This window comes from Dipodomys merriami, unplaced genomic scaffold (genome assembly GCF_024711535.1).
Source record: "Dipodomys merriami isolate MVZ:Mamm:240054 unplaced genomic scaffold, mDipMer1.0.p SCAF_4, whole genome shotgun sequence".
NCBI classification, from domain to species: Eukaryota; Metazoa; Chordata; class Mammalia; order Rodentia; family Heteromyidae; genus Dipodomys; species Dipodomys merriami.
The window spans coordinates 50,007,723-50,282,606 of NW_027205603.1; the positions used below are offsets into that span (position 1 = coordinate 50,007,723).

General features: G+C 39.8%; 1 protein-coding gene across 1 annotated transcript; it reads right to left on the reverse strand.

The window, feature by feature from the left end:
- Positions 1–27,841: 27,841 nt before the first annotated feature.
- On the reverse strand, positions 27,842–215,057 carry Znf704 (zinc finger protein 704). Its single transcript, XM_069990974.1, has 9 exons — positions 214,361–215,057; positions 163,630–163,868; positions 66,809–66,912; positions 62,240–62,472; positions 55,761–55,861; positions 50,262–50,529; positions 49,557–49,661; positions 42,740–42,837; positions 27,842–42,108 (listed from the first exon to the last, which is right to left on the reverse strand). Exons 1-9 carry the CDS (start codon positions 214,853–214,855, stop codon positions 41,997–41,999), a joined length of 1,755 nt encoding a protein of 584 aa, XP_069847075.1. The 5' UTR covers positions 214,856–215,057; the 3' UTR covers positions 27,842–41,996.
- Between the last annotated feature and the right edge of the window lie 59,827 nt (positions 215,058–274,884).

Below are 274,884 nucleotides of genomic sequence, written 5' to 3' on the forward strand. Positions count from 1 at the left end.
AGACTCAGTCCCCGCAAACCAAACAAACCCAGCTGCTCCAGGTGATTGCTAGATTTAGGGAAACACTACTGTCCCTTGATATTTCTCAAAGTAAGGCCCCCAGACCAGCAGCAGCTGACTGGCTGATAACTTGTTAGAAGTCCAACTTCTTGACTCCACCCTGAACTACTGAGTCAGAAACTCTAGGGGTGGCACCCAGCAATCAGCACCTAGTAAGCTTTACAGCTGAATGGATGCAGGCTCCATGATTTATCTGTGTGGGCTTTAGCCAAACAGTCATGTGGAACTCTTTTTTTTTTTAAATTTTATTTTATTGTAAGATGCTGTACAGAGGGGTTTCGGTTACATGAGTAAGGTAATGAGTACATTTCCTATTGAGCATTGTTACCTCCTCCTTTGTTTTTCTCCTACCGTCCCTTCCCTCCCCCACCTCTCCCACTCCTCCACTGCCCCCCAAGTTGTAAAGTTCATTTCCAACACAGTGTCTTGTGAGTATCATTGTTGCAATGGGCCATCCTGTGTCCTTGTTTCAGCATTTTGTTTTTCCCCTTTCCTTCCCCAAATTAAATAAACGTATATATAAGATGCAGGGTACCAAAATCAAATACAGTGACAACAGGGGATATACCATAGGGGGAAGAACATACAAAAGAACAAAAAAAAATCTCATAGTACATTAAAAACAACATCAAAGAAAAACTCTGTGTCCATATCGTGGGGTTCATGTTGCTTATCATCATCTTACATGGTCATATGTACATAGAGCTTTTGAACTTTTCTGCTCATGTGATACAATTATCCTAGACGTTTACTTATTATTGCAAATAAGGGAAACCATGGGACCCATATTTCTTTGGGTCTGGCTTCACTTAATATGATTTTTTCTAAGTCTCTTTCAAAAGTATATTCACAAGTATGGTGGCCCACACTTACAATCTCAGCACTCAGCAGGCTGAAGTAGGAGAAGCCAAAGTTTCAGGCCAGGCAGGGCTACATAGCAAGACTCTGTCTAAAGAGACAGAAAAGAAAAGAAAAGAAAAGGTGGGAGCAGGGTAGAGGATTTGCCAAGCTGCCTGGCACAAGGCCTAAGTTTAAATTTAAATCATGGTGTTGCACCACACACAGACACACACAGATGCGGAGTTCACATTCCAGCCCCATAGTTAGAATCCACATTTAAAAAGATCCCCAGGTGATTCACATTAAGGTTTGGGAATCCCAGTTTATAACCCAAATAAACACCACTTTACTCTGGAAATAAATGTAAGCTCCATTAATGAGAAGCAAAATCCAAAATCAGTAATATGTCTTCCTCTAAGAATAGACATGGCTTTAATTATAGAGAAACTATGAAGTAAATCACTTGGAACTATGCTACTAAAATAAATTCCAGCATTGTGTTATTAATTTAAGCTAAAGTGAAAGTTTCAAGCAAAATTAAATGTAAAGTTCTTCTAACCACAATCCTGATTCACTTTCTCTTTCCATAGTAATCCCTAATTCAATAAAAAGCCTCTCAAATTATTTTACTCCAGAGCCTTACTTTCAAAACTCCTTTGAAATATAAATTGGCACTAAAAATTTAAAATGTAAACGCATACACATACATATGCATGTATTAGATTAGTCAGGGTACTTCACAGAAATAGAAACAATAGAAGAGTTTAATCCTAGCTACTCAGGAGGCTGAGATGTGAGGATGGCAGTTTGAAGCCAGCAAGGGGAGAAAGGTGCTTGAGACTTATCTCCAATTAACCACTCAAAAACCAGACGTAGGACTGTGTCTCAAGTGGTAGAGTGCTATTCTTGAGCAAAAATGCTAAGAGACAGTGTCCATACCCTGAGTTCAAGCTACAGGACCAAAAAAAATAAAAAAATAATAGTAAACTTTGCCTGTGGTTCATGCCTGTAATCCTAGCTATTCAGGATCTGTAATCCTAGCTACTCAAGTCCAAGGATTGGCACACACACACACACCTCCCCAAACCATAATGTTACCCTACCATCCACAACATCACAGAGTGTATTTATGTATTTTCTCAGTCTCCCCAATTCCCCATCCTGTTTGTATGAGCCATCTCCCTATCCTCTTAGTCTGTCGGCCTTCCAAGTTGCCTTCCCCTCCCTATCCCAATTGAGCCCCAGCATCCCTCTGAAAGCTTCCTTACCACCTCTCCATGGGTGTTCTTTTCCTCCTTTCCAGACTCTGACAGGCCTGGCTGGGAAGTCTGCTTGCATGGAGCGGCCAGTGCTGCTCCCATAAAGCATGGTAATCATCTGCTGATGCCCACCTTAGGTTGGAGAGACTGGTAACCTATGCACAATCTGAAGAGAGTGTGAGACTATCATATGCTTGACTATGGGCAGTTGTTGGGCTCTGGTTCCAGGTACTTCCTATTGCCCTGCCTTGAGAAACAGCTGTGTGCCACACACTTCTTCATGTTTTCCCTTCCTGACCTTCACCTACTCTATTACACTGGAATCATGTCCCAAGGATGGGTGAAAATGGAATGAGTGTTTTGTGGAATGTAGCAAAAAAGAGCAGGGATAACTTTGCTATGCTCTGTTGCATCCTCCATTTGTCCTTTGTGATTCTAGCCTTATTTAGCACTCAGTGGAGAACTACTGAGAAAGAGATTTTTTTTCCCCATCGAGAATCCTTATTCCCATCCAGAAATAGTAAATCACTGTATTTATCTATTATTAATGCAACCATGGCATCACTTGTCACACGGGCTTCCAAGCCATGATTCCAAGGATCCTTCCTTCTGATTCTTTGGCAATTGTAACCTAACTGAGCCAAGAATGTTCTCTGGCTTTCCATGACCCCCCTGGTGAGCAGAGGGCCCAGGATAGTAAAGTATTAGAACATATTCTATAACTTGGCTACAAATGTGTCTCTATACATGCATTGACTGAGAGACTACAAATAATACATGAAGCATATGGTATTCTGTGAAGATTTCATCAGTGTAGTTAGCATTGTTTGAAAGTTTAGAATCCCCAGACAACTTTTTCAGTTCCATCTTCATTTTCCTCAGTAGTCATGCTGGCCTCATGTTGTATTTTCTTTTTTTTTTTAAACATTTTTTAATTTTATTTTATTGTACAATGTTGCACAGACGGGTTACAGTTACATGAGTAAGGCAATGAGTACATTTCTTGCTGGCTTTGTCTATTTATGTGGTGCTGAGGAATCGAACCCAGGGCCTCATGCTTGCAAGGCATGCACTCTACCACTGAGCTACCTTCCCAGCCCCTCATGTTGTATTTTCTGATGCATAATGCTCCCCTACCCTGTTCTCCTTGAACACTACTGAGTAGGCTTGTTTCTAACATCATTAGCTCTTACCTGACTGACACTGTCAGCCATGTGAGTGGTACCTTTCCTCCCCAATGACTTATGACCAAGTACAATATGCCTGTAGAGTTAGAAAAACCACCTAGATTTATCTCAAAGAGTGGCCATATCCCTTCCTTTTAGGGCATTACACTATTAATCTTCTCCCCCCACGCCAGCCAACCCCAGGGAAAACCCACCTTTCCTAAACCATAAGGAAAAAAAGGTCAAGAACACACCCACATGTTCCAAATCTGACTACTGTATTGACTATTCAAAGAAAAAACTTAGCTTTTTAAAAACCTGTATGGAGTCTTACACATTATTATATTAATTTCAATTATTATATTAACAGTCACATTATGATAATGAATTATTTTAAATGAAAAAGGGTATGATTTCTAAGAATTGCTCTGTTAGCATATTAACACACAGAACTCCATATTTTTCATATTATCTACTTCTTCAAATGGAATTATTGTGTACATACTATTTTTAAACTTGAACTAAAAATTTTAGTTGAGTGTACTTTGGAAAGCCTCTCAGGTTAATAATAAAATTTGACAGAATCTAAACATTGAGGTACAATCATGGAAGGAGGGAGGTATGATTAATGTCAAATATCTTTACTGTTGGCTCAATATAGAATCCAGAAATAAACATCACTATAACAGAGAAACCATTTGAATGGGTTTAATGAAGAGCACATAAAACAATCCGTGATTGGCTTCTTGCTCATTTATTTACTATCTTGTTTACTGTCTATCCATTCTGAAACAGTAACTCCCTTTTATATATCTTTTATTAATATAACTCCTGCTGTCACTAGCCACTGTGGCTTCTTGCCCACATTTCCTCTTGGTACTTGGAAATTGAGTGTTACTGTCTGAATTTTGAACATAACACACTAGTAGATAAACACAATAACCTGACTCATAGTAGGTCCTCAGCACATAATTTTGATGAATGAATGAATTAGCAAATTCAAATCATCACTATAACCTAGTGGATTAGGGCAAAGCCACAGTTCATCAATTTTTTTATGTTTTCCACTACATTTCTCAGAATCCCATGCAGAGCAGTTAGTCGTGTGATGGTTGGTCGGTCAGTTGGTCATGGCGCTTGAACTCAGGGCTTGGCACTGTCTCTGAACTTTTCTGCTCAGGGCTAGGGCTTTACCATTTTGAGCCACAGTGCCGCTTCTGATTTTCTGGTAGTTAATTGGAGATAGCCTTTCCTCGCTAGGCTGGCTTTGAACTGTGATCCTCGATCTCAGCTTCCCGAGTTGCTAGGATTACAAGTGTGAGCCCCCAGAATCTGGCTTGCTGCTTTTTTTTTTTTTTTAATAAAGGAGTACTTGACTGAGAACAAAAGATATAAAACTGAAAAAAGTGTTCTGAATATAAACCAAATTTCTTCATGTGGGTCAAGAATGTGAAATAAAATATAACACATTATCTAGATTTCTATTGTAAATTCTAATTCTACCCAACCCTGACTGAATTTCTCAACAAGAATAACGGTTTTAGTGCTTTAGTGAGCAATAAATGTCTATGTTCTTGGGGGTGTCATGTTTTTAGGCTGAGAGCTCCAATGCTAGCAAGGAAGAGGAAAAGACAGAGAGAGCTACTGGTCTGCTAAGGTCAATCATTTACCTACTTCAGAGGTTGCAAATCTTCTGGATTCATGATATAGTCACTCAGTAATTCATTCATCCACTCTAGGTTAAAAATATTTTTTGTAACGCTTCTGGTTATTAAATAGCTAGGCTCAAATAATTTAATGGTAGAGTTTATATAGTACCTACTAGGTGGTACCTTGTTTTCCTCAAACAATGTAAAACCAGGGTTGGGGCTGTAGTTCGGTGATAGAGCACTTGCCTACCATGTGAAAGGCTCTGGGTTCCATCCTCAGCACCACACACAAAAGAAGAAAAAAATTAAACCTCATGCAGGGCCCATCTGATATACCATAGTGACTCCCAGGACACTTGGACATAACATTTGAAAACCAAAGACCTTTGCTTTAGTATTTGTGGGATTTTGAGTTCACCCATCTCTGGTCTTTTATGAGTCCCCATTTTTGGCAGAGCAATGTGACTACCTTACTTACAACAGTATCAACAGTAGTACCGTGAAATTCATGTAAACTCTGAAGCAATATGGTCATTGTTCTGTGTATGTCACAGTTCACTGAGAGAAGTCATCAGGGTAGATGCGGACAGGGAAAGCCACTAGATAAGGGGAAATAGGCAAACTAGCTCTTCTCTGATCATTTCCAGCGTCTGTTTTCTTGTCCTTCGTAAACCATGGACTTGTGGGTCTACGACCTCTGAGAAGAATCCTGCAGCTTCTTTCATTAGCCAATTTTCATTACTGAGCTGCTAATTGCTGACATTCCTCAGGCTTGAGCTTTGGTTTTCAATATAGTTTATGAGCAGATAGCTCTCTAAACTTTGATTCTTAAATTCTTAGTAGTGCTTCCTTTAAAAATAGTCTACAGTGCTGGGTAAGAGAAAGCCACCTTTGAAAGCTCAGTGCAGGACTCTGGAGGAGATGGGAAAGCAGGGAAGTCCAAAGAGTCTCTTTGGTTCTTTCCTTCAGATCCAGAAAAAATAAAAAAGAAAAGCTGGAGTCTATGAAGGAAGCTCAGTTTGGATTTCTTAAAAAGCCTGGGTCCCACTAAGATACAATAGAAGCAGTTTTCAAGAGAAGAGCCTAGTAGACACGAAGGATTTTGAAAAGTGGCTGAGAGCATTCCAGTGAGAAGCACATTGCTAACAGAAGCTAACCTGGGAAATCAGTGGAGAAGAGGCTGAGGAAGAGAGAGCTTGAATCTCTTTCAGGCACAAGAGATGCCATGGGTGGCAGATACCTTACAACATGAGATAAGTATGGGAATAGACTGAAATGTGGACAGCTGGAGCTGAGCCACTGAGGAGTCTGCTTTTGATTACTTAAATAAATCTTTAAGTAGTTGTACAGAGGAGTTACCATTCAACAAGTCAGTTTATGAATATAGTATATATCTCTTGATTGATGTCATCCGTTTCATCATACATCCCCATCTCTCCCAACTCTACCCCTCCCCTCAGTTTTCATAATTTTTTAGGATATGCGTGACAGCTCCTTCCTTCCTTCCTTCCTTCCTTCCTTCCTTCCTTCCTTCCTTCCTTCCTTCCTTCCTTCTTTTTTGTCAGTCATGGGCCTGAACTCTGAGCCTGGGCACTGTCCCTCAGCTCTTCAAGTTAAGGCTAGTGCTCTACCACTTGAGCCATAGCACCATTTCTGACCTTTTCTGTTTTTATGGTGCTAAGGAATCGAACTCATGGCCTCATGCATGCAAGACAAGTACTCTACCACTGAACCACCTTCCCAGCCCTGCGTGACAGTTTTCACAGTTGCTTTTGGGATTTTTCTCCTGGAGCATGCACGATTTCTGGAAGTGTGGGTTTTGTAGTCCACACTTCTCTTCCGTTGCACACCAGGCTTGGGCTTTCTGCCAGATTGCTGGGGAGTGTGCATGCATGGCTATTGCTTGTCACATCTGTGTATGCACACCCAAACCTTGAAGGGACATTTGCATTTTAGGTCTTACATGAAAAATTTTATTATTACTTTGGTTAGCAGACAGCTTATTGTATCTCAATATTTGTCTTCTCTTTCATCCACGTAATAACATTTGTGACTGGGCTGTTAGAAAAATGAAGACTATAATTGTCAGTGTGCAGTGCAGCTGTGCCACAAGGCCAATAGGAAGCAAACAGAAGCATAATGAGGGTTGGGTGCCAGTGGCTCATGACTGTCATCCTAGCTATGTAGGAGGGTAAGATCTGGGGGTCATGGTTCTTAAACCATGTAGGGCAGGAAAGTCCATGAGACTCCTATTCAAATAACCACAACCCCCCCCACACATACACACAAACAAAAAGAAAGGCATATTCTTGTAACATCTACAGTGCTTAAAATGAGTTTTCTCTATCCCTTCCTTCAGTGTATTATCTGAAACGTAGCTATCTGCATCTTTGATTTGAGTATGAAGAAGGCCATATTGTAGGAATGACAAAGTGAAGATCTAGACAGAGAATTTGAGTCCTGGGAACTCCATGGAACAGAGCCACCACCTTATCTCTGGACTCATACTTTCAGAGTTCATTTATGTGAAAGAGAAATACATTTCTATCTTAATAAGCCAGTGCTATTTTGAGTTTTCTGTCACTCAAAGATGAATCTAATATATCCCATTACATTTCATCTTGATAGATTGGGACCATCACTGTGTGCCTTTTGGATCCTGATGTCATTATTCAACATCTCTCCTACCCCATCCAGCTCTCTGTCATCTGGTAATGAGATCAGTGTGCCATCTGTGCCTCCATGCAAGTCATTAATAAATACAGGGCCTGAAAGGGCTGTGGACAGCAGACTCAAGCCTGCTCCGGAGAGCTCTCGTTAGGGTCATCAGGGTCCTGGAGATCTACTCACCTTGCCTTTCAAGGACACAGGAGCGGATGTGAAGGGACCTGATGTGAGTCACCAATAGATCTGTGGGACACAAGCAAGACTCTCCTGGGGGCTTATAAATACACACTGCTGGGACCCATCAGTGTTTCAGATTCAGTAATATGGGTGAGGTAGTGATACCCAGATATGTATGCCTCTGTCCAGACTCAGGTGATGCTGACACTGAGGGTCTATGGAACACACTTTGACAAATAGCTAAGCTGGAATGTGGACAATAGAAGGGAAAGGATATTGAAGTGGAGGCTGGCTGTGGAGGCCAAACTAATTAATTAATTCATTAATTTTTTTGTTCTTGTCCTGAGGCTTGAATGCTGCATTGTCCTGGGCATTGTCCTTCAGCTTTTTTGCTCAAGGCTGGCTCTCTAACACTTGAGCCACAGTTCCAATTTTGGCTTTATTTTTTCATTGTTAATTGAAGATAGGAACCTCACAACCTTTCCTGTCCTGGCTATCTCTGAAGTGTGATCGTTGGATCTCAGCTTCCTGAGTAGCTCTGATTATAGTCTTGAACCATCTGAGCCAGGCTTGAAGGCCAAATCTTTGAAAAAGCAAGAGTAGAAGATGACAGAGCACTGAGAAGAGGGCTGGACTTTGGTGAGACGTGGCCACTACCTCAGAGGCTACACAAAAAAGCCAGCATTTGATTCTGAAATGCTGCAGTGGCTTTTATTTTCTCAGTAGAGTATATGCAAGAACATTCACTGAATCATTAACTGCTGTATGAGGAGAAGATATGAAATAGGGAACAAAAGACGAACTTCAAGCAGCTGAGAGGTGGTTTAAAGAGTATGTGCTGTGACTACATGACTAAGAGCTTCTAAATATTATCCTATAAGCAAGTCCTTGACACCAGCCAACATCAGCCTTCGAATGTTTTGCTCCCTTGGCGAGTACCTACTGCCGACTGAAGAATAAATGAGCGTGGAATGGCCAATCTTAAGCTTAAACTGTTCTCTTAGAACAAAACAGCACTTTGTTTTACTTGGGTATATTTTATTACTAATGCATGAAAAAAACAAGGTCTCATCATCAAAACCCAATCATATTGTGTATACTATCTGCCTGTAAAGCAAATTTTTTGATGGGGGAAGTAATGGGGCTTGAACTTAGAGCCTTGAAGAATTGTGGTTTGTACTCAGGGCCATAAGCTTACTAGGCAGGTGCTCTACCATTTGAGCCACTCTACTAGCCTAGCTCCACCTATATTTTTGATATAGCCATACTACCTTTTTCCAGTCTAGCCTCAAACCAAGATCCTCTTATTTCTGCCTTCCAAGTAGCTGGTATTATAGATGTATATTGTCATACGTGGCTCTTTGATTATGATTGTGTGTGTATGTGCCTGCACACATGTGCACATGTGCACATGTGCATGTGCTAATACTGGGGCTTGAAACCAAGACCTCATATCTCACTTGGCTTCTGTGCTCAAGGCTGCCACCCTATTACTTGAGCTATACCTCTACTTTCAACCTTTTTGCTGGTTATTTGGAGATAATAGTCTCCCAGATTTGTCTGCTCAATCTAGCTTTGAGCTGAGATCCTCAGATTTCAACCTCCTAAGTACCTAGAATTACAGACATGAGCTGCTGTTGTTCCTATTATGCCAAGGTCGCAGGACCCCCACCAAGAAGACCACCGAGAGTCAGACTCTACAGCTGTTTTATTTAACCGGGCTGCAGCTCGGGCCTCGTCCTACACTCCGACACAGCGGAGCCTAGGAGGAGAGCCCCGAGCTAAGGGTTTGCAGGTCTTATATAGGCACACAATCAACCAGGTGTTTTGATTATCACCACGGTGTTGCTCTGCTAGACAGAAACAAGCAACAAGTGGTCACTGCCTCAAACTTTAACCTTTCAGTTCCCACTCCCTCCCACCTGCCCCCCACGCCACTTTTTTTGTGGACAGGGAGTAACTATATATATATATCAGGCTGGCCCAGATCTTACTATGTATCCCAGACTGGACTTGAACTTGAGATCCTCCTACCTCTGATTTTTCTTTTTAGTGCTCACCCTTGATCCCAGGATCTAGCCAATGTTAAGTAGCTGCTTGACCATTGGGCTACATGCCCAGCCCTGTGACTGTTTTAAGAGAGCCCATCTTTCCCATAACCATCAGAGAGCATTATCACACTTTAAAAATAAAACATGCTGGGGGGGGGGGAGGATGGGATGGGAAGGGGAAACAAAGGAGGCGGCTACAATGCTTGATAAGAAATGTACTCATTATCTTGCCCATGTAATTGTACAGTATTTTCACAATAAAAATAAATAAATAAGAAGTGCATAGCTGGGAGCCCTGGCTCATGCGTGTAATCCTACTTAGGAGGCTGAGATCTGAGGATCACGGTTCGAAGCCAGCCCAGACAAGAAAGTCCATGAGACTCTTATCTCCAAAAAACTACCAGAAAACCAGAAGTGGTGCTGTGGCTCAAGTGGTAGAATGGTAGCCTTGATCAGATGAGCTCAGGGATAGGACCCAGACCCAGAGTTCTAGCCCTATGACCACCACCACCAACAACAAAAATACAAATAAAAAAATAAAAAGTACACCTTCCAAAAATGCAATGCATTTTTCTTTCTAAAGTTGAATGACAAGAAATTCCAGCAGGTACTGCCATGTTGAACATATTTTCAGCTTGTGTCTGATGGGCATCAGCAGACAAACTCGAGTTCTAGCACCTTCTCTCTGGGGACATGAAAAATATGGGAATAAATCTGTGGGAATTTGCAGTGGCTTCATAGTCAGCTGGAGATGGGCAGGGCTAGCCTTCAACTACTTCTGGCTCTAAAGGGAAAAAAATAAGTCCAGTAGCAATCAGAAGAGAGCTTTGCCATTAGACCCAGTCCACACAGTGAGGGTGAAGACCAGCTGTCCTGATTTGACCAGGATTAGGGGGATGGTGCTCAATCAGCAGTTGGCCCTGGCAAAGCCCGGCAAGTTGGTCACACAAGCCCACCACACACACCATCCACCAAATTGTAGTGTGTACTGCTAGACTTCTGTTTTTGAGACCAGATCTCACTATGTAACTCAGGCTGGCCTGAAACTCTTTCTCTGTTCCTGGCTGGCTCTGTACCACTTACTGAACCACTTAAGACATATCTGCAATCCAGCTTCTTGAATGGTTAATTGAAGAGGCTCTTGGACTTTCCTGCTCAGGCTGGCTTTGAACTGTGATCCTCAGATATCAGCCTTCTCAATAGCTAGGATTATAGGTGTGAGCCACCAATGCCCAACAGCCTGGTACTCCTGATTCTCTAATTTATATTCTCCTACCTCAGAGATGATAGTATTTGCTAACACATCTGGCCTATCACTGTTTTGTGTTTGGTTTTAATACTGATGTTTGACTATACAGTCTCATACTTGCTAACAAGTACTTCAAGTACTGGATCACTTGAACCCTGAGTCCTTTTTTGCTTTATCTATCTATTTATTTATTTATTTATTTATTTTTTGGTCGGTCGTGGGGCTTGAACTCTGGGCCTGGGCGCTGTCCCTCAGCTCTTCAGCTCAAGGCGAGCGCTCTACCACTTGAGCTACAGCGCCACTTCCGGTTTTCTGGTGGTTTATTGGAGATAGGAGTCTCGCCGTCTTTCCTGCCCAGGCTGGCTTTAAACTGTGATCCTCAGATCTCAGCCTCCTGAGTAGCTAGGATTACAGGCGTGAGCCACCAGCGCCCGGCCTATCGATTTATTTTTAAATAGGATTTCTCACTTTTGCCCTAGTGACTTCCAACTAAGATCATCCTACCTCTGCCTCTCTAGTAGCTGTGATTACAGGTATGTACCACTCTGCCTGGCCCTTCACTGCTGTTTTGAGTGATGTTAGAAAGCAGGGCTGGCTTCAGGTGTGGGTTGTATAAGGTAGTTAGTCACAGGGCCTGCACTCTGATGGCCCCCAGGTTTGGATTAATGGTCTGCTGTCAACACGGGAAACATGTATACCAGGCCTGCGCTTTATGTAGTTAGTCCACATATGATGCAAGAGAGGAGCTAGAATTTCTGTTTTTCTTTCTGCATTACCACCAACAGGTTTTTTGCTCTCTCCATCTGCTTGCTTTCTTCTCTCTCCCTCTCTTTCCTCTTTCTGTTTACAAGCAAGACCTATGCAAGACATTGTTTTATCTGTTAAAAATTTAAAAGGACACATGGTCTATGGCAATGCTTAATGTAAAAAAAATGTAAAAAAAAAAAAAAAAGTAAAACAGTACGAACACAGCCTTTTCTCCGATATGTCTCTCTGGGCACCAAACAGTGTGCTGCAGAAGGAAAAAAGTATGGGCAAAGTTAAAAAAATGTGGTAGAGAAATCAAGCAATGGAGGTGGGGGGAGGAGTCCTGGATGAAAGGGAAACCCCTCAGTCAGGATGAAAGAGGTGGTAATCGTCAGTTAAGAGAGAGTTTCATAACAGAGGTGAGAATAACAGGCGCATTGGGTGCTGGGAGTGGGGAGGGCCCACTCGGGAGCCTCTGGAAGCTCTACTCTGCTTTCTCTCTGCACTATTGCTCTCTTGGAAGTTAAACATCATATGTTTGCAACAGTAGTGTCTTCTTGGGGTGAGGATTTATGCTCTGGCCATTTTAAATGTGGAAATACAGGAAGTCAGGGGCCCAAGAACGGAACTAAGAGTAATGTGGCTTGGAATGTGGGTGCTGAGCTGGGGATAGTTGGCAAGGTCACCTTGGAGAGCTGGCAGAGCGCAGCTATGTCCTCACTCTGACCACACCTCCCAACTGAGACGTCTCTGGGGATCGGGGATCAAGAGCACAGACCTGTCCCAGGAGGAAAGTACTGTTCCCCTTAAAGACGACAGGCCAACAGCTTTCACCCATGACTTTTGTTGTTTAGTGACCTGAGTGACAGCAGGAAGTGGTCTCAGGTTGGGGGCAGTCGTGGAACTTTTCCATAGAACTTTTTCCATGAACTCAGGTTGGGCACTAGTGGCTCAGGCCTGTAATCCTAGCTACTCAGGAGGCAGAGATCTGAGGGTCTCAGTTCAAAGCCAGCCCGGGCAGGAAACTCCGTGAGACTCTTATCTCCAATAAACCACTAGGAAACCGGAAGTGGTGCTGTGGCTCAAGCGTTAGAGCGGCGCTTGCCTGAGCTGAAGAGCGCAGGGATGGCACCCAGGCCCAGAGTTCAAGCCCCACGACCAACCAAAAAAAAAAAAAAAAGTCTACAAGACTCTTGGCTCCAATGAACCACTACCAAAGCCCACAATAGCAAAAATAAGTGAAGGTGTGGCTCACGTTGGTAGAGTACCAGCCTAGAGTGAAAAGAATCCGAGAGGGAGGCCAAGGCTCTGAGTTCAAGTCTCAGGACCAGCACACAAACTGAAGTCTGCACAGAGGCGGACTCAGAGGCAGAGATTGGGCCTGGGTCCTGAAGGACCCTCACCTCCCTAGCTCTCCTCTCTCATCACTGGTGTGAAGATCTGCACAAAAATATTCTGGCGAGTATATGGTAAATACAAAGTGAAGGCTGGCTAAACAGAATGATGAATAATTTTTAGAGCTCAGAAGACTTGGCAGTGTGTGTGCGTGGGTGTGCACATTCGTGTGCGTGTGTGCCCCCCACTGCATTAAACCAAGTGATGAATGACTTCCAGGTAGTGAGGCACAAAGGCAGAAGGGAATCTGGGAGTGGCAGCCAATAATTCTAGAGGAAGGATATAGAACCAGGCCCCAGGCTGCTTCCGTGTGTAGTAAAAGGTGCCCCCTTCAAGGCTCTGTATCAACAATATAAAAAGGCAGAACAAGGTTGTTAATAACTGATTTCAAAATTATCATGCCTCTCCAGACTGCTCTAGAAGTGACTTTTATGACATAGTACTTACTTCAAAAAACGTTTGTGTGTCTGTGAAGTCCACTCAAAACAGATTTATATTTGCACATTAAGAGAAAGACTTCCTAGCCAAGTAAATATTTAAAATAGTCAAGGAAATGAAGACAGCACCAGAAGTTTATTAAAATTAGAGATAATTGAAATGGTTGCTACAGGACGAATATTAAATTTCCAAAAAATTATTTTGTTTTCTTCTAAAACACATCTTAAGACAATCTAACCTTGGTGTAACAAATACTACTTTTCTTTTAAGTACTGGGGTTGGAATTCAGGGCCTTGCATTTACTAGACATGTGCTCTACTGCTGAACCACACCACCAGTCCTGTTTTTTTGCTGGCTATTTTTGAGAAAGGACCTCACTTCTTGCCTTATGATATCTGGACCTTGGCAGTCTATTTTGGGTTTCCCATAGTTGCTGCTATGACAGGAATATGCTACTATGTCCAGCTTCTCTTTGTTAACATGAAGTCTCATGAAGTTTTCTGCTGGGTCTGCCCTGCAGTTCTGACTCAACTGATATCAACCTCCCACACTGCCGGGATGATGTGGGGGAGGTCCCATCTCTCTGCTGAGGAGGAGGTCTTGTGAACTTTGCTACCCATTTGAGGCCACTCAAATGACAATCCTCCCAATGTCAGTCTCCCAAGGGTACCAGGCCAAGGGTACCTGGTACAACTTTTACATTAAAAAAATAATAAAATAAAAAATATTTAAAAAATCTATTTTTAGCAGAAGGTTTTACTGAGCAGTCCACCAGAGGGCAGTATTTGACAAAGGTTTGATTAAAAAACACATTGATTATCATTCATAGAAATGGCAAAAGCTTGATTTGCTTCATCAACAGTGCTATTAGGAGGAAGCGCTGCCATCCACCTTGGGGGAGGAAGGGGAGCTCAGCAGGCTTGCTTTTCATGGGGCTACAGAGTTCCTACTGCAGCATATTCTAAGTTGGAGAGGGTGTGTTTGTTTTATAGTTTTTAAGATGAAAGAAGCAATCAAAGGAACTCAGAATGATTTAGGTAGTACTTTACAAGCCCTGGATTGATCCCATTGGCTTGCTAAAAAAGAGTTTGGTTGTTTTAATTCAATCTCTAACGCACTATTTGCCCTCCCTGGGAAACCATCCAGAGTTGGCTGCCTTCCATATGCTAGAAAAAGCCCAGAGCTAAGGCCAACTGTGGTTTTGAGTGAGGCGGCAGAATGGCCACAGAAGAGGCTGCAGGCTGCTTTCCAGGGGCCAGAAACATCACAGCCACACCCATGGGGGGAGGTTGTGATTGGGGGTGGCTGGGAGCAAGGCTTGGCTCAGAGAAGGTTGTTGATAAATATTTCTCTTCTTTTCCACTTGCTTCCTGCTTTGTGCTCCTGCCCAATTTTTCTTTGTTGTTTGTACAACAAGTCTAAGAAATGCATGCACTACCAGGCAAAGAGTACACACTGTTGTATTAGTAAAAATGCCACCCTGACCCCACATACTAGGTCCACTCTCTTAGATGCTAATACTGACAACAATTTTTATATATTATTCAGAAAAGTTTCTATTCAGAAACTAGGTGTTAAATAACCGTCCCAGGAATAGTTGGCTGGAATGGCAGGCTGTACAGGATGCCCCCACAGCTAGATGAGAAGGGACGATCAGTTATTGCCATATTAGGGACTTTTTTTTTTATCATGGGGCTTTGAACGCAGGGCCTGGGTGCTGTCCCTAAGCTCTTTTGCTTGAGGTTAGTGCTCTACCACTTTGAGCCACAGGGCCACTTTAGTTTTCTGGTCATTAATTGGAAATGAGAGTCTCACAGAATTTTCTGCCTGGGCTGGATGATAGGTGTAAGTCACCAGAGTGTGGCTGGGGAATTTTTGTTGTTGTTGTTGTTTGTCGGTCATGGGGCCTGAACTCTGAGCCTGGGCGCTGTCCCTCAGCTCTTCAGCTCAAGGCTAGCACTCTACCACTTGAACCACAGTGCCACTTCTGGCTTTTTCTGATTATGTGGTGCTGAGGAATGGAACCCAGGGCCTCATGCATGCAAGGCAAGCACTTTACCATTGACCCACCTTCCCAGGCCTGGCTGGGGATTTTTAAGAATTTATTATTCTATGCAAAAGGAAGGAAAGGTACCTGACGTATGTAATGGTAATGTTGCTGTGTATCACCTCTAAAGCAATAATAATTAAAAAAGCAATAATAATTAAAAATAAAATTTATTATTATAATTGTATTTAAAATTTGTTACTATAAAGGGTTACAATTACATAAGTCAGATAAAGAGTACATTTCTTTTTGGACAATATCACACCTTCTTTCACTCTCTCCCAGTGTACTGGAGAATTTTTCTTGCTCACTTAAAAGAGAGAGAGCGAGCCAGGCTCATGACTCTAATCCTAGCTACTAGGAGGCTGAGATCTGAGGATCATGGTTTGAAGCCAGCCTGGGCAGGAAAGTCAGTGAGACTCTTATCTCCAATTAAATTACAGAAAAAGCCAGAAGTGGAGCTGTGGCTCAAGTGGCAAAGTGATAACTTTGAGCAAAAATGCTCTGGTGCTCAGGCCCTGAGTTCAAGCTGCAGGATCAGCGCGCACACACACACACACACACACACACACACACACACACACACACACACACACACACACCATTTGCAGAAAAACTTTGTGTTTCTCTTTTTTTAGGGCTTTGTCTTCGCCTGGTTGTGGGGCCTGAACTCTAGGCCTGGGCGCTGTCCCTCAGCTCTTCAGCTCAAGGCGAGTGCTCTACCACTTGAGCTGCAGCGCCACTTCTGGCTTTTTCTGCTTATGTGGTGTTGAAGAATCGAACCCAGGGCTTCATGATGTAACGCAAGCGCTCTACTACTGAGCCACCTTCCCAGCCCCGTGTTTCTATTTTTATAACTGGCTTTCTCCACCTTGCCCCCAGACCTTCTTGCTCCTGCAGGGAAAGGCAGTTTGGGTTTGCACCAGTGGGCTCACCTTGTCAGCCATGGCTTATGGTGCCCTTGGCACCTCTTTCTGAGGCTTCTGTGGAAAGGTGGCAAGAAAGCTGTCCCCAACTCCTGCTCACATTGAACACAAGGCACTTGCATGAGAGTGGAGAGCTATGTGATACACTGTCTGAGTGGGACGCTCTTGAGGGGCCGGGCGGACACCGTTGGCAATGCACATCAGGAAAAGTGGCATTCCCAGCAAGCTGAGAAGAATGCCACCCAGAATGGGGACATAACTACAGGACAACAGAGAGAAAGGCGGAGCAGGCAACACGTCAGTGAAACCCGAGTCACTCAGCATCTCCATCAGGGAGTCTCAGGGCTGCCTGCTGCCTCACTCTCCTGCAGTGGCCCAAACCAGGGGAGGGGAGAAATGATAGGAAAAGCCTTTTTCCTCCTCTGCCAGAGGCTAGCCTCTAGCCATGAGGAAGTCATTTTAACTTCAATTACATAAATTTAGAAATTCACTTTCTCAGTGGCATCAGCCATATTTCAAGTGTGTGGTGGCCACATGTGGCTAGTGGTTACCGTCACAGTCAGAATGGATGTACAAAGTCTCAGTCGCTGTGGAAAGTTCTGTGGAACAGCAGGGTACATTCCTCACGTTTTTCTGATTCCCTTCCTAATTCTGGGTCTTTTACACTCCCTACCCTTTAAGTGTACACACGTGTGCATACACATACACAAACACTGCATGTACACATATGCAAGTACACAACTGTATGCACACAATGCTGTACACACATTTATTTTTTGATGGCTTTTTTTATTGTAAAGATACTATACAGAGGCTTACAGTTACATGAGTGAGGTAATGAGTACACTTCCTCTTGAACATTGTTACCCCTTCCATTGTTTTCCCCCTACCATCCCCTCCCTCCCTACCTTCCCCGAGGTTCTTTTTTTTTTTTTTTGATTGTGATTAAGTGATTACATAATTTCCGGAAATTCACAGTATTGTGGAATAATGATGCTCATTTAAAGTCACAAGTTCATTCTAACTTTCCTGGAGCAAATTGTCTATCACAGTCTGTAACATATAACGGTGTTCACATGTTATACACCATATATGTGATCAGCAGCATGGGGCTATTTAGTAGTGGTTCGACCAGATGAGTGGGAGTTCTTTGTTTCTTAAGTTCTGTTAGTTTTGTCGTATCACCTAACATTTTGGATTTAGCATCCACTTATCAGGGAGACCATGTACCGTTTGTCTCTTCGCTCTTGGCTTACCTCGCTCAACATGATTCCTTCTAGCTCCATCCATTTCCCTGCAAATGCCATTATTTTGTCATTTCTAATGGCTGCATCATATTCTATTGTGTATAGATACCACAATTTTTGGATCCATTCATCTGTGGTGGGGCATCTGGGTTGTTTCCATATCCTAGCTATTGTGTACACACATTTATATGTATGACTGTGCACACACATTGACCAAATATTATATTCCATACATTTTTTGTGTGTGGAGAAAAGTAGGCTTTTCAAGCTCGGCCCAGATAATGAATCTGTGGCTCAAGTAGTGGAGTGCTAGCCTTAAATGAAAACTAAACAAGAGCATGAGGCCCCGAGTTCAAGCCTCAGGACTGACAAAACCAAAAAAACTACAAATTGGGGAGAGAGAGAGACAGAGAGAGAGAGAGAGAGAGAGAGAGAGAGACAGACAGACAGACAGACAGACAGACAGACAGACAGACAGACAGAGAGCGAGCGAGAGAGAAAGAGCAATCACTTAGGGGGAGGGAGAGCTTCCTACACCCGCAAGTGGAGCGTGTGTAGTCACTTCTCATTTCTCCAGAATTACACCAGCCATTTCTGAGCGTGGCATGTTGGAAGCACTTTCATTACTTTGTCATGATATGTTGGATAAAGAAGTACAAGAAGTTCTAAGTCAAGTCCTTTGTTTATTTGGCTATAAAAAGCAGGGACGAAATGAAAAAGGAATTATGGCTCAGCCTTAGGCACAGCATCAACTTTTAAATAGAAAATATTTGACTTGTACTGAGGAATGGCTGGCTGCACCGCGTGGAGTGATCTGCCAGATGGCCCGTCCAAACAAATGAACTGAAGCAAAACAGACCAGATTGATGGCTGCTTTGCTGTGGAAAACAACTCTCCTGTTATTAAAAGTAAATACTTGCACGTTAAGGTGTGTGTGTGTGTCTTACATAAGCACTTTGTATTGTGAGCTATGCAAGAAAATAGAGTCACGTGGGCATTTGCCAGTGTGAGAGAGTATTCATCTCTTCAGGCAATGATGAAGGTGTGTATTTATAATCTACTTTGTCCAATTGGTCATCTGATTGCAAAAGTTAAAGGATTAAAATATCTGCTTAGAGCCATTTTTTCCTGGTGTTTTCTTTTTAATTGTTTTTTTAAAAAAATGTTATTATAAAGGTGCTGTATAGAGGGTTGCATTTACCTAAGTCAGGTAATGAGTGCATTTCATTTTGGACAGTGTCACCCCTTCCTTTGCTCTTTGCCAGTTTTTCCCTCTCTTCCCCAACCAACATATTGTCCAGTGAATATCACTGCTGCATTTGTTCACCTTTTGTTTGTTTTTGTTTTGCCAGTCCTGGGGCTTGAACTCAGGGCCTATCCCTGAGCTTCATTTGCTCAAGGCTGGTACTCTACCACCTGAGCCACATTCCCAGCCCTTGTTCACCCTTTGTTCCTCCATTTCTGTGTCCTCTTTACCTCTCCAAAGACAGAAAAATGAACAAATAAGACAAAAAGAAAACAAAAACAACAACTAAGAAAAAAATCTCATTTTCATTTCCTGGAGTTCATTTTGATAAATATTATTTTGCATGATCAGAGGCACAGAAGGCTTTGCGTCTTTTTTTTTTTTTTTTTTTTTGGGTCCGGTCGTGGGGCCTGAACTCTGGGCCTGGGCGCTGTCCCTCAGCTCTTCAGCTCAAGGCTAGCGCTCTACCACTTGAGCCACAGTGCCACTTCCGGCTTTTTTCTTTTTGTTTATGTGGTGCTGAGGAATCGAACCCAGGGCCTCGAGCATGCAAGGCAAGCGCTCTACCACTGAGCCACCTTCCCAGCCCCAAGGCTTTGCGTCTTTATGTTCCTCCTTTAAGAGTCTCATCCTTCAGTCTCTGTGTGTGAGTGTTTAGAGTCATGTATATTGATCTTGTCCTGGGGTAGTTTAGATCTACCTTCTGCATGAAAAAAAATCCTTCCTTCCACTGTCATCATTTAAAAAAAAAAAAGAAGAAAGAAAAGAGAAAACTAACTGAGCACTAAGTGGCTCATACCTATAATCCTGGCTTTTCAGGAAGCTGAGGTCCAAGGGATCTCAGTTCAAAGCCAGCTCTGTCAGGAAAGTCCCTGAGACCTTTACTTCCATTAACCAGCAAAAAGATGCAAGTGGAATTGTTGGCTCAAGTGGAAGAGTGACAGCCTCGAGCTAACCAGCTAAGGGATAGTACTTAGCTTATGAGTTCAATCTTCAAGAAAAATTATTTCTGGATTCTTTTCTTTCTTTTTTTGGTTGGGGCTTAAACTCTGGGCTTGGGCGCTGTCTGTGCGCTCTTCAACTCAAGGCGAGCGCTCTATCACTTGAGCCATAGCACCACTTCCGGTTTCTAGTGGTTTATTGGAGATAAGACTCTCACGGAGTTTCCTGCCCAGGCTGGCTTTGAACCGTGATCCTCAGATTTCAGCCTCCTGAGTAGCCAGGATTACAGGCATGAGCCACCAGCGTCTGGCTATTCTTTTTTGTTTGTTTGTTTCAAGCTTTTTATTTTATTTTCAATATGACTACAGCAGCCTTTTGGGTTTCTTTCTGTTCATTAATGTAAACAACTTCCTAGTACACTCTGATGTGTGTATAATTCTAGGGTGTTTTTGTCCTCTTTCCCCCAAAAGTTTGGAAGTACTTACCCATTTGGTAGAACAGCTAGGGAGAAGTAAACTAACTTACATGGAAAGAAATTTGCTGAGGGTTTGCTGGGATTGAACTCAGTGTCTCAAGCAAGGTAAACACACATCTACCACTACCACATCTAGTCCTATGTTCAAGTGGACATTCTGATGATCCACAGGCTGGGTGCCACAAAATAAGCTAGGAGATTGGGGGAGAGATAGGTAAGAAATGAGGATTCTCATTGAAAAAGGACACACACGTTAGCACCTAAGACAGCTCCTGTAATCCTTTGCATCTCTGGTGTTCATCATGCATTCTCTATTCATGTACTATTTATGAGGGCTGCTGAGTGTCACAAACTTGAGGGTGAGCAATAACACCTGCTTTCATGTAATGCATACACAGTAACTCAGAGGCAACTGGTCTACCCAGGCAGGAAGAGGTGCTGGAAGACTGCTCCAAGGAAGTGATGAGGAGTTGGTCAGATGAGGGCTATGAGTGGAGATGAGAGAGGATTAAAGGATGGAGAAAGGCAGGGGATCCTGGCCAGGTAGACAGAAGAGGAAGGGCACAGCAAGGGCTGGGTGCTGAGCACAGACAGGATGCTGTGAGGACAGGAGAGCCAGCTGATAGAAAGGGTACCACCAGCCTCCATGATGGAGCAGGGCCCCACATAGTGGCTTTGGCAGGATTTGGGGTTTTATGACAAAAGCAGATGGAATTTTCTGGAGTGCATCAAGTTGGAGAGTTGGGTGATGGAATTTGTTGTTGTTGTTGTTAAGGGTTCAGAGGCTTCTTTATGGAGAATGGATGGAAAGGATGTAAAAGTTAATTGTACTGTTTGTTTACATCTATGTGTATGTTTAGTAGCTTTTATTTGAGTCATAACTCCACTTCTGACTTTTTGGTAGTTAACTGGAGGTAAAGAGTCTCATGAACTTTTCTGCTGGGCTTCCAGAATCCTCAGATCTCGGTCTCCTGAGTATCTAGGCTTCTAGATGTGAGCACCATTCCTGCCTACTTCAAAGGTCTCTAGGAAGTAATATCCACTGGATCTTGTAATGGATTGGCTATGAGGAATGAAGGAGGGAGGGGGGGCTCAAAGTTGTCACTGGGTTGAGCAGACCACTAGATTCTGTAGTCTAATTGAGACATGGGAGGGGAAGGTTCAGAGAGGCAGAAGGAGAGCCCCTCTCACCACATGGATATAAAGCTAAGAGAAGGGAATCTAATAAACTACGGGGTCCCCCAGGTACTGGTGGCCTTTGCTTTAATGGCCCTGGTGCTTCTGAACACATTCCTCTCAGGCTATTTAAATGATGACACTCTTGATGAGTCAGGTGATACTTTTATAATTCCCAATACCAGGTACCATACTGAACATTTTACATATATTAACCCATTTAGAACTCACATATAAATTATATTATCTACATTCTATGGAACAGGCTGTTGAAGTACAGACAGGTGAAGTAAGTACCTGCTAGCCACACAGCCAATAGAGCTGGGATTTGAATCCAGCTAATGCAGCTCTATTTCTCTTTCTTTCTATGCTCTGCATACTTTCTGTGCCTATGATAATAGTCACTTGTCTCTCAGAATGTAACCAAACAGTAAAATTATGTGAAAAGTCGAGCACTCAACAATATTAATATCAAATAACCTCTGTGGATCATGAATAGCATGTGAACTAGGTGATCTTTACATTCCATCATGATTGTTATAATTATATTATACATTATATTATATAGATATTATATAATATATACTATTATCCCACATGTAATATATTCATACATACACACACACTATATATATGACTGTATTTACTAACTAGCTAGACAAATGGACCAGGATGTTAATTGTTTCCTTCCCAACCTGTTAATTAGCCTGCTGAGTTTGGATTCAGTACTCCAAGATTCCAGCCCCCTCTTGACTGCATTGCTGGGGGTAGGGGGGGACGAGGGGGGGAGGGGAGTGATGCTGGTCTGTGCTGGCCAGCTCTCAGCATGTGCTAGAAAAGCAGAGTGAGAAAGAAAAGAGACCCCCAGAGATGAATGAAATCCTGGCCTGCAGCCCCATGAGGTCTACTGGAAGGGTGGGAACGTGGCTTTCTTGTTTCCCAAAGTTCCTGGTACTGTCATCTGATCCTGGGTCACACAAAGATACTTTGTGCTTTGCAGTAAATTTGACTACGTGTATGTGTACTTATGTGCTTCCCTTGATTATCCTCTTACTGTCAGCCACAGCCATGTAGGTACACACGCATGCAGCTGGTGCCCAATACCTCTAGCTATTGCTTCCAGGTGAACAGTGAGCAAAGAGTGTTTTAGCTGAGCTATTTCACAACATCTGTCTCAGGATGTTTCCTGGGTTGAACGGGGTTTTACAGTGCAATCAACTCAAATGAGGACGGTCCCTCCAACCAGAGAGCCCCATGTAGATGATATTGAGACAGTGTGGGCTGCTAGCCTGGTGGTCTGGCTTTCATGTGGGGTCTAAGACTAGTTTACAGGTTGGACTGGGAGGTTTGCAATTACTCAGGATGCACCATACTTTGTGAAAATGAATCATAGCAAAATCAGGAGAGATACAGTCACAATCAGGCTGTTATCTGGCTGTCCAATTAGATTTCTGCATGGTGCAGAGTAGGTGATGTTGGTCTTTTGTGGAGGATGTCCCTCACATGTCCCTTGAATTCTGCCTGATCTGTGTACCCCCATGGTAGCCTCCTGCAGTGTCCCATCCCTAGAGCTCTTGACATTGTAGTGCCAGTGGTGCTGCTGGCTTTCCTGTTCGCTAGGAAATATTTGCATAGAATTAAAGAAAATGCAAAGTGAAGTCAAGTATTAGTACACACACAGTGTGAGAATGAAGGGTGGGTGGGACAGAACAGCAGGGCCAGCTTTCATGCTAAGCTTTTTACTACCTTTCCCCCCCCACATGCAAATGCTACTTAGATCTAAACAAACAAAAATTCACTATAACACTCAAGTCCCCTCATAAAAGAGGGCCTATTATATCTTAATGTGCTACTGACACAAATCCTAGCAGTCTCATTCCATTTACTCTGTGTGCTTTTAATAGCACAGACCTATATTGCAATTTATTTCATTTAGAAACACTCATTTTCTTACTTCTCTATTGAATTCTTGTGTGCAAGGCATTTCGACACAGAAACAGTGTATGTTGCCATGCATTTTGTCCTGTATTGGCTATTAGGTCATCAGAACAGTTATTTGGATTTGGCAATTTTGAGATTATGCATCTTCTAAAGAAACTTTAAAAATCTGAAGAGACCAAACAAATGTCTTGGTCAATCATCAAAATGCTTATTTCTCTCTTTGCTGCTTTGTTTGGGAAATGGTTGGTTGAAAGATGTGACTGTATCTAAAGCATGAAGATACGGTTTGTCCAATTTGCTCATTCACTGAACAATGTATGGATATCCTGTCATCATTTTCTGTAAATTAGAGAGGGCCAGTAGGATAGTGGATATCCCCAAGAAACCTAAGTTCCTGAAGGTAGTTCTTAAAGGTAAGATGGTCTTAAGTTTTGTGTTCTTTGAGGACAGTTTCCTGACCTTTACCATGTGTTACAGTCTTCCTTGAAAAAGCAAACTTGCTTTACAAGTTGAAAAGGATTAGTGAGGGATTTGTTCTAGAACCCCTTTGGTTATCTAATTCCTAAGGTTCTTTTCCCATTTCTAAAATGCTATTAACCCACGCATATACATAGAACCTGTTATATATATTCTCTGCATACTTTAAATCTCTATAGATGACTGACAATCTCTAATACAATGTAATACAATGTAAATCTCTAATACAATGTATATTGTTGCATACTGTATTGTTCAGAAAATAAAAGGGATGCATCCCATTTTCAGTACTTTAACTCTGTGATTGATAGAGTCTTGGGGCATAGAACCCACAGACATGCAGGTCTGACTGTGAAGATTTCCACTCTATGAAGAGCAACACTTCCAGCCTCGATTCTCACTATTTATTAGTTTTTGTGCTTGTACTGAGGTTTGAACTCAGGGCCTTGTGCTCTCTCTGGGCTTTTTAACATCATGACTGGTGCTCTACCATTTGAACTACACTTTTACTTCTGGCTTTTTGCTAGTTATTTGAAGATAAGAATCTATTTGCCTGCCAAAGCTGTCTTTGGACCCCAGTCCCACTACTCGGCCTCCTGAGTACCTAGGATAACATGCATGAGCTACTGCTGCTTGGTGACTCTTATTTTTTCTTCCTGTCCCACCTGCCAGAGCCCTGCAGTCTTCACAGCTGCTTTGAGGGCAAGAGAACTTCCTAGAACCCTGAGAGGGGGAAGAATGCACATGTGCAGACTGAGCACTACATCTGTGTGTTGCTATGCTCATCAATTCTCTTTGGTAAAAAAAACTGGGCACTAAGTCAATTGTCTAGGAACCAGTCTTGAGGAATTCTGAGGATAACATCATCATGGTGGAGAGCACAGTAAGCTGTAGAGCATAACAAGAAAAACTCCAATTGCTGGCTATTGTAAATGCAGCCTTTTCTTGCCATGGTGCGTTCTCTCTCTCTCTCTCTCTCTCTCTCTCTCTCTCTCTCTCTCTCTCTCTCTCTCTCTCTCTCTCTCTCTCTCTCTATTTCGGGGGTGGTAGTGGGAGACTGGAAACAGAATAGATGAGAATAAATGCCAAGAAGGAGCTGGGAGGACACAGTGAAGACGGAATGCAGGAATGGGTGGAGGGCAGCTCATGCCTGCTTCAAAAGTAGGAGAAAACCAGTGAATAGAAAAAGAGTCTTCCTTTCCCTACCTAGATCCATATATAAGCACAGTACAACTGCTGGGCAGGCTTGGTGTGTGTGTGTGTGTGTGTGTGTGTGTGTGTGTGTGTGTGTGTGTGTGTGTGTGTGTGTGTGTGTGTGTGTGTGTGTGTGTGTGTGTGTGTGTGTGTGTGTGTGTGTGTGTGTTTCAATCCACATGGATTGTGGCTCTCCTTGTGCTAGCTACTTACCCTTTTTGAGGAAGTTTCTGGGATAAAGTGGGGCTCATACACTTGCTCCAATTACATAGTAGTACCAAACCCTATGCATTGTGTACTATGTTGTTTCCCATTTAACTACGGTGAAGTGTAATTGATAAGTTAGACAGTGTAAGAAAATGATTATCAATAATAACCGAAGTTACACTCATCATTCAGAAATATGAATGTGGGTGGGCTTGGTCTCTCTGAAATCTTTCTTTTGAAAGCAAATTAATTTATAAAAAAAGAAAGAAAAAAAGGAAGAAAAGAGAATTTACAGAAAACTTTTGAACAGAAGAAGGATGTCAAGACTCAGCAAAAGAGAAACAAACACAGGGGCATGAGGAGCAAAGGGCCTGGTAGGAGGATCAAGAACTGGTGTAGAGCTAGTATGGCCTTTGCCTCCGTGTCAGGGTGAAGAGGGGAGAATTGGAAGGGGGAGGCACTAGAGTCCAGGAAGCAGAGCCAAACCCGTGTCCTCGGTGGGGGACGCCCAGCTCTCAGTGACGTCTTGGTGGGGGAGGGCAGAGGGTCGGGGAATGACCCACCAAGTCATTATGGAGGTGCGTGGTAATTGCTCTTTGATTTTTTTTTTCAACTTTCAAACTTACAGCTCCCTTTTCCATGCCTTTTAGGCATTCATGATAGAACCCAGGAAAAGGGGGAAGAATGGTCCCCTTGCCCTTTCTTCCTCTATTGATCTCTCTGAAATCTTATTGTACAGACCTTACACTTCTGGGGATGATGGGCTGTGATGCAGTCTCTCTAAGTGCGGAGGATAGTATAGGCAGTGTTAGACGCACACTGACCTTCTGATAATTTGTTAGCATAGTCACGAAGCCATGGTTGATGCCAGCTGACCACAGGAACCAAAAACCACAGGGAAGCTGTGGGCAGGGGCCCCTGCTGTGGTTCTTTGTGGCTTCCACATAGGGCAGCATCTTACATGCTGCCAGGCACACAGGAAGACTGCAGCAAGTTCAGTCCTACCTACCTGGTATTCTCTGTTGGGAACAATCAGAGAGTTCCAGGCTCCCCCTTGCTGAAGACCAGGAAACCACAGAGGTGTAACAACTGGAAGCTGAGCTGGAGGTGAAGGTGGAAGCAGTATGTGGTCCTATCCAATGATAGGACCCTCTGAACAGTAAAACCTGTTCAGCTTGGTTCTCTGTATTAATCGATGTAAGCAATCATGGTCAGAAATCACAGACATATGCACATTCAGATGTGCATATGCTATTTAGTAAGACAGGATACTATCAGTTTAGAATAAGCTGAAAGACAATTCTGGTATTTGAAGGCACTCTTCCTGGGTATCAGGGGGTTCTAGATTAGCTGGGTATTTTGGCATCTGTTTATGGGTACCTCTCTGTGTGCTTTACCATGTGCTTTTGCCCATAATCCTCTCAATAGCCCAGGACATAAGGACTTCCCCGAACCACAAAGCAGGGCAGGAGTCATATTCTTTCCTAGCCAAGGTCCACGGGTGGGAATAGGATCTGCGGTCCAAGCCAGGCTAATCACATTTCTCCTTCATTAACATCCCCATAACATGCTTAGGAAGGTTAAGTCCCTTGTCCAGTTGTCCATTTAGTAAGAGGGTCACAGTTTTGTGCCCAAGTCTGTGTTGACTCTAGAACCTGCAGTTGCCGTGTATGGCTTTTGTAGGTATACAGGCCAGAGCTGGCTAGTGGAAGGTCTGCTGGCAGCTCAGCGCCACAAATGGCATAGTCTGTTTGCATGGCTTGACAGGATCGGTGCGTGGGGTAAGCAGCTAATGAGTCTGGGCAGCATTCAAGTTGTTGTAACAGGGCTGAGTACAAGAGGAGAGAACCTTCCCGATGGCCTTGATGGTGAATGGTTGCTGTATGGAAGATACACCCCCGCCGCCCCATCTTTTTGTGTGTGCCGGTCCTGGGGCTTGCGTTCATGGCCTGGGTGCTGTCTCTGAGCTTTTTTGCTCAAGACTATTGCTCTACCACTTGAGCCACAGCTCTGCTACTGGCTTTTTTGGTAGTTATTTGGAAGGTAAGAATCTCACGGATGTTCCTGCCCTGGCTGGCTTTAATCCATGATCCTCAGATCTCAGCCTCTCGACTTGTTGGATTACAGATATGAGCCACTGGTTCCTTGCCCATCCCCTTGGTTTTAAATTACTTTTACAACGAGATAAAACCCCAACCGTCTAACTCCATAGAGGCTTTCTTGGTACAAATCTGTTATTCTTTGCTTAAAAAAATGACCTCCAAATAGAAGCAGATACACAAAACTTTTATTAAGTGGAAGTTAGACTTACTTCCTGGTAACTAACCAGTTACAAGTGCATTTAAATTTCATGTGTGTGGACACTGTAGAAGTCAGGTGGGTCTTTATTGAAAGTCCCGTGTTCTAACTTGGTTCGCGCCAGTGTAACCCAAGGTAGAACCACACACAAACTCAGTACAGGTCAGCGATGACATCAGACTAGATTGGCAACACCATAGTCATTGTACAGCTAAGCATTACAGAACATGGAATTCCAAAGACCAGACAACTATTACTAAAGTGATTCTTATACTAAGCCTTTCCTCCTACCTGCTTCCAGGAGACCACGCTTAGAAAATCCTCCACACTGCTGGGGGAGGGAGGGGACAGAGCCTCTTGGATACTTTACACTTAAATGGGCCACAGACACAGTAAACATTCCGTGGTCCTCCTGAGGCCATGTCAAGTAGAAGGCAGCTATCCCCTTGGGAAAGAGTAATTTTACTGGTGTGAACATCTTCTTGTAAATCTTCAAGCAGAAAAATTTTCTTCAGTTCCAATTAGCACCAGTTTATTTTAGAATATATATATGTATTTTTTTCCTGGTGTTAGATATTTAGGAAAACATTTTGTAAAACTAACACACAAAGTCCCAAACAATGAAAAGCAAAAAAAGACATTCAAAAAATTGTCTTAGAAGAACAGCATGTAGAAAAAAAAAACAACCAACATCATTTTAAACACGTGACAAATCTATATACAGGGTGCCAAAAAAGCTGGCAAGGAGCATGGCTGAGAAACAGTCACAGAAAAGGGTTATCAACCTGAACCCCCACAGGCTGTATTTACAGTCAGAAAAGTAGTCAGAAATGTAGTATCAGAACACCCGAATTGGCCTAAAAAAATCATATAAAAAGACACATTGCCTTTCCCCCACTAACTTCTAACTAGGTAGCAAACATACTCAGTATGAGCCTTAAGTACTGGATTTAGAAGTGTGTTTTCCAGATTTGATAGTCAAGAAACATTCTCAACAGACACAGAAGAGAATTGGAGTGGTAGAAAAATGGAGATATTTACTTTGCTAAGGAAGGTTGGAAAGCTCTGGATAAGGACTGAAGATACGTGATTAGGGGAAAAGGTTTCAGCAAAAGGACCGAAGAAATCTGGGTATATTCTCTGTAAAACTTTCAAACTAGAAGTAATCATTTCTGTAATTTTGAAAATAAAAATGATTTGCTTTATTGGACACTATCTTTGTACTTTGTTCTTTGAAACTATACAACCCATATGAACTTTTTTTCTCTTGGCTTGAGCATTAAACCCAGCAGGCAAAACCTATGCCATGTTTATGCCATGCTGTACTCATTAACCTCATGCAGTGTTGCGTGCTTAGTAATCCAGTGTTACCAGAATATCTACCTCTGGACACAGTTTGTAACAGCCAGTGTTTCCCACTGCTGCTCGAGAAGTCAAACGTAAACCACTTCCCATTTATTCAATTCATGGTTGAAATATTTCAAACTTTAAGTTTCAGAGGACTTTGTCTTTACAAACATCAGCCAGAAGAACATAGGAGGCATCTCACAAACCCCTAAGGATTTGCTTTCAATTTTATTTCGAAGAATTTGCAGTTACTATAAGTCCCTCTGAAAAAAAAGTTTTACTTGGATTTGATACAAAATACATGCTACTCTTTCAAAATGCATAGTTTATAATTTTATACATTCATTCACCAACACCACAGCCTTTGTAAGCAAATACCTACCCTAAAATGGTGGCAAGATTGTAGTGTATTTCAAAAGATCTCTAACACTGAATACATTGTCACATAGTTTCAAACTAGTGCCTGTATGTACTGACACTTGTCACTTTAACACCCCTGTCTGCAAGCAGAAAGAATCCTGCGCTTTGTCTTTTTTAGCGCCTGTTTATCGGATACTATAATGCTTTCTACTGATAGCATTTCTGCTAACTACCCCATTTTAAATGTTCAAGAATCTTGTTTTAATATTTAGATTTGGTGCAGAAAACAATTCAAAAGATGGCTTAATTTTCTAGAAGGGAGAAGTAGAACTTTATTTGTAGAAAATGGGTACCATATGCTGTCATCAGTTGTAACACAGAACATTTAAGAAACGAAGGTTGTAAATGGTTTTGAGCCATATGGGCTTTCCTACAGGCAAGCATTTCATATGGCCTTGGTATACAAAATGCAAAGATGGCTTACTTCTGAAAAGCAGTTTTCTTAAATCTTACCATACACAGGGCAATAGAGACTTTGCAATTACTGTTTTCTCTCTCCCCAGCCCCTCATTTCAAAGAAACGACCATAGGCCACTTGGCATTACATTTGATGATAGTCATAAACCCTTTGGGACCTAGCAATTTTTTTCTTATCCTGAGTTTTTCTTCTAAGTATATAGGATTTTAATATATGAAACACTTTGGAAACTATCCTAGGATATACTAGGGCACTGGTTAGCCCAGAGAATATTTGCTTAAATGGTTGACCATAGTCTAACTGTTAATTATAAAAATAGGAACTTTAGGGGTATATGGTAGGAAAATATTAATGGTATTTATATATACTTTCAATATATAGGATCCACATTCCTGAGTTATTTTATACCCAGGATATTTTCAATTATTGAAGTCATGGAATATTATATTTTAGGAGTGCTGAGTTGTATCTTAAGAATCTTAGTTCAGTTTAGCTTTTAAACTTTCTACTAGTGTTTAAACTTCCAATGAATTTCCACACACAGGATACTGTGAGAGGAGGGTTTGCCATCATCACAGGGGTTGGTCTATCATAGCCACTGATCTCTCTAAGTAGAGTACAAAGTATAGAAAGCAGTTTAGAAAGTAAAACAAAGGATCATGAGTTTGAAGCCGGTTGGCCTCTATAGAATAGTGGGTTTGTTTTTTGTTTTGTTTGTTTTTAATGGAGTGTAAGGAGTCTGGGAGGTGTAGCTCATTGGTGCAGTGCTTACCTAGCATACATGAGGCCAGCACTGGAAAAAGGAAAGGAAAACAAAGAAAAGGCATTGTAAGAAAAAGAAAAGTACTCATGGGCATGTACCAGTGGGAGTACATTGCTAAGAGGAAACACCACTGGGCTGGGATATTACAACTGGCCTAATGAAGGGGGAAATCCAGTTTCCTTTCATGAGACTTGGGGAACTATTTCTTCTTCCTAAAGGAAAAATTATTTATACTTTTATTTAAAAAAGGGAACTATATAATGAGATGCCAAAATGTTAGAAGATACTGTATGTCCTTTTTGTTTAAGAGAAAGGATGTATATGGAAAGTTCTCTCCATGCCTAATGTTGAAGGCAGATTAAACTACAGGGCCCATCCCATCTTCTTAACTGGAAAACCACATATGCCTTTCCTTCCAGCCTAAGTGACACGACAGGCAGTCTCTCATCTTAGGGAGGTAAGCAGAGACCCATCACTGTGCTCAGTGCTGCTCTTGGCAGCATAGTTGTGAAGTATTTTGAGTAGAGTATGACTTAGAAAATATTGACAGATGCAGATATGCAGAAAGAGGGAAAGCCATTGTTAAAGAAGGGCTGTGTATGTAAGGGAATTTAGATCTGGTCCATTCAGAGACAGGATACTACTGAGCCTGAGAAGAGGGGTGTTGACAGACAAGATGCGAAGGGTGGCTAGCTCCACACTTGTGTTTTTGTGGGAGGCCTGCTAGTTTGTTTGTGGAAGGCAAGGATAGACTTCAGGGAAGATGGTGGCAGTATGAATAGAGTAGCAGCAGCAGGAGAGTAGGTATCAGAAAACAGGACTTAATGGCTGACTGCATACGTGGAGAACAGTAAAGAGCACAGAGGAAAAGAATAATTTCATGGTCTTGGACAATTGGGAGCTCTTCTCTTTTTACAATTTTGAGTAAAAGTCACTTAAAAAGAAAGAGATGTGAAGTCCTTTGACCTCCAGTTGACCTTTGCAGTACTTGATAATTAATATAACAATGACTGCTTATGTTAAGAAACAAGTTATCCAAATGGCCAAGTCTGCTTGTAGAAAGTCTTATTCATTCCTGTTAATTATATGAGGACATTAGTTTTTGTATATTTCTATTTATACATGCTTGAGGTCTAGCTCTGTCCTTAAAAAAATGTAATCCAGGGTTTGTGTCTGCAAAGCTCTGTATCAGCTCCTCACTACTTTCTGGGGGCTGGGGATAGTTCAGCATTAAGCTTCACAGAAGATCCCCATTAGATCCCTGAGAGGTGATTCTTAGGCCCAAGATCTCTACCTTTTCCCTCTTTATCTCAGTTATCTGGGCCTAAAGCATGGGGAGGGGATCCCCTGGGGTAAAGTAAAAGTACTTAACAAGGTGAGCAGAATGGGACCATTTTCTCTTTCTATAAACACCAATTATGCTATACAGAACAATGTCCTTATTAGATGGTAAAGCCAACTGTTTTTATGTTCTGGCATTGTGGGTTGAGGTCAGGGGCTGGGGTGATTAAATCTGCTGCCATCTTACTTTGCTCTCCAGAGCTCCCTCCCTATGTGAATCCCAGCACATCCCAGCAGCTGGTGCTGCTCATTCTATGAACCTTGTGCACGGAAGGGACTAGGGTCTGTGACTGGCAGGTGGGACGGGGGGGGGGGTTGGGGTAGGGGGGGGAAGGGTGTTAGGCATAGGGAAAGGATTAGGTATATAGCATAATCCTCTATCAGAGAATTCACAAAGATCTGTAGTGATGGGTGTGGCAGTTTCCTCTTGATCAAAAAGACAATTTTTCAGACAGATGGAAAATTTCCCCACGGGATGGGGACAACCGCGCTGATGGAACCTAAGGCAGGAGTCCCCTCTGACCTTAATTTAAGAAAGCAATCGGTAGATGTGACACAAGTGTCACATGTTGGCAGCCAAAAGCCTAACAATGGTGCGGAGAGGGGAGTGAAACAATTTGCTAGCAAACCTGTAGGCGCTTGTCAAAATGGCAGAAAACGGGACTAATAACCAGATCAAGGACTAATTTTTTTTTTCTCTTGGTCTCCTCAATTTCTTCTCCAGCATGCTGGTCTTCCTCTTTAGTCAAGGATATAGTTAGGATTCAGAGAAAATAGATGATCATCTTTTTTTTTTGTTTTCTTTTCCCTCCCTCCTCCTTCCCCTCAATTTTCTTTAGTCTCAGGTCAAGAGACCTTGTTTCAGGGGTTTGCTACTTTCCACTTCAGCTAATTGTCTGTGTTAACAATTTGGGGATCTGGGGGGGAGGGGGGAGGATGGGAAGGGGAAACAAACAAGGAGGCTACAATGCTCAATAAGAAATGTACTCATTATCTTGCCCATGTAATTGTAACTCCTCTGTACAGTATTTTCACAATAAAAAAAAAAAAAACAATTTGGGGATCTGGTCTTAATAAGAAAATGTAATCGTTAAGCAGCCTTCCACATTGAATTTTAAGTATTTTTCTTTTTGTAATATCAAGGGGATCATCTCTTTGGAAATTGGTAGTTAATAATTACAATGTGTCCAACATGGAAGAACATTTTTTTAAAAAAGTACTTCTGACTAACCACAATTTGTGCTCTTCCTCTCCCCAAATCTGTAGTTACTTGCTTTTGGGAATAGAATTTTCTACTTCTTCCTTAACATTGGGCTCTTTTTCACATCCTACTGCTGCCCTGGCCTGGTGCTAACCATTACACAATGGGCTGCTTCTCTATTGGAACAGGAAAACACCGAGTTATTTCCTCTTTCTACACTGCATTACTTCACAAACATAATAAACCTATCAGTCATCAAAAAGCCTGCTAATGAAGTAGGCCACAGGCCAAAATGGCTTCTGAGGTTTTCTAACTCTTTGGCCAAACTTCCTGTGAATGTGTTTACTCTAAATTCCACATGTTAAGTTTGGTGAATTGATAAAGGGAGGAGGGAGAAGGCCAGAATGAAGCTCATCCACATTTTGGATAGCCATAGTCATTCACAAAAAGAAAGGAAAAAGAAAAAAAAAAAAACCTCAGGCTTTCCAACGCTGTTTAAATTGCATTCACATTTAAACATGACTTAATATTTCCAAACATTTCCCACTTGAAGTTCATAGTACTTTTTGAGTTGATCGCTACAACTTACAAATTTGGGCTTGAGCTAGTTTTATATGTTCTGGTTTCAGTTTAAGTTTATGCAGCTAGAAAGTGTTGAATACTTGCAGTAAAATAATGTTTTACCCCCAATGAGTCAAACTTTTACTCAGGAACTGCTTTTAGCAATAAACTCCTATTCACTTAGCTGGCTGGAACTTAGGGACTAGGGGCATGGTAGCTATGAAGTGAGGATTACATTTAGGTAACTGGGTATGTACTTGGCTACACAAATGTGTGAAGTGTGCTCTTCCATGCTGAAAGGCCTGGATAGGAAGTGAGTTGAGACCGTAGTGGGCCTTGAGTCTTCCCAGGTTTAGAGTCTTTCTGGAAGACTAAAAGCTGAGCTAGCTCTACTAACCCTTTCATGAGTCCTTTTCCTCCTCTTTCCAGGTAACAATAAGGCTGACTCAGGATTAAGACTACCCTGGATTGGCCTTGGAGGTGTTAATACTGTATCTGACAGACACACTTGATTATTTGTAGTTACCCGAATACCACCAACACTTCAATGTAAGTCACAGTATAAAATACCCTAGTCCTGTTCAATAAAGAAAGGGACTCACGAGAGATTTATTCTCATTTCGATATTGCCCTCCCACTAAAGTGCTATTGGTTTCTATATGGAAAATTCCCCTTCAAGACGAGTGGCCATTCCCAAAACACCTTGCCCACCAGTTCTGAAGCAAAATAGTGGCAATGTTACACCAGAATAAGACTCATAGTCATCCAGGATAGCTTGGGAAGGAACAGGGTAGGGGAGGTTTGGCAGAGGGCTTTGGCACAGCAGGCAACACATGTCACCTTAAAACTTTAGGGGCTCCTGGCTTTAGTCTCCCAAGGCACAAGACTGCTCTTTGCCAGCCCCTCATCACAGTGGTCACGGCAGTGAAAAGAGTTAAGAGTCAGAATTACAGTTATTCAGTGCATTGGGGCATGGCCGGGGTGTGCCAGGAGGTCGCTCTTACTAGAGCTGGGTAACAACTCACAGTTTAGTTTCATCAGGGGCAAGGCTAGTCTAAGGATATGAAATTTCGGTTGCAGGTCTTCCGTGGGGATCATTTCTAGGGAGGAATAATCTCTTTTCTCTTTTTCATGGTAACTGCTCCTGCAGTGCCAACCTGTGAGCTGGTGGAGCTGGTGGAAGAACTGAGGCTGGCAGCCATGGGGGTGACGTCTACTTTCCCCAATAGCTGACACTGGCGGCTACAGGCGACATCTGCCCACAGACAGCTTCTCTTTGGTCTGCACAGTGTTAGACAAGAATTTGCAATGATTGTCAACCCTTAAATGTTGGGTGATACTCTATTTCCAAGTCAGAAGATGTGGCAGCCCCAGGCCTGATGTCTGTGTGTTCTGATTGTCTATTGCTACGGGTGGGTCTTCTTGCTAAGGGGGTGGTGCCATCCAATTCCCACCACCTCCACCATAAGTTAATGTCTATTTTGCTTGATCTGCACTGCCTAATTACTTAATAGAACTTGGCCCATTCTTTCTAAGGCATCTACATCTGTAACTTCTATTGTATATCATTAGGAGGGTTCTGTTTGAAGGAAGACTCATGTGGTTCAAACCATGCAGCAACAAACTCTTCTTGAAGACTCTGATAAAAAGCATTTGCCGGGCTGGGAAGATGGCTCAGTGGTAGAGCGCTTGCCTTGCATGCCTGAGGCCCTGGGTTCAATTCCTCAGCACCACATAAGCAAAAAGAAAAAAAGCCGGAAGTGGCGCTGTGGTTCAAGCAGTAGAGCGCTAGCCTTGAGCTGAAGAGCTGAGGGACAGTGCCCAGGCCCAGAGTTCAGGCCCCACAACCGGAACCCCCACCCCCAAAAAAAAGCATTTGCCAAAAACTTGTAGACTGCCTCACCTCAAACAGTGGTCACCAAACCAGTATACTTCCCCCTGCCCCAGGCTGTGCATTTCTAGTGATCATGACAATAGATTCCAAAGCCTACTAGAAACCAAGGACTGAATGACCTCTGACCACTTCCTAGGAGTTGCCCAGTGAATGTAGGGCTATTCTAGCTCAGAGTTTCTTTCAATATTATCATATACTTGGCTAATTAGGCGAGCTTTTGGATTACTAAAATCTTAGGAAGAAAAGATGCTTTCTTGTGACAACAGTGAGTGGATTTGGGAAAAACTTTATACCATTATGAAATGATTTTGGCAAAGCTCATAATTATGTGTGCAGTTAATAAACCTTGGTGGCTCTCTTCCTCATGTCCCATTCATGGGAACATAATCACTTTCTGTTCACACCCTTGTGTGCCTGTAGGCTCTTCACAATGAAAAATCGAGCACTTGTTCCAATAAGGATATTCAAGTTATTTAGTTAGTGCGGAGGACAACATCATTTTAAACTTTAGTGATCTCCTAAGTTTTTTTTAATCTTTGGATGTATATACGATGATTTTAGGAATTTTAACCAAATGAAATGGGCTAAATGTTGTGCGTGGTTCCGGTAGGTTGGGTGGAAAACTTGTGACACAGAATTCATGATTTTACACTAAAGAATTTACAAGAATATTTCCCCCATGGCTTGTAAGCGTATCTGTTCATTTTTTTTTAAAGGTTTAACATGTATGTGATAATTCTTCAAGTGACTTTTTCCCATAATGTTTGGAAAACATACTGTTACCAATAAAGGAGTAGTTGCTATTCATTCCATGGATACTCTTGTAAATAACCATCCCATCTGATCTACATTTCTACCCTTGCTACAGAGGGTTAATTGAAAAGAAATGCATCAAAACATTTCCTTAAAAGAGGCATAGCCCTTTGTTTGGTCAGCAGGAACTGTGTATAATATTAACACTTCCTGTCTGTTAAAATACTGTATTTTAAAAAATAAGCTACAACGTATAAAACAAAGGTCATTTCTCACAAAGTGTACGGTGTTCTTTGTGATTATAAAATGCTGCATCTTGTAAAATATTTCCAGTTCTGTTAACTTGAGAAGTCGAGTACTAATGCTTATTATAAAAGTGTCATGGTCTTTTAGAATTGTAGGAGCCTAAGCAGTATATTTCATGGTTCATTTGAAAAATTAAGTTATAATTATTATTGTATGTAAGATTACAGTTTTGCCATAACACATTTCTATTGTGATTCTCAGACCCACACAACAAAAGTTATAAAACAGGAGATTGTCTTCGAAAAAAAGGAACTATTTACAGAATGGGACTGGAGGTAAAATTCCCATTTTCATTCCTGGTCCTATGACAGATACATCTTCCATAGCATGCCTACCACTGGACATAGTATTTTTTTTTCAAAGTCAGTCATAATAAGCAAATCAGTTGGTCTTCAATACATTTTGTACTTTCTCTATGATGTGCATCACTCAGTGATACAACAGATACCTAAAAGTGCTACTCTCATTTGATTTAATGACCATGGGTTTGGCTAGTTACAATGAAGATGGAAAGAAAAAGTTCTTGTGTGGAGGAATCGTCACAGGTAGGAGTGTCTGTGTGCTGCTGGTACGGTTCCTTTCTTAGAGAAATGAAATTTCCAGTTGACCCCTGTGCCCAGCACATTCTCCAAAAAAGATCCACATTCTCATTCATATTCATGAATCCTGCTGTTTCCACTCATTTGTATGCACATATTCTTCCCTGCATTCACACAGGTCAATGCTACAGCTTGATGTGGTTGATAGAAATCCTACAAGGTTGTGAGAGAAAGCAGCACCTTGTCCATAAAAGTCCATGGCAGTATGCTTCTTAACATGCTATTAAAGCAAAATGCACATCTTTAACGGCTCTCTTTCGCCTACAAATTTCTGCTGATAGCTAACAGTCACCCAAACTGAGTGATTATAAAAAGAAATGGCAAGGCTTCATATTCACAATTACATTCAGAAAAAGCCTTACTGAGTCTATGAATACCCAGCAGGCACTGCGCCTATGGTTCAAATGTCAGTCTTAGACTGCAGGCCAGCTACAAAGAGCGTTTTCCATGGAGTATTTCCCCCACCTGTCATGAAAATCAGTACTGTCCAGTTTAGGTAAATTTGTCTTGAAATTTGTCATCATGTTCACATGAACAAAAAAACATTGTGACTAGAAAAGACTTGAGACAATAAAACTCTTGTCTTAGGATTCTCCAAATCTGTTTTCACATACCTTTTATGCTTCCCTGAGGAAATGAGTATTATTTACAGTATTTTGCTAGTCTTCTCATGGTATTCTCACTCACATGTACAATGCTTGCCACTTTTCTCTACATCTTCTTAAGTGATTGCCGTGCTTCATTAGCAGTGCAGTCTGAAATAGGAGAATGGATTCCAGCAATGCTGGCTAATTCAGACCCTGGGCTGCTTGCAAGAGTGTGGTGGGGTGTGACATCAGAGACTGCAGACTTCAACACAAATGATCTTGACACTTAATGGGGGATATTTCAGCCTCAGAAAAATTTGCAATGCATGTGTGGCTATCTTTGAAAAGTGTTTGGAAATCCCAGGATCTGTATCAGGGTCAGTCTCTAATGAAATTTTTCTCCTGTGGCATGGTTTTATGAGCAGACGAGGAATTGTCTAATGAAGGGCACCTTGTTTAGACAGCAAGCAGCCAACGATACTTTTCAGCTGAGTAAGCACATTCCTGGTTAGAAACCATTCCTTTCCAGGCTTTTGCCAACCCAGGGAGGAAATATCCCAGCAAATGAGCTGGAGAGAAGGGCATGCCTGCTAGAGGCTGCCTGCCAGAGCGATGTAGAGCTGTGCACTGCAGCCCTGAGGCCCTGACCACAGCAGCTCTCTCCTGGCTTCAGGCATCTGCTCCCAGAAGAGACCTCAAGGGAGACAGGATGTTCCAGGATGTCACCTGTCTGGCTGGCCCCAAGAAGATGAGCAGGAGTCAGGGCTCCACAGGCTTCTTGCATCTGTTCCCTGGCTCACTTGGTACCTGGGTGTTTTCTTCATGTTTTCTTACTGTCTCCACAAACTGGTGTCCAGACTCTGAGCAGAACTCGGGTTTGAAGATACTGACCGATGCACACTCTGCTTTGGCGCTTGCTGTCAGGGTGGGGCAGGAGGGAGGATGAGAAACCCTTTTAAAAGGAAGAAGCAATAAGGGAGGAGAAAAAAAATCACACATTTTCATTGGACCAAAATTCATTGTATTGCCATTTCATTTCCACAGGCCTGTGGCCTCCCTGGGGTGCACAGGGCTCCAGTTTCGTAGGCAGCTTGTTCTGGAACTACTCTTCTCCTTCCCCTCCTCCCTGCCAAGTGCAGACATTAAAAATAACTGGGTTCCACAGAGATGGTGTCATTTGAAAGTCTGGCTTCATTTGGCACTTCATTTGGTTAAAAAAAATGACGACTTAAAAAATGTGACTTGTACAATCAGAAGCTGTATATTGCAATTCAGAGCTTGCTGGGTCACTTGTATGGAGTGCAATTCTTTTTCTTCAAGGTCAGCCAGGTGTAGTTGATAGTCTCTCAGTCATTACATGCCTTCATACAGGGAATGGGCATCTGCTTAGGCAAGGAAATACTGGAGGTTTATCTGCACCTGTGAGCCAGAAGAGAAAGTACACAGAGACTCTGCTGGCTGGCAGAATGGTGTCCCCATTCAGGTGGGAGATGCAGAAGTTAGTATGCAGAAGACTTTAAAACATAGATGTCCCAAGGAAGCTGCATGAAGGGAGCTCTCCATTTTTCCTTTCCCTGTGCGCTGTCAGAAAATGAAGTAAGGACATAGACTAACTCTGCTGGGCCTCAGCTCAGAATTCCACTTGGACCATGTCTTTGAGGCTGACAGCCATAAGGCCCTGTGGCAAAGATCTCTCCCTTGTTGTATTCCAAAATTCTTGGATAGGCGATAAGACTTAACCTGTGTCATGCTCATCTTTGTTGGATTGGTACCTTAATCCAAGGATCAAAGAAAATCCCCTGTACCAGGATTGTGCCATAGCATTTAAGTACATGGAGACCTTTTCAAACACACTGACCAGGGCTGACTTCCTCATGGCTACTGGACAAAGGATCTTTTGGACCAGGCCAAAGTACAGTGTCATCTCATAATAGCAGTGCTACAGGCAGTGACAGGACACCAGGAGAAGAAATAACATGTCAGCTAGAGGAAACAAACAAATTGTTTCCTGGCTAACCTTGTAAGTACTCAAACCTACAGCACAGCTGGTATGTCTAATGCTGATCAGGATTCTTATACAATTAGATAAAGCCCTTTTTTTTTCCTTTTCTCTTGAAATAAGTGTTCTTTTAAAAAAATAATTAAGGGGAAAGATCAGATCTCTTTCGAGGAATATCTTTTAAAAAGTCATATGTAAGTTCAAAAAATAAAATCACCAAAATATATGAATGCACAAATGATGGATGCTGCACTGTAGCACTTTTTTATATCTCCCTTGCATTAACAAAGGACATCTGTTATGACGAGGTGGCCCTCTTCTACTCTTAAAAAAAAACCATATGTACAATCTCACGTATATATTAAGCTTTTCTCTGTGCAATTTCACTTAAACTTCCTATGTCTCCCTCCCCGCACATTGCCACCTTTAGGCTACTCACACTTCGTTGCATAGGTACAGGAGGAACACATCTTCAGCAGGGCGATTAAGTGTTGGGCAGATGGAGAATGAGTTTAGTTATGGGGCTTAGCAACTTCTCCCCACTTCCATGCCACAACTACCCAAACATACAAACAAGCAAGGACAACAGGTTAGAAATACCAATAATTGGAGCCCAATGCAAGCCCTGATCCGATTCAATGAGAGATTCCTATACCGACATGTGTTTTTTCCTCTTGGTGTTTCATATGTTCCCTTCTGAGGGAATTCCTAACAAATAGCTCCAATATTCTTTATAAGAAAAATAAAGGCTTAGGTCTTCTATTTATCCACATAATGTTCACTTTGCACACGAACCCATCTCCCAGACACGCTAAAGCATAAAACCTATAAAAGTGCACTCAGAATGGAAGTTGGTTTGTTGACCTAGTGGGATTTTCTAAGCAGATGGGGACATGTCAGCTGTGCTCTGTTGCCTAAAGCAAACCTGTCAGGACAGTCTGGAGTTCTCTATCTTTTCTGGCATCAGTCACTGGTGGAATCTGGGGGGAAGGACAGATGACCCACGGACCTGGCTACTATCTTGACGGACGAGCAGTGCAAACAGATTTCGAGCTCCACTTGTAATGATCCCTGAAAGAAGCAGCGAGGCTTACCAGATGGCCAAAGGAGCCACTTCTTGTCTGAGTTGTGGCAGGTAGAGAACTGGATGGGCTGATCTTTGGGAAAGAGCTTCTAACAGATCCCAGGAAGACTTCTAGATGTTTCTCAGTCTTGACAATCAGCTGTCCAGAACTCAGTTGTGAGTGAAGCCTGTCGGTGATTCCTACTGCCAATTGCTTTTCTAGCTTATGCCATCCGGGGCCCTCCAAGCTAACAGCTCTAGCATGGTTCCATTGGGGGCCATGCTTAAAAACAAAACAAACAAAACAGACTTGGCAAAGATACCCAGAGCGCTGCCCTTTCTTGCAGCACATTGTGATGTGAACTGCTCTAATAAGTCAAATGGAAAACAGAGAAAAGACTATTCACAATGTACTTATTTTTTTCTTTGTACAAATGCTACCAACATGTAGCTTATGTATGTGTGTGTTTAAGGTGTAAAAAAAACCTTGGAAATACCATAATTCAGAAAGCTTATCAAAATATGTCTCCTTCCTAGGAAAAATGGACTTGGTTGGTTCAACTGCTACAGAAGTCCACAGTTGTAAGACTGAGACACACAGCAAACAGAGTTGACTTTCTTTTGGAAGGAAAAAAGAAATCTTTCTAGCTGCTCTTGGCTGGGTTCTCAGCAAGAGTAGGAAAGTTGGTATTTTCTTTCTCTCTCTCTCTCTCTCTTTCTTTCTTTTTTTTTTTTTTTTTGCTGTAATTCCACAACAGTTCCTGGAAGGGATTTCCCTGGGCCTCCTCCGTTCTGAAGGAGAAACTCTTTCCAACACCTGCGGTGGAAGGCGAGCGAAGGAGCAGCTCAGGCATGGCTCCCATGGCTGGCTCAGTCGATGAACCGCTGGCAGGCCTTCTTCCAGCGGCAGGCCGTGCACCACATGTCCCGATTCTCCATCCCATACACCTTCCGGCACTTTTTGCCCTCTCCCCTGGGCTTCCTGTAAGACAGGAGGAGGAAGTCAGAGGACATTCCGTGGAGGGATTGAAAGAGTGAGAGAAAAAAGTCAGGAAATATATAGTAGGGGCTTTGTCTAAGTTCAGATGTTTTCCTATACATATATACAATGGTTAGAAGCTCTAGGGTTATAGTAGCAAGTTCTATTTGTCCATCTGTGGACATGTTCATTTGACTATATTCACAAATTAGACTTAATGTGCAAATATAAGAAATACCAGTAGAGAGCAATATTGCTCTGTCAAGTTTTCAAGAATGTATTTCCCAGGGTTTCTTGGTTTCTCTTGTTTTCTGAAATTCTGGTTGGGAACTTCTTGAGTAAATCCTCCTTGATCTGGATTGAAGCCAAACCTTATAACTTGTTACTTTCTGAGGCTAAAGCAACATAGTTCTAAGTAGCCCAAGTATCACCTTTATCTGTTTTTCAGGAAAGCTTACTGTGAACTAACATCCCCCAATTTTCATTAACAGATGAAGAATGGGAAAAGCAATGGGGACAAAAAGGAAGGGTGCTTCTTGACCTGTGGAGAAAAGTTACAGAAAATCGAATCTCTGGCTTCTCTGAGGTAGAAAATTCCCTAGAAGTGAAGTAGGTGAGTTTCAAGCAGTCATACCTCAGGCTGACTATCCCTCTGGGTGGGGAGGACAGGACGGTGTGGGCATGTTGCCTCTGTTCTCCTGTGCCCACTGGATGATGATGTGTTGGTGACACCTGGCAAATACAGGGGAAACCACGTTGATGGAGCAGGTCTGTATCTCAAATGTTCATTTAGCCATGCCACACGGGCAGTGATCCTTGACCACTAGATACTGCAGATAAAATACCTTTTTCTCAGAGACCACAGGTTAAAACAGATTGTGTTCATGGAAGCTCAGGGCAGAAATTAAACATGTCTCCAAACAAATGGTCCATCAAAAATTAGTATTTTTAAAAAAATGATGATGACTTTCAAAGTAGAATCTTCATGAATCCTGTCAAGCAGAATAAGCTTTACAATATTTTGTTTAGAGGATCAAGAATACCTAGAAGAGTTATGAGATTTAGCCAAGATTACCACAGCTAGGCAATGAGCACATGGCATTGTGCATGTAGGCCCTCTGTTTATGAGATCATTCACAACTGTAGTTTTCATATAATGCATAAAGAAAGAAGCTAAGAGCCTGAAGAAATCACCCCCTCCCCATGGGACTCGCTGAACACTCACTATGTGCTAGGCATGCTTACAAAAGCTTTGATGTTCACAACTACCCCGTGCAATAAATGCTGCCATCGGCTTCATTTTAGAGATAAGGAAACAAGGAATAGGGAAGTTAAATGACTTGTACAAGTTCATAGAACTTTTGATGGAAAAGTGTGGGCTTGCCTGATGCCAGGGTGTGTAACTCTGCTATACTTCTTATTCCTGGTAGTGTGCCTCTAACTGCCCCTAGTTCCTCTTGGATCACTCACAAGGTCCCTTTGTGTAATCTGCTCTTATTACACTATTCCCTAAAGCCCTATCCTTTATTTTCTAATAAAAGAATAGTGATGTTTCAAGTAATTAAACAGTCCTTGACCATAGCAGTCAAGGGAACATTCCAGAGGCACATTCACAGGATTAGTTTTCTCTAGCACAGATATATTCTGTTTCTTTCAATGTAAAGGGATTGCACATCAGTATTAATTTACCAGATATTATTTTAAAAACCTATGTGCAAATAAAAACATTTTAATGATTGTTACAACAAATCTGAGTCATTCTATATAAAGTACAATCTTGTCTTTAAGCTAAAGCTAGGTGAAGACTAGCAAAGGTCACATTTATAATTTATTTTTAAATGAAAGCTTTGTAGCTCTGCATGCGCTTTGTATGTAATCATGTGGGTCCTTTGAGGGCGAATGCTCCTCATCCCTTCCCACAGTGCACTTGACTTGTACAGAATGCAAACAGCAGTCAAGGGCCACAGATCATCCCCTTTCAGTCTTCACAGCAACCCTGCAAAGTAAGTGATATTACTTATATCTCTGAGATAAAGAAATTTAGAATTTGAGCAGAGAAGTGAATTGCATGGCATCTCAGAGGTAAATGTAGTAGTGGTAGAAATTTATTACTACTACTAGAACTTGCTATATACGTAAACTTGCTATGTAAGTGAACCAGAAGCTAAGTACCTCTCATATGTTATTTAAATTTTCTGTGTGTGGGTGGAGGAAGGTTTATATATATTAAGCATATGCTCTGCCACTAAACTACACCCTCAGCCCCTTCATATTTATTTGTTTATTTGTCAGCCACGGGGCTTGAACTCAGGGCCCGAGCTCTTTTGCTCTAGGCTAGTGCCCCACTACTTTGAGCACCACTTCTGGTTTTCTGGTGGTTAACTGGAGATAAGAGACTCACGGACTTTCTTGTGCAGCTGGCTTTGAACTATGATTCTCAGATCTCAGTCTCCTAAGTAACTAGGATTACAGGCATGAGCTACCAGTGCCCGGCTCTCTCTACTAATTTAATTTGAAAACAAAACAAAACTTTATGGAAGTACATTGTCAAGTCTGCTCAGTTAATAAATGGTAGAACTAGGGTTGGAACCTGCTTGTCCAACACTAGCTGGCCATTATCCAGAACTCCCTTCTTGATAATGTCAGATTCCTGTTCTTCTCACTCTTCCATGCTGCCACACAACTGATAGAAGGCACAGGAAAAAAGTAAAAATAGACAAATGGAATTATATCAAGTTAAGAAGCTTCTACACAGCAAAAGAAATAATTAACAGAATTTAGTGATAATGTAGCTAGCTGGGCATGGTGGTACACACCCATAATCTCAGAACTTGGGAAACAGAAACAGGAGGAGCATAATTTTGAGGTCAACTAGGATTAATCACAGGACCCTGTCTCAAAGAACAAAAACTTGACATCCTCAAAACACAAAGAACTAAAAAAGTATGACCAATTCAATTCTTCCTAAATAATCAAAGTTTAAAAAGGAATGAAACAGACATTAGGAAGCTGTGCAAATAGCCAAAAAGTACATGAAAACTGCTTAATCTCAAAAGTCATCAGGGAAGTGCAAACTACAATCACAGTTAGATATCATCTTATTCCAGTTAGCTATAATCAAAAAAGACAAAATATAACAAGTGCCAACAAGGATATGGAGGAAGCATTATTTTACTCCCCTCCAAGTAGTTTATAGAACTCTAAATTATGGTAAAATTATGATGCCTCTCTCTCGGATGTGAGTGTATTTGTGCTAGATGAATTGATGCTAAGTGAAAGAATTTCCTTCCTCTGACCCCTATTTTACAGTAATGATAGCAGAAATAGTAAACATTCTGTAATGTTTGTCTCATGGCAGGCACTGTGCCACATAACACAACTCCACAAGGTAGCATTGGAATGGAGGAGATGGCTTTAGAAGATTTAGGAGATTGGCTACAGGTCAAAGTTCATAGTTGGCAGAGCCAAGATCTGCAACTGAGCCTGCTGGCATAGCAATCATTGAAGGGTTGTGCCCTACTACACATGTGTTGGAGAAATTTCTTTTCTTTGTGACTTTCTATCCCCCAAATGGAATAGAAAAGACCTTGACTGGTTTTAACTTCTTATAAAATGTACCCTTACTCATGGATTTATTAATTCAGTTTGACCAAGTATGACAAAAATTTTCAAAAATATTAACAGATTTCAAAACCTCAAATTTAAAATTCTCACAGGGACATGAAGCAGCATGATTGATAGAGAAGAGCTATGAGTTGGTCCTGTGTTACTGTCAGTCGTGTTTAACTTACTTTGTGAGCTGCTGTTTTTCTAACCCTTGGTTTTGTGAAAATGTGCCAAAGTATCCAAGAGCAAATAGTGTCCAAAAGGCAAAACAAAAGTTAATGAGCTTGATTTAAGGAAGTGGCTCTGTGGCTCAAGTGGTAGAGTGCTTGCCTTGAGCTCTAGGTCCAGAATTCAAACCCCACGACCGACAAAACAAACAAAAAATGTTGAAAAGTGGCATGTCTCTAATGGCAGTTGGGTGGCATTATGGCAAAACTGAATCAAACCTGTGGTGCACAGTACTGAACTTTTTTTCAGATTTTCTTCACTGATGATCTTCTTGGAACAATATTCCTGCAGATACTAAGGTTTACTCTACTATTTTGAACCTTTTCCAGGAATTAAACAAAAACAAAACAAAAGACAAACCAACGAACAAATTGGCCAATTAACAGTTAACAATCTAACAACTAAGCACTACTGTTTTCCCCAGCCCCTCCAAATTCATATGTTGAAACTCTAGCAGCCTTTCTCCCTGTGGCTACACTTGGCCTTATGAGGTCAAAAAGTGTGGGACCCTGATCCAATAGGATTAGTGTCCATACAAGAAGGGACACCAGAGGGCTGACACACATGTGTACCACCTCCTTTCTCTCTGTCTTGACCTGCATTCTTTCTTGCTATTGGTTGCACACAGAGGAAAGCCCTGGTGAAAAGACAGCCAGAAATGACCGTCTACAAACCAGGAAGAGAGCTGTCACCAGGAAGTAAATTGGCTGACACCTTGATTTTGGCCTTCCAGCCACCTTGATTTTGGCCTTCCAGCCTTTAGAATGGTGAGAAAATAAGTACCTGTTGTTGAACTCATCCAATCTATGTTATTTTGTTATGGCAACTTGAGCTGATTAATGAAAGAGCCCAGAGCTCTTAGTTTTCTATCTTAAACTGACAGAGAAAGGAATGCAGATAATTAGAAGTAAAAGCAAGTCACTGGAGAAAAAGGTAAAAGAAAGCTGTAATTAAGTAGGGCCTTTTTCTCTCCTTCCTCCTCACAGCCTTAGGCTAGAAAAGATGGAACTTACAGTGGTGTTTGTAAATATGTAGATCAGCTTTCTGGGTTACACATCTCTGGGAAGGGACTTACTCAGGGAACTCATTAAAACCCACTGTTCAGTAATCCAGGCACAAGCAAATGAATAAGTAAAATTTTACAAACCTTGAAATTGTTCAGAAGGGGATTTCCCCTATTTTCTAGATCGTGTCCAAAACATCTCTTGGTACCATATTTCAAAGACAGAGAAAGAGAACTCTAATTGAGGTTACCATCTTGGCCCATATGTTTTGGCATAGAGAGAGAAAGTTGTTGTTATTGTTTGAAAATTTTAACAAAATAGAAACTACAGTTTGGACATAAGTGAAACAATCACTAATACTAATTCATTATAATTTAAACCTTTGAGAACTGCTGTCTGAAACTATTATCTCAACTTAGGAGATAAGAGTTCCCAAGTTCTTTGATTCTACCTGTCTCCTTGTGACTCCACCCCTGGGCACTCCAGGGGCAGCTGCTAGACCAGTCCATAAATATGTGGAAAGCTTCAAGAATGCTGGCCCACCAGGAAAGCTGGTCTACCTGTAGGAGCTGGACAGCAAGTCTCTTTTTTTTTTTTTTTTTTTGTTGTTTGTTTGTTTAAGGGACATTCTTAAATGTTCTTATCTTTCTGGAGTAAACAAGTCTTTGAAAACATCCTCTCCAGCCCCATCTTAAAAAGGAATAGCAAGCTCGATTGCAAAGAAGTCTCTGCTGCTATAGAAAACACAACTAGGCAGACTCGAATGCTCTGGTGAAAAAATAAGCCAGAAGCCGACACAGCAATTCAGTGGATACTCTGTTGGTCCCGCCACTGTCAAAGCTCTCTGCTAGAGCCTCCCTAGTAACCAACACAAGGTGTCAAGGGATTCTGAGAAATCATGGACACTGAGATGACATACCGTGTTTTACATTTTGTTGTTGGGAAACAATATAAAAGCTGTTTAACTCACCCAGTCTATGTTATTTTGTTATGGCAATGAGCTGTACATGAACTGATGAGATAGGCAGCTAGTAAAAACCCAACAAGAGTGACTTCTCTGTACTCCGGAAGCAAAGGGGGAAAATTCATTTTGGCCACTGAGGTTTTGCTATAACTTGACTTTATATCAGATAGACAATATGGCATATGCTTTTCAATGTTCTTCCTACTCAAAGGCAGGGAGCAAAGCATTCAATAATTCTGCTATTGGAGCTGCCATTCTAGGCTAACATAGAAGTGTTGTCTCAGGCCTTTTGATACCTACCAAAGGGAAAAAATCCCCAGAAGGACACTCATTAACCTCTGACACCCATATTACTGGAACAATGTTCTTGCCAGGAGTTAGCTAATACCTGTATGTCTAAGCTGTTCTTTGCCACTGTCTAATGACAAGGTCATTCTTTCAGTCTGGCCAGCAGCTACTAATAGTAGCTGCTGAAATAGGCAACTGTCAACATGATTCCAGATCCATGGTATTATTTGAAACTTAGATTCTAGGAATGTTTTCTGGAAGCCACCATTACCCAACTTGCTGCCAGCAGGATGCCTTTTATTGTTGGCTATTCCTCTAAGGAATTTAATAAATATTCATTGACAGCATAGCATGATTCATTCAACCACTTTCATTTTTTATCCATGCCCCAGGAGGCTTTTAGACTTGCTGGGAACTCTGGAAGTTGCCAATACTTGACAATAACGGAGCTTTTGTGGGGTCTTTGCAGGAAGGGGTAGAGAAGAGAAAATAAGGTTCATGTCTGTTATTCTGAGCCACTTTCTGAATCTTATCAGGAATAATATACCAGTGTGATCACTGACACTGTTTACGTCTATGGGTATTCTCTGATAAACTATAAAAGACCCAATATACTTTTACATATATGATTAGGAATCAAGTTAATTTCTGGTGATTCATCAGACAGAAGTAATTTAATGTCAAGGTAATTCTTAAGTACTATTTAAATCTGGTCAGATACTTTGTATTCATTAATTTTCAAATTACCCATCAGTATGGAATTCTATAGGCCTTGAAAGAAAAAACAATTCAATTGGTCTATTCTTGGAGCTATAAATGACATAAATGAAGAGTGCTGTCCCTACACTCTTCAGCTCATGGCGCGTGTTCTACCGCTTGAGCCACAGCGCCACTTCCAATTTTCTGGTGGTTAATTGGAAATAACAGTCTCACAGACTTTCCTGCCTGGCTGGCTTTGAATTGTGATCCTCAGATCTCAGCCTCCTGAGTAGCTAGGATTATAGGCTCGAGCCACTGGTGCCCAGCTTAACTCTTCTGCTTTCTAAAGTACCACTATGAGCATCTTTTTCACAGAGAAGTTCAGCCTTGCTGATGAGTTGACCACATCACTTAAGAAATATCATACTTTTGGGCTGGGAATGGTAACAGTTGTTTGGAATCCCAGCTACTCCACAGGCAGGAAGACTGTGGTTCAGGGCTGGCCCAAGCAAAAGAGAGAGGTGTGGCTCAAGTGGTACAGTGCTTGCCTCCTAGGTGTGATTTTTGGCATGCTGCTTTTTTTCTTACTTCTACATTTCTGTAACTTATTCTCTATGTTTACATTTGACTTTGCCATATTTCTGGTTTGTCTGTCTACTTACTGGAAGGCCTGTGAAAGTGACTGGAGGAGACTGCCAAGAAATGCTGAAGCTGCTGCCATTAGGGGTGAACTTGGCTGATCCTGGAATGGTCACAGGGGGTGTGGCCTGTTAAATAGAAAACAGAGTTACTATGAGAGAACTTTTGTTTTCCCTTGGATTTAAGCTCTTATTACAAAGTAATTAATGGGAACATTGTCAATTGTATTAATAACTTAGGCTATCTCCTAGGCAGAGTCAAAGGTGGTAAGCAGGTACAGACTTTTTTCCCCTTATATTTTCCGGTCCTGGGGCTTGAACTCAGTGTTTTGGGTGCTGTCCCTGAGCCTCTTGGTACTTAAGGCTAGTACTCTACCACCTGTACCACAGCGCCATTTCCAGCTTTCTCTGAGTACTTTATTGGTGATAAGCGTTCCATGGATTTTCCTGCCCAGGCTGGCTTCAAATGGTAATCTTAAGATCTCAGCCTCCTGAATAGCAGGATTACAGGTATGAGCCACTGGTGCCCAGTTATGTAGAGTTTTTAAAAAATGTCCAAATAAAACCTCTCTAAGATACAGAAGGAAATGTTTATTGACGGTCAAATTTCAAAATTTTATTACACATACATATTCCTATTTTTAGCAGTTAACTTTTGCTCCCAGGCAGATGGATACTACTTTTTGGTTCAGATCAGAGTGACTGTACAATCTGTCCCTTGCAAGTCACCTGGTAAGCATGGTCAGTATGCACGAGGTAGAGGGTGGTAGGAGCTGAGCGGCTCAATGGTGTCATCAGTTTAGTGTCAGATTTGGCACAAGAAGTTTCTGTCCGGCTTGAGTCAGGGATGGGGAAAGTAGGAGGTGAAGCCAGGGACTGGGAGGGAGACACTGGGGCCAGGCTGCTCAGTCCATCTGCCATGGAGTCTGTGTTGAGCTTGATCTCGGTGTAGTAGAAATCTTCTTCTCCATCACTATAGTCAGAGTCTCCAACACGCCTAATGCAGAAGAGAGCAAAACAGATGGGCTCAGCCAATCTGTTGTCTTGCCTTGAAATCTTTTTTTTTTTTTGCGGATGCTGCTCCCTCAGTCTGGAATGTCCCCTCTCTCTTGTCTGCCTAGTTATCTTTCTCATCCACTCAACTATCCACTTTGAAGGAAGACTTCCTAACCTCTCCTCTTGTTTGAATGTTTTTTCTCAAAGCTCATGAATGTTACCCACCCCCCTCAAATTTAACATGTTCATGGTGTTTGGAAATGGTGTCTTTTGAGGGGTAATTAGGGCTATATGAGACCACAAGGGTGGGTCCCCTAGGACATCATTAGAGGAGCAAGACGGACTTAAGCTAGTAGGCTTTGCTCTATCTCACCATGTCACTTCCTCTGTCATATCATGATGTAGCAAGAAGAGCCTCATTAGAAACTGAGCAAAGATGTCAGTGCCATGGACTTGGACTTCCAGCCTTTAGGAATGTGGGTCATATAAACTATTCTTTATTAATTACCTGGTCTCAGGTATTTTATTACAGCAATAGAAAAGAAGCTATGACAACCTCTTAGAGTAATACATCTCCCCATCCACTTATTTAATCATCTGACCACAATTTATTGAGAATCTATCAAATTCAGATTGTTCTCTCTTGCTACTATAGTGAACAAAACATAGAATCTTAATGAAACTTAGTCTAATGGAGGAGGCAGATGAAACATCGGCAACAGAATGTACATTTAATATATTAGGCATTGATGAGACCAAAACAGAAAAATTAAGCAGCATAAGAATGTCTTTAAGCAAAATAAGTGATTGGATAGGAACACTGCATTTTATGTAGAGTAGTTGGAGGAAATCTCTGGAGATTACACGTAAGTAGACGCTTGCCAGAATTGAGTGAGGGAGAGACCACTCTTCTTGTGGGAAGAGCACAGGGAAGAGAAACACAAAGCCTTGGGTAAGAGGATCTGGAGCTTTCCACAGAGTGAAGAGAAGCCAGTGGCTGCTCATTTAGGAAACGAAGGCAGACAGAAGACCATGATGGGCTTCTGTACCTTTGTACAGTTTTCCTTTTTATTCTGATCCTTTTTAGAAGGATCACTGACTACTGTATGGAAACAGAAGACAGAAAGGCAAACATAGGCACAAAACAGCACTGAGGGGCTCCTTGCCACTAATAATCCTGTCGAAGCTGGACAGATGGGAGTGGGAGGAATGATGAAAAGTCAAAGTGTCTTTGAAGTAGAGACTTTTAGTGTGTGTTGAAGGTGAAGAGTTAAGTCCTTACAGCTAACTCTTAGCCTATGCTCTCTTTAAAGAATGTTTATCCCTGGAAGTAATTACTAGCCACATTTCTGCATTTTAGTTTATTCATTTATTTACTTTTAATCTTACTATGACGTTGATTCTTCAGGGCTCTATCTTGTTGGTCTTTGCACAACACCACACCCATCAGCATATCCTGACATGGAGTAGGGAACCTGTGAAAGTCTGAATGAATGATGCTGGAATTGTAGCACAGTGATTGAGACTACGGATTCTGGAGTTGGATTCACAGGCTTAAACTATGACAAACATTTTCTAACTGTGGGTATAATTTTGGCAACCTGCACTTAGGCCTCAGTTTCTTTCTTCATTTATCAAATGAGGACCAAGTGGTTAAATATGCCAGTGTTCAGAATTGTGTGTGACGCCTAATACATGGAAGACAAGGGCTTAGTAAATAAACATGAGGACTGTCAAAGGTCTCAGTGTTTATTCTCCCCAGGAAAAGTATCATCTCAGGTACCCACAAAGCTCTTCTTGTGGAGATGAAAGTGCACTTTCCCAGCCAGGCACTGGTGGCTCATGCCTGTAATTCTAGCTACATAGGAGGCTGAGATCTGAGGATTGTGGTTCAAACCCAGCCTGGCAGGAAACTCTGTGAGACTCTTATCTCCAATAAACCACCAGAAAAACCAGAAGTAGTGCTGTAGCTCAAGTGGTAGAGCATTAGCCTTGAGCTAAAGAGCTGAGGGACAGCGCTTAGGCCCAGAGTTCAAGCCCCACGACCGACAAAAAAAAAAAAAAAAGAAAAAAGAAGAAAGTGCACTTTCCCACAGAAAGTTTTGAATAGAAAAACAATGCATGACCTTAGAAAACACTTATTAGTGGGCTGGGAAGGTGGCTCAGTGGTAGAGCGCTTGTTTTGCATGCCTGAGGCCTTGGGTTCAATTCCTCAGCACCACATAAGCAAAAAGAAAAAAGCCGGAAGTGGCACTGTGGCTCAAGTGGTAGAGTGCTAGCCTTGAGCTGAAGAGCTGAGGGACAGTGCCCAGGCCCAGAGTTCAGGGCCCCACGACCGGACTCCCCCCCACCAAAAAAAAAAGAAAAAAAAAAAAGAAAAAGAAAACACTTATTAGATGTATTAGTTTCTCCAGAAGTGGTGTGGGTCTGGCACCTGGTTTTCTGGGATAGCTGAAGGAGTCCAGGGGCACCCCTCATCTCAAGGACACATCTGACAGCAGCCATAGATTGCTGACTTGGAACAAACTTGCTTCCTTTCTAATGATCCCTACATAGTACCTAAACTGCCCTCCCTGACCCTCTAGCCTTTCTACTTAGCTAAAACACTGGCTTCTCTGCCCCCCTTCCCTATCCCTGCCATTTCCTTTGAGCTCTGGGACTGAGGTACCTAGGGAATTATCTTTGGCTTATATCAGGTCTTGCTGGGCTTAACTTTCTGAGCAGCATACCATTGAAGACCTCAGAGAGAGGGATAAAGAATGAACCTATGTTCTATTCCTGTTCCTACTCCTTTCCAGTCTGGGGCAGGCTGAGTTGCTGCTGGCTGCCAAGTGCTACTAATAGACACACAGATCTGGGGGATATTGTGAGTCCTCCAGGACAGTCCTCAGGGTCAACTCCTGGTATACAAGAATGGAGTGAAAGAGAGAAACAGCATACTTTTCACATGGATGGAAGGCTATGAGACCCTTTCTCATACCCACAGTCAACATTTATTAAAAATAGTCCATTAGCCTACAGGTATGTAATCAAGTTCACAGATTAAGGTAAGTACTATGTACGCTCTCCCAGTCCATGACAAAGCTCAGGCCTCAGGCCTTACTCATTAGCCATGACGTCCTGCAAACCCAGACCCTTTCCTGGGCAGTGGCTGGCAGGGCTATGGACCATAATTCATCAAGGCAATTCTCAGTCCAAATTGGAAGCTAGGGAAACAACTGAAGTGGCTGCCTTTTGAATGTGACCCACCGTGAGTACACTCTGGGAACTCAGTGGAAAGTCATGTGATGCCACTTGTGGACTATAAATACATATACACATAGCCTGTGCTGCTGAGTGGGGTTGAAGAGGATTCCATTTTCTGGGAAGATAGGACTTTAAAACAAATACTGGGCCTGCTAGGTACAGTTTTGTGAAGTTCTTTCTAAACCTGTAGATTATGCTGAGCTGGTTTTGTTATGAGTTGTCCTAACTAAGATTTGAAAAAGGGAGACTCTGCAGGATTTCCTTCCTTGAAGGTATGGGGGAGAGGCATGAGGGCATTCTGTACTGTGGTATTTCACTATGGTATTCAGGATATTCAGGCAGATGCTACGGCTGGGGCAGCAGAAGCCCAGCCTGGGCCACACACCCAGTGCTTGGTCACTTGGGTGCCCTGCCCTATAGAAGGCTTTCATATGTTGTCTAGGACAAGCAAAAAAAGGTCAAAGCCATGTACATATGACCATATACGATGATGTTGAGTAAAATGACCCCCAAGACAGGGACACAAGTGGTTTTTTCTTTCTTGCTATTGTTTTTTATGTACTTGGAATGCACTATGTGATTCTTTTGTTTCTTTTGTACATTCTTCCCTCACAGTATAACCCCTGTTTTCACTGTATCTGATTCCATTGCCCTACATCTTGTATATACATTTTTATAATTTGGGAAGGGGAAGGGATATAACAAAATGCTTAAATAAGGATACAAGTCGACCCATTGTAACAATGAGATGTATAAGACACTATGTTGAAAACAAACTTTATAATTTCGGGGGAGGGGGGAGAGGGAGGATTTGGGGAGGTTGGGAGGGAAGGGATGATAGGGGAAAAACAAAGGAGGAGGTAACAATGCTCAAATAGGAAATATATTCTTACCCTACCCATGTAACTGTAACCCCTCTGTACAGTATTTTTAAAATAAAAAATATATATGGAAGAAAAAAAAGAGAAGGCTTTCATGTGGACTCAAACATTAGCCTGAGAATCAGGAAGCCAGAACCCTATTCTCTCCATCTTCACTGATGGAGCTGACCTCATACATTTAGCAAGATAACCTTCAAACGTTTTTCATCCTCTGCCTTTATGGCTTTTCGTGGATAATTCATTTCTTAAATTTATCCCTTACTAGGTAAAGTGACTGTTGCGCTTATTTCTCTGAATTCATCTGGTCAAAAGGACTCCTCTACCACTAAACATGTAGAGATGGTTGATCATGAATTTATATTTGCCTGATGCCACTGGATATGACTCAAGACCCTATCTTAAGTCCCAGATGCCTGGACAAGGGAGACTCTCAAATACTGCAGAACTGCCACTGTTCCTCTGCTTTCTACGTGCTGTGGCGGCCCAAAGCTGCATGTAAACTTTCCTTGGAAAGGTTGTGACATATAAGGAGGAAAAGTGTCGATTTTTACAAATCAAGTGCTTCTTTGAGCTAGCTCATCAGGCACCATCAGAACAGCAATACCAGAACTATAGCAGTTCTTAAATCCGGGGGAGGTCATCTATGCCTCGGAGGCCCAAAGCCATGAATACTTTCTACTGCAAAAAAAAAACAAAAGTATGCTTCATTTTATGGACAATTTCAAGAGACTCAAAGACACTTTGGAGTGCAATCAGAGTTCCCAGCTTCAGAACTCACAGTCAAGTTCTTTTTATTCTGTGAGTATCTCCCACACACGTTTTATCTTTGACTCTCACACATGACCCAGCAGATACTACTAGGGATTTGAGAGGCAACAGAGGCTCTGAGCAGGGACTTGCCTAATGTGAGTTAGTAAGTAAATGTTCTTTGCCTGGGATGTACCAGGCTATAACTGGCAGTGGTTGTCTCTGTGGAGATATGAAGAGCAAACCAGCCCAATGTGCAAACTTCTATGGCATAGCAGTGGTATGTGATGTCAGAGTAGAGATGGCAGAGCTAAACTGATGGCAGCTGTGCTAAGCTCCTGAGAGAGGGCTGCCTTACCCGAGATGAATGGTCCGGATGTGTTTTTGGATACCTGCGGCAGTGCTCAGCACCTTGCCACAGTTCTTCCAGAGGCATTTAAACATCACCTTCATGGAGTTCTATGAAGAGACAAGATAGTTACAGTAGCATGAAAACCAACCCCTCCACATTTGCATTCTGCCATCCCAACATATGTTTTTTTCTCTTTATTAGAGAAGTAATAGCTCCCCACATTCTTGATTTCTTCCCCTCTCCAACCAACTTCTCAACACCCTGGTAATCCTCTGGATTGCTTATCTCTTTAGGCTTAGGGGTACAATGACTTTCACTGATTGTTTGCCCTTGATACTGTACTACATAATTCCCTACTGACTTGTCCTACCCAGTCTATAACTTTATTAAGCCCTTTATTAAGCCTATTAAGTCTATAACTAACTTTATTAAGCTCTTCTGAGGATACAAGGGAGTACCCCTTGTATCTACCAGGGGTTGGTTGATGCAGAGGAAACGCTGGTCATAAAAAACATGAGTCATAGGGCTGAGAAGGTGGCTCAGTGGTAGAGTGCTTGCTTCTAGAGTGCATGCCTGAGGCCCTGGATCGATTCCTCAGCACCACAAAAGCAGAAAAAGCCAGAAGTGGCACTGTGGCTCAAGTGGTAGAGTACTTGCCTTGAGCTGAAGAGCTGAGAGACAGTGCCCAGGCCCAGAGTTCAGGCCCCATGACCGACAAAAACAAACAGACATACAAAAAAGACCAAAACAAAACATGAGTCATGCCAGGCACTGGTGGCTCACATGTGTAATCCTAGCTAGGCAGGAGTTTGAGATCTGAGCATTGCTGTTGGGAGCCAGCAGGAAAGTCCATGAGACTGTTAACTCTAGTTAATCACCAAAAAGCCAGAAGTGGAGCTTTGGCTCTACTGGTAGAGCACAAGCCATGAGCAAAATTAAATAAACAAATAAATAAATAAAGCTCAAGGACATTACCCACCCAGGCCTTGAGTTCAAGTCATAGGACTGGGACAAAAAACAAAAACAAACAACAATGACAATGAAATAAAACAAAACATGAGTAACATTTAGGAAAGAATAACTCTTTTTTCATGTTTATTTCTTACTTTTAATCTTACAAAGCTAGTTCTTAAGAAATACCAACCTAAAATTGCTTGACTAACTTTGAACCATCTCAACTTTAATGAAGTCGAATGGCTTCTATATAGGCCAAGGGTGTTCCTGCATCAAAGCCCAAGGCCCCTTAAGTTGTAGCTTAATACTTTTCAAAGGCTACTCGCTTCATCCAGTTGAAACCAATCCTTTGTCTGCAGACAGACAAGTTGCTGTTACACTGAAGGAAAGCAAGCCATGGGAGGAGGAAAATGTTAAAAAAAAAAAAAGCTAAATAAACAACACCCAGATGGCTGCACAGGTCCAAGCTCGCCCAAGGAAGCCAAACTAAGCAAAGCTGCTGGCAGAGTGGCAGCAGTCAAGTATGAAGGGCCCATCTGTGCTTCAATGCCGGCCTCTCCTCACAACTCTCACAGATGTTCACAAAGCTGGAATGTCCACAAATGCATGGAACAACAGCTGAAAATTCACCCCCAATGGAAAACACACAAAGTCAATGTCAACTGACATCAGATCTCATGGAACAGACCTCTTCCTATAAAGCATCTGAGGAGAGAGGAAAGGCAGAAAGAGGCCAGTGTTGACTGGAATCCACTATGTACCCAGTCCTGTACTAAGAACTTCAATCCATTTTCTTCATTTAACATTCACAACACCCCAATGGGAAGCTGAAACTTTGAGCAGCTACAAACAACTACAATGGGAGATGCACTCTTTAGAATAACCCAAGTCTAGTTCTGAAGGCTTCAACAGTTGCAAAGAACTTTCTTTTTTTTTTTGTTGTTGTTGTTCCTGGGGCTTGAACTCTGGGTTTGGGCGCTGTCCCTGCGCTCTTCAGCTCAAGGCAAGTGTTCTACCACTTGAGCCACAGCGCCATTTCCACAAAGAACTTTCTAGAGATTATCTTTGTAGTAGTTTTCAGGCTGGTTTGGAAAGACCAACTGCTTTAGGGTATAAGCTAAGATCATCCAAGTTTGAGACTCATTTTTTTTTTTTTTAATAAAGAGACAGAGAGAGGGCCTTTTGTGTAGCCTGGCCTGGAATAAGTCAAGATTTGATTATGGTGTGTGCCACCACACCTAGTATTCAATTCTATTTTCAAATTGTTTTATGCTTGCAATACATGCAGTAGCTTCTGTTTTCCTGACTCCAGATTACCATGTAGGAACAAGAAACATGGCTTGGTTTCAAAGTATTAATATGGCATGCTTAGGAATAAATTCAATTAAAGCTATATTCCGGAATTTACAAGCAGTCCTATTCCTATACTAGCAGCCTTGGATTTGTGTTATTTGCCTTTTCTGAGGCAACTGAGACTATCAGGTTTATTTTTAACAGGGTGGCTGAGGGATGTGTACGTTTGTGTGCATATAGGGGGGGTAGAGCTGGGCATTTATAGTTCACATTTTTCCAGAGTAGACTAGGTTTCTTGAGAGCTGGAGGAGGATCCAATTATTCTGTGCAGGTGAGTTTTTCACATTGAATATACTTTCTCAGCCTGTCTCCTGGGGACCCATTCCCCTTGGCAGAGGCGCCAATGGCTGTCAGGATCAAGAGGTCCACTCAGACCTCAACAAATGCTGAAAGACTGAGATGTGAACTGCATTTTTTTTTTTTTTTTGGCTTGAATTCAGGGCCTGGAGGCTGTTCCTGAGCCTCTCTGTACTCAAGGATAGAGCTCTACCCCTTGAGTCACAGCACCGCTTTTGGCTTTTCTGTGTAGTTTAATGGAGATTAGAGTCTCATGGAATTTCCTGCCCTTGTCTGGCTTTGAACCGTGATCCTCGGATCTCAGCCTCCTGAGTAGCTAGGATTACAGATGTGAGCCACTGGCGCCTGGCTTGAGCTGCTATTATTTTAAAGTTAGTTAAGCAGCTGGTGGGGTTTCAGTTATTTCCTTAATTAGGGAAGTAGCTTTATAAGTTTATCACCTTATTTCTATGGGTTTTGCTTTCTTTATTTGTAAAATGAAAGAACCAAATGAGATGAGTACTTTTGGATCTTCAAGGTGTGCAAAGTAGTGAGTTCAAATATTCAAATATATACCAGCACTCACCTATATTCACTCTTTATTGATGTTGTGGTGATGAGTAAATTATATGTAAAGATCAACAAAGAGATCTTTGTAAATGGAATAACATAGAAAATATATTTTTCCTCTTCTGGCTTCTTTTCTGGCAGCATAATGCTTTTGAAATTCATTCATTGTTTTGTATATCAGAAGTTTTACCCCATCTTAGAAAGGAGAAGAATTCCACAGCAGAACATGCTGCAGTTTGCTTCTCCATTTGCCTGTGGATGGACATTTGGGTTGGTTCCAGTTTGGGGTGATAATGAATAAAGCTGCTATGAACATTTGTCTACACATTTGTGTGTGTGTGTGTGTGTGTGTGTGTGTGTGTGTGTGTGTGTGTGTGTGTGTGTGTGTGTGTGTGTGTGTGTGTGTGTGTGTGTGTGTGTGTGCATGTGTTTTCCTATGTCTGAGGTAAATACATATCCAAGAGTGAAATTGCTGGGTCATATGGTAAATGCATATTCTACTTTGTAAGGAATTGTCAAACTGTTTTTCAAGGTATTTATGCCATGTTACATTTCTACCAGCAATGAATGAGCATTCCTGCTGCCAGTGTTTGGTCTTTTGTACTGGAAATACACACTGTGTGATTCCATTGAGTCAAAGTTCTACAGGAGTCAATATGAATAGAGTGTGAGAAGTCAGAAGAGTGGTAGCTTGTCTGAAGTGCGAGGCCACCTGACTGCAGAGGGTGAGAGGAGCACTGGCTTTCTCACTGACTGGTATGCTAAAGTTGGGCTCACTGTATTTTGTGAAAACTGGAGCTGAGACTGGTTTAAAATGATTTCTGCAACAACAACAAATAGATTCCTGAGTGAATTGAAATCCCTAGTGGTTGTGCAGTTTCTCAATCGGTGGATTCTAGAAGTGTGTCTCATCTTTGGGGACCTCTCTTCATTTCCAGATGAGACTGAGTGATCCTCAAATGTGGAAAAATCAACACTGCACTGGATGATATCTGAAGTCCTTGGAACCCCAGTGCCCAAATCCTATAGCCAGTATGGCTGGCTGTTCAAAGAACCTGTTAACTAAATTGCTCAGATCTCTCTGATCTTTACCCCGGTCTGGTTGGCAGGCTGTCATCATAATGAAACCCAAGCAGATGACCCTAGCTGTGCTGCTTTGCCCTGTCCTTTCTGGCCCCACAACAGTGGCTCTACCTCTGGGGCTACACTCCTTGTAGGATGCACTCTCTGTACAAAATTAGTGGGTTAAAAATTAATTTAGCAGAGCCTGGTAACATACTTATTTGTGAGGGTTTTCTGGGTTTGTTTTCTTTTTGAAGCAGTCATTCACAATTTAAAGTGATTTGTTGCTTTCTCATTCTGAAAGACTGAAAATGAGGAGTGCAGTAAATGATTAATCCATTGTTTACTACTGGCACAGCACAGCTCTTGTGGGAGCACCTAATGTTAACACTTTCAACTGTGACTTGAGATCCCCCAATACAAGGTAAAACTGTTCCTTGTTAAGACACCTGTGACATATATAAAAATGATGAATGAAGGCTGGGATTTAGTAATTGCCTTTGAGGTGCTGCTGATGCTGAGTCAGTTTTCCTTTACCCTAATTTCTGCCAGTATTATTGCAAACTTTACTCTATGCACTGAAGGGGGAGGCCTCAAAGGAGAACAGCGTGTCTGAGGAGCAAGTTGTTCAGAACCACAATAGTATTGGTTTAAACAATGTGGGATCAGAATGGAAAAGGGAGGCAAGAGTGGTCTTCTTTTCACTCCTAGGTGTCAGTTAGTTGTCAAATAGGTAAAAAGGCAAGCATAGTATTAGCAGTTACCACGGATTGCTCTTTAGATCCTCTTGTAACAATTCTCGTAGCAGCCCCATCAATATGGTTGCTTCCGTTACCTACATTTTACAGATGAAGAGACTGAGGCTGAGATACTGGAACTGGCATGCCAATTTCAGAATGCAGACTCAGGTATGTGGCATGGGAAAGACGCACAAAATCCAATACACCTGGTTTTCTAGGGGTCTCCTGGGCTTGATGGTTAGTTCTTGGCCTTCCACAGACTTGTTTTCTGCTCAGATGGCCATATTTAGGGTCATTGCCTCACCTTGTGGGCATGACTGGAACTGCACCTCCCCGTACCTCCCTTCTTGCATTCTTACCTACCTTCTCTGCAGGGCCTCTAGAGGGGCATATGCTCCATTTCAAGGAGTTTAGCAGGCAGCTCAAATTCCTCTCTGCCCTCAATTTATTCCTGAACCTTCCTCGCCCTACTTCATACCTGCCATGTAATATGTGCCTGTTTCCCCTTTATGTTACTCTTGTTGTGGGCAATGTGGATTCTCTGAATTAATTTGCCTCAAGGATTTCCCCTTTTTGATTTCAGTTAAGCTGACCTTGTTTCTGCCACATTCTACATTACACACTCCCGGGCAAGTTGTGCAATCTCAATGAGCCTCCTTTGCAAAATGAGAATAAAGATATATCTAAGATTTTGGGATGAGTAAATGAAATAGGTATTTAAAAGCGTGAGGTATACTTATAACTAAACACACAAAGATGGCTAGGATCAGATTATTTCTTCCTCACTATTTAAATAGGAGAAAGAGGTTGCATAGGCAATAATCCTCACACTTTTAACTTCATCTCATAAGGTGGCACTTGGATTGCCAGAAGAGAGCGTGGTGTGTGTGAGACGAGATGAGACAGTCAGGAGTCACAGGAACACAGAATACTCTCTCAGTTTTTATCGGTTGAGATGGGGTCTTGCACGGTTTGTGCCTGGACTAGCCTTCTGATCTTTCCCTCTTGAGCAGCTGGGATTAAAGCCATGAGCTATGCTGATTAGTAACATGATTTTAAAAAACAAAGACAAAAATATTTTCTTGATGTAGAGGTAGTAGTGCTATATTCTGTGAAAGAGAAATGTTTTATAATAAACCGTGATGATAATAAAATAAACATTTATGAAGAACCAAGAGGGCCTGAGTTGCTGTGGTCTCTTGTCAAAGGAGCCAGGTAAATGCATGTTGTCCTAGGCCTTAATCCCATAGAATACAGGACTGTTAGGAGGACTATATAAAGCTGTCATAAATTAGTTTACTAAATCCATTAATTAGATCCATTTTGTTTAGTAAAGACATATTTTCCACCCATACGCATGTATACATGTTTATACATGTTTATTCAACTTGTTTTGAAACTTGAAAGACTATTTATTGAAGGGGAGTGTAGACTGCTTTTGTTCACCCAAAGAAATGGGAGAATCAGCACCCACACTGAGCGAAAATCAAGACTGCTCACACAGACCTTACATGTGTCAGCCACACCCACCTTCCTTTTCCTGGGAATTGGCTCATCGAAGAGCAGGTTGCTGGCCTCGGCCTCATCGATGCCGTCATCTGGCTGCACCGGGCTGCGGAAGGGTTTGAAGCTGTCGGCAGACAGCGGTGGCGACGGCGTGGATGGGTTGGACTGGTCACTGGGGGCACTCCAGCTCCAGTAGCCGCTGCTGCTGCTGCTGGAAGGCACGCAGCCCCCCTCCTTCCAGGATCCGCTGAGGCCCTCTGCACGTCACACACACAGGTCAGTGTGTGTGTGTGGGGCAGAGTATCCACACAGGTCAGTGTGGGGGTCCTGTGAGCTGGGAAGGGGGGGTCTTGCCCCGCACCCCTCCCCACATCTCACTTAGCCTTGTGCATCAGCTGTCTGTAAACCCTCACCTCTCAAGTCACATGTTAGCTAATAAACAGTAACTTTCTAACCAGCAGGCAGGTTTTTCTAAGAGCTCTCTGGTGTGTGCTCTATTGTGTTGTGCCATTTCCTTGGGGTGGCAGTGGAGACTATATGTAAACAAGAAAAATAATAAAAAAGATTTTTTTGATGATGTGGTTTTAATTAGGACAACCTATTTAAGAAACCTGAAAGGCTATTAAAGGGGGGTGTAGACTGCTATTGTTCACCCAAAGAAATGGGAGAATCAGCACTCACACTGAGTGCAAAGCAAGACTGTGCACACAGGCTTCATGAAGTATGAGTTTACTGACTGCAGGGCTGACAGAGATGGTATGTGTTGTATGCTCTCAGATTATTTGGTCACAGCATACCCCCTCCAATTCTAATTTCAACTTTACTTTCCAAAAGTGTTCCTCATAGGACTATCATTCTTAGAATACATTTATAGCAGGTTAAACACTCTTAAAAGAAACAATAATTTTAATAACTAAAGCCACTTCCTAAGCTGCTTATTATTACAAATTGTAGTGCCTTGTGTTCTGTAAATGTTGCTACATCTCATAAAGCCAAGTTGTGCCATTTCAGGCATTGTTACATATGTCTGGCAGAGTCAGGTTGAGCCATTTTCCAGAGAAGGACAGTCACAGGAAGTTCGTGACTACTAAATCACCCTGCTGGTCTGAGGGCCATTGGCCCTCCATCCTCCAGTGCACATGGGGGCTCTAGACAATAGAATCTTCTATTCTCTCTGGAAAGCTAGGATCAGATAAGTATTTGTTGACAATAAGTACTGAGAAGATTGGCGTTCAATTTAACCTTTCCACTTGTGGAAAACACTATGGGAAATGCTTATTAATGTAGCAACTTTCTTTGAATGGCTTGGGGAAGAAGGTCTTTTAATCACTGAAGATTTATTTTCCCTTTCAAGACATCCAATCTTAATTAGCATTTGTAGAAAGTCTACTTTCTGGATAATTTCTTCTCTATATTTATGTGCATTGTGAATATATTAAAACTAACTATAAGGAGGGTAAAAAAAATCCCAAAATGCCTCATTAAAAAATACTCTTAATGTCTGTGTAATTAGTAATGAAGAAAAAAATGACTGGCAGAATAGCATTCACAGAGAAATTTCTTAACTACCCTGACCTAATTATACATTTCCAGTATACTCGTCAGCTATGTTAAGCAAAAAGTTTAAAAGCATAAAGTTTTCAGCTGCAATAGAAGTTACCCATTTTATAAAGCAAGTTCTGTCAGAATCAAATGGCCATTCTCCCAGGCTCACACATTGCTGGCACCAACAAAGCCATTAGTGTCACCTTCCTTCTGGTCTAACAGGCATTCAGTATACCAGGCCCTTATGAGGAGTATCCCGGAAGACCTTAAGTGATAGTACTTGGGGTGAAAACCTCATTTAGCAGGCTCAGGTGGCTTATAAACACATCCCAACACACATTAGTATAAAATAAAATCAAGTCCAAGGTGCTGGACATGCAATCACGTTGCACATGAGGAACTAAATACATTTTGGGAACTGTTACACTGTGTGGTTACATTACTCCTGACAAAGCCCCAAATTAAATTGCTTAATGGTTTATAAATGGTATTTCCTTTAGTAACACTAATCAGAAGGATAAAGAGATACAGAAATGAGGTTTTGAGAAACAAATCAGGACTGATTCATACAATTTCTTAGGGGGCAGTATCTTCCTGTCTTACAGAAGATATTGGACTGTTACTCTCTTTGCCACCCACCTCCTGATGTTATGATTCTTGTAGGTTACAGGAAAGGATCACAACAGTTTCCAAAAATATCACTGATATTCAGTAATTCTGGAGAGCAATATGGATTCCTAAAAAATCCAATGTTTTCATTACTATAAATTGATTTTGCTATTTTAAATTTGCTTCTTGTTGCAGACTAAATGAGTGGTATCAGACAATTCTGGGGTTATTAGTTGAGTAGTTATTTTTTAATCCACAAATGAACACCAAATTACTATTGTGCTAACAAAAGTTAGCACTGAAGGATCAAAAGGGTTTATTTTAATTCTAACCTTTAAATACAAAGGAACAATAGAATTTTCTCTGTTTTAAAAAAAGAATCCAGTGGTGAAAATAATGATTAATTTAAGATATGCCTTTTTTTCCCCCCTCAAAAGTTTCACCTTTTTCCTACAGTATCTTCTGGAGGTGATTCCAGCTTTGCTTTGACTGTGATCTTTCTTTAGCAGTACTTCAAATCTGAGACTCAGGATGGGTATTTGCCAAGAGGTCCTCAGAGGGTCAGTTACTAAACAAGAATGGTCAACCTTAAACTAAGGGCATCTGACCTCCCAGTGCTGTGTGAAGAGGTAGAATCACTGCAGTGAAAGAAGTTTGGTAAGCTCCTTTGATTCATGACATTGATAGGAATTCCCAGAATCTTGACCATTCTTTCTACCAAAATGAGCTTGGAGAAGGATTTGATGAGGAGTCATTTCTGCAAATTTGCTTTAATAGCTCATGTGTACAAATAAAATATATGACCCATAGCTCAATCTCACTGACTTAGCTGGTTCTGCAGAAGTACCCATTGTTGGTAAGTCTCATTCAGTGAGCTCAGTACATTACATGTCAGTGAAGTGTAATCAGCTTTCTCCCACAGGGAGTTCTCTGTGAACACTTTGCCGAAATTGTCACTGATCACCTAGATGCAGAATTCAGTCCTCTGAGTGTTCTGCCCTCCGAAGCACCAGGCATCTCTCCCTGAAACATACCTTTCTCTTTGTTTCCATAAAACTACTCTCTTGGTTTTGTCTTTCTTTGGTTACCCCTTAGATTCTTCTCAGCTGCTTTTCCCCTATAATCCCTTGCATAATGCAAGAAAAGTTTTCCTTTGTAATTTGCTTCTACACACCTCTTATCCATGTACATAGCCTAAAATGGTGCCTTCTAAGTCTGTACTATCAGTACAGAGCACTCTTCCAAACTTTGTTCATATCTCCACCAGAAAGTACCCCTTAAATAATCCTAGAACTGTTTATGAAGCCAGTTTCACTGGACTGATTGTCTTTTAAAATAACCCTACTTCTTACACTAACCATTCACCAAGAAATCTGTTTCTCTACCTTTGTCCCTTGCTGAAGAATCTAACTCTCTAGAAGTCAACCTTGATACACTCTTCCTCCTTCTTCCTCTCCATTAACAAACCCTGTTGATTCTACCTTATTTATCTTTCTTAATTACGCCCTATTCTTAATTATGACCACCAAAGTCCAGGCCATCTGTATATATGTGTGCATAGTGTGGTAACTGTAATCCTAATTTTCCAGTGATGGGATCATTTTAATAACTCTCTTACTGTCTCAGAATAAAGCTCAAACTCCTAGGCAAGAATTCATGTAACGCTCCTGATTTCATCTCCCTCTGTCTGTCCTCTTGACTTTTATGCAGAATTAAATTGATTAAGAGAGCAGATCTGGATATAGAAAGATATACACTAGAATTATAGTTCTGTCATTTTACCAGCCAATTACTGCATTATTGTGCTTTAGTGTAAAATTATCATAATAGAGTTGTTGGGAGAACTCTCCCAACATGAACTAAAGTAAGCATACTTGGCACAAAGTAAGTTCAATAAATGGTAGGCATTAATATTGTTATATTTGATGATCTTTTTTTCCCCAAAGAGATAGGTACTATCTGGGAGTATGGGTACTGTTTTCCAATGATATATTCAAAGCATCTAGATGGTACCTGATAAGTATACATTAAAGTAATGAACAGACTAAATAATTCTATTTGATTAAAAAGTCTGAGATAATGCTTTTATAAATATTTAATCTTCAGTGAATTCTTTGATCCAACTATCTTCTCCACCAACCAGAAATTACATTGGGGAAAACTAGCCAATCTCTATTGATCTGGGGGGTGGGGCAGGAATGCAAGTACTATAAAGCTGGGAAGGCAGAAAACAAGTCATGGAACTCAGTAGTGGAAGTTGAATAAATGGTAGACTCATTCACTGCATTGGGATTTCTGGAAAGTGTAGAAGAGACTGATAGCCCTAAAGCCTCAATTTCTCCACATTTCCCCTTACTTTTTCAGTTGACAGAAATGAGAGTCCTCAAAGAGAGGCCTCATTCTTGGGTGTCTTTCCCTACACCCACACCCTAGGCTTACCGTTTGGCCGCATAGGAGGGCTTCGAACCAAAGGGCTAGTTGACAAGCTGGTTAGTACCATTGCTGCTGTCACTTTGTCCATGTCTAGTTCTTCTGAAGATTTTCTGTAAAACAGGAAGGGGGCACAGTCAGCTGTGCTCATTCTGTACAGAATGTGGCCATTCAGGTGCCACATGCTGCTACTTATTTACTTCTTTAACTTATCCCCATGACAACCCAGATTTATGTTACAGATGAGGAAGCTGAAGTCCAAGAAGTAAAATGATTCAATAAGAGTTACATCTATCAGGAAGAAAAGGATTCCTTCATTCACTGTTCATCTAACAACTGTTTCCTGAGTATGCGAATGGATGAGATGCTGCTCTGGGCACAAGAGGTGCATGGTGGATAGCAGATATGGTCTGTGGCCATCAGGTTTCAGTTTTATTCTAAGTGGAATGGGATGTCACTGGAACACTTTCAGAGCAGGGCTAGTGACATAATATGATTAATATTTGCAAAATAACACATGAGCTGTAATATGAAGCATGGAGTTTAGGGAAAAGTGAATAGAAATGTCAGATAGAAGATGGTTGCTAGTAGTACAAAGGAGAGAAAGGGGTAGCTTGGATTCAGGGCTGGAGCAATGACAGGTGACCTGGAGGGACTGGCTGGTAAGTGTGGGGAGATAAGAAAGGAAAGATTCAGGATGACTCCAGCTGTCAGATTGAGGATTGGCTGGCTAGAGCCCTTTACTGAGATGAGAGAGACAAATTAGGGGAGTTTAAACTGCAGTGTTACTTTTGTTTTCTCTCTTCCATATACTACTAGTGGAAGAACAGCTCATAGAAGTAGTTATGTTGTAAAGTGCAGAGCCACTGGTAATAGTTCACTGAGATGAAAAGGTTGGTCAAATTAGCCTGAATAAAGGCTGGTAAGGTAAAGATCATGATGTCTAGAGTCAGCTTGTTTAAACTTATTTCAATAAAGAAATTAAAATGAAGAGGTAAATAATTATGTGTACATTTACATCAAATAAGTTGTGCTAACTCGTGAGAGATGAATATTTTCCAATTAGGGGATATTTGAAGAAGCACAAAGAGGATTAATAAGCCATATGCACAAATGAATTGTCACCTTGACAAATGTGGCTTTTGTTCACAGGTGTGCTGTAAAACCTGTAAAAGCAATGAACTCTAGAGTTGGAAACTCCATAGCATTCCTTCACAGCATATTAAGCAAAAGAAATTCTGACACTGGAGAAAAATGAAATGATTTCCCTGTTTAGGGGGCTGCTCTATTAATTGCATCATATAAAATTATAAAAATTATTAGTTTGGCCTTTTGATGTCCACCATGATATTAAATTATTCATCAAAGTGAAGTCTTTCAATCTAGGTACCAAAAGAAAGATACCTTTGAAATTTTCCTTTATAATTCTTCTCAAAGTTACTTATGCTCTTTGTCAGCAAATTATTCCATCAGAATACAAATTAATTGTTTCAGTGCCTGACAATTAAAAACATTTCTAGAAAGCAAGCTTGAGTGTGTGCAATGAGATCCCTCCAGCAGAAGTTCTCAAGACAGTGTTAAAAAAATCACTGATCACTTGTTTGGCATATTGTTTAAGATCTTAAAGTAGTCACAGTTTTGAAGTCCCTATACTTAGGACTAAAGGTAATTTCTGTTTCCTACAGAAATAGGACATCTTGAAACAGTATCCAAGAAAGGGTGAGAAGTACTTTCATGGAATTGCAATTGTTTTGTTCACTCAGTTTTCCCATGTAGTCATGGTCACAGATGGAAGGAAAAAATTGAAGGCCTCAAATTAAATTGAGACCCTCATACCTCCTTGGGAGAGGGTTATGCTGGTGTGGGGGCCGCTTAGGCAGGTACTTCCAAGACTGAATTATAGGAGCTGCTGACTTTCCTTTCCACCTGTTGGTTTTCTCTTGTTAACAGTTTGATAACTAGGATAAAAGACTCATGTATCTGGTACAGAGAAATGACAGGATTATAGGGAGAAGGTACCCTTATTTTCTCCTTTATTTGTAAAAGGACTTGCTATGTAGTCATCTCCTTTTCCTTTTTCCATATTTTGTTTGTTTTTCTTTTTTCCTCCCTCTATAAGGTGAATTTTTTTTAGCAATCTAATAATTAATTCTAAGGCTGGACTATGGGAGTTTTCAAATAGGAAGATAAACAACAAATGCACACTATTTAACATACATTGATTTAAACTGCTAAAATATACCACTAAATTTCAAAATAATGATTGAGCCTTATAAAGCAGATTTCTAAGGAGAAATGAAAAGAGGAATAACCATGAGTATAACCAGAGTGTGCTTGCTAAGCTTAAGTTTCCCTCCAGCATTGGAGGTCACTAAGAACAATAACAACAACAACAAAAAAAATCAAAGGAATACAGTTACTCTATCTCTCAAGGACTACTTTAAACATGCTATGTTACCAGATGATATGGCCTAGTGCTTGGGTGTGTTTTTGTTTGTATCTTTAATTTCTTTGGGTACAGTACTATCTAATTACTGATTAGTTGATGCTGTAAATTCCAATCCTTATAATTAAACATGAAGACTTGGTATACAAAGTAGAATCTGTTACACTTTGAGAAAATGTCTGCTGCGCAAGCCTTCTGGAGATTTAGAATTATTGGGAAAAAAGATGCTAGGGTTGATATTAAATATTCTCTCCTAATTTGAACTTGAACTGGAATCTGCTACTGAAAATCTAACTGATCATATGTTCACTAACGTCTCAGACTTTTTAAATTAATCTTTTCTCCAGATTCCCTTGACTATTATGGAACTTAATAACTAGAACTATTAAAAAAAAGTAATACTTGTCACTATATGCCATTTGTTCCTTAAGTTGATTGGGTTCCACAGATAAGCAGGATTTTATGAAGAGAGAAGCAGCGAAGGGAAGCATATAAGTCCTTGGCTTACTCAGAGACTACATAGCAGGAGGAAGACAGTGGGTTGGGAGATGGAGATGGTGGCAGAGCCTGTGCCAGGTTGTCAGAGAACTGTGTGTGTCAGATCGGATGATCTCTTGTATTCTTGTAAGCAAAGAGAAGCTATTGAAGCTAGGTGTTGATGGCTCACACATAATCTTACCTACTTAGGAGGTCAAGATCTAGAGGTCCACAGTTTGAGTATATCCTGACTAGAAAAGTTAGCTAGATACCATCTCTAATAATAGCCAGCAAAAAAGGTGTGGCTCAAGTAGTAGAGAGCTAACCTAGCAAATGAGGACTTGAGTTCAAATTCCAGTTCCTTTCACAAAAAAGCCACTGACTATACATGAATCTGAGAGAGACAATATCAATCTATATTTTAGAAATATTATGGAAAATGCAGTGGAAAAGGAAGAAATTAAAGGTAGGCTACTTAGTTGAATGAAGTCAACATTTAAACTCAAATTGTGAGACCAAAATGGACATGGTACTCTATTCAGCCCGAGACAGATCTTTCTTGATTTCTGCTCTGGATCTGTGTAGAAGAGGCAGTAAAGGTAATGGAGAAGAAAACAGCTCAGTTGCTTATGTATGGCTTTTAATCCACTCTGCATTACTACCTGTATGATCTTGGGCAAGTTCCTTAAGCTCTATGAGCTTCTTTAAACCCTGCTTAATCACTTAGGTAGGAGCAAAGCAAATTAGGCTTTTGAGAAGAGTAAATGAAGCATGTGAACAACAGCATAAGCCTTGCCCACAGTCCAAGTTCTAGTAGCTGTTATGACCTTCACATTCTGAATATACCCATTGCTCATATGCCCACAGGGGGGACTACATTCCATTCCATTACTACCCATTCTTCTTCTGTGTGTGTGTGTGTGTGTGTGTGTGAGAGAGAGAGAGAGACTACTCATAAAGGACAAGACTGTTACAAGTTTTTCTGTAAAAGGTAGTAATAGGCAAATGGAGCAGCTGCTGAGCCCCCATGAGGGCTTCAAGTCAGCGCTGTGGCAAAGATACAGCTCAGAATATCATGAGTCTTGGCCATACCATCCATAGTCCAGCATGCCCGTATGGATGTGATGCTTAAAAGCTTATGGTTTCCATACTCACTGATGGGGCACATGCCATGTGCTAAAGGCTGCAACAGATTAGAGAATTACTGTCTCCTTAAAAACAAAAACAAAACAAAACAAAAAACCAAAAAGAGTCCCTGCCTTCCCGAACTCTAGGCTAGATCAGACTTTAATAATATCACTTCTTCAGTACACACACACACACACACACACACACACACACACACACACACACACACACACACACACACACACACACACACACACACACACACACACACACACACACACACACACACACACACACACACACACACACACACACACACACACAAAGCAGCATACATGAAATGAAGACATACCTAGGTAAACTGGGAGAATGGGGTGAAGGTTGGAAGAAAGCATGGGTACCACCTACCTCTGGGGTGAAACAAGCTTTTGTAAGTGGAAGAGAGATGGCAAGGCTGCATTAGAAAGGGACAGAGGACAGAGTGGACCAGGTAGTGCCCCTGGAAAGGAAGAGCCCATGGGAATCTCCACGTTTTGTGAGGGTTTTCAGCTTTGTCTTCAAGGGTGGGGTGGGGAGAGGCTGGACAAGGTTCAGTGATACTATCAGATTTGCAGTTCCAAAATGCTCAGCTTGGCCACCGTGTGGAAAATGAGTTTTTTTGAGTTTGACAATCTATTGTCTGAGGACTGGCTTGCCTGCCGACGGTGGCAGCATGCTGGTGAATGACATCATCTGAGACATGAAGAGGCAATCAGCAAGTGCGGGCACACTGGTGGACAAGGCTCCCGGGTTCTGGGTCTCATGCATGGGTGGGCGGCTGGTGTGGCCGGGAGGCCAGCGTGGCTATGCTTACAAGGTCAGTCATTGTTTGTGCTGTAAGAAGCTTTTTCTTCCTTCAAGCTACTTTCAGTGTGAATGTCCTGTGCTTGCACAGTGTACACAAACATGGTCTGCCCTCACTAGTCCTATCAGCTAAGGGGGTGTTTTACACCCTAAACAGCTATAAGACATTTATCTGCAATTAAAGTGCTGTGGTAACAAGTGGAAATAAAAAGGAATATACTTTCCTTAAACTAGCACTAATCCAGTTACCTTAGCAACCACTGAAATTTTGTCTAAACTTTTTTTGGGAGGGAGGTAGTGTTGGGAATCAAACCTAGGACCTTGTCCAGTCAAGGTAAGCACTTTACCACTGAGCTACATCTCTAGTCAATTAGTCACTCTGAAAACTTATGATCATCTTAAAACGAGGATAATCTCCGAAAGCAAAACCTCATTCTAGGGCAGGGAATGTGGTAGAGTGCTTGCCTAGCATGCATCAAGCCCTGTGTTTGATTCCTCAGTACCACATAAAAAGAAAAAGCTGGAAGTGGTGCTATGGCTCAAGCAGTAGAGCACTGGCCTTGAGCACAGAAAGGCTCAGGGACAGAGCCCAGGCCCTGAGTTCAAGCTCCAGGACTGGAAAAAACAAATAAAAAAACTCTTCCACTGGAAAGGCCAGAGTACCCATCCCCAATCCTGGATTTCTAAGAAAGTTTTTTTAACAAGAGTTTAGAAAATTAGATTCAGTAATTATTAAATATGATTAAGCACAGAAATTTCACTCTCTTTCTGAAAGAGTTTAATAACAAAGGTCATAAATGTTAAGTTCTCTGATCTGCTTTTGGTTCCTGTTTCTCTTAAGATTATAGAAAGATTAGAGAAGCTGTCTATTGCAATAGTGTTCTGTGGCTTCACCTAAACATGATGGAAAAACTGAGTCCATACACCCCAATACACGAGACAATACTGGATAGGACTTCTGAAGCTGCCTGTGGTGAAGGATCATTTTATTTATTTTTGTCGGTCATGGGGCCTGGGCATGGGCGCTGTCCCTTAGCTCTTCAGCTCAAGGCTAGCCCTCTACACTTGAACCACAGTACCACTTCCAGCTTTTTCTGCTTATATGGTGCTGAGGAATCGAACCCAGGGCCTCATACATGCAAGGCAAGCACTCTACCACTGAGCCACCTTCCCAGCCCTCGAAAGATCATTTTAAAGAAATTTCTAACATATCATGGATCAATCCTTTTATGAAATAAAAGAAAGCAATAGTACTTGGAAATCATGGCAAATTTCTAATCCTGTGGGAGATGGCAAAGCCCATAATATAGCTGCAGGTGTGGAAGGTGGAGGAGGAGGAACACAGGGGAAGGTCCTCACAGCACAAACGGTGGGGTCAGTTGCATATTTCATGGCCACTGATGTCATCCAAGCAGATGGCAGGGTTGAGGTGGACAGAAGCACTGTGATTGGGGGAGTAGTGGTGGGGCTCATCAAGCCTTTAACGAAGGGGGAATGCTGAGGATGTCAGCAGAGCTGAGGCAGGGGAGAGGTGGAAGGAGCCTCAAAGCAGTGGGGCTTACCCATGAGTGAGTGACCTGGCTCCCTCTGATGGGTCTCCCACCTCTCAGCATTGTTCCCCACAAGCACTCTTCACGGTGATTTTCTAATTTGTGGCAGTCCTTAAAGTACGAATTTGCACTTTCTCTTCCCTAGATCTTTACATAAGCTCTGCCCTCTGCTTGGATCCGGCTTCTCTCTCCTCCCCTGATGTGTTGTTACTTGTCCTCAGTACTCAGGTGGCTGCTGGAAGTATCCTTCCACCCCCTGCACTATGCTGTGCCAGGGTCCTTGCTGCTTGTATTGACATGTTTGATTGTGCTCTCTTCTGGCCTCATCCCTACAAACATCAGGGATCAATCTCACATCTTTCTAGTCTGAATCTACAGAGAACCTGTGTTTAGGAGAGGTTCTAAAAGTTGTGGGACAAGTAGTTTAACTAATGTTGGTGAGAGTCACTGAGGGAGGTAAGAAGAGGCACTGAAACATAACTGAAGAACTGCAGTTGTCTTATTGGACTAGGTGATTCATCAGTTCCTCTTGTGGCAAACAATTCCTGAGATATTTAGTTATTAAATAAATCCTTCTATGGATATTCTTATGCCAGCTCTAACAAATGCTGGCCTATCTAAGCAAAATTGATTTTTCCCAGTGTCTGCAATAATTCTTTTATATTTTAAAAGGCTCATAGACCTACTAGTGAACTCCAGAATACCAGCAAGAACATTATTAAATAATAAGTCTCAAATCCCTTGAAAACAATTCTGTGTGATTATCTGGGCTTCTTGATATGAGTAGGCTGCAAAGCACAGCACAGGGAAGTGTCTGTGATCATCCCTTGGTAGCTTTTCACTTTGTAGGATTGGTGCCTTTGCCTGCAGCCAACACATTCTTCCAGGAGTCACAAGGTCAGTCTTAAACCCATGCAGTTATCTAGGAACACAGAGTCCTCTGTGCACATGTGACTGCTCATGTGGGGCTACCGCCTTGTACCATCTGATGCAAAGGGCAAGAGAGAACATGTCAAATTCTTAAATGTCTTTTATAGCGTGAGCTAGCATCTCTTTGTCTCTGTGTCTTTCTCTGTATTACTGGATTGTGTCTATGTGGGTTAGTGTCCATATCTATGCGTATATCTGTATATCTGTGTACGAGTCTGTGTCCATGTGTGTATGCATGTGCATCTATGTGTCTGTGTGGGTTGGTGTCCTGTGCGGATCTGTGCTGAATGTCTGTCTGGATGCTATGTGTACCTGTGTATGAGTTTGTCTGTTTATGTACTTCAGTCTCTAGTAGGCCAGTGTGTGCTCCATACATGGAGAAGGCAGAAAGTGACTGTGACTCAGCTTCATCTCCTGTTAGGAGCAGCCTGCCTTTTCCTTCTCAGCAATCTGGGATGAAAAGTCATTGCTGGTCTCTCTTTATCTACCATACACATGTGCACTACTCAGCAAAGGCCAATGTAAGGTGACTATTCTATTCTCTCTCCAGGAAGCTCTTGGCCAAGTTGCTCCTGTCTGTGCTGTTGTCCAGGCTGTCAACCTGCTCATCTCACAGTCCTGTCTCAATAGGCAGGCCTTTCCATTCATGTAGGATCAATGAGGCCTATATTAATGGGGTTGAAATGCCTTGTGTCTTGTTAACAGTCTGCCTGGAAAATGTCACAGTTATCTTAAAGAAGAAAGCTGTAATCAAAATAGTATCTCTCACTCTTAGGCTCATGTTCAAGCCAGGTCATTCCTGGTGTACTGTAGGGTTAATTATGTCACTGTGTGGAGACCTGAAATCCACTTAAGCCTCACTAATGTAAAGAGCCACCAACCACATATTACCCGATAACAGAGATTTTATGAATGTAGTTGGAGGAAACAAACCCAAATATTCTGCTTTGCCAATGCAAGACAAATAAAGAAACTTTCACTCCTGAGAATACCACCTTCTCCCTCCTGCCTTCAGAGCTGAGGACCAAACTCAGGGCCTTGTACTTACTTGCCAGACAAGTGTTCTTCTACTGAACTAAATCCCCAACCTTCCTCTCCCCAACCCAAGAATTTTTTTTAAACTCTTACTTCTGGGCTATCTTCTATGGGTAATAATAACTATTATGTTGACAACAGGTTGACCTGTGGGCTTGGTGTGACTAGTGGTAGCCATCACCATTTTTCCAAAGAGAGAGAAGTCATATTCTCTCCACTGGGCCCCAACAGGTTTCTGAGGAACAATAATGAGGACTCCTGCTCCCTCCAATACAGCAGCTTAGCAGCATGCCTGCTTAGGTAGAGCATGGGGAATGTGTTCTGAAGTTCAAGACTTGCCTTTCAGCAGTGGCCTCAAATTATGTAGTGACCTATAGAACTGTCGACTCTTGCCAAAGGGGATAATTCACTCACATGGGCTAAGTTGACGGTTTTTAAATTATTATATTCTTAGCTTTTAATTTTGGTTTGTTTTACTTTCAATCTGTCTAGGGAGTGTGTGCAAACTTCAACTGCTCTTGGATATGGCCCATGGCAGGGCTAATGCTGCCCTGCCCAATGTAATCTATGAAGGGAAAAGCTGGTAAGTGAGGTAGATGGAAGCAATTCCCTGCAGCTGCTTGATTTTCATTTTTTGTTTCAAAAGTGGAAACAATGTACTCTTTTTTTAAAGCCTAAATTCTAAGCATCACTAATATTCATTGCACATCCTCAATGCTACTTCTCATATATTATTTTAAATTGCCATTTTGCACTGGGCATGGGTGGCTCACACCTGTAATCCTAGCTATTCAGGAGGCTGAGATCTGAGGATGGAGCTTTGAAGTCAGCTTGGACAGAAAAGTTCATGAGACTCTTATTTCTAATTAACCACCAAAAAGCTGAAAGTGCCACCTCACCCCAGTCAGAATGGCTATAATCAAGAACTCTAATAACAACAGATGCTGGAGGGGATATGGCCAGAAGGGAGCCCTACTGTATTGTTGGTGGGAGTGTAAACTTGTTCAACCACTTTGGAAAGTAGTATGGAGGTTCCTCAAAAGACTCCATATATAGCTCCCCTATAACCCAGCAATCCCACTTTTGGGCATTACCCAAATGATCACAAACAAGACTGTACTAAAGCTACCAGCACAGCTATGTTTACTGCAGCATTATTTAACATAGCTAAGATATGGAACCAACCCAGATGCTCCTCAGTAGATGAATGAATCAAGAAAATGTGATATCTATATCTATATCTATATATACACACAATGGAATTCTATGCCTCCAACAGAAAGAATGACATTGCCTCATTTGTTAAGAAATGGAAAGACTTGGAGAAAATTATATTAAGTGAAGTAAGCCAGGCCCCCAAAACACAGGTTCCATGGTTTCCCTTATTTGCAATAACTAGTATATGTCTGAGACAAGCAGAAAAGCTCAGATAAGATGATGTTAAGCAAAATGAACCCCACGATAGGGACACAAGTGGTTTTTTCTTCCTTTTTGTTTCTAATGTATTTATAAGGTACCATGTGATTTTTTTTGTTGCTTTGTATATCCCTCCCCCATGGTATAACCCCTGTTTTCACTGTATTTAATGTTGGCTTAATTTGGGGAAGGAAAAAACCAAAATGTTTAAATAGGGATACAGACTGACCCATTGCAACAATGTGATGTACAAGACTTTATGTCGAAAAAACTCTACAATTTAGGCTAGGTAGGGGGGTGGGAGTGTAGTTGGGGAGGTAAGAGGGACAGGATGGTAGGGGAAAAACAAAGGAAGAGGCAACAATTCTGGATAAGAAATGTACTCATTACCTTGCTCATGTAACTGTAATCCCTCTGTACAGTATTTTCACAATAAAATACATATTTTTTTTAAAGCTGGAAGTGGAGCTATAGCTCAAGTGATAGAGCACCAGTCTGGAGCAAAAAAATGCTCCTGAGTTCAAGCCCTAGGAGCAGTGTGTGTGTGTGTGCGCGCACACACACACACACACACACACAGAAATCCATTTTATCACACATTTAATTTTTTTTATTCCAGTTAAAGTTTTGTTATACCACAGAATTCAGAAAGGAGAGGATGGTGGTGAAGATGTTGAAGTGATCACACAGATCAAGATGCATTATACATAAATTGCTTTGTTAAATGGTAAAAAAACCTAATAATGTAACCTAAACCACGAAAAGTGAGCAAAGTGGTAGGTTGGGAGGGGTGGTGAGAATGCTCAAAGAGATACCATTGATCAAGATGCACTGTATTCATAGACTACTTTGGTGAATGGCAATTCTTTGTATAACTACTTAAAGATAATAAAAAAATTTTTAAAGCAGCAAAAATAAAGTTTTGTTATAATTAAGAGTTTCTTTGGTATATGTAGATGAGTTCATTTTAATGAGAACATAGTATATAAAATTCAAATTGACAAAAATTAGATTAAATTATAGGCCTATTACCCATTTACAGAGGAATATTTGCCTTCAAAAGGATTCTCTGTGGGGTTTCTTTAAATAGTATTCTTATAATATGCTTAACATGCTTTCAATGATTAAATTTCAACTCATTTCATAGACTCTAGTTCCCACACTGCTTTATGCTATTAGGTAGAACACCACATGAAATTACCAAAATTCTCTTATCTTTTAGTCTACAAAAAACGGCAACTTCATAAGGTCCAACCTGATACATGTATTAATTCAAATGCTTATCTTTGTTTCACAAGCTAGAAAACATACAGGTTTATCCTCATTTTGAACCAGTTACTATAGATCAATGACCTAGACAGTGGGATTTTTTTTCCCTCAGGTGAGAATTGTGTATAATTTTATTTTGGGACCTGGCTTTTATTGATAATATCCTATTAACTGCCACCATAAAATCTGTTGGCACATAAAACATTACTTCATTCTTTGATGACCAATCGATGTAGACTTTCAATATTGGTACCTCATTCCTAGAAAGTATAATTGTATCATTCTTTAAATTTGTCATAACAGTATCATCTAAACACTATGAAGTCAAACCTATTCATTGAATACTCAAAGGCTGAACAACTGCACATTTAGCTCTGCATACTCTGTGCCCAAGGAACACAACTTCCCTAAAGAAAAAGGCAGAAAGATCTGATATAGTCAGAAACACAATACTAGACATACTGTAGATGGTGGCCTCTGGCCAGGCCATATTTAGTTTCCTGTAGTAAGAGGTAGATGAACACAGGTTGGTAATGCCAAATAGGGCTTAGGCTGAAGCCAAGTGAAGGCCACAGACTGGGGAAAGCGAAGCACGATAGCTACTATTTCACATTTCTCCTGACAACAATATACCTGGCTTGTAAGCTTAGGATGATGAAATTAATATTTAATGTAAAAAGCATTACTAAGAATGGCTGTGTAGCTGTCAGGTATAAACAATAATTTCCACCTCTGCTGACAATTTTTCACTCATTTAGGTTGCCACACTAACGTACAGCACTTTATGGGAACACTTACTGTAATCGCATGTTGGGTAAACTAAGTTGGCATTGCCCATGCTGTGTATCTTTCAATTCTGTGCTGTTAAAAAGTTCTAAGCATTTCAAATGTAAATGGGCCTCTAGTAGTTCTTAGCTCAATGGTTACCTTTCTTTCTCTCCCCTTTTTTTCTTGCATTATTAGGAAGGCAGATAAAAATTTGCCTTTCTACAGAATCTGGATTTTTTTTTGAAATCCGATGGGAAAGTGAGCCACTAAAAATGATAAACATATGAGGAAAAAAGCATTGTGTGTGTGTGTGTGTGTGTGTGTGTGTGTGTGTGTGTGTGTGTGTGTGTGTATGTGTGTGTGTGTGTGTGTGTGTGTGTAATGTCAGGGATTGAATTGAGGGCCTTGTGAGTGGTAAGCAAGCACTCTACCATTCCAGTGATTTTGATTTTATTTATTTTTGTGTCAGTCCTGGGGCTTGAACTCAAGACTTGGGTGCTGTCCCTCAACTTTTGTGCTCAAGGTTAGCACTATACCACTTGAGTCACAACTCCACTTCTTGGTTGTTAGAGATAAAAGTCTCATGGCCTTTCCTGTCCAGGCTGGCTCTGAACTGCGATTCTTAGATCTCAGCTTCCTGAGAAGCTAAGGTTTAAAGCCAATCCAGGTAGAAAACTCAGATTCTTATTTCCAATTAACTAGCAAAACTTAGAAGTGGTAAAGTGCCAGCCTTGAGGGAAAAAGCCAAAGCAAGAGTGAGAAGCCCTGAGTTCAAGCTTTACTACAAACAAACAACTTAATTTTTCTAACTTCTTTGGGCTATGGTCCTACCTGGTATAGACCCACAATATAGTCTACCTACTTAGGTAAATTATAATAGTTAACATTTACATAGCACTTACTATGCATCAACTGCTGTTCTAGCCTTGTGTTCATTAAATTGGTTCATCCTCATAAATCAGCTCCCTTATTTTTAAAAATAAGGAAACTGAACTGCAGAGAGGGAAAGTAAGTAGATTCTCATCCAGGAAGTTTGGTATGCATTTGTTATATGCTGAGGACTGAAAGTTTGCACCCCTCTAAAATTCATATTTTACAGCCTTGCCCTCCAATGCCATAGTATTTGGAGGTGATATGTTTGAGAGGTTATTAGGTTTAGATGAGGACAGGTGTAGGAGTCCTCATAATGGATTCTGTGCCTGTATTAGAAGAGGAAGAGAATGAGAGCTGCTTCTCCCTACTATGTGAAGACACACCCAAAGTGGGTGACCATCTGCATGCCAGGAAGAGGCCCCCACCAAGAACCAAGCTGCTAGCACTTGACCTTTCCAGGCTAGAACTGTGAGAAACAAATGTCTGTTATTTAAGCCATCCAGCATACAGTAAATTGTTCTAATGGCCCAAACAGACTAAGGCAGTATTTTTACAGTGTACTAGGAAATGGCATTGGCAAGAAGTAGGGAAGTGGACAGGGTTCCAGACATGTGAGGTTAGTAGTTCCCCTTGGATACTGGAAAACACAAGTTGGAGACCAGTGGTACCCCTGTGCAAGCTAGGCCAGCTGAGCATCAGGGATGGGAGAGCTCATCTCACCGGGGTGAACTCATGGTGCTCTGTGGCACTGCAAGGCAGTAGCACCTCAAGTTGATGCTATCACAACTCTAACACCTCCCAGTGATGGTTCCTCCTGTATTTCCAACCTTAATTTGGATTGGCTCAAATGTTGTGCATGTTCTAGCTTATAAGTGGCAAATGTCTGAGCTTATAGCTGAGCAGCAGTGGAAGAGTGGACACTGACCACAGTTATGATGGGAGTGATGATTTGATAGTGGCAGGGACAGAAGTGTAACTAAAGGCGTATAGCATCAGTCTTAGGGATCTGAGAGCCAATAATGGTTTTTGTGACACACAGGAAGAATAGAGGCCTGAATGATGGCAGGCAGGTATAAACTGTGTATTAAGACACACACACACACACACACACACACACACACACACACACACACACACACACACACACACACACACACACACACACACAAATGTATTGTTTCAGTAGGTTGATAGAGTCCCTAAAATTAATGCCTAATCTCCAGCAAGTAAAAGACTGTTTTAAAGAAACTAAAGAGGGGTACCAGAAAAGCTCACAAATATGACAGACCATCAATATGATCGTTTTGTCAGAAATGTTTCCAGGGGATAGTAGAAACAACCAACTACAGAGGTATAGAGTTATTACTTTTTGCTGATGAATTAAAAGGAAGAGGCCACAGAATGAAATACATGGCTTCTGCAGAAGCAAATATACCTTATTTGTCTATTGTAATTTTTTGTGTGTAGATAAATATTCATATGGGCAAAGGAGATACAGTGGAGGTAATGGCTCACAGCATTCTATTTTTCCTGTTGAAGCTTAGCAATAGTAACTAGCAGGGGAGACCACAAACAGTGCTCAAATCAATTCAGTTTGTGGCAGGAAGTACACTGCAGGTGAACTTGGCAGTCTTCATCACTTCAATAAGGCTCTATCTTACAGACAATTTTTAAAAAGTGGAATTGGCATGGAACTGATCAAGCCTTATCATGAACACAGAGCCAGTAGAGATGGGGAAAATAAAAGATGGGATGAATAGGCGCTTCTCCAGTGAGAGACCTGTCAACAACCGAGTGTCTCTAACACTACCATTTAGAACTGTTTTATAAAGGATCTGGAGGAGGCCACAGGACATTTTGGGGATCTGCTGCTGACCCTGACTTCTTAAGTAACATGTCAGAAGTATATAAAATGTAAAAAGATACTAATGCATTTTCATGTGAAAAAGCATGAGGTAAACAGGAAAGGAGGAAAACAAGTATCACAGAGTTCTCAGCGTATGTGATGGGAGTGATTAGTTACAAGCTGGAAAGATTTCCTAATAATTAAATAATAGAATCCAGCTAGAAAAACTAACTTGGGGTCAGCAAGGCCAACCTGCCACCGGAAGCCCCAGGAACCTCCCATTGTTCCTCACCAGATAAACATTAAGCCTTTGTTCTTACAGTACCAGAGACCCCTTTTCTTGTTTCAGATAATTCAGTGTTTAGAAAGTTCTCTCACAAAGACACTATACTTTTCCTTATGCAGTATAGAATTATGGGTGACAGTAATTCTGATACCTTTCCCACAAAAATGTCATTCAAACCAGAGGGACTAGAATGCTCCTGGTAAGTTCTTTTCAGAAAAGGCTAAAAACACCTTACATGTCTCCAGTGTTTTGCCTAGGATAGCTTTAAATGTCTTATTAGCTGAGTTGCTTTCCATGGGTGAAATATGCTCTGGCTTGCTTCTGTCAATGAATAGGAATATTCATTTCATGAATTAAGCATTTCAGGCATGATATAATCAAGTGGTCTATTGAGAAGGACCTTGTTCTGTGGGACTTAAAAAAACAGTGATTGAAATATAATTTATATATCACAAAATCAATGTGTTTAAATCATCCAATTCAGTAGATTTTATTAAATGGCAGTACCTCATCCAGAAGATTTTCATTATTCACAAAAGTAGCTTTCTGCCCATTAGCAATCAATATCCAGCCACTGCTCAGCCACAACCTACTTTCTGTCTCTCTGGATTGCCTATGCTGGACATTAACTCATAGTAGTGTAATATTTTGTTGCCAGCTTTTATTCACACAGTGTTTTCAGAGTTCATTCATGTTGTGGTATGTACATTACTTCATCTCTCCCATTGCCAAATAGTATTTATGATTCCATTGTATGAATATGCCACCCATTGTTTATCCATTCTTCAGCTGATGTGACATTTGTGTTACTTCTGCTTATTAATATTGTGAATAATACTTTATGAATAAGTTTTTTGTGTGGGCATGTTTTCAGTTCCTTTGAGTATATAGTTAGGAATCCAATTGCTGGGCCATATGGTAATTCTTTGTTGAATCTTTTGAGGAAATGCACAACTGTTTTCCATGGTAACTGAACTACTTAGCAATTCCATTAATGATGGCTGAAAGTTCCAGTTCTTCCACATCTTCTTCATTTGCTATTGTCAATCTTCTTGGATAGAGCCATCATAGTAGATAGAGAATCAGTCTTATTTCCATTGCCCTGATGACTAATGATGCTGAATGTCTTTACATTTGTTCATTTTCTACTTACTAGTTATCTTTGGAGGAACATTTAAGTCATCTGCCCACTTTTTATTGGGTTGTTCTTTTTACTATTGAGTTGTTCTTTTATTATTGAGTTTGAGAATTTTTATGTAGTCTAGATATTAGGCCTTTACAAGACATATAATTTGCAAATATTTTCTTCCATTCTATGGAAATAAAAGCATCCTTTGCAGCATTAAAGTTTCACACTTTGATAAAGTCTAACTTATCATTTTTTTTCTTGAGATCACTTGTGCTTTTGGTATTTAAGAAACCACTGCCAAACTCAAGATCATGAAGTATACTCCTACATTATCTCCTGAGAGTTTTTTTTTTTTTTTTTTTTTTTTGGTGGTTGTGGGGCTTGAACTCTGGGCCTGGGCACTTGTCCCTCAGCTCTTCAGCTCAAGGCGAGCGCTCTACCACTTGAGCTACAGTGCCACTTCCGGTTTTCTAGTGGTTTATTGGAGATAGGAGTCTCACGGTCTCTCCTGCCCGGGCTGGCTTTGAACTGCGATCCTCAGATCTCAGCCTCCTGAGTAGCTAGGATTACAGGCGTGAGCCACCAGCGCCCAGCTCTCCTGAGAGTTTTATCTTTTACATTTAGGTCTTTTTGAGATAATTTTTAAATATGGTTGAGGCAAGAGATTAACTTCATTGCTTTGCATGTAGATATCCAATTGTCTCAGCATCATTTGTTAAGAAACATTTGTGTGTGTGTGTGTGTGTGTGTGTGTGTGTGTGTGTAGGCACGTGCACACCCGCACACGCATGTGCACACGCCAGTACTGGGCCATGAACTCTGGGCCTGGGTACTGTCCTTTAGGTGTTTTGCTCAACATTGGTTCTCTACTATTTGAAACAGCTCCACTTCTGTCTTTTTGGTGGTTAATTGTAAATAAGAGTGTCACAGACTTCACTGTCCTGCCCAGGCTGGCTTCCAACTGTAATTCGATTTCAATCTGCGGAGTAACTACTATTATATGCCTGAGCCACTGGCACCTGGTGCTAAAAAGACAAGTTTAAATTGTCTTTGCATCCTTGTTAAAAACCAATTGAATTCCTTCTAGTAATTATATGACATTTGCCTTCCATACTGATGATTCCTACTGAGATTACTATCACCTAAGTTCCCTAAGCATTTCACAACTTCATCTATAATGTTCTTATGCAGTTGACAATAATAATAATAATAGGTTTCATTTTTATAGCTCTTAAGTATTACCTTTTTGGGTCAGTTGGACATTTCACTAAGTTGTAGGCTAAGTTGTGGATGTCAATATCCCTTCCAAGTTTTTATAATCATCATTCAGCTGTTCATATCAGCCTTGGACTATTTAATAAACTTTGTATCAGGTGACTGTGCTAGGTACTGGTGAATAAGACATGGACCTGGTCTCATGGGGGTAGGAATAGTGAAGAAAGATAACACAGAAATAAACTAATGAACAAGATGATTTCAAATAGTTGTTTAGGAAAATTACTTTAATCTGTAACTGCTTCCTTCCTCTCACCCCTCCCCCTTTTTTATGCAAGTACTTGGGTCGGTCTTGTCCCTTAGCTTTTTTGCTCAAATCTGGTGCTCTACCACTTGAAGTACAGTTCCACTTCTAGCTTTTGGTGGTCAATTGGAGATAACTTCCCTTCCTCAGGCTGGCTTTGAACTACAATCCTTGGTTATCAGCTTTCTGAGTAGCCACGGGGACCCTGCCTAATCTGTGATTTCTTTCTTCCCTCCCTCTGTCCCTCCGTCCCTCCGTCCCTTCCTTCCTATCTTCTCTCTCTCTCTCTCTTTCTCTCTCTCTCTCTCTCTCTCTCTCTCTCTCTCAAGATCCTTGTTTAAGATCCATTCCACACTCTGAGAAGGGCCGTTCTACCTGATACTGACATCAGGAGGACATACTCTTCAGCACCACTGAGAGATGCACTGCAGGTTGGCTGGGCCATAAGCCATACCCAACATTCTTCTTTGGGGTTGAGAAGAATACATGGAAATCCTAAAATGATTGTTTTAATCTGCTATATCAGAGAGGACCCTAACCACACTAAGACACTTTTTCCTGGATAAATAATACCAGCTGTCTGGGTGTTTTACCAGCAACTGTAGCATCATATGCATGTTCTTCCTCTTTACAAAACTGCCATCTTGCAGAAAGTTTGTACAGCCAAATGAGAATAATATTGACTTAAGAGAAAATCCTACTGAGGCTAATGGAAATGAAATGTGCCAGAGGAAAATCTTTTTCCTGAACAAGTGTCACCTCTGAGATAAAAGTTCATCAATATGGATGAAAGCAGCCACTTCCTAGAACTAAAAACAGCAGCTGACATGCAACACCCAACAAATATTTGTTGAATGAATAAATACAAACTCTGTACTATTTAATTTAACTTTTTTTTGCATTTCTTCCAGGTTCTTTTGTCCAGGAGTACCCTCTCCACTCCAAGAGTTAATTTGAGTACCAAGTATCAAATGTTTGGGGGGGACGGAGTTGTTATGGTTTATGTTTTTAATTCCTTCTGGATCAGTGAACCACTGGTTGCTACAAAGGCAAGTTTTAGTACTTCTATGCAAACCCAAATCATTCCATGAAATTATTTGCCACTGTAACTCCTCTGGGCATCTCCATTGTGTACTTTAGTCTTTTCCTTCCTAGCTTCTTATATTTATATTAGTGGTTTCCTTTTTTTCAAAAAGGCTCCAAATTTAATTTATCTTACTGACCATTAGTTTACACTTGATTGGGAAATCATTCTATAAATGCAGTTATGGATAACATACGGTTACTATTTTAGGTCATATAAGGAGATGTGGCAGCAGGAAATGGATGTGACTAGAAGGATTGTGATATTTCAGTACAAAATTTTATTAAACAGAAAAATCTCTCTGTTACTACCAATCTTCCTTTTTTGCCATTTTGCCTCCATGAACACAAACAAAAGTCAGATTTAATATTCATCAAGTCAACTGATGCCATGGAAACAATAGTGATTTCTAAGAAGAAAAAGAATTATAGATGCACACCAATCACATTTCTTGGCTGTAAATCTAAAATTCTGAGTCATCAGATCAAATTACTCACGGACTGAGGCCAAAGAAGCATATTCTGCATTCAGGTACTGATGTGTATCAGATAGAACAGCGGATGAGGTAATGTTGTAGAAATGCAGGCTATATTTCTAGGATCACTATTAATTTATTAAGCCCACATAGGATATGGATTAATTGTTCTGTCCTTTGTTTACAATCAGACTATCTGAATTAGGTATTTTTACTGTTCCTTGAAGTAAGCATTTTATTGTTGTTGTGTTTTATTGCTTTTTTTTTTTGTTGAGACAGTGTTGCCTTATGCAGCTTAAGTGGGTTTCAAGCTTACTATGAAGTCTATGATGGCCTTGACTCATAATTTTCCTGCTTCACCTAATCAAGTGCTAGAATTACTGACATACACCACCATACCTGACTCAAAGACAGCATTTTACTTTTCTTGTAGAAAGGATATGAGCATCCAACAGGAGAGCTCTCCATTCCTGAGAACAGATTCTAGAGTGCTTTGGGACATATCCCCTGGCCACAACTCATGTGTGGAAGTGGTTTTGCTATCTGTATTAGAATTCTATGCTCTTAGGTTCTTTGTATTCTGCTTTCCTATTTCTGTTTTGCATATGTAGAGCTATGGAGGAGAGTGAGACTCAAGGGAGGGAGGAGGGACAGAAATTCTCCAGCCCTACTACCTAGAATCTTACTTATTGAAGACTAATTTTACATCTTTTTAAGCATTCCTGCAAGTCAGACTTCCCTGAAAAACTTTAAAAATAATATACACCCAGCTCCACCTCAGACAAATTAAATCAGAGTCTCTAGGGTAGTTCTGGAGAACAGATACTTCAAAAACTTTCCCATATCCTCCAATAAGCAGTCAAAAACGTATTGAATATGATTCACAGGTGAATCAATGAGGAACCTCTCATGACAAGCAACTGGGGACTTCTTCAGAGAGGTTCTCTTGACATTATCTAATTTGTTTCGTCTTTTGTTGGAAAGAACTTTGATTGTGGGAGTTTAACTTCCAAGGCTTTGATGCATATAGGTCAAGAGCCTTTTGGATTCTTTCCTACATTCCTGGTTTCCAAAGTGATTCTTTCCTTTGATAGGGTCCAAGGACATTAGACCACCTAAAAAGAAATCAACAACTCATAAAAGGAAAATGAATCCTTTTCATGGAATACCCAAAGACATCCTCTCTTAGCCTCTAAACTCTGGAACCAAACATGCAAGGAAACACCTCCATGTTGAAAATCTGATACTGATTGTGCATAGAAGCTGCTAGATTCATAGAAAGTGTTTTTAACTGCTGTTTTTAACTGTTTTTGCTCATGGCTTAGTATTTTCAAGTAAAATTAGTTACATTGTTGGCATTAGTCTATACCCTTAGGATTGCATGCTTGTTCCCCAAACCTAAAAACAAAAATTCAAGAGTCTATTCAAACTAGGATTACAATATTCATCAGTCTCAATCTACTGAAGAAGCTTTATTTAAATTAAACTTGGAAGGCATGTTCCGTCAGGAACAATCCATTAAGTGCCGATCAGCAAGATTTGTTAGTTCTAGCTATCCCTGTCAGCTTCCTCTGCTGGTTTGGTTTTTCTGCCTCAGGGAAAACTAAGCAAGGCCAATTAAAACACTGCTTAAACTTTATCACACATCCATTTTTGAATTGCAAAGGCACTCCATACTCTTTAAATAACTCCAATATTTAAAATCTTTCTGACATTTTTAGCTAGTGGAAAGCCTCGATGGCAGAAGGTTTTAAGCAGAAAGTCTCCATGTAAAATGTCTGAAGTTTAACTACGGTCCACTCATTACTCTATAGTTGTTACATTAACAGCAAAGCTATTACCAGCGTGAGAAGTCATTCAGCCCCTCCTAGTGCTCTGCACCACACCATTCAAGGAGACAGAACTGCTTATTCATTTAATGATCTCTTCTGTAATTATTATTGGTTCCTACTATGTGCAAGTCTGTACCAGGCACTGAGGACTCAGTGGAAAACTAGAGGTGCACCCTAAACTTTATGCAGGGGGAAAGAGTGAAACAGATTGAATCCTGAAAAACTGGCTTAAAGTTTTGTTTTGCTCTTTACTCCATAATTCAGTTTTTTTTCAATAGTGATGCTTGACCTTCCTAGGGAAGGGAAACATATATAAAATCCATGGGCCTTCCCTCTTCTTGGCTAATACATTCCATTCCTGGGCGCCACCCTCTTGTTAGGATTGTTACTGTTTGTCTAGTTAGTCTATCTACTTCCAGATTTTCTTCCTCTTTTCTGGCTGCCATTTTAAGCTAATCTTCAAACTATCTCCTGTGTAATATTGCTAAAGTTTAGCTCTTACCATATGCCCATCTCTAAACTAGAAATCCTTGATGAGTCCACATTATCTGCAGAATAAAAGTTAACTTCTTGACATAGGATCCAATCCATTGACAGGGTTAATTCCAATCTAGACTTGTCTTTGCTCTCACAAATGTAGAGAACTTCAATGGTACAGGAATCTGAAGTGGGAAAATGTGAGTTTTCCTAGAATAAAGCCTCCACGCGTTCAACAAATTCCAAAATGAACCCAAAATGTTTTCAGCTCTGCTAACATGTACTTCCCAGTGTTTGTTTTGACCTTCCAATGAGCTTCATCTCTGGGACTCTGGCCATGCTGGGAGATTTCTTTTCACCAAAGTATACATTAGAATGGTCTTTATAGTGCTTACTCTATCTGGAGTACTCAAACTCCCAGTTTGGTTAAATGAAATTCTTTGAGGTTATCTTAAATGCCATGCTTTCTAGAAACTAGCAACTGATTCCCCCATGGAATAAATTAATCTGAGTATTATGCCTCCCAACAATGAATTTTTATTATGTGACTAGGGAAGCTTTGTCAGTGTGCATGTCTTACTCACATATCAATGGATATTAGAGTTTCTTCCTGTACAGGTAGAATATTCTTCCCCACCACATTGGTGCTGGGCTTGGCCATGGAACCTACTTCAGACAGTGAAACTGGGCAGGCAACAGTATGACCTTTCTGTGTGTAGGCTTCAAAGGAAAGAGCTGGTTTCCGTGTGTCCCTCTTGTACTTCTGCCATCATTATGAGAACATTATCCTACCTATCAGATCCAAGGCGGATGACTCATGTGAATCAAAACTGATCCTAATCTTCAGTTTGCAGCTCAATCAGGTTAAGTTCAATCTAGATCAACTGAGCTCCTCATAGCGTGCCTAAGAATAGTGAGTACCCAAAATGATTATTTCAATTCATTGTGTTTGGAGTGGTTTGCTGCTCAATTTATTTTATCAGAGAAGTGATACGATTTTTTGTACATGTATACATCTGATTGTCCTCTCCCAACTGTAAACTTCTGCTAGGTGAAGCCACATTCTTCATCTTTGTGTTCAACAACTACTTACTCTATTTTTTGCACAGAGTAAGCACACCATTTATTTGTGCTGGTCTCAACTGCAGAGCAGACAGTTAGTGAGGCAGAAGATCACCAGAGGAAGTCAGTAGCTAGTGACATCTTGATTATACAAAACTCCTTCTGGTGTTCCTTGTGGTGGCACCAAAGTAATCTGAGAAGCTTCCCAAAATGCTTTCAGAAAGAATAAAGGATAAACAACTATCCAACAGTATAGAACTAACCATTACTAGGCCAATAATGGCAGAGCTTTTTTTTTTTTTTTTTTTTTCAAAATGTGACATAGGTCAATCAGCACAAAGCTTTAAGAAGCTAGAATTCATGTGCTCTTAGGGTTTCTTATTCCCACAAATCTTTGGGGACACTTCCTCACCTCCCCTCCTTGCCCTGTTTCTACCAAGGACTGCACTAATTAATGATATTTAACAGGTATACTGTCACTATGTTTTTAGGGAATGTGTTAGGAGCTGAGGGCTGGGAGAAAGGAGGTCACCATTGCAGCTGGCAGAAGCAGGTTACTAAGCACATGAAAAATGAGTGCACTCTCCACACTTGCAACTGAATTTGCCTTCCAGCCCTGGATTGGTTTCACGTAACCGATTGTGTGACCCCAGGAAATCATTTAACTTATTTGGAATGGAAAGAACTGTGACTGATGGAATGCAGGCCTTGGTCGAATATTCTATACATGTTGTCAATTCATCCTCAGAGTAACAACCAGAAAAAAAAAGTCAAGAGCTTTAACGATGTTAATTTGACCAAGGTCACATAGTTATTAAATGGCAAAGCTAAGATTTATATTCAATTTCAAATCTATACATTTCCCAGGACACTTTTGCCTCTTGCTGGTGTTTCCTGCTGTGTTCCTCCATCACCCAGATGTGCCTACATTGCCACAGCCTAAGTTGAGTCAGGAGTTGACAAGCCTCAAGCTATCAAGATCTGTATCTCCAGGCCCCACCTACATTAGAATGCAGCCTTAAGGCAGTTAAGGCCCAGTTACCAAGCCACTTCCACTTTCTTAAATCCTTTTCCCTACCAGTTTTAAGTTTCAGTCAAGGTCCCTTGGAAAGACTTTTTTTGTTTGTTTGTTTGTTTTGTCATTAGAGAAGGTGAGGGGACAATAAAAGAGTGAAATGAGAATGGAGGGGGTGGATTAGGGAGGAGGTACTGGGGCTTGAACTCCAGGCTTCACCTGCTAGACAGAGATGCTCTACCGTGCCTCTCTAACCCTTTTATAATTTAGCTGTTCCCTTCACCACCCCCCATAAGATCTATGGTTTTTGCCTAGAGCCAGCATCCAATACTAGAAGAGGATGCAAGTAACAATACACTGTAATTAAGAGGACAAAAAGGGTAATAGTCACATAAGGTGAGTAGACAGAAATTTTAATTAAGAACCCTTTTAGATTTGCTTTAAACTTTGCAGTATAAGTTTCACATGTAGGGCTGGGTAAGTGGCTCAGTGGTAGAGCGCTTGCCTTGCATGCATGAGACCCTGGGTTCGATTCCTCAGCACCACATAAGCAAAAAGAAAAAAAACGGAAGTGGCACTGTGGCTCAAGTGGTAGAGTGCTAGCCTTGAGCTGAAGAGCTGAGGGACAGCGCCCAGGCCCAGAGTTCAGGCCCACAACTGGACTCAAAAAAAAAAAGAAAAGAAAAGAAAAAAAAAGTTTCACATGTATACAATGATTTATTATAGTTTTACAATCAAACTGATTAATCAGCTTTTGGAGGCTAAAAGATGACCCACACCATTCTTGGCATATAATTTCTGAAATGATTATTATTTAACATCTATATTCAATTGGATAATTCAGTATATTTGCTTGATCAGTTTGATCAAGTGGACAATATCCAAACACTTTCTTAAAAAGGAAAAACGTTGGGATATGAAAAATATAAGGACCTTATGTAGTTTAAACACAAAATATAAGAATAATCAAGGTAAAATTCTTGGGCTTACTTATTAAGAACATAGGAAGAAAAAAAGAAATATTGCCCCTAGAGCTATACTGATGTCTATCAGGATGTATATATATATATATACATATATATACATATATATGTATATATATATATACATATATATACATATATATACACACACACACACACACACACACACACACACACACACACACACACACACACACTTCTCTGTGTCTCATCTGTAAAACGGATGAACAAGTATTTGCTACATGGGGCTACTGTGAGGATTACTTGATAAATAAAATTCTGACACATGGTAACCTTTCAGTAAATGTGAGTTATTGTTGCAAAAACCATGAATTGTGCAAAATACTTAGATATGATTTAAAGTAAAGCAAGAACTTTTAGTCATTTACCAAGGAAAAGAAGTACATAATCTTTAACATTTTAATGAGTTTTCATTATGTACAGTGTTTATAGTGTTAATCTGTAAAGCATTACTTTTCAAAGTAATGCACTTTGGTTTTTTTGTTGTTTTTTTGTCGGTCGTGGGGCTTAAACTCTGGGCTTAGGCGCTGTCCTTGCACTCTTCAGCGCAAGGCCAGCTCTCTACCGCTTGAGCCACAGCACCACTTCCGGTTTTCTAGTGGTTTATTGGAGATAAGAGTCTCAGGGACTTTCCTGCCTGGGCTGGCTTTGAGCCGAGATCCTCAGATCTCAGCCTCCTGAGTAGCTAGGATTACAGGTGTGAGCTACCGGCACCTGGCTGCACTTTGTTTTTAAAGAAAGAATTGTACTGTGGACCTTGTAAGTGTACTTTCTACAATGTTCTCTTCCTATAGCTGATCTGAGAATATATTTACTATTGGGAAGTATGTCACACTCTTAAACCAGCCTTTCTTATGATAGGAGAGAAGGCAACTATTCATCTATCTCTCTGGGAATTGTCCTATGACATCAACAACTACAGAATGGCAACCAAGGGCTCAATGAGAAAAATCAACATGAATAACAGTAAGCATGGGATAATGATTCTTTTGTAATTCATGTGTTACAGTTTGGATGTGAAGGGTCTCTCCAAAAGGCTCACGTGTTACAAGGCTTGGTCCTTGGCTGATTGTGTTGACAGGTGCTTGGGTCATAGGGTGCTAACTTCATGGATGAATGAAATCGATCAGTTTGTGCTGAATGAGTTGTCAGAAGGTAGGGGTCTACTTGCAAGAAGTAAATCACTAGAGACATGCCTTTGAAGGAAACATCTTGTTCATCTTTTTTTTTTTTTTTTTTTTTGGGTCCGGTCGTGGGGCCTGAACTCTGGGCCTGGGCGCTGTCCCTCAGCTCTTCAGCTCAAGGCCAGCACTCTACCACTTGAGCCACAGCGCCACTTCTGGCTTTTTTCTTTTTGCTTATGTGGTGCTGAGGAATCTAACCCAGGGCCTTATGCATGCAAGGCAAGCACTCTACCACTGAGCCACCTTTCCAGCCCATCTTGTTCATCTTTTGTCCCTGGACTCTTCTCTCCCTTTTCTTCTTTAGCCCTTACTCCCAGGTGCTGTGAGGTTAGCTGTGTTACACACTCTTGTAGGTATCGCGTTTTGCCTCACCACAGGCCCAGAGCAATGGGATCAGCCAACCACGGACTGAAACCTTTGAAGCCATGAGCCAAATAAATTCTTACTCAAGAAAACTAAACGAAAATATAATCAAGTTATATCAAGATAGTACTTGATTGATACAGTCCTATGTGATAGGCATACACTTCTCTTAGAAGAGAGTGATGAATAATTGAGTGAATAATTGAATGATGCTAATACATCATACATTCTAACTACTTGACTATGTATACAATTTTTTCTTTAGTATTCTGAAAACAATTCAGAAAAAAGGAACAAGTAAAAAAACCTATGCCAGTTACAAAGGAACTTACTTTTGAATTGCTAAAAAGTAGATGATGATAAGGACTGACTATGATAGATTCCTTTGGATATTTTAAGTCATGATAAATTTTCAAATTAAAATATTAGTATTACATTTACATCCTTTAGACCTCTAGACAACTATTTAGAAATTTATTGTACAATTTAAGACGTCTATTTAAGAACCAGGCACTGATGGCTCGTGTCTAATAATCTGATACTCAGGAGGCTAAGATCTGAAGATAAAGGTTTGAATTCAGCCTGGACAGGAAAGTGTTTGAGATTCTTATCTCCAATTAATTGGCAAACACACACACACACACACACACACACACAAACACACATATACAAAAAAAAAAAACAGAAGTAGAGGTATGGTTCATGTAGTAAAGCAACAGCCTTGAGCAAATAGGTTCAGGGACAGCGCCCAGGTCCTGAGTTAAAACTCCAGAAACAGCACATGCATGTACGCATGTGAGTGAGCACACATGCACACGCACGCACACAAACACATATTCATATACACATAATATATGTGAGGATAAAATTTTCTCAGGCTCTGGAGAGAGTAGCCTATCCTCCGTGAAGCTTAGAATGGCAAACACTATGAAGCTGGCTAATAGATGCTTTACTATTTCCACATTTGAGAAGAACTTTCTCATTACTGGCTATTAATGAGGGAAATGTTATTGGTGGTGGTTCACACACTGGCTTTTATTAGCTTTTATACCTTCAATGCTATTCTAAGCTTACTGGGAGAACCTGTATTATTTTTACACATGCGCATAAAAATGGTTCTTCTTGAAAATTCTTAGAAGGAATTCCTTATTTGATGATTAATTATTTGATGATATTCTTCCCTGCAACTCAAAAGCACTTCTGTACTGTTTCCAGTTTGTTGTTTAAAAAACATGATAATAATATGTTCACAAACAAGACCACATTAAAGCTACCAGCACAACTATGTTTATTGCAGCATTATTTACTATAGCTAAGATATGGAACCAACCCAGATGCCCCTCAGTAGATGAATGGATCAAAAAAAGTGGTATATATACACAATGGAATTCTATGCCTCCATCAGAAAGAATGACATAGCCCCATTTGTTAGGAAATGGAAAGGCTTGGAAAAAATTATATTAAGTGAAGTAAGCCAGGCCCAAAGAAACATAGGTCCCATGGTTTCCCTTATTTGCAATATCTAGTATATGTCTGAGTCAAGCAGAAAAGGTCAGATAAGTTGATGTTAGGGAAATGAACCCTAAGATATATATTCAAATGTTTTTTTTCTTTCATGCGATTGTTTCTAACACATTTATAAGATTGTTTCTTTGTTGCTTTGTATGTCCCTCCCCCACAGTATAACCCCTGCTTTCACTGTATTTGATGTCTGTATAATTTGTGGAGGGGAAGGGGAAAAACAAATCGCTTAAATAGGGATACAGGTGGACCCATTGCAACAATGAGAATGAGATGTACAAGTTGTTGTGTCGAAAACGAACATTACAACTTTGGTGCGGGGGGGGGGGGGGGAGGGAAGGGATGGGAAGGGGAAACAAAGGAGGAGGCAACAATGCTTGATAAGAAATGTACTCCTTATCTTGCCCATGTAATTGTAACCCCTCTGTACAGTATTTTCACAATAAAAAAAAGAAAAAAAAACTCACACTGGTGAACTTCATCCATCATCATAGGTATAATTTTAAATACTATTCTCAAACTCTTTGTCCTGTCCAACTTCTAAAACTGAATTCCTGTCTACCTTTTGTAAAACTTCAATTGCTTTGTACAGTTGTTTTGTAAAACATGTGCAGAAACCAGAAACCAAGAAGTGTCCTCATTCCTCATCAACACCTAATTGATCCAAAATCCTTGTCCTGCTTTTACTTTGAACCACATCTGCCAGGGACTCCTTCCTCAAACACTGTCTTCAACAATGTCTTCCCTGCCCTGGTTTCTACACCATTTTTTTCTGTACTAGACACCTTTCAAGCAGTTGTTTCAGATATCTAGTGAAACCATCCCTCCCAGCTCAGATCATTTTCCAATCTTCCTCCACAGTTTACCATTTAAGTACACATTTCTGAGCATGGTTTATAAAGCTCTTCACGATCTGCTTTCTGTCTGCTTTTAGACACCTCCCACCCAAGTGCAAATGCAGAATCCTTGGACTCCAAGAATAAGCTCTGTGTTCAGTCAGAGACATACATATCACAACTCTGAAATGTTGGTGCTAATGTACTTTGATGAGAGGGTCCAGAAAAGTGCTTGGGAAGAGGGTGGAAGAAGGCCCTGTGAAGGCTTCTGAAAGAAAAGCCAATTCTTGAAGTGTTTCCTTAGGTTAGACTCAATGAAAGCTGAGACTCCCAGTCAAATTTGAATTTCAAATGAACAAGTGAAATTTTTTGTGTAAGTATATTCCATGCACTATTTGAGATATATACTAAAAATCCATAATCCTTATTTATCTGAAATTCAGATTTAACGAAGTTTCCTGCATTTTGATTTACTAAATTTAGCAACCCCATCTTAAATCTATGGAATAGCTTGAGAAAACAAGCAGGGACAAGGAAACAAGGAATGAGAAGTTGTCCAATGTGGCTGCAGCCTCAATTATATGGGAGTGAGGAAAAGAGAAATTTCCAATAGGTACTGTCATGAAAGTAGAGTCCTATCATGAAGTCCTCCTCCCCTGCACAGGGCCTTGCTATATAATTTACACTGGCCTCAAACTCAATATTCTCCTGCAGCATCCACAGGCTTGTGCCACCATGCTTGACTCTTAAGAAGAGGTTTTTGAATGACCTTGATCTGTCACAAGATAGTGTGATGTCATCCTGCAAACTGACATTTAGCAAGGAAACAGGTGGTGGTACCTTTTATGAGAAACAGAGTATATATGTAAACTTCTATGGCCCTAACTCAAGTTTCCCTGGGGGATAGTTACTTGATACTGATTATTTAAGTTGCAAATACATCTGGAACCATGCAGAGCTTGCCCTTAGATGGAAAGAGGTATATTTTCTAAAAGCTAAATTAAACAGTCAAAGTTAAGAACAGCTATTAGTATGAATATTAAATAATTGCTCTACACAAATTTCCAGTGCAAATAATGATTTCAAATCAAGATAAAACAAGCTAAGAAATATCTAGAGCAAGGCATGAATTGATAGATTGTGATTTTTGTTTATATGCTACATGTTGATTTGAATATAATTTTATTTTTTGTTTTTTGGGTCCAGTTGTGGGGCCTGAACTCTGGGCCTGGGCGCTGACCCTCAGCTCTAGCTCAAGGCTAGCACTCTACCACTTGAGCCACAGCGCCACTTCCGTTTTTTTTCTTTTTGGTTATGTGGTGCTGAGGAATCGAACCCAGGGCCTCATGCATGCAAGGCAAGCGGTCTACCACTGAGCCACCTTCCCAGCCCCTTGAATACAATTTTAAGTCATCTGTTCAAAAAATGCCCATCTGAATCACAGATAGAAAGTTAATGGCAGTATTTTCACAATTAAAAAAAAAAAAACCACAAAATTTAGGCCGAAGGATTGTTAGCACTATAATTCTGAAGGGAAGAAAAAACAAAAAGAAAGTTAATGGTTAAAAATCATTTCTTAATTATTCTAATCAGTACAGAACTCCTTTAAATCAGATCATTCACGTCAACAATGATAAAAACAAATTAGCAGCTTTGGATAAATACCTTTTGTGAGTGTGTGTGTTACCAGTAATTGAACTTGGTGCTTTGTACTTTTCTAGCAAGCACTCTACCACTTGAGCTATACTCTCAAGTCCTTTTGCTTTTTAGTTTCTTTTTTCAGATAGGGTCTCCTGCTTTTATCCAGGCTGATCTTGGAAGACTGCAGTCCTCCTACCTCTTTCTCCAAAGTTCTAGGACTATAGCCATATGCCACCATGCTCTGTGTGTTTTTGAGTAAGGATCTGGATAACTTTGCCTAGGCCAGTCTCAAACTGCAATCCTCTGATTTCCACCTCCTAGTACTGTGTACTAGTGGACCTGGCCCTCAGAGTTTATTTTTTAATCAGTCTGAAATTCATGTCTGATTAAGCAATAATGTACATTATATATATGTATATTATATATGCATGCTTAGAAATCCTTTACATGAAAGGTTTAAGCATTAAGGGATATTTTCTATTTGTGATGTTTAAAAACATGTTGTTAAGATATTTTTGAGCAACTATAGATATTTGAAGGTGTGGACATTAGATGATAATGAGGAACTATTTTAATTTTAGGTGTCATAACTGTGGTTAAGTTTAAAATAAAATCCCCCTTTTTTGGAAGTACATACCAAGTATTATGGGTACAATGATATAATGTCTGGAATTTGCTCTTAAAATACTCTGTTTTTAAGAGGGGAGTGGAGTAGATAGCAAAGCTTCCTAAGTGTTAACTATTGAAGTGGGTGATGAGTATAGGGAACTTCAGGATATGATTTTATTGCAGTGTATACTTGAACATGTGCAAAATAAAAGGTAAAACAAAACAGGCCTTTTCCATGAGTAAATGATTTCCTTGGCAGTGCATCATATGCTGTTCTTTACATCTTGCTTCCAATACACTGTAAGTCTTTCTCCCCTCTCTTCCTCATTCCTCCCACCCCCACCCCGCACTCTCTGTTTCTGTTATTAAAGCAGTTAAACATGTGTATCTTATTAATGGTCATTCATTTATTGACAAGAGTGTATGGACCTTAATGATTACTATGCAATATTCATTTAGTGTTTACAACAACTTTTGATTCAGGCTTGATTATTAGCTCCATTTTACATTTGGAAAACTAGACACTCCACACAGACAGTCATATAGACAGTCCACATATCTGTGCTGGGGTCCAGACTTGGGTTGTCTGACTACAATCACTACCTATATTTCCAAGTAAGATGGCAAGGATAATGAATATTATAAGATATTATTAAAAGAATGTGGGAAATTGCTCCTATATTTCTCCCTTGCCACAGTCATGTGGCGCAGGGCCAGACCTGTGATCAGCTGAGACCCAGCATCGATTCCATTATAGATCAAGCTGTAATATTAAGTTGAAGGGGAGAGACACTGCTCTCAGACAAAGGATGAGAAGCAAAGAAAAAGTGTCTTCTGGTTGACAGCAGCAGTTCTATAACTGCTTTTTTTTTAAATTCCTCTGATCTGATGCCTAGTTATATTTTGCAGGAGTTCACTTCTGATTTTAAATAATTCATCGTGCAGTGCCTCTTGTTTGGCTCAGGAAGGCAGGGGGTGGAAGGCGGGTAGAGAGGAGAGGTGAGCCTGGAGGACGCACATCAGAAGAGTGAGGAACTGGCACAGCTGCAGCCCCGAGAGACCCCGCCCCGATGAGCTCATCCCTTGGCAGTGCAAATTAGGATGACATAATGCTTCTGGAGAGCTCCTTCCAGCCCACTGCAGCAGGAACGCTCTTGCTTTTCCTGAGTACAGGAAAAATTAGCATCGGTATTTCTAGCTGTTCTGAGGAAATGGCATTTTATTCAGGAGTGTCATGGGATACATAACATACTGCCAGCCTTACTATCAGTTCCCATACAAAATAGAAAACAGTTTTATAGGTAAGTAAAGTTGTTTACGACAGCGCTTAGCAAACTGTGAAGGTAACCAGCATTGTTTGAAACCAGGGTCTCTGTATTTCTGTAAGGATTTCAGCCCCAGAGGATAAAAGAATAAGTATAGCAACAAGAGCAAATAGTAGTGATAATCATCATTTATTTAGCCTCTAATTTATGCTAGAACTGTGCTAGATGTTTTTCACATATTATTTTAGTCTCTATTACAAAGTAGGCACTACCATCTCCATACATGTGCACCCTCTCTAGAGAAGGAAACTGAGGCCCAGTGAGGTGGGTCATTTGCCCAAGGTCAGACCACAATTATTGACAAACAAATCTGATACTGGTTCACAGCCCACCACACCGCTGACCATAGTGCAAAATAGAAATGCAGCACGCAAGTTCCAGCAACTGCAAGTAGCCATTAAATGTTGATTCTTTTCCCTTGATATAAGCAGAAACCACCTTTGTGAAAATATTTAAGGAAGCCCGAGGAACAAATGGCATGGACCTGCAGCTTCCATAATTCCCTCCCTCACTCCTTAAAGAACTACTGTTTAGCCAATTGAGCTACAGTTTTGGAGAAAAGGAAACTGAGTAGAAAGGTGGAAGAAAATTGAGACTAGATACTGGTGGGTCATACCTGTACAGTAGGTACTCAAGAGAATTGAGACTAGATACTGGTGGGTCATACCTGTACAGTAGGTACTCAAGAGGCTAAGATCTAGATATCCCAGTGTGAAGTTAACCCCAACAGAAAGGTCCACAAGTCTTCTCCAGTAAAAAGCTGGGCTGGAGCTCAAGTGGACAATTGCCAGCTAAGCAAGCAAGCTAAGCAAGAGTAAGGCCCTGAGTTCAAACTCTGGTCCTGGATTTAGGTTAGGGTGCAAACTACTGATGTTGAATGGCTCCAGACAAATGGGTGATGCATATTTCTTACAGTGTGTGGAGGCTCAAATGACATAGTGAACAATTCTGAACCCAGTGCGTGGAAGGAAGGAGAAGATCAGAAAACAGAGGGTATGGTTGAGGACAGAGACCTAGAATTCCTTCTACCACATCTGAAGCCTACTATTCCCTTGAGTCACATAAAGCAGTCCTTATTCATTGCCCAAAGTGGGAACCAATCACTTTTCTGTGAATTTATTTCAAGATTTTCCACCAGATCCTGTTTTGCTCCCAGCCTGCTCTCTTGAGCAGTTTGGTTCCAATACTGATTCCAGTCTGGGGAAGTGCTGTCTGGCTGGCAAGTGACTAAGCACTTCCCCTCAGCTGTCATGCTGAAGGTCAGAAATGCAGTAATGGCTTTGGGGGATTCAACTGAAGACTGAAGCTATCCTCTATGTGTGAGATTTCATTAAAGCTAGGCTGATTATGTATAATAAAATCTCTCCCAGGGAGAAGAGAGTTTGATACCTATTGGAAACCTTCAAAGCCAGGATCAAATCACTAATCAGTCTTATCACAGAGAATCATATTTATATATGTCTCTTATGTGTGCATGTTATTTCTCCATAAGAACTACATGTCTTAGCAGGGCAAGGTGGCTAATGTCTGTTATCCTAGCTACTTGGATAGCTGAGATTGGGAAGGTTTTTGTTTGAAGTCAGCCTGGGCAAAAAGTGCATGGACCTATTACAACAGAAAAAAACTGAAAAAATAGTACATGCCTGTTATCCCAATTACATAGAAAGTATAAATAGGAGGATCACAGTCCAGATTGGCCCTAAAAAAGGTAAGATCCTATCTCAAAAATAACCAGCGCAAAAAAGAGCTGGGGGCATGGTTCAACTAAGAGCATGTGCCTACCAAGCACAAAGTTCTAATTTCAAACTCTAATATCACACACAGACAAGTCACATGCCCAGGTTTTTTTTCCCCCTGTGGTGAAGATCAAATCCTGGGCCTTGTATATCCTAGGCAAGTGCTCTAACTCTGAGCTAAATCCTTAGCCCTTGGTTTTCGGAGGCAGTATAGACTGGCCTCAAATCCTCTACGTAAAGTAAGGTGAGGCAGAACTTGTAGATCTTTTTGCCTTTAGCCTCCCAAGTACTAGGATTACAAACATGAGACACCATGCCCAGTTTTTTCCAGTTGGTTCAGATTGATACCTTTCAGTTCACTTACATATTTGCTGATCTTTTTAAACATCTCACAGAATATATAGTAAATATTTTTGAAAACTCTGATAAATTAATTATATGTATCCATTATCATGTCTCCTCATGATCTCATCATTAGGTATGTACTGGATGTAAAAATTTGTAAAAAAGTAATTTACTTCTCTGATCACATTCTTTTCCTTAAGAGGTACTAAGATTTGACAGATTTTTTAAACCAGCAATCTGAGATAATCTTGATGTAGTTCCAAGGATTAAAAATGATTTGAAATTAAGCTTCAGTTGCGGAGACAGCCAATCTATTTATGGTTAAATTTCTACTCTTAGTGGTAGCCATTCAGTGTCTCAGTCTGATGTGTGGGAGTATTTACTATCTGCACCCTTAACTTTGGTGCATTATGGGCTGAAAGTTTTATTCTCTGTTCTACAGAGCTGTCAAAATCCTTGCCAAATTTCCCAACTTCTCAGTTACCTCTTTGAGATTCACCACATGTCTGAGTGAAAAAAGGGCCCCACATGGCAAACTCACCTCTCAATTTCTTCTTCATTTTCTGTACTTTCCCCACAACTGTGCCTTATTAGACAGACATCTGATGTGCCCCAAGAAGCAGATTCTTTTCAGGATATATTTCACTCACTTTTGTTTTTTAGTTGGAGGAAAGGTGGTTTGATAACATCACCTCTCCAAGCCAGTCCCCATACTAAGGGGATGTTGTACACAAAGTGAAAAAGAATTGTCAGCCCATTTATTCGTGACAAGTCAGCTGGTCATGGTAGAATTTTGAAAAACCCCAGTTGACAGAAAGAAGTAGTTTCTACGAGAATATGTAACAAAATCTTTCAAGAGCAAATCACTAGACAAAGTCCTCACATTTAGTCTTCAGAAATGAGCACAGATTGTAGCCTATGGAAAAGCAGTAGCCATATTGTGAGGATACTTAAGCTCCATGGAGAGCACTACAGATTCCCCCCAGTGTTTTCAGGACTGTTTGACACCACTATTAAATCAGGACTCCTATCTGAAAGACAATAACTGATGGAAAAGGAAGAAATATATCAAACATATTAGGATACCTTATCATTGAAGTGATCCAACTATCAGTAACAAGAACTAGATGTGTAGTATACTGCTAAATAAGATGAACTAAAACTTAAAACTTTCTGGTATTTTTTCATTTTTATTTTTTTGGTGCCAATCTTGGGCTTGAACTCAGGGTCTTGGAATTATTCTTAAACATTTTTTTTTCCTCAAGGCTAGAGCTCTTCCAACTTGAGCCACAGTTCCACTTCTGGCTTTCTGGTGGTTAATTGGAGATAAGAATCTCACAGTTTCCTGTGGAGGCTGGCTTTAACTATAACTCTGAGATCTCAGCCTCTTGAGTTTCTAAGATTTATAGCAGTGAGCCACCAGCATCCAGCTCCAAGTGCTTTTAATTAAATATACAGGAAACAAAGTGCTACATGTGACAATGTAATTTATTTTTTCTTCTGGAACCGAAGTCCAAGACTTTGTCCTTTAGCTTTTTTTTTGCTCAAGGCTGGAGCTCTACCACTTGAACCAAATATCTACTTCCAGCCTTTTTTTTTTTGGTGGGGAGGGGGAATGTAGTGAATTGGTGATTAGAGTCTCAAGGACTTTACTGCTCAGGTGCCTTCAAACCATTATCCTGAGATGTTCTGTGAATACCAAGGAACCACCATACGTCAGGATTTGTTTGAAAAAGAATTAAAATATAGCGTTAGTATTTTTAAAAATATTGATCTCATGATGAAATAATATTTTAGACATGGATCAAAGTCACTTACTTATTTTTTACCTTTTAAAATGTGTCTATTAGAATACTGAAATTACATATGTATCGCACAATATATTATTGGGAACAGCATTGTTGAAGAATATTCTAGTACAATTGAGAGAATTACTTTATTAACTAGTGTTCCAGGGTCTGAAAGAGTTAATGCATCTCCCCAAGGTTCTACTGAGAGAAACTCAATCACACAGGAACACAAAATGAAATATGTCACAAACTGCTAATCACATCATTAAATACCCTTTCCCTTGTTGTACAGTGTAATCATTTACGAGAGCAAAGAGCTCCAGGGACTTTTGGAAAATCTCAAATATCCATTCAAGAAATCTTCTTGTCATTCCTGCTAAATCTGTCATGATCTAATCTGGCTGCAATTTAGTGCATGACATTTTTATCACAATTCACAAATGCACTCAACTGGTACAAATACATTTATTTATGCACAGAGTCAGGGAAAGGGTGGTCTCTGCTCAATATAATGTGCTTAACTAATGGACCATCTCCTTTACTGTTGGAGAGGCAGAGTAGTGAGAAGACACATATATAACCTAACTCATATTAAATACTCAAGTAGCCAGTTACATGGTTTACTTAGACTAGGAGATAAAGCAGATGTTTGGTTTTTCTTTGTTTGTTCCCCCACCCCCTTCCTGGGGCATGAACTCTGGGCCTGAGAGCTATCTCTGAGCTTTTGTTCTCAAGGCTAACACCCTATCACTTGAGCTACAACTCCATTTCTGGCTTTTTTGGTAGTTTTAGTGGAGATAAGAGTCTCATAGACTTTCCCCACCTAGGCTGGCTTTGAACTGTGATCCTCACATCTCAGCCTCCTGAGTAGCTAGGCTTGCAGGCATGAGCTACCAGTGCCCTGCTTGCTTTCTTATTTTTTTTTTAACTAACCCTAAAGCTCAGCAACTTCTAAAAATTTTACTTATTCTATGGTACAGTTATGGAAAGTGAAAATTATACAAAACAAACGAAAAGAATACTTGCATGCACTGATAAACTCCTTTTTAAAAGTCTGAGGTAGAAATGTGACATGGTGGTAGAGTGCTTGCCTACCATTCATGAAGCCCTGGGTTCAATTCCTCAGTACCACACAAACAGAAAAAGGCAGAAGTGGTGCTGTGGCTCAAGTGCTAGAGTGCTAGCCTTGAGAAAAAAAGAAACTCAGGGACAGTGCCCATACTCTGAATCAAGCCCAGAACTGGCAAAAAAAAAAAAAAAAAAGTCATTTAATAAAAATATTTATAGCTTAAATGACCACCTTTTTAAATATGTAAATTTATAATAAAAATGTTTTGTCTTGGAGGATACTCATCTCTTATACCTCATCCAGTAGCATTTTGTTTTTCTAAATTTTGCTATATGCATAGTAATCTTAATATATTTAAAATAAAAACCTTGAAATTTAAAAATTCATATTCAAGAACTAAATGCTTTTTACTTCATTTTGAGCTCTGTGGAATTTTAAAGCAGTGTTATGTTTTTGATGTCAGGCATTATTTTTGCTATGTTGTTATAATATTATGTTAATTATTGTATTTTTGTACAGATGATTAAGATAAAGGAGAAATTTTACTTCAAGGAATTCCTATGCAGAGGGGCAATTTCCTTAGCTTTAGTTGGCAGTTCTGTGTCAAATATGTAGCTAACTTCCAACATCAGAAAGAAATTCCCTAAAGGGAAACCTGACCATGTGCAGAAATGACACCTTCCTGGAGAAGTAACATAAGCACCTCACCAGACTGGCCATCCATTGCAAACAATATTTTATTTATTTTTTGTCTGTCATGGAGCTTGAACTCAGTGAACATTTTTGCTCAAGGTTAGTGATCTACCATTTTGAGCCACAGTTCCACTTCTAGTTTTTGAGTGGTTAACTGGAGATAAAGAGTTTTACAGGGGATTCTCCTGCCCAAGCTGGCTTCAAATCGTGATCCTAAGATCTCAGCCTGTAACTAGGATTACAGGTATGAGCCACTGGCGCCAAGTACAAACAACCTTTTTTTTTTTTTAACTGTGAAAATACTGTACAGAGGAGTTACAATTACATGGGCAAGATAATGAGTACATTTCTTATCAAGCATTGTTGCCTCCTCCTTTGTTTCCCCTTCCCATCCCTTCCCATCAACACCCCCACCCTGCCAAAGTTGTGAAGTTCACTTTTTTACATAATGTCTTGTACATCTCATTGTTGCAATGGGTCCACCTGTATCCCTATTTAAACAATTTGGTTTTTTTTCAAATACAGTGAAAACAGGGATTATACCGTAGGGGAGGGACATACAAAGCAACAAAGAAATATCTTATAAATATGTTAGAAACAATAGCAAGAAAGAAAAGAACATTTGAGTCCTTATCTTGGGGTTCATTTCATCTAACATAAACTTATCTGACCGTTTCTGCTTGTCTCAGACATATACTGTTATTGCAAATAAGGAAACCATGGGACCTATGTTTCTTTGGGCCTGGCTTACTTCACTAAAATATACCTGGAATTAAAAAAATTAAATCCCCCAAAGAAACAACTGCCCAATAAATAAGTGGGCTAAAGACTTAAAGAGAAACTTCTCTGAAGAGGAAAGAAGGATGGCCAATAGACACATGAAGAAATGCTCAACCTTCCTAGCCATAAAAGAAATGCAAATTGAAACAACACTGAGATACCACCTCACCCCAGTTAGAATGGCTATAATCAAGAACTCTAATAACAGCAAAGAACATTTTAAGCGAGGAATATACCTTAAGCTTGCAAAAAATAGAATACTTTTTATATAATTCACAGTCAATTTACTAGAAAGCATGCACATTATATCCTACATTTGTATGTTCATTAAAACGACTTTGCGATTCCTCTTTTGTGCTTTTTGGAAGTGTATTCATATTTTACAGCACTATAAGTGCACACAAACATGACCACGTTCACACATCAGATTACAGCTACAAATGCCTTATACTTCAAAAGAAGTCAAACACCAGCTCAGAGCCAAGGAGATTCTAAACACAGTGTCAAAACATGAACAAGCAGGCCCTTTGAAAGATAAGGCAAACATCAAAATCGTCTGAAGTACTCTTAGCCAATTAAGTATTTTTCTGTCAAGGGGAAGCAGATTTAATTTCCTAGTGCAACTCAGTCCCCCAACTCAGACTCTCTCTGCACTAAACTGAGGATTGGAAAACAGTACAAAAATTGTAGGACACAGTATGACAGCTTCTTTTAAAATTAAAGTATACATCCTCTACTTTTAGGTAGTTATTTACTCAAGAGCAATGTAACCTTATGTAGGCATGTTCCTAGGAAGACCATGAAGATGCAATGCAATCATGATCATGAATTCGAAAGCAGCTTATAAGGAATTGTGAATATGGGAGGCGCTCAATAAAAGATAGGGGTGCGGGGCACAGGTGGCTCACACCTGTAATCCTAACTAATCAGGAGGCTGAGATCTGAGGATCACAGTTCAAAGCCAGCCAGGGCAGGAAAATCCATGAGACTCTTATCTCCAAAAAAACTGGAAGTGGCGCTATGGCTCAAGTGGTAGAGTGCTTGCTTGAGCTGAAGAACCGAGGGACAGCATCCAGGCTCAGAGTTCAAGCCCCATGACCAAAACCAAACCAAACCAAAACAAAAAGATAGGTTCAAAGTTTTGGACATGGCAGAAAGTACAGGCTTCAATGACAAATCTGGTAGCTTATGTAGTGGTTATCGAGCTTACCTCTGTTAGTCATTCATCTGAGCCTAGCACTCTCCCAGATGTTGAAGAATCTGTACTTATGTGATGGTCCAAAACTCACATGGGTTTACACTGTAGTGCTTTAGCCAACTGCTTAAGTTTCTGGAACCTCTGCATTTTATTTAATTTAGTTCAGCACCTTTGACATACTGGGTTTTGTGTTGAAGTGTTTGTGCTTCCACGTATTTTCAACTCCAGTGAAAGCATCAGATACATAAGGATATCCAGGCATTGGCAAAGGGATAAGGACCCATAAGTTGTATAGTTGACACTGAACCCAGCCTTGGATGGCAAGGGAATTGTTTGCTTGTAAGAGTGACTTTGGGAAGGCCTTTTGGATGAAGGGTATGTAAAATGAAAGCTGCAGGGTAAACCAGGCAGAAGGTATCATAAACCATATTTTTAGTAAGATACAATAAGAATATAGTTGCGAAAGCACTCATCAGTCCATTAAGTACTTTATGATATAAAACAGCACTGTTTCCATTTGGGGGCTGATGGAAAAATCATTGTGTAATCCTGGATCCAGTTTAGACTGTCTTTGACAATATGTTGTCTTCTTAAAACATATGCTTAATATGGGTTTTCCACATCTGTTTCTTCGATGGCAGTGCTTCTAGCTTTCTGCTTGAAGAAACTGGGTAATTGAATAAATTGTTTTTAATCATATGGGGCCAATTCTGACTTCCAGTCAAAATTCTGGGATTTGCTAAATTCACAGTTTGTGGTGTAGCTCTGTGGTAGGCCACAGTGGCCTCAAAGCACAAAAAACGCCTTGCAAGGCAACCAAGACTCTTGCTATTTTGGAACACACTAAATACTTAATTTATTTCAATTTAATTGAAAAGTCCTGTGTATAAGACTGGAAAACAGTGTATATCATAAATAGCCAGAAGTATAAAGTGGTACAGGGAACACTTGATTTTCACTTGCTGTTTTGTTCTATATGCCATAGCAACTTTTGGAAAAATGAAGGTGGAAAGTAGAACTATGGACAAAGTCTTAGACAGTTATCATTTGCAAATTCTTTGGCATTTTGGATAAAGGATGTCCTTACAGAAATACGAGCTGTACTCAGCACCTCCCCCTTTCATGACGCACATTTTTGGCTGAATGAAGGCCTTCATGGTTTTATCAATTATGATCAAAGTCACTCTACCACATGAACTTTGGAACATTTAGGCAGAGTTTTGAGCAAACTAAAGCACTTCATAAAAGCTTAAAGCACTTCATATCCTTATTGAGAGGTGTTAAATAGAGGGATACTCATTAATGGACTTATTCTTCACTTTGGAAATATCTGCATTATAGTCATACATAAGAGATGTTTCTTTGACTGTCAGATAAGAGAGGTTGTGGCACAGACACACCTCTTCCAAAAATAACAGCAAGTACATACCCAGAACAAAATTGTTGCTAATTAAAAGTGGGCTTCTCTGCAAAGTCAGTCTAATGGAGTCCTCTCCTTAGCCTGGGTGTGCTCAGCAGCCCTATCAGGTGAATAAGGGAGGTGTGTATGGGAAAGTAAGAACTCCTTGAGAAGATAAGCTGATCAAAAATAGCAAGTAGCTGCCCGGGTTCCCAAAGATCTGTGTTTTTCAGCCATGGTACAATGCCTCATGCTTGCAGGTAACCAGCCTTTTTGACCCTAGAGTTCTAAATCTGTAAAGATCTTACAACATTTCATGGGTCCAAACCAATGCTTAGCAATATTTTTAACCACTGTAAAATTCACATCTTAAGTTAGTAGAAATGGTAGGGGAATGAGCAATGACTGCAGGGGAATAGCAAGAGAGAAAGCAACTTGTTCTCAGATAGGAAAAGAAGAGTAGCTGAAAGTTCTACAAAGAGGGCAGTTGGTAACAGGAATATGGCTTCTAGTCAGGGAAAACACCAAATTTTGGAAGAATGTTTGGAATAGAATGAAAGGAAGAAGGGAAGAAAGAAGGAAGTTGGCTAGTTTAAAGATGTGATCTCCAGCTCCTAGGAATTCTCTGGAAGACAGTCAGGAAGAAGTGGGATTCACTTAACACATCCTTATTCAGTACCCAGCTATTCCAATCAGTTTCCCCAGGGCTTCAGATTCAACAGAAGACTAACAGAAACTGAAGGTCTAAAGCAGTTTGCTATGTAGGATGATAGAGGTGTGGGTTCAGCCCCTTTACGCATAACAGAGTATCCTCAACTTCTCCTAAAACCACAGTCAGCCTTCAGAACCCAAGAGTTGTACTTGCATGAATTTAACTAATGATTCAAACATACTTGAAAACAAGCAACTGCATATGTACTGAGCAAGTCACAGACTTTACCCTTTGTTAACATTCCCTGAACAATACAGTGTACTATTTACATAGCATTTACTATATACTAGGTATGGTAAGTTACTATATAATAATACTATAAATATTATTATTCAATATTATTATATAATAATATATAATTTAGAGATAAAGCATGTTTGTATGTTCTTAGGTTTTGTGCAAATATTATGCCAGAGAGAAAACTTTTACAACTTTACTACCCTGTGGTAGTAGACAATTCCTCTGAAGTCAAGAACTATACCTTGTATTCTTTAAATGCATAAAAAGAAACCTAATACCATTTCAAAAATGTGTAGTTAACATTCATTCAGTATGCCTTTTTTTTATTACTCTGAAAAAAGTGCCCTAAAAAGAGTAGCACAGGAACCTGTGAATCATTCCCCTGGTGCCAGCAATGAAGCAGGGATTGGAACCCCTTTTTTTCAAGAGGTGTTTTCTTAGGCTGAACACCAGCCTGCATAGTTCCAAGTGTGCTGATCTCCCTTCATCTGTACTGCAAACATGTCTTTAGAGTGTTTTCTTCTAACAGAATCCTTAACTTTGGCTTGAACTTAGCCATGTGTCTTGGAAGCTTCTACTCAACTGTCCTTTAGGCCAATCAAGAACTCCTCCTGGGTGGACAGGTGGATTCAGGCCAAGAGTTTGGAGAATCCTTTCTACCCAGCCAAGGTACATCTCATATTCCTTCTCAGCACATTCTCCTAGGCAGCTGAAGCACCAATCTGGATTGGCATGGAAAATGATGCTGTAGGACTGCCCGGAAGAATCCAGTCTCCTCCTGGGAGATACGGCTGCCAACTGCTGGTACAAAACTAGAGGTTGGGCTGCTACTTCTCACACCACAGACCCAGAAGAGTAGTATCTCGTCAGATTTCAGGGCAGTAGTGTCCAACAGAAATTCAAGACAAGCTGTATTGCACTGTATTTGGAATTCTCTAGTGCCATCATTAAAAAAGTGAATGGCAAAAGCTAAGTGAATTTTGGAATTTTAATATTAAAATCAACTGAGTTTTGCAGAGTTAACATCTGTAAAATATCATCCCGAGGTGAAATTAATACAACATTTAATAAACTATTTTAGTTCCTTTTCCATATACCTTTAAAAACCTAGTGTGTACCCCAAGTTTACAGCAGTTCCAATTCTAACCAGCCATGTCCTAAGTGCCCAACAGCCACACATAGGACTGTAGCCAGCAGCTCAAGGGAGTTAAGGTGTAATCTCTCAGGTCACCTTGGATGATTGTTCCAAATCAACATTTTTTTGGCATAAAATTTAGGGAAAAAATGTAAAAAATGTTTACAAAGTATTAACTAATAAATCCTGCCTACTTCATTTTAACAAACTAATGATACAAAAAAGTTTTGCTTTTTTTTTTTTTTTTTGGTCGGTTGTGGGGCCTGAACTCTGGGCTTGGGCACTGTCCCTGCACTCTTCAGCTCAAGGTGAGTGCTCTATCGCTTGAGCCACAGTGCCACTTCCCTTTTGCTTTTTTTTTTTTTTTTAAAAGTACTATAATGGCAATATCTGACTACAGGAAAGAAATGGTAAGGTTGGGGAAGTGTTAAGATTTTTCAGCCTGCAATTAGATTAATGATCACACTAGAGTGGGTGATAAGACACTTAATGCTGAGGTGTTCTCACATGACCATAAAAGCCCTTCTTGGGCCAGCCTACTATTCCTTCCTTTGTCTTTGTTTATGAGGACAAAAGAAGAGCCCTCTAGAGATGCATGGATGAAGCATTTTTGTTTCTATCCTATGAACCTGCAGTTTCTGCCAGTCTGCTTGGACGGGACAACCATCCATCCATTGAACAATGTTTAATTGTCATTGGAAAACTGTTTGTTGATTACTATGTGTCAGACAAACACTATTTCAGGGGTTGCAATCCATCCTCCACATATTTTTATTGTTTCCCAGACATATTTAGAAGATATTGTAATGTGTAAAATGACACGCAAGTAGGAACATTAAGGAATTCCAGGAAGCTCCTTTGCATTTTCCCAGCCAGTGGACTCTAAAAAATATATGCAAAGATTTCTGAAATTGTTTGATGAGATAAAGTGTGTGTGTGTGTGTGTGTGTGTGTGTGTTTTCTTTTTGAGACATACTAGGGTTTGAACTCAGGGCCTGGCACTCTCACTTTGCTTTCAGGCTCAAGGCTGAAGCTCTACTACTTGAGGCACAGTTCTACTCTCTGAAGGGTACTCTTTCACTGTCACAAATGACTATTTATGGAGCTGGTCACATTGTGATGACTGCTGTGTCTCAATGCTATTGTGCCAGCTTACCAAGTGTGAGGCCCAAGTTCACTCTCCTGTCCCCTGTCCCGCAATATCACTACCAAATCTTAAGACAACTGTTTCAGTCTCCTTTGGGTAGGAGGCGTGCTATGGTTTTGCTAACAGAGAGGATCTCCTATATGAGACCTTCTCATTGCTTGCTACTGAGTTAATGGTCTCTTGTTAAGAAGCAATGCATTTTGGAAGCAACTCCATGCAGAGTTTAATTGTCCCATGTCAATACATTCAGTACAGATGATTTCATTATATAATAAGTACTGGTTACTTTGCAATATTTCCTGAGGCATAATAAGCTTTTACCAGCTTTTTTTTTAAAACCAGAAAACCCTATCAATATTAATTTGAAAAGCTGTCACTTTGTATCCACTGCCAAAGAAAAACAGATGAAAAGCAGAGAGAGAGAGAGAGAGAGAGAGAGAGAGAGAGAGAGAGAGAGAGAGAGAGAGAGAGAGAGAGAGAGAGAGAGAGAGAGAGAGAGAGAGAGAGAGAGAGAGAGAGAGAGAGAGAGAGAGAGAGAGAGAAGAAATACACAGAGAAAAGACAGAAAGGAAGTAAACCTCTGTCAAGAAACTGGACCAAAGTCATGATCAAACCAGCTCTCTCTAATCCCTTTGGGGCAATCTGATTTGTAAGTTGAGGTTTCAAAGTATATTTCATTTAATTGCTGAAGGCAAGAGAACAGTAGGAGTTTTTGAACTAAGCTCTTTATGGTGCTGGCTTGCTCTGCTTTTGGAGAAAACTGAAAGAAACAAATCTTTGAAAGTTAGCATTTCCAAGCCGATCTCATAATCCCACTAGCTCTTTCTTTCCAATTACATCAAGAATAAACTGGTAAAAAAAGAACAAAATGCTGTCTACATGATCAGGTGAAAAAAAAGAGTATTCAGGTTTCAAAGCTGGCTAGTAGACCAGGGCCAGAGAAATCCATCTGTATTTCCAAGCAAACACAAGGAAGAGCAATGAGGTATACATATATGTATATCTGTGTGTGTGTTTGTGTGTGTATGTTTAAACAAGGCATGCACAATGCCTCTAGAAAGCTGGCCATTGTTGTGTGTTTGATTATACTCCTACATCCTAAAGACTGAAAACAACCAGCTAGGTAGTGACTGTTTGATCTGCATATCTTGGCTGGTGAAGTGCTAGCAAAGCAAACCTGCCCAGGCTCATGTTTCTAAGTGCCTTCAGTGGAGTCTGCAGCTCTGGGTTGAGCAGAGCCAAACTCCTCTTCCCACTGGAGGATGGTGAGGAGTACACAGGCACACACACCAGTTGAATTCATAAGGAAACAATCTTCCTACCCACCCAGTACTATATTTAGAGCCATCTCTTGGCAATGCAAACTTATATTTCTGGGCCTTTTGCCACTTAGGCAAAAAAAAAAAAAATAAAGACAAGGAAAACTGGTTTTGTTCCAGTGTGAAGTCCAAACAACAAAAGTTAAATGCGGCCTTCCTAACTGAAGTCTTTCTGTGCCAAACAGCACTCCTTCTTCAAAAGCAGTGAATGCTGGGTATGACTCTCAAGAATGCCTTTTCTCTCCCAGTTCGAATGAGTAAAACATGTCCCATTCACAAGGAGACATTTTGTAAATCAGGCAATGGAGATTTCTATGAAAGGGACAGGATATTTTGAAACTTTTAAAATAATATCATCCATACTAGAATTGCCAACTTCCCCAAACATGTGGTAACTCTGCAGTAAAGTGAAATTCCAGAACTAGCTATAGAACTGATAGGAAGAGAAGACAGTGCAAAATGGCTCAGTTCCCTGAACCCTTAAATGTGAACATCCCTAGCATTGGGCTGATTTGCTAAAAGAACATCTGGCATTAACAATATCAGGGATGTTTGTCATCAGGAGAATTTGCAGGGGCAGAGCACTGATACATATATCCTGAGCAAGTAGCTCAAGCAATCCTTATGCTTGCTCCCAAATGTGAACACCACACTGTATTAGAAATAAGCAAAACAAATAATGTTCCACCTGACCCCATACAAGCTCAAAAAGCCTTTTCCAATTTCTTTCTTCCAGTGGGTTTTTAAGAAATGATTCTTCTAGTTTAATGTCCTGTTGCGACACTGATTAGAAATAAAGTAAAAGAATGAGAGGGAAAAAGGGAGTAGCTTACACTAAACAAAAGGAAAGTAATATACATATCACCCGATTTGGAAGAGAGAGTTGTATTGTCAAAGTTCATAGAATTCACAAACCTTATAGACCATGATAATAACAACTTGCCTTTTAAAGGTTAAAATGCATTTGTGTCTTTAACTAAGTATCACTATCCCACAATACTGAATTTTGTGAAATTTATGTAATCATTTAATCTCAATAAAAATTATTTAATTAAAAAAAGAAATATAGTAAAATACTAGCAAGACAGCGAACATCTTACACATGCGGAGTGAAGCAAGATGGTTGTTCATTTAATGTTTTGTTAGGCACTTCCTTTACACTAATCAGTTACCGCTAAATAATTTAACAAAGATTGCAAAGAGAAAGAACAAAAGTGTCTGCAGCCATGCAGCTACTTTCCTACATGAAAATTATAACAAACAAGATTTGCATGAATGTTGCATGTGAAAAAAAATCCTTCACAAAATTTCTTTAAAATATTGAATGGTATTTCTTCAAAATACAACATATTTCACCTATCCATGAAGTAACTTATTTTACATAAAACACACAGCTTTGAAAGTGGTAGAATAGTTCTATGTAATACCTATTCCAGTTTAGGATTTTACAAATGAGCAATGAAAGAAGAGGCTGAGCTGTGGCCAAACAGAAACAATTCTTGTTCCAGTCTTGAAAACTTTTCACCAGCTCTCTTCCTTCTTGACTGCTTGGGTTGGCTAAATGTCCCTCCACACAGTACGTGTTACAGGCTTGGGCCACAGTTGCCACTGTTAGGAGGTGACTTTGGAGCTTGAACTGCCTATCCTTGCCTCCCTGTAGCTGGGGTCACAGATGCACACCATAAGGCCCACTTTAGTAGAGACAGAATCTTGTTAACTTTTTGCTAGGCTAGCTTTGAACTGTAATCCTCCTCATCTCTACATCCCAAGTAGCTGGGATTATGAGTGTGAGCCCCATTTCTGGCTACAATTAGGTAATCCTTATATCAAACTGGTGAGAAAGAATTATTGTTTCTATTTTATATACTAGGCAATCCAGAGTTCAAGCTTAAGTGTTCCACCTGTCCCAGATTTATGAATATCACTGAAGATATTTGAGAATAAAGAGGATCACGTACTGCTCCATAATGTGCAACTAACAGAGGAACATGTAGTCTTACAACAATTTTCCTAGGCCTCTTGTCATGACCATCTCCAGACTTGCATCCAACTAGGTACCTGGACAACTAAACAGCAAAAACAGTGGACAAAGGAGCGTGATAGGATGAGTATTATGAAATCTCCTGAGGTGTCCAAGGAGACAAATGAGAGGTCAGCTGTCCTTCCATATAAGTTAAGTGAACTGGCCTTTGTAACTAATTTAGTAGCTATTCTCCTGGTCCAGACTTTGGCTTGCTAAGGTGCTGTATTACAGCTGAGCCCTTTAAGCAACTGGTATGGATATCACATTGCTTCAGATACATCTTCATTGCCCTTTGAAGTATTTCCAGCTCCACATAAAGGCCTTCCTTGAGTTCACTATAGAGCATTTGCTCAGCTGCTTTTCCAATGATCAGTTATCACAGAACATGCAAACAGGGATGAGCCCTGTTAAAAACTGGCTCTCAACCTGTAAGATTACTAAACATTATTTGGGTCTTTATTCTACCTTCATTTAACAGATGCAATGTAGGCAACACACTTTCCACCAAAAGGTCTTTGTCAAGTGTCACACACAGAATTCTGGGTCATTACATATCTTCTACTTTGAAATGGTCATTTTCCTGCTAATATTACAGTTCTTATTTGCAAAAATGGCAATGCCTGTTATGGACCTGTAACTCAAAATTCAGCTTCCAATACTGGAAAAGAAAGCAAAACCTAATGACTTCATTTTAAGAAATGACTGTAATTGCTAATAACAAAATATCTAATAATTCTTGGGCTATTATGATATGAAAGGTATCATAATATGCTGAATCTTTTAAGTATGCTATCTCATTTAAACTTTAGAACCCATATAAGGGTGGGTATAAGAGTATTTTATCCATTCTAGAGCTCAGTATTTTTCATTTTTAGTATGCATAAAACAAACTGTTTTATAATCAACAAGTTATAATGTAATTTATAATTTGGCAACCGAATTTCTTTATGAATCACAGACAATAGTGCTTCATCTTAAAGTCTATGCTCCCTTAGATATAATAAAAAAATGTTCCCTTACTTTATGGAAGAAGAAATGAGTTTGATAGATTTATATAACTTGCCTAAAGTCACTTAGCAAAAATATGTGATCTGGGGCTGGGAAGGTGGCTCAGTGGTAGAGCACTTGCCTTGCATGCCTGAGGCCCTGAGTTTGATTCCTCAGCACCACATAAGCAAAAAGAAAAAAGCCGGAAGTGGCGCTGTGGCTTAAGTGGTAGAGCGCTAGCCTTGAGCTGAAGAGCTGGGTGACAGCGCCCAGGCCCAGAGTTCAGGCCCCATGACCAGACCCCCCCCAAAAAAAATGTGATCTATTTTTTCTTCAGTACTGTGGCTTGAACTATGAGCCTTGCCCTAACACTTGTAGTCTTGCCTTTTGTTGGTAATTTCAGAGATGAATCTTATGTTTGTTTTTTTTACTGTAAAAATAGTATACAGCAGGGTTAGAGTTATATGAATAAGGTAATGAGTACATTTCCTATTGAGCATTGTTACCTCCTCTTTTGTTTTTCCCCTACCATCCCTTTCCTCCCCATCCCCCACACAAGTTGTAAAGTTGGTTTTGCAAGTTGTAAAGTTCGTTTTCAACATAGTGTCTTGTACATGTCATTGTTACAATAGGTCAACCTGTATCTGTGTTTCAGCCTTTTGTTATTTCCCTTCCCCTCCCCAAATTAGAGAAATGTATATACAAGATGCAGGGCACGGACATCAAATACAGTGAAAACAGGGGTGATACCGTGGGGGAGAAACGTACAAGAGAAACAAAAAAAAAATCACATAGTACATTTTAGATACATTAAAAACAATAGCAAGAAAGGAAAAACAAGTTGTGTCCCTATCTTGGGGTTCCTTTCATTTAACATCGTCTTATATGATCATATGTACATAGCTTTTGACCTTTTCTGCTTGTCCTAAAGTTATACTAGTTATTGCAAATAAGAGAAACCTAGCGTAGTAACTGACTACTAATAAATGAAAGGTGCTAACAGAATGAGTTTTGTAAATTTCTTGTTTATATGTAGTATGAAGCAGATAATATGCAAATTTAGAGCATGAACTTTGAAATTAAAACAAAAAATTAAAAACCAGAGGCCTGGATGCCCTGGCTCAAGACATAGCTTGAGCTAATCTGGAAGTCGAGATCTGGAGATTGAGGTTCAAAGCCAGTCTGGGGAAGAAAAGTCTTCAAGATTTCATCTCCATAAGCTAGGCCCAGAGAAACCTATTCTTGTGTGATGTTGCTAGGTTTGTGGTAATTTGTTGCTCTGTAAGAGATAATATACCTGGTGCTACGGTTTGGATGTACGGTTCCCTGCCAAATTCACATGCTGGTACTTAGATTTAATGTGATATCACTAAGAGGTAGGACCTTAAGTGATTAGCAAGCCACAGTTCTATGAACAGAAATAGTAACTTCTTTTCTTCAGATAACCATAGGTTTTAAATTAAGTAGTTGTACTTAATTTAGTACCATAAGAATATAGTGCATCTTGATCAATGTCACCCATTTTCATTGTTCTATTTTCTCCCTTCTGTCCCTATCCTCGTTATATAGTTCAATTTTTATATTATACACTGAACATAATGACTACATTTGTCTACTCTCCATTTTGTGCTCCACTGTCATGTTTCAGGATTACTGCCTTTGTAAAAGAACCTGAGAAGGTGTGATATGGTGATGCGTACTTGTGATCCCAGCACTAGGGAGACAGTGGCAGGAGTATCATGACTTCAAGGCTGGCCCAGGCTACATAGTGAATCTGAGGCCAGCCAGGACCACAATGATCTTTTGTGTCAAAACCCCGCAGTCTTCTCAAAAACAAAATATAAAAACAAGAAATAATGCAGCAGGACAGAACATGTTTGAGGGCCTTTTGAAGTTCTGCTCTTCTACCATGTAAGGGTACAGCTGGGAGGTACCATCTTGGGAGGAGAGAGCACTGAACACCAGTACCCTAATGTTGGACTTGCTCAGTCTCAGATACTTTGTTGTAGCATCACAGTACATTAAGATAGCCAAAAGTTAACTCTGTGTGTGTGTGTGTGTGTGTGTGTGTGTGTGTGTGTGTGTGTGTGTGTGTGTGTGTGTGTGTGTGTGTGTGTGTGTGTGTGTGTGTGTTGTATGATGGACTTTTGTGACACTAAACATTCTAACTGTGAATTTAATGTCTTGGTTAGAATATGAAAGTGACAGTAGTTACCATTTACTGAGTATCCACTAATGGTCTGGTAGATTCTAATATATATTAGTGAAATTTTGCCACGTTTACCAGGCTACCATTCATTCGTTCATTCAATTTATGGAAATGTCACTTACAACTTTTACAGGAGGCTTAGTGGATGTACTATTTTCTCACCAGGTACTACTCCTTCTGTTCTTTTGGTAACTGTATCCAATTCATCTATCACAATGCTCTAATATGCCCCTAATATCAGCCCTATAGTTTTTATATGACACACACCTCTGCTCACAATGATTGATTGGCAGTTAGCACTCTTTTCCAGGATTTTGTTTTAATGTGGGGCAGGAGACAGCAATGACAACACTCTAAAGCAGCGTGAGCCAAGCATCACCTCTCCCTGTCCATATGCCCTCTTCTTTGAAGGGAGACACTGCCATGGATCCTGAGAAAAAAGCAGACATGGGCAGGGAGAGACTGGCTCTTTGTCATCACTGCTGCTACGTCTCACCTTTGTTCCTGAATTGGGTACACTTCACTTTCTCAGTCATGAAAGCCTTACTCTATACTATCTTTTGGATCCACACAAGCAATTTAGCATTAGTTACTTCCAAGTAAAAGATACTTAGTTCAGAGAACTATTTCTTGATCTATGTTACTGATATTTTTTAATATTTGGGTCACTTTTATTTGTTTAAAAATGATTTAAAACAACTGCTCTATTCCTAAATTATACTACATCCAATGGATTGCTATGCCCCAAGAAGACTGAAGTGAGAGGGATATTTAGTTTATCAAGTCTGGCTCTTCTTTGTGAATGAGGAAAACTGCACCAGGTCAATGTGCTTTCCAAGGTAAAAATCAATGCCAGGATTTCCTGAAGTTCTACACTCATACAGTGAGTGTTGTCTACCACACACCATTACTTTCATAGACTTAATTCAAACAACTGGACTTTGTTTGAAAGCTCTCTCATAAACCTGGCATTTTTTAAAAACTCATGACTGATTTGGTTAATTAAAAAAATAACTCAACGATTAAGAATTATTTATTTGACTTCACCTATAAAAGTGTTGTGTTGATTCCTGATTATGATCACATTGAAATACTTGATCAACAATGTTGAAGTTATTCAATAAAAGCAACTAGGGGTTTATTCAGCTATACTCTGATAGTTTGGTTTAGTTTAACTTCTATACTAGGTAGTATTTGGCTCCATACATAAGAGCAATTAAAATTAAATTATATAACCAACAACACAGCCTCATTTTCCTTTCTACTCACATGTTAAAGTAAAAATATATACTAAAGAAATAGAAATATAGAAGAGTTCAAAGAAAACAATCACCACTCATGTTTCATGTCTGAAATTGGTATAAGCAGTGACCTTGAATTAGCAGTTCTTGATCTAGTTCTTTTGGAGTTTATGCCCCAAAGAAACAGTCTTTATCTGTTAAACCAATTCCTCAGGTATTTTCTTATAACCATGGTCACAAAAATTCTCTTACTACCTCTAACTCCATTTTTCTGCTGTTTTCAAAATTATCCTCTCCTTAAAACATTCCTAAGTCAGAGTCACCAAATAATTTTCTTAGGGGTTCCTCTGTTTGTTGTATAGGTTTTAAAAATACTTAGTCTACTAAACATTTTGAGCTTTAGAGGTAATTAATCTGGCTTCCTTGAGTTTTCTTGGATAGTTCGGCTTATTTGAAATCTCTATAGCAACTTAAGCGCACAGACACCTTTGGAGTAAATAAGCCATGACAAAGCAGGCAGAGACTACGGCCCAAGGGCATATGTGTTGCAACACAAGCTTGAAGTGTAGATTATGTGCCAGCTGCAGAATAGAGTGGGGAAAAACACTTTCCATGAGACGGATTCCAGAAAAATTCAACAGAAAACAAGCACAGGTACATGTAATAACACTCACAAGGTAGAAGTGGTTGTTTACTACAGCCCACAGTACAAAACCACATGGAAACTTCTTTCAGACTTCTTAAAGCAGTAGTTGGTATGACTTTTTAAGCACATCTCACATAATTAAATCACCCTCCATAAGAAAAAAGGCTAATTCAGGAAAGTTAGCTTGCTTCCATTCTGAATTGGATACCAGTAAATTACTTACTCTATCTATCCCATAGCTCCTCATAAACACAAAAGGGTTATACTAAACAACAATGAAGCATAATTCTTTTCCATTCCCCAGGTAGAAGTGGTGGGTTGGATCTCTTGTACCAATAGAGCACGTTTAATAGGAAGGGACTGGATAGTTACTCCAGATCCAGTTTTTCATAGTAATTTTTAAGTGGATATATAGGCTGGCATCAGAAAATAATGATACTTATAAGCATCATCTGCTAAACCAATGGTGGGTTGGTGTCACGTAACACTACTCATGAAAGTCAGTTGTCAACATCTTATACCAACTTGGATGTTAAGCTAGTCGACTGAAATGAGATGTTTGAAATTATTTATACCAGACAGTACAGCAAGTAATACAAATGAGAACTTCCATTTAAACACACATCATGTAAACATGATTTCTTCCAACACTGTATTTATTGAGTTCTAATAGATGTTAGGTAGACCTTGTGTCTACAAATATGCAAAGATCTTAAGAGTTAGTGTGATAAAACAGTTTAGTTCACTGAAATGTACAAACTAGAAAAACAAAACAAAATGTTTATTCCCAGCTAAAAGCATCAACTTTCCCAGCTCCTCACACCATAATGCTAGCTTCTTCCAAAATTCTAAAAACAAAACAAAACCCTCTATGAATACAATGCAGTAGAACTTAGAAAACCACACTAGTTCTTTGTGGAGACATCAGTTGGAATGTGTGTTTTGGTGATTCTGCAGAGGCCCACTCACTCAGCTATTTTAAATTAAACCTTTTATTTTGAGATAATTGGAGATTCACACTCAGTTGCAAGAAAGAACAGAGAGATGCCACCTATCCTTTACCCAGTTTCTCTCAATGGTGACATTTCCTGAAATGGCACACTATCCCGCTATGATAATGATATCAACGCAGCCAAAAAGAGCATCCAATCACAAGGGCTCCTTGTGTCACCTTCCCCTACCCCACTACCCATCCACTACTTGCCTTCCATTTTCACTCCTCCTTTACCCCTGGCAATCAATTTCTTGATCTCCAAGTCTACAGTTTTTTAGTCTCAAAAATCACTAAATAGAACCATATACATTTGAGGACTGGCATTTTTCTTTTTTTTTTTATTTTATTTTATTTGTGAACATACTGTACAGAGGGGTTACAATTGCATGGATAATGCATACATTTCTTACCAAGCATTGCAGCCTCCTCCTTTGTTTACCCTTCACATCACTTCCCAGCCTCCCCCCTCCCCCCATCCCAATCCTTCTCCTTCCCCCCTCCCCCCCCCCCCCCCCCGCACCGACGTTGTAAAGCTCATTTTGGACATGACAACTTGTACTTCTCATTGTTGCAACAGGTCTACCTGTATCCTTAAACAACTGGTTTTTCCCCATCTCCTCCACAAGTTATACTGACATCAAATATAGTGAAAGCAGGGGTTATACTGTGGGGGAGGGACATACAAAGCAACAAAGAGATAATCTTATAAATGCATTAGAAACACATGCATGAAAGAAAAAAACATTAAAATACATATCTAAGGGTTCATTTTCCTGACATCACATTATCTGACCTTTTCCGCTTGACTCATACATATACTAGATATTGCAAATAAGGGAAACCATGGGACCTATGTTTCTTTGGGCCTGGCTTACTTCACTTAATATAATTTTTTCCAAGTTTTTCCATTTCCTAACAAATGGGGCAATGTCATTCTTTCAGGACTGGCATTTTTCTACCTCAGCATAATTCACTGATACTTCCTTTCTGTTGCTGAGTAATATTTCATGGTACACACACACCACTATTTGTTTAACAACTCATCCACTGAAAAGTATTTGACTTGTGTCCATTTGGGGCTCTTAATAATAAAAAGGGCTACAAATAGTCATTAGCAGCTTTTTATGTGAACCTAATTCCTCAGTTCTTTGGGATAAATGTCCAAGAGTGCAATTCCTGGATAGCATGGTGGTTGGATGTTTAGTTCTTGAAGAAACAAGTTTCTAGAATGGCTCTAACATTATATTTCTACCAGTCACAAATAAAGGATCCCATTTGTCTGCATGATTGACAGGACTTGGCACTGTCATTATTTTGTATTTTAGCCATTCAAACAGATGGACAATGATACTTATGTTTTAATTTGTATTTCTCTGATGGCCAATGGTATTCAGTCTGTATTTTGTGCTTATGTGCCTTCTGTGTGTATAGTATAAGTAAACTGCTCATTCTAAATTAACTTAAATTCTAAGCAGCCTATACATTCTAGATGTTTCTTTCCAAACTTGCAAATTTTGGAGCATTTTAGATTTTTGAGTCAGAGATACTCAACCTATAAAATCTTTGCAAATATTTTCAACACTGGAAAATTCTGAAATCTGAACTATTGCTAACTCTAGGATAAGAAATATAGAACTTGGTTGGATTCATGATTTGCAAATGTTTTCTGTTCCTCTGCACCTGTCTTTAGATACTCTGACCTGGAAAAACTAAAAACTTTTACAGATTTTTTAAATTTTTGATAGCATACAAATTAATATTTTTGTGCACTGTTTCTTCTCTGTCAGTTCTAAGATTTCCTTGCCTACCTCCAAATACCAAAGATTTTCTCTTATATGTTTCTTTTAGTTTCAGAGTTGTATATTTTATATTTAAGTGCAAGATATACTTTGACTTAATTTTTGTAGGAGTAAGATTTGGACCAGGGTGATTTTTATTTTTGGCCTATGAACGTTGAATTGTTCCACCACCATTTTCTATAGAAGGTTTTTTTTTTTCATTTAATTTTGTACACCTTTGTAGAATTCCAGTTAGGCTTACTGCTGTGTCTATTTTAGAGTGTTGGACCCATACCCCACAATTCTCATGGCGGGGTTCAAGAGTTCCTTATCCTGTGTCACTGACTTCTGTCTCTATCCCTCTCTGCATACACTGCACACAATCTGCAGCATGGTAGATAATGTGTTTTGAATTCCATTCCTGTTGCTTTATTCTTTTCCAAACTGCTGTATTTTACTTTAACTTTTATAGAAAGTTTAGATTAGTTATGTATAAATCTACAAAAGTATTAGTAGCAATTTATCAGAATGAAACTTGTATGTCATTTTGGCAGAGTTGACCATTATTACCCTATTGAATCTTCCAATCCACAAACATGGTATACTCTCTACTTAGATCTTTCTTTGATGTCTTTTGTCAGCTTTGTCTTTTGCATGAACATGTTTTCTTAGACGTACACACACACACACACACACACACACACACACACACACACACACACACACACACACACACACACACAGAGTTTTTTTTCCTTTGAGAAACTGTAAATGATGCTGTACTTAAAATACTTCCTTTTTTTTCCTGGCAGTACTGAATTTTGAACTCATGGCCTCATGCTTGCCAGAAAGGTGTTCTTAAGCCATGCACCTGAATATTATTATTATTGCTTTAGTTACTTTTCAAATAGGATCTAATGTTTTAGCTTGGGACTAGCATTGGATCAAGCCCCCCCTACATAATTCTCCCTCAGAGACAAGATCGTAGGAGTGTACTACCACACCTAGATTATTTGTTGAAGGGTGAGGTCTTTTTGTCAGCCAGCCTCAAATCATGGTCCTTCCAATATCCGTCTTTTGAGTACAAGGATTAAAGACACAAACACTGTACCTGATTGATACTGACTGCTCTTTTTAATTTCAAGGTTCATTACCAGTATTTAAGAAAGTAGTTGCTTTTTGTATATTTATCTTGTATTTTGTGACCTTGCTTAAGTCATTCATTAGCTCTAAGGAACTTTAAAAAAAATTTTAATTTGATTTTATTGTAAAGATAATGTACAGAGTAAGGTACATTTCTCATTGAACATTGTTACCCATTCTATTGTTGTTCTCCCATTATCCCTTCCCTCTCCCCACTCCTCCCCGCCCCCACGAAGGTGTAAAGTTCATTTCCGATATAGCGTTCTGTGAGTATCATTGTTGCAATGGGTCATCTTTTGTACTTCTCTCAGCATTTTGTTATTTCCCTTCAGATAAATGCTTATACAGGATGGAAGGTACCAGAATCAAACACAGAGATTACCAGGGATAAACTAATGGAAAAAGAAAAATGAAATAAGAAGAAAGAACTAGATACAGTACATTGGTAACATCTAAGTTGACAACTTTAAAAAAGACCTGTTGTTTCCATGTCTTGGAATACATTTCGATTAGTATCATTTTGCATGGTCATATGTAAATAGCTCTTGAGCTATTATGACTCTCTGTCAGGACTAACCTAGGCATATACTAATTGTAACAAATGAGGGAAACCATAGAGTCTATGTTTCTTTTGGTCTGGCTTACTACACTTAATATGATTTTTATAAGTTTTTCCATTTCTTTATGAAAGAGGAAATTTCATTCTGTCTGATAGAAGCATAAAAATTCCATTATGTAAATATACCACATTTGCTTGATCTGGGTTGGTTTCATATCTTAGCTATGGTACCTACTGCTGCAATGAACATAGTTGTGCTGGTAGCTTTAGTGTGGCCTAGTTTGAGATCATTTGGATAAATGCCCAGGAGTGGGACTGCTGTATCACAGGGAAGTTCTAAGTTTAGTCTTTTGAGGAACCTCCATACTGCCGTCCAGAGTGGCTGAACCAGCTTACATTCCCAACAACCGTGTAGTAGGGTTCCCTTTTGGCCACATTTCCGCCAGCATCTGTTCTTATTTGTTTTCTTGATAATGGCCATTCTAACTGGGGTGAGGTGGAATCTCAATTCAGTGTGGTTTTGATTTGCATTTCTTTTATGGCCAGCAATGCTGAGCATTTTTTCATGTGTCTATTGATCATTTTTATTTCCTCTCCAGAGAAGTCTCTTTTTAATTCTTTTTTTTTTGGGGGGGGGGCGGGGGGTCAGTCGTAGGACTTGAACTCAGGGACTGGGCACTGTCCCTTAGCTCTTCAGCTCAAGGTGAGTGCTCTACCACTAGAGCCACAGTGCCACTTCCGGTTTTCTGAGTGGTTTATTGGAGATCCCCAGATCTCAGCCTCCTGAGTAGCTAAGATTACAGGTGTGAGCCACCATGCCCAGCCTTTTTTAAAACTCTTTAGCCCACTTATTAATGGGGTGGCTGTTTCTTTGGGGATTTGTTATTAGTGAGGGAGGGGGGAGGTTGGAGCTCTAAGTATATTTTTGATGAGACTCTTAAGGGGCTTTTTTGTAGATACTTTTGTATATTGTGCACAATTGTGTACCACATTGTGGACTGTGTTTTTTTCTTCCTTTTCCAATTTGTGGGTTTTTGTTGTTGTTGTTTGGTTTGGCTTTTTGTTTTTTTGCTGGTACTAGGGTCTGCAGTTAAGGCCTCATATAGCTTGGCTTCCTTGCTCACAGTTGACACTCTAGCTTGAGCCACACCTCCATCCCAAGCTTATTTTCTTGACTTTGCACTGGCTAGGACTTCCAGAAATACACTGAAGACATCTTTGCCTTGTGGCCAATCTTACTAGGAAAGCATTTATATTTCTATCACAAGTATAATGTGGGCTGTTCTTTATGAGGTTTCAGAAGTTACCTCTTCTCTTGTTGTTCTCAAAGTGTCAGCCTGAATGGGCACTGAATATTTTCTTTTCTTTTTTTGGCAATGATTGTTATGATCATGTAATTTTTTCCTCTTCTGCTTGTAAATATGGTTGATTTTCAAATACTAAATCACTCTTGTCTCTGGAATAAAGCACATTTGGCTATGGTGTGCTATCACAACAGTACCAAGAACTGCATTTGATAAAAGGTGCTGAGTCCTCACTTGGTCCCCATGGTAACTAAAAGCAGAATAAAAGCCATTCAGTTGTGGGGCTTGAACTCTGGGCTTGGGCGCTGTCCCTGCACTCTTCAGCTCAAAGAGAGCAAGCACTTTACCACTTGAGCCACAGCAGCACTTCCAGTTTTCTTTTTCTTTCTTTTTTTAATGTTGGAAATGATCTTTACAACTTTGGGTGGGGGAGGGAAGGGATAGTAGTAAAAAAGGAGGGGGTAACAATGTTTGACAGAAATGTACTCATTACCTTATTCATGTAACTGTAACCCTTCTATACAGCATCTTTATAATAAAATAAAATTTTTAAAAATAAAATAAAGACGTTTTAAGATACAGTGTTAAGAAATGAACAAAAAGAAACACATGGCCAGATATACTATAAGCAAAGGTAATAAATAATAAAAGCCAGTGGCTCATGTCTGTAATTCTAGCTACTCAGGAGGCTAAGATCTGGGTATCGCGGTTCAAAGTCAGCCCAGGCAGGAAAGTCCATAAGACTCTTATCTCCAATAAACCACTAAAAAATCGGAAGTGGCACTGCTCAAGCAGTAGAGCATTCGCCTTGAGCTGAAGAGTGCAAGGACAGCACCCAAGCCCAGAGTTCAAGCCCCACAACCGACAAAAATAAAAATAATGAAAGCTTACCACTTCCTTAAAAAATAAAAAACCCATCATTTATGAAATAACAATAGAGATAATAATCATGGTGAAGAAAGGCTGCATCTTGATTTTATTTTTATTTTTGAGAAGGTATCATAGGGTGGCTTGGAATTCACCTCCTGGAACTCCCAGGTTTCTAGTGGTTTATTGGAGATAGAGTCTCATGGACTTTCCTGCCTGGGCTAGCTTCGAACCATGATCTTCTGATCTCAGCCTCCTGAATAGCTAGGATTACAGGCGTGAGCCACTGGCACCGGCAAGACTGCCATTCTTGTCTTGCCTTCATGTTGTACCTATCTTCTTTGTCTTAAAACTTTGAGTCCAACTCTTGCTTACCTCTACATATGGACATGTTGAGCACTCAGACTGTCTAATATATCTCTTCCCCCTCCAAGACTAAAGACACAAAGGTAAGACTGAGGCACCATACTTCAGCTTTTACAATGTCCTCTTCCAGAACCCTCTGAGGGAATCTTACTGTTCAGTCATTGTCTCAAACATGATGTTACCATGGATTCTAGAAATGGAGTGTACAGCAAATCAACCCATTATGACACCACTGCCAAGCAGGAACACTCATCTCAGGAAACTAAATGTTCTCTCATGCAAAAGGGACTTCTTCCAGATACTGAGGAACCAGAACAGAGATGATGAACAACCAGAGCATACTTTGGCCAAGGCTTCTTCATATGCATCCCTCTCACCCTGCTCCAATTCTTCCCTCTAAATATAAAGCTCATGTCAGTATCTCAAAGTCAGGCTGAAATGTTGAATCTCATCTTACCAATGTAGCTATGCTGATTAAGATCCCTTCCTGTTCTTTCACCATTTTGTTTCCATTTGCTTTCTTTGGAGTGAGTGACCAGACTTGCTTTAAACATATTGCAACTCTTTGCTTTGGTTATTTGTCAGATAGGGTTAGCTACAATCTTTCTATCTATGCCACCTGAGTAGCAAGTATTAGAGGTATGTGCCACTATATACAGCTTTATTATTATCATCATTATTACCATTATTTTGCAATGCTGAGGACTGAACCTAGGATCTTGGACTTTCTAGGCAAGCACTCTGCTATGTGAACTACAATCCTGGTTCTCTTATTGGATTTATTTTTATTGATTTGGTACTTTTCCTCTTATCTAATATATGCTTTAAATGCAGTAAGTTTCTCAGCTGTATCCTACAAATTGTGATATATTTTTCATTTAGCATAATGAAAATATATTTCATTATTCTTGAGCATCTTCTTTGATTCATGGGTTATGGAAAGAGGGGGTGTTGTTTAATTTCCAAGGCTTAGAAATATTTTCCAATTTTTTTGTCCCTCCTTTCCTTCTCTCTAACTTTTATCTTCTCTGTCTCTGTGCATCCTTATTCTCTTTATTTCATACTAGAGACTGAACTCAGGGCTTCACACAGGCTAGGTGAGTGGTCTACATTTGTTCCATGCTCCCAGACTGTTTTGTTTGTCTTTGAACTCATAATATTCCTGCTTCTACCTTTCAAGGAACTGAGATTGTAAGTGTACATTACAACCCCCAGATCTTCTTTCTTTTATAGTTTATTTCTAGTTTAATTTCATTATGGTCAAAAACATAGTCTACATGGTTTCAAGTCTTTTAAATCTTTTGGAGTTTGTTTCATGATCCAGAATATGGTTGAGTTCATTGGTTTTATTTATTTATTTTTTTGGTCAGTTGTGGGGCCTGAACTCTGAGCCTGGGAGCTGTCCCTGCGCTCTTCAGCTCAAGGCAAGCGCTCTACCGCTTGAGCTACAGCTTCACTTCCAGTTTTCTAGTGGTTTATTGGAGATAAGAGTCTCATGGACTTTCCTTGCTTGGGCTGACTTTGAACTGTGATCCTCAGATCTCAGCCTCCTGAGTAGCTAGGATTACAGGTGTGAGCTACCAGCGCCTGGCGGTTTTATTTTTTTTCTATCTTCTTTCTTCTGTCTCCCTGTGAGCTAAGCAATTTTGAGAATCATTTTTAATTACCCACAGTGTTTTGGGTGCTCCTGTGTATAGATTTTTTAAGGTAATGCTTTGGATAATACTACTATACATACATACATACATACATACATACATATATTTAGTTAGTTAGAGTCTACTGGTGGCATTACTTTGCCAGTTCAAATGAAATATGGAAATCATACTTTCTTTTATGGCCCTTCACTCCCCTTTTGTTCTGTGTGCCAGACTTGGGGCTTGAACTAAGGGCCTATGCATTGTCCTCAGGGTTTTTTTTGTTTTTTTTTTTTTTTTTTGGATCAAGGTTAGCACTTTACCACTTGAGCCACAGCTCCACTTCTGGGTTTTTGGTGGTTAATTGGAGATAAGAATCTCATGAACTTTCCTTCCTGGGCTAACTTCGAACCATGATCCTCAGATTTCAGCCTGAGTAGCAAGGATTATAGGCATGAGCCACTGGCTTGGCTCCCATCCCTTTAAAATAATATAAAGTATTTCAGTTCTTGTGTACTGGTATTATTAGATGATCTATTTTTGCTTCAATCACCAAACACAATAGCAAAATTTGGAAGCAAATTTAAGAAGAAAAAGAAAGACTTATATTTACACATATTTTTACATATCATGTTCTTTCTTGTTTTCTGACAGTCCAAAGTATCTTCTTTTATCATTTAGAGAAGGAGGAAAAACGAATGAAGCTGTATATATCACTGCATATATCACAAAACTAAGTAAGGTAGGTGGTGAGTCAAATGTGAGTGAGGATGTTGTGGGGGATGACACTGATCAATATGCACTGTTTTGTTACATGGCACCTTCTTTGTACAACTACTTAAAGATAATAAAAAAAAAATCTTCTAGACATTAGATTAGGGTAGATCTGCTGGAGACAAATGTCTCAGTTTACCTTCATCTGAGAACATCTTCCTTTGCAATTCATTACTGAAGGCTATCTTCTCTGGGTATGGATGCTAGATTGACAGTTCTTTTCTTTTAGTACATAAAAAATATTTTGTGACTTTTCTGCCTCCATAGTTTCTCAGCAGAGACTGTTTCTTTACTGAGCCTTTGTGATTGTTCTTTTGTTATAAGTATGTTCATAATTGTTCATTGAAGCACTTTTATCACCTTAAAAATCTGTCAGATAATTCCAACATCTCTGTCATTTTAGTGTTGGCTTGTACTCATTACTTCATTTCATTCAGACTAAGATCTTCTTGGTTTTTTGTCTTATGAGTGACTTCAAACTGCAACCTGCGTGTTTCTGTTTTAAGCTATGGAATTATGAGTGTCATTTTTTGTTTTATTATTTAGTGTTAGTTGTACAAAAGAATGACATCACTGTATTTCTGTATGTGTATGTAATGCACATTAATGATATTCAAACCCTTCTGTTTCCAACCCCTCCCGTTACCCTCTCTTCTCCATGCCTATCCTCCTAGTGTTTTCCTTCCTCTTGTCAAATAGTACTACTAATTTCATGCCTTCTAAAATTAAATTCATATTCCATATCTGAGAACAAACATGAAATATTTGTCTGAGTTTGGCTTGGTTTAGTTAATGTAAGGATCTCCATCCATTTTCTTTTAAAAGGCACAATTTTGTTCTTTTTTATGGGTAAATATTCCATTGTGCATATATACCCCATTTTCTTGATCCATTGATGGTCATCTAGCCTGACTTTCTTTCACATGCCTTTGGTAAAAGATGCAGAGGGAAGCTTTTCTTCTTCTTCTGCCTTGCCGTTTCACAATGGGGATAAAAGTCCAGTTTCCTCCTTGGGCCTATTGACAATTTTAGTATGGAACTCCTTAAAACTATTTGTGGGATCAGAGCCCTGTACTGATTCTATGGAAATAAAGAGGTCATTACTGCCCAGCAGGGATGAAAATCTAGCTCCTTCCTTGGTCTCCTGTGCAGCAACCCCAGTCAGAGGGCTAGGCTCCTCTTTGCAGCTTCACCAAGGTATGTGCACAGGTTTCTCACCTGGCCATTGTTGGCATGGTTGTGGGTGGAATCATGCCTAGAGTTGAGTGCATAATTGTCTAAAAGCAGTTCATCTGCTAGGATGAACCTGTTGGCTAAAAGAGAGCAGGCTTTCTTGGAGAATTTATTGTCTGTACTATGGATATTCCTAGTTGACTAGCTACTGCTCCCAATCTAAGATACATGAAACAAAATGGAAACCCAGGAATTCACCACTGTGTTATGTTCAGGTCCTAAGACTTCTGGACAGGTCATTTTCTCTCCATCTTTCAGTTTTGTTTTATGTAGCATGTCCAGATATTTTAGTTTTACTTTTAAGGGAAACAGGGAGAATCCATGTCTATCCAATCTTCCCACTCAGTTATTTTAATAATTGTCTTGTCATCTTAGAGATGCACTAACATGTGTGTGTGTGTGTGTGTGTGTGTGTGTGTTCACACATGCCTGTAGTGGGTCTAGATGCTGTCTAATAGACACAATTGTCTATTAAACAGCATCTAATAGACAGCATAGATGCTGTTTAGATACTGTCCCTTAATTTTTTCACTCAGGATAGTGATCTACCTACCACTTGAGCCACAGTTCCACTTCTGGCTTTTTGCTGGTTAATTGGAGATTCGAATCTCACAGTCTTTCCTGTCTGGACTGACTTCAAAACTTGATCCTCAGATCTCCTGAGATCTGAGGCACCTTGCTTAGAGATGGTGGGTTTTGTGGTTTTGTTTCTGTCTCTACTTATATGACGAATAATTACTTTAGAACTGGCATATTTCCACTTTCAGTATGCCACAAGTATGGCATCCCATTGGTCTGCTTTTGCTCTATTTATAGTAGCTGTACCTGAGAAGTGCCTAGACCAGTGGGGGAGGTCAAGTAAACTATGAAGGCATTTTCAGGCAGCTACTGATCTCCTGGAGTCCTCTACAGACTAGGAGGGCCAAATCTAAGGTAAATAAATATTATTGAAGAGTAACCATTACTGATATTAGCATTTGTGGAAAATATTTCCTTTGGTGCACTTCTTTATTATTCAAAGGATGATAAAAATGATGGAGTGGGACAAACAGAAAAGTCACACTGTAGACACAACAGCAACCTATTTTGAATACTTGTCTTCCTAGACATTTCTAGAGTGAAATGGCAAGAGATGACAATTTTTTCTGATACATACATGCTGCATTACATAGGAGACTGCATGGAATTGTTTTTCCTCCTTTGGTGGAAAAGCATAGATATTGCAAAGAATAAAGATTGGAAAAATGAATGAAAAAAATGGCAAATAATAGCCTATCAAGGGGACAAAAATTTTATAACATTTGTAATATACACAGAGATTTTCAAACTTTGTATATGTGTGTATATGTATGTATTGGTCCTGGGGCTGTAACTCAGGGCCTTGGAGCTATCCCTGAGCCTTCTATATTCAAGGTTAACACTGGACTTTGGCTTTTTGGTTGTTAATTAGAGATAAGAGTCTCATGGACATTTTTGTCCAGGCTGGCTTCAAAATACAATCCAGAGTTGCTGGTAACTGTCTGTAACTATCATTTTTTAACAGCTGCATAACAGTCATTATACTGTAATTCTTTAAACAGCCCATTACTACTAAATATTTCATTCACTTGCAATGTTTCTTACATACACAACACAAGTGACAAGTCTTTTTGTGGATACTATTCACTTTACTACTGCAGGATTACTTTTTTAAGCAAAAGTCCCCAAGGTAGAATTACTGAATCAGTGTTTTTTATAGCTCATGGGAAGAACGGCTAAGTTCTTTCTCAGCACGACTGTGTAGCTTTGGAATGCCACTAACATGTAAGAACAGGAGCCTGCCCACCCCTCCTCAGCAAGTTATGTTATTAAAAGGAAAAAAGGAGATTTTAGAATTGAAATATTCACTGTAGAACTTATAATTATTTAATTATTAGTCCTTTATTTATTTGGTGAATTGTTGTTGACCTTTGCCTTCACTGTGTAGGATGTGGAGATTTTTACAAAATCAACTTCACTGAATTCCTTATAATAACAAGATCCCAAACAAAAACTATATTCCAAATAAACCAAATATTTTGTTTATACAAGGTTATAATTTTATATGATTAAAATTTCTGATTATTTTCTGTGATTTATTCAATTTATTCTAGGATTATGAATGCATTCACCTCAATCCTGCATTTCCCTTGCTTTTTCTGCTAATTATTATTATTTTGGGGGGGGGGAGGTCCGGTTGTGGGGCCTGAACTCTGGGCCTGGGTGCTGTCCTTCAGCTCTTCAGCTCAAGGCTGGCACTCTACCACTTGAGCCACAGCGCCACTTCCGGCTTTTTTCTTTTTGATTATGTGGTGCTGAGGAATCGAACCCAGGGCCTCAGGCATGCAAGGCAAGCACTCTACCACTGAGCCACCTTCCCAGCCCTAATTATTATTTTTTTAACCTTCCTATTCAATATAATTGAATCCTTTCTGTCAGAAAGGATTAAGTTGGTCTTCTGTTGAAAATTTCTAAGGATGTCACTCATGAATAAGGCTGCTTTTTCCTATGGATTTATCATAGGTTATATCAGGTCCTTGGCTGTCTAATTCAGCCCACTGATCTCTACTTGGCTTCTTGTCAATACTGTTTTAATTCCTGCCCCAGTAGAGACCACATTGTGCTATCAATATCTCTTGGATATGGCAAGGCTGCTGGCCCTGGTTACTGTTTTTAGCATTTTCCTTAATATCTCTCCCCTGGTTGTTTTTAGTCTCCAAATCTTATTTTTTGAAAATAATATGCTGCAAGAATAATATAATGAGGTTGTTGTCAAACTATGTGGAAAAGATGTAGGATGTCTGGTTCTGTAATTGCATGTTTCCATGTGGTGTATATGTGTATGTGTGTATGTGTGTGTAAACTAGGTTACAAGTGTTTGATAGTTCTGTAATTTCTAGATGTAAGATAACTTTATCTTTTTCTTTTTTTGTCAGTCCTGGGGCCTGAACTCTGGGCCTGGGCGCTGCCCCTCAACTCTTCAGCTTAAGGCTAGCACTATACCGCTTGAGCCACAATGCCACTTCCGGGCTTTTCTGCTTATGTGGTGCTGAGGAATCAAACCTAGGGCCTCATACATGCAAGACAAGCACTGAGTCACCTTCCCAGCCCCAAATAACTTTATCTTTATGACAAAGGGCCCTTTACACTTCTGTGTTATCTCTCACAATATCTTATAAATGTTGATGCAAAAAAATAAGCACTCAAAAAATATACTTAACACACCTTTATCTTTCATCTTATGTGGCAATTATCAATACTGTCACAGTTAATTTTTATACATATGCATAAAATATTATCTATACTTTAATTCCCACCCCTCCAACCATCTGAAAATAGTCCACAAACATCATGATGTATTTTAGTCAATAATTCTTAAGAACATGGCACCTTCCTTTATAACTACTGTAGCAATATTACATTTGATATGTGTATTGCATTATCCAACACACAGCCAGCATTCAACTGTCCACAATTAACATTATAGCTCTAAAAATATTTGGGCAGAATCCTCTCTCTCTCTCTCTCTGTATTAAAGTTTAGAAGGATTTATTTTAGTATAAAAAGGTTAAAATAGGGATATATAGCATTTCCCTCATAGGAAATGGGAATTAAAGTCTCATCCTTTCCCGTATCTTTACTCACTGTTACTAGTCTGCTTCTGTGCTTGTTTAGGTGTTAGTTTTAAGTTTGCTTAAAATTCACATTCTTGTTCACCCTCCCTCAGAAACTCTGATTCATGTGGTCTGGGGTGGGGCTCAGGAATCCAGTTTCAAAGACATTCCAGGTGAGCCTCACACAGGTTTTGGCTGGTAGACCATTGGATCTCCATTGCAACTATTCAACTTTGCTATTGTAGCTAAAAGGCAGCCACTTACAATACATAAACAAATGATCATGGCTTTGTTTCAAGACAGCCTTATTTATGCATTCTGAAATTTGAATTTCACATAATTTTCACATGTCATGAAATATTATTCTTCTCTTGATTTCTTTCCTACAACCACTTAACGATGTAGAGAAACAGGTGGTAAGCCAGATTTGGTCCACAGGCCACAGTTTGCCAACCCTAGCTTTAATATGCTTCAGTGTGCAAATTGCTGCCTTAAATGTTCAAGCTGAGATTTATCAAGCCAGTGGCATGTCATGAAGCAGCAAGAGAGAAAGGAGTAGAGGAACAGTTAATGCTCCAAGATAATCCCCAGAATACTACAGTCTCTCCTAAAACAGCAGCCCATGAGGTGCCACCATGTATAAAAGGGGTGACACATTTCAGAATAGGCCCTTCAAACATATTGTATACTTAAAAATAAACCAAGAAGGTGGAACATGGTGGTGCACATTTGTTAACTCAATTATTCAGGAAGCTTGGGTAGAAAAATCATGGTCAGAGACCAGTCCCTAGAAAACAAGCTTTCCACCTTATACTAAATACAACAGCAAAAGAGGACTAGGCTACAGTAGCTGCCTAGCAAGCATGAGCACAGAGTTTAAATCTCAGTACAAGTAAACAAAGACAAAAAAAAAAAACCTGCAAGAACAAAAAAATCACTCTTAATACCTAAAACAAACAAAAAAACCAAGGTTTTTCTTTTGTGCTGGAGTTATAATGGGCAATCCAGTTTATAGATACTTGCCTACATGAGTAAGTCTTATTTCTACTAATTTACTTCGATTCTTTTTCTTCTAACTTAAAATTTTCTGGGGGATGTAAAGAGTAAATGACTGACATAAACAGTCTTAAATTCATTCTGATCAGTCCTTAGAAAGTTTAGTTCATTAAATATAAGTAGAAATAAATGATTTCATATATTTCATAATGTTGGAACATGAACTGTGACTCAAAATATTAGGAAGCTTGTTGCTTGGGAAATGGATAATTACCTTCTCCATCTCTGGGCAATCTATTGTCTCCTCTCTGTACCTTTACTTTTGAGCTAGCTTTGTTGGTATATTTCTATTTGAACACCTCATCTATGTGGTTTATAGACGCTAGCAACTATGCATAACAGAAATCCACGGCAGAGCTAAAATTCACTAAGATCTCAACAAGCTGGAACTCTGGGCTCAAAATAATGAGATGAAATTTAACTAGGACAAATGTAATTGTCTGCATTTACATTTAAAGAGATTCAATTATAAAAGCAAAAGCTGGAAGAGAGACTTGGGCTTTGCCAGCAGCTGCATAATGCAGTGTTCATAGGATAAAGTTTTCAAGGATGATTTAAATGGGGTTGCAAGATCATTTTGGATGCATTAATGGCATCTTTGTCAGATAAATACAGGTCCATTGTACTCCCAGACAGTGAGATGATATAGAGTCCTTTAACAGGAATGCTAAAGTAAAATAGAGGAAACAATATTTAATAATGAGAGTATAACCAGAGAAAGTTGAGAACAGATATCATATTATAGGAATAGGGTAAAAAAAGGGCTTGAAAAATAGGTTTAATTTAAAAAATATTTCAGAGACCTAGAGTTGCCAGAAGTGCTCTGAGAAAATACTTAGACATTCTATATTTTTATTGATAAACTAGAAAACTCACATAATTGCACAATGGGCATCTGTCATAAATAGATGACTGCATATTTAGACTCATGGAAATCAGACTTGAAGGTAACCAATATGAATATATTGTGTGCATGTATTGCCAAGGAACAAGAATGTTAAGTGAGGTCATTGCAATCACCTGCCTTGTCTATCTGGCCCTGCTCAGCAGAGGACTACCTGAGAAAAATGAGAACATTCCACCATCACTGTATGAAGATGTCACCCAAAATTAAGCACGACATAAGTCTCCTTTTGTTCTGACTCTTTGCAACCTGGTTAACCTTTAGATAATGTGACTTCCACTCACTTTGCCTACTAGAAGAAAGAATGTAATAGATTTCTTACTGGCATTTTTGAAATTAATAAGCTTTAATTTTGCAGAGGCTTTAGGTTTATAGTAAAACTGACAACTACAGAGTTCCTATTTGCCCCTCAAGTCATACTACAACAGTGGTTACCACTATCAATGTCCAGCTTAAGAGTGGTTCGTTATTGGAATCAATGAACCTGAATTGAGAACAAAGTTTCCAGTTTACACTGAGGTTCAACTTTTGGGGTTCACTCCATGTGTTCTGACATGTGTATAATACCATGCATCCAACACTACTACTCTTTTCCTCATTTCCCTACAGTATAGTTTATTAGGTCACCATGAGCTGCTTATAATGCAAGAGTTTACCACCTCTGGTGAGAGTATTTATATAAATTGTTTCAAATTCTTCTTCTCAGAGGATTTACCCATTTTCTACTCCTTAAATTATTTACCAAGTCTTTTACTTATCTGTATGAACTCATAGATATTTATTTTATTTTATTTATTTTGGGTTAAATCTAGTATTATTCTATTGCTAAAGTCGCCTCACTTTAGCTATTGGGAGCTCTTTCTGTAGAACTTCTGCTCTTTGACATACTACCCTAAGAGAATTTGTGTTTTACTTTATTTTTGAACTTCCTTCATTTCTAGCATTCTAAGATTCCCCAGAGTCATCTTATGTATTTCCTATCTCAAACCTAGGAGTAATCATTTTCCCAAATCTTGTTTCTTTTTACTGGAGAATGGTGTTTTAAAAAACCAAGATCTGTCAGATTTTTTTCTTTTTTTATTAGAATATTGCTGTTTCTAGGCCATCTTAACTCACAAAGCAAGAAAACAAATCCATATACTAGGTATACTATGTATTATATGTATACTATGCACATCTGTAAACACTGCATTTGCATTTAAATTCCTTCTCATGTTGCAGCCAGCTCTCTGGCCAACCCCTAGGAGCTACAGCTTCTGTGACTACCTGTGAACACCTTTATCTGGCAAGTGTGTTATACTGCCATACAGTCTCTGCTTTTCTTCAAACTTCTATAGGGATGTTTAGTCTGAAGAAAACATTATAAAGGAATATAACACGTGTATTTAAATATTCAAGTAATGGAATCAGCTGCTTAAGTCATATGGAAGATGACTTTTTTTCTTTTTCTTTTTCTTTTTCTTTTTTTTTTTTTGGGCCGGTCGTGGAGCCTGAACTCTGGGCCTGGGCGCTGTCCCTCAGCTCTTCAGCTCAAGGCTAGTGCTCTACCACTTGAGCTACAGCGCCACTTCCAGCTTTTTTCTTTTGTGCTTATGTGGTACTGAGGAATCAAACCCAGGGCCTCATGCATGCAAGGCAAGTGCTCTACCACTGAGCTACCTTCCTAGCCCAAATCCTATTTTGGGGGGGGGTACAGTTGTGGGGCCTGAACTCTGGGCATGGGCACTGTCCCTAAGCTCTTCAGCTCAAGGCTAGCACTCTACCACTTGAGCCACAGCGCCACTTCTGGCTTTTTTCTTTTTGCTTATGTGGTGCTGAGGAATCAAACCCAGGGCCTCATGCATGCAAGGCAAGCGCTCTACCACTGAGCCACCTTCCCAGCCCGGAAGATGATCTTAATATGAGATAAAATACATAAAGATCAGAAATTTATTGCACAAAGGAATGGGTTGGGTCTTCAAAAGTCACCAACTCGGTATAATAAATAGATTTTCTCAGAGATAGTGTCATCACTATCTTGTCCTGGATGTTATAATGGAAATTCAAACTGAATTCTGAAGATAAGACACCTAAAGCAAAATATATTAGCCTGTGATAAGAGCTGCTTTTTAAAGAATTGCCAGAATGTATTCTTAAGAAATGAACATATAGAAAGAACACATTTTCAAGAAGTTGCTGATCATGATAAAATTTACTATGGAACAGAAGAGTCTTGTTTTTGTTGAATATGTGTGACTGTAATAGAGGTGGATAGGATATACTTTAATTGCTGAGATTATGGCAAATATTTGAACCACTACAATAACCTCATGCAGAGAAAAGATTTCTAGCACTATTTTACATTTGTGGTACTCTGCATGCAGCTCATCTAGTGAGAGGCTTCTGGGACAGCATCCAAGGAAACCAGCAATTCTGAACACCTTTTTCAGAAATGCTGCCAGGTTCTTTCTCTTTTTATCTTTCATTTCATCTAATACTTCTGCATATATGAGAACATGTGTATATATGTACATTTATACATGTGCACAAACACATACACACACACTCACTTACTCACTCACTAGGTATCCCACTCAGAAAACCATAACACAAAACCCCACAAAGTATGAGGAGATGAAAAGTTTCCTAGACTCTTAGCCTTGCCATCCTATACAAGGTAACTGATTTTTTCAACATGTACCTAGACTCTTGCACGCTACACACAATGAAATCATCAGGAACTTAGACAGTACTTTAACTGAGTCATTGAGAGTGTCTGCTTTCCTTAATTTTTCTAGATTTCTAGAAATCTCTATTGCCTGTGTTTGCCCCAGTCTATTTTCTGTTGGCAGTGATCCCAGCTCAGTTCGACTCTCCTTCCCTCTAGGAATGGCATTTGTGATATAAAATAAATTAGGTGATCAGTTTATAACAACTGATAAGCACCACCAATATAAGAAGGAAAAAAAAAGTATAAAGGGATGTATTTCTTTCTTTCTTTCTTTCTTTTTTTGTCGGTCATGGGGCTTGAACTCTGGGCTGGGCACTATCCCTCAGCTCTTCAACTCAAGGCTAGTGCTCTACCACTTGAGCCACAGTGACACTTCTAGCTTTTTCTGTTTATATGGTGCTGAGGAATCGAACTCAGGGCCTCATACATGTGAGACAAGCACTCTACCACTGAGCCACCTTCCCAGCCCAGGGATGTATTTCTTAAAAATAACCAAAAATCTATGTTGTATAAAACATTAATTACAGCAAGTTTTCCATTAACAAAGTCCACTCTGATGACAGAACAGTTTCCTTGCCATATTGCAGCCATAATGGTTTAGCAGGCTCCTATTTTCCCATATTAGCAGGATTGCAAGTATATTTGCAAATTTCAAATCAAAACACCAGGCAGCATGAATTTATGACACATTTTATTTTTATTAATAAAATTCCATGTATTATAATAAGAATTTTGTGCAATATGCAGTGACATAATAAAAACAAGTATTGAAATCATTAAAGTAGTTAAACATCCTCATAAACACAAAAAAGGAGAACCAATAAAGTAAAACTTCAGTCATATAAACCAAAGTCACTTATAACATAAAAAACTAGCAAATACTGGCATTGGGTTAATCTTTTAAGATGATAAAAAAATTCATGAATTTTAACATTATAAAAAAATATTTGGTTTATTGGATATAGTAATGTTTCCATCTAAACTGTTATATTGTTCAGGCTGTAAAAATGGCCAAGAGACAATTCTGTCCAATGAGATGTCACTGGAAGGCATGGAATGGGGATCCTAGGAAAGTTATTTAGAAAGGTAAACTCAACTCTTCACTTTTGGCTCTTTGACATTCAACTTATCTCAGCTTTGAAAAGTGTCAAAGCTACAGAAATGAACCTAGAGGGGAGTTCAAGTGGTACAGCACCAGCCATGATGATAAAGGAATAGTAAAAGCATGAGGTCTGTCCTGAATGAAAGCCCCAGAACTGACAAAACAAAAAAACAAAGAGTTTAGAGACCAGAATGACAGTCACCCATAAAGGTAGATGGAGAATGAATCCACACTTAGCCTGGTCCGCTTTTGCTATCTTGGCCTACTATATAAATTATGACATGCTTTTATTACTATGCCTTGTTAGTGGAAAAGAAAAAAATTAACTTTTTAAAAATTAATCAGTACATGTGCCAGTCTTTATTCTATAACAAGTGACCAAAACAAACTCTGATAAAAACAGTGTCAAGCACCCTTAAGAATTTGAAAACACAATGTGCTCGTCTTATTTGCAGATTTATTATATGTAGTTTTGATCAAGTATGATTTTTTTACAACAACAAAAATTTTAAAAATTCAAAATTTCAATTTACACATCAACTCAATTGATGCAGAGAAGCTCTCAGTCAGTTCCCGACTATGGCTGTACTTATTAGGAGAACATACTTATCTTTCTGACAGCTTATTTTGCTTATACTATTGCCATTTTTAACTTTTGTGAACCACCATAACTGATTTCCATAGTGGAGAGTGCACTAATTCCTATCAATGGTGTATAAAAATCCATCTTCCTCATCCCTGGCCCCTTACAAGATCCTCACCAGCATCTGCCATCTCAAGTTTACTTGATGGAAACCAAAAAACAGCCATTTTGATGAGTGAGATGGAATCTCAATGTAATAGCCCCACCCCCTCAGTCCTGGGGCTTGCACTCAGGGCCAGGGCACTGTCCTTGAGCTTTCTTTTGCTCAAGGCTAGTACTCTACCATTTGCGCTATAGCTACACTTCCAAGCCTTGGTGATTAATGGGAGGTAAGAGTCTCATGGACTTTACTGCCTGGGCTGGCTTTGAAATGTAATCCTGAGATCTGTAGAGAAGCTAGGATTACAGGTGTGAACCACCAGCACTTGGCTCAATGTAGGTTTTTTGATCCATATTTTCCTAATGGCTAAAAATCTTTTTCATGTAATTGATGGCTATTTGTATTTCTTCTTTTGAGAAGTGTCTTACAGTTCACTTGTCCATTTATTATTATTTTTTGGGGTGTTATAACTCTGTATCTATGTGTGTCTGGTCTAGATAGCAATTCTCTGACAGATGAATAGCTAGCAAAGGTTCTTCCATTCTGTAGACTCTCTTTGCTTTGTTAATTGTTTCCTTTGCAGTGCAGCTTTTTAGTTTGATACAATCCCATTTGCCAATTTGATCATGTTTTCTGATCTACTGGAATCTTCACCAGAAAGTTCTTGCTTATGTCTCTACATCTTGGAGTGTTTTCACTTTGTGTTCCTTGTAGTTTCAGAGTTTCTTAAATTCAGGTCTTTGACCTATTTTGAATTGAATTTGTACAGGGTAATAGCTAGGTCTTCTACATACAGCTATCCAGTTTTCCCAGGATCATTTATTGAAGAGGTAATATTTTTTTGTCAGTCATGGGGCTGAAATCTGAGCTTGGGACACTGTCCCTCAGCTCTGCAGCTCAAAGCTAGTGCTCTATCACAGCTATCCAGTTTTCCCAGGATCATTTATTGAAGAGGTAATATTTTTTTGTCAGTCATGGGGCTGAAATCTGAGCTTGGGACACTGTCCCTCAGCTCTGCAGCTCAAAGCTAGTGCTCTATCACTTGAGCCAGAGTACCACTTCTGGCTTTTTCTGCTTATGTGGTGCTGAGGAATTGAACCCAGGACCCCATGCATGCAAGGCAAGCACTCTATCACTGAGCCACCTTCCTAGCTCGTGGGTCCTATATTTTACTATCTTGTATTTTATTGTTTTTAGGTCAATACCATGCTGTGAAAAACAACATTGATATGATTGTTTTAAAGTGAAGAAGTGATTAAAAATTATCAATAATATTCTGAGAATCTACCCAGCATAACATCAACATGCACTTCAGAAAAAGTCACAACATAATTATTAAACTTTGGATGTAGAAAAACTATTATTATATGTAATTTTAATTGTCAGCTTTAAATTCTATATATCAGTAAAACCAATACTCTGTCATAAATAGACTACTATAAAAAGAACAAATTAAATTGGTTGTAAATATAGCAAACACCAAGAACCCTACAAAGATTAACATGTTAGCTTCAAGAATAAACAATAAAATGAAGTGTCTTCAAATCTTCTCCTATTGTTTCAGGCCCTTTCCAGACTTTGTTGAATGGGGATAAGGATCATTAGATTCAACACAAGTTGTCCAGAACAAATAGGGGAAGGGTATATTTATATATTAAAATGAAGTGGCAGTTCTTGAATAGATATTTAGTAACAAGTATGCCCTTCAGAATCTAATCAGGGAATGAAGGGAAATGAGACAGAAACAACATGGAAGCTAGTCGTGTGTCACGGCACTTCTTTCACCCGTGGTTGCTAGAAGCTATTACTCTTTCTTTTAGGTCCTTACTTTTACCACCTGGAGGGTATTCATAAAACAACAAAGATGCTTGTGTGCTATCCAAGACTTTAGGTTTCAATTGTTTTGGAACCAGGTGCAGCTAAAATATTATTTTAAGAATACCTTGTGTGATTCTAATATGCAGTTAAAAGATGAGACCCTTCAGCCATCTACCTGCCTCCCTTTGACCTAGGGTGGGAGAGTGCAGTCATAATAGTCTCTCTCTTCCTCTTTCTACATACACACACACACACACACACACACACACACACACACACACACACACACACACACACACACACACACGCATGTGTATAAAAATGGAACTAGGAAAATTAAAGGGATGAGTGGGGTTGAGAGAGATGGGAGAATAATGGCCACGGTAATAATGCCATCAAGATGCACTGTACTTACAAACACGTTGAATGGAAACCCCTGTGTACCAGTATTTAAAAATCATTTTAAAAAAAGGTTTCCAACAATAATAATAAAGACAAGACTAGGCTAGAGTCTTACAGGTCATATTCATCCTTATTAATCCTCTCCTTTCCCTATCCCCCCTCCCACAAGTGCCTTACCCTTACCAAAAGAACTTGTTTTATTTCCCTGTCATTCATTCATTTTTATATGTATATTAATTATAACAAAGACTTACACCTTAGGATTTTGCATGTCCATATATCTTTTAATAAGAACTACTATGTTTCTCTCTCTCAGACTTTTTTTTCAACCACAGTAGAAAATGCAGAACTATGGGCAAAGATTTGAGTAGGTAACAAGGACACTATTGTATGCAGAAACTTCATGGTCCAAACAGGAAGTTAGACACAGGAGGGCAATTTAAAAGGTGGACAGATGGCAGAAGTCCCAGGGTAAAAGGAGACACAGGTGGAGTGGAGCCACAGTAGGCAGAGTGGGTAATGAGAAGGTTGAGGTGGAAGTTAAAAGCACAAAACTATGATTGGAAGATGTGCTAGAACACACACACACACACACACACACACACACACACACACACACAGCATATAATAAGAAAACATTAAAAGGGCTACAGACAACTAAGGAAGAGTTAATAAAAATCTAGAGTGAGAAACCTGTGACAAGGAGAAAGAAAAGGTACACAAGCAGGGCCATACCAAGGGGTGGAGAGGGTAAATAAATAACAGTACTCACGCATGAAAAATTATGCTTGAGGTTAATAATAAGAAAATTCACATTAATTGGACAAAACTTAATCAATAGAAGATCTAAGAAAGTAATGAAAGTATAAATAAATTATGTGTGTATATATAATAGTGAAAGAAATGTCTTATTTAAAGCAATTTTAATATTGTTTTGGTGAGTTCTAGCTTCTTGTATGGCTGATATGTTTCTTAAAACTGTAAGTAGGAGGGAGGGGTTGGGGAGGTGAGGAGGGAAGGGATGGTAGGGGAAAAACAAAGGAGGAGGTAACAATGCTTGATAGGAAATGTACTCATTACCTTACTTATGCAACTGTAACTCCTCTGCACAGTATCTTTACAATAAAAAATATATATTTAATTTTTAAAAAGACTATATGCAATCTTAGGGCAGAGATTTCAGCTTCATCATTTACTGGCATGATGATGAAATACATTTGCAGTTTGGCCTTAGTTGACATCAATCAAAAAGAACTATTAGATCAAGTTGATCATCAGAGAAACTGCTGTTCATCTTAAAGCTCAACATTTCAAAAAATGCAAAGACTTAGAAAAAATTATATTAAGCAAAATAAGCCAGACCCAAAGAAACACAGGCTGCATGATCTCCCTAATTTGCAATAACTAGAATGTGTCTAGGATATTCTTAGGATCACAATAGCTTAATAGCTATGTGTACATGAACACATAAAAAATGATGCTTATTGAAATGAATTCCAAGAAACAGAAACAAGAGGCTTTTTCAGTTATTTTTTCTCTCTCTTCTTTTTTCCTTTTATTTCTTGTTGTCACTGTTTTTGATTTCTGTACCCTTTGTCTTGCATATAAGTTTATCTGATTTGAGGAAGGAAAGAGGAATCACAAAAATGGTGGAACAAAGATTGAACTCACAGTGCAACAGTGATACCAGAAACTATGTTGGAAATGAACTTTATAACTTTGTAGGGCAGGAACAGGAGTTGGGCAGGGGGCGGGGAGTAGGAGAAAATAAGGGAGGGGATAACACTGTTCAGAAAGAAATGTACTTATTACCTTACTTATGTAACTGTAATCCTTTGTACATCACCTTTGCAATAAAACTAAATTAAAATTTAAAAATTCCAGGAAATAACTAATGAAAGACAACTACTAGATGTTCTTAAGATGACTTATCAAGACTCCTGAACAGCAAGATATCACTTTGAGAGAAGCTAAAAAAAAAAGTGATTTTAATTTCCCAACATATCTAACTTATTCCCACGAAAAAAGCTGTACAACCTGAAACTGAAGCTTCTACATGAAGGAGATCAGACAGTAAAATGGACAAGGTCTATGCAAACAAAAGCAGTTCTTTATGGATTTTGCTAGTTTGAAATACACCAAGCTGTGCTTGGGGTCCAACCACCAAGTAGATATGCAATTAATCATTCAGAGTAAGTGATCAATGGTTGTAGAAAGACAAAACTACAACTAAACTCCAGGCATAGTGTTAGAGACAAAGCCTAGAATTGATTTGTCTAGTATCCCTGGTTCCATGAGTAGAATTCCGAGGAATTTTCTCGAGGTTTTATGAATGGAAAGTAAAAATTCATTGCACACACATGTGGTACATGAAACACTGCACAAGGCTGCAAATGCATAGGGCAAACACTGAACTGTGTGTGTGTGTACATGAGCACACGTGTACATGTGTGAGTTCCATCCAAGATGAGGGACAGATCTTTCTCTTAGATTCCCTCCACATATACAGAGCTTATATGAGGAGCTGCAAAGACTTGAAAGGTCAGGTAAGATGCCCTAGCACCTAAAAATGAAGAGACAACAGACATGAATGACCCTTGAATTTCTGAATGGAGCCTTCCTTTTTTTTTTTTTTCCTATTTTGCACTATTTTAATGGCATGGAATAAAAATGGTACTTTAACTTGTATTTTTGAGATATAAAATATGAAATATAAAACAAGGGGTTATAAATCAGATGGAGACCAATTAAAATACTTTAGCTGTCATTCAGAAACATTCCCCACAATGTACTAAAATGTGTGGGTGGTAGCTTCTATTTTAATAACCAAGGTCTGCAGGAAGATTTTGTTTCTTCAAATTACTAGCCAAATATATCCAGGACTGACTAGAACATTGAAAATACACTTTTACATTATGTTAAGCTAAATAATGAAATAAAAGGCCACAAAAATCTGTGTTTGAGCAGTGTTCTGGTTGATAGAAAGGCTCGAGTAAGGTATAATTTAGGACTATTTGTACAACCAAAATGCCTCTTATAAGCAGATCTTGGTGGTAGTGTTCATATGATCACACATTAAAAGCTACTGATATTTTGACTGCTGTAAAATTTGTACTCTTATTTGGAGAGCTAGAATAACTGACTCTGCTCTAGTGTTATGGTTTACATATGAGATGTTCCAACAGGATCATTCAGTGCTTGGTCCTGGACTAACTTTCCTAGAGGGTCTAGAAACTTTAGGAGGTGGGATCTGCCTGGAGGAAGTAGTCAATGGAGATGTATCCAGGGTGCTCTGCCATATCCTTGAGTCCTCTACTGCCATTCTCTCTGCTTCCTGTCCTCCATGAGATAACAAATATCAGCACATGCTCCTGTCACCAAGATCTTCTCCCCAAACAACCATAGACTAAACCCTCAGCAAACATGAACTGAAATAAAGCTTCTCCTGCTTAAGTTGTTCTCTCAAGTATGTTGGCCACAGTGATGAGAAACCTAACACAACTAGAAAGCAAAGAAAACCTATACTATTGACATTCCAAATTATATGGTCCTATCCAAAATACATTAAAACACTGCAAGGAGTAATTATAATATTAATCATGCTTAAGTATTAAAACACAAATTCTTTTAGACTTGAACTGAATTTAATCTTTTGTAGACCTAGACTCTAAAAGTTAATGCTTAATGATGAACCAAATCTTTCTTGTTTATCCATGTGGAAGGGGTTTATGAGCTCAACAACTACAATACAAAAAAAAAAGGATAAAAATTAAGTTTTTGTTTAATTAAGGCTAACTAATAAATAAATATAGTTAAATAATCTATTTCTTTTTACTTTTTAGGGATAATCTTTTCCTTATTTTCTAGATTTTGGCATTTCAAGACCCCCAAAATATTAACAAAGTTAGGAACCAACACAAGGCTGCTAGCATTTTAAGTTGCTCACAATGTAAATATTAAAGATAACTACCACCTATCATCAGGATTTCATAAACAAAAAGCCATTCTAATGTCACAAATGCAAAACTGGCCACTGGGGGATAAACTTAATTATGGATGGGTGTGTGAGGGCTGTATTATAGTATAGTCCATTTTCCCATTAGTTTTTTTTCAGTTATTTCTTTCTTTCTTTCTTTCTTAATATATATTTTTTATTGTAAAGATACTGTACAGAGGGGTTACAGTTACATGAGCAAGGTAATGAGTCCATTTCCTATTGGGCTCAGTTACTTATTTCTGACCACAGTTACAGTATCATTGTGATGATAACTAATAGTCTCACTTATAAAACACTACTGTAAAGTAACCAAATTTCTAAATTATAAATATTAAATACCTCTCATTCAAGCTGGTTGACTGAGTATAGGACAGTTTAAACTTAATCAATAACTAGTTAGATACCTGTGATGGAAGTTTCAAGTTCAAGGACCACTATGTAACTTTACAAAAGTTAATATCACTTTCTATCAAGCAGTTATCCATGCTTTTCTCTAGCACTACAGCCTTATATGCTACAGCCCTGGGCAATATGCAGAGCAAACTAGAGCAAGGAAAGTCCTGTTCTATATGACACCTCATTGAAGTTCCCAGATCACAACATGGAACGCAACTATTTCAGGATTTTGGAGACACATCTGTAAGCATCAACTCCCTTGTGATTTCTGGAGTTAATCTAACATTTCACTTTATGTAACAAGAAATGTCATTTAGAAGCAATTTCACTCACTACTTAGAGAAGTGAAAGTCCTTGAAGAGTCAAGAACTAAACACAAAAACTAGATATTGTCCACCAAAGGTAATATTATTGTTTCTCCTTTCTTCTCATTAATTTTAAAGAGTCTATTTGTTTTAAACACTGATAAGACACATGCATTAAAAAAAACAAAGATAAACTATTTAGTATACCATCTATCAGTTACAGTCATTTCCCAAAGAATGATCAATCCATTTCCAAATGATTGATCTTAATTATGGTTATAGTAACAGTGCTTTTACTTATCCTAGCATGATCCGACAAACATGAAAATATGCCTGTTTTTTTCTTTTCAATTTTGATTTTTTTCCCCCTGCCAGACTTAGGGCTTGAACTCAGGGTTTGGGTGCTGTCCCTGGGCTACATCTTGAGCCATAGTTCCACTTCTGGCTTTTTGGCAGTTAATTGGAGATAAGAGTTTCATAGACTTTCCTACCCAGGCTGGTTTAAAACCCCAGATATCAGCCTTCTGAGAAGCTAGGATTATAGGCATGAACCACGAGCGCCAGACTTTAATTCTGATTTTTAACTGTTCTCCCTCATTCAAGGACTTTCACTAGATCCTGGATAGATTTTGACTAGGGATGATAAAGAATAAGGTTGAACCCAATGTAGACAGCAATGCACCATACTGGTTGCCTTGATCTTCCTGTAAACTGTCACCTGAGATTGATTCCCATCTTTGATCCTTTGCCATCACCAGTGTCATCTTCAAACAACACTGCTGTGTTCTAAGTGCAAAAACAAGTGACCTTCTCAGTAGAAATATACCACATCCCAGCTTGGTGAGGCAGGTGGTCTCTTTCCTAGGCTAGAGCAGAAAATGGCATGTTTTCCTCTTGAGCAAGAAGACTATGAGCACATCAGCACAGAATGTTAAGTGCTACCTGATAAATGAAAATGTGGTAAATTTTGACAAATCAGCTTACAGAATATTCATACCCAACCTCTTGGCTTTTTCATACAATTGTTTTCCCATTTTTAAGATAAACAAGATGAAGAAGATGGTTCTCAAAATGCCCACAGTGCTCTTTTCTCTTTAAGATCCAAGCTTGACTTTGATCTATGGAACAACTACCATACTCATCTTGGCCACATCACGCACAGAAGAGATATTTAACATGGTCTCTCCGTTATCATCAGAACTAAGTATCTAATTTCTAACCCAAGGTAGAAGAGGATGGAAAGGTTTGTATGTCTTTGTTATGTGGATGATGATATATAAGACAATGAAATGACTTAAGAGTCTGGGAAATAAGGAAGTAATAAACATATCTGAACATCAAACCATCAGCTGTAGGCTGAGAAAAGCTTAGTATTTTTCACTTCTTTTCTTTTAAAACCAGCTCACATTTAGTTGTGACATTTTAAAATTGTACAAGTTTTTGACATCTGCCCTCCCACACCGTATTTAGTCTCCTAAAATGACAGGAAAACATCACCAATCACAGGCTTAGTGGGTTTAATAAGTTTACCCCTTTAGCTCCTATTTGCAGCACCCGTATTCCTTTGAAATACCAGTCTAACCTGGCAATGGCCAACAGTCAATTTCCATCCACCTGAGAAGAATGGATTTTTAATCCCTCAACAAACAAGGCTGGCTCCTTTGAATCCAACTGGATCTAAATAAAGTTTCACAAAGTAGAGATAAAAATCCCATAAGTAAGAGTGACAAGAGCTGTCTTACAATCTTGACGTGTGATTGCAAATGCAGGGAAATCTGTAGTTTTTTATTTGGTGTTTGTGTGGTACTGGAGATTGAATTCAAGGCCTGGTCTCTGTCCCTTAGATTTTTCTCTAAGGCTGGCAACTCTACCCTTGAGCTAATGCCCACCTCTTGCTTTTTGCTGGCTAATTGGAGGTAACAATCTCATGGCTGGCTTTGAACTGCTATCCTCAGTTTTCAGCTTACTGAGTTGCTAGGATTACAGGTCTGAGTCACAGACACCGGGTTCTGCCTGGTTCTGGTTGGGGCAGGTAAAGAACAAGGCTGACACCAGACAAATCCTTCATGGCAAATGCTTCTGCTACTGGGTCATTTTTAGATGTGACATCAGCCTAATACTATGCATGCAGAAATAGCTTCTCATTTTTGCAATTTTCCCACATTTCAAGAGTGAGCAGAACCTCCAGGGCTTTGCTACATATGCTGGAGTAAACTCGCAAACGAGTGCTTTCACTTTTGAGATCAAAAGAAGAGAACATTATTAGCCTTAGTCAGCTGGGCATGGTTCTGCCAGGAATTCAAGTAACATAATTCCAACATAATAATGTCTCTTACTCCTAAGGACAGCAGCACTCAATTAAGTGACAATATAGAAAATTTTGAGCCCTGGAACACCATGCACATCTATGGAAACCTGTTCCTTGCTTTGTGTTTGCTTGGCTTCATGCTTGTCCAGAGGATGACCAAAGGCTGCATTCTTGTGGGTCCAATGGCTACTGTTTGTCACTCCTAAGTGAAGTTTCTCATGATGTGATCAATGAAGTAAACCTATTTGTAATGTCTAAGAACTCAGTTCATCAGATTCTTAAACAACATTTTTTCCAGTGAAGTTATGGGCTCAAATAATAAAGGGAAAAAAGTTGACTGGATTCTACAGAGGAGAAGAAAGACTTTGGGGCAGTATATCACAACTGTTATTGCTTCTAAGTAGGCATTCAACAAATATTTGAAAACTAACAACAAAACCAATGTTTAGAGCAGAAAATGTGGTCAATGCATGTCCTAGCTCTGCTCTGTGTCTTCTTTTGCTTTGTAGCTTATGAATGAATCATCAGTGCTCTGTATCTGTTGCTTTCATAGAATAGTTAAGATATACAAAATTTACACAAGAAAAGGCACATTATGGTCCAATCCATTGACAATAGGAAATTACTTTTATTTTAATATCTACAACTGTGGTTTAAAAGGATAGCAATCATTTAACTTAGTAATATAATGATCAAACTAACACTTTATGAACGTGGGCTGAAATTTTTACAATTATAAAACAGGCTTTAGCTTCTTTTTTAACCTTAGCAGATTAGTAAGAGGCTGACTATTTTTGAAAGAGTTTGTGAATTTCCAAACTTTGTTTGCTTTTTTCTAGTCAGCCTTAGACCAAAAGTACAGGGAGAAAGGAACTACTACAACTACCTGTACAGCAGATAGACACAGCCATAGTATCCATGTGGCAATGGCACATGAGGTGCCTGGACCTGTAGACACAGGGAATAAGGTCAGGGACTTCCTTAAGATCAATAAGCAGGAACCCCAAATTCTGCCACCCTACATACCAGTTTTATTTTCTAAGCCATTTTAAATCCTCTGTAGAAACATTGTTCATGAGAACTCTTATTCTTAGAAATCACATTGTTGTGCAACTGGAAGTAAAAGATTTTTCTTCTAAGATGTGAATTTTACTTTGGTTAAACTGCATACAGAGAAGAGCACAGTTGTTAACTGAACATGAAGGCAGAGGATGAGGCTTCACATGTTGGTGCTAAGTCATAAAATGTATCTCTTTCAGATGTATAGCTCCGTTTCCCTTCAATTCCAAATCTAAATGTTCAGATCTTCACATTATTTGTAAATACATGGAAAAATAACTGCCTTGTGTGTTGAAAAATGAATCAAAAGGGAGACATGTTAGGTCTGAAAAGTAAACGTATGGGGAAACACAATTCTTGAATATAGCTTTCAATAGCTGGCAATGCTTTCTATTACAGTTAAGAGGCACAACCCAGGCTAAACACTGTGCTCCACACACCTTCCCCTCCCATAGATGTGGCACAGTTGTCTGGCACTCCTGGCAGTGAGTTTGCTATCCTCATTAGCAAGACCTGCTTCTGTGAAGCCACATGGCATGTGCAAAGAACTGAGGTGATATTTTGAAAACCACATAGTTGATATATTTATCAATGTGGTTAGAAACAATATATCCTCCAAAAGCAGCTCACAATTACCAGTACTTAAGTTCGGTGTGTGTGTGTGTGTGTGTGTGTGTGTGTGTGTGTGTGTGTGTGTGTGTGTGTGTGTGTGTGTGTGTGTGTGTGTGTGTGTGTGTGTGTGTGTGTGTGTGTGTGTGTGTGTGTGTGTGTGTGTGTGTGTGTGTGTGTGTGTGTGTGTGTGTGTGTGTGTGTGTGTGTTCAGTAAATACTGCTCTCACATCCAAATAACATTAAAGATTATTTTTATTTATCCTATCATAAACAGTTACAAGGAAGAAAAAAAAAGGTTTCTACTGTGATTTGATGAAACCTCACATTCTGTGGATAAGACTTCACAATAGAAAACTAGATGTAGGGGCTGGGAATGTGGACCAGTGGTAAAGTACTTGCCTAGCATGCATGAAGCCCTGGGTTCAATTCCTCAGTACCACATAAACAGAAAAGGCCAGAAGTGGCGCTATGGCTCAAGTGCTAGAGTGTTAGCCTTGAGCCAAAGAAGCTCAGGCCCTGAGTTCAAGCTCTAGGACTGGCCAAAAAGGAAAAAAAAAGAAAAAAGAAAAAAGGGAAAACTAGCTGTAGAAGACAGCAAATGATCTTACTTAGCCGTTATTCTTACAAAAGGGAAGCAAAGTTAACTAAATCTATTATGATATGCATTGTATTTGGGAGGTTATTTAGAAAAGCTGAATTCATGAGTTTTGTTAAACAAGTGTTGGCCAACACTTCTTTACATTAGAGAATGCTTGCCAACTCCAGTTACAATAAATACTGAGTGGGGAAAGTACTTAGTAATCTGTAAAAATAAAGCTTGCCTCAAGAAAAGAAAGCTAATATATGAAAATCAAGAAGTAGATTGATGGCTATTTACTTGAAAACTAAGTATTTTAAAAGAGCAAATACTTCCAGTACTTCAAGTGCTAGCTATTTTACTAATAATAATTGCACTTCTAGTACAATTATTTACATTATAATTAGACTAAGATGCTGTACACTTTTTGTTCATTTGATTTTTTTTTTTTTGCCAGCACTGGGATTTGAACTCAGTGTCTCATGCTTGCTCATCTGCTCAGCTGGCACTCTTATCACTTAAGCTATATCTCTACTTTTTTCTGGTTAATTGGAGATGGAGTGTCACAGTCTTTTCTACCTGGATAGCTTTGAATTAAGATCCTATAGGTCTCAGCTTAATGAGTAGATATAATTTCAGCATGAGCTACTGCTTGTCCATTTGATTTCTGCTTAAATTTAGTCTCTAAGCCTGTGGTGAGGAACAAAATCAAGTTGTCTTATTGCTAAAGGCATCTTGAATTCCATGTAACAATAACCAAATCCTTGTTTTCCACCACCCACATCTACTTTCTTTTGTATTGCTCCAGTATTACTTATGATTTAACTAGCATCACCAGTCGCTTTCTCCAACCAGAGGCCCAGACAAGATTTCTAGAATCATCCTGACTACCCTGTATCATCACCTACTTTCTTCTTGTTAAGTTCTATGGCAACTGGGCCTCATCTTCTCTTGAACACAACCCCTGCTATGGTTCTTTTGTTCTGGTTAAGATTTCACACTTGTCTCTAAGATTTCTACTTTGACCTTTTAACCATTCTTTTTGCTGTCAGTGTTCTTCTTCCCTACCTCCTCACTTCCACAGGCTATCAGAAGACTTTTCTAAAATGCCAATTAAATAGTATCACCCAAATAGTCCTAAAGATAAAAATCTAGTTCTGTAAGACTTCTAAGTTAAGGCTAACTTTCCAGTCATACTCTTTTAATATTTCCTCATTGAGAACTCTATATATAGGAAAGAAACAAGCAAGTTAATGATTAAAAGAAGAATCAGTCACAATGGAAACCAGTAGCAAAACAAGCCCTTTGTTAAGTACAAAGTCTTTTAAAACTAAGTATCATATTTGCTGCAGTTTCCTAGTTTAAAAGCAGTATGCACTGATTTGCTATTTTATTACTAATACAGATGAAGAAAACAGCATGAGGAACTATGTGATAATTCAACCTAAAACAGTCTACTTACTATGTCTAAACTTCTATAATGTGTGCTCTTTTGGATAATGTCTGAGATTATGGTAAGAGTTCTCTCAAACTCCAGAAATGCATCTGCTTTTATGTTTTCAAAGGATCAGAACTGTATCAATACCCATTTAAACTATGATCTACATGGAATTTAAACAGCTATATAATAATTGTAATTGTACAAAACATCAGCTGCATGCAACGCCCTTCAGGGGCATTCAGGAGTCATGCTGTGGCTTTCATCTATGTCTAGTTTGTGCCAACTACAACTAAACAGTCCCTAACCCACAGAAACTGCTGTGCCTCCATCCTTCCTGGGGGTGTTCTTTCCTCCCTCACAAAGTATAACAAACACTGACAGAGGGGTTCTATTCTTCTGCTAGAATTTGGATAAGGCATTTTCTTCATGTGTGCTTAATTAGAAAACAGAAAAGGATAAATGGGAAATTGGGCTGAAAGGCAGTTTAGCTAAGCTTTACACTAAGGCTGCCTTGTCTACTACTGACGTCACTAGCCAGTGTGGTTTCCAATGTGCCTGGCTGACACTGATAAGCGCTGTAACAATAAATATATCACAGATTTTGAAGATTTAGCATGCTAAAAATAAAATAAAATAAAATAGCTCATTAATAATTTTTATACTAGCTACATAATGATACACCAGGTTAACTTTTAGTTTTTCATTTCTTTCCTGTCTTTAAGGTAAATATTTGAAATTACAAGATTATGTAGCGCACATTAAATTTCTAGACAGTGCTACTCAAATATATTCTTTTTAAATAAGTAAATGTTTTAATATGTTAATTATTATTTGCCCTTTCTTATAATGAAAGTAGAGATCTGGCAGAGGTAAGTAAGGAGTAGGAGAATCAAATTATTTCTATTAGCTGACTGTTCAAGTTTGCAACAGGTATAGGAAGAAAAAGATATGTTGCATCTATGATAAGTGTAAATCATCTCTGTTTTTGTTTTTGTTTTGCTAGTTGTGGGGCCTCAACTCTGGTCCTGGGCACTGTCCTTGAGCTCTTCAGCTCAAAGCCTCTACAGTCCAATAACCATGTAAATGCCACATTATATTCTACCTCTAACAGACAGATGCATAGGCTATTATTCTTCTAATATCTCTATGTTTGACTTTTTAAAAAAATCTGTTTTTGATTTTTGTGGGGTTATTTTTTTTTGGGTGGGAGGGTCCGGTCGTGGGGCCTGAACTCTGGGCCTGGGTGCTGTCCCTCAGCTCTTCAGCTCAAGGCTAGCCCTCTACCACTTGAGCCACAGCGTCACTTCCGGCTTTTTCTGTTGATGTGGTGCTGAGGAATTGAACCCAGGGCCTCATGCATGCAAGGCAAGCACTCTACCACTGGGCCATCTTCCCAGACCCTAGTATAAATCATCTCTGTAGAGGCCATCTCTGGCCTGAGTACCACAAAAGCAGAAAATGGCTCTGTCCAGCACTGTGGGCTACTCCCATGTATCCAACCTGTATAACAAACCAATGGTCCACCACACAATGGGGCTCCTGCTCCACCGACATGTGGTTTGTTAAATCTTCACCAGTTTATTATCAAAAATCATACCCACAGGGAAGAATTTACTAATTACCACAAGAGCTCTTTGGAAATGATGCCTGAGAGTGAGTAAACCTCACATTTCGAGTATTTCACTTCATAATTCACAGCTAATCCAGAGAACCTATCTTTCATTAATAGCAGAATGATCCAAATTATTTTTAAAATTCACATAAATGGCTAAAATTCTACACCAAATAGGTACATCCTAATGTCCTCATGTGGAAATGTAATCAATGTACTAATATGTACTCATAATGAAGGACTACTGTACACAATTATTGGAAATTTGTTGTTATCATGTGTAAAATAAAAGTATAATGTCCACGTATATTGTATGCATGAGAACTTTTTACGCTTATGTGTTGTCTCACAAAACACAAACTTTTCTAAGTTCTAAATAAAAAATATAGATGACATGAAGCCAGGCCCTACTGGTAGGTTAGCCTGGAAACTGAGTTCTCAGAAGGCTAATGTCTGAGTATTACAGTTCAAAGCCAGCCTGGGCAGAAAATTCCTTGACACTCTTATTTCTAATTTAAATAGCCAAAGCCAGTGTAGCTCAGGTGACAGAACTCCAGTCTTGAACAAAAAAGCTAAGGGAGAATACAATGCTCTAAGTTCAAGTTATAGTATAGGCTAAATAACTAACTAAATAAATGAAACATCAATGTTATCGCTGGTAGTTAAGAAAAGAGAAGTACTACCTAACTGACCTCTTTATAGTTAGACTGGAATGGCAATGTATGTGAATTTCAATTTCAAAAATCATTGACAGGCACTTGCAAAAAAAGAAATAGCTTTCATTCATTCATTCATTCATTCATTTTGGCCTTGTACTGGGGCTTCAACTCAGGAACTCTCAGTTCTTGCTTGAGCCTTTTCTGTCCCACTTGGGTGCAAACTGCAATCCTCAGATCTCAGCCTCCTGAGCAGCTGTGATTACAGATGTAAGCCATCAGTGCCTGGCTCTCTAATCTTGATTTACTTGTTGACTTCAGGATCTAAATACCCTGCCAAATGAAATGGCACCATGTGCTGTATTAGGTCATTATCTAAATTATATTGTTTCCCGCCATCTTCTCCATTGCATCATTTGCATCATTCATTCCGGTTGCAAGATAGTAAAAGGCAGACTGTAGCAAGAAAGCAATTACTTGCTGATGTAACCTACTGGAATGATGAGAAGGGATAGAACTGGATAAAGCTTGCCTGAAAAAAATTAATTGTTATAGCTACTTTAATGAAGATGGCTTCATTTTCAAGGAGAATCCACAAATTACATAGTATCAGCATTTTTCTAGCATGGTTGGTAACATGTATATTCTCCTTCTAAAATATATATATTTTCTCAGTTGTGGGGCTTGAACTCAGAGCCAGGCAGTCCCTGAGCCTCTTTGTGTTCAAGGCTAGCTCTCTACCAATTGAGTCACATCGCCACTTCCATTATTTAAGTGGTTAATTGAAGATAAGAGTCTTTCTGGGACTTTTCTGCCTGGTTGGCTTCCAACTGAGAGTTTCAGATCCCAGCCTCCTTAGTACCTAGGATTAAAGGCATTGAGCCACTGGCACTTGCTCTAATATGTTTTTAAAAAGAAAATGTGCTATTTTTAACAAACAGTTTTAAAATGTCAAAGTGGTTTTTTTCAGTAGTTTCATATTGGCTTTAGAGTTTGAGACCTGACAAGTTTCTAATGCATTTAAAACATTACACATTTTCTCCAGAAACCAGTTGGCTTGAGATCCAGAAATAAAAGGGGATAGTTTCCTCTTATCAGTTAATTCCAAATTTGACACAGGAGACCTTCCTACAAATGGTATGTGCTACATAAAAGAGAATGGAGGTAAGTGAGACTCCAGCATTAAACGTGGTAGCCCAGCTGCTTCACAGTTCTCCATTGTACACACAGAATGTGGCTCATGGCTTGTCACTTTCTAACTCTGAACTCAAAGGTTGAGTTTCTGAAGTCCTTTTAAACTATGCAATTTCCAGAATGGTATCTAACAAGAAGACGACTCCATTTTATCCAGCAAGTGATAAATATGACATCACTATATTTTAGAACGCTTCAAAACAAACAGTACCATATGGTTTGCTCTCTTTAATGGCAAACTAACAATCTAGTATTCTAATAAACTGTTGTTAAGTCTAGGAATATTTTGGCCAATTTTTTTCCTGGTTATAACTGGTTTGCTAATAGATTTCTTTAGCATTAGGGTTATAATTAGAAGACAGTTATTACTTTGCATGAGCAGATTGTAATTGCTGTTTGGGTGAAGTCCAGAAAATTTAAGCATCAACACCTCTAAAAAAGCAATGGCTGGTAAAAACAGAATATCATGCCATGCACCAGTGATCTGAGCTATCTCATCTTATCTGCCTAAATGTAGTTTTAATGGCTAGAGAGCAAGTGATATTAAATATTACAAATGTCAATGTTTTAAAGCATTACAGTCCATAGTGAGAAAAAATTAATGTTCTCCCATAAACACTAATAGGTATGATAAAAAAAATTCATATGGAAGCCGGGCGCCGGTGGCTCACGCCTGTAATCCTAGCTACTGAGGAGGCTGAGATCTAAGGATCGCAGTTCAAAGCCAGTCTGGGCAGGAAAGTCCATGAGACTCTTATTCCAATAAACCACTAGAAAATCAGAAGTGGTGCTGTGGCTCAAGCTGTAGAGTGCTCACCTTGAACTGAAGAGTACAGGGACAGCGCCCAACCCCAGAGTTCAAGCTCCACACCCGACAAAAAAAAAAAATTCCTATGGTATCAGAAACTTACATAGGTCTTTCCTTTATTCACTATGTGAGTCACCTAACATTTCTGAGTTAAGAAATGGAATTCATGATACCTACACATAATAGACATCTTTCAATTTTATTTGGTACCTACCTATTGGCTAAATTTGCTTCCTTCCTGAATCTACAGGATGTCTGACACACAGACACAGACACACACAGACAGACACACAGACACACAGACACACAGACACACAGACACACACACACACACACACACACACACACACACACACACACACACACACACACACATCTCATTTTCAAAGCCAAGAAATACATCTGTAGGTGCCCCATTTTCTATTTCCTGATCTGGTTCTCCAGCCTCCTAGTAACTACTCTGGGAACTACTTGACAGTCTTTTGTTGTTGTTTTGTGCCAATCCTGGGGCTTGAACTCAGCGCTTAGGCACTATCCCTGAGCTTTTTTTGCTCAAGGCTAGTGCTCTACCACTTAAGCCATAGCTTCCCTTTTGGCTTTTTGATGGCCTATTAGAAAAGAGTCTCATAGACTTTCTTGCTTGGTCTGGCATTGAATCTTAATTCTCAGATCTCAGCCTACTGAGTAGCTAGGAATACAGTTGTGAGCCACCAGTACCTGACTTGATAGTCTTTTTTTTTTTAAGCAAAATTGAAACAGCAACAACTAACAAAACAACTACTAAATTTATCCTTTGTTAAAATAGTTGGTCATTGTCTACTGCTCACAGTGAAGAAACCTCACTTCTATTGCAAAGATGTATCTCAAGTCTGTTTACTACTTCTCTTCATCCTGATTGTTCTTATTTCAGTCCACACTCTGATACCTTTCTTGCACTAGTGCATTGGCATCCTGACTGGTCTTCTACATCCATTCTTATTTCCCTCCTCCCCACTCTAAGTGGAAAAGCCAATGTAGCCTTTACAAAATACAAATAATCTTTCATCATTTTCCTCTGCAAACCCCTCTTGCTCATTTAAAATATAAATTAAAAATGTAATATAATATCACTTAACATGATCTGTCCCGATTACTTTATGACCTCAAGTGTCCATCAACTGATGAGTAGATAAATGAAATGTGCTATATCCATGAAATGGAGTATTATTTGACAATACAAAAATGAAGTATTGAGTGACACGTGGATGAATCTTTAAAAATTGTATCTCTAAATCCCTGTCTTTGAACTTTTTCTCTCACAGTTGATGCTCTAACACTTGAATCATACCTCCAATCTTTGTACCTGTATGTGTTTATGTGTGTGTGTGTGTGTGTGTGTGTGTGTCTGTCTGTCCTATGGTTTGACTCAAGGCTGGGTGCTGTCCCTAAGGTTTTTTGCACAGGACTTTACCACTTGAGCCACAGCTCTATCTTGGGCTTTTTGGTGGTAAATTGGACTTAAGAGTCTTATAGACTTTCCTACCCAACCTGGCTTTGAACCTCTATCTTCAGATCTCCTGAGTAGCTAAAATTACAATTGTGAGCCACTGGCACCTGGCTAGTCCTTGTATGTTTTTGAGGTTTTTTGTTGTTGTTGTTTGTTTTTTTGCCAGTCCTAGGGCTTAAACTTAGGGCCTCGGCACTGTCCCCAAGCTTCTTTTGCTCAAGGTTAGCACTCTACTGCTTGAGTCACAGCATCACTTCCAGCCTTTTCTGTTTATGTGATACTAAGGAATCGAACCCAGGGTTTCATGCATATTAGGCAAGCATTCTATCACTAAGCCATATTCCCAGCCTCCTAGTTTTTGTACTCTTAAAGGCTATTTTCCCCAACTTTCCATAAGGAGAAAAAGCTTATTTTCTTAAAACACTTAAGACTACACATTTATAATTAGTTAACTCCTTATTCTCAATGCACAATCCCTTTTGGAAGGGACAAAGTTTTATCTTTTGTAACCAGGTACTCCCAAATTATTAAATGATGAACTCTTTGAGAAAGATCTGACCTTAACAGATGGTTATTCCCACAGTTAGGACTGGGGGCAACTTTTAGTACTTGCTATCATTAATTCATATTACTGCTCCCAAATATTCTTACAATTTAAGAGGAATTTTTTTCTGCCAATGAGAGATCTTGAGCTCCAAAGAGAAACACGGCCTATACAAGTATACTTTTACACTCTCTCTTTCTGCTTTAATTTGTCCATTAATGAACACATGATTTAGAAAAGATCCTGAGTAATGCATTCAATCTCAACTGTCTCTCCTTCCGCTCTCCAGAAGGTAAACATTGTCTTCCTGAAATCAATCAGGTGGTACCAATCAAGTCCAATGTTGGGTGGACTTTTCTCCATTATGATTGTCCCTACAAATCCCACACAACTCAGAAAGGAAAAATAGCTTTTCTTCTCTCCTCTCATGATTCAAAAAATAATGACCATGGATCCTTGGACTACGAATCATTCATTAATTGTTATTTGTCATAGGATTCTTGGGACATTCATTAATTGTTATTTGTCATAGGATTCTTGGGACACTCTTGAAAAAACAATTCCAGGTGGACTGCACTGATAGCACAGAGCTGCCAAAGGGTGGGAAAATTGGCCACTGCCTGGTATACAACACACTGATACATTAAAGAAAAAAACAAAGAAAACAGTAATGGGAAGGAAAGGAGTCATGGTGAGGTTGAGCATCACAGACATCCGACAACAGGACAGTAACTAACCAAAACTACCCACTGAACTCTGAAAGCACCTTCTGCATTTATGCCTAGACCACAATATAAGGCTGCTCCCAGCAACTACTAACCAGGGTGGCAATGCAGGTCTCCTGACATCCTGTTCCATCGATACTGCTCCCTCTCCTTCCCTCTGTCTGCTCAGACTTGTGTGACCTCTTCTCTCCCACTCCACCCACTTCTCTCTCCCCCCACATTGTAATGCTTACTTGCGTACTCCTACCTTGGTGTTGTTTTCTCACCTAATATATCTGAAATATAAACGTGCTTTCTGAAACTAACAACTTTTAAACAGCTCCTCAGAAAATGGGCAAACAAATAGGATGCTTGTGAAATAAACCCCAGATAGTGTTCTTGCTTCTCTACTCCCTTCTTCCCTTTCTTGAAAAAGATACTAATAAAGTAAAATTAAGCTTTTAAGTAGTTGTATCAAATTAGCAACTCTCAATGTTTAAAATTTTCCTTTAATTACAAATTCATCCTGTTCTAATAAGAGAGCAGAAAATTAGAAAATATTACAGATCAGAGATAGGCACATAAGTGCATTAGTGGAGCCACATATGTGCTGGTCTCTGATTCAACTAGAAGCTCCCTCTCTCATTCATATTTTTTGCCAAGTACTAATATCTGGTGACTGGAGGCAGGAAATGAAATCAATGATGATTACTATAGTGAGGTATAGAGCTTAAAGTACGAAAGTGAGTCTAAGACCTTCTTAATTACATGGGAAAATAAAATACGTTGTTTCCATTGTGCAAGCTGTAAAAAATAAACTTCAGTTTCATTTTACAAACCATATAAAGCCCAACAAAACTTTCAGATACAGTGCAAGTAGGAAAAAGATAAAATGATAAAGACCATAGTAAACTGATTTTGACGAGGGGGAAGACTCTATATTAGTGATACTCTTTTTGGCTTAATCCTGTAGCCTGCCTCTAAGAATTGGTCACAATATAACATCTAGATTTAAGAGAACAAGTTACAGTTATCAGATAGATAAACATATACATGCAGATTATATGTTGGATATACATATGATAGATATATATAGTAAGTATTATATATCTTTTAAAACATAAATGTATAGATTTCCTTAAAACAATAAATTCAATATGCACTAATTCAACCTTCATATTTAATAAACCCAACAATTGTAATTATATTTCTCCTTAATAAAGAAAAAACCCTTCACATATTTCCTACCATATCGTATAAGAGTTTAAGACAAAATACTCATAAACTTAGATGGGACTAGAAAGTTGGCATTTGCTAAATAACTCCATGATTAGAAGCAGAAAGAAGAAGAGTCTGGGGGTTATAGTAGGAATATTACATAATTTCTGATTCCTTCATCACCACTTAATAAAATACTTTGCCAAATGCTGACAAATGTAAGATTTTACCATAGCAATGAAAGCAAGTGTATAAATGGAAACCTCAAACAACGAAGTTTTAAGTAGCATTTCCCATAATAGATTAGTATGTCTAAATTATACCTTGTCATTGAGGAAATTTTTTTCCTGTGTATTGGTGAATTTAAAACCTAATTACTATTCCCTCACTGTTTATGAACCTCACACTAATACTGGCTTCATTCCTGTACTCTTATGTACAGTCAGTAAATGTAAGGAAATGGGGGAAATTTCCACAAATCTGCTCAGAAAAGCAGAAGACATTTCTCTTTCTTCCTTTTTCATTGTGATCTCTGGAAACTACTGTAGGTAATGTGGTATTAAAGAACAAAGATATACCTAAAACAATTTATGGCAATTCAAAAGGATTAATTCCAGGTCTTTCAACATGACAGTATAATGAAAATTTTACCTAGAGTAGGTTCTACACTGAACTGAATTTAGCATTAAAGTAACACCTAGAAGTTTAACTTTTGCCCTATAAGCTTAGGAAAAAAATAAAGACATTGCTCTCCACATTACAGATCATGAACACTCCATTTGTTCTATAAGTCAACCAAATGACAGGTATGATAAAACATTTCACACTGAAGCCACAGACAAAGTAACTAATCCTAAATAATTTCACATTATTATGAAAAAAACACAGAAAAGCAAACAGTTTCAAGTAGTTAAACAGAAGTAATAAATACATGTAAACTATCAATTAAAGGGTAACAAAACAAACAGGCCTAGAATTTTAGAAAGTTTAACAAATTTAGTAGCAAGATAGAATAATATATAATTTCCAAAAGAAGACACTCTCAATTTAATGTAGAAAGAAATATAAATTCTAATAAAAGTGACCAGGTAGAAAGGATTATTTATTCCTTTTCTAAATAATTGTGGGGGGTTTATTTTTTGTTAGACATCAGGCATCATTTGAACTAATGTAGAACTTTCCAAACAAGTGCTTTAAAATTTTTATTCTAAACAATTAATGGCAACCAAATGTATTAAAAGTAAGCAACTTTTCATGCTACAGTAATCCCATTTTTCCCTTCATCTGACAGATAGTGAAGCTCCTAGAACATAAATTAACATTGTTCTGGTGCTAAGCATATTCCATAAACAGGTAGAATTCACATCCCTGCTGCTGTGGAGATTGCTTTCTAAGTGAGACAAATGAAAACAAGCAAGAAAGTGAATAAAAGTTGGTATGTGCTATTGCACCCTGCCATTGTCAACCTTCTATAATACTCTCCTTTGCTTCTGTGCTACAGGATATAGTTTAAATAAAACTGTAATATGATGAAGGTCTTTTGATATTTCAGATAAACTCTCCTGGCCAATTTTCAAGGTAAATCTGTCTGAAAAAGATTACAGTAACAGCAGCCAGAGATCACCCAATATTTTTACACATTTTAGTCTGCAAGCTACCTATATCCTGTGACACATATTCTCCTTCTTTTTAATTCTTTTAAAAATGCAAACTAACTTGGCAGGGGGAGGGTGTTGGGGAAAAGGAAAGTAGGAGAAAAATGAGGGAAGGGGGTAACAAGTTTGCAAGAAATGTACTTATTACCTTACATATGTAAATGTAACTCTCTGTCCATCACCTTAACAGTAAAAAGAAAGTATACAACTATTGTCATCTGATATGCCACAAAAAAAGAGGCCAGGGACTAAATTTATCTACAGTCACAATTTTGTCAACTCCTCACTAAAAACACCTTGGTAAACTTGCCTTTCAGCACTATCAACTCTATATTTTATGCTTTGCTTCTTTTTAAGAAATTGATTCTCCTTTTTATTATTTTTCTGCCAAAATCTCATTCAACCTTTTCTTTTCCTAGAGCTACTGTAGTTTCAAATATGGTAGTCTCAAATCAGTTGTGAAGAACAGGGCCACCTGCTCTGTTTCACAAAAATATTAGGAAAAAAATGCTTGGCAGAAAAGCCTGTTAAGTTATACTCTGCTGAAGACAGACCTGGCAGAGATTTGCTTGCTCTCCACCACCTTCCCAGGGCAGAAGAACACAAAGTCTAACATTCCCTTACCTTGCTGGAGGAACATCAATATTGGAAGAAACAACTTTTCGTTTTTGCTCAAGGAGACAAATGGATCGAGTGTTTTCTTTCTCATGGTCGATGACTCGGTTGGCTTTTTTGGTGTCTGCTGTTTTCACATCTTCTTCCATGGCCAAAGGGAACAAGTGATGAGACATTTTTTTACTAGAGTCACGTTTTAAGTCCTCTGATTGAAACGTGAAAGTCATTTCCCGCTTAATACTCCCCACCTGTAAAATGAAACACAAAAACTGTTACATAAACATCGTAGCTTTGCCTGACCATCATGGGAAAGTACTACAGGCACTTTCCTTCATGTCTATTGACAGGAGATTACTGTTTATATGGAGGAAAATGAAAACTGTTTAGCAAAACTCAAATAACTAGCATTACTACGTAATGTACAATTGATTCAACTGTCCTGACTTAAACAAAAGACATCACAGACATAGAAAATGCCTTCTTTGAATATCTGAAAGTGGAAGAACCTAACACTTCTATATTTCAGGCTCATTATCATGTACAAAAAGGAAAATTAAAATTTGTCTTTGACTAATCTTAGCCATTTTTGTTAATTTAGGAAGTAATGTTTTTATCCCTTATCTATTATAGTTAGATCTTAATAAAAACCTCTCCTAAAGCCATATGATTATGAAGTCAGATGTCTTTTTCTTATAATTATTAAACTAAATGCAATGATTAAGACATAAGACTGATATAAAATTAAAGTTCAGTGAATTGATTCCTGTTATGTCTGAATTTGGAAACAGAGACAGAGAGAGAGAGAGAGAGAGAGAGAGAGAGAGAGAGAGAGAGAGAGAGGCTAAATTGAAGAATGGTTTATTTTTGTAAGGTAAATAGTATTGCCACCAATAAAATTTGGAGAAAACTAGTTCAAGTCCTGGGTAGAAAGAACAAGTTAAGACTGCTGTAATCTGGAACCTCAGCAATTAATGTAGCATATTTCAAAATATGGTCAACTACAAGACATTTCATACACCATTAGACAACCCACCCCTTCTTGTGGAATTAGTCTGTGGAATACATTTGTAGAATGAGTAATTCTTTATCCACCCACTTAAATAGAAGATATATTTATTTCTTCTTAATTTTAGCAAAAGACTTTTATCAGATTTAACACAATCCAAAAACCATAATCCTAAAGCATTTTCAGACCAAAGTGAGAGAATTTGTGTTTGATGATAGCAGAATCTGATGTTAATAACTAGAAATTCTTAGACTAAAGGAAAGCTCAGATATTTGTGATGAAATCACAGGACCTTCCTACAGATGACAATTTCCAGAACCCAGGGATAACTTATTCATGCTAGCATATGACTTTGATATGAACTCACAGAGCTCTACACAGGGATCCATCATCTCTGCAGCCTTTCCAGGAAAGAAAATCAACTTCTATGATTTTCCTAGCATACCTACACCCAACTCCAGAGGAAAATGTCAGATAGTTTTGGTCCAAATATATCTCATTAAAAAGTCACCATAGTTCAGAAAGAACAACACTGCCCCATTTGTTAGGAAATGGAAAGACTTAGAAATAATTATATTAAATAAAGTAAGCCAGGCCCAAAGAAACATAGGTCCCATGGTTTCCCTTATTTGAATAACTAGCATATGTCTGAGACAAGCAGAAAAGGTCAAAAGCCAAGTACATATGACAATAGAAGATGAGACTAAGTGAAATGAACCCCAAGATAGGGACACAAGAGGTTTTATCTTTGGTGCTGTTGTTTTTAATGTACTTATAATGTACTATGTGATTTTTTTTGTTTCTCTTGTATGTTCTTCCCCCATGATATAACCCCTGTTTCACTGTATTTGATTCTGGTGCCCTGCATCTTGTATATACATTTTTCTAATTTGGGGAAGGGAAGGGAAATAACAAAATGCTGAAATAAGGATACAGGTTGACCCATTGTAACAATGAGATGTACAAGACACTCTGTTGAAAATTAACTTTACAACTTTGGAGGGGGCTGAGGGAGGAGTTGGGGAGGTGGGGAGGGAAGGGATAGTAGGGGAAAAACAAAGGAGGGGGTAACAATGCTCAATGGGAAATGTACTCATTACCTTACTGTACAGTATCTTTACAATAAATATATATTAACAAAAAGTCACCATATTTCTTAGGACATTTTAATGAATAATCCCAGCTATTTAGGAGGAAGATTGGAGAATCATAGTTGGATTATCTCAAAAAACAAGCAGGAGCTGTGCACTAGTGGCTCATGTCTATAATCCTAGCTACTCAGGAGGCTGAGATCTGAGGATCATGGTTCAAAACCAGCCTGGGCAGGAAAAGTCTATGAAACTAATCTTCAATATGCCACCAGAAAACCAGAAGTGACACTGTGGTTCAAATGGTAGAGCTGAAGAGCTGAAGGACAGTGCCCAGGCTCAGAGTTCAAGCCCTATGACTGACAAAACAAAAACAAGCAAACAACAACAAAAAAAAAACAAATAGGGCTGGGAAGGTGGCTCAGTGGTAGAGCGCTTGCCTTGCATGCCTGAGGCCCTGGGTTCGATTCCTCAGCACCACATAAGAAAAAAGGGGAAAAAAAAGCCGGAAGTGGCACTGTGGCTCAAGTGGTAGAGTGCTAGCCTTGAGCTGAAGAGCTGAAGGACAGCGCCCAGGCCCAGAGTTCAGGCCCCACGACTAGACCAAAAACAAACAAACAAACAAACAAAAAAAACCCAAGTAGGTTGTTGTTCTTTGTAATCCCAGCTACTTGGGAGGCAGAGAGGTTTGAGGCTGAGAACAAAATTTTATAAGATAAACAAATGAAAAATAAAAGGATTAGGGACATGGCTCAAGTGGCAGAGCACCTGCCTTGCAAGTACATGTGGCTCTGAGTTAAATCCCATAAATTAAGAAAATAAATACCTTAGTAAAATAAGTGCCCCCCAATTAGTGTCTGCTTTTAAATATTAACCATTTCAATTACATCAATATATAATAGAAAGAAATAATATTTCACACTTCCAAAAAAGTAATGAATGTTCTACAAAAATGTAGTCTGGAAAATCTACAAATATTTTCAATATCCATTACTAATCAATATTCTACACTTTCCTATTTATATAAACATAGGGATAAAAGAGAATTGCTTTTCACTTCTTTACCAGCCTGTTTCCAGCCCAGATTGCAACAGACATACTTCATAAATATACTTGTATACAATACATAAAGGGAGAAAACAAGTGTCTTTTTTTTTTTTCCTTTCTTCTTTTTTGTGATGATCCTGGGGCTTGAACTCAGGGTCAATGTGCTGTCCCTAAGCTTTTGTGCTCAAGGCTGGCACTCTACCACTTGAGCCACAGCTCCACTTCTGTTGTTTTAGTGAATAAATGGATAAAAAAGTCTCACAGACTTTCCTGCCCAGGCTGGATAAGAAACCATGATCCTGGGGCTGGGAAGGTGGCTCAGTGGTAGAGCGCTTGCCTTGCATGCATGAGGCCCTGGGTTCGATTCCCCAGCACCATATAAGCAAAAAGAAAAAAAGCCGGAAGTGGCGCTGTGGCTCAAGTGGTAGAGCGCTAGCCTTGAGCTGAAGAGCTGAGGGACAGCGCCCAGGCCCAGAGTTCAGGCCCCACGGCCGGACCCCCCAAAAAAAAAAAAAAAAAAAAAAAAAAGAAACCACGATCCTCAGATCTCAGCCTCCTGAGTAGCTAGGATTATAGTTGTGAGCCACCAGTGCCCAGATATCTCAGCTTTTTTGGTTAAGGCTAGCATCCTACAACTTGAGGCTCAGCTCCCCTTCTAGCTTTTTTAGTGGTTAATTGGAAGTAAGAGTTTCCTGTAATTTCCTGCCTGGGCTGGCTTCGAATTGTGATTCTCAGATCTCAGCCTCTTAAGTAGCTAGGATTACAAGCTCTTGCCACTGGTGCCCAGCTATGTCATGTTTTGGTTGAATATTCTGGTACTAGGCTTGAACTCATACTTTGTTTCGCTTTTTTGCTCAAGGCTAGTGCTCTATCACTTAAGCCAGGCCTCCACTTCTAGCTTTTGGTCATTAATTTGGTGTAAGAGTCTTTGAGATTTGTCTGTACAGAAGCTTGATCCTTAGGTCCTCCTGAGTAACCCCTGATACCTGGTGTGTCTTGGTTTTGATGATTATCTAGCTTCTTCCTATGTGTCAAATATTACATTGATTAAATATATAAATAACCAACAGTATTAAGTTGAAACAATAATTGACATCCATGCCTTTCTTAGGGGCCACATAGACTGATTAAATGCATCCCATTCAACTTTTAAAAGAAGACAACACTAGAATAAGTCCATCTTTCATCCTTCCTAATTATAGGTAAGAGAAAAATCTGAAGCTAATAAATGCAAATAGAATTTCCTACAGAAAAGTGACACTATAATCATATTCTATGTTCTTGGCCAAAACTTTAAAACAAATATATACATACATACTATTCAACAGCATAAGCTATAAATCTAAAGTACTTTCTAAACAAAAACTACTATTAATAGTAACCTAAAAATATTAGCAATGGGATAGATTTCAAGGATAACTAGACTCTTCTTTTCAAACCAGAATTAAAGTGACTAGAAATGACTAAAGAAGACAATAAATAATTGCAGAAATGACTAAGATGTTACAATAATAAGTAGTAGGGGATTGGGGAACAAGTCTCACACTCAGCTTTTGCAAATGTACACTGACTGAATCTCTATGAGATCAGCTCAGAATGGGAAAACTGGGCTGAAGAGGAGGACTAGAAATATCCCCAACAGCCTTAAAGACTAGAAATATCCCCAATAGCCTTAAAGACTTTTCTAAAGGCAGCTGCCTACAGTTGTTAGCTACTCAGGAGGCTGAAATCTGAGGATCACATTTCAAAGCCAGCCCAAGCAGGAAAGCCCATGAAACTCTTTATCTTCAATCAACTACCCAAAAGCCAGAGTGGAGCTGTGGCTTGAGTGCTAGAGTAGTATCCTTAAGCAAAACAACTCAGGGTCAGCACCCAGGCTCTGAGTTCAAGCCCTAGCATAAAATAAAAGAGACTCTTCTATGGAAAGTCAAAGTCAGGAATTTCTGGAAGGTTCTCTTGGCTTCTGGTACTATGTGAAAATCTGGAAGGCAAAGGAAGGTACTACAAGCTAATAATTGGCAACATTAATAGTCAGAGGTAATGATTTGATTCCCACAATGGACTAGTGAACTCTTGGCAATGAAATCTTCCCCCCTCAAAAGATTCACTGTCCTGAAAATATGTCTTTAACTGAGAAATTGGGAACGAAGGTTTCATTCTTCAGAAAAAAAACAAGTAAAAAAAACCCTGTGAGGTAATGAATGAAGGAAAATAGCAAACCCATAGATCAATAGTTCCCAGGGGAAAATAGACGCCAGGAAACAATCTTCAGTCTAGATTTTAAAATGTGTTTCTTGTACAGGAAGACATAATTTAATTTTAATTCTAAAATTAAACCTGTAGTATGTGATGTTCATTGTTGCATTTCAAAACAGACAATGACAAATTGGAACAATGAAAGGTAATCTGGAAAATGAGGAAGTACAAATATTTTGTCTATAAAATAGATTGGCTATGACTGGCATCAGTGCTTTTTAATACATGCAGGGCTCTCTTAACAAAGAGGAAATCCTTGAACCAGGATCAGTGATGCCCACTTCTGCTTTTTATCTCCCTTCTGACCTTCTATTTTACTCTTCCCTTTTCTTCTTCTACCATATTATGAATAAAACAGTTTCCATATATAAGAAACACTACTTTAAGCTGAGTGCTAGTGGTTCCCATGACTGTAATGCTAGCTACTTGGGAAATTGACATCAGGAGGCTTGCAGTGCAAAGCTAGCATGGGCAGAAAAGTTTACAAGACCCCTTTCTCAACTATCTGTTGCTTGCTGTAGCATACACTTACTACCCTAGCTTCATGAAAGGCTGAGACTGAGAGGTCCAGGAATCTCCATTCTCAAAGGAAGAAGTTGGCCATGGTTGGCATGTGCTTGCTGTCTCTGCTACAGGGAAGCAAAAAAAAAAAAAGGAAAAAAAGAAAGAAAGAAGGAAGGAAAGAAAGAAAGAAGGAAAGAAAGAAAGAAAGAAGGAAAGAAACAAGGAAAGAAAGAAAGAAAGAAAGAAAGAAAGAAAGAAAGAAAGAAAGAAAGAAAGAAAGAAAGAAAGAAAGAGAAGAAGAACTAGAGCCCAGCTGTGCACCTGCACAGGAAGCACCTGACTCAAAAGTGATCAGTGCCAGGTAGGTGCCGGAGGCTCACACCTGTAATCCTAACTACTCAGGAGGCTCCAATCTGAGGATCTTGGTTCAAAGCCAGCCTGGGCAGGAATGTCCGTGAGATTCTTATCTCCAATAAACCACTAGAAAACAGGAAGTGGCACTGTGGCTCAAGTGGTAGAGAGCTGGCCTTGAGCTGAAGAGCTGAGGGATAGCACCTAAGCCCAGAGTTCAAGCCCCATGACTGACAAAAAAAAAAAAGTGATCAGCACACATACACAGGACTAAAAATATGGTTTAGTGATAAATCACCTGCCCAATATGCACCAGACCCCAAGTTCAAACCCCAGGACTGGGGAAAAAAAGAGAAAAGAAAAAGCAGAAAAGAAATACTATACTACTTTAATTGTATTTTCATAAAATCATATATTATTAAGAAGAATCTGAGAGACCTCTCATTCACATTGAAACATTTTTGCCTTTCAATATTTTTGTAGAGCATAAATGTCCTTCATCTTCTAAATATTAGTTATTACAAAGTAAGTGCCTGTTAAAATTCTTTTTTAAAAAGTGAATGTCTGGGAAACATTAATGTTTATTCTTCTTCAACTCTCCTCCCAGGTGGGATCTCCTAGAGAGAACAGCTTCTAATAATTTATCACAAAACTCCAAATTACTAACCATGCACAAAATACCTATGTGCACCAGGTGCCGTGGCTCAGCCCTATAATCTTAGCTGAGATCTGAGGACTGTAGTTTGAAGCTAGCTTGAGCAGGGAAGTCCAAGAGAAACTTATCTCCAATTAACCAGGAAAAAGCCAGAAGTAGAGCTATGCCTCAAGTTGTAGAGCACTAGCCTTGAGAGAAAAAGTGAAAAGAGAGTGTCTAGGTCCTGAGTTCAAGCCCCAGTACTCTCAAAATTAAATGTATAAATAAAATGTCTGGAGGTGTGGTTCAAGTGGTACAGTATCTGTTTAGCAAGCATAAGGCATTGAGCTCAAACATTATTATGGAGGGAAACACTGTTTTAACAATCATACATTTAAGGAAAATAAAGAATATACAGACATATTTATCACAGAAATACTTAAAGTATTAAAAATAGAAATTATGTAAATATCTCAATAAATTTTGTGCTTAAAAACAAAGATGTGGGCCACATGAATCCAAGCAACTTAGAAAAAAAGATTGGGAGGATCATGGTAGGAGAGCAGCCTAAACAAAAACATAGTGAGACCCATTTCAATCAAGAAGTTGGGCATGTAAGCCTGTCATCCTAGATATATGGGAGATATAGGCAGAAGTACTACACTCTGAGGTTAGCCCTAGGCTGAAAAATAAGATAAAAGTAAAAAGGGGTTGAGGTGTGGCTCAAGTGGTAAAGTACTGACAAACAAGGGCAAGGCCCTGAGTTCAAAATTAAAAAGTCTCTGTACAGTTTACATAAAAGAAATTTAATATATTGATTGTTAAAAATTAAAAACCAGTAAGTATAAAATGAGCACTAAGAAGAGGGATGTATATATAAAGAAAAGGGAGATGGAAAGATAGAAATAATTCTCAAAGGACATTCTAAAATTCTAACAATTACTTTCTTCAGGGACAGATTTATAAGCAAAACATTACTTTTTGTCCTTGTAATTTTCTCAATATCCATGTATACTTTAGTATTTTTAAAACCTATCACAGTATCCTACATTAAAAAAGATAGACTTTTATGTGATTATTTCTCAATAATTAGCATTTATGTAACTAATATTTTTCTGCTATTACCTTCTGGTTATTAGAATATGTGCACTTATTAAACAAAAAGCTAATTTCTTAAAATAAGATATCCACTGGAACACTATGACTTCCAGCCTCCCTTAATTATATTATTCTGCAGTAACTACCATCAAATTCCCCCTTCCTACCAACACTGACGCCCTCCACAGAGCACAGCACAGTCACACATTATGCAGTTCAATCTCTTTCAAGGGAACAAAGCTTCAATGTTCAATTCTATGAGAATACTACCAATTACCAATTACAAACGGACAAATAAAACTCAGAATCTTTATTCCCAATGAACAGCTTTTGTTTTTCTAGAAGATAATCAGTGTATACATAAACACGTGATATACACTTGAGGAAATTGCAATATTTTAACAAGAAGTTCATGGTTTCTATTTAAATTCTGAATTTTTAGATGGTAATGTCCTTTGTAAATTGAAGGCAACTTTCTGAAATGAAGAGTAGGGCTCAGCCTCAGTATACAATCATGTGACTTCCACAGGAAGATGTTACACATCAGATGTTACCCACTTACTTGATCCATTCTGCCTGCGTGTACACTTAACTGCACCTCAGGCCACCTTAATCCTAACACCTACCCTGTGGATGAGATGTAAAAAGCATGTGTCAACCCTAACTTTTGGATGTTAGTCTCAGTTACTCATCTCAACCCAATCACATTTGAGGAATTGGCTCTAAAGATTAACTAGATTTTCAGGAAAGCCAATCCATTTGCCTTCTGGAACTTTCTGAATATTAAGAATGGACTATAGATATTCTGAAAAAGGACATGACATTCAGGTTGCAGCAAAAATTATGGTTAGAGAGTAGGCAATAAAGGACATGTGGGTAATCCCTTTGTCCAAACAACTCTTTAAGAACTTGCCATTTGGGCTGGGAGTGTGGCTTAGTGGTAGAGTGCTTGTCTAGCATGCATTGAAACCCTGGGTTCAATTCCTCAGTACCACATAACAGAAAAAGCTGGAAATGGTACTGTGGCTGAAAGAGGCAAAGGGCTAGCCTTGAGCAAAAAGAAGCTCAGATACAGTGCCCAACCCCCGAGTTCAAGCCTCTGGACTGGCAAAACAAAACAAAACAAAACTTGCTATTCACCAGGAAATCACAGGTCACACCTGCACAACTTTATTTATTTTTTTATTTTATGTTTTTTTGGGTCCGGTCGTAGGGCCTGAACTCTGTGCCTGGGTGCTGTCCCTCAGCTCTTCAGCTCAAGGCTAGCACTCTACCACTTGAGCCACAGTGCCACTTCCGGCTTTTTTCTTTTTGCTTATGGGGTGCTGAGGAATCGAACCCAGGGCCTTATGCATGCAAGGCAAGCGCTCTACCACTGAGCCACCTTCCCAGCCCCCCTGCACAACTTTATAAGAGAATTTTTTCCTACATGTTGCCAAGAGGTGTCTGAATATGTGCAATTACTAAATGAAGATTTATTTAAGGAACTTGCATATCTCACAAGTTTAGTGACCAATGGCAATAACATATCAACCACCATGTGGAATATGGAATCAGGGACATAGATTTAAAACCATGATATAAAAGGAGAAACCATGCTTAACATTAGTAATAGGAGCAGCTGATTCTATTCATTTGAAATGTTACTGCTAAGATCCATGTTCAAAGAAAGATTGGAATCTTGAGTGAAAGGATTTTTTTAAAAAGCACATCCAAAAATAGTCAACTGAACTTCTACTTCAAATTAAGTTCTTCAAATTTCGTGCAAGGTACACAGAACAATAAGTTGGATGGCAAATCTATCTAGTCTTAATGAATAGCTATGGTAGAAGCACTTTAAAAACAATTGCTTCCAATTACTACCCCCTTAATTATATTATTCCCTTAGCCCTCTGAAATCACTAGTGTTTGCTGACTGCTTTTTCCCAAGTGTATTGTTTTTCTATACCAAGACAGAGTCAAACTATGAAAACGAGATTGGTTTAGTGATGATGTTGATAAGTGAAAAATAAAATTTTGTGTGGCAGGATTGAATCTCTGCATTAGGTTTCAGTATCACACATTCAAACCACACAAGTACACTCTCTCAGTAATTAGTGTTGTAAATGTTGGGTTTACTACTGCAAGTTTTAACTTTAATATCTTGACAATTTAATATTCAACAAAGCGTGACTTGGCTCAGTTAATGGCAGATTAGTCAGCAGCACATTTAAGATGGAAAGTTATTGCAAAACTCTCTAGTGGAAGACAACTTGGCTCAGGTTTCAAGCCTTCTATTAACATTATGTAAGTGAAAACACACAGCTTGGGCATTTTTTTAAAAAATCCTTTCAGAGAATCCTTGAACAGAAATATCTATTTCTGTAAAATGCAACATTTAATTCAATCTCAGCTAGGTTGGTTGTATATTTCTTTTCCAACCCAAAGTAAGGACCCAGGATATATCAATGTGGGTCAACCACATTGGATTTTTCTTCAGGATACAGAATTTTGTGCTCATTACATTAATAGATACTCTGTTTTCTACAATTCAAATTTTAAATTCAACTAATCACATCCAATCTATTTGAGTCCTGTGAACTAGAATCCAGTTAAGAATTTAATCTAGAATTCAGTCACTACTCACCACCTCCACAGTTACCACTTTGGTCAAGCCATCATTGTGTATAGCTTAGATTATTAGGACAGTAGCCTCCTCCCTGGATCCCTGCTTCCACCTCCCTTGTTTCCTAGTTCCTTCTCATTAATAATAGCCAGCCTAATCTTTTCCTTAAAAACTAGACTCAAGCTCCCCCACCCCACTCAGAATATTCCAATAGTTCCTCATTCTCCCAGGATGAAAAACAAGGACTGTAGGATACCGTCTATCTAATTTTCTGTCTCTGCTACTCTCTCCTTCCATTTCCTCCTCTATTGTGCTATGTCTGTCAAACAGCCATGTTTTTAAAGGCTTAGTCCTGGGGTGTGCTATCAAAGAGGTAGCGGGATTGAACACAAGGTAGAGCCTAGTAAGAGGTCTTCCTGTCACTGGGAAGTCTCTTCCTCTTCCTCTTTCTTGCTCATTCCTGACCACGTGGCCTCCTCTGACACACACTCCTACCTTTATGTTCCGCCTTACCACAGAACAAAACAGGGCCATCCAACCACAGACTGAAATCTTTAAAGCTGTAGATCAAAAGAAACATCTCCTCTTTTTAAGTTATTTCACAGAGTGTGATCCCAGTATGTGCAAAGATGAGGCAAGAAGATCACGTGTCAAGGCCAGCTTGGGATGAACAGTGAGAACCTATCTTAAAGAAAAAAAAAATGGATGGCTCAAGTATTTTGTTACAGCAATGGAAATGTAATACAATCCCTATCATTATTGTCCCTGAACATACTAGGTATACCCCTGCTACAGGGCCTTTTCCTTGGCTAGCTACCTCGTTTTTCTGGAAATGTTCTTCCTTCAAATATCCATGTTGCTTTCCTCCTCACCTTTTCTGTCTTTGCTCGAACTTCTCTTGCTCCTTTCCCACTGCTCCTCCCCATGTTCCATCCCACATGGCTGATCTTTCATTTATTTTCACTTTATTACAAACTATACAACTATTTTACACTTATTATCTGACTGTTCTATCAGAAATCAGCTCTCTGAGGATAATAGGCACTGTTTGCTTTGACTACTGTTACATCCTCTGGACTTCAAAACAGGGTGGGCACCCTTGTGAAATGATGTGAAGTTTCACATGAGATTATCTGAGTTAAATGGTAACCCTAGTTAAAATCTAAGGATGGATGTGAAGTTCTTGGAGCTACAAAGTGTGAGATCATAGAAATTTCACACTGTGAGGTCTTGGCCTCAAACAATATCCTTGGTTATCAATGGTGCAGCAGTGAACTGTGCTATAATTTTGAGAAGAAATAGGAAATGGTCATGATTTTAACCTTTTCCTCACTAAGGTTTCCAAATTTATATGCGAGAAGGCAACCCTTATTTTATAATAAATTGCAAAGAGATAATAGGGTTTATTTCTAAATTATAGGATTTTTCAATCCTTTTTTTTTTTTACATATGTCACCAGGTTGACCTATGACAAATCTAAAGAGAGATAATATGATAGAATTTCAGATACAAATCATGGTATTACATAAATTTCCAAATCCTAAAACGAGAAGATTCCATCCTCCAGGGTAAATATTTTGGGACAGACCATGGGTTAGCCTGGTCTCAGGTATATCTCACAACACTTCCACACACCTCTCTGTGGCCTTCATGAATTCTATACACTTAAGAATAGTGATAATGATAATAAATGCAGCTGTATTTCTTCTATTTTTTTTATTATAGTGACTATTTTATGCAGATGAGGATTCAGGTCCTACTCAAAGTTTTTAGTTTTTCTAAATTTCTTTCAGAAGAATCAGGAAGGAGTGTTTTACTGAGGAACAGCTGATTTGCACAAGAACTGTCTATTCCAGCTACAGTAGTTTCACTAACTGCTAGTGCCACAGCCAGAAGGGCCATGCTGGTGACCATGAACTTAAAAGAGCCTTTTCTATGACCCTCTCAGAGCCATCTCCTCTCCTACTGCGAATCTCTGAGGTCCTCTGTAGAACTAGCCCTAATTCTACACATAAATGCACAAAATGAGGGAGAGGAGATTAGTCGGTACTAAGGCAGTATATAACAGCTTATTTTCTTCATGGGTTAAAATGTGGCTTGTAGCTGACCTAAGATTCAGACCACACCAAAATGTACTTTCTGTGATTAAAATGCACATTATAAAACAGTGGTTGGAAGAGAACTTTTGGGTACAGTGGAGAATAATTCTAATAAATAGAAACAGAAGGCAAAATCAACTACTGAAAAAAAATTACATAATTTATTTGGGTTCACCATGGGTCAACCAAATCCTTTTTATGCAGACTGACCCAGACCTGGATGTCATATAGTGACAGGCAGCACACGCCAGAAGGCCAGAACTTCCACACTAGAAAGAAGCAGCAAAGGGGAGGGAGGAGAGAAGAAAAAGGAGTGGAGGAGGGTATAGGCATTAGGGTCCTGGGTCAAACTCACAGTGGGAAGACCTGCTTACTCCCACACAGACTTCCATTTCTGGCTACAGAGGCCATTTCTAGCTTTGAATGCGGCTTTCCCTCCACACAGTCATAATCCCCACCCTAGACCACACTTTACTGTTATGTGGTGTTTGGGGTTATTGTTGTTTTTCTATTTGTTTTGTTTTGTTTGACCTTGAACCTGTTTCAACTTCTTCTAACCAACAGTGCTGGACTAATACTAACATGGTGCTTTTTAACTCCTTTGCTGATAAGAAGTCAAAATTATAATTTTTCACGTTCATCTGTGGTTGTCACAGTCTCCCAGAACATCTTAAAATTTTCAGAGCACATTAGAAGCAGAATTTGGGTAAAAAAAGAATATTGGTTGCTGAGAGTTATCCCTTCAATATATACTTTATTTAAAATACAATTTGCCATTCCTTTGGGCACTAAATAGCAAATGAAATTAGCAACTAAAGTTGAAAACTAATGAATTCGCATTGGATCTTAGAATGTACTCTTAATCCATAGCTAGTTTATTACTTGACTAGCTGAACAAATGACTAAATAAGGTCTACTAATAAATATAGTTAGACTTTGTTCAAGCAATTAAGCAATACATATTAGAATAAGTCCATTCATCTGCTTATCATAAATGATTTGCTATAATAAAACTCTTAGTAGTATATGAGTGTAAATGAGAATAACAGGAAGGAAATAACTCCTACTTTAAAACTGAAACTTCATAAGAAGTCCAGAACTGGAATAAACAATGGTAAATGAATATGAGCAGATCTCACCACAACAAGGCATACTCCAGGGCTGGGGATGTAGCTAAGGGGTAGAGTACATGCTTAGCATGCATGAGGCCCTAGATTCAATCACAACATTACCAAAGAAAAAAGGAGGAGAAAAGGTTATGCTCTGGGGTATCTTGCTCTCCTACTCCAAACTTCAAGTGGCTAAGCCAGCCTTAATAACAACAACACAGGATGCTACATGTGCATGTAATAAATGAATAAATACACAAATGTGGTGGTTCTGCTCCTATTAGTACTCTGAGAAATACAATATAAAACTTGGTTTAGGGGCTGGGAAGGTGGCTCAGTGGTAGAGCACTTGCCTTGCATGCATGAGGCCCTGGGTTCGATTCTTCAGCACCACATAAGCAAAAAGAAAAAAGCTAGAAGTGGTGCTGTGGTTCAAGTGGTAGAGTGCTAGCCTTGAGCTGAAGAGCTGAGGGACAGCGCCCAGGCCCAGAGTTCAGACCCCTCAACCGGACCCAAAACAAACAAACAAACGAAACAAAAAAAAAAAAACTTGATTTAAAGAACTTATGTATTTTCTCTCCCTCTTCTCCAGTCTCTTAGAAATTACTTGGAAGCAAAGAATAAGTTTTGCCCAGTGTATTTCAGGCATCTGATCTATTTATACTCGGCACACACTGTGTTTCATAAATTTTGACTAGTTAATACAATTAAGTAAAGGCAATTAGTACAGCAAGAGTGGATAATATATAAAATCAGGTTAAGGTGATTTCTATTTCACACTCACAATTCTTTGAAATATTCAGAAGAAAAAAAAGACAATAGTAGTAGATAGTAGTTAGTAGTAATAGTAGTAGCAGTAGTAAAGTAGATATTAACTCCTTACTTGGTGTAAAACGCTGAATTAAAACTGCCTTCATGTATATTTTTGAACAACAATTCAAGAAAAGTCCTAAGAGGAACATTTTTACTATCCAAATTTCAAAAGATTAGGAGACAAAAGCATAAAGAAGGTATGCAAATGAGCTGAGGTATCTCACAGACCAGTCTCATCATCAGATCTCCCTCCCAATGAAATGTTGTCCATTGGCAATCAACCATGCTCCCCCATCCTTTATCTTAAAAACCTTCTTTGATCCTTGGTTGTCATCAACAACTTATCTTAAAAACCTTCTTTTGACCCTTGATTCTCATCAACTACTGTCCCTCTGCTCTATTCAATGTCACAGTCAAAATATGCATCCAATGATCTCCTTAAGCTGTCTTTATTTCACTACTTCTATTTACCCTTCAACTTACTATAACTGATTTCTATTTCCATCAAAACTATAACAGAAACATGATTTTGCTAGTTGTAAGTGAATTATATACCACTAAATTTAATTACCACTGAGTATAAATAAACACTTTTAGTTCAACAGTACTGAACACAATTAAATTCCATGAAGCATCGTCTTTTCTTGGCTCTAGTATAGCAAGCAGTAAGCAGTCCCAATTCTTATTTGTAGACAACAGCATTAACAAGACAGTTTAGCATAAGAATTTCTAGTAGTTCTTAAATGCTAAAATGGGGCTGAAATGTTCAATAGGACAACTGCACGCTGCTAGAAGAAAAGTCCAGTCATATCACAAGTCTGAATTAGTAAAGAGTACCACAGCATTCCCTCCTACCACTCAATTCTCATGGCAACAGGACTAAAAGCTGGCACTTGCACCACAGATGCCACCTCAGCACCAGGAACCCTTGCCATATGTTTGTCAGATCTCTTCTGCATGTGACTAAGCCCCACAACTCTGTTTCAGTGTGTCTCTTGTAACACACCCAGGTGGATGAATTGTCTTCGCAGAATTTAAGTCATACACAGAATTGTATCTGTAAGGTATTCTGGGAAGTTCTGACTACAGCAGCAGGGGAAAATAATAGGGAGACAGTTGAGGTATTGAAAGAGTCAAGCCATAGTCCCAGACATATCACCAGATGTTTCTGCATTTTTTCCCCTCGATGCCTTCTCTTCTGCTTCTCACAATACATCTTTTCTCTTTTCTTTTCTTTCTCTTTCTCTTTCTTTCTCTGTCTCTGTCTCTCTCTCTCTCTCTCTCTCTGTCTCTCTCTGTCTCTGTCTCTCTTTTTGGTTTGTATGCCACGCTTAAACTCAGGCCTTGAACTTTTCTGCTCAAGGCTAGCACTGTACTACTTAAGCCACAGCTCCACTTCCAGCTTTTTTGACAGTTTAGTGGACATAAGAGTCTCACAGATTTTCTTTGCTTGAGCTGGCTTCGAACCATGATCTTAAGATCTCAGCCTCCTGAGATTACAGGAGTGAGCCACCAGTGCCTGGTTCCAATATGTTTTCAATCTTCTGTCTATTTTCATTGCCATCATCATTTTCCACTTGGATTAGTGCAAGAACCTCTGGCTAACCTATCCACTTCTAATCTTAACTCCCAAGAAACCACATGTTATTCAGAGAACCAAATAAAACTGATTTAGCAACTTTAATATACCATATAAAAATATTGCTGAAAGCTATAGTTATATACTAAACTTTTAATCATACTACTTAAGGAAACAGATACCCTTCAGTATGAATTGAAGATGCTAGAAAGATTCTGAGAAGCTCTAGATATTCCAACAAGTAGGAAAGATACCAGAAATGCTACTAATAGGGTTGTCACACTTAAATCAATGACCCAGCAGCCCTGGTTAAAATATAAATATCTCAATCAAGCCAGATGTGATGGTACACATCTGTAACACCAGGACTTAGAAAGCTAAAGCAGGAGGATCTGAAGTTTATGGCCAGCCAAGCTACATGGCAAGTTCAAGGATATCCTAGCTATCTAGTGAGATGCTATCTTAACAGAAAAAAAGGAAAAATATCTCAGGAAAAGGAGTTATATTTTCTATAAGATTATATAAAGCTGGAAACTAACTCAAGAGTTGTCACTTGCTAGGTGACAAGTTGCTCTAGAATTTATTTTTAACATCTCTGTACTTGAGGTCTGGTCCTCACCTATTAAACTGAGATGACAGGTGAATGAATAGGAGAAAATGGAAGTAACTAGTAAAGTAACTGACTTCATTCACAGTGGATCAGCAATGAATTGTAACTCTTTCTGTCTGGTACTCCCTAAGAATTTGTTTCTTTACAATGATTAATATCCTGTATGATGTCTAATGAAGTATGATGGCAATCTGACACAGGCTCAATCTGACACAATTTTATCGAGAAGAATGGGGCTCTGTTCATTGAGAACAGTTCAGGTCACGAGGAACAGCAAAGGTAGGTAAGGCCTCTGAAAGCCTTAACTGTGAAGTGGCTCCCAAGAGAAGCAGTATAGTGATAAAACTCAAGAGAATAAAATCCATCTCACTAAGCAAAATTTGGCCTCCAGTGAGGCCAATGGAGTACCATCAGTCTCTGCCTGTATTATCCCACTTCATGAACTCTTATCTTCACCCTGGAATCTACATACCCTAATGGGTAGTGGGTAGAAGGAGGAAGAGATGTGCTCTTCAAAGGCACACCACTGCCTGCCTTACTCGGGGTCTCAGAGCCTGAGCAATGACAGAGTCAGAAGATAAACCCACCAGAAAGAAAACACATCCAGAAATGTGCCAACAGACAACTCTACTTTGGTTGTTACTAATGTGTACCTACCTACATCTGTTGACCTCCACAAATAATGAAGTTACTTCCTACCAATATTTCCCATATTTTGGCCTACGACTGGTCTCAATATATAGTTTGTACTTTTTTTTAAATAGCAACTTTGTTTATATTAATTGATTATCCCTCCAAAATACATGTCAAAACTTAATTGCCACTGGGAAGACAGTGGAAGATGGGAATCTTTAAAAGGTGATTAGGCCATAAAGGCTCCTCCCCTACAAATGGATTGGTGCCATTATCTCAGGAACAAAAAGTTTATCTTATCTGGGGAGTGGCTTTGTTACAAAAATACATTTGTACACCAACTCCTCCCTCCATACACAGATTTCTATACCATATTATGGTATATCTCATAGATGTATACTTTCCAGCTTGTAGTACTACAAGAAATAAATTGTTTTTCTTTTTCTTTTTTAATTTTTTTTTATTGTGAGAATACAGAACAGAGGAGTTACAATTACGTGGGCAAGATAACGAGTACATTTCTTATCAAGCATTGTTGCCTCCTCTGTTTCCCCTTCCCATTCCTTCCCATACTCCCCCCTCCTCCCCGCACCAGATCCTTCCCCCATCCCCACCAAAGTTGTAAAGTTTGTTTTTCAACATAACAACTTGTACATCTCATTGTTGCAATGGGTCCACCTGTATCCCTAGTTAAACTATTTGTTTTTTCCCTTCCCCTTCACAAATTATACCAACATCAAATACAGTGAAAGCATGGGTTATACTGTGGGGGAGGGACATACAAAGCAACAAAGAGATCATCTTATAAATATGTTAGAAACAATTGCATGAAAGGAAAAAAAACTAAAAAAACATTTAAATACTTATCTTGGGGTTCATTTCCCTAACATCAACTTATCTGACCTTTTTTGCTTGACTCAGACATATACTAGCTATTGCAAATAGGGGAAACCATGGGACCTATGTTTCTTTGTGCCTGGCTTACTACTTCACTTAATATAATTTTTTCCAAGCCTTTCCATTTCCTAACAAATGGGGCTATGTCATTCTTTCTGATGGAGGCATAGAATTCCATTGTGTATATATACCACATTTTCTTGATCCATTCATCTACTGGGGGGCATCTGGGTTGGTTCCATATCTTAGCTATGGTAAATAATGCTGCAATAAACATAGTCGTGCTGGTAGCTTTAGTGTGGTCTGTTTGTGATCATTTGGGTAAATGCCCCAAAGTGGGATTGCTGGGTCATAGGGGAACTCTATGTGGAGTCTTTTGAGGAACCTCCATACTGCTTTCCAAAGTGGTTGAACAAGTTTACACTCCCACCAACAATGAAGTCAAGTTCCCTTCTGTCCACATCCCCTCCAGCATCTGTTGTTATTAGAGTTCTTCATTATAGCCATTCTAACTGGGGTGAGGTAGTATCTCAATGTTGTTTTGATTTGCATTTCTTTTATGGCTAGAAAGGTTGAGCATTTCTTCATGTGTCTATTGGCCATTCTTATTTCCTCTTCAGAGAAGTTTCTCTTTAAGTCTTTAGCCCACTTATTTATTGGGCAGTTGTTTCTTTGAAGATTTGTTTTGTGGGGAATTAATTTTTTTAAGTTCCAGGTATATTTTAGATATGAGACCCTTGTCTGTTGTATGGCTAGTGAAGATCTTCTCCCAATCCGTGGGCTTTCTATTGATCTTGCGAGCTATGTCCTTTGCCATGCAGAAGCTCTGCAATTTCAGGCAATCCCATTTGTCCAACCTTTCTTTGATTTCTTGTGTTTCTGGGTCTCTATTACGAAAATTTGGGCCTGTGCCAAGGAGACCTAGAGTTTCTCCTATTCCATCCTGTAATATTTTCAGAGTGTTTGCTTTGACTCCGAGGTCTCTGATCCATTTGGAGTTGATTCTGGTGCAGGGTAGAAAACTAAAGCTAGATCCTTATATATCACCCTGTACCAGAATAAATTTCTTTTCATTATAAATTACCCCGACTGTGGTACTCTATTATAGCAGCATAAAATGAATTAGGAGCATATCCCAGAGTGATATCATTTAATTTTGCTCTCCAAAGATAGAATTTATTGGAGGTGAAATTTTATAATTTTACAGACTTTGTATACTAGTATTCTCCTTACAAACACAACCATGTGGCTCTGATAGCCCTATTTTACAAAACAAGGCTTGGTGAGCAGCCAAGTTGTGCTTATCGCAAAACCCTACGCAGGCAAATGACAAATATGTGTTTAAGCACGTCAAAGGTCACACATTCAGTTTTTAACAAGTTGAAGTCTTTGTTCATGTGTTAGCTATCTGAACAATATTCTCCTAAAAGTAGTAAAATATGCATAAGTCACACTTTACTCTCTAGCTTCAAAAGGCAAATAAGTTGTTTACAGCCAAAAACATGTACATTCTTCCTGGAAACCAGAAGACAAGTGATAGACACTATATAAACACCTTCTGTGTGTCTGTATAGCACACAAGTTTTCAGTATATGTTAATGTACTAATTCCCAGCGAAAACACCTCTTAATGTGCTTATTTAAAGATCATTTTCAAGAAACTCTTTATAAAAGAAGTTGTATAAAAGATTTCAAAGAAGGTAAAAATTCTAAAGCTTGAATATTTATTTCAACCCACACATATACTAGTCTCCTTTTTCCCAGAGATAATCGGGAATAAAGATATTTTAGTAGACTTCTGAAAAGAGTGTTTGCTTGAAAAACAGTTATTCAATAAATATTTTTACTAGCTGTTTCACAAGAGATAATAGTGTAAATTTTTGTGGGGGGAATGGTACTAGAGTTTGCACTCAAGGCCTTTTTCTTGCTCTACCACTTGTGAACCATACCTCCAGCCAGTATATAGGTGTAAGCACACACAGAGCTTACAGTGCAAGGAGAAAGAAGATCACAATTAGGAGAATAGTGTAAAACACACCACATCACAACTGCAATACAAAGTCTGCTAAGAGAAATTTGTTGAAAAGTCAAGAACATGTATATGTTCTTTGCTATTAAAGAGGAATTGCAGACAGGCCTGGGAAGGCAACTCTGCAGAAGTTATCTTCTTCAGCTCAGGCTGCTATTGCAGAATACCATACACAGGATAGATTATAAACAACAAACATGTACTTCTCACTGCTCTCAAGGCTGGGAAATCAAATCTAAGAACAAGGCAATGGCAAATTTGGTGTCTGACAGAAGCCTGCTTTTCTGGTTCATCTGGATGGCCATCTTCACATTTGTCTTCACATAGTAGAAGTAGCTAGAGAGCTCTCTTGGGTTTATTTTACAAGATAGCTTATAAAACAGACCTCAGAGCTTTCATAATGGTGTTCCTGAGGGCTCCCAGCTCCTGTCCAAATCATCTTTCAAAGGCCTCACCTGCTGATAGCATCATAGAGATTAGGGCTCAACACAAGAACTCAGAAGCAACACAAACACTCATTTGGAGCACTTCCCAACTAGACAGGGCCAGGGCAGATTTATCAACCCACTGTTGAGTTTCGAGGATCCAGCTGGTGTTTAAAAGATTCAAGGCAGGAAGCAAAAGCTGCTTTTCTTGTTTCATCTTGGAACTTAAAATTTTTTAAATATGCCTCTAAACTAAATACACTAAAAAATTTTATGTAGAGATAATAAAAAGGTCTTGGTATTAGAAATGTTTCTAAGTGTACAAAACTAGAATCTTTTTTGTGTGGTTTTTTTTTTGGGGGGGAGGTCCGGTCGTGGGGTCTGTACTCTGGGCCTGGTGCTGTCCCTTAGCTCTTCAGCTCAAGGCTAGCACTCTACCACTTGAGCCACAGCACCACTTCTGGCTTTTTTCTTTTTGCTTATGTGGTGCTGAGGAATTGAACCCAGGGCCTCATGCATGGAAGGCAAGCGCTCTACCACTGAGCCACCTTCCCAGCCCCTAGAATCTTTGTTTTTTTTCATTTTTGTGCTAGTAATGGTGCTTAAACTCAGAGCCTTATGTTCCTGCTTGGCTTCGTCCTCTAAAAGCTGGCACTCTGCCACTTGAGCCACACCTCCAGTTCCCAAAACTGGAATCTTTCTTGATTCTTTTATTTCAACGAAGTCCGAGCATTTGAAGTGCTTTCTATGAAGAGTTGTGAACAGAAGCTATGGAGGATCTATTCTATTCTGTTCTGTTCTAGCTGCCTGTTATCTATTTCTGCTCCCACCATTTTTAGACTTTCATACATAACCACTCAAAACTAATTAATGTACATAAAATGTGCATTAATAGATATGTAGACTAGAGTACCCAGACCATACTCTTCTTCGTTTCTGCACTGCTTCTGACACTGTAGTGGTCAGTGAAAACACTGATTGCTGGGGCACTGTTCCATGCCCAATGTAATGCAGATCATTTCCTGTGCTCGCACTTCGATTTCCTCACACAGGAAGCTGACCTTGCCACATTTAGGAAGTTCCAGCATTTGATTAAAAGTAGTGCTGATCTAACTTTCTCTATTCACCTTTCTCCCACTATTTGCCTGGTTTACATCAGATCAAAAAGTGGTAGCGTGGTCCCCAGTACAAGGCATTCCTCTTTAAGGAGGAAAACACTCCACATGTCTAGATACAAATGACTTCCATAAATACTGCTGAGATTTTGGAAGGTCTTGCATCACTGATGAATCAACTGTCTTACAGACTGGAGAAATTAAAGAGCACAGCTCAATATCACAAAGCAGAGGAAAAACAAAAACCAAACAAATGAAAACAAAGCCAGAGGAAAAATCACAAAATCATGACATTTGGAGCCATTCTGTTCAGGTATGTAGATGACACATACTTTCATTAAAGTGTCCATATTAAAATTCTTTAATGTGTATAAGCCTAGGTGGGTATTCTCCTAATTTACCATGCTCATTATGCTCAGGGATCCAGGCTTTATTCTGACTATTCTTAAAGAAAATGTCAACGTAAAATGGTTAAGCCCATAACCTCTGCTATGCATGCAACACTACTTGACACTTTCAATTTCTAACAAACTTAAAATAATGTATGTTATTTTCTATCCTGCTGTTATTGTATTGTTCAAGGATAGAACACATAGCTACCTTGAATTCCTTTTTACAGATTGTAGGTTTTGCTCATGCTAGGTAAATGCTCTACTACTGAAATACACCCCCCAGCCTACTACCTTGGATTCTTACAAGGAAATGCTGCTCAGGAATCGTGCATGACTAAACTTGAGTCTCCTGGTTTGGCAAAGATCTGCATTTCTACCAACATAATCCAGGGCCATACTGATAGCAGTGTTTTACTCAATGCACTGAGTAATGACTTACATACTCTTCTCTGATGTTTTCTCAGCAGCTGCTCCAGTGAATCTTGTATGTAGGTTCCAGTAGCAATTATTCATTTCCTAATATCCTAATTGATATTTTATCTCAGAGGATAAGAGCTAAGAGACATTGCAGACTTACTATTCAGCTTTTAAAGTATTTACACACATGCACAGACATAGACACATGCACAGAGACACACATGCAATTACAAGTTTTAATTACTCTATTTGAAGATAGTGCTACCAGGTCACTTCAAAATGAATGGTGGTTTACTGGTAGACAAAATATATTATGTGAAGTCAAGCATTATTCATCTATAGCAAGCTAGATAAAATCTAAATCAAGCATTGAATTTTAGCCTTGTCAAGACTTGCAAAGGAGATGTTTTCTAGGCAGACTGTTGAAGTAGGTACTGTTTTGAGTTAATGTTTTTGTTTAGCATGAACCACAAAACAATCATATATATTCAATTCAACTTTAGTAGAGAAAAAACAATTGGCCAATAATCTTTCAGAACTTCAGACTCCTATGGATTCCCAAAGACATCCAACTCAGTATAGCTGCAGAGTACAAGAATAGCATGCAAAAAAAAAAAAAAAAAAAAAAAAAAAGGAAGCAAAGGAATGTAAGAAAGAGAGGAGGACATAGTGCTATGCAAATAAATCCCATGAGAACTGAAATTTAAAACACAATACCCTCTACCATTACTCCAAAAGAAATACAAACTTAGCTATAAATCTAACAAAAATATGTACAGGACTTGTATCTTGATAATTATATAACAAAGATCTAGAAAGAAATCAAAGATGTTTATTGAAATAACTCCAAGAGATGGAAACAAGAGGCTTTTTTTGTTATTTTGTTTTTTCCTTAGTTGCTGTTTTTGTTTTCTGTACCTTTTTTCTTGTATGTAAGCTTATCTGTTTGGGGGAAGGCAGAGCAAAGAAATGGATGAACAAATGTAGCAATTATACCCACTACACAGTGTTGATAACGAACTATACAACTTGCAGGTACAGGGTTGGGAGGGAAAAACTGGGAGTAAAGGAGAGAAAAGATGACACTGTCCAAAAAGAAATGCATTCACTATCTGACTTATGTAACTGTAACCCCTCTGTTCATTACCTTTACAATAACAATAAAATAAAATAAAAACAGATGAAGATAGAAGGTAAAAAGGAATCAAAGAAGATCTAAATAAATAGATAGATATACACTGCAGTAATGGATCTGTAAACAACATAGTAAAAGAGTTAATTCTCCCCAAACGGATGCTGAGATCTAATGCAATTTCCATCAAAAGCCCAGCAAGCTTACTTCAGACACTGATATGCTTATTCCAAAGTATATATGGAAAAGCACTAGATCTAAAATAAATGGAACAATTTTCATAAAAAATATAAAGATGACTCACTCTAATCTACATTAAGTTTGTTATATAGCTCTCCTTCTAAAGACAGTATAAAGTGGACACTCAGTTCAATATACAAGAACCCATAATCTAGAAATAGATCCACAAAAATATATCCAACTGTTATCTGTACAAGGTGGAAAGACAATTCAATGCACGATAGTTCTTTAATAAATGGTCTTAAAGCATTGGCCATCTACAGACAAAACATCTAAACTCATACATTCTACAAAAATGACTTGAACTTATACTCACTGCAGGTATAAAGAACATATAGCTACTAAGGAAATGACGACAGCCATTCCTTATAAAACTAAACATGTACTTACATGGATTGTATCTTGGGACATTTATTCAGGACAAATGGAAACTGATGCTAACATAACATAGAAATGTCTACCACATATTTATAACAACTAAAACAGGAAACAATTCAACAATCCTTCAGTGGATGAGTACAGTAACTCTGGTGTAACCAGTACCAGTACCTCATATCTATAATCCTAGCTAGTCAGGAGGCTGAGTGCTCATCAAAGCCACACTAAGCAGACAAAACCACAAGAGTCTTATCTTCAATTAACCAGCAAAACCCAGAAGTAAAATTGTGGTTCGAGTGGTAGAGTGCTTGCTGACCATGAGGAAAGTGCAAGGTCCAGAGTGTTCAAGCCCTGATACCAGCACACAAAAAAGGAAGAAGGAAATGAACAAACTGTAGTATATCCACATCATCGAAAACTACTCCGTTTTGTAAAAAAAAGAAAAAAGAAAAAGAAAAGAAAAAGAAAGGAAAGGAAATTAACTGTTGATGCTTGAAACAACTTGGAAGGTTCTGTAAGGAATTATGCTGTATGGAAAAAGAGGAAAAAAACACTACATTAAGAAGTTATACTTGGAACTGGAGATCATCAAGTAAAATAAACCAAACTCAGACAGATAAATGTTGCATATTTTCTTTCATATGCAGAATCTAGGTTTATTTTTTTAAAGAGACATGAATAGAAGGTGGGCTATTAGAGAAGAACCAGGGAACAGTGGGAAGAGAGGGAAAGGTTAAGAATGAGGCATGGAGTTAAGTATGATCAAAATACATTATATACATATATGAAAATATCACAAAAATATTCTAAAACCTGAATTTTATATAATTAATATATGTTAATAAAATTATTTTTAAGTTGGGTGTAGTGCTTTATACCTGTAATCCCAGCTAGTTTGGAGGTGGAAGTGGGAGGGTTGAGAGTTCAAGAATTCAAGGCCAGCTCACTCAAAGTTAGGGTGACACTATCTCAAAACCAAAATGCAAACAAAAGGGTCAGGGAGGTGGTTCAAGTGCAAGGTCCCAGGGGCATCCTTAGTACTGCAATGGTTTGGGTTTGTTTTGTTTTGTTTTGCTTGTAGTTCTATCCTTATTAATTATACAGCTTTTGCATTTATAGTAACTTAGGTTGAGCTGTAAGAAGTAAATGGGAAGAAAAAGATCTCTAAATAAACTCATAAGTCAGTTTTCTTCCATTGTTAAATCTTCAAAAAAGGGGAGGCAGTGTATTTATTTCACATATAACCCCAAAGAGAGAAGCTGCGATTTTTTTTAATCTGCAAGTTTTTTTTAATTGTACACATAGCTGGGCATGGTGGCACATGCCTAAAATCCCAAGACTGGGCAAGGCCAAGGTGGGACAATCTCAAGCTTGAGGTCAGCCTGTGCTGTACAGTAAGATGGTGGCTCTAAACAAATAATTAAAGAGCTACACACTATGTTATTCCACTTACATTATCACAATGACAAAACTACAGAAACAGAGAACACATTAGGGACAGCTAGGTTTTGAGACGTAGGGTTGAGAGAGACATAGCTGTGGATATTAAAAGGCAATTTGAAGGATCTAGTGATGTAACTGTTCTGTATCTACATGGGGGTGATGATCATATAATTTTATACATGTGATCATCTTACACACACACAGTTTCCAATTAAACTTGTGAAATCTGAGTAAGTCAGATTATCATCGGTATGAATTTCAGGCTGGGATATTGTATGACAGTTATGTAAAATATTCCTATTGGAGGAACTAAATGAAGACTATCCAGAAATTCCTGAATTAGTTCTTAAAATTACAGGTGAATTAATTATCTTTTGAAGTGATTTTTAAAGGCTAAGAAATCTAGTATAATTTCCTTTATTTTACAAGTGAATAAATATACAATGGTAAAAAAAATCTGCTTGATAATACTATTAAGAATGAGATCAAAATAAGACTCAAGCCTCTGAATTTTCCACCATGCCATAATCCTTAAACAAATAGTATCATAAACAGTCACTATTGTTTTATTCCTATTGAGAGGTTAATAAAACAAAGATACTTTCAAGCAACTAAAAGTTTAGATAAGGATACATGACTGATAATGAGGGAATAAGTACTACATTTATACATTATATGGCCTATATTAAATTTAATATATATAAATTTAATAGATATAAATTTTGTTGGTTATGTTAGTATTTTATAATATTTGAATAAATCAAATAACCTCTTTTACATGGAATAACCCATAAGAAAGTATCTCTGAACCAGCTGTTCAGACTTATCCTCAAATACAGTCTCTGTGTTGTAGGCAGAAGGCTGATCACCAAGATCCAAGCTTGGATCTTGAATGACCCCGGAAGGCTCATGTTAAAGGTTTAGATCCCACCTTCATGCTTATGGGAGATAGTAAAATATGGTTGGGAGGTAGTGTCTAGCAGAAAGTCTTCAGAGTCATGGGGGTTGTGCCCATGAAGGAGATAGGGAGGTCCCAAACCCTTCCTCTTCCACTTTTTTTTTTGTCAGTCGTGGGACTTGAACTCTGGGCCTTGCTGTCCCTTAGCTCTTCAGCTCAAGGCTAGCGCTCTACCACTTGAGCCACAGCGCCACTTCTGGTTTTCTCAGTGGTTTATTGGAGATAAGAGTCTCACCAACTTTCCTGGCCAGGCTGGCTATGAACTGTGATCCTCAGATCTCAGCCTCCTGAGTAGCTAGGATTACAGGCATGAGCTACCAGCGCCTGGCTTCTCTTCCACTTTAAAAAAAAAAAAAACATCTGGCCATGAGGTGAATAGTTTTGCTCCTCCATATGCTCCTTTCTTGATATAGTGCATCACCACAGGCCCAAAAGCAATAAGGCCAACCAACCATACAGTAAAGCCAAAGCTGTACACCAAAATAAATCTTCTCCCTTTGTAAGTGAATAACTCAGGTATTTATTACAGTGATGCAAAGATGACACATCTAGTGGTTCCCAGACATCAACATGCTACTTCCCCCATCTTCTCTGTGCCCACCAACACAAAACACCCCAAGAAATGAAGGTCCTTTTCTTCACAGAAATAAATGACACAAAACCAATCTAGACCATCTGAGGTGGAAAGTTTTTCCTTCCCTCTAGTGTGAAACTTAACTATCATTATAATATGTGGCCCAAAGAGAAAGACTGACAAAATATTGAGTCTCAGCTTGATTATATAATCTTGGCAACCAATACTGTAAAGACCTACTAGAAAGGCACATTCGATCATGGGCTGACACAATCTTCACCACAGTGCTCCAGTGATAAAACACCATTTGGAATCGAGCAAGAATGGTAAATTTTCAGGCTCTGCTCATCTGGCTCTGAAGGTGGTAGATTTCTGAGGTCTGAGGAGGAAGATTAAAACTTTTATAATTAGGCTTTTGTTTTAACATTTGAAAGTAGCTATTTACATTAACGTAGCTTGACTATTCACTGTTTCTATCAGAATTTTCTGTTGTTCCCATTATAAAAACCTGCTTTTGTTGCATCTGTGTGTAATATTGGATTCCACTGTTTGTTTTGCTATGCCTTTTATCAGTTTTTCCTGAAACATTTTACTGACTTCCTAGGCAATGATATTTTTTTTGAGGATTTCACAAAAATGTATTGTAACATTACTGATGTGCATCTTTATATTTGCTTTTCATGTATGTTCACCAGAAACTTTCTGTGTTATTTTTCTCCAATATAGAAATATAACTGGTTACTTTTTTTACAATAAGTAGACTATCCTTATCTTTCCATAGTTTCTTATTTCTTTATATGTACTCTACTTTAAAATCATATATAATACATCCATGAGATAAAAGTACTTAATCCCTGTCCCTAAATAAAACTTTCCTGTGACACCAAAATGTGTCTTACATGGTAGATGATATTGGCATAGCATGTTACTATTAAGACAGCAAGGCTACGTGGATCTAGCATCAATGCTGGATTCTACTTCAGCCATCACCACCATGCCCTTTCCTGGCCCTTGGTCTCTACATGCTTTTGTTGTTTTGCTTTTTGCCTAGTCTGCCATTCAGCTTATTTTCTATTACTGCTTTTCAGATTTAATGTAAGTCTAACACTATTTACTCCACAGTTTCATATAGTTTTCCTTTTTTTTCCTTTTCCTTTTCTGTGTTCATGGACACTTTTGAGCTAATTAGTTACTACACAATTCAAAAAGCTGGACCAGAAATGTCTGCATCCAAGTTTGCTTCTCATAAGTGATTAGAATGCCTCAGGTGGGGACAATGTCTGACAAAGAACAGGTTACAGGTGAGCAGGCATGATTCCTGATCAACTCCAGCCATTAGCCTGCAGAACTGAGCCATATTGTTTTGAGAAAACAAAGGCAAGTCTATTACTGTGGTCTGAGCAAAAGGCATAAATCAACAACAAAGTTTAAAACATCTTTTTCACCCCAACTCACACAGGTGTGAATCTTTCTCATTTCAAGAGCAAAGCCTAAAGTTGGGCACTTTAGGCTCATGTCGGTAATCCTAGCTACTCAGTAGTCTAAAATCTAAAAAAGCTGGAAGTGGACCTGTGGTTCAAGAGGTAGAACACTAACCTTGAACCCAAAAGTGAAGAGACAGCACCCAGGCTCTGAGTTCAGTCCCCCAGTATAAAAAAATAAGAGCAAAGCCTCATTCATGATCTTATATATCAGTAGCCACATAAGCAATAGGGCTTAGTTTTCTGGTGGATGAATCAAGAGGGCATATCTACTGAGGGAGTGGGAGTAAGAAAAAGAATACAATACTCACAGCCAGGAGGAATCCCTTAAAAATGCAATCTAGGTTAAATGCCCAGTGTTTTTTTGATACTATGCCTAGGATATCACCTCTTGGGCTTTTAAGATCTATACCTTAAGGAAAGGCAGGAAGGCACAAATGGGCCTTACTGAGAAGAAGTCTAAGCCCATTATTGGGAATGAACAGAATTATTTGGGAGTGTGTATCTATAATGGCAAACTTACAGTAAAAATAAAAATGAAGTAATCTTATCTACATGAACACATATGTGCCACATCAACTATAAATAAAGGAGGCTTCTCCAGCATAACCCTGATCCCCAAACTCATCAAAGAAAGAGAACTACAGGCCTATCTCTTTGATGAACATTGATACAAAACTTCTCTTTAACGTTCTGGCCAACTGACTTCAACAACTAATCAAAAAAAAAAAAAAAAACCATACACCATACACTATGATCAATTATGATTCATTCCAGGGATGCAAAGCTGGTTCAACACATACAAGTCAATTAATGGAATTCACAAATCAACAGAAGCAACAAAAAGAACCAAATTCAACTCAACAGATGCAGAAAAAGCATTTGACAAGATCAACACCCATTTATGATAAAAGCTCTGGAGAAGCTAGAATTCCATGAAACATTTCTCAAATATAATAAAGACTACATATGGCAAACCTACAGCCAGCATTAATGGCAAAATGTTAAAAAAACACTTCCTCTAAAATCAGGAACAAGACAAGAATGTCTGGTCTCTCCACTCCTCTTCAACATAGTATTGGAATTCCTAGCTAGAGCGATAAGGCAAGAGACAAACATAAAGGGGATCAAAATAGGGAAAGAAGTAAAACTCTCCCTCTTTGCAGATGACATGGTCATCTATTTAAATAACCCCTCTCCCAAGTTACTTCAGCTGATCTGAAACTTTGGCAAAGAGGGAGGGTATAAAATTAATCCACAAAAATCAATAGCTTTTCGGTTTGCCAACAATGAGAAGCTGAAATCAGGAAAGCAACTACTTTTGCAACAGCCTAAAAAAAAACCACCTAGGGATTGACTTAACCAAAGATGTGAAGGATCTCTATGCTAAAAACTTGAAAAACTTGAAAAAGGAAATTAAATCAGTTTAAGGAAGTGGAAAAACCTCCCATGCTCCCGGATTGGGAAGATTAATACCATGAAAATGGCAAGAGCCCAAAGCTATCTACAAATTCAATGTAATACCCATCAAAACCCAACAACAGTCTTTAATAATATAGAGGGATCAATCCAAAAATTTAAATGGACTAATAGAAGACCCCAAATAGCAAAAACAATCCTTAGCAGGAAAAACAGTGCTGGAGGAATATCAATACCAAACTTAAACTCTATTATAAAGCCACAGTAATAAAAACAGCTTGGTACTGGCGAATGGCACCTGAGGACTGATGGAATAGAATCAAACACCCAGAAATGAATCCACAGACCTATAGCCAGTTATCTTTGATTAGAGAACAAAAAACACAGAATGGAAGAAAGACAGCCCTCTTCAACAAATGGTGCTGGCAGAATTGGCTATACACATGCAGAAAACTGAAGTTAGATCCTTATATATCACCCTGCATCAGAATTAATTCCAAAATGATAAAAGACATTGATGTAAGACCAGATACCCTGGGCTGGGAAGGTGGCTCAGTGGTAGAGTGCTTGCCTTGCACACATGAGCCCTAGGTTTGATTCCTCAGCACCACATAAGCAGAAAAAGCCGGAATTGGCACTGTGGCTCACGTGGTAGAGCACTAACCTTGAGCTGAATAGCTAAGGGACAGCACCTAGGCCCCACGACTGACAAAAAAAAAAAAAGACCTGAAAATATTACAGGAAGGGATAGGAACACTAACACAGGCCAAAACTTCCTAAGTAAAGATCAGAAACACAGCAAACCAAAGAATGGCTGGATAAATGGGATTGCATCCAAATGGAGAGTTTCTGCATGGCAAAGGAATAGCAAGATAAATAGAAAGCCCACAGACTGGGAAAAGATCTTTACTAACTATGCACCAGACAAGGGCCTCATATCTAAAATATACTTAGAGCTCAAAATATTAAACCCTCCAAAAACAAACCCTCAACAAAACAACCACCCAATCAATAAATGGACTAAAGGCTTAAAGAGAGACCTTTTCAAAGAAGAAATAACAATGGCCAATAGACACATGAAGAATGTTCAACAACTCTGGCATTAAAAGAAATGCAAATCAAAACTACATTGAGATTCCACCTCACCCTGTTTAGATTAGTCATTATCAAGAAAACTAGTAATAACAGATGCTGGTGGGGATGTGGCCAAAAGGGAATGCTACTACACTGTTGGTGAGAATGTAAACTTGTTCAACCATTCTGGAAAGCAGTATGGATGATCCTCAAAAGACTAAACATACAGCTTCCCTATGACCCAATACCACTCCTGGGCATTTACCCAAATGACCACAAACCATGCACTAACATCAACTCAAAATGGATTAAAGAACTCAACATCAAACCTGAAACTCTGAAACTACTGCAGGACAGAGTAGGAGACACACTAGAACTTATAGGCGCAGGCAGGAACTTCCTGAACAGAGTCCCAGTGGCACAACAGATTGGAGAGAGATTTGACAAATGGTAATACCTGAAAATTAAAAGTTTCTGCACAGCTAAAGACATAGCTACCAAACTAGAAAGACAGCCAACCAACTGGGAAAAGATATTTACCAGCAATATATCAGACTGTGGCCTACTATCCATTATATACAGGGAGCTCAAGAAACTAACCCTTCCTAAATCTAACAAACCAATCTCTAAATGGGGCAAGGGAGCTAAAGAGAGATTTCTCAGAAGAAGAGATAAAAATGGCAAAGAAACACATGTGGAAATGTTAATCATCCCTGGCTGTAAAAGAATGCAGATAAAAACAACCCTGAGATACCACCTTACCCCAGTCAGAATGGCCTATACTCTAAATTCAGATGACGACACATGCTGGTAGGGATGTGAAGAAAGAAGAACCCTACTGCACTGCTGGTGGGAATATAAACTAAAGCAATGACTCCGGAAAGCAGTCTGGAGGTTCCTCAGAAAACTAAACATAGACCTTCCCTATGACCAGCCATACTACTCCTCAACATCTATCCCGAGCAGCAAGAACTAGGATACAACAAGGACACATGCACCTCTATGTTCACTGCCATACAGTTCACAATAGCCAAATATGGAAACAACCCAGATGCCCCACCACAGATGAATGGATCCAAAAATTGTGCTACCTATATACAATGGAATATTACACAACCATTAGAAAGGACAAAATAATGGCATTTGCAGGGACATGGATGGAATTAGAACAAATCATGTTGAGTGAGATAAGCCAAGACAAACTGCACATTTTCCCTGATATGCAGATGTTAGATTCAAAACACAACGAGATATAACAAAGTAAACAGGACCTTAGAAACAAAGGACCTCTTCCTAATTTATCATATAGTTTCTAGATGATTCTATGTTCTTGACCCCATATATAGTGTATACACATGCACATCTGAGGGAAACTAGGAGGGGGCACAGAACTAGAGAAAAACAGGTGAAAAAAATACAACAGAGAGACCCATCAGCTGTAATGGACATTGATGAAAATGAACTGATTCAAGGGTGGTGATGGGAGGGAGGGAATGAGAGGGAAAAAGGGAACAGCTGATACTAAGCAAAAGGAAAGAAATGTGCAAATCACCCGATTCAGAAGAAACAATTTTATTGGTAAAGTCTGTAGAGTTCATAAGCTTTGTAGATCAAGATAATGACAATTAGCATTGTGAAGGTTAAAATGTGTTGATGACTTTAGCTAAGTATCACTATGCTACAATACTGTGAAATTTATGTAATTACTTAATTTTAAAGAAAGAATGACATTGTCCCATTTGAAAGGAAATGCAAAGACTTGGAAAAAAATATATTAAGTGAAGTAAACCAGACCCAAAGAAACATAGGCTGCAGAGTATCCCTCTTTTGTAATAACTAGAATATGTCTATAAATCTACAAGTCAGTCCAACTGATGGGAAAAGACAATTACACTTGGACATGATTAAATAGCACTAAACATCACACACTGAGAACAAAGCAGGATATTCTTAGGAAAGTATCACAATGGTTCAATAGCTATGTGCATTTGACCATATAAAATGATGCTTATCGGAATGAACTCAAAGAAATGGAACAAGAGGGTCTATTATTACAGTTTTCAGTTATTTCTTTTTTCTTTCTTTTTTTTTCCTTTGGTTTATTCCTTGTTGCTACTGTTTTTGATTTCTGTACCCTACGTCTGATATACAAGTTATCTGATTTGGGGAAGGGAATGGAAATAAAAGTGTGGGACAAAGGAAGAACTAATTTAACAGTGATATTCACTAGACTATGTTGGAAATGAACCTTACAACTTGGGCAGTGAGGAGTCAAGAGAGGAAGAAGTGGGAGAAAAAAAGGGAGGGGCTAATACTGTTCAAAAACAAATGTATTCATCACCTAACTTATGTAGTTGTAACCCCTCTGTATGTCAACTTTACAGTAAAATTTAAATTTAAAAGAAAGGAGGCTCGGGGCTGGGAAGGTGGCTCAGTGGTAGAGCATTTGCCTTGCATGCATGAGGCCCTGGGTTCAATTCCTTAGCACCACATAAGCAAAAAGAAAAAAGCTGGAAGTGGCATTATGGCTCAAGTAGTAGAGCGCTAGCCTTGAACTGAAGAGCTGAGGGACAGCACCCAGATCCAGAGTTCAGGCCCCACGACCAGACCAAAAAAAAAGAGGAGGCTTCTATGCCTTTTGACCGATAGTCTTTAATAATTCTGTTGCAAAGTTCTCTAAAATGTACTAGAGGTTTCTTTGCCTCTCTCGAGCATAATAAACTCTTCTTCATGGTGCAATATTCCAGAAGTGTTACTAAATTCTAACCTTGTGACATGCCCTCAGAAGTCCCATGCCACCACATTAAATGTGCCCAGAATTTGGTAATTTCTTATTTTGTATTCATAGTTGTACAATTTAGATATATGTATTTCAATTCCTCCATCAACATGTTTTATATTTGCTACTCTTAGAACACTACTTAATAGAGGGCTGTTACCCTGTTTCCTCCACTCCCTTGCCAGCCTACGAGTTCCCAACTTTAAATTTGTAGTGGGCCAAGAAAACATAAACACATATACTGGGACTAAGTTCTCAGTATGAGTGAACAGAAACATAGATTTATGTTTCATACAGATTGAGAACTGGAAACTTAGAAATAATTATTTCTATCTTTGAGCCAAAGATAGAAACTTTGCCTTCTATACTCTGCCTTCAAAGAGTTTTTAGCATGATGTTTTGATTACTGTAGCACAGAGGAGATGCTTTCTGATTTGAATTAAGCAAGTAGATAAGTTGTATTTTGACATCTGTTTTGGCTGTTCAAGAACTGTTTGCTTGTTTTCTTTGTTTAAAGGTAGCTCACTTAGAATAGCATTTGCCAAATAAGTGATCTCCCTGTAAATAGCACTATTCTTGTGGTTTGGAAGGATATATACAGTAAGAATAAGTGGAAATCCAGATGATTATTAGTATCGTCTTTTTCCTTACCAGGACTTTAAAATGTTCTACAAGTATTGCTTCTATAATAAGAAAAAGTTACATAAACCCCAAGATTATTTTAGTAGTTCTGTGGAAAACAGGCTTAAATGAGGGAATTGTGGCAAAAAGGAAACCATGAGAAAACTGCTAGAGATAACTGGGGAAGACAAAAAATGGTGGAAAAAATAAGTAGAACTGGGCATAAAATAAACAAAAGACAAGTGAGAATGAGGCACAAATCATCAGTGTTTTGATAATAATATGCTCAGTTAAGCATTTATCCAGCACCCTTTTCTGTACAAGTTTCTGCTGGGTACTGGTGTCAAAATGATGATGGAGAAAATGAAAATCAATGGGTAGTTTCTGAATGAAGGGCAGAGGATGTTAATAGCCTGGGAGTCACTAGGAAAGACATATCATCAATTCGACATGCATGAAGAAAAGACTCAGGAAGAAGGTGTTACCATGGAAGATACCAGCATGAAATATGAAAATCTAGGAATACATGGCAGATGACATACAGAATGGGGAAAAACTTAGAGGGAATTAAAAAAAAATTAAGTCTCAGGGCTGGGAAGGTGGCTCAGTGGCAGAGCGCTTGCCTTGAATGCATGAGGCCCTGGCTTTGATTCCTCAGCACCACATAAGCAAAAAGAAAAAGGCCGGAAGTGGTGCTGTGGCTCAAGCGGTAGAGCGCTAGCCTGGAGCTGAAGAGCTGAGGGACAGTGCCCAAGCCCAGAGTTCAGGCCCCACGACCAGACCCAGAAAACAAACAAACAAAAAAAAAATTAAGTCTTCTGTACCAATGGCTCACACCTGAAATTATAGCTACTCAAGAAACAAGAGATCGGGCTAGGAAGTTGGCTCAGTGGTAGAATGCTTGCCTTGCATGCCTGAGGCCCTGGGTTCAATTCCTCAGCACCACTTAAGCAAAAAGAAAAAAGCCGGAAGTGGCACTGTGGCTCAAGTGGTAGAGCATTAGCCTTGAGCTAAAGAGCTGAGGGACAGCGCCCAGGCCCAGAGTTCAGGCCCCACGACCGGACCCAAAAAAAAATAGAAAGAAACAAGAGATCTGAGGATCCAGGTTTAAAGCCATCCTTGGCAGGAAAGTCCATGAGATTATCTCCAATTAACCAGCAAAAGGTCAAGAGTAAAGTGCTTGCTAGCCTTCAGCAAAAAAATTCAAGAACAATATCTAGGCTCTGAGGTCAAGCCCCATTACCAGCATGCACAAGCACAGGCATGTGCGTGTCACACACACACACACACACACACACACACACACACACACACACACACACACACACACACACACACACACACACACACACACACACACACACACACACACAGAGAACAAAACAAACAAAAAACTATTAAGCCATCTTAAATTAGTAATTTTAACTTTAATGGTAATGGTTGCCTGATAATTAACTTGAAGTGACTGATCCCTGTACAACTTATAAAAAGTATAAAGGAGCATTTAAAGCACTGCAAAATTACAAGTCATAATCAATGTTTTGCTATACTAAATTCAAGGGTTAAAAAGAACAAAGCTTTAATTTCCCATTATATGTTTATATTTAAAAAGTAAAGTTCCTCTGTTTAGCAATATACTCCATCCTAAATTTTTACTCTACTTTTTCACCTTACTGCTTTCCTGTCAACAATTCTAAGTTCTTTAAAAATACACTAGAAGGGGCTGGGAAGGTGGCTCAGTGATAGAGTGCTTGCCTTGCATGCATGAGGCCCTGGGTTCGATTCCTCAGCACCATATAAGCAGAAAAAGCTGGAAGTGGTGCTGTGGCTCAAGTGGTAGAGTGCTAGTCTTAAGCTGAAGAGCTGAGGGACAGTGCCCAGGCCCAGAGTTCAGGCCCCACGACCAACCAAAAAAAAAAAAAAAATACTAGAAGTACTTAGCAGGTATTAGAAGGACTGTCTGAGCAAGACACTCAATGCACTGTTCTACCAGGAAATAGAACTAAACAACTGCCTAACTTTGACACTGATACCACTGCTTGAAAAACTAACTTTCAAATAGGATAGTAGGATATCAACATTAAAATAGAGTTTCTTTAAATAACTACAATTCTATTTCTCTTCATAGTATACTGAAAGCAGGACATATTATTACCTGAACTAAGCCACTATCTATGCTTAACTTTAAAATTCCAGTTCCTTTGCTCAGAACAAAAAAAAAGGAAGACAGGAAGTCAGCAAATGTGAACTGAGACTGGCTAAGCAAGTTAGTAATTATTAACCAATGCCAGGTTCCACTTTAGCAATAACAAAACTACAGTGTGTGTCCTATACTCTCACTATCCTTGTAGTTGTCACTTCACGGTATAACTGCTTATTTCACTGTTTCTTCCACAAAACTGAACATGCCAGAAAGACCGTAAGAGTATATTTTTCCCACCTAGCAAAGTGTTTAGTACAAAGAAAAAACTAAATGACAGTTTTGATATCCCCATATAAAAATGATAGCAGATATAGTCAGTTTAATCTAATACGTATTCATGTATTAATCAATTTAATCAAATACTATTTAATGTTTTCTTAATTGTATCATTTAGCAGTTTTTGGCCTGCATAATATCTAATTTATCATTTTTTAGTAATTACTTCTACCTGGGTCTTGTTTAAAAAAAACTTTACATGCCTCAAAACCTCCTCTGCTTCTTATAGCTTTGTAAGTTATGTTTTCATATACATCTATAATCTATTTTGAAAAATTGTATATGGTACAAAAAAGGGGTAGGTGAGATTCTTTATTTTTGCCCATTCATGTGGATGGTTTTTCACACAAACATATGAATTGGGAAGAAGCCCATCTATTCACTCAAGAACTCTTACAGTAATAACAAGAATCCGATGCTAACATGGCTACAAGATCATCTAATAGGCTGGGCACGGTGGTCCACACTTGTTATCCTGGAACTCAAGTGGCTTAGACAGTAGCTTGTGAGTTCAAGACAAGTCTGGCCTATATCCCAAGACCCTGTTTCTTTCTGTAACAGATAGACAGAAAGACAGATAGAGACAAACAGATGACAGATACTGTAGATATAGATAAAGATAGTTAATAGGATGTCATTTGGATAAATTTAAGACTTCAGTTACTTCTAAAAGTCAAAGCTTTCTCTAGAATCAAGGCAGAATAAAGGAGGAAAACAAAGATCTATCTATTTAATTGCTTAACATAAGACTGAACCCCTGAGATGATCATGACTCATCATTGAAGTATACTTATCTAATGTTTGTTTTTCTGTACTGGGTTCTTCTTTTCCTTCATAGCCCTTAATGCTAACAAAGTCCTCCTTTAGCATCTCCCATCTTTTCTTTCTGAAAAAAACATGAATGAATAAAGACTTGCTGGTACTAAAAAAAATGAAGTAAATCTCTAGTGAAGTGGCCCTGCAAGGCGCATATGGAATGGTGATGGTGATGGGTCCCAGATTTCTATTGGGGGCATTAAAAAAGAGTTACAATGTTAAAGTTGTAGAAATGGCTGCACAACTCTGGGAATGTAAAAGATAGCACCGAACTTTAGACAGTAAAGACAAAGTTATATGATATGTAAATTATATGACAATAATGCTGTTGAGAGACAGATACAGATGACATCTGAAGTGTCCCAGAACCAAAGCTGGTCATCATTCCTTCTCTACTGACATCTTACCAGGCCTTGTAAAACAATCCCATCATTTTTAAACTCTATGAACCCAGGCTTCTGTCCTCCCCAGCTCTGCCCTCTCCACTTAGCTCTAGCCTGCTCACATGTCCTTCTGCAGGTAGAATCACACCTCAAACTTAATGTTAAAACAGAATTCTCCTTTCCAACCTGATTCTTTTCTCCCTGCCCATACTTCCAGCTCAGTAAAATAGCACACCCCACCATCATCTGCAAAGTTTACCATCTTTCCTCTAGAATATGAGAAAGACTGCTCTGTTCTGTGTTCTATGAGCTCACAAAGAGCCCAGTAAACATTTGTGCAATGAAATAGCCATCCACTGAACAGCTAACCTGTGTTAGAAAAATTTTTTAAACATATTATCAATTTGCTACTCGTCTTAAAAGATGTTTGAGGCATCCCAGTTTTAATACATAAAGATAGCCATTGTTTGCAAAACAATAAAACACTATCATTTCAATTAGGGTTTTCTCAAAATAATATCTGTGTTAGATTAAAAGAAAAATTCTATTAGTCTGGCACCAGTGGCTCACATCTGTAATACTAACTACTCAAAAGGCTGAGATCTGAGGATCACAGTTCAAGGCCAGCCTGGGCAGGAAAGTCCATGAGACATCTCCAATTAACCACCAGAAAACTGGAAGTGGCACTATGGCTCAAAGTGGTGGAGCACTAGCCTTGAACAAAAAAGCTCAGGAAGGAAGGGAGGGAGGGATGGAGGGAGAGACTGGGGGGGGGAAGGAAGGAAGGAAGGAAGGAAGGAAGGAGAGAGGGGAGGAAGTAAAGGAAGGGAAGATGCAAGGAGGAAGGGGGAAGGGAAGGGAAGGGGGAGGGAAGGAAGGAAGGAAATAAGGAAAGAAGGAAGGAAGGAAGGAAGAAAGGAAGAAGGGAGGGAGGGAGAGGAAAATTTCAAGTGGAAAAAAATAAATCCCTGAGTGGAGAGAAAAACCTATTTAAATGGAGATCTCTTTTAAAATAAGAATAAAGAACTAAAAGGATTACTGTCACCCAAAGGATAACTAAAACATTTTTTTCAGAACCTCTTTAACACCCAACAGCCCTCAAGCCACTGAGAAATTCAAAGGGAAAACCCTGCTCTCTCCATAAGCCCAGTCATCTCAGAAAATTTCAACTCACTCCTCCCCTCCTGGTAGTCACTGTTTTCCACCTAAAATACTTTGGTGTGCAGGCTCAAGTACTCATGTTCTCTTTTATGGGAATTTTTTACTACAAATAATATATGATGAAACAAGACTTTTTTTCTCAAATTGACACAATCCACATAAGTGGACTGTAAGTTCTAAAATCTTATTGTAATAAGTTCTAAAATCCTTACTGTAACATTTCCATTATTTTTCTAATCTGTTTTGAGTTGGGAATATACAAAGCTACTACTTAAAAATATTGTTTAAAAAATTAACTTGAGCTTTTAAAAAAATCCCATGAAAGTTAAATTGGGATCTTAATCCAAGTTTACTGAAATTAGTAGAGTCTAGTTTTCAGTGAGTGCTTGTAGCTAATTTGCAAAGCATGTAGAAGCTACATGAAAACATCCGTGATGACCTATGAAAACTGTAGCTCACGTCGTTTCAATGTATAATTCACTCCAAAGTAAAGTCTTTTCTCTCCTTAAATTTCCATTGTTGTTTAGGTACCAATTCCAATTATTTTTTAAAAATCTATTGGTTCCCCTCTAATGCATTGTTGGTGGGAGTGTAAACTTGTTCAACCACTCTGGAAGGCAGTATGGCGGTTCCTCAAAAGACTATACATAGAGAGCCCCCATGACCCAGCAATTCCACTTTTGGGTATTTACCCAAATGATCACAAAGAAGGCCATACTAAAGCTACCAGCACAACTATGTTTATTGTAGCATCAGATAGCTAAGATATATTGGGCTGGGAAGGTGGCTCAGTGATAGAAGGCTTGCCTTGTATGCCTGAGGCCCTGGGTTTGATTCCTCAGCACCACATAAGCAAAAAAAAGAAAAAAGTCAGAAGTGGCGCTGTGGCTCAAGTGGTAGAGCGCTAGCCTTGAGCTAGCTGAAGAGCTGAGGGACAGCACCCAGGCCCAGAGTTCAGGCCCCACAACCGGACCCCAAAAAAAAAAAAGGTAGCTAAGATATGGAACCAACCCAGATGCCCTTCAGTAGATGAATGGATCAAGAAAATGTGAGATGTGTGTGTGTGTGTGTGTGTACGTGTGTGTGTACGTGTGTGTGTGTGTGTGTGTTTGTGTATTCAATGGAATTCTATAGGATGGTAGGAGAAAAACAGAGGAGGGGGTAACAATGCTCAATACCTTACTCATGTAACTATAACCCCCTCTCTACAGTATCTTTACAATTATATATATATATATATATATATATATATATATATATATATATATATATACATATAAAGAAAAGAGGGCTAGGATGTAGCTCAGTGGCAAAGTGCTTGCCTAGCAAGTGCAATATCCTGGGTTCAATCCCCAGTACCAAAAAAGAAAAAAAGACCAAAAAAAAAAAATACAGTTAAAAAAAAAACCCAAACAAACAAAAAAATTGTGGAACAATTAAAAAAAAAATCTGTTGGTTCCCAACTGTTTCCTGAAATGTCTAACAAATATCTATGTCATTTAATATAAAATTACCACACATATTTATTTCCACAGAAATTACTATTTTTCTCTGAGTCTTATTTTCTACATCTATAAAATAAGGATAACAGTATCTACCTCCCAAGATTATCACAAGGGTCAAATAAGGTTAGCTATGAGGACCTTCCTTTAAATTATAATACAGCAAATGTTGGGGATATGAAAAAAATGTTGAATAACATACAATTTAAAAAATCTTTGCACACTACACTCAATCCATAAGTATTTAACCCCTTTCTGTAACAATGTTGTTGACAGAAATGACATCAAACCTAGTATCCTAGTAAATGTCATTCTTCTCATTTAAACTCTCCTAGAATCTTCAATAATTTTTGAAGATATGAAAAACAGATTAATAAATTCTTATGCATGGGATTTAAACACCTTGCGATTTCTAGCTCCCTTGGCACTTTTTAATTCTGTTATGATCACACTTCTCACACCTTCATATCTCGCCCACAAGACCCATCCTGGAGCCCAATTTGTCAAAAAAGATAGTGTTCTCTACTATTCTCAACTTCACACATGAGAATGGTGTTCACAGCTATAGAAAGTGAAAATTTACTACATAAAATATTCTTTTGAGAAACTTGATATTGAATCAGCTACCAGCTTTATGAGAAAAAGTATTTCAAAGCTTGTATGACCCACTAACAACACTTTTAGCCCTTCTCTATGGCGTAAACTTGACTTCACAAGGTCTGACCATGTTGCCTTTCTGTCTCTTGTATTTGAGTGAACTACCGAAGCTGAGACTCCAGGTATGTTTCACTACACACAGTGACAATTTATTTCTTTAATAGTACAATTCTTGTTATTGATTTCAAGCTATGAGACAATCCTTTCCTTAATTACTAAGAATAGGAATTAAAATCTAGTCATTCCTAAATGGAAGCTGCTCTGGAAAAAAAAAAAAACCTTCTACAGTCCAATAACCATATAAATGCCACATTATATTCTACCTCTAACAGATAGATGCATCAGCCATTATTCTTCTAATATCTCTATGTTTGACTTTTTTTTTAATCTACTTTTGATTTTTGTGGGGTTATTTTTTGAGACAGGGTCTTGCTAAGTAGCACAAACTGGTCTTAAATTTACAATCCTCCTGCCTCGACCTCCAAGTGCTGGGATTATAGCCATTTGTTACCACATCCTGTCTGTATCTCTATTTTTAACTGGATTTCCCCAAAGTTGATTAACCATAGAATCCCCTTCTCTTCCCTAATAACTAGAAGATACAAAAATATAGTTATACTTTGGGCTACCATTCCTCCTCTACTCAAAGATTGAAAATGATTCCTTTGTCAAACAAAAGTCCAAGCAAAGGGCAAATCCATACCCCTGAGATTCTCAGCCCCATACGAAGTAAAAGATGACGTCATTTTGTTTCCACAGCATCTTTCAGCAACAACTAACTCTCTTTTCCTACTGTTTTGGACAATATCCAGGTTTTCCCGGATGTAAGATCTATACATCTGAACAGACTGAGGAGCATTGAAAAAAGAATGGCTCTGTCCTCAATGCACAAGAAGGTAAATGACTCACAGCTTTCAGCTCAGACTGAAAGGGAAGATTAAAGTTGATATTACAATGAACACCAGAGTTCAGATGAACAGTGTCACTTCAGAAGCAGCTCTGTGAAATGCCTCAGGAGCATGAAACTGAGAATAGGATTTGGGATCCTTAAGCAAAATTTTAAAAATTAATAATCCTTTACAAAACCATAAAAGAAATAAACTTCCATCCACATCTAATTTGGGAAGGTCAATGAGCCATATTTAGTAGTAATCACCAATAATGGAATAATTTATCCAACATTTCAAATGACAACATGGAGACATTAACTTACTTCATAAGGCCACAAAACTAGCAGGCGGATATGTCAGAATTTGAATCCAGAGTCCATACCATATTATTTCTTAATCTACAGAAAGGGAGCAGCAGTGAGTGTGGTTAAGTGGAAGGATCCCCTAGCTTCTACTCAAGCCTGCTCTCTAGCATCTTACTAAATACAAAGGCCATGAAAGAGGTCATAGTAATGAACTAGAATTCCTCACCAAAGAGGGGATTTTTGATGTTGTTTGTTTTTGAGGAGGGGAACAGGTGCAGGGAATCGAACTCAGAGCCTTAGGCAAGCACTCTGGCACCACTTGAGCCATGTTCCTAATCCTTTATCTGTTTTTAGTTTGTTTCCTGTGATTTTGCCAAGGCAGACCTTGTACCCCAATCATCTTATCTCTGCTTTCAAATACTTAGATTACAGATGTTTGCCATCATGCCTCACTAACTTTTTAACCAGAGCTGGAAATGTGGCTCAAAGAGAAAAAAAAGAAAGTCTAATGGAAGTCAGGCATTGACCTAAACATGAGACTGCACTTGGCTACTAAAAGACCCCTTTGACTCTGGCAAACATTTCATACACTCATAGCAATGACACTGTTCATACAGACAAGAAGCTCTAATGTTGCAACTTAAGTCCTTCTTTCTCCAAGTCTCTCCCCACATAAGAGAATACATTAACCTAATTGAGAAGGACTTTCTAACAAATCAAGTCCTTATCCTCAATCAGGCATGCACATGGATGAGGCTCTCTCTGGTTCCTTCTCACTAAGTAAGGGGTAAAGCAGATTCAGAATGGAGCTTGACTTCGGGAGGTGTTTTGTTTATTTTGTTGTCCATGTTTGGGCTACGGGACACATCATGCAAACACAGTGAAAGTGTTCTGAAAGAGAAGAGACTATCATGGCTTATTATTACTTATGTCTTCTAGGCAAACTGCTTCCTTGGCAATGGAGTGATGAATGGTATGAAGCTCTTTTCCAAATTGTTGCCATTCTCTACATTACATAAGTAATGTAGAGACTCATGTACTACATGAGTCTTCAAAACCTCATGGGGAGGATAACAGTGTCATGCAGGAATCAGAGAAGGTCCCACCTGTCATACTCCAGCCATAGGTATGGTAGCCTCTACCTGATATACTTTATGGAGAACAAGCATTCCAAAAATACAAGTAAATAAGCAGTGAGAGGTACAGTACTTTAGAAAATTACTGTTTTTTCTATCCCAAACTCTAAACACGTGAACTGCAGATCATTGCTGGCACAAAGAACTAAGTCAGAAAGGGTGACACCCTGCAGTTGACAGAACTGGGTCCAGATAACACTCCTGGCCCCAGATAACAAGCTAGCAGTCCTTGCTGGACAAGGCAGCTCTCCTTGCATAGTGGCAGTGCCCTGGGCAGTCAAGTGAGGGTATTAGATTACTAGACAATCTCTGCCTTCCAACTCTGCCAGTCCCCAAGTCAGTGAATGACAACTTTGTCTGGTATCTTAAGCATACGCCTTTTGCACGAGCCAACACAGACCATTTGCAAGACACATACTTGTTAGCAAATTGGAATGCAGTGTTTGCCATGCAATGCCTGCCAACAGTTCTTTTAAGTCATCTGATATTCAAGAGATAATCTAATAGATGTGTTAACCATTCCCCAAGACCTGGCATATAAGAAACATTTCATGTGATTAATATTTATTGAGTGCTCAAAGTTGGAACTCTGACATACATAAGCTCATTTAAAAGCCTTTCCCAGTTTTTCAATACATGGAGTAGTCTTGATTAAAAAAGCAAAAAAACACCTCTTTGGCAGTCTTTTGTGTTCTGGTTTTTCCTAAATTATTATATCAGCAAATTATCAATCTTTCCAGATTCTTGAGTTCTATTTCCATGAATGTTCTCTTCCATGAAATGGAAGAGGAGTCCTGGGCCTTGTTATCTTAGCCCCCTAATAGTCTGCCATCACTGAATAGCAACATACTCTTTCTCTGCTTGACACTGTCTTCATAATTTCTTCTTTTTTTAAGTTAAACTCCAGTTGAAGATACTGTTTACTGTGCTACTTAGTATTCCTTATGCAAGCACCCAGAAGTACTCGTGGAGGAAGATTTGCGACTGTGTGTGCAGGGTGAGTATATGACACAGGAATCTTACCACTGCAGATAGTCACATAAGCTTCTTTTGGTTAGAAATCGAAAACCATGTAATATCATGTTTTGCTTATTTCACTCAACTCCAAAATGAATGTCCACTCTATAGTAATCAAGCAATACTAGAGGGATTTCAAATACTGTCCAGCAAATCTATTTCATCTCCCTAGTACATTTGCTTTCCTCTCCCTACACAGCCGTTCACAACACTAATTCTTATTCAAATCTCTCTTATCCCAGCACTCATTCCTTCTGATAGGGGAAACAGAAGCCATCAGCCAAGTCATCTGACCATCATTTTCTAGGACAGAAAATACCTACTTTCCAGTTCAAAGAGAGAAAGGTCCAAAGGTCGACACTCTACTTGGGTTCTAGAACCCTCCTTTATAGCTTTCCAAGGACTTTCATCCTGTTGTCACCCTTCACTCTACATCTCTGTCCCTAATGATCCTCACCTTTAGGAATACAGACCCTATACAATCCCCTCCCCTGGAGTGTAAGTGGAAACTGTGACCATTCTAATCAACAAAATCAAAAACTACAAAGTCTACTCTTATAATTACACCAAATTATGGGAAACTCATTTTTTTAATCTGTTGTGGGGCTTGAACTCAGGGTCTAGGCACTGTCCCTGAGCTATTTTGTTCAAGGATAGCACCCCATCACTTTGAGCCACAGCTCAAAGGGACTTTTCTACTGAGGCTGGCTTGGAATGGCAATCCTCAGATCTCAGTCTCCTGAGTAGCTGGGGATTACAGATGTGAGCCACCAGCACCAGCAGAAAACTGTATCTTACTAACAAAGAGACACTATGATTCTCCTTGCTGGCTTGATGAAGTAAGAGTTCATGCTAAGGAAATCCATATGACAAAGAATTACATGAACTGAGGGGCAGGTGAGGGAGAGGCGTTCCAGGAGCTAGCAGTAGCCTTCAGGTAACAACCAGCAAAAAGCTGAGGGTTGCCGGGCACGGGTGGCTCATGGCTATAATCCTAGCTACTCAGGAGGCTGAGATCTGAGGACAGCGCTTCAAAGCCAGCCTGGGCAGGAAAGTTCTTCAGACTTTTATCTGCAATAAACCACCAGCAAACCGGAAGTGAGGTGGTGGCTCAAGTGGTAGAGGGCTAGCCTTGACCTGAAGAACTGAGGGACAGCACCCAAAGTTCAAGCCCCACAACCAACAACAACAACAACAACAAGAACAACAAAAGCTGAGAGTCTCAATCCTACAGATATAAGGGAACAAATTCTGCCCACCATCTGAATAAGCATGGAGGTGAGTTCTTCCTTGGTCAAGTCTGCAGATCTAAGTAACAACCTCTTGATTGTTAAGCCTGTGAGACTTGGCAGTAGACCTGGTAAAGCTAAGACCAGACTTCTAGAAACTGTGAGAACTGTAAAAGGCAAAGAGTTTATGGTAATTTGTTAACAGAAAACTATACTAGAGTCTACTGAATCCTGTCTTAAAAAAAAAATAGACCACAGATCATCTAGCCACTCCTCCATTCTCTGTAGTCCAACAAAAGAGTTTTCATATGTGCCTCTACATCCTTACCTCACACTGGCTGCTCAGCCTCTCTCCAGCCACATCACTGACTTCTTTTGTCAAAGATAACACTAAGTTCCATATTATTTCATCCATATGAGTAAGTCACTTAACTTCCTTCTTATTTCCAATAACATTCTCACAGTTCATTGCTTTCTACATGCTGGAACCATTTCTTCTCTTGACTTAGTGAACTTTACATATTCTACCCATCTAAATACTACTTAACTGGTTTCAGTAGCTTCTCCTATACCCAAACTGAATCTATATTGGGCCTAAGAGACCAGCCCAAGCTCACGGGGCTTTCTTTAGACTGATACTTTATACTTTATACTGTCAGCTTTAAATGACAAAAGTCAGGCTGGTGACTTCCAAATTCCTCTCTCTAGTACTGAATATCCTATCAGTTCCTCATATACTGCCACTGGCCTATTTGTAACCGGTACTTGTAAGTCTAATTAGTATCTGCATACTTAATCTATATAAAAGTGAGCACTTGATTTTGCTCCCCCAGCTTCCTCAATTTCAACAAATGGCACTGATCTCCACACTGTGGAGCTCATCCTGGATTCCTCCCTGTCCTTCACCCCCATCAACAAGTTCTAATTGCGGATCCTGAGTCGTCATTTCCCCTAATTCTGCTTTTGCCAGCCTCTACACTCCACATAGTCCTCCCTTGTCCTGCAGCAGCCAGAGCCACCTCACTGGTTTTCCAATTCCCAATGCTGATTTCTAGATTCCATACAACAGGACCTCTTGAAAACTAAAAACTATCTGATACGTTTTTACTGATTAAAACTTCCTGAAGAAAGACTTCAGGGCTCACCTTATCTATGTGGTTGGCCCTGAGTGACCTCTGTGACATACCTTCTAACTTCCCTCCCAAAGTTCCAGCCACAGTGATCCTCTCCTTCCCACTTCAAGCCTACACAGTGCTTCAGATCAAATGTCCCCTCCTAGAAGGAGTGTTCCTCTTAGACTGATCTCTTTTCCTCCTTGATAGGTACCCTGTTCTGCCAGGTAATCCCAGTCCTTCTTTTTTCCATTTCCTCATTATCCTTTGTTTCCCTTTCCTGACCCCTGACCAACACATCCCTGTCCGCTGAGACTAAAAATGTCTGATTTGCCTGAGCACAGTGAACTTCTGTGAAAAACAAGATGTCAGATCCAATAGTCAGGCCAGTTCAAACTGACTCAGCTATCATCTTGACCACCACTTGCCCTCTAGTCTCATCACCATTTCCTTGTGTGTGTGTGTGTGTGTGTGTGTGTGTGTGTGTGTGTGTGTGTGTGTGTGTATGTATACATGTGTGTCCGTGTGTGCGCGTGCACGCGCACGACTACTACTCAGGTTTGAACTCAGGGCCCAGGCACTGTTCTTTAGCTTTTTCACTGGAAACTAGCACTCTACTACTTGAGCCATACCTCCATTTCTGGCTTTTTGGTGGCTAACTGGAGATAAGAATGGACTTTTCTTCCCTAGCTGGCTTGAAACTTCTATCCTCAGACTTCAGCCTCCTTAGGATTATAGGTGTATGTCAGCAGTGCTCAGAATCATTTCCTTGTATCTCCATAGTAAATTGCTTACCCACCAGCACCATGACAGTTTACAATTTCCACGATAACCCTGACAACTGGCCAAACATGGTCAAAAGAGGTAGAAACAGAATTCTTGGAGTTACAGTGGTGTTTTATTGGAAAAGTCATAAATATTCCACTCATTGATTAATCCACCTGAGCCTTCCCATACTAGGAAAGCACATAACCTCTGGAATGGAAGCCTGATTCCAACTACCTGTTCCTCTTTGGACATTAACTATCTCTTTGTGTCAACCTCTGATGTACACATTGGTTCTGCTGTAGTGGGTTCAAGACCCAAGATCTGGCTCAGTGAAAACTGGGCAACAGCAATAGCATATACACAACCACAAGGGCCATACTTGCTTAACTATTCACTCACTCAAATATCTGAGTCTTGTTATGACATCTTTTATTACATGTGAGCATAGGAAAGTTTTCTATGTGTTCTAGAACAACATCTGGCAAAGTGCTCAATAAATTCTTGTTGAATGAATGAAAATGTGTAAGATGTTGACATTCTTATCTACATAATAATAAATTATTTGTGACAGCCCTAAAACTTTATTCAGACACTGTGTCAAGATGTCTTTAAAGTAGTTAAAAAAAATTGGGGCTGGGATTGTGGCTTGGTGGTAGAGTGCTTGCCTAGCATGCATGAAGCCCTGGGTTCGATTCCTCAGTACCACATAAACAGAAAAAGCTGAAAGTGGTAAGAGTGCTAACCTGGAACAAAAGGCAAGGTTAGGCAAGGAGGAGGAGAAAAAAAAAGAAATTATACTTGAATATGTTACATATATAAGATCTTGAAAACTTGTAAGCATAGCAATATGTTATAAAAGTTGTGAGCTATGCAATATGTTATAAATTTGAAAGAACTTAAAATTGGTTTGAAGATGTGAAAAATCCTTTTTGATGTTGTAAAGTAGCACACCCTAATTATTCTGTTTTATAGGGATGATTACTTTTCCTACAGTTGGGTTTACTTTGACCAGAACATAAATTATTAATTTTTAATTATAGTTTGTAAAACTATTCAAACCACAAGACATACATTCGGTATGTCTGGACAAAAATGCTAAGGAGTCACAGTACTCTTTGTAATTCTGTGTCACTGACAAAATGTGACTTCATTCAAATCCAGCGATATCCTGTAGCCATACAATGTAGGCTATTCAGTCAGATCACCCTAATGAGTGTGGTCACAGTCCTTATTCCAACAAGCATCTGTCAAAAACAATATCCTAAATGACAACTTTCTGAAAATTTCTCACTCCCAGAGCTAGTAGTACTTCCTGGGTGGTCTGGGAAAGATATTTGTGCCTACATCTGGAGTACTAACCAAATTCTTTGAAAATGCAATCTAAACCTTCCAGGGACTGTGGGAGCGGGCTCCAAAAATCTGTTCAGTTTACTTGTTCATGTATTTTCTTCCTCACTTCCCAAGACCACCTGAAAACTCCAAGAAATGGTTGTTCGGCTGATTTTAAGAACCACTGGGGGGGAGAGGGGGGAAGGAATCACTCACTTCAACGCTTACCACTTGCTGCCCTCAAAACTTCTTAGCAACATCCGCGGTGCATGAACCTCAACGTGGCTTGCCTTGTCCAATCGCATGCCTGAAAGCCCAGCCAGTCAGTTGTGTAATAATAAACCCCTTATCTCCTGAAGATACACCAACGGAAAGATCGCTCCGAGCTTTCGCGCGCGGGGGACTTCGCTAGAATTCTCAGCTGAAACTCACATCCATTTTAAATGCCAAACCTCGCCCCATCACTTTGCCCGAATTCCTTTTTTTTTTTTTTCCCCTTATTTGCAATGTTGAGAATGCTAAGCGTGGTACCGTTTAACCACGGGAGGTCGAGGGGGCAGTACCAAAGCCGTGCGCAAAAGGCACGCGAAGACCCAGGGCTTGGTTTTCTGCGGCACTGGTTCCCTCCCAAGCGCCCGCAGTGGAAAGTCATCAACAATTGTTCTGGGCTTGAAGGAAGGGGTGGCCGGATGGACCAGAAAAGCTGCTTGCTAGTTTCAAAAAGCTTGAACAGCAATCAAATCGGAAGGGGACTCTCCTCCCACCCCAGAGAAGAATAAAACCTCACTCCCCCGACCTCGCCGGTCCCCACCGCGGAGCAATCGGTCGCCTACCCACGTCCCAGCTCCAAGTTCCCCATCCCACTGGTGAGAAGCGTCCTTTCCGGGTACCATACGAGACAGCAAACCCGACCCGGCCTTTGACCAAAGAAAGGCCGCCTCCAAGAGTGCCAGCAATCAACAGTTCCCCGGCTCTGCCCCGCGCGGCCGCCCGCCGGCCGGCGCCGCCAGACACACCCCTCCCTCCCGGCCGGCCGGGTTCCCGCGGGCCGCCGCTGCCCGGCCTCAGCCGGGCCCCGAGCCCAGCCCGGCCCCCGAGCCGCTCCCCGGGCCGCCGGGGCCCACGCGCGCTTCACCGCGCCCTGCACGCACCTTCAAGGCGCCCCGGGCCGGGCCCTTGGGGACCACACGACCGGGTCCGAGCGGCACGAAACGCAACTCGCCATCGTCGTCGTCGTCGTCGCCGTCCACCACCTCGACGACCACCTCCTCGTCCTCGTCTTCCTCTTCGTCATCCTCCTCCTCGGCGCCCCCTCGGGGCTTCTCCTCCACCCGCCCGAGCCCCCTGCGCCGCCTGCTCCCGCCTTCCTCGTCCTCGTCTTCCTCCCCCAGAAGCAACAGCACGGGCGACGAGGCGGCGGCTCCGGCGGCTCCGGCAGCCCGAGGGGGGCCGGTCCCTGCGCTGCGCGGCGGCGGCAGCGGCGGCCTCCAGCTCTCCGGGGCCGGGGCAGGGCCCAGGGCAGGCGGCGGGAGCCCGTGCACAGCGGCTTCCTTGGCGGGCGTGGACCCGGGCCCGGCCGGCTGCAGCGCGGCGCCCCCGCGGCGGCTGCCCAGGCTGGAGCGCTTGGCTAGACGCCGCGCCTGCATGCCGGAGCGCGGGGCTGCGGGCCGCGGCGCCCAGCCGGAGAGTTTGGCACCTCCGCTGCCTCCTCCTCTTCCTCCGGTGGCCGCTCTGGCCACAGGCGTCCGGGGTACGGGGCCGCGAGGGGCTGCAGGAGCCGCCTCCCCCGGCTTGCAGCTTGCCACTGGCTGCAGAGGCGCGGGCGCCGCCTTCGCTGGACCGGCCCGCGGGGACGCCGGCGGCCGGCGGCTACGGCGGGGCGGCGCGGCGGCCGCGGGCGGGGGTGGGTGTGTGCGAGCGGCGCGCTGCCGCCTCCGCCGCCTCCACCGCCGCCGCCGCCGCCACCGCCGCTCCGGAGCCGCGGGCTGCGCAGTGCTCCATGCGGCCGGCGGCCGGGCCGGCGCGCGCCTCTCCCGGGCCGCTGCGCCCGCGCGCTCCGGGCCTACCGCTGCGGTCCCTGGGCGCGAGCTGTTTGTGTGGAGTCTTTTCCACCACCGCCCCCCTCTTCTAGAGCCAGTCCTCGCCGTCCTCGGGCACCCCCCCCCCATTCAGTCAAAACCCGGACTGGATTTATATCCTCTACCCACAATCTCCAAAAATCTTGCGGCTTCCAAGCTGTTGGCCCCAAGGCATAGGGGCAAATGCTTAACCTACAGTCCACGATTTCCTCTGGAGGGAAGAGGGGAGACTTTGCTGGGAGAGATTGACTGGAAGTGGTTTTGGGTGGATTACCTCTGTGCTTAGGGACTAAACTGGAGCTTGTCTGGGCTGGGGGGCCGGGCGGTGTCAGTTGGAGGTTTGGGTCAATTCCTTCCAGAAATCACAGTCATTAAATTGTTTGAGAAATCTGTGTCGTGACATTGTCTACCAACTTTTTTATTTCTTTGGACACAGCATACCATGCCTTGCCTGTTGAATTCTCAGCACTGGGCTAAAATGGGTCTTTGTGCTTTTACCTTCAGTATCTTATAGTAAGGGCTGATGCCCAGAGCACCCTTTGCACTCATTCTTCAACCCAACCTGTCCTGTTTACTACCATGGCCCAGGCCTTTGGAGAAGCAAATAAAATTAGGGTTCAAGACTGAATTTGTTATGAAAAAAATTAATATGAGCCAAGCCCTACACCTGGAAATTAGCACATATCCAGTTTTCCCTATAATAAAGTACTTTTGTCACTTTCGGAGGATTTTTAGGTGTGACAAAGCAAACCTAGATTGCTATATATACACTGTTGTTAGGGTGAGGCTATATAGTAACTGGTGTTCTTGCATTCAAATCATGCCCTAGAATTTACTCTTTAGTTTCTCCATCAATATTCTGGCCACCACCTCCATGAGGCCAGTGTGAAAGCTGCCCTCATGCTTGGATAATTATTGGCGAAGATTGTTGTTGTTGTTGTTGTTGTTGTTGGGATACTGGGGCTTGAACCCAGGGCCTAAGTGCTGCCCCTGAACTTTTTTGCTCTACTTCTGGCATTTTTAGGTAATTAAAGATAAGAATCTGGCTTTGAACCAAAATCCTCAGCCTCCTGAGTATCTAAGATTATAGATGTGAGCCACTGGCACCAGGCTATTGGTGGAGATTTAACATCAGACACACCCTTCAGACATTTGAACATGGTTCATTAAATGCTCACTTTGAGTGTCTTCTAGCTGTTGAAGAGGGGACTATGACAAAGACTCTAAAATGAACTTTTGTTCTCCCTGACTCAAATTATCTTTCTGATATACCTATTTCAGGTAATGACATTCATAGTATAACCATCCAGTCCCAAAATAGAGGCATTATTTTAACTCTCTTCTCTACCTTATCCCTAGAGGCAGTGGCCCACAAGTCCAAACCTTGTTTCTGATTGTTTCTTTTGCATTCACCCCTTCCTTTCCATTCCCAAAGCTCTTCCAGCACTTCCTGAGCTTCTAGAGTGAAAGTTTCTAACAAAAACCCTTTTACAATTACACATCTGCTTTTGTCCTAATGAAGACACTACCACAGGATTCATGTTGTCTAAACCCCATCAAATCATGATCCTTTCTGATTGAGCTTTTCATGTGTGAATATTCTGTTCAGGAATTCAGAGTCCTATAAAAGGCCTAATATACTAAATTTATCAGTAACATATACCTAAACAACTTTGTCTGGGATACTCTTGAAAAATACCAAGGTAACTCTCTTTTAATAAACCCAAAAATATTAATAGCTAGCAAAATGTGTTTATATAGCTTGTCAAGAGGCCATGGTCAAGCCAAGATAATGCTTTTTGTATCTGAAGTTGTTATAGATGAAAGAAAGTAAATCTTTTCCAGAGAATTGAAAGTAAATGCAGAGTTAAATGAATCAGTGATTGGTATTTGTGGCTTAATGGAGGATAGCACACTCTTGTACTTTCTTCCAAAACTGCCATCTACATTTCAAAATCAGTTTGTTCTTTCAAGCTACTTCAGCAAAGCCCACACACATCCCTTCCTTAACCACATATAATAGATTGCCCTGTGACTGAAGAAAAAAAAAATTGGTCTTGTAAGTCAGACTATTAAATGTCACGAAAGAGGCTTTGAGGGGTGAGAAGGATTTGGATGGGCAGGGTAAGCAGTAACAAGTAGGCAAGGCACAGGCCACTGAAGACCACCTAAGGAAATCAAAGAACATTTAGTAGGAAATAAAGTCCAATGAGCAAATTTGTCTGAAGTCAAGAAACTATTTCCTGGTCAGGCTCATAATCCACTTCATCCATGATAGCAGCTGAGAAGTCAAAGTGGTTCAGAACTCAAGAAATATCTCCTGATGCCAAGTTCATTGGGAAGGATCACTGTAGCTTCTTTTCCCCACAATTCTTAAGTAGAATGCTATCTTTCTTCCCAAATTAGCATCAGCCTCCAAAGATGAGCAGGTGAGCCTCTGTGTTTCCCAGGGCAGTTGGTTTCAACTACACATCTAAAGTATTCCATCATGCATTCCACAGGTATTTGTTGATTCCTGCCAAGCATCAGGCCTTGCACTTGGCACTGGTGTGCAACAGTAATCTTGACAGTCCTTGTTGGGAGGAGGGAAATACGCAACAGCCAAAGAATAAAAGTGAAAATTGGATTTCATAGATGCAATAAGCAGAGAAAACTGAAGCAGAAGAGGTGTACATAGAGGTAGAGGGTTATTATAGAGATGTGCACTTGTTTATATCAAAACAAACAGGGTTGAGGGTAGCTTAAACCTCAGTGCCGCCAAATGAATGAATGAATGGTGAGAAGTAAAATCTGAGTGAAAACTTACAGCAATGAACTCTGCCTTCTTTTCTTTTCTGCTGTCTGGCCTGTTTTGACGGCAAAGTTTGAAAAAGTACTGAAGCGAAAGGGCAAAGAAGGGTGAGCTTTGGAGTAAATGTACTCCATAACTGTAGAGAACCAGCTGCCTGGTATCTGTTTCCTTCTGATCCTTAGTGATTTTTATTATTTATTTATTTAGTTAGTTAGTTATTTTTGTCTGTGGGGCCTGAACTCTGGGCCTGGGCGCTGTCCCTCAGCTCTTCAGCTCAAGGCTAGCACTCTACCACTTGAGCCACAGAGCCACTTCCGGCTTCTTTCTTTTTGCTTATGTGGTGCTGAGGAATCGAACCCAGGGCCTCATGCATGCAATGCAAGCACTCTACCACTGAGCCACCTTCCCAGCCCCCTTAGTGATTTTTAAACCTTTAAGTTTTGAACCCCAAAGAAATGCAAAAGCATTTTTTAACATGCATCTGAAAAATTCTTAAAGAAAATCAGGCTCAATTTGATATAATGTCCAATTTTTAAGATATAAAAAATAATCATCATCACCCTAAATCATAAGGTATAATCATTATCAAGGCAGAAACACAGCAAAAGTTTCACTTACCAGTGATAGATCTTTTGTATCCTAATAAACTTTATGTTTTGTGTAGATACTGAGGCTTGAACTCAGGGCCTTTTTTGCTCAAGGATGGTGCTCTACCACTGGAGCCAAAGCTCTACTCCCAACTTTTTGCTGGTTAATTGGAGAGAGAAAGAGGGGGAAGGCACGGTTATTTTATTCAACAGAACTAAAAAATCCCAAAAGGGCCACTATGATTGCCCTGGCTGGCTTTAAACAGCGACCTTCAGATCTCAGCTAGCAGTACAGACATGAGCCACTGATGGCCATCCTTAATGAACTTTAAATATTGGGTTTTTGATAGTTGGGGTTCTGCTAGCTCCTTTTTAAAACTATTTTTTTAACTTGATGTAAAAACTTGCCCTTTTACAAAGGTTTTAAAAGTCAGATCAGGTTCATTTTTTCACACTTCTGGAAACTTAAAAATGATTTCAGATGATGACTGTCACCCACCCTATGAAAAATAGATGAAGGTTAAGAGAATAGCTCATCCATTACGACCTTATACTTGAAAGTCTGGCTGAGCCAAGCACAAATTTCCACCCTGACACATATTTCTTCTGTGAGCAATTAAATCCCACTTAACAACACAATATAGTTTTAATATAATTCTTTAGAATGTCGCCCCAAATCCAGTCTTGGCTTAGTGTGTGTGTGTGTGTGTGTGTGTGTGTGTGTGTGTGTGTGTGTGTGTGTGTGTGTGTGTGTGTTTCTCTGTGTTGTTGTTTCCCCACCAGTTTAGTTCTCTCACCTTGGCATTTCAGATACAATAGCCAGAAAACCAGGCTAGAATCCAGAGACTTGAGTTTAATTCCACCTGTGACATCCACAACTCGGGGTTCACCAAGGACTGAGATGTGCTCTCTAGGGTCTTTTAACTCTTGAGTTCCAAAAATATATCAACTGGAATTATTTCTTTTCCTGATTAAGCCAATTAAACATTATTTAAAATCCAAAAATGGAATATGTGTGCCAGTGAAGGTATGCTCGCACATGTGTTTGTGGGTATCTCCTCTAAGCCAATTCCAGGAGCTCTCTGTGTCTTAGGATGGCCATCTCTGTTCCTAGACATATTACCTTTAATTTCTCGGCCCTCCCTGCTTCACTGAGAATATAGAAATTATGAAATTAGGGGCTGGGAAGGTGGCTCAGTGGTAGAGCACTTGGCTTGCATGCCTGAGGCCCTGGGTTCGATTCCTCAGCACCACATAAGCAAAACAAAAAAAGCTGGAAATGGCGCTGTGGCTCAAGTGGTAGAGTGCTAGCCTTGAGCTGAAGAGCTGAGGGACAGCACCCAGGCCCAGAGTTCAGGCCCCACGACCGGACCCCCAAAAAAAATTTAAAAAAAAGAAATTATGAAATTATGCTTTTAATGGCTGCTCTCTTATTTTGCAAGTTACTTCTTCAGCTGTTAAGGTTTTAATGGCTGCAGACCAAGGAGTTGCTACATTGTATTACTTATATTGACCACCTTTGTTGAACCCAAGATCTACCCTTATTTTCTACTGATGACATTTTCATATTTCTCTAAGTTTTTATCTCTTTTTTCCTTTTCATGTTCATTTTTCTATGTAAGTAAGACCTTTCTGGTACCAGTAAATGAAATCCTACTCATATCAAACAAAAAAGAAAAAAAAAGAAAACGTAGTTTTATAAGTTCAGGGAACTCATCCAGATGGAGCTGAGCCTGGGGAAACATAGGTATGGAGGAATTAAGTCCTTTTCACCACTTGACTTTGTTTGTGTTTAAAAAATGTACTTTGTAGGGCTACTTAGTAGGATTTCAGAGGTATAGTTGGGGCCCATAAGGCTACACTAACAATTTGCCTTGAATTGGCTTGAGGGCAGAGGCAAAGAAGTTTCCCACTTTCTCTTTTATTTTTTAGTCTTTGTAAAAAGAATGTATTTAAATATTACACAGTTAATTTTTTTTTAAAAAGAGTAAGAACTCTTCCTAGCATAAATTTTACTACAGAATATTCTGTCAAGCTGTGCTGTGATCCCACCATGCCTTCTTATTTAAGTATTGTACTGAAAACCTTTGTATAGAAACCATTACGTGGCTTTTGGATTATTGCCTTAGAATCAGTGCCAGAAATGGAATAAGTAATTTAAAGGTGTGCTTCTTTTCTTGGTGTATTTTCCAAGATGACCCTCAGTTTACACCCAGATAACCGTGGGAAGTGGCCAGCATCTTGCACACCCTCTTACTTAGATCATGTCTCACTCTTTCCATCTTTCTTGCCTTATGCTACTTTGATTAAGTGTTCCAGCAAATCCTATTTTGCCTTTAAAATATTCTTATTACCATAATTAATAGTACAAGGGGATTTCATTGTGAGTCTTAAAACATGCATATAATGTACTTTAATCAAACTCCCCCATTCATATTACTCTTCTATTGTTTTTTTTTTTGTCTTTTCTTTTTTGGTACTGGGGATCAAACCCAGGACGTTGTACTTGCTAGGCAAGCGCTTTGCCACTGAGCTACATCCCAGCCCAATATTACTCTTCTATTTGGTTTTGACTTACTTCTTTGATCACTGAAGATTTCCCCTAGGTTTGACTTTTATTTTACCTTTTGCAAATTCTTCTTATTTTTGGCCCATCACCCTAAATATTTTTCTTACCCACTCTGTGAGTGTTTGACAATAAAAACCCTATTGTCATATATTCAATATATACTTCATTAGCTTTACTTGTCTTTAAATTTCTTCATGGTCTCTTCCTGAAATCTTTAGCTTTATCTATGGGTTTTTCTTTAATGATTATATTTACAAATTCTTACCCCTGTTCTCTCCCCATGTTCATGCTTTCATGTTTTATTTGTTTGTTTTATGCTAGTACTAGGTACTCAAACTCAGGCTTGTTGCTGTCTCTTAGCTTTTTCTGTTCAAGGTTAGCACTCTACCACTTGAGCCACACCTCCACTTCCACCATGTATGTGTGTGTGTGTGTTTAATTAGAGATAAGAATTCTCACAGACCCTCCTGTCTATTCTAGCTTTGAATGGAAATCCTCAGAGCTCAGCCTCCTCAGCAGCTAGGAACACAACACACACACACACACACACACACACACACACACACACACACACACACACACACACACACACACACACACACACCTATACATATATAAATATTTTCTTTCAGTCTTTCCTAACTCTTTGTTCCTTCTTTCCTAACTCTTTGTTCCTCTTTGTTGTAGTTTTCTCTCATTTCAAAGATGTGAAATCTAGCTTCTCTTTGAACCCTTTGAAGACACACTAATCATAGTTTACTTTTTACTTTGTTCATTCTTCTTCAGCCTCTGTTTCCCCAAAGTTGCCAATTTCTGTTCATTTTGATGCCTTTATTCTTTATTGAATGGTCTTCTCCACATCTTCTCATAGTTAATAGTAGACAAATAGGAATACAGGTGGACCCATTGGAACAATGAGACGTACAAGTCATTATGTCGAAAATGAACTGTACAACTTTGGTGGGGAGTGGGGTGAGGGGAGGATGGGATGGGAAGGGGAAACAAAGGAGGAGGCTACAATGCTTGATAAGAAATGCACTCATTATCTTGCCCATGTAATTGTAACCCCTCTGTACAGTATTTTCACAATAAAAAAAAGAAACCTAAAAAAAAAATGACCCATAGAGCTGGACATCAGTGGCTCATATCTGTAATCCTAGCTACTCAGGAGGCAAGAATCTGAGGATCATGATTCAAAGCCAGAAAGGGCAAGAAAGTCCATGAGACTTTTATCTCCAATTAATCACCAAAAAGCTGGTCATAGAGGTATTGCTCGAGTGGTAGAGTACTAGCCTTGAACAACAACAAACCTCAGAGTGCCCCAGGCCCTTAGTTTAAGCCTCTCTCTCTCTCTCTCTCTCTCTCTCTCTCTCTCTCTCTCTCACACACACACACACACACACACACACACACACACACACACACACACTTGACCCAGAGAACTGAGGGTAAAACCTAGTGTTGACTCCAAGTTCCCATGGAGTGATATGGGTGCCACGTGTTGGGAATCTACCCACCCAGTCTCATAATCCCTTCAGGATCCTGAGAAGAATTCTTAAAAGTTGGTTTTCAGATTTTATTCTCATTTATTTAGTTATTGATATATGCTTTCCAGTCTGTATTTTACTTCATAACTCTTCAAGAATCCTGTTGTCCTAATAAAAGTTTTTCTATGCTTATATAATAAGCTTATATAATAATAATTCTCACAACACCTCAAATAAGCAATGCTATTAATTGGTGTATTGAATTATATTAATGCCTTGAGTATGTCTAACATTAAGACAATAGCTTACCTGCTAACACATCATTCAGTGATATAAAAAACAAACAAACCATATCTGAGCTGTCCAGTAGTTATTGCAGTTATAGAACACTTGAAATGTGGCCATCACAAAAGAGAAATGGATATTTTAATTGCATTTAATTTTAATTCAGTGTATGAAAATCGTCACATGTGACTAGTGGCTACTGTCCTGGATCATGTAGGGCAGTACTTTCCAAAGGACTTCCCACATCCTGTTTTACAAGAATCTGGCTGGACTAATTAAAGCAAAAGAAATAGCAATGGCAATACTTTGCTACAAATCCAAATTCAAACTACTGTAACTATGTTTTCTCCAATCTACCTAATTTTAAAAGCTGACTGTTCTTTGAATGCCTAGTTTATATTTGACAATTCTCCTTTATTACCTTCATCAGGTTTCAAATTAGGAAGCTATTTTCAGGTTCAAGGGTGGTTAAAATGTCAAATGTTCCTAATCTACCCCTTTTGCCACCAGCACTATTTTGGTCTACACCATTTTAGTTCCTTTGTTTGTTATTTTACTCTCAAGCTACTCCAGGGGAAGAAGTGCCTGACTTAACGCCAGCCACCCATTATGAGGGTCTTAAAAGCCAAAACCCAAACAAACCCAAACAAAACAAACCATAATGAGATATCAGCACATGCTGATATAAATACCACTGAAATTTCTCAACAGCTAGTTGTAAATTTCTTTCTGTTGCTATGCCTGTAAATATAGGGGGGAAAATAAGAGCAAGATAGACTTTCGTAGAATGTAAACATTCTTCAGTGCTGTCCATACATACTAGCGGATAGAACTTTCCTGGAATCTATGTAGATGAGATGACTTTTTCTGCTCACAACATGCTTGGGGGTTGAAGGGCCAGTGGATGGGTGTGGCAGCCTTCCTAATCTTTTTTTTTCCCCCACTAGATGCAAAGCTGTGAGTTATTTTTTCATCTCTGTAAAAACTCTGGTATAGTTGCTTGTACTTCTCCTTCTGCCTGTAAACTCCATTCTTTCTATGCTACCAATGGTTCCATTTACTTGAATAGTCATAGCGTTACAACCATGATGTCATACTTTTTCTTGCCTGATGGCATGCTAAGCTGACTTCTAAGACTACCTGGAATTCCAAACAAAGCATCAGGTAATCACATTTCCCTTGCTTGTGCTTTCCAAAACTTAAGAGGAAAGAGAAGAATAATGAGGATGAACAAGAAACAAAGGAGAATGAGGAAAGAGCAAAGAGGCTGAGTAACTAAGTAAAAAACTCTAGAAAGAATCCTGTGTCTCTGCTAAGTTACTGTTATGTCTAATGAGCCACACTTACATAAAAAAGTTTTCTTCAAAAGTCCTAAGTGAGCTCACGCTTGTAATACTAGCTACTCAGGAGGCTGAGATCTGAGGATCATGGTTCAACGCTAGCCAGGGCAGGAAAGTCTGTGAGATTCTTAACTCCAATTAATCACCAGAAAACTGGAAGTGGCATTGTGGTTCAAGTGGTAGAGTGCTTGCCTTGAGCTGAAGAGCTGATGGACAGTGCCCAGGCCCAGAGTTCAAGCCCCATGACAAAACAAAACAAAACAAACAAACAAACAAACAAACAAGTAAATGTTTCCCCTTGTTCAATTCTTAGTTAGAAGAAACAGATGGTTGGGGCTGGGAAGGTGGCTCAGTGGTAGAAAAAAAGCTGCAAGTGGCGCTGTGGATCAAGTGGTAGAGCGCTAACCTTGAGCTGAAGAGCTCAGGGACAGCGCTCAGGCCCAGAGTTCAGGCCCCACGACCGGACCCCCCCCCAAAAAAAGAAACAGATAGTTATCATATAAACAATGATTTTTTTCCTAATTCTTCTGGATTGGTTTTCCTTGCACAGTTCCAGCCACCCTATCACAATTATTTCAATCATTTCTCTCATGAAGGTGGTTTCTGTTCTATTAGTGACATATTTTCCTGCCCACTTTCTTCCATTTTCAGCTCATATTCTGTTTGTTGTTCTCAATGACCTTGTATTCCTGCTATGTAACTCAAAGGTAATCATTCCATACCTAGGATATTTATATGTGATAGAATCTAAAATCCAATGTCATCTTAAATATTTGAGCTGTTATCCTTCAGAATAGCGTTTAGCTTGTGTTTCTGGGCGTTGGATATATTTTGAGCTATGATACCTATGTAACTTGTAAGGTCCAATATAAAACAAATGTGAAAAACTCTTTGTTCAAAATTATCATGCATTTCAGGGTTAAGAGGAGTTGAGAATGTAGAATTCTGGTTTAAGGTCAGGCAGGCAAATAAGTTAGTGAGATCCTACTCAACAAATAAGCCTGGTATAATGGAATATGTCCTAATTCTAGCTACACAGGAGGCATAGATAGTCCAAAGCAATCCCTGGGCCAAAATAGGAGAACCTAACGTAAATAAAGTAAATACAGCAAAAAAGGACCAGGATCATGGTTAGTGGTATTGTAACTGCTTAGAAAGCACAAAGCTCTTAGTTCAAACCTCAGTACTTGTCTCCAAATAAAAGAAGGGTGTAGCTCAGTGGTAAAGTGTTTGCCTAACCTGCACAAGGTGCTGGAATTGAACCCTGTGCACATGCATACACACGCATACACATACACACACAGAGAGACAGAAACAGATCAACAGAAATATGGAGTAGGTTCGCTGATATAAACACCATGCTAGTGTTATTTTGTCATCAGATCCATTTTCCACTATACCTGCTTTGTCACGAGTTGTCAACTTCCATAGTTTCTTTTCCCAGGAGTTCTCAGTGACTGTTGGTGTGGCTTAGCCAAAGACAAGAAATCCCCTTGGTTCTACCTTGCTATCTCTACTTTTTGTATAGGTCACAAGAGCCATTGGCCGTGGTAAGCTCACGTCTTCCTTTTGTACTTCCAGTCTAGAATAGTTGCAATCTCCTGTTTGCTAATTTTTAGGTTGTCCCAACATCTGTTTATGTACTTGGAAACTCTATCACCTTTGTGAATTTAATTCTTTAAGTTTTTGAACTTTTTGTTTTCCTACTTGGATCTTACTCACCTTGTTATGTTATTGGAAACATTAATGTGTGTGATGTTTGCCCAGGTAATCACAAATGCCTTTGAGATTGTTGTTGAGGTCTGAAATTTGCCACCAGATTTGGCAATGAGGTGTTGATGTTAACAAGAGAGAGAAAACCAGGTTGCTGTCATTTTGTGAAATGAGAACTGAGGAAGTGCTGAGAACATGTTTCAGATTTTTTGTTTTCATTTTCCAAAAATGTGACATTAAGGAAGAAGTAATGGAAGCAGGACAAAAGGATTTTTGAAGATGGAAAGAAATTAGTGTCATTAATATAAAAATTAGAAAACCAAGGAAGAAGAAGACCCACTGAATGAAGTAAGCACAATCCAGAATCCAAATAGGAGCCTTTGTGTAGGTAGATGGGCATTCACTTGTCTCTCTAGGGAATGGTCTTCAGGAATGGATGTCCAGGGGAAGGGAAGGGATAAAGGGATAACAACAAAGGAGAGGGTAACAATGCTCAACAAGAAATGTACTCATTACCTTACTCATGATACTGTAACCCCTCTGTATAGCATCTTTACAATAAAATTAAATTAAAATAAATAATGGATGTAGAGAGGATGGAAATGTGGCTTAGCGGTAGAGTGCTTGCCTAGCATGAAGCCTCAGGTACCATTCCTCGGTACCACACCAACACAAAAACCAGGAAGTGGCACTGTGGCTGAAGTGGTAGAGGGCTAGCCTTACACAAAAGAAGCTCAGGGACAGTGCCCAGGCCCTGAGTTCAAGTTCCAGGACTGGCAAAAAAAAAAAAAAAAGAATGCATGTACTCATATGGTTGTGAATGGAGTGCTGCACAGGAATGCAATGTTTCCTTTTCTCTGTTATGTAATAGACAGTGCACTGGTGAGTTGAAGAGGAATGGTGGAAATTGGCACAGGTTACTGAGTAGAGTAGGAGAAGTAACAGAAGGAGTCCTGGCCAAGTCCTGGCAAGATGAAAAACCATCTGGCATTAGCTGCCACAAGTGGGGTTTCCTCTACAGATTGGTGTCTTGATCTCCGGTTTCTTTCAGGAGTAAAAAAGGCAAATCATTGATTATACAGCTGTTATTCTTGAAGTACAGTTCAGGGGTATGTACGGCAGTAGTACCTGGACACCAGCTAGAAATGTGAAATCTCCAAATTGACAAAACTCCTTCATATAGCCACTTAAAGATAATACATTAAAAAAAAAAGAAATGTGAAATCTCAGGCTACCCCTCAGACCCATTGAAGCAAAAACCCATGATGTGGGGCTCAGCAATGTTTTGAGAAGTCTCCAAATGATTATGATGAACACCAATAGTGAGAATAACTTTTGTCACCACTTGTGATGGACAGTCCAGCAGAATCAACATCACTTACAGTTTCGAGATATGAAGAACTTCAGCCTTTTACCAGGACCCCCACCAAAATCTGGAGTCCAACAACGGTCCCAGATGGTTCCTTTGCATATTAGGTTAAGAAGCATTGAACATAATTACTTCTTCTCCTTCATTTATTTCAGTCAGTGGATTTTTGAGGACTGGAGAGAATAACTATTTTTCCCTTTTGTATTTCAGAGGTTTGCCTTGCATTTCTAGGCAGAGAGTCTGCCATGGCTACCACATTTCTAGCACTTTTCTTTTAGTTTGTGTTTCAGAAAACGTATCTTGCTAATTTAGCCTGAACTAGCCTCAAACTACCATCTTCCTATCCTCATGTAAGTAGCTGGAATTACAGGTATGTCTCACAAGGGGAAAATTTGTGTGTGTGTGTGTGTGTGTGTGTGTGTGTGTGTGTGTGTGTGTGTGTGCCTATGCCCACACATGTGTACAGGTCCTGGGGCTTGAACTCAGGCATGAGTGTTCTTCCTGAGGTTTTTGCTCAGAGCTAGTGCTCTACCACTCAAGCAACAGCTCCATTTCAGGCTTTTTGGTGGCTAATTGAAAAAAAAATCTCATGGACTTTCCAGCCTAGGTTATCTTTGAACCATGTTCCTCAGATTGTGGTAGGATTCTTAGATCTTCTGTAGCTAAAATTAAGGCCTGAGTCACCAGTGCCCAGCAAGAGGATACTATATATACATATATATATATATATATATTATTGTAAAGATATTGTACAGAGGGGTTACAGTTACATGAGTAAGGTAATGAGTACATTTTCTATTGAGCATTGCTACCCCCTCCTTTGTTTTTCCCCTACCATCTCTTCCCTTTCCACCTCCACAACTCCTCCCTCTCCCCCCCCCAAGTTGTAAAGTTCATTTTCAACATAGTATATTTTTCATTGTTACAATGGGTCAACCTGTAGACTTATTTCAGCTTTTTGTTATTTCCCTTCCCCTCCCCAAATTAGAAAAATTTATATACAAGATGCAGGGCACCAGAAAAATACAGTGACAACAGGGGTTATACCATGGTGGAAAAACCGTACAAAAGAAACAAAAAAAAATCACATAGTACATTATAAATACATTAAAAACAACAGCAACAAAGATAAACCCTCTTGTGTCCCTAATTGGGGTTCATTTCACTTAGGATCATCTTATATGGTCATATGTACATAGCTTTTGACCTTTTCTGCTTGTCCTAGACATATATTAGTTATTGCACATAAGAGAAACCATGGGACCTATGTTTCTTTAGGCCTGGCTTACTTACTATAATTTTTTCCAAGTCTTTCCATTTCCTAACAAATGGGGCAGTGTCATTCTTTCTGGTGGAGACATAGAATTCCATTGTGTGTGTGTGTGTGTGTGTGTGTGTGTGTGTGTGTGTGTGTGTGTTTATCACATTTTCTTGATCCATTCATCTACTGAGGGGCATCTGGGTTGGTTCCATATCTTAACTATGGTGAATAATGCTGTGATAAACATAGTATGGCCTTGGTTGTGATCATTTGGGTAAATGCCCAAAAGTGGGATTGCTGGGTCATAGGGGAACTCTATGTGGAGTCTTTTGAGGAACCTCCATACTGCTTTCCAAAGTGGTTGAACAAGTTTACACTCCCACCAACAATGCAGTAAGGTTCCCTTCTGTCCACATCTCCTCCAGCATCTGTTGTTATTAGAGTTCTTGATTATAGCCATTCTAACTGGAGTGAGGTGGAATCTCAATCTTGTTTTGATTTGCATTTCTTTTATGACCAGAGAAGTTGAGCATTTCTTCATCTGTCTATGGCCATTCTTATTTCCTCTTCAGAGAAGCCTCTCTTTAAGTCTTTAGCCCACTTATTAATCAGGTGGTTGTTTCTTTGAGGATTTGTTGTTGGGAATTTAATTTTTTTAAGTTCCAGGTATATTTTAGATATGAGACCCTTGGTGGTTGTATGGCTAGTGAAGATCTTCTCCCAATCCATAGGCTTTCTATTGATCTTGATAGTTGTGTCCTTTGCCATGCAGAAGCTCTGCAGTTTCATGCAATTCCATTTGTCTGACCTTTCTTTGATTTGTTGTGTTTCTAGGTTTTTATTAAGAAAATTTCAACCTGTGCCAAAAAGCCCTAAAATTTCTCTTATTCCTTCCTGTAATGTTTTCAGGGTGTCTACTTTAACTTCAAGGTCTTTGATCCATTTGGAGTTGATTCTGATGCAGGGTGATATATAAGGGTCTAGCTTTAATTTTCTACTGGTGTTTAACCAATTTTGCCAGCACCATGTACTAAAGAGGCTGTCTTCCTTCAATTCTATTTTCTTTAGTTCCCTTATCAAAGATTAGGTGGCTATAGGTTGTGGGTTCATTTCTGGGTCTTCAGTTCTATTCCATTGGTCCTCAGGTCTGTTCTTGTGCCAGTACCAAACTGTTTTGATTAGTATAGCTTTGTAGTAGAGTTTGAAATTTGGTATTGATATTCCTCCAGCACTGTTCTTTCTGCTAAGGATTGTTTTTGCTATTTGGGGTCTTTTATTGTTCCATATGAATTTTTGGATTGCTTCTTCTATTTCATTGAAGAATGAGGTTGGGATACTGATAGATATCACATTGAATTTGAAGATAGCCACACTCTTTTTGTTATTGGCATACAGAAAAGCCATTGATTTTTGAGGGTTAATTTTTTGCCCTGCTATTGCCAAAGTTTTGGATTAGCTCCAGTAACTTGGGAATGGAGTCTATGGGGTTCTTTAAATACAAGATCATGTCGTCTGCAAAGAGGGAGAGTTTTACTTCTTTCCCTATTTGGATCCCCTTTATGTTTGCATCTTGTCTTATTGCTCTAGCTAGGCATTCTAATACTAAATTGAAGAGAAGTGGAGAGAGTGGACATCCTTGTCTTGTTCCTGAATTTAGAGGAAATGACTTTATCTTTTCACCATTAAGTATAATGCTGAAGGTTTGTCATATACAGCCTTTATTATATTGAAGAATGTTCCATGGATTCCTAGCTTTTCCACAGCTTTTATCATAAAGGGGTACTGGATCTTGTCAAATGCTTTTTCTGCATCTATTGAGATAATCATGTGGTTCTTATCCTTGCTCTTGTTGATGTGATGAATTATATTAATTGATTTGTGTATGTTGAACCAGTTTTGCATCCCTGAAATGAATCCTGTTTGATCATGGTTTATGATATTTTTATGAGTTGTTCAAGTCAATTGGCCAAAATTTTGTTGAGAAATTTTGCATCAATGTTCATCAAAGAAATGGGTCTATAGTTCTCTTCTTTGATGAATCCCTGCCTGGTTTGGGATGAGGGTTATGATGACTTCATAGAAAGGTAGTGAACTTTCACTTTTAATTTCATTGAGGAGTATTGGTGTGAGTTCTACATTGAAGGCTTTGTAGAATTTAGCTGTAAATCCATCTGGTCCTGGAAGTGGATACTTTTTAATAAAATATTTTCAGACTCTATTCAGATGGCCAAAGATATATCACATTTAAAGGCTGAGAATTATGCCTAACATCTTTTGACTGACACCATGTAGGTGACTTTCTGCTATCTCTATCCATAGAGTGTACTTGAGAACAAAACTTTAAAGTACAACACAAAAGAACACAAAATTCAGCATTAAAGGCAAGGTTTTACCCTTTTAAAAAAGTGTCTACTCTGTGTCCTCCCAGTGTTTGATGAACCTGAAAAGCCCAGATTGTTTCCCAGGTCCTTTGCTCGGGATATCCTCATCCAACAGGAGACACAGATGCATGAACACATTATACAGTTCTTCTAACATGATCAAGATCATGGTCTGCAAGGGAATTTGGGAATCATGAAGAAGGAGAGAGCCAGACTAGTATTACAGTTTTGATATAAAGTGTCTTCCATGTTGAAAGCACGGTCTCCAATGCAATAAAATAGGGCTTTGGAATGTCCTTAGATTGTAAGTATGGTGATTTAATGGATTAATTGAATGATACATTCATAATTGAATGAACTACTGGAATCAGTGGGAACTGTGGAAAGAAGGGTCTGATTGCAGGAAATTGGTTCATGAGGAGTGTGACTCTGAAGGGTATATTTTGGCCCTGATCTGGTCTCCTTTCACTGTTCTTGTTTCCTGGCTGCCATGAGGTACATAACTCTGTTCTATCATGTCCTCTCTGCCATGATGTGCTGCCATATCACAGGTTTATTGCAATAAAGTAAGCTGACCACAGGCTGAAACCATTTTAACTATGAGCCAAAGTAATTATTTTCTCCTTTAAGTTATTTTTCTCAAGTATTTGTCACAACAACAGGACCCTGACTAACATAACCAGGAAGGCTCAATGGAAAAGGTCTTGCTGGAACCACTAGAGCAGAGATCTAGCAGACAATGAGCTACCAGGAAAGATATTCTGGGAAGAAGTGGCCTTGGAAACAAAGGAAAATGGGCTGGGAACACATTGAAATAACTGTTTGTCTTGATATTTACAGTCTAAAGGACTAGTCTTATTGCAGAGGAAGTTCTTGTGTGAAGCTGAGGTTCCCCTGGTGTCAAGGTAGGACTCAGCAATGACAGAAGCTTTGAAATCAGTGTCCATCACAGGGAATCATAAGTCTTGAGACAGGATAATCAAGCTTGTGTTAAGTGATTTGTAGAGAAAGTCTCCTGTTGTTATATTCTGTCTTCTCAGTCCAGAAACTACAGTTTCAGTGGCGGACAGAAATGTGAATACGCAGTGTTAAAACACCAACAAACCTCATTCCTCCATTGAATCCAACATATCCAAAGGCATCCTAAACATTCACCCAGGCCAGCAACACTGGCCCTCCCCACTCCTGCAAACAACTTCAACAGGTTTCATTATCCTAGTCATACCTGTATAGAAAGTACTTCTATCACTTTTATCCTCCTTCACCTTCTCCCTTCATTTCCCCCTTCCCCCTAATACCTACCCCTGCAACAAACCTGTTTTATATTCCTGTCATTCTTTCTTCAGCATATATTGATTGTACAAAGGGGTTTCAGCATATTTCACAAATGACTATACTGTACTTTAGTAAGATTAACTCTCTATTGCTCTCTCTCTTTCTATAATCTCTTATCACTCTATATTATTCAACTGCTTTAGTTTCCTTATTCTACCTTCATGCATAAATACAATGTATTTTGATATAATTCACATATTATCCAACATCCTTTTACCCTCTCTCCACTTGTTCAGTATCCCATAACAGATTTCCAGTTATAATCATATAAAAACTAGTTATATAGTTTATATATACATATATAGTTTATATATATATGGTATAGATATAAGCTTATGCATGTGTGTGTGCACACTCATGTGTGTGTGTTGTGTGCACACATGTGTGTGTGTGTGTGTGTGTCAGTCATAGGGCTTTAACTTGGGGCCTGGGTTCTGTCCTTGAGCTTCATTTTGCTCAAGCCTGGCCCTCTACCACTTAAGCAACAGCTCCACTGCTAGTTTTTTTCTCTGTCTCACAGATTTTTCTTGCCAGGTCTGACTTCAAACTGCAATCCCCAGATCTCAGCCTCTGAGTAGTTAGGATTGCAGGCATGAGCCACCAGTGCCCAGCTGTGTTTATCTTTTAGGACTAGATTCCACGTATGAGAGAACACATGTGATCTTTGTATGTACTTCTCAACCTGGTTTACTTCACTTGATGATCTCCAGATCCATTCATTTCTTCTTCTTTATGAGTGAGTAATGCTTATTTACACATGGCACATTGTCTTGATCCATTCATCAGTGACAGAATGTCTACCATTGGCTACTATGAGCAGTGCTGTGATAAAGATGGGTATCCAAGAATTTCTATGGCATCCTGACTTACACTCCTTTGGATATATGCTCAAGAGTGGAGGTACCCCACTTCAAGAATACCTGAGTCAAACATCCCCTCCGGCAATGCCACTTTTCACATCTTCCTTTTTCCAACCCCTTGGTCCTTTTTGTTAATCACAAGAGCGTCACATAAAGCCAGAAGTGTTGTGCTTCAGATCTGCTCTTCACTCGGAGGAAAATCTTGTGATGTGAAGCAGCTAAGCACCAAAGTCTCACTTCTCCCATAGTGCCAAGATTATGTACTGTAGTTACCAGCCTCTGAGAAAGGTCTTTGGGGGAAATGTTTGAAACATTATGCATTTTAATTATGTCAAAGTTTGTAAAAGAAATGCTTTTCACTCTCATATTCTGCCAGGCTTTCAGCCAATGCTTTCTACTCGTTGAATGCGTCAGGGGCATCAGCACTAAAGGGCTGTGGTTCAGCACAGACAATCTAGCAGTGTTCTGCCTAGCAATTGCAAGCCTAGGTATTGAGTGCTATTGAACCTCTGCCCCTGGCTATTCAGAGGGAGCAGGAATAAGATCCAGTTCTTCAGCTGCAAAAAAAAATCTTATTTATTAAGTGGGTCCATGGTTGAACGAAAGGAAGATATTTTTGAGTTATTTTTCATTTCTAAAGTGTGTGTGTTAGATTTCCACTCAGAGAAATCAGCATGCTTTTGGATTTCCATGTTTATTCTTTCTAAGTACAATTTGTCTTATGTACATTTAAACTTGAGTGACAATTCTGTGCTGTTTTCCATCATCTTGTGTCCTAAAATTCTATTGCTCATTCCTCAAAATACAATCATTAGATCTCTCTCTCTGAGAATGCAATTACCGTGGAGGTTATTGTCCATTTGAACTTATTTGTGATGGAATAAGCAAGATTTGAGCAAGTCTTTGAACTCAAGCAATAGAAGCTTTATGGGAAATTGGTGAGGAGTATAAGTCAGAGAAAAGTGACAGGGTGCAAAGGACATCAGAGAACAGTCATGTACCTTGACTGTGGTGATGACCACATGAATCTAGATGTGATAGGATTGCATAGCATTAAATACACACACACACACACACACACACACACACACACACAAACACACACACACACACACACACACACACACACACACACACACACACTATGTAAAACTGATGGAATCCAAGTCAGGTAGGTTGTATGAATGGTGGCATCCTGCTTATGATATTGGGTTATACTTATGCAGAATGTTACTATTGAGGCAAGAGGATACACAAGCTCTCTCTGTGTTCTTACAAATGCATGTAAGTCTATAGTGATCTCCAATTAAAAATATAAAAAAGAAGTGCTGTGAGAGGGTGGTATTATTGCTGGCAGAATGCGGAGTCCTGGATTTTAGGAGCCCAAAGAAGAAGATAGGACCACTATCCTAAAGGAAAAAGATCTGTCATCATCTGGGGAAAAGCAGAGAAGATAAGGCAGCTTCTTAGGAAGAACTAATTTTCCTCCCATCCTTAAATTATACCATGAGATGAACACAGTCTTTCACCAAGTTTTTGGTCACAATCATATGCCAAAATCAATCATAATAATAGATAACCTTTATTAGGTCTGCCAGGGGAGCAGCCCCTACCCTCTTCCTCTCACCTGCCTGAAACCAGTAATCATCTAACTATCAAGCACACAACTGTGAGTCAGCAAAGGATTCCGGGCTCTGAGGTCACTTCCTCATCATCTGCTGAGGCCGCTTGTGAACCACCACATCACGCCTCCTTCGAATTGGGAGAGGTTCCCCAAGCTCTGAGATCACTTCCACATCCACTGTGGTCACGCCTCCCCCACCTTACCTACACAATCCCACGCACCCACAGTCCCTTCCCTCTTTTCCTTCCCTTCTCTCTTCAAAGGCCTCCATCTCCTGGGGGCCATCAGTTTGCTCTCTCCCAATAAACACTTTTCTGCCTGAACCATGTGGTGGTTTCCTTTGGGCAAACCTTACAACATTTATTAAATGCAACCAGGTGCCAGTTTCTTTACATACATTTCTGAGTAGTCCTCTGAGCAGGTGCTATTGTTAAGCCTATTTTCCAGATAAAGAAACTGTAGCACAGAGAGATTAAAACTTGACGGATAGCTTGCAAAGCCTGCATTTGCCTGATATGATCAGCTGCATAAGCACCATTAACACTGAGTGCTCACTATGTGCAAGGCTGTCCTCTGACATGTTTTCTTCATGACGTTTAGGACAGAAGAATGTGGCCTATCACCATATCATTATTTCTGGAAAGGTCTCTATCACATTTTAACAACAAACAATCATATTTGTTTATTATTGTGTGGCTACTATGTATCAGGCATTTTTACATAAATTATTGTATTAAATAAGTGTGTAAATAAGTATTGTATTAAATAAGCAGTAAGTGTGGATGTATCAACTCCAATTTTTTTTTAGTCAGTCAGGGGCTTGAACTCCAGAACTGGGTGCTGTCCGTGAGCTTTTCTGGTGAAGGTTGGAACTCTTCCATTCTGAACCACAGCACCACTTCTGGTTTTCTGGTGGTTAATTAGAGATAAGAGTCTCATGGACTCTGCTGCCTTGACTGGCTTCGAACTGTAGATCCTCAAATCTCAGCCTCCTGAGTAGCTAGGATTACAGGTGTGAGCCACTAGAGCCTGGTTCAACTCCAAGTTACTGATGAGAAAACCAGATGTTCAGAGTATAAATTGACTGTCTTGTTTGCATGTTGCACAAACAACAGGTACAGAACTAGCTCAGGCACCCATGTGGGTCTACCATTCAAACTCAGAGCTCTAGTGCCTCCAACTTAGAAAGGACAACCTAGGAACTACTTAATCCTCGCCCTCCCTCTCCCCCCCCCACCAGGCTCCCAGGCTCCAAGCTTGCTGCTTTAGTTTGCTAGCTATGCATCTTCATATTCATTGCATATTCATTTTGCAAAGTCCATGCTGGGAAATTTCTGTGCTTTGGGTATCTCTTAGTTTTTAAGGTATGGAGAAGTTCTTTTACCTGCTTACTTAGATATGCAATAGCAGCGTTTGCACTTCAATGGTTTTTGTTTGTTTGTGCTAGTACTGGGCCTTGAACTCAAAGCCTGGGCAATGTCCCTGAAATTTTCAATGATGCTAGCACTCTACCATGTGAGCCACACTCCATTTCTGGATTATTTTGGCTGGTTAACTGGAGGTAATAGTTTCACCGACTTTCCTTTTCAGGCTGGCTTTGAACCAAGATCCTCAGGCTCAGCCTCTTGAGTAGGTAGGATTACAGACATGAGCCACTGGTGCCAAGCCCCAGTAGGCTGGATTCACTGTGTAGTAAACTCTTTTTAATGGTGTTGGTAATAATATTTGACTTTGAAGTACTGCAGAAAGCAACCAACATCTCTAACATACAAGTCATCTGCTTCTTTTTCTAATTTTAGAGTTCCTGAAGGGAAGGGAAGACCTAAGTGATCACCTTTGCGTCCAATGGAGAGACGTGAACATGTTTTCTGCTACTTCATCATGTGTGTGAGCACATAAGTGCACCCCTTGAGCTTGAACTCAGGGCTTCTTGCTCTTACTTGTCTTTTACTCCCTAGTACTCTACCATTTAAGCCACACATCCAAATCCAGGGTTTTTGTTTGTTTGTTTTTTGTTGTTGTTTTTTTTCCTTGCTGGTTAATTGGAGATAAGAGTCTCATAGACTTTTCTGCCCAGGGGAGGTTGGCTTTGAACTGAAAACCTCCAGTTTATGTCTCCTGAGTAGCTAAGATTGCAGGCAGGAGCCACCAGGGCACCCAGCTCTCAGCTACTTCACTTTATAATCACAAGGGCGGTAATACCAAAAAAGAATAATAATAATCACGATCAACTTGCCAGGGGAATTTCTTGTAGGCTGATGGTGAGAGCCATGCAACTTTGCAAGCGCCCCGGTCCGGGAGCTTGTTTGCTTTTTTGCAGCAGGCATTCAAGGCCACTTTGCGGTGCTCCAGGTCCGGGTTTTGCGGCCGCCCCTTCCCTCAGGCAGCAGGCTGCCTGTAAACAAGCGAGGCTGCGGAACGCGGCCCGGTGATTGGCGGAGCCGGGCCTGGCCTCCGCGCCGCTCGGGAGCTGTCAGTTACTGTACGGAGCGGGCAGGATTTTGGCGCCACAGCTGGGAGTGAGGCTTTTGTTCCATAACAAAAACAAGCGCTTGAATGGCAAGACTGCCAGCGCCCAGCCCGGCCCAGGCAGGCATAAAGAAGCCTGTGTCTGTGACCTGTCATTAGCCACAGCTCCAAATGATCACACGGAGACAATGTGCAAATGATATTTATCCCAGAAGCCACCCTATTCCAGTCGCAGAGGTGACTAGCATGCCCCAAGATCCAGTCGTGGGCCCTGGGCCCGGGTGGAAGGACTGCGCTGTTGGTGACCATCTCAGGCATTTTCAGTACTTTCTGTCTCCTCTGTCAGGGAAGTTCTGTTTTCCCTCTGTGACTGAACAGCCGCAAACTCAGTGATGGAGTCATTTATTCCAGGAGGAAAAGCTAGGCATTAGGAGTTTTAACCAATCTACTGGTCTTTGTGGCCATATATATATATATATATATATATATATATATATATATATATATATAGTGTGTGTGTGTGTGTGTGTGTGTAGAGAGAGAGATTCCACTGTTATTTGGTTGATTTTTTTTTAGCATGTTTGATACTAAGGATAATCAAATCTAGAATGCTACTTACTTCGAGAAAAATAGTATAAGGAAGCTAGAGTTCAAAAGCCAGAAAGAAGTGGGGTGTGGTGGTAACTGTCTGCTGTTCCAGCACTTGGGAGGCTAAGTCAGGGCGATGGTGAATTCCAAGCCAGCCTGGGCAACAGAGCCAGATCCTGTCTCGACCAAACAACAACCAAACAAACAACCAAACAAAGCCAGGTAGAGCAAAGGGTGAGCATTCTCATTTCACCAAGGATTTTTAAAGTTTCAAAGGATTCAGTAGACTGGGAAGTCACCATCTCCAAATGGAAAATCTCAGCCAGTGGAACTGATTCCTAAAGTGCTACAATTAAATTTTCATTCCTTCCAATTTAGCCTTGTTGGTTAGAACAGCTATTGACACTTGAGCATGAATTACTTTAATTTTGTGTGGAGTCTAGGCTTTCAGTAAGGGAAGAGACAAGTCACAGGCCAGTTCCTGGAAAGAGGCAGAGGAACATTATGGGTGGGTATGAAGGTTGGAAAGGAGTCTGGGTGCCTCAGAAAACAGATGCTGATGCCTCACAGTTCTGGGTAAGCTAGCTCCTAAAAGAGGCGTTTTCATCTGTTTTCTTCTGTCCCCACAACAGGACAGTCTGCAATGATGGAAATGTTCTCAGCAGTCTTCTGCCCAACCTTTTTAATGCCTTAGTTATTTTTCAGATAGGATCTAGAGCTTTTTTGCTCTAGGCCAACCTTGAACTATACCTCCCAAGAAGCTAGGATTACAAGTGTCTGGCTTCTACTCTTTCCATAGAAATAATGTTATAAAATTATTATTATATCACAATGTTAAAAAAAAAAAAAGCACGTGGAACTGGGTGTCAGTGGTTCACGCCTGTAATCTTAGTTACTCAGGCTGAGATCTGAGGATTGGATTTGAAGTCAGCCTCAACAAGAAGGTCTGTGAGACTCTTATCTCCAATTAACTAGCAAAAAGCAGAAAGTGGACCTGGGGCTCAAGTGGTAGAGTGCTAACCTTGAGCCCAAAAACTCAGGGATAGTGCCAGGCTCTGAGTTCAAGACCCAAGACCGGCACCAAAAAAAGAAAGGAAGATAAACACAGAAAGGAATAAAACCATGGAAATAGTGAATTAAGGAACTCCTCTACAACAGCCAAGAAAAGACTAGCCCCAACTATTAGAATGAATTTTCTAGAAATCTGGAGATTAGTGTTTATTTGGGGAAAACTGAATCTCTGTAACAAAAGCAGAGCTGTGTGGCATTTCAGATTAAACCCTTTCCTGGTTCTAAGTAGCCTTGAAAATAACAACATGAGGGATTTTTGTTTTGTTTTGTTTTGTTGTCCATCATGGGGCTTGAACTCTGGGCATGGGCACTGTCCATGTCCTCTTTCAGCTCAAGGTAAGAGCTCTACCACTTGAGCCACAGGGCCACTTCTGGTTTTCTGATGGTTAATTGGACCAAAGAGTCTCAAGGACTTTCCTGCCTGGGCTGGCTTTGAACTGAGATCCTCAGATCTCAGCCTCCTGAGTAGCTAGGATTACAGGCGTGAGCCGCTGGCGCCTGACAACATGAGGGTTTTCATGTGGTAGCTCATGTCTGTAACTCCAGCTACTCAGAACGCTGACAACAAAAGGATTGTAATTCAATGTCAACCCAAAGAAAAATGTTAGTGACACTCCCAATAACAATTGTATATGACAGTGTGCACCGGTCACTCCTATGGTGGGAAGTATAAAGAGGGGGATTGTGATCTCGACCTATCTGGACAAAAACAAGACGCTAGTTCAAAAATAATGCCAACAAAAAGGTTTATAGCTATGGTTCAAGTGGTAGAGTGCCTGTCTAGAAAGTGTGAGGCCCTGAATTCAAATCCCAGCACTAAAAAGAGAAAATGTGGAGAGGGGGAGAATAGAGAAAAAAGGAATGGCTTGTATTCCTGTGACAGGAAGAACAGGCTACTTGTAATTATTTTCTTTAAAACAAAACAAAACAAACGTGGTGGCTTAGTGGAAGACCAGCTCAAAGGCTAATCTTTATTTCCTTTGGCTCAGAACTAGCCCCATTTAAAGGCTGCTGGAGGGAGGGAGCCTTTTGTTAAATCATTTACAGGCAAATTTTTAGTTGCTACAGCCTTGAGGTGAGAGATAACAGTCAGCCCAAACCCAAAAGTTTGGAAGGAGAGGCTGGAAAATGAGGTGTCCAGGAAAGCTTTCAAATTCAGACATCTTCCTGAGAATCTGGAAAGGCATGCATGTATAGGAATAACCTGATAAGGGCTAAGCTCTGGCCTCTGGCTGACCTTGAGGTTCTGGCTGAGAAGGAAGTAAACAGGTAGTAAACTGCCTGGCTGAGAGTTGAAGGCAGGCCCTAACACAAATACAGGTTCTTGGGAAAAACCTGATCACAATTTTAGGCACTTAAGGAAATCTCCATCCTATTATTTGTCTGAACAGAGGGTTCAGTAGCCAGAAATGATGAATATAGAAAAATACACAAGAATTCATAAAATTCATTATAATAGCTAAAATGAGCAGTAACAATAGCAAACCCTTGGAAAAGGAGAGAATTTGATTTCCAGACTTGCCACACTTGAATGTTCAAAATGATAAGTTTTCATTTTAAAAAAAATAAGGCATGCAAAGAAACAAGTTATGGCCTATCACTGTGGGTGCCAGAAGGATTAGTAGAAACCATTTCAAGAACCAGGCATTGAACTTACTAGAAAGATATTAAATAAGCTATTTGAAATATGTACAGAAAGCGAAATGAAACCATATTTTAAAAAGTAAAAGCAGAAGCCAGGCACCAGTGGCTTACAGCTCTAATCCTATCTACTCAGGAGGCTGAGATCTGATGATCACTTTTTGAAGTCAGCTCAGGGGCAAAAAAGGCCCAGAGACTCTTATCTCCAATTAACCACCAGAAAACTAGAACTGAAGCTGTGGCTGTAAGCAATAGAGTGCTAGCCTTGAGCAATAAAGGTCATGGATAGTGCCCAGGGCCTAAGTTCAAGTCCTATGACTGACTGGAAGGATTAGGAGGAAGAGGAGAAGGAGGGGGGGAGGAGAAAGAAGAGGAGGAGGAAGAGGAGGAGGAGGAGGAGGAGGAGGAGGAGGAGGAGGAGGAGGAGGAGGAGGAGGAGGAAGTAGAAGAAGAAATGCAGAAAGGGCCAATGAGATTAATTACAGTATATTGTTACCATGTGCTTAAATGAAACAATGAAATCCCACTTTGTGTAACTAATGTAAGCTAATATTTCTTTTTTTAAGGAAAACCAGGATGACCCTTGAGATCCCTGCAAAAATGGCACATTGAGTGGCAAGGAGGCAGCAGACTCAGGCCAAAACCACTGGCCTGGTGGCTGAGGTGGGGTGCCCATGGTCATTGTGCAGGGGACCACATGCTCTCCCCATGTAAGTTCACAGAGAAGTGCATGGAGGAATGCTGAAAATAGTACTGAACAGTGAGAATTAGCTATTTCTCATAGTAGGCCTTGGGAGCTGTTGTCTACTCTTGGCCTAAAGTTGGGACCAAATTGAAAAAGAAAGATGAGTTTGGTACTTTGGAAAGTGTGAAAGCTGCCACCAAACTCTCTTCTCTATCAGGAGAAGCAACAGAAACTAATGAAGCCTGTGCAGAAAATCCAGGGCTTGTCAACAAACCTATGAAAAAGGTTGGCTGATAGAGAAAAGATGACAACACGTAATCATCCTTAACCAGACCAACTAATGAGGGATGGGATGTATGAAGAATATATAAAACCTACTGAGTAAAAATGACAGCCCTAAGTAAACTAGTGTGAAGCAGAGCTGTCTAATACTAGCCGTGGGTAGCAACTTGCATCCACACTGATGGAAAACAAACTACTTTCAACATTGTTACTAGATAAAAATACTTCTCAATTTCCTAATGTCTGCAGGCAAACATAATATGCATCTTTTTACAACACCTATTTAGAGGAGGCTCTAAGTTCTAGTATCCAGATTATTGGTGGTAAAATCGTGCTGTAAAAATTATGTAAGTGTAATATTGCTACTATAAGCCTTATAACTTGCTTACATTTGTCTCTCAATTTAGGCCAATATCTTTAATGATTTTTCTATTGAAAATAACTGCCTGTTGAGTGTTTGCTAGCTGTACTGTGTCACATAATGGAACTGGCTTGGACTTACAGTGTACTACATTTGCTAGTGTTATTTATGTAGTTAAACAACAGCTTTGCAGCAAAATAAGAAACAAATAAAAATTTCAACTTCTTCACAGAAGATTTATAGATATTAGAATGGTGATCCTCCTAGTAGACAATATTAACAAAAAGATAGAAATTCTGGAGCTGAAAAGTATAAAACTGAAATTTAAAAAAATCCACCAAAGGAGTAAAATCCACCAAGTAATATATTTAAGCATGTAGTAGAATCTGTAATTTAAAGATATAGGTCAATCAATATTATCTAGTCTAAGAAGCACATAAGCAAAGAGTGAAGCAAAAAATTAATAGTGTCTTAGAGATCTCTGTGTTACTTTTATATACACAGTGTTAATTTCAGAAGAAAGAGTGATGGTAGGGGAAGGGGAATAATTATTTTCAAAAGAAAAGGAGAAAATTAAATTTTGATATAAATCCAAGAAGCCCAACAAACTTAAGCTGTACAAAGTCAAGGAGGTGAAAAAGAATTTTGAAAGCATTAAATGAAATATCACTCCTCACCTCAATAAACTCAACGAGCTCAATCAATAGAAACCACAGAGGACTGAAAACAGGGGGGGGATGTGCTCAACATATTTGAGGAAAAAATGTTGATCAACAATTCTCTATCTGGCAAAAGTGTCCATTAAAAATGAAGAGAAATTAAGAGTCCCAGCTAAAGCAAAACTGAGTGTGCTGCTAACAAACCTGGAAAGAAATCCTAAAATAATTCCTTCAGGCTGGAACAAAAATGAATGGACAATAGATGGCAATTAAAAGCCTTAATGGAGAAACAAGTATCTCTGATAAATGTAACTGTATGGGTGAATATTGAAGACAGTGTGAATATACTTGGTTTTTGTTGTTGATTTCTTTCTGTTTTTGATTTAAAGATGACTGCATGTATCTTTTTAAAAAGTATGAATATTAATGGGGGTAGGTTAATATTTGGGGAGACAAGGGAAATCTTTGATCATAACGAGATACTTTGTTATTGTAGTGTTTTCTTTGAATGGATGAGATTAAATGGTAATGTAATCACTTTCATTAATGCAGTGAAAGTTCCCCCCCAAGCCTACAAATCTCAGATTGTGAGGTAGAAGAAGATAGGGACCCAGTTTGGTAAACTGAGTGAATTCACTAGAACCAGATTGAAAGGAAGCTGCCGACTACTTTGTTCTCTCTTTCCTTTGCTCTCAGAGAGGAACACTCTGGGGAGGGGTAGAGAACAGCTCTGGGGACTTCACAGATAGGGAGGAGGCTGTGCTTTTGGGGGGCTCATGCATGGTTTAGTAGAGAGCACTAGAAACTAGTGGACTAGAGATCTCAGAACATGAAAATTGTACTCTCTGTGAAGGAAGGAAAAGGGAAACTCTTCTCTTTTGATTGATGTAAAGGAGATATGCTGAACAAGCATATGCCTGTTTTAATGTAATTTGAAATTATCTATGCAATTAAACATTTATTTTCATGTTTTATAGTTTCCTCACTATCCTTCCTACTCCCCTTCCTTTATTTCTTTCCTCTCTCCGTCCCCAATGTCCTTTTCTTTCTCCCTCCCTCTTTCACTTCTCTGTCTTCCCGTCTCTATTTCCCGCTGTCTTTGTCGCTCAGTCTCTCTCTTTCTCTCTCTCTCATAGGCTTACTTCCATGTTATTCCCCTTCTTTCTTCCTTGTATCCCAAATCTCCCTGTGCAGTGTGTTATGAGTACCATAGCACCACTTCTGGAAGACTTGGCCTTGCCTGAAAGTGTGAATGTCAACATGCCTGGAGCAGAAGACACTCATTAACTTGGAAGAATGAACCTCCAGAAAGAACTAAAATTATGAGACAAGTCAAGCAGGTATTTGGTGGATTAATGGAAGTCTCAACTAGAGCATAGTCAGTGACTTTGCTATTTTGTTCAAAGCTTTGCTCCTCTTCTTCCACAAACCACTGAGTGTGGACTGTGTTTGGCAGTAGGTGAAGCATCTGAGCAGCATTGCTGGAAGCTACAAAAGACATTCTGGAGCAGATAAAAGCAATTGTGCATCTCACCAGTAATTGTCAAGTTACCAAGTTACCACTGGGTTATAAACAAGGAGTTAGGGCTGGATTGACAGTAGGTGAGGCTGCTCTGGGGAAGAAACACGGCATGCCAAGACCCTGTAGCCAGATGAAATGTACAGTTGGATTCATTGGTGACTACTATGGCTTTCCTAGTCTTCATAGAAAGGAGATCCCTTCCCCCTCCCCAATCACTCTGGCTGTTCTAGCAAGAAGAAGTTGGTAAAGAGGATTTTTCAGTAGGACATAGTAATTGATGAAGCCTGAACTGTGGAAGCAGAGCTAAATCTCAGGAAACCTGCAACCTCCCCCTTACCCTGTCCCCTCCCTCCACCCTTTCCCTTTCCCTCTCTCTCTTCCATCTCTTCTTTCTTTCTAGATCTGTCTCTCTGTCTGTCTGTCTTCATCTTTCTCTCTGTTCCTCTCTCTGCCTCTCTCCTTCCTTCCCTTGTGCTCTCTCTCTCTCTCTCTCTCTCTCTCTCTCGCTTGTTCACATTCAGATCAACCTATTGCTCTATTTGCTATTGGGCAAATGTATTAGCTTGTATGCCTCCTATGAAGCATGCAGTAACAAATGCTGAGGAACTAAAACAGTCCCAGATATCCAGTTGCTACACAGAAGACAGGCAAATAGACCGAGATTCCTCCCATAGGCTTGAGCACCTTACTATTTCTTGTCTTCAAATGAATATTTAACTCAATTCATTGACTCTATTACAAGCACCTTGCAAGGGAGTACAAAGATAAATACTTGAACTCCCAAGGAGTTGAAAGTCCAGAAAGGGAGATAGACACAACAAATATTAACAGTCTAGAATAACAAATCAACAATGTAAGTATGTAAAATAGTCACATGCAGAAAAGAGGGAACTACCATCCCCCACTCCCTACACACACACACACACACACACACACACACACACACACACACACACACACACACACACACACACTCGGATAGAACAGTTCAAGAAACCTTTGTGGAACAGTTAACACTCTGGGTTTCCAAAGCCAGTCTAGGCACAAAGATGCATACATGGTAATGAAATGAGATGGTATGTTGAGGACAATATTGTTGGAGGATGAGGTGATGGCGATGGAAGTGAACAGGGGAGCAGGCATGAGAAAGGTGAAGTGTAAGATTGTTAGCATTTGAGTCCCCTGGTGAGCCGTTACACAGACAATAGAGAACTATAAAAAGCATTTGGTTCAATACAAGCACTCTGATAGGAACATGAAGAACTGATGAAATGAAGGTCAGAGTAGACATAGAGAGACCAGACAAAGGGTTTCAACAAGAATCAAAAAAGAAGCCGGGCACCTGTGGCTCACGCTTGTAATCCTAGCTACTCAGGCGGCTGAGATCTGAGGATCACAGTTCAAAGCCAGCCCGGGCAAGGAAAGTCCGTGAGACTCTTATCTCTAATAAACCACTAGAAAACCGAAAGAGGCGCTGTGGCTCAATTGGTAGAGCGCTCGCCTTGAGCTGAAGAGCTGAGTGATAGTGCCCAAGTCCAGAGTTCAAGCCCCATGACCAACCAAAAAAAAAAAAAAGAATAAAAAAAGAAGCCAGGTACCAATGGCTTATACTTGTAATTCTAGTTACTCAGGAGGCTGAGATCTGAGGATTGCCGTTCAAAGCCAGCATGGGCAGGAAAGTCCATGAGACTCTTGGCTCCAATAAACCACCAGAAAATTGGAAGTGGCATTGTAGCTCAAGTGGTAGAGTGCTAGCCTTGAGCTAAAGAGCTGAGGGACAGTGCCCAGGCCCAGAGTTCAAGCCCCACAACTAAAAAAGAAAAGGCAATGAGGGTCTAAGGCTAGTTCATTTTTGACAGTGTATCTTTCCTAAAATTGTTGGATGTTAGAGGGCTGAGAGTGAAGAAATGGAGTCTTGAGTAGAGAGGTCCTGTCAAGAAAGTTGTCTTTATGGTTACGTAGAGAGAACCATGAGGAGCTGCAAGGATGCACTATACTTGGGTGGGGGGGTGGGAAGTGAAGTCTGATACTTGTTTGGACATTGAGAAGAAGGAGCCTGTTAAAAGGAAAGCTGGTGAATGAGAGGCAAGTAGAAGCAAGGAAAGCTGGAATGAAGAGTCCATCTCAAACCGAAATTGTAAAAATGGCAAGGGATCGAAAAGGGTGAGAAGAGGTGTAAAGGTAAAACTTAGGAATTCCAGGCCTCACTTACTCAGATATGAAGAAGGCCATTTCCACGGCAAGAATTATAAAGGAATGAGCGAGCAATGAGAGGACTAGTTTTTAGACCTGCATGGACACTTATGGAATGAAGCTTTGAAAACCATAGTCATACACTAGCAGAAATACCTTCTACCAGCCAGATCAGATACAGCTTGTACTAAATCACCCAATTTTTAGACCCTCAAGGCTCTTCCTGATCAGGAACTAAGTGGTTAAGTAATTAAATATAAAGTCAATGCAGAAAGTATGGTATAACTGGATCCATCCTGAAGGCAGATGCCTGTACTCATAGCTGCTTGGGAGGTAGAATTAGGAGGGTCATTTTTCAAGGCCAGTAAGGCAAAGGTATCTGGAGACCCTATTGGATGGAAAAAGCAAAAGGACTGAAGCATAACTCAAATAGTAGAGTGCTTGCCTAGTAAGTCTGAGACCCAGAGCTTAAAAAAAAAAAAAGGTAATATAATTTAGTCTGTGGACTGTGCCAGTAAGGACTGAGTATACAGGCATTCTAGTATTGAGAAGGTGCTATTGAGCTTTTCAAAGGCTTCACTGAAGATCTGACAAAGGCTTCTGTCTGTTATCCTAGCTATTCAAGAGACTGAGTTCTGAGGATCGCGGTTTGAAGCCAGCCCAGGAAGGAAAGTCCATGAGACTCATCTCCAATTAATCACAGGAAAAGCCAGAAGTAACACTCAGGCCTTGGGTTCAAGCCCCAGGACACACACACACACACACACACACTCTTACATTCCAGACAATGGGAAACAGACTTAAAATTTATTGAAGTTTCAGCAAGAAAGAATGTTCCAGAGAAAGTTGTTGTGCTTAGAGGGAGGACAGAGGAACAACTGTCCTGGTGATGCTTAGGAGTCCATTTATGTCAGGTGGCTTACAAACAACCTAAGAAGCTTACATGATTTGTTCAATTCTCTTTTAGCTTTATGCCTCATTATGGCTTAAAATAAAGTAAGTAATAGCAAAGAAAAGAATACATAGCAACTCTCCATAAAATGTAAGCAGCTCTTAGTACTTAGTTTCTTCCTTGGCTTTACTTCCTTAATGGCTATATCAGAAAGTGTATATAAAATTATCTGGACAGTCAAGTCAAATAAGTCATATATAGTTGCTATCTGAATCACAGGTCTGATCAAGGAATAAAAATATGAGATTTCTTAACCTCCCCCCCCCCCATCTTCTATCTAGCCTTGTTGGTTATCTCTGGCTTGATTAACAGGAATGATACTCATTTGTAAATGCATTTGGCAAACTTACCCTGCTATTGTTTCCATTATTTTGCAAATTACAGACATTGAGATGAAGGCTCTGTAATTTCCTAGCTTTCCCTTTATTCCTGCTTGGAAAACTGGTATTGCCCTGGCATACTTCCACTTCTCGCTGTTATTTCATTTGAATACAGCAAATTCTTTATTATGATTAACAAAGACTCCTGCTCCATTTCTCTTTGAATATCAGTCTGCTCATGGAGATGAGTTGATTTGGGGCCTGCTGTCTCCTTGAATCTGTTTCACTGCTCTCAAAGATGTTCCAGACAACAGACACCCAAGTTATTCCTAAATAACATGGTTTTTGTATGTTGTCTGTTTTGAATTTATTATATGTTTAGTAATTTTACCTTTGTCTAGAGCATTTTTTTTCTCTCTTTGTGCATTTGTCTGATTTTAAATGTCTCCTTCACTCATAACATAAAAGTCTGAAATATACAAATGGTTGGGTTTGGTGATTTTGGGGCTCAGAAAAATGATAACCCAAAGTGAAGGCCTTGGCAGAAAAGTTTCTCTAGGGATCTCTTGTCTGTCCTTCCCTACACTTCTAGATAAGTTTCAGAAAATGAATTCCTCTTCCCTAAGTCAGGTCTCACTGAAACCAGAAATCCCTTCCCCCAAAATCAGACACAAAATCTAAAAATATTACTTGAACATTCCCCACTTTCCTGTGTAATGGCTGCACATAAATTCCCTTGCCTATGTATATTATTTGATTGTAGATTATAAGAACTCCGTTCCACTAAGGATCCCTATCCCATACCTGGAAAAAAGGGAATACTGCCCAAAGAGGCCAGGAAGAATCTGAACAGACCTAGCTGGGTTCCCCCTTCACCCCTCAAGCACTCTGTTTTCCTTAACTCATACTCTTTGTACATGCTTCATCAAACAGAAGCATAGCAATGCATAGTTTACGGTGAGTCTCTGGGTCTCACACAAAGCATAATAAAGCCTTTAGTTTGAAGGCTTTGTCACATAATGCTATGAGCAAATATCTTTATTATGCTTTCCTTTGTGAAGCTGTCTTTTGTTACAGGGGTGTCATCTAGAGATGAGCATGACCATTGACTCCCCTAGATAATCGTGCAATTTCTAAGCCTCTGCTTTTATCTTCTTTTCTTCATACACATATCTGTCAAGAGTTTTACAAATATTTTATAAGCAGTCTTGATCCCAGGTACAGTACTTTGGGACATGGCAGATATGTAGATTGTTTTCCTTGAGCAATATCCATTCATCCATCATTGTACAGGCAGCAATTTTCCCCAATCAGGATCTCCTTTTAAGTGTCTTTCCAATTATAATACACACTGAGCAGTCTCACACTTTAAAGCAGATTAATGAAATAGTCTCTTAAGATCAGTCATATCTAGAAGAAATCACAGTAAAGGAACTCTTATAGAGCTCCACACCAACACAGGTGCATGGTTGTGAACTGGGAGCCCATCTTCTATGACCAAATATTCATATAGAAAGTACTTTACTCATCTCTCCTTTCTTCTCCCTCCTCTCTCTCTCTCTCTTTGGCCCACTCCTGTATGATGTCAGCATTCTCAGTTACCCCTTTGTTATTTTAACTCCAGTTGGGGAAAATACTGTGCTGAATTGGGTGTAGCTCAGTTCCTTTCTTCAGTGGGGTGAGTAGCATTATGTAAAATGAGGACAACAATAGCAACAACAATATTGGACATTAATTGGAGATTTAGGATATGCTAGGCCCTGTTCTGTGGGCTTGATATGCCTTATCTCAGTTAATCTCCATGGTCTGAAGCTAAGTCATATCACAAATGTAGACTCTGAGAACTTTGAGAGGTTGAGGTTCATGCCTAACACCCCACAGCGAGCTACTGAGTAGAAGGGTAGGACTGGAATTTTATTTGTCCAGTTATAGAGCAGGGACTCTATTGTGCATTTAATTAATGGTGAACATTGTATGATGATTATCATTCAGATCTTTATTTTTGTATGGTGGTTATTATCAGATCTTTTTCTTGCATACATTGAACACTATTGTATGCTCAGCATTTTTTTCATCTCATTTAATTGATTCTGTCATCTCATTTACTTTTCACAAAAAAACATGGAATCAGAGTTTCCATTGTGCAATCAATGCAACGGGGTATCAATTGCATTCTAAAACCTGTCAATATTCCTCAGCTAGGAAGAAGGAGATGCCATGAATGGTTCAGTCTCTCCTTTTTTTCCTTCTATGGGTTTTTTCTTTTAAAGAATACACTGAGGAAAAAAAAAAAAAAGAATACACTCAGGGGCTAGGAATGTGGCTCTGTGGTAGAGAGCTTTCCTAGTATGCAGGAAGCCCAGGGTTTGATTCCTCACTACCATATAAATAGAAAAAGCTGGAAGTAGTGCTGTGGCTCAAGTGGCAAAAGAAGCTCAGGGACAGAGCCTAGGCTCTGAGTTCAAGCCCCATTACTGGCAAAAATAAAAAAAGAAAAGAAAGAAAAGCAAAAGCAAAGAATACACTTGAGCAAATGGTGCTATGACTCCAATTGGGAGAGAGCTAGCCTGGACCAAAAGAGCTCAGGGACAGTGTCCAGGTGGAGTTCAAACCCCATGACTGACAAAAACAAAAAACAAAACAAAACCCCCCAAACCCATAACTTTTCTAGGTGCTGGTGGCTCATGTGTCTGTAAATTTAGCTACTTGGGAGGCTGAGATCTGAGGATCGGGGTCCAAAGCCAGCTGGAGCAGGAAAGTTTTTGAGACTCTTATCTCCAATTAACCATCAGAATAACGGAAGTGGCACTGTGGCTCAAAGTGGTAGAGCACTAGCCTTGGGCAGAAATAGCTTGGGGACACTGCCCAGGCCCTGAGTTCAAGCCCCACAACTCACCAAAAGAATACAATGAACCTTTGCCACAGACTGAGGAGCTCTTGTCACGTTGATGACAATAATCGATAAGTCAACCGCTGATGTTTCTCCTCATTGTTGGGAGTTTGGGACTTGAAGGGGGAGATTACCTGGGCTCACTTCTTCTTTGACTGGAATCTGTCCCTGCTTTGTGGACTTTCTCTCCCCAAGGGAAGGGATTGGATAGGGGTCCATGGCATCCCTCTCTTAAATTCAGCAGTGTTTCTAGTGTCCCAGTACCTTGATGGCTAGAGCTATTCTTTTAGCATTTTCTAAAACATGTTTTAAAAACTGTTTTCAATTTTCCATGTATAGCTGGATGACCACAGGAGTCAGTTATGAACACACAGGTATTAGGCCAACAGGATTCAAAGCCAGTACCCTGAAGCCCTTCTGTTTTCAGACTCATCCTCCTTCCATCAGCTAAAACAGAGTTTTGTTTCCTGGTCCAAATTATTGAGCCCAGATCTTGTTCCTTCAGAATGAATTCTCTCAGGAGACAATTCTGGCAGGTCAGCCTCACTTTCCACACTCAAAATCTCACTTCAGACTGGTGGGTGACTCCACTGGGTGTTCCTCACTTTCTGTATTCACTATCCAATTTCCCTACCTAATAACCCCTATTTCTTTTTGGAAAATTGCCATCCCTCCAAAACTGTAGTCTTGGTAGAGGGCATGCTGCAGGACCAGGAAGCGAGCATGTGACCTTGTTCAGCCAATCAATGCTCTTCTCTGGGACTTTGACGATTGGGTAAACAGCACAAGATGCGAGGGGTGGGGAATTATGAAAATGGAGCCCACTGATAGGGCAGATCACACTGCAGGTCTTGAGGTCCTGCCCTCTTGTTGCCTTTAGTGTGCACCAGTTCTCTGAGCTCTAGCTCTAAGCTCTAGCACCAGCAAGGTGCATTTCTGTTAAGAATCCAGACTGAACTACCACTTGAATTTACAATGTAAATGTGGCAAGGAACATCTTCTGACTTCTCTTGTGTTCTTTTTATTTCCCTCTCTTGTAGCACCTCTTTTATTTCTGAGCCTTCCAAGGGGCCTTTATGCTTCCCTCATTGTTGGTCTCCCATGGTGGTAATTTTTCTGAGCTAGTCATCTCTAGAACTCAGAGATCTGGATTTCTTTCTTCATCTTTGCTACAACCCCTATGAGCAATATTCGATGTTCTTCAAAAGGAGTGCAGCCCAGATATTCTGTCTGCATGACTAGATGCCATAAAACCATATATAAGTCACAAAATACTCTTGTAACAAAGTTTAAAGAAATTCTTTATTGTTCTAATAAAGGTGACATACATAAGGATTACGGTTACATAATTCAGGTAATAAGTACATTTCTTTTTGGACAGTGTCGCCCCTTCCTTCATTCTCTCCCAGTTTTTCCCTCCCATCCCCACCCACAAGTTGTCTAGTTCATTTTAAACATAATAACTCATGAGTACCACTGCTGCCTTTGCTCACCCTTTGTCCCTCCATTTCTGCAGAAACAAAGTTTTAAAGGACCAATTTGTGTATTAGGTAAAAGAATAACTTCTTAGCCCACATTAAGTTTAAAAACAAGCCGTATAGCTTGTTTTAGCTTGTAAGTATAGTATGTTTGTAGATTAGGATGGCTTTGGATGAGCCACAGAAAATATATTTATTTGAAGTGTGAAAGGAGAGCTATTATCTTCTGACTCTGCCACCATCTTATTGGTTGGCTTTAATCAAATTATGATGACTTTGGGTTTTCTTTTTACCTTTTTTTTTTTTTTTTTGCTTTGGGAAAATAAAGGTATTTCTTTAAAAAGATTTTCTTTAAAAAGAAAAGAAACGAGGAACTTGGGAAACAAGAAAATAAGTCATCCAGGCCCAGAGTTCAAGCCCCACGACCACCAAAAAAAAAAAAAAAAAAAAATAAGTCATTTCCCAAAGTCATACAGCCTGTAAGAGGCAGTGCTGGACTATGGATTTATACTCATTTTGCTCAAAGTTCTTGCTGCTCCAAAGTACCTTGCAAGAGGAAATGTTCAAGAATGTAGGCAGATCATCTGAGGAAGCAGGGAAGGGACAAGAACCTACTTATCTCTATTCAGTGCAACCCAGGCCCGTCTAAAAGCAGGAAATAGAAAGCATAAGTGTTCCCATAATATTTGCAGTTCATAAGTTAGAAATTAGCAATCAGCCCCTTTTCACGTAGGACACAATAATGGTCGCTGGCACAATCCCCGCTATTTGGTTATGCAAAGAAAACAGGAAACAAGCCTATTTTCACTGTGGCTTCAGTCTGTGGAGAGGAGGGCTGGCATCTGCCAGCTGAGCGCTAGAGCTTCTTGTCAATATTGTATTTACTATCCAGGTCACATGAGCAGAGAGAGGAGGATGGATGAGTCACAGTTAACTGACTGCTAAATTAGGAAAATGTAATCCATTTGTTTCCTTCAAATTAGATTCCCCCAAAGCATTTTAGAGCCTTTTTCCTCAGCAACCATAGCCACAACCTAAACAGCAAACACATTTTCAAATTGTGCTAAGCTGGCTCTCTGTGATAAGTAAATAAACTATCAGTTTGTGGATTTTCTTCCTTACTAGGATTTTGAGGCTACTCATTGTCACTTACAAATGCCAAGGCCCTTCTGCCTTGGCATTACCCATGTCCAGCCCTCACAGTATACTTTCCAGGACCACCAAAACATACCAAAAAAAGTGACTTGTGCCTGTAATCTTAGCTATTCAGCAGGGCTGAGATCTGAGGATCACAGTATAAAGCCAGCCTAGGCAGGAAAGTCCATGAGATTCTTATCTCTAATTAACCACCAAAAAACTAGAAGTAGAGCTGTGTCTTAAGTGGTAGAACACTAGCCTTGAGCAAAAATGCTCAGAGACAGTGGCTAGGTCCTGAGTTCAAGCTCCAGCACCAGCACCAGCACCCACACCCACATTAAGATGGTAAGTTTTATCTCAATTAAAGATGAAAATTCATGGTAAAAAACCTTATGGGTTTTTTTTTTTTGTTGTTCTGTTTCTATGGATAGGGTCTCAATAAATGGCACAGGCTGGCCTTGAACTCACAATCATTCTAGCCTCAACTTTTTGAGCCCTGAGATCACAGTCCAGTGCCACTTTGTCCAACTCTCATAATGTTTTAAGTGTTAAGTTACATAGTAAGTACCAAATAATTATCAGTGGTGGTGACGACAGGGATAAAGGCTGGGAGAAGACATAAATAGGGTCCAAAAAGTCAGGATTGATAAAGCAAAGTAGGGTTGTGCATCTGTGGCTCACCTCTGTAATCCTAGCTATTTGACAGGCCAAGATTTAAAGGGATATGGTTGGAAGCCATTTTGGGCATAAAAGTCCATCAAACACCTTCTCAACTGAGAGCTGAGTATAATGGCATGCATCTTTTTGTTTTTCATCAGCTATGTCAAGAAGTCTTGAGGTTCAAGAGTATACCAAGGCAGAAAATAAGATCCTATCTTACAAACAACCAGTACAGAACAGGGTTGAAGACCTGGCTCAGAAGAATGTATGCCTTATAAGTGTGAGGCCATGAGTTCAAACCCCAGCATTGCTATAAAAAAAAAGTGCACTAGGGAAGAAATAAGAGGAAGCTTGGGAGGCCAGGACATGAGGGATAAGTATAGGGACTGTGCAGGAAAACATGAAAGAGGTAGCATGAATGGGAAATGTGCATATCTTAAGTTAGAGGCAACCTGTATACATAAGCCAGTCAGTGTATCTCTATTTCCAAGTGCTGTAAGTCCAGCTGTATATGGGTCCCCAGTGTCCTCTATTCCAAGCCCTTACCTCACGCACAGATTTTCTTCCATAACCAGATCTCTAACTGCTACATGAGAGCACCTTGTCAGTTGGGGTCCTGGTAAGTTTCTGAGACAAAATTAGGAGAATCAAAGAAAGAAGGCTAGAGAAATGGCAGGAATGGAGAAAGGTGGGGAAAATTGCTTTGAGTGACAATAATGTTTTACAGAAGAAAGCAAATAAGAGAGGAATGTGGGGTGGGGAGGGGCAGAGAAAAGCTAAGTATGCCACACTGGTAAGTGGTGTTTAGATTTTGCATATTAGAGGATGTGGAATATTTTAAAAGACCTGAGTTGGGGAGATGGAAGAGGATTTAAGGGCCTTTGATTAGAAGCTCTGTAGGAGATGAAAGCAAAAATGTGAATCCTCTTTAATTGCTATTTGACTGCTAGCCTAGTTCTTGGATAGAGAATTGAGACCAGAGGTGATGAGCTTATATTCATGTTACACAAAATAGTGGTAGAAATTGGAATGCCTCGTCTGCCATAAATAGTCACTTTACTCTGAGAAAGCAACTGAAATGGTGCAAAGATCATTGATTTAAAATACATGTGGCTGAGAAGCCATAGCTTGAAGAAACTCAACTCACCTGGGAGACATTGATTTTGAAGGACTTAAGGACTTAGAGTGGAATGCTGAAAGGGTTTGTGTTCGGAGCAGTACCATTTTTTTTTTTCTGGCTTGTATCAGATAGAGCTGTATCTCAAGAAATTGAGAAATTGTGTGTGTGTGTGTGTGTTTTCATTTCAGGAAAATTTTCTCTTTTTCACAAAGATCATTAGTTGAAACTTAGCCACAGATACAGAAGTAGGGAATATCTTGGCAGGTTAAAATAGAAGAGAACACAGAAAAGATCTTGAGCCCACTGTTTTGAAGGAACTTAACTCCACTTGCATCTATTTAACAGTCACTTCTCTTGGCTTTCACAACCAAACTTCAGGGAAATTTAAGTTCTCATTATAAAAGAGGTCAGCATTTCATGTAATCCATTCTCCATGACTGAAGTACACAGGGTTTTGGTTACTTAAGTATACAATTTTTTTTTGGGGGGGGGGTCTGGTCATGGAGTCTGAACTCTGGCCCTGGGTGCTGTCCCTCAGCTCTTCAGCTCAAGGCTAGCGCTCTACCACTTGAGCCACAGCACCACTTCCGGCTTTTTTTTTCTGCCTATGTGGTGCTGAGGAATCGAACCCAGGGCCTCAGGCATGCGAGGCAAGCACTCTACCACTGAGCCACCTTCCCAGCCCTTAAGTATACAATTTTTGTTGGTACATTTCTGTGGTATTGGGGATGGGATCCAAAGCCTTGTGAAGATAAAGTAAGTACTCTATTACTAAGCTACATTTCCAGCCCTATATTTTTTCTTATTTTCAAAAATGATTTTCAAAAATGGACTTTTTTCAAATCTAAGAAAGTCTTTTTCTTTTTCTTTTTGATCATTCAAAATGCTATGAGGTCATTCTGATTTTTTGTTGGGGGGTGGGTTGTGGGTCTTGAACTCTGGGCATGGGTGCTATCCCTGAGCTCTTCAGCTCAAGGCTAGCACTCTACCACTTGAGCCACAGTGCTACTTCTGGTTTTTTGGTGGTTAATTGGAGATAAGAGGGTCACAGATGTTCCTGTCTGGGCTGGCTTTGAACCAAGTTCCTCAGATCTCAGCTTCCTGAGTAGCCAGGATTACAGGAGTGAGCCACTGGCAATCAGCATCTGATTTTTTAAAAATCACTTCTGTAATGCTTATGACTAGCTGGTGTCTCTTTTTTTTTTTTTTTGGTGCCAGTCCAGAGGCTTGAACTCAGGTCCTGAGAGCTGTCCCTGAGCTTTTGTGTTCAAGGCTAGAGTTCTATCACTTGAGCCACAGCTCCACTTCCAGGTTTTGTGGTGGTTCATTGGACCTAATGTTAAGGGAAGCCAAAAGAAAAGAATAAGAAAGAGACTCATGGGCTTTCCTGCTCTGGCTGGCTTCATTCCTGAGATCTCAGCCTCCTTAGTTCCTAGGGTTAGAGGCATGAGTCACCAGCATGAGCTGGTGTCTCCTTTTTGGCATGACCAAAGGGATCACACTTAGAGCCCCCCTTGTAAGACAGAAGGCAGTGAGAGGGAGACTCAAGCAGTCCCCTACTGTGGAACTGCCCAAAGACTCTGATGTAATACAAAGCTTGTTGACATTATCAAGTGTAACCCCAAACTCTTGTTATATGAGGGAATATTTCTTGAACCTCAGTTTTAAAATCAGTTTAAAACTTTAAATCTCTCAAATTCCCACTAAGCTCTTCCTCAATGAACAACCACATATAAGCTACACACACACACACACACACACACACACACACACACACACACACACACAGTGCTTTGAATTCCTTTATGTTTAAAAAGTTAGAAGTCAGAGAAAATAATTTAAAATGAAAACTTTATCCCCAACACGAGCACATGTGTAAGAGAGAAATGAGGAAAGCTTGTAGCTCACAAGACCATGTTTCTCTGCTTTCTGCTTACTTCTGCTGAGCTGACAAATTTAAAATGCATATTTCCTTAGAGCTTTTCAGGCATTCTTTCAGCAATATTTTGAAAGAGGAAAGAATCCAGTTTGCTCTTCCTACACATACCTCTTGGACTTTCGTTCCCTGAACATAATCCTCTTTGGAAAGCCTCCAAGGGACAGAAAACTTGGCAGGTTCCTCCTCATTGATTCCTCGCTGGCTCTCTGGGAAAGGAAAGGAGTTTCACTCTGGACTTTGCTGAGCTTTTGTTTGGCACCTCAGCCGATTACTCAAAGTTCAAGGAACTTGACAGACAGAGGCTCTTTGGCAAGAGGCTGGAATGTGCTGATTCAGTACGCCATCCTCACGCCTGGATTTTCTGTCTCCTTCCAGGAAGGCAATTTATGACTAAACCCACCATGTTGTGCTCTATGTGGGAAGGCATTGGCTCACCAAGAGTGGTATTTTCCCTGGATTAGTGTAAGTCCTGGATTTTTCTGATTGTCTATTCTGGATATTTCTGATTGCCCTCTTGAATTAGTGACTCTGTGTGTGTGTGTGTGTGTGTGTGTGTGTGTGTGTGTGTGTGTTTGTATGTGTGTGTGTGTTGCTCAAATAAAGAAAAAGGCAGAAGGCACAGACAGATGTCCAACATTGGACTATGACAGTCTAGACTAGTAAAACATAGCCAATTTAATTTCTGAATTTGTAATTATTATTGCTGTATTTTTATTGTTATTTTATGTCCCTACCTGCCAAAAGAATAATAATGTGAGAATGTACATGTATATACTAAGCAAATGATCAACCAACTTCAATCACTATACTGGTAAGAAGAAAGTTAAAATTTCAAAATTATTTTTTCTTTTTTTATTGTCAAAATTATTTTTAATTGTATCTATGAAAAAGAATCCTGGATATGAATCTTCAAAGATTCCTAATTTTCTTTTCTTTAGTAAAAAGGAGCAACATACCATTGTTTGGTGTAGGGGGAAAAAAAAAGCAAAAAGCAAACTGAAGTCACATAGAGTCAATCTCTAAATCTAGATGTAAGATTATATGGCTTCATGAAGCAAGAATTGGCCTTGAGTTAGGTCGACCAGAGTTCAAATTATGGACCTGTGTGTTTCAGAGCATGTTAACCTTGATACGCATTGGTTTTCTCACCACTAAATGAGATACTTCTTCATAGGAGTGTCAAGGATTGTGATAAAATTCTGGTCAAAAAAGTAACTGCTGGGTTACAGTGCCCATATTTTGTTCTCTAAGATATGCATGCTATCTCACAATCAACTTTGTGCCACTTCCAGTTTCAAGAAAATGAGCTCATTTAATTTTTCTCAAACTGCTGTATTTCCATGACATAAGCTAATAGTTTCGGTTTTCTGCTTTATTGTTTTTATTACTTAAACTTGTTCAGGGTAAGTGGTAAACTGAGTTATATTCTACCGAGGGTAAACCTGACTTCACTGTTCCATCATTTTTTGGCAGTGAATAATGTTGAGGCAAGTCTGAACCAATTTGATTTTCCTGCTAGTAGGTGATTTATTTTGCTTGGTAGATTTTTCAATGTTTTCTTGAAGCTTAATAACTTTCAGCTCAAGGCTAGTGCTCTACCACTATGACCCACAGCATCACTTTTGGTTTTCTGGTGGTTAATTGGAGGTAAGAGTTTCATGGACTTTCCCGCCTGGGCTGGCTTTGAACTGTGATCTCAGATCTCAGCCTACTGAGTAGCTAGGATTACAGGTGTGAGCTACCATGCTGCAAGATATATCACTTATAATTATGTTTATCTATCATATACTATCTTCTATATCATTATCTATAAAATCTTCACATTCATGACATCCATAATTTGATATTCCGTTGTTATTTTGTTAGCTTTATATTTACACTAGTGAGAAATGAGTGAGTAATGTTTGTTCTACCTGTCTTATAATTTGTCTTTTAAACCAGTTGATCCTTTAAAACATTTTTTTGTCAAAATTTTTATTAAATTTTTTTTAATTTGAGAAAACTTCAGATGTACATACAGTAAGCATACTGACATGCTATGAATCCTCTCTCAATTTCTCTCCATGTTAATATTTTATAGAATAGCATAACATAAAAACTAGTATATTGACATGGATATAAGCAATCCTAGCCTGATGCCTAAAAATATGCAGTGGTCCCCTCAGTCTCTGAGTCAGGTGAGACAGAACCCAGTACCCCACAGTACCCCTTAGTTCCCTGTCGTCCTAAGGGAGAAACAAGGAGTTGTGTGGCTTCCAGTGATTTCCCTGTGCTGGCTCCCAGTGGGGGCAACTGTGAGCAAAACCACCATGAAATTTCCTATGTTTAGAATATGGCTTCTTCTCTGTGGGGAATTTGCTTGCCATAAAGCTTCTTTGTTCCTGGTACTGTTGCTCACTTGGTGTGTGTGAGGGCATGGGGGGAGGGTAGATGGGTAGATTGGGGGGGGCAGCATCAAGCATCAGTGGGGGCCAAGGCTTCCAGTCTGTGGTGACATCACAGCCCTGTCTCTGCATGGTGAAGGCTCATAGCTACACACCTGCTTGTGCCCATTGAGCAGACTGGCCGCTCTTAGCTGACTCACAGTGTTGCATCTGGGCTCAAGTCAGCTGGAGAATCCAAAGTTGCTCATTCACTGGCTGCCTATTGGTTGAAAAGTTCAGCTAAAGCTCTGAGCTGGAGCAATTACTACAGGTGGCCCTGGTCACTACCAAGCAGCTGGATTCTGAGAACCAGGAGTGAGCACTAGAAGACAGAAGCATAGCTGTCATTCATCCTAAACAATGTGTTCAGAACTAGCCTTCCTTCCTTCCTTCCTTCCTTCCTTCCTTCCTTCCTTCCTTCCTTCCTTCCTTCCTTCCTTCCTTCCTTCCTTCCTTCTTTCCTTCCTTCCTTCCTGCCTGCCTTCCTTCCTGCCTTCCTGCCTTCCTGCCTGCCTGCCTTTCCTTTTTCTTTCTATTTCTTCTTCTTTCCTTCTTTCCCTCCCTCCCTCCTTCCCTCCCTCCCTCCCTCCCTCCCTCCCTTCCTTCCTTCCTTCCTTCTTTCCTTCTTTTTGCTCTTTTGTTCTTGCCACCCATGGAGCTTGAACTCAGGGCCTGGGTTCTTAATCTGAGCTTCTCTTTGCTCAAGGCTAGTTAGTGCTCTACCACTTGAGCCATACCACTTTCCTTGTTTTTTTTTTTTCTGATAATTTATTGGAGATAAAACACTCATGGACTTTTCCTGCCTAGGCTAGCTTTGAACCATGATCCTCAGATCTTAGCCTCCTGAGTAGCTAGGATTACAGATGTGAGCCACCAGGTAGCTGTCCTTTGGTCACCACTATCAAAGGGAAGTGCCATAGTGGGTTTTACTTAGGTGTGGGTGAATCAAGAAGGCCAAACTTTAGCTAACACTGCATGGACCTTTTTCCAACTCTGCTTTACCACTGAGTTATGCCTTCCGTTCTTGGGCTTTTAAAGACACAAAAATCTTCCTTTTCAGTGAAATATTATTCAGAAGCCCAATAGACAAAATAATAAGACAAAAAAGATAAAGAGAAACTTCAAAATACTTTCCTTTTTTTTTTTTTTTTAAAGAGTTAGGTAACTCTAGGCCAGGCCCAACATGATTGTTAAACTCTAGTGTCACATCATTCCTGTTTCACAAAATTAGGGAGACAGTAAAGCCATACTAATAGAATTACCTGCAAGCATGCAAGCAAACATTATGTATTTTCTTCATGCTCTAGCATCTGTAAAGGCCTACCTTAAAATATTTTTAATATTATAAAGGTGAAGTTCAGAGGGGTTACAGGTACATAAGTCAGGTAGAGTGGACATTTCTTTTTGGGGCAATATCTCCTCTTCCCTCAGTCTCTCCCAGTTTTTCCTCTCCATCTCCCATCACAAATTATATAGCATATTTTCAACACAGTGTCTAGTGAGTACCATCACTGCATGTTCATTCTTTGTCCCTCCATTTCTGTGCCCCAACTTGCCCTCCCAAAGACAGATAAGCAAACAAACAGGACCAAAAGAAAGGAAAACAAAAACAGTGAAAAAGAATTTCTTAAAAAACCCTCTCATTTCTATTTCCTGGAGTTCATTTTGATAAACTTTGTTTTGAATGATGAGATGCACATAGGCGTTGTGCCTTTGTGTTCCTTTCCCAAGTTCAACTCCATGGTAGTGGCACTTGCCATGCCCAGCCTTCTCAGCAATCCTGGCATCTCTCCATTTCCAAAATGGAAATGGGTCTCACCATGGGCTCTGCAGGGCTCCCTTCCTTTGCTATTTCAGAACCAGAGGGAGTCGTATCTGCCCTGGTGTCCTATACTCTCCCACTGTGAATTGAGAGCAACCATTTTTATGTGGATCTGTCTCTATCGCTAAGGATGCAGAGGACTGCTGTTTTGCACACTTTCCTCCTTTTATTTATTTTTAAAAAGCAGTTGATTTTTTTTTGTTTGTTTAGTTTTTATCACAACCCTTTCCCTAAGACTTTGGAACAAGGCCCATGGTGGCCAAGAAGCAACGACACCTTCCCCAAGACATAGGAGGGGTTATTTTCTCTCAGGATTCAACTGTTCTCCTCACTCAAATCTGTACTACCTGGACTTACCCCTCCATCTCTCTTCAGGGATTTCCTTTCCAATCTTCCCTTTCTATTAAGTATGGTCTTTGTTGGCCTGTAAGCCTAGCTACTCAGGAAGCCGAGATCTTAGGATCTAGGTTAGAAGCCAGCCTAGGCAGAAGTATCTGTGAGACTGTTATCCTAACTACCTATAAAGCTGGAAGTGGAGCTGTAGCTGAAGTTGTAGAGTGCTAGCCTTCAGCAAAAATCCTCCCAAAGCCCTGAGTTCAAGCCCTAGGACTGCTACAAAAAAAATGTCTGAGAGTGGCCTTCATTTTCCAAACAGCTAAAGGGACTTTGTTTTCTAGACAGATCTCGAAAGCTGACCCATGTCAAATGCTCCTATGAGTGCCCCCCATCCCCCACTTTCATGCATAGCCATCAGAACAGAATCATTGTCTCAAAGTAATTGCAGAGGCATGAGCCAGAGTCAACAGTGAACATGAGAATCAAGGGAAATTGGCAGACTTTGAACCTCTGCAAGGCCGAAAAAAAGAAGGGGTCAAACTGACCTCATTTATAGCTCACTGGCCAGGCCACCTAACGCCAGATTCCACATGGAGCACAGGCCGCTCTTCCTGCCTCACTTCCTGTCTTTATCTCAGTGTTGGGAAATGTGCGAGTAATTCCAGTTTGGGAGAGTCTTTGTCAAGTGTAAATTTAAGACACTTCCATAACCCCGCAAGTGTAGCTTTGCTGTTCTATTTTCCACCTACTTGAGGAGGAACTCAGTACAGAGTGCATGGAAGCCCTCTATTCTCTCTAATTGCTTCAGTTTCTTGTCCAAGACTACATTCAGAGTTTGTGTTCATTCAGGGAGTCATCAGGAAGGACTTCCCAGTTGTGGTGTCAGAAATTAGCTAATACCCCAAGGAGGTGAGAAAATATGGCAAGCATTCCCAACATAAGGAATAGCATGTGCAATGGTAGAACAACCTCATAGTCTAGCGAACTACCCCAGAGGAGAAGGAGTATGAGCGCAGGGAAAGTTGGAGTGCTCAGCCAAGTTTTGTCATTGAAGGCCTTGATGTGGTGCTGTAATAGTTTTATATTGCTGCTCTGACAGCTTAGAACACTAAATGTTCTATAATTCTGGAGGTTAAATGTTCAAAACAGGTCATACTTGGGTTAAAAATCAAAGTGTCCACAGGGCTGTGTTCCTTCCTTGAGACTCTGAGGGAGAATCTTTTCTCCACCTTTTCTGGTTCTAGAAGCTGTTTTGCATTCTTGGTCTTGTAGCCCTACCCTCTATCTTCAAAGGCAGCAGTGTAAAGTCTTCAGATTCCTTCCTTGAGACTCTGAGGGAGAATCTTTTCTCCACCTTTTCTGGTTCTAGAAGCTGTTTGCATTCTTTGTCTTGTAGCCCTACCCTCTATCTTCAAAGGCAGCAGTGTAAAGTCTTCAGATTTCTCCGTGACTTCCTTCCTGTTCTCTCTGACTCTATTGGGCCTGCCTAGATAACCCAGGTTCAACTTTCTATCTTGGACTAGTGAAATTAGCAGCTTTAATTACTTTCCATGATGTCTTTCACTTTATTTCTACTACAAGACGATGATAAAATCTCCCCCAAGCAACTTTAATTTTATCTGCAAGCTTACTTCTTTGTAGATATGCAAAGTTTTATATGCATTGGTTTTGGAGATTAGGATGTAAACTTCTTCTGGGAGCAATTACTCTACTCACCACAAATTGGAGCTCATGATGGCTGTCTAGTGGAGCAGTATGGCCAGCTCTGTAGTCAGATCAGTCATTATTTGTGTTATATGAAATTGGGCTGGGGTAGGGAGCCCGAGATGCCTTGTAGAAGCTGTAAGAGCCAGATTAAAAGACCATTGAGCTGAGTGCCTGTGGCTCATCCCTGTAATCCTAGCTATTCAAAAGGCTGAGATCTGGCTTTCTTCAAAACCAATCCACGCAAACAAATCTTCAAGATGCTTATTTTCCATTAACCAGCGAAAAGCTGTAACTGGAAGAGTGGCTCAAGTGGTAGAGCAGGCTTGCTGTGAACAAAAAAGCTGTGCGTAGTATAAGGCCCTGATTTTAAGCCCCAGTATTTCCTGTCTCTGTGTCTCTGTCTCTCTCTGGTCTCTCTATACCCTACCCCCCCACCCCCACTGCAGTAATTAGTTTGAGACATGTCTCATTCTGTAGAGAAAAGGACACTGTTTTAAACCTTGTTTGAGTCACCAATAACTGGAATAAAGATCAAGCCTTCATGTAGAGTTTTCTTATTTTTCACAAGAAGAAACATTTCCTTGGTTTATAAAATGAGGCTGGGCTGTTGGAATAGATCACTTCGGAAGCTTTATCTGTACAAACTTCTCTGATTCTATGAAAAGGAGATGGAAGTTGTTTCCATCTTACTTAGCTTGTGGCTTGGAGATAAATCAACACATGACTGAAAGGACCTTTGCAAATCTAATAACAGAGCTAAAGCTAAATGCCATCTATTACTAAACTACAAAGGCTGAGAGGAGAATGTGTGAATGTTAAACACGAACAACTCTTTGAATCCCACGAGCTGGAGACTATGAAATTTCTCAGGATGTGTTTTCAAAAGAAATAGACCAGGTTTTGGCTTCAATTCTTTATAATCTTGCAGATGACAGGAATGATCCACGGGTGGATTTCTTCCCTGTCTAGCAGGATTCCACTTAGCAATCAACAGAAGAGGATGGTGCTGTGGGAAACTCTGGGGGCTCCTGATTGGCTGGGAGGTGGAAGTCTGGACCTAGAGGACCACTAAGGGGCAAAGGAGAGATGTGCAAAGTCTTGGAGCTAGGAAATACAGATAAAACAAAAGTGCAGAAGTACACACTGTCCCTATGTATGCAGGGAATCTGACCTCAGCTTCTTCGTCCATCTTTGTGTTACTAGTAAAAGGGTCAAAGCCCTGAAGCAAACATGTCATAGTTATGTATTCACTTCCATAGCTGGAGGAAGAATCTGGGGGCCTCAGGCTTCCTTCCACTCAGCCTATTATTCACAAATATCCCCCTGCCAGGGAGACCAGCTTCTAGTAAGTGGGGTTACGCAGAAGGAGTAGGGATGGGGTTAAGATGGTTGGTTGGTGACTGGATGGCTAAACAAACAAGTAATGACAAGTGTCCTCCTGTTTAACTTTTGGTAGAAGTAGAGTTTGAACTCGTGTAAGTACTCTATTATTTGTGCCATGGCTGCGGTTCCTGTCTCAGACCTTGATACTCCTCTCTCTATTTCTGGAGTAGATGGGACTACAGGTATGCATCATGATACTAGGCCTCCTTGCTTGGCTTCCTTCTGCTATGTTTTTAGTGTAAGGGATACAGGTCACCTCAGTCTAGACTGGTGGCCAAAGCAGCACAAAACAGGGCAAACTCCACATTCTCCTTTTCCTAACTTGTTATAATTTTGTGGAAATCATCAAGGCTGAGGAGTTAGGACCAAAATCTAGCAGCAACTCTTACAGGTAGACTTGATATAAATAACTAAAAGCCCGGGGGTGGGGAGGTGGGAAGAGAGGAGGAGGAGGAGAGGAAGGATATTTGAAATTAAAAACATCTGCCTTCAGTTCCTATTGGGCGTCTAAATTTACAGGAAATTCAAATGATGAGAACTCATAAGGCTATGGTATGTTAAGAGTAATGTCAGTAAGTTGCTTATGAGATATGTTTATACATTTTCCATATTTCCAATGATCCATATTGATGGATAATAGTTGTTCAGAGATGGGGGTGTTGGAAGCTGTGGTATTTGCTATGTCTTTCTTTTGTAGTTCTGGGGATAGAATGCACAAGACCCTGACCCACTTCTAGGCCAGTGCTCTGTCATTGACTTATGCCTCTAGCCCACTAGGCTCATGCTTGGCCATGATGCCTTCATATCTAGTCCTGATCCTTTCCTGGCTCTATTTTGTGTGACAAGGTGGGCTGAGGAAGGAGGCTGTATTTCCAGATTCCTTTGTCTACTGACTTCTGGTGAGGTTCAGCCAATGAGAAGCAATGGCTGGAGATAGAAGGTCAGGATGAAGGCAGGGGCCAGAGTGGTTCTTTCTGTGGATTCCACCTTTGCTACTGCTGTGTCTCTTCTGCAGTGCTCAAGTTCTTTCTTATCCTTTGCCCCACAGATTGCCCAGGGGCTCTGATCATTGTTCCCCTTTTCTCCTAATCCTGAGCCAGAAGTGCCTTTCCTGTCATTGAAAATATTTGCAGTACTTTACCACCCTGCATTTGACTTCCCAGCAAATTCTGTCCCTCCAGTTACCTGTACTCAATCCCATGGAAAGAAAAATACATATTTCCTGAAATTAGATCATTCCAAATCAAGCACTACTAATTTGTAAGAATTAGTCCCCAAACGATACTGGACTCAAACTTCCAAGTGTCAATTACCCTTCAAAACAACAGTCATCCATGGGGAAGGATTGAAGGAGTGGTCAGGATACATTCTACTCATCATCTGACTTGTGGAATTGAAACATCTCATAAAATTAAACAACAGCAGCAGCAGCAACAACACAGGCTCTCTTTTGTCACTCCTGGGCTTCATATGGACTGCTAAGCCTTCGGTCTCAAGTCTCCAGAATGTCTGGAACACACTGCATCCCTCTGTGGGTTCAGTGACTGTCTTTGGGAAGCGATTCAGGATCTCAGCTTCTTCAGAGATCGACTTGCTTCAAATCTCAGCCAATGGCTTCAGGCGGAATGGTGCTGATGATCACCTTGTTTTCCATTTTCTAGTACTGTACTGGAGGACATAAGAAGAAACAAGTGGAATTACTTCTCATAAAATTTCCATTAGACTATTTTAACTCCACCTGTAATTCCAACATAGAAATTATTGAAGTACTTTTTAATTTGTCAGTGCTAAATCTTTGATCCAACATGCATTTTTTACACTTGTAGAATATGATAATTCAGACTTGCCACATTTTAAGTTCTCTACTCTTGTAGGTGAATAGAGAGACTATCTTATTGAACAGTGCAAACCTGTATGAAGAGATTCATTCTGTTGCAGCCACTTTTCCCGTTATAAAAGGTGAGAGATCAGGATGTAAAATGCTTAGCCTGAAATAGGAGTTTCGTAAGTGTTGTGGTTATTGTTTATCCATAAATGTTGTTTCCTTTCTATTTCTTTTCTTTTCTTTCTTTCTTTCTTTTTTTTGGGGGGGGGGTCCGATCGTGGGGCCTGAACTCTGGTCCTGGGCACTGTCCCTCAGCTCTTCAGCTCAAGGCTAGCACTCTACCATTTAAGCCACAGCGCCACTTCCGGCTTTTTTCTTTTTGCTTATGTGGTGCTGAGGAATCGAACCCAGGGCCTCGAGCATGCAAGGCAAGCGCTCTACCACTGAGCCACCTTCCCAGCCCTCCTTTCTATTTCTTTTCCCAATTATTTGAAATATTTTCTGACCTCTCTCTTCATTGCTTCTCTATGTCCATCTCCTCCCATTGTTGGAAGGTCTTCTTTCCTTCCCTCCCTCCCCCATTTCTCCTTCCCTCCCTCCCTCCCTCCCTCCTTCCCTCTCTTCCTTCCTTCCTTCCTTCCTTCCTTCCTTCCTTCCTTCCTTCCTTCCTTCCTTCCTTCCTTCCTCCCTCCCTCCCTCCCTCCCTCCCTTTCTCTCCTTTTTTCTTTCTTTCTCTCTCTCTCTCTCTCTCTCTCTCTCTCTCTCTCTCTCTCTCTCTCTCTCTCTCTCTTTCTGTACTGGGGCTTGAACTCAGGAATAGGTGCTGTCCCTTAGCTTTTTTACCTGAAGCTGGTGCTCTGACACTTACGTTGCAGTTCTACTCCTGGCCTTTATTTTATTTTATTTTTGTGGTGGTTGATCAGGGATAAGAGTCTCACGAACTTTCCTGCCCAGGTTGGCTTCAAACCTTCTCAGATTTCAGCTGTTTAGTAGCTAAGATTAATAGGTGTGAGCATGGGTGCCTAGCTTGTAATGTGGTTTTGATACTAGAAATTCAGTCCCTTAAACTTAATGCCAATTCACAAACAATAGCAAGGATTTGAAGAAAATGAAGAAAAGATTTATTAATTTTTTTCCAGGCATAAAGACTGTACATACTGGTATCTCAAAAAGAAAAAGTATAGGCCTAATATGTGTTTGCAGGGTGGATTTTATAGAAAAGCTTAAGAGTACAGGCTTCTAGGTGTATGTGCCAAGGCCTCGGTCTGCTGTTCAGGGTGTGAATCTCAGTTGTGTTCCCCACTATGCTGAATACCCTTCAACTTCCCTGTCAGTCAGATACGGCCAGGACATTGGTGACCTTGTTTGGAGCTATGAAAGCACTCTGGAGTTCTTCAGAGGAGAAATGTGGGGAGGGAGATAGGACAAAGGAGAAACAAAAGAGAAAGAAAAAATATCTATAAATGTCATGCAACTGAAAGCATGCTGGTGAGCAAAGTATTCATTATTGAGCAGAAACCACAGTGGTGAGCACATTTAAGTGTATGTTCCTCTTAGTTCCTTATAGAATTTTGCTAGATTTGAAACTGCGGTGGACAGACTTGCTTTATGCAGCACCATTCCTCATGTCCCCAGATAATTATTGCTGGGTGTGCACTTGGGAGGCTGAGGCAGGAGGACCATGAATTGGAGACCAGTCTGTGCTACATAGTGAGATTTTGTTGATTCATTTCACAAATCTTCCCTGAATGTGTCTCAGGTGATCATTGTCTCTGTAGAGCAGGTTTTTCTGAGAAAAGCCCACACCTCCGCTTGGCTTTTGGGAGCGATCTGGGAGGTTTCCCTAATGAATCTTGGAAAGATCCATCTTACTCAAGACACTAATGCCTCCCTTCTCGTCATCACCAGCGTTGTTTAATCTAAAATGCACACACCATAAATCAGATAAGCAGTTCCCAACTGAAGAGGGACCATCTTATTGTATTCTGGCAGCTTGTTTTCCAAATATTTCTAAATACATTGAGTACTCACAAGTGGGGAAACTTTAATCCTTCCAAATCCTGGCTGATAGCTTCAAAAGTATGAACAACACTCACCATTAGGTTTCTGCATTAAAACCCCGGGGAGAAGGGGCTCATTTTCTCACCTCTCTATTGCTAAATTCGAATTTAGCCACTTTCTACAGCTAAATTAGAGCCTTGTACTTCAGCCAAAAACACAGTGTGGAATAGACAACTAAAGATGTTTTTTCAAGGGAAACAAAGAAATTTAATTAGAGCCAGGCAGGGAAGTGTTTCCAGTGTGACATCTGGCTTTGTCCCCTCTCACTGGCCCTGCAGGCACCAAGGGGGAGGGTACAGGGTGGCAGGTGGGTTTAGGGAAACTAAGCCAAAGCAGTAGACTAACAGAGAGCCCTACCCCCACCCCCAGCATGAGATCCAAGGCTGTCACCACTGTTAAGAGTAGGTGTGCAGGCTGGATCTCCCATAGGGAGGGAGTCAATGTGTGTGTGTGTGTGTGTGTGTGTGTGTGTGTGTGTGTGTGTGCGCGTGCGTGCTCAAGGAGTCAATGTGTGTGTGTGTGTGTGTGTGTGTGTGTGTGCTCAAGAAGGAGTCAATGTAGTATGTTCACAAAAAAATATATTAACAAAAAGATCATTTCTAAGAAAAAAAAGGAGTCAATGTGTGTGTAAGAGGGAGTCAATGTGTGTGTGTGCAAGTGCACATGCACACACATATGCATATGTATGTAGTGCACATGCAAATGCATATGTGGTGTAGAATATGGCAGGAGAGAGAGGAAAAAGACACTAAACAAGTTGTGATGATAATCGATGGACATCTTTTACCCAGTGTAAAGCGACAGAGTATCTAAAGGAAGGAACAAAGAAAATGGAATGTGCTAGAGCACTTTTCTATGGATTATTTCGTGTAATACTCGGAACTGAGTGTTGTGTACCAGTATACTGAGGCAGGTAGATTGAGTGAGCCGATGAAGGGTATAAGCTGAGTAAAAGACATTGTAGGGATGTTGGATGTCTTTGACCTTCAAGCCTATAGATGTTCTTTGTCCATACTGCCCCTTTGGCGGCTCCTTCTTGTAGTTCTTCATAAGACATGCTCTCTGATGACTCTGTAAGTAGAACTCTGGAGATAGATCACTTTGCTTTTGTCTTCCCAGGCCTCTGTACCCTTCTCTGTAAAATGAGCTGAATCAATGAAGGGAGCTAATTCAGTTTGTGAAGTCTGAAGGGTGTCCTGGGTGGGGAAAAACCACCACAGGCTACAATATGCAAGGACAACTAAAAATCCTACCTCATCAGAAAAGCCAGACAGGGTGGCATTTAGTTTCTCAAAAGCGACTTGCCACCACATACTAATCTCTACTCATTCCAACTTCTGGCTTACTGTTTTTAGTGCTGGCATGTAAGACACACAACTGTCTGTTGATGAATTAATGAAGGACTGAATGGAACTTGGTGCTCAGTTGTCAGTGAGTTGGGGAGGAGGAGAAGGTGAAGGAGGTACACAGCAATGCAGCTAACAATGTAGATAACAGCAATGTAGATAACAATATTTAGAAAGGTGTATGGGAACCTTGTAGTCAATGAACCCTACCCTTCCCCTCCTTTCCCCTCCCTTCCCTCCCCTTTCCTTTCCTTTCCTTCCCTCCCCTCCTCTCCCTCCCCTCCCCTTCCTTTCCCCTCTGTTTTGTTTGTTCTTTGTCTTTTCTCTCTCTCTTTCTTTTTTTTTTTTCCAGTGGGTTGGTTAAATGACTTACTTTGGTGTAGTGAATTTGTAAGCATTTGTAGAAGAGAAGTGAAACTTCTTAATTTTGTCAAAGGAGAAAGACCCAAAGCAAATGATCTTTCATACCTGAGGAGCCTGATCAGTTTCAGAAGATGTAATAGAAGACATTGAGCCCAGCTTGGAGTAGCGAATGGTACTGCTGTGCATATTCAGGTCAGGTGAAGAGGAAGGACATAGTTTTGGTGAGCAAGAATGTTCAGTAGGGCTCCATAGTTCCACTGAAATGTTTAATATTCAGCCTCAACATTTCTCTTCTATGACATCTGTTACCTTCATCAGTGCTTTGTGAAAGTGATCATCAGGGAAATTTAAAAGGTGGGATCTCAATTATTGTAGAACAGAAAACAGATGAACTCTGGTGGCTAAGAAGGAATTGTACGGGATGGTTTAGTCAGTCTCTGGGGAAGATCTCTGGCATTCTTCAGAAACCTAGGGAAAATCTGGGGCAACCTATAATCCCACTTTGCATGGGAGCTAGTTTTGTAACTTTGACTGAAATCAGTGATGTCTGGATTAGAGTCTTGAGGGGGCATGGTGTTGCCGAGGCTAGCGCCCAGGAGGCAGGCATTTGGTTTAGGAAGCACAGTCAAAGCAGGGCCTGGGAGTACACATGGCTGCTTTATTCCAGGACACAGTGGGAAGCCATTGGAGCCAAGGGATATGAATATTTAACATTTTCCCAAGGAAACAGTCAATCTGTTAGTTTTATCCATAACAAGATGTAGATGATCAATGAGGACAATCCAAGGTCACTGATCCAGCTTGTGATGAAAAGAATGAAATGGGAGAAGCACAGAGGATTTGTCATGTAGAAAAATGATACCAAAAGTAATTGTAATTGACAGCAAAGATTTCGGAATTAAAACTTCTTTGTTTTCCAAAGCTTCTCAGTAATTAATGAATAAGAGGAAAGAGAAATGAGTGATTTGTTTTTGTTTTTGTTTTTTTTTTTTAAACAGGAAAATTGTTTTTAACCTCACTTGTTAAAATGGGGCAGTTCACTATTGCTTACTGGGGCAGATCAGCATTGCTTAATTCACTGTGCATTCCTTCTTCTTTTGAACAATTTGCCAGCTCTCAATCTTGTTGAGCTTCGGTCCAGTTGCTAAGCTCGTCTTCATTCAAATAACCACAGAGCCTTTTGTCCAGTACTAGTATGTTAATGTCACATATCACTCATCCACTGGAACTGGGGCTGATGATGGGTGGCAATTACTGGTTTTGGGAAAGTACGTCCATGAAGCCCCACATAGAAGGATCCTCTGATTTAGTTCAGGTCTAGTTAATTGTGTTTCAATGCAAACACTGTAGTTTTTCAATTTATGAAATTGGGGAGGTTTTTTTTTTTTTTTTTAGCTGTTTTCCCACCACCATACCTTTAGAGTATATCATACTTTTGGCCAAGAAGCCCAAAGCAATAATAAAATTACTTAGCATCAATAATAAGTAACTCTGTAGTAGTAGGTTAGTAGTCATTGAAATGGAGAGGTACATATTTTAAGTCTGTACTGAACTATATCTCTCCTCTCTCAATCCTTTTCCTTCTGCATCTGTAGATTTTTTAAATATCATCATGATCTATCCAGAAATCTAGCTTATCTTTCCATCCCAGCCTTTAATCCATTATATTGTATCCATTGTCAGATCCCTTCTGTTCTACCACCACCTTTGTCTAGAATTAGCATCCATCTCCTAGAAACTTCAAGGGCTTCAGCTGGAAGCCCTCCCTGCCGTGCCTCTTTTCGAATGTCTCTATCACCACATGATTGTGGTTGTCAGTATGTAGTATAGAGTCTGGAAGATAGGCTGTCCATCTACTTGTTCATTTAGCACCTATCATCCCTCAATATATGTTTAGTGGACATGGTAGTGACCAAGGTGTTCATTGCCATTCTTAGTTTCTAATACTGATGCATATTTCTTCACTGTTTTATTTGGATTTTTAAAATTTTTAGTTGTTATTATACAGGTGATATACAGAGCGGTACAGTTACATAAGTCAGGTAGAAAGTACATTTCATTTTGAACAGTCACCGCTTCCCTCAATCTCTCCCAGTTTTCCCCTCCTATCCCCACCTACAAGTTGTATAATTTATTTTCAACATAGTGTCTAATGGGTAATGTTGCTGCATTTGTTCACCTTTTGTCCCTCCATTTCTGTGCTCCCCATCACCCTCCCAAAGACAGATCAATGAACAAACAAGACCAAAAGAAAAGAAAACAACATGGTAGACTTCTGAGCAGCCTGACCAAAGAGGTGGTCTTGCTTCCAGAATAGTTTCTGTTTTTACTTAAAATTATGTTATTCTTAGATGCTTGATGTTATTACTGGAAATGTGATTATGAGTCATGCAAATAATCCATTTGAATCTCCAAAAACAGAAAACAAAAACAATAACAAAGTAAAAAAAAAAACACCTTGTTTGCATTTCCTGGAGTTCATTTCGATAAATATTTTATATGATCGGAGGCACAGAGGCATTGTGCTTGTGTGTTCCTCTCCGAAGAGAATATCCTCCTTTGGTTGTTTTGAATTTATAACAGGGTCTCACTGTGCAGCCGAGGCTGGCCTTCAGTTCTCTGCCTCAGCCTCCTGAGTGCTGGAATTACAGAAGTTCACCATCATGTCCATTTTTATAAAACTTTATAAGGGCTTAGGTATATGTAACAGGCAAGGCCTGGTAGTACGTGCTATAATCCAAACATTCAAAAAGCTGAGGCAAGATAGCCACAAATTTTAGGCTACCCTGGTTACAAAGTGAGACCTTTTGTCTTAAAAAAAAAGGAGAGGGAGAGGAAGGAAGGGGGGGTGGGGAGATGTGCTTCCTGTGCATGTTGCATGTTGCTTAAGAAATCCTTTGATGTTACATCATCTTTTCAGATGTAAGACACCATGGTGCCACCTCTTTGAATAATTAACACTCAATGTAACTAAGAGAGCATTAGGAAGTTAAAACATGTCTGGGCCAGGGTGTAGGTACTAGTGGGAGAGGAGTAGGCAGGTGGAGAGAGGGACAGAGAGCAAATAGAGTCATTCATCTTTGTACATATATGCACCCAGAACAGGGAAACTTAAGACTGGTCTGGTAAGTGGGGAGTGAGGAGGGAGAAGGATGGAGGATGATTCTCATCAACATGCTTTGTATCCATAAATGGATATGTTAAAATGAAACATGCTTGTCCAACTAATTGTTGCTGAAAAAAAAAGAGAAAAACAATCCTTTCATTTTAAACCATAACAACATCCAGTTGTAGAATTTGCTTAAGAACTCAGGCCTGGAATGAAACCACCTGAGTTGAAATTTCATCTCTGGTAGTAAAAGTTGGGCAGCTTAGTTGCTTCTAATTGATCAGTTACATAATAAGACTTGGAAGAGAGGTTACCTCATACATTGTTTTAAATAATAAAGGTGAGTTCAGGGAAAGTAGTGCCTCATAAATAATAGGCTTATATGATTACAGTTAGTCTACTTCATTCTTTGTGATCAGCTCTTTAACTGAAATTCATTTCCATTTGTGGCTTAAGCTCTGAGTCCAATTTTATGTTATCTTTTGTGTAGAAAGATAATTGCTGTTAAATATGTTTAAGATCTTCTGATGGCTTCTTTTTGTCATCAAAATGATGGTAAGAGTCTTTGTTTTGGTCTTCTCTGCTCTATGGGACACCCCATACTTGTCCCTCTTTTGGGGGTCTCCTCTCCCTTTGTTGTGGCTCCTTTGAGGTCCCAGAACATATCAGATATTTTTCTTCCTTAAGTTCTTTGCATTCCTATTTTCTCTTCTTGGGATGTTTTGCTCCCCAAGTGTTATTAATAGCTACTTCCCAGACCACCCAATAGAAAGTGTCACTCTTCTTGTCCTATACAAACCAAGACAGATTTAACTCCTTTATTTACTTCATTCTCTCTTGCTTTATGAATCACATTTATAATCTGTTCTTTATAAATGGTTCCTTTTTGTTCTTCTCCCATTGGAATGAGTGAATTTTGCCTATTTTATTGGTGCTGTCCTCAGCATCTGAAACAGTGTGTCAGAAATAGTAGTCATCATTGACCCAAACAAACCTGCTTTGGAGGATAATTCTATGATAGTATGGAAGGTTGACTGCTGTGTGGCAGACAGTGAGGATAGGGCTGGACTGGGCAAGCGTGATAGGGTGTGAGCTGCCCAGGAGATCTGGCAGGTCCATGTGGATTGATTCGTGTATACATGAATGAGAAGGGTTAGGTTTCTTGGCTCAAAGCTTGGCATTAGCGGAAATCTATACCTGTAAAGACTTCTTTCTGGATTACCCTTTTGGCCTCCCATTATTTGAACTTGCCAACAGAGATCTTTCTTTCTCTTTCTTTCTCTCTTTCTTTCTTTCTTTCTTTCTTTCTTTCTTTCTTTCTTTCTTTCTTTCTTTCTTTCTTTCTTTCTTTTTCTTTTCTCTTTCTTTCTTTCTTTCTTTTTCTTTTCTCTTTCTTTCTTTCTTTCTTTCTTTCTTTTTCTTTCTTTCTTTCTTTCTTTCTTTCTTTCTTTCTTTCCTTCTCTTTTTCTTCTTTCTTTCTTTCCTTCTCTTTTTCTTCTTTCTTTCCTTCTTTCTTCCTTCCTTTCTTCCTTTCTTTCTTTTTTTTCTTTCTTTCTTTCTTTCTCTTTCTTTCTTTCTTTCTTTCTTTCTTTCTTTCTTTCTTTCTTTCTTTCTTTCTTTCTTTCCTTCTCTTTTTCTTCTTTCTTTCTTTCT

Excerpts from the sequence above, each read along its gene's own strand:
- Znf704 (XM_069990974.1), bottom strand. The coding sequence starts at position 214,855 with ATGCAGGCGCGGCGTCTAGCCAAGCGCTCCAGCCTGGGCAGCCGCCGC. Across the intron at positions 66,913-163,629 it reads ATTGATGTTCCTCCAGCAAG|AAAATCTTCAGAAGAACTAG; the intron begins GTAAGGGAATGT and ends CCTGTTTTACAG. Across the intron at positions 42,838-49,556 it reads TCACTTTCACAGGCCTTCCA|GTGTCACCAACACATCATCA; the intron begins GTAAGTAGACAG and ends TGTATTTGCCAG.